The 248,248-nt window shown below is 44.7% G+C and overlaps 8 protein-coding genes, 1 non-coding gene and 2 pseudogenes across 22 annotated transcripts; 5 read left to right on the top strand and 6 right to left on the bottom strand.

Moving 5' to 3' along the window:
- The first annotated feature begins 21,108 nt into the window (after positions 1–21,108).
- On the top strand, positions 21,109–109,894 carry AFF4 (AF4/FMR2 family member 4). 4 transcript variants are annotated; one of them, XM_021939168.1, is made up of 22 exons: positions 21,140–21,504; positions 45,332–45,423; positions 45,879–46,005; positions 47,800–48,594; positions 50,531–50,575; positions 55,553–55,639; positions 79,604–79,640; positions 81,490–81,535; positions 84,704–84,758; positions 85,191–85,228; positions 85,949–86,111; positions 87,410–88,327; positions 91,483–91,571; positions 92,198–92,435; positions 96,071–96,165; positions 97,094–97,157; positions 97,274–97,410; positions 97,664–97,735; positions 98,846–98,939; positions 100,134–100,177; positions 101,749–101,969; positions 104,109–104,242. In XM_021939168.1, the coding sequence occupies exons 3-22, from the start codon at positions 45,883–45,885 to the stop codon at positions 104,234–104,236; spliced, it is 3,489 nt and encodes a 1,162-aa protein (XP_021794860.1). In that variant the 5' UTR covers positions 21,140–21,504; positions 45,332–45,423; positions 45,879–45,882; the 3' UTR covers positions 104,237–104,242. The 4 variants fall into 4 exon arrangements, with proteins under 4 accessions (XP_009207323.1, XP_009207325.1, XP_021794860.1 ...); XM_009209059.3 differs by lacking the exon at positions 45,332–45,423 and having other exon boundaries at positions 21,109–21,504; positions 104,109–109,894; XM_009209061.4 differs by lacking the exons at positions 45,332–45,423; positions 55,553–55,639 and having other exon boundaries at positions 21,114–21,504; positions 104,109–109,894.
- LOC108586419 lies at positions 36,305–36,536 on the bottom strand (annotated as a pseudogene).
- LOC110743529 lies at positions 40,580–41,626 on the bottom strand (annotated as a pseudogene).
- Positions 109,895–110,832: 938 nt separating the features above from the next.
- LEAP2 (liver enriched antimicrobial peptide 2) lies at positions 110,833–111,574 on the bottom strand. Its single transcript, NM_001168764.1, has 3 exons — positions 111,518–111,574; positions 111,186–111,325; positions 110,833–110,869 (listed from the first exon to the last, which is right to left on the bottom strand). Exons 1-3 carry the CDS (start codon positions 111,572–111,574, stop codon positions 110,833–110,835), a joined length of 234 nt encoding a protein of 77 aa, NP_001162235.1.
- Positions 111,575–118,117: 6,543 nt separating this feature from the next.
- LOC101017841 (cytochrome b-c1 complex subunit 8) lies at positions 118,118–119,256 on the bottom strand. Of its 2 annotated transcripts, none has more exons than XM_009209067.1 (3): positions 119,059–119,256; positions 118,782–118,948; positions 118,118–118,331 (listed from the first exon to the last, which is right to left on the bottom strand). In XM_009209067.1, exons 2-3 carry the CDS (start codon positions 118,933–118,935, stop codon positions 118,237–118,239), a joined length of 249 nt encoding a protein of 82 aa, XP_009207331.1. In that variant the 5' UTR covers positions 118,936–118,948; positions 119,059–119,256; the 3' UTR covers positions 118,118–118,236. The 2 variants fall into 2 exon arrangements, with proteins under 2 accessions (XP_009207331.1, XP_009207330.1); XM_009209066.1 differs by having other exon boundaries at positions 119,131–119,256.
- Positions 119,257–119,291: 35 nt separating this feature from the next.
- Positions 119,292–124,985, top strand: GDF9 (growth differentiation factor 9). 7 transcript variants are annotated; one of them, XM_031666042.1, is made up of 3 exons: positions 119,292–119,308; positions 120,251–121,672; positions 123,606–124,985. In XM_031666042.1, the coding sequence occupies exons 2-3, from the start codon at positions 121,276–121,278 to the stop codon at positions 124,574–124,576; spliced, it is 1,368 nt and encodes a 455-aa protein (XP_031521902.1). In that variant the 5' UTR covers positions 119,292–119,308; positions 120,251–121,275; the 3' UTR covers positions 124,577–124,985. The 7 variants fall into 7 exon arrangements, with proteins under 7 accessions (XP_031521902.1, XP_031521901.1, XP_031521900.1 ...); XM_031666041.1 differs by lacking the exon at positions 119,292–119,308 and adding an exon at positions 119,315–119,482; XM_031666040.1 differs by lacking the exon at positions 119,292–119,308 and adding an exon at positions 119,315–119,630.
- Positions 124,986–145,487: 20,502 nt separating this feature from the next.
- LOC116275118 lies at positions 145,488–145,547 on the top strand. The gene has a single exon (XR_004184078.1). It is a non-coding gene; the product is annotated as a U7 small nuclear RNA (small nuclear RNA).
- Positions 145,548–154,398: 8,851 nt separating this feature from the next.
- Positions 154,399–163,540, top strand: SHROOM1 (shroom family member 1). Of its 3 annotated transcripts, XM_009209058.4 has the most exons (9): positions 155,434–155,469; positions 159,677–159,738; positions 159,831–160,847; positions 160,937–160,992; positions 161,189–161,395; positions 161,584–162,153; positions 162,239–162,380; positions 162,481–162,753; positions 162,875–163,540. In XM_009209058.4, the coding sequence occupies exons 3-9, from the start codon at positions 159,873–159,875 to the stop codon at positions 163,205–163,207; spliced, it is 2,556 nt and encodes an 851-aa protein (XP_009207322.1). In that variant the 5' UTR covers positions 155,434–155,469; positions 159,677–159,738; positions 159,831–159,872; the 3' UTR covers positions 163,208–163,540.
- Positions 163,541–170,426: 6,886 nt separating this feature from the next.
- SOWAHA (sosondowah ankyrin repeat domain family member A) lies at positions 170,427–172,073 on the bottom strand. The gene has a single exon (NM_001168761.1). It carries the CDS (start codon positions 172,071–172,073, stop codon positions 170,427–170,429), a length of 1,647 nt encoding a protein of 548 aa, NP_001162232.1.
- A 46,486-nt stretch (positions 172,074–218,559) lies between these two features.
- On the top strand, positions 218,560–234,641 carry SEPTIN8 (septin 8; the record flags this gene model as incomplete). The annotated part of the gene is given in 10 exon segments (NM_001169035.1): positions 218,560–218,585; positions 220,566–220,686; positions 221,676–221,871; positions 222,211–222,397; positions 223,454–223,615; positions 224,192–224,288; positions 224,467–224,635; positions 224,824–224,956; positions 225,100–225,290; positions 234,476–234,641. Coding segments are annotated over 10 exon segments (1,448 nt in total), but the record flags the coding sequence as incomplete, so codon positions are not given.
- A 364-nt stretch (positions 234,642–235,005) lies between these two features.
- CCNI2 (cyclin I family member 2) lies at positions 235,006–239,312 on the bottom strand. 2 transcript variants are annotated; one of them, XM_009209063.4, is made up of 4 exons: positions 238,730–239,312; positions 238,182–238,313; positions 237,188–237,301; positions 235,006–235,804 (listed from the first exon to the last, which is right to left on the bottom strand). In XM_009209063.4, the coding sequence occupies exons 1-4, from the start codon at positions 239,156–239,158 to the stop codon at positions 235,592–235,594; spliced, it is 888 nt and encodes a 295-aa protein (XP_009207327.2). In that variant the 5' UTR covers positions 239,159–239,312; the 3' UTR covers positions 235,006–235,591. The 2 variants fall into 2 exon arrangements, with proteins under 2 accessions (XP_009207327.2, XP_009207328.2); XM_009209064.4 differs by having other exon boundaries at positions 237,227–237,301.
- Between the last annotated feature and the right edge of the window lie 8,936 nt (positions 239,313–248,248).

Raw genomic sequence — 248,248 nt, 5'->3', positions numbered from 1 at the left:
CGGAGTCTCGCTCTGTCACCCAGGCTGGAGTGCAGTGGCCAGATCTCAGCTCACTGCAAGCTCCGCCTCCCGGGTTTACGCCATTCTCCTGCCTCAGCCTCCCGAGTAGCTGGGACTACAGGCGCCCGCCACCTCGCCCGGCTAGTTTTTTGTAATTTTTAGTAGAGACGGGGTTTCACCATGTTAGCCAGGATGGTCTCGATCTCCTGACCTCGTGATCCGCCCGTCTCGGCCTCCCAAAGTGCTGGGATTACAGGCTTGAGCCACCGCGCCCGGCCTCATTTTTTTTTTTTTTTTTTTTTTTTTTCTTTTTTTCTTTGCGTGTGTGTGTTTTTTGTTTTTTGTTTTTTGTTTTTTTTTTTGAGATAGGGTCTCATTCTGTTCCCCAGGCTGGAGTGTAGTGGTATGATCACAGCTCACTGCGGCCTTGACCTCCCAGGCTCAAGCAATCCTCCCACTTCAGCCTCCCTAGTAGCTGGGACTACAGGTGTGTGCCACCATGCCTGGCTAGTTTTTGTATTTTTTGTAGAAATGAGGTCTCATCATGTTGCCCAGGCTAGTCTCGAACTCCTGGGCTTAAGCCATCCTTCCACCTCAGCCTCCCAAAGTGGTGAGATTACAGGTGTGAGACACTGTGCCCAGCAGGAACATCTATGTTCAGTCTGCCATGATTAATGAGTACTCCATTAATTAATTAATTAATTTTTTATTTTTTTTGACAGGGTCTCACTCTGTCCCCCAGACTGGAGTACAGTGTTGCAGTCTCGGCTCACTGCAACCTCCGCCTCCCAGGCTCAAGTGATTCTCCTGCCTCAGCCTCCCGTGTAACTGGGATTACAGGCACGCGCCACTACTGTCTGGCTAATTTTTGTATTTTTAGTAGAGATGGGGTTTCACCATGTTGGCCAGGCTGGTCTTAAACTCTTGACCTCAAGTGATCCACCCACCTTAGCCTCCCAAAGTGTTAGGATTACAGGCGTGAGCCACTGCGTCCTGCCCATGACTAATTTAAAATTAAATAAGAAAGAATACAAGTTGCTATATGCTAAGAACCACTTGGAATAAAGACAATGAGTAATGTGTCTCATTTATAAATCTCCAGCTCCAGATATTTCTCTAACAAAAATTGTCGACAAAATCAAGAATGAAAAACCATAGAACTGCTGGGTAACTTTTTAGTATTTGGACACTGTGCTGTCTACCTGATAAACTGATTCCCTTCCTTAAGAAGTCCCGAGGGAGGCTGGTCCAAGTGCTGTGGTGTTTACAACTAACTGATCACAACCAGTTACAATTTTATTTGTTCCTTATCCACTCCCATTGTTTCACTTGGCTAGCCTAAAATTAAACTAAAATTAAATAAATAAATAAATAAATAGGCCGGGTGCGGTGGCTCACACCTGTAATTCCAGCACTTTGGGAGGCCGAGGCAGGTGGATCACAAGGTCAAGAGACTGAGACTATCCCGGCCAACATGGTGAAAATCCACCTGTACTAAAAATACAAAAATTAGCTGGGCGTGGGGGTGTGCGCCTGTAGTCCCAGGTATTCGGGAGGCTGAGGCAGGAGAATAGCTTGAACCCGGGAAGCAGAGGTTGCAGTGAGCTGAGATAGCAACACTGCACTCCAGCCTGGGCAACAGAGTGGGACTCCGTCTCAAAACAAACAAACAAACAAACAAAAAACACAAATAACAAACAAACAAACAGGCCAGGCATGGTGGCTCCCTCCTATAATCCCAGCACTTTGGGAGGCTGAGGCAGGTGGGTCACTTGAGGTCAGGAGTTCGAGACCAGCCTGGCCAAAATGGTGAAAACCCGTCTCTACTAAAAATAGAAAATTAGCTAGGCGTGTTGGCACACACCTGTAATCCCAGGTACTCGGGAGGCTGAGGCAGGAGAATCACTTGAACCTGGGAGGCAGAGGTGGCGGTGAGCTGAGATTGTGCCACTGCACTCCAGCCTGGGTGACAGAGCGAGACTCCATCTCAAAATAAAAAGAAAAAACAATAAACAAATAAATTTATACACCTAAAGGGAATAAACTTCAGTGAGCAATGTATATGTAGGGTATACATATAGATATGAACTGGAAATAAAATTGAGTCAATATTTTAAAAATTAGACTTTAGTGTTCATTAGCATTTTTTCCCTCTGTAAATTGCTTAAAATTATGGTTTGGATTGTGATAACCAGCTTTAAGATGGTTCCCAATGATAATCATTTCCAGTTACCTATGAACTTATATAGTCCCTTTCTACATGGAATCAGAACTAACCTGTGTGACCGATAGAATAGTACAAGAATGGCAGTGTGTGACTTCAGAGGTGAGGTCATAAGAGGCATTACAGCTTCTGCTTTGTCTTTTGAAACACTCACGACTTGTTCTATTGCCCAGGCTGGAGTGCAGTGGCATGATCATGGCTCACTGCAGCTTCAATCTCCCTAAGCCCAGGAGATCTTTTACCCTAACCTCTTATGTAGCTGGGATCATAGGCACACACCACCATGCCCGACTAATTTTTTTTTTTTTTTTTTGAGACGGAGTCTCGCTCTGTCACCCAGGCTGGAGTACAGTGGCCGGATCTCAGCTCACTGCAAGCTCCGCCTCCCGGGTTTACGCCATTCTCCTGCCTCAGCCTCCCGAGTAGCTGGGACTACAGGCGCCCGCCACCACGCCCGGCTAATTTTTTGTATTTTTAGTAGAGACGGGGTTTCACCGTGTTAGCCCGGATGGTCTTGATCTCCTGACCTCGTGATCCGCCCATCTTGTCCTCCCAAAGTGCTGGGATTACAGGCTGGAGCCACCGCGCCCGGCCTTTTTTTTCTTTTTTGAGACAGAGTTTTGCTCTTGTTGCCCAGGCTGGAGTATAATGGCACGATCTTGGCTCGTTGCAACCTCTGCCTCCTGGGTTCAAACACTTCTCCTTCCTCAGCCTCCCACGTAGCCGGGATTACAGACATGTGCCACCATGCGTGGCTAATTTTGTATTTTTAGTAGAGATGGGGTTTAACCATGTTGGTGAGGCTGGTCTTGAACTCCTGATCTCAGGTGATCTGCCCACCTCGGCCTCCAAAGTGCTGGGATTACAGGTGTGAACCACCGTGCCTGGCCTAATTTTTTTTTTTTTTTTTTAAATAGCAATAGTGTCTTGCTATATTGCTCAGGCTGCTTGGGAACTCTTGGGCTCAAGGGATCCTTCTGCACTGGCCTCCCAAAGTGCTGCGATTACAGGTGTTCGCCAACATGCCTGGCCCACCAGAATAAATCTTAGAATATTCTGATCACCATGAAAAGAAAACCTAGCAAGGCGTGGTGGCTCACGCCTGTAATTGCAGCACTTTAGGAGGCCAAGGCGGGCAGATCACCTGACCAACATGGAGAAACCCTGTCTCTACTAAAAAATACAAAAATTAGCCGGGCATGGTGGTGGATGCCTGTAATCCCAGCTACTCAGGAGGCTGAAGCAGGAGAATCGCTTGAACCCAGAAGGCAGAGGTTGCAGTGAGCTGAGATTGCACCACTGCACTCTAGCCTGGGCAACAAGAGCAAAACTCTGTTTCAAAACAAAAACAACAATAAAAAAAAAACCCCTGTACCCATTAGCAGTCACTACCCATTTCCAGTGTCCACCCCCCAACCACTCAGCCATAGGCAACCACTAATCTACTTTCTGTCTCTATAGATTTGCCTATTGTGGACATTTCATACAAATGGAATCATAAAATGTATTTTCCTTTGTGACTGGCTTTTTTTCACTCAGCATAATGTTTTCAAGGTTTGTTCATATTGCAGCATATATCAGTAATTCATTTCTTTTTATTACCAAATAATATTTCATATGTACATACCAATTTCATTTATGGATTCACCAGTTGAAGGACATTTGGGTTGTTTTCTATGTTTTGGTTATTATGAATAATGCCATAGTTAACATTCGTGTACAGGTTTTTGTGTGAATATATGTTTTGAATTTTCTTAGGTATACCCAGGAGTGGAATTTCTGGATCAAGTGTTTTGAGGAACTAACTGACTGTTTTCCAAAGCAGCTATACCATTTTACACTGTAAACCCACTAGCAATCTATAAGTGTTCCAATTTCTTCACATCTTCACAACTACTATAGTTTGGATGCTTGAATCTCCAAGCCTCATATTGAAATTTGATCCCCAGTGTTGGAGGTAGGGCCTACTGGAAGGTGTTTGGGTCATAGGGGTGAATCCCTCATGAAAAGTTAATTACCTCCCTGGTCAGGGAGTGAGTGAGTTCTTACTCTATTAGTTTACACAAGAGCTAGTTTCTAAAAGAGCCTGGCACCTCCCCTGCTCCCTTGCTTCCTCTCTTAACATGTGATCTCTGCACACATTGGTTCCCCTTTGCCTTCTGTCATGAATGGAAACAGCCTTTGGACCCCACCAAAAGCCTAAGAGATGCCAGCACCATGCCTCCTGTGCAGCCTGTAAAACTGTGAGCAAAATAAACCTCTTTTCTTTATAAAGTGCCTAGCCTCAGGTATTCCTTTATAGCAATACAAACAGACTAAGACACCAGCACTATAATCAAAATCAAGTATCTATCATTTTGATTATACATCTTAGGGGGTATGAAGTGATACCTCACTGTTTTGATATGTGTTTCTCTGATGGTAAATAACACTGAGTATCTTCTTATGTGCTTAGTGGTCATTCGTATTTGTATATCTTCTTTGGAAAGATGCCTATTGAGGGCCAGGCACTATGGCTCACCCCTATAATCCTAGCAGTTTAGCAGGCCAAGGTGAGAGTATCACTTGAGGTCAGGAGTTTGAGACCATCCTGGCCAATGTGGTGAAAACTCATCTCTACTAAAAATATAAAAATTATCCAGTCATGGTGGTGCACGCCTGTAATCACAGCCACTCGGGAGGCTGAGGCACAAGAATCACTTGAACCCAGGAGGTGGAGGCTGCAGTGAGCCAAGATCATGCCACTGCACCCCACCCTGGGTAACAGAGTGAGAAGACTCTGTCTCAAAAAAAAAAAAAAAAAAAAAAAGCAAGGAAGAAAGAAAAGATGTCTATTGAGATCCTCTGATCATTTTTTATTTATTTTCATTTTTATTTTTTGAGATGGAGTCCTGCTCTGTCGCCCAGGCTGGAGTACAGTGGCATGATCTCAGCTCACTACAACCTACACCTCCTGGGTTCAAGCGATTTCCTGCCTCAGCCTCCCAAGTAGCTGGGATTACAGGTGTGCACCACCACACCTAACTAATTTGTGTATTTTTAGTAGAGACGGGGTTTTGCCATGTTGGCCAGGCTGGTCTTGAACTCCTGACCTCAGGTGATCCACCCACCTTGGCCTCCCAAAGTGCTGGTGGCCCTTGGCCCTTTGATCTTTTTTTTTTTTTTTTTGAGATGGAGACTTGCTCTGTCACCCAGACTGGAGTACAATGGCACAGTCTTGGCTCACTGCAACCTCCACTGCCTGGGTTCAAGTGATTTTCCTGCCTCAGCCTCCTGAGTAGCTGGGACTACAGGTGTAACACCACACCTGGCTAATTTTTGTGTTTTTAGTAGAGAGGGGTTTCATTATGTTGACCAGGCTGGTCTCGAACTCCTGACCTCATGATCTGCTGGCCTCGGCTTCCCAAAGAGCTGGGATTACAGGCGTGAGCCACCGCGCCTGGTCCCTTTGACCATTTTTTAAAAACTGGATTGTTGGGGGCCAGGCGCAGTGGCTCACGCCTGTAATCCCAGCACTTTGGGAGGTCAAGGTGGGTGGATCATGAGGTCAGGAGATCGAGACCATCCTGGTTAACATGGTGAAACCCTGTCTCTACTAAAAATACAAAAATTAGCCAGGCGTGGTGGCAGGCATCTGTAGTCCCAGCTACTGGGGAGGCTGAGGCAGAAGAATGGCGTGAACCTGGGAGGCGGAGCTTGCAGTGAGCTGAGATCACACCACTACATTCCAGCCTGGGTGACAGAGAAAGACTCTTTCTCCAAAAAAAAAAAAAAAAAGAGTTCTTGTTGAATATCAACTACTTATAAATGTGGGGTGTTTATTTCTGGACTCTTTTATCCTTTTTATCTGTATGTCTTTGCCTCTTAAAAAGGTGATGGATGTTAGCAACACTGTTCAGTTGTTATTTATTCAATGAGCAATGTTAAATTGGAAATGACTGAAGAATTAGCTTCAAAGAGTAGTCTCTATGTAATGAGTACATGTGAGAATTTTTTTTTTTTTTTTGAGACGGTATCTCGCTCTGTTGCCCAGGCTGGAGTGCAGTGGCGCCATCTCGGCTCACTGCAAGCTCCACCTCCCGGGTTTATGCCATTCTCCTGCCTCAGCCTCCCGAGTGGCTGGGACTATAGGCGCCTGCCACCTTGCCCAGCTAGTTTTTTGTATTTTTTAGTAGAGACGGGGTTTCACTATGTTAGCCAGGATGGTCTCAATCTCCTGACCTCGTGATCCGCCCATCTTGGCCTCCCAAAGTGCTGGGATTACAGGCTTGAGCCACTGCACCCGGCCGCAAGAATATTTTCAAAGAAGTTGAAATTCAGTAAACCTGAAGTGGAATCCGCTAAGATGTGTTATGATTTATGGGGTTACCAATATTTGTGGAACAGAAGAAACTTAGCTGGGCAGATTCACGAAGCTTGTGACAATGTAAGATGTTTAAAGCCTTGTAGGGGGCTGGGTACGGTGGCTCATGCCTGTAATCCCAGCACTTTGGGAGGTCAAGGCACATGGATCACGAGGTCAGGAGATCGAGACCATCCTGGCCAACATGGTGAAATCCTGTCTCTACTGAAAATACAAAAATTAGCTGGGCGTGGTGGCGTGCGTCTGTAGTCCCAGCTACTCAGCCAGGGTGACAGAGCAAGACACCATCTCAACAACAACAACAAAAAAACCATCGCAGGAAATATTTGAATTTATCATGTGTATTGAGCCAATAGTGTCAACAGTGAACTTTATTTGCTCTTCTGGGCTTAATCATTATGAATTCCAGGATTTTTTTCAGTAATGAAGCTGAATATCCTGACTTGATCTACCATATAGCAGTTTGATGGCTTAGCAGTTGTAACTTATTATTTTATTTAAGCTCAGGGCTGAGAAGGAATTTTTTTATTTTTATTTTTTGAGATGGAGTTTCGCTTTTGTTGCCTAGGCTGGAGTGCAATGGCACGATCTCGGCTCATCGCAACCTCCACCACCTGGGTTCAAGCAATTCTCCTGCCTCAGCCTCCTGAGTAGCTGGGAGAACAGACATGCACCACCACGCCCAGCTAATTTTTTGTATTTTTAATAGAGATGGGGTTTCTCCACGTTGGTCAGGCTGGTCTTGAACTCCCGACCTCAGGTGATCTGCCCGCCTCAGCCTCCCAAAGTATTGCGATTACAGGCGTGAGCTACTGTGCCTGGCCAAGAAGGAAATGTGAGCCCGGGAGGCGGAGCTTGCAGTGAGCCGAGATGGCGCCACTGCACTCCAGCCTGGGCGACAGAGTGAGACTCCATCTCAAAAAACAATAATAATAATAATAATTCCTCATTACTTCCCTACTCCCAACCCCTAGAAACTGCCATTCTACTTTCTGTCTTTGTGAATTAGACTGCTCTTGGTACCTTATGCAAGTGGAATCATATAGTATTTGTCTTTTTTGATTGTCTTATTTCATCTTGCATAATATCCTCAAGGTACATCCATGTTTTAGCACTTGTCCTTCCTTTTTTTCTTTTTTTTTTTTGAGGCAGAGTCTCACTCTGTTGCCCAGGCTGGAGTGCAGTGACACAATCTCGGCTCACTGCAAAGTCCACCTCCTAGGTTCAAGGGATTCTTCTGCCTCAGGCACCCAAGTAGCTGAGATTATAGTATGTGCTAACACACCTGGCTAATTTTTGTATTTTTAGTAGAGACGGGGTTTCACCATGTTGGCCAGGGTGGTCTCAAACTCCTGACCTCAAGTAATCTGCTGGCCTCAGCCTCCCAAAGTGCTGGGATTACAGGCATGAGCCACTGTGCCCAGCTGTTCCTCCTTTTTGAGTTTGAATATTTCATTGTATGTATATACCACATTTTGCTTATCCATTCATTCATTGTTGAACAGTCAGTTGCTTTTACCTTTGGCTATGCTGAATAATGCTGTGAGATGGAAATTCTTATGAATGAGAATTGCCCTCAACCAGTTTTATTGAATACTAAGTGGTTTTAGAGGTTAACTTTTGCTGAAGATGTGATAATGTTTCTTAATAAGTTCAACCTAAAATTACCAGTTAAAATGGTATTGATATGTGAAACTCTTACTGTGATAAAGTTGTTTTGGGCAATACATAATGTTATTTGAATCACAAGAAATGTCAAGTTGATTTACACACTTCCTATGGTGTCAATTTTTTTTTTTTTTTTTTTTTTTTGAGACAGAGTCTTACTCTGTTACCCAGGCTGGAGTGCAGTGGCACGATCTCGGCTCACTGCACCCTCCGCCTCCCAAGTTCAAGTGATTCTCCTACCTCAGTCTCCAGAGTAGCTGGGACTACAGGTAAGCGCCACCAGCCCTGGCTAATTTTTGTATTTTCAGAAGAGACAGGGTTTCACCATGTTGGCCAGGCTGGTCTGGAACTCCTGACCTCAAGTGATCTGCCCGCATTGGTCTACCAAAGTACTGGGATTACAGGTGTAAGCCACCGTCCCCGGCCTGGTGTCAAAGTGAAAACAAGACCTCAGATGTCTGTTATTGCACAAATTTGCAGCATACATATTTTCTGTGATTTGAACTACTGTGTTTGCAGCATGTTTTTGGCTCTCACATATAAAGTAAATTTCCATATTCCTTTTTATTTTTTTGAGATGGAGTCTCACTCTGTCACCAGGCTGGAGTGCAGTGGCATGATCTCGGCTCACTGCAACCTCTGCCTCCCGGGTTCAAGTGATTCCCCTGCCTCAGCCTCCCGAGCAGCTGGCACTACAGGCACACACCACCTCGCCCAGCTAATGTTTGTATGTTGAGTAGAGATGGGGTTTCACCATGTTGGCCAGACTGGTCTCCATCTGTTGGCCTCATGATGTGCCCACCTCAGCCTCCCAAAGTGCTGGGATTACAGGTGTGAGCCACTGCTCCCAGCTGGAAATTTCCATATTTCAAAATCAGTTTAAATGTACAATTGAGGATCTCCCATCTAATCTTCAATTGGAGGTGATTACTTTTCAATGTATATGCTCAAAGACATATATTAAGAGAAGAGTCTAATATGATTTATTTATTTGAGAGAGTTTCGCTCTGTCACCCAGGCTGGAGTGCAGTGACGCCATCTTAGCTCACTGCAACCTCCACTTCCTTGGTTCAAGCAATTGTCCTGCCTCAGCCTCCTGAGTAGCTGGAATTACAGGTGAGCACCACCATGCCTGGCTAATTTTTGTATTTTTAGTAGAGACGACATTTCACCATGTTTGCCAGGCTGGTCTCGAACTCCTGACTTGTGAACTCCTGTGATCTCCCTGCCTTGGCCTCCCAAATTCCTGGTATGACAGGCATGAACCACTGGGTCCAGTCTATAGTAGAATTTTATAAATTTCTCTCCAGCAATGATTATTCTAAAATAATATCACATGACAGTGGATTGATATCATATTTAGCAGTACCTATCCGTGTGAAAAGATATTTTCTTTTTCTTTTCTTTTTTTTTTTTTTTTGAGACAGAGACTCATTCTGTAGCCCAGGTTGGAGTGCAATGGTGTGATCAATCTCTGCTCACTGTAACCTCTGCCTCGCAGGCTCAAGCTATTCTCCTACCTCAGCCTCCCAAGTAGCTGGGATTACAGGCATGCACGTCCACACCCAGCTAATTTTTGTGTTTTTAGTAGAGACAGGGTTTCACCATGTTGGCCAGGCTGCTCTCAAACTTCTGACCTCAAGTAATCCTCCTGCCTCAGCCTCCAAAAGTGCTGAGTTTACAGGCGTGAGTCACTGCATCTAGCCAAAATTGCTTTATTCTTGTTAACAGGCCTGAAAACTTAACTACTATATTTTAAATTTTATCAATAAGCCGGGCGTGATGGCTCAACCCTGTAATCCCAGCTCTTAAGGAGGCAGAGGCAGGAGGACAGCTTGAGCCCAGGAGTTTGAAACCTGCCTGGGCAATACAGTGAGACTCTGTTTTCCATACATACACCCAGAAAGTGTAAATGTTATCAATAAAATATTCATGGAAACTTTTATATTATTATATAAGTACCTAGATAAAATCCTTGATTTAACCGGGCATGGTGGCTCACACCTGGAATCCCAGCACTTTCAGAGGCCAAGGTGGGTAGGTCTCTTGAGGTTGGGAGTTCAAGACCAGCCTGGCCAACTTGATTAAACCCTGTCTATACTAAAAATACAAAAATTAGCTGGGTGTGGTGGTGGGTGCCTGTAATCCCAGCTACTCAGGTGGCTGAGGCAGGAGAATCGTTTGAACCTGGGAGACGGAGGCTGCAGTGACCCGAGATCGCACCATTGCACTCCAGCCTGGGCAATAGAGTGAGATCCCGTCTCAAAAAAAAAGAAAAAAATCTTTGATTTTGCCACTTGATCTGCAAAGCCTAAAATATTTTACTATCTGTTTCTTACATAAAAAGTTTGCTAGGCCGGGCATGGTGGCTCACGCCTGTAATCCCAGCACTTTGGGAGATCGAGGCTGGTGGATCACTTGAGGTCAGGAGTTGGAGACCATCCTCGCCAACATGGTGAAACCCTGTATCTACTAAAAATACAAAAAAACTAGCTGGGCATGGTGGTATGTGCCTGCAATCCCAGCTACTCGGGAGGCCAAGGCAGAAGATTTCAGCAGAGGTTTCAGCAAGCTGAGATCGTGCCACTGAACTCCAGCCTGGGCAACAGAGCAAGAGTCCTTCTCAAAAAAAAAAAAAGAAAGAAAAGGAATTTAGGGGAGTCCATCTATAAAATTGAGTAAAAGCAAGTTTGTTAGAGAAGTAAAGAAACAAAAGAATGGCACTCCATAGACAGAATGGTGACATGGGCCGCTTGACTAAGTATACTTATAGTTATTTCTTGATCATATGCTAAATAAGGGGTGGATTATTCATGAGTTTTCCAGGAAAGGTGCAGGGATTTTCCATAACTAAGTGTTTCTCCCCACTTTAGACCATGTAGGGTAACTTCTGGACATTGTTATGGCATTTGTAAACTATCATTGTGCTGGTGGGAGTGTCTTTTAGCATGCTAATGATTTATGATTAAGGAATAATGAGCAGTGACGATGACCAGAGGTCACTTTCATCACCATCTTGGTTTTTGTGGGTTTTAGCCAGCTTCTTTACTGCAAACTGTTTTATCAGCAAGGTCTACCTGAGGTTGAGTAATTTATAAAGATAAGAGGTTTAATCGGCTCACAGTTATGCAGGCTGTACAAGAAGCATGATGCTGGCATCTTCTCAGCTTCTGGGGAGGCCTCAGGAAACTTACAATCATGGCAGAATGTGAAGAGGGACCACACACATCATGAGGCCAGAGTAGGAGCAAGAGAGCATAATGGGGGAGGTGCCACACACTTCTGTTTTTTTTTTTTTTCAGGCAGAGTCTCACTCTGTTGCTCAGGCTGGAATGCAGTGGCGTGATCTTGGCTCACTGCAACCTCCGCCTCTTGAGTTCAAGTAATTCTCCTGCCTCAGCCTCCCAAGTAACTGAGACTACAGGTGCACACCACCACACCTGGCTAATTTTTGTATTTTTGTAGAGATGGGGTTTTGCCATGTTGGCCAAGCTGGTCTCAAATTCCTGACCTCAAGTGATCTGCCCGCCTTGGCCTCCCAAAGTGCTAGGATTACAGGCATGAGCCACCATGCCTGGCTGTGCCACACACTTGTTACTCAACCAGATCTTGTGAGAACTCACTATCATGAGACCAGAACTAAGAGGATAGTGCTAAACTATTCATGAAAAACACTTCCATGATCCAATCACCTCACATCATGCCCCACCTCCAACACTGGGAATTACAATTTTACTTGAGATTTCAGTGGTAATACCCAGATCCAAACCATATCAATGTTTTAAAGGACATCTAACTGCTCAGCTTTTCAATAGATGACTTCAAGTGACTTTATGCTCTGTGGTAGGCAGAATAATTCTTCCCCAAAGATGTTCATGTACTAATCCTCAGAACCTGTGAACCTGTGAATATACTAATATGCTTTTTTTTTTTTTTTTTGAGACAGGCTCTCTCCCTGTCACCCAGCGGCAGGATCATGGCTCACTGTAGCCTCCACCTCCCAGGCTCAATTTATCCTTCTACCTCAGCTTCCCAAGTACCTGGGATTGCAGGCATGCACCACCACACCTGGATAATTTTTCAATTTTTTAAGAGATGGGGTCTCACTATGTTGCTCAGGCTGGTCTTAAACTCCCAGGCTCAAGTGATCCTCTTGCCTAAGCCTCCCAAAGTGCTGGGATTACATGCGTGAGCCACCCCACCCAACCTAATATGCTATTTTATCATTTATTTTATTGTATTTTGAGATGGAGTTTCACTCTTATTACTCAGGCTGGAGTGCAATGGTGCAATCTCAGTTAACTGCAACCTCTGCCTCCCAGATTCAAGCAATTCTCCTGCCTCAGCCTCCTAAGTAGTTGGGATTACAGGCACCTGCCACCATGCCACCATGCCCTGCTAATTTTTGTATTTTTAGTAGAGATGGAGTTTCGCCACATTGGCCAGCCTGGTCTTGAATTCCTGACCTCGTGATCCACCTGCCTTGGCCTCCCAAATTGCTGGGATTACAGGCATGAGCCACCACGCCTGGCCCTAATATGCTATTTTATATGGTATGGGGGATTGAGGTGGCAGATGAAATTAAGGTTGTTTATTTAGGACCTTAAAACAAGTATATGAGATTCTGAATGATCTGAGTTGGCCCAAAATAATAAGAAATGTCCTTTACTTTTATATAACACATATATAGTGTGTGTATATATATATATATTTTAATATTTTTATTTTTTTATTTTTTGAGATGGAGTCTCGCTCTGTCACCCAGGCTGGAGTGCAGTGACGTGATCTCTGCTCACTGCAAGCTCTGCCTCCCGGGTTCACGCCATTCTTCTGCCTCAGCCTCCCAAGTAGCTGGGACTACAGGCGCCCACCACCACGCCCGGCTAATTTTTTGTATTTTTAGTAGAAACAAGGTTTCACCGTATTAGCCAGGATGGCCTTGATCTCCTGACCTCATGATCCGCCCGCCTCAGCCTCCCAAAGTGCTGAGATTACAGGTGTGAGCCACCGCGCCCGGCCAAATATACATTTATATATATATATAATAAATAATGGAGATGGAATAGAAAGTCAAAGTGATGTGATTTTAAAAGAACACAACCAGCCATTGCTGGCTTGGAGATGGAGGAAAAGGTCACAAGCCAATGAATGAGGGCAGCCTCTAGAAGCTGGAAAAGGGAAGGACTCTCTCCCTTACTGCCTCTAGAAAGCAACAGTCTTGCCAATACATCGTCTTAATCCAGTGAGACTCGTGTCAGACTTCTATTGACACAATTGTAAGATAACACATTTGTGGTGTTTGAAGCCCCTAAATTTGTGGTAATTCATTACCGCAGCAGTAGAAAACTAATACACTATCCCAGACTCTAAAACCCTTTCCTGGCCTGTGCTCTGGTTCATGCCTATAATTCCAGCACTTTGGGAGGCCGAGGCAGGCAGATTACCTGAGGTCAGGAGTTCGAGACCAGTCTGGTGAAACCCCGTCTCTACTAAAAATACAAAAATGAGCTGGGCATGGTGGTGGGCGCCTGTAATTCCAGCTACTCGGGATGCTGAGGCTGGAGCATCAGTTGAACCTGGGAGGCGGAGGTTGCAGTGAGCCGAGAGATCTCGCCACTGCACTCCAGCCTGGGTGACAAGAGCAGAACTCTGTCTCAAACTATGTCCACAAATCCCAATGTATCATGATTCCTACCAAGTTGTAATCAAGTCCCTTGAATTGAAAAACTCTCTTAAATCAGACCCCCAAACCTTATACATATTCCAACTTTGCTTTCCCCCTTAAAGGTGTTACTGAGACTGTGTTAAGGTAGTGATCTTTTTTACTGAAGTGAACAATAACTCAGTTTTGCTTTTTTTTTTTTTTTTCTTGAGACAGTCTCGTTCTGTAGCCCAGGCTGAGTGCAATGGTGCAGTCTTGGCTCACTGAAACTTCCACCTCTCGGGTTCAAGCAATTCTCCTGCCTCAGCCTCCCAAGTAGCTGGGATTACAGGCATCCACCACCACGCCCGGCTAAGTTTTTTGTATTTTTAGTAGAGACAGGGTTTCGCCAATGGGTTGTCTTGGTGGTATTTTGGGGGAGCTAGTATCTGACAATTGTCTTATCTATGTGCTTAGAACAGTACTTGCTATGTAGTAGATGTTTAATAAATATTTGATAAATAATGAATAAATTATCTGAGTTTCTAAAATAATATGGAATAATGTTTATGTAGCTGTAGTTGTGACTTGGTAGCTCCTATATCTAGATGTGATTTTCAGAAAATATTGGTGGAGATCATTTAAGGCTGAAATGAAACCTTGTACATGGATATTTATAGTAGCTTTATTCATAATTTTTATTTTATTTTATTTTTTTTTTTTGGACTTCTACAATGACTTCTAATTGTTTTTTTGTTAATGGAAACCACCCAAATGTTCTTCAACTGATTAATGGCTAAACAAGCTATGTTATATCCACATAACGGAATACTATTCAGTGATTAAAAAAAAAAAGAAAGAAATAAAGTACTGATATATGAAAATAACAATGGATAAATTTCACAAGCATTATACCAAGTGAAAGAAGCCAGACTTGAAAGGCTATATACTGTATGATTCCATTTGTTTGATATTGTGGAAAAGGTAATGGTATAAGAACAAAAAGTAGATCTATGTTTTTGAGGAACTGGGGTTGAAATGAAGGGTTCATTACCAAGGGGCAAGAGGGAATATTTTGTGGTGATTGAAATGTTCTATATCATTTGTCAGAACTCATAAAACTGTACATTACATGCTTTTTTTTTTTTTTTGAGACAGATGCTCACTCTGTTGCCCAGGCTGGAGTGCAGTGGTAAGATCTTGGCTCACTGCAACCTCCACTCACCAGGTTAAAGTGATTCTCCTGCCTCAGCCTCCCGAGTAGCTGGGATCACAGGTATGTACCACCATGCCTGTCTAAGTTTTGTATTTTTAGTAGAGAATGGGTTTCACCATGTTGGCCAGGCTGGTCTCAAACTCCTGACCTCAAGTGATCTGCCCACCTCTGCCTCCCAAAGTGCTGGGATTACAGGGATGAGCCACCATGCCCAGCCAAGGATGAATTTTATGATATGTAAATTATACCTCCAAAAACCTAACTTAAAAACAGTACTCTACTAAGTATTACTACTCTAACAATATACATTAAATCCTTTTTTTTTTTTTTTTGAGACAGAGTCTTGCTCTGTTGCCCAGGCTGGACTGTAAATGGCACAATCTTGACTCACTGCAACATCCGCCTCCTGGGTTCAAGCAGTTCTGCTGTCTCAGCCTCTCCAGTAGCTGGGATTATAGGCGTGCGCCACCATGCCCAGCTAATTTTTGTATTTTAGTAGACACAGGATTTCGCAATGTTGCCCAGGCTGGTCTCGAACTCCTGACCTCAGGTGATCCACCCTGCCTTGGCCTCCCAAAGTGCTGGGATTGCAGGCATGAGCCACCGTCCACAGCCTAAATACTTTGTTAAAATCTTGCATGCTAGTAAAACAATCATATTTTGCTTTGAGATTTTCATTTCTCTTTCAGTTTTATGGTAGGTTATTTTCTGCAATTTCTCCATTCTGCACAGTAGTCTTACACTGTTCTGGAACAATGAAGTTAGAGACAGAACATTCACTTTGTTAAAACAGATGCAGCTTCTTAAACGAAATGATACAGTATTAAAATACTAAAAATTTAGAAATAATTTTAGGAACTTTTTCTTTTATTTGCTGAAACAGAGAAAACTTTTTTTTTTTTTGAGATGGAGTTTCGCTCTTGCTGCCAAGGTTGGAGTGCAATGGCATGGTTTCGGCTCACCACAACCTCCGTCTCCTGGGTTCAAGCGATTCTCTTGCCTCAGCCTCCTGAGTAGCTGGGGTTATAGGCATTGGCCACCACGCCCGGCTAATTTTTGTATTTTTTAGTAGAAATTGGGTTTCTCCATGTTGGTCAGGTTGGTCTTGAACTCCCAACCTCAGGTGATCTGCCTGCCTTGGCCTCCCAAAGCGCTTGGATTACAAGCATGAGCCATCACACCTGGCCAGAAGCTTCTTATTTGCAGAATAATGCCAAATAAAAGGCTACACTGGCCATTCCTCCCTTTTTGGTTTTTAAATAAGGTTTCATTTTGTATTGAAAAAGTAAACTATCCTTTACAGAACAAAAGCATATCATTATTTGCGTTAGCCAAATAACATTTACTTCAAAATAAGCAAGGAAACTTACTTATAAAGTTTGTTGGGCTGGGCGCCGTGGCTCAAGCCTGTAATCCCAGCACTTTGGGAGGCCGAGACGGGCAGATCACGAGGTCAGGAGATCGAGACCATCCTGGCTAACACGGTGAAACCCCGCCTCTACTAAAAAATACAAAAAACTAGCCGGGCAAGGTGGCAGGCGCCTGTAGTCCCAGCTACTCGGGAGGCTGAGAAAGGAGAATGGCGTAAACCCGGGAGGAGGAGCTTGCAGTGAGCTGAGATCCGGCCACTGCACTCCAGCCTGGGCGACAGAGCGAGACTCCGTCTCAAAAAAAAAAAAAAAAAAGTTTGTTATATATTTTCAATTTGCACCTTAATACTCATCTTTAATCAAAATTATTATGGTGTGGCCAGGCGGGGTGGCTCACGCCTGTAATCCCAGCACTTTGGGAGTCTGAGGCGGGCAGATCACAAGGTCAGGAGATTCAGGTCATCCTAGCTAACAGAGTGAAACACCATCTCTACTAAAAATACAAAAAATTAGTTGGGTGTGGTGGCAGGCGCCTGTAGTCCCAGCTACTCAGGAGGCTGAGGCAGGAGAATGGTGTGAACCTGGGAGGCGGAGCTTGCAGTGAGCCACTGCAGTCCAGCCTGGGTAATAGAGCGAGACTCCATCTCAAAAAAAAAAGTTATTATGGTGTAAAGTGACAAATACTCTTTTCTTTTCACTCTCCATCCCCTCAACCCCCCAACCTATACAGCCTTGTAAATCTTCTTAAGCAGAATTTGAAAGTAAATAAAATAGGCACAATTTCTGTGTAGGATAATTTGGTAATATCTATCAAAATTAAAAATCCTTTTGATCTAAAGATTCCAGGGTAAGGATTTCTCATATAGGTATAATTTGCTCATTATATGAGGCTGTTTTTCATTTTTAATTATTTTAACTTTTTGAGACAGGGTCTTGCTCTGTCACTGAGACTAGAGTGCAGTGGTGGTGGGATTAGGGCTTATTGCAGCCTTCACCTCCTGGGTACAAACGATTCTCCCACCTCAGCCTCTCTAGTAGTTAGGACCACAAGCCTGTGCCACCACAAATGGCTAATTTTTTATTTTTTGTAGAGATGGGGTCTCACTATGTTGCCTTGTCTTATATGAGGTTATTCATTGCAGCTTAGCATGTAATAGTAATGGCTTGGCAACAAGCTGAATATCCACCTGTAGGAGATTGGTTAAATAAATTAGGATATTTGCATAAGTGGAATATTATTCTGCCTCCAGGAAGAAAAAGGTAGTTCATTATATACTGATACAGCAGAATGTCCAAGACATTTTTCTTTTCTTTTTTTTTTTTTTTTTTTTTGAGACAGGGTCTCACTCTGTCACCCAGGCTGAATGGCACGCTCTCGGCTCACTGCAGCATCGACCTCCTGGGCTCAGGTGATCCTCCCACCTCAGCCTCCAGAGTAGCTGGGACTATAGGCACGCACCACCACATCCAGCTAATTTTTTTATTTTTCGTAGGGATGGGGTTTTGCCATGTTGCCGGGGTTGCTCTCAAATTCCTGGTCTCTTGGCCGGGCACGGTGGCTCAAGCCTGTAATCCCAGCACTTTGGGAGGCCGAGACGGGTGGATCACGAGGTCAGGAGATCGAGACCATCCTGGTGAACACAGTGAAACCCCGTCTCTACTAAAACTACAAAAAACAAGCCGGGCGAGGTGGCCGGCGCCTGTAGTCCCAGCTACTCGGGAGGCTGAGGCAGGAGAATGGCGTGAACCCGGGAGGCGGAGCTTGCAGTGAGCTGAGATCCGGCCACTGCACTCCAGCCTGGGCGACAGAGCAAGACTCCGTCTCAAAAAAAAAAAAAAAAAATTCCTGGTCTCAAGCGATCAGTCCCCCTCGGCCTCCCAAAGTGTTGGGATTATAGGCCTGAGCCACTGTGCCCAGCCTATCCAAGATATTTGAAGTGAGAAAAAAAGGACTGAACAGCGTATATAGTGTGTTACCTTTTGTGTAAAAAGAAGTATCCCTATATTTTAATGTATTACTTACAAATATGTAAGGAAGGGTACATTATACAGTGCAAAGTGATTGCCTTCCAGGACTGGAACAGCTAACAGAGATGGGAGAATCAATTATTTTTTACTGTCATGTTTCGAATTTTGTATGAAGACATTTTCTAATTTATATAGCTCTATAGAGAAAATGTATATAAATAGTGAAGCTTAAAAGAAATAGTAGGTAGTCAGGAATTCTTTTTTTTTTTTTTTGAGACAGAGTCCTGCTGTGTCACCCAGGCTGGAGTGCAGTGGTGCAATCTCTAGATCTCGGCTCACTGCAAACTCCGCCTCCTGGGTTCAAGCAATTCTCCTGCCTCAGCCTCCTGAGTAGGTGGGATTACAGGCACGACCACCACATCCGGCAATTTTTTGTATTTTTAGTAGAGACGGGGTTTCACCATGTTGTTCAGGCCGGTCTTGAACTCTTGACCTTGTGATCCACCCGCCTCGGCCTCCAAAAGTGCTGGGATTACAGGCATAAGCCACCGCAGCCGGTCGGTAGTCAGGAATTTTAGAAATGACAAAGGGCTGGGTGCTGTTTGGTGGCTCATGCCTATGATCCCAGCACTCTGGGAGGCTGAGGCAGGCGATAGCTTCAGCCCAGGAGTTTCAGCCCAGACTGGGCAACATAGTGAGACCCTGTCTCTACCAAAAACAAAACAAAACAAACAACAATAAAAAACCCACCCCAAAAAAACAAAAACAAAAAAAGTATACTTCTGTTGCTACCTTTGAGGCTCACAAAAGCATTTTTCATATTTCTTATACTACTTGATTACAAAGTTCCTCAAAACTTTTTAATCTTATTAAAAACAATATCTGAATTGATCACTTCAAAATCAGAAAGTAAACAGCAAAAAGAAAACAACAAAAAACTTAATAAGGCTTCTTCAGTGAAAGTAAACAGGTAAGAGACATGAGATTATATTAATACTTTGCTTTTTCTTTTTTTTCTTTTTGAGACGGAGTCTCGCTCTGTCGCCCAGGCTGGAGTGCAGTGGCCGGATCTCAGCTCACTGCAAGCTCCGCCTCCCGGGTTTACGCCATTCTCCTGCCTCAGCCTCCCGAGTAGCTGAGACTACAGGCGCCCGCCACCTCGCCCGGCTAGTTTTTTGTATTTTTTAGTAGAGACGGGGTTTCACTGTGTTAGCCAGGATGGTCTTGATCTCCTGACCTCGTGATCCGCCCGTCTCGGCCTCCCAAAGTGCTGGGATTACAGGCTTGAGCCACCGCGCCCAGCCTCTTTTCTTTTTTTTTTTTTTTGAGACGGAGACTGGCTCTGTCGCCATGCTGGAGTGCAGTGGCACGATCTCGGCTCACTGCAACCTCCGCTTCCCAGGTTCAAGTGATTCTCCTGCCTCAGCCTCCCAAGTAGCTGGGACTACAGGCACATGCCACAATGCCCAGCTAATTTTTGTATTTTTAGTAGAGACGGTTTCACCATGTTGGCTAGGATCGTCTCCATCTCTTGACCTCGTGATCCACCTGCCTCGGCCTCCCAAAGTGCTGGGTTTAGAGGCGTGAGCCACCACGCCCGGCCAATATCTTCTTTTTGAAATGATGAACAAAAGGTTCGTCCCTGGACAGTTACCCTATTAGATTCTATGAGACCTTTTGAAAACCCTGTCAAGTCTGTATGTATCATTTTACTATCTGAGTTAAATTATGGCTTGCCCTGACTGGAACGATGTTTAGAGGTGAAAGAAGTGTTCAGAATGATATGCGAAGAAAAACATTAGTGGTCCGGGTGCGGTGGCTCACGCCTGTAATCCCAACACTTTGGGAGGCCGAGGCGGGTGGATTGGTTGAGGTCAGGAGTTCGAGACCAGCCTGGCCAACATGGTGAAACCGTGTCTCTGTAAAAATACAAAAATTAGCGGGAGGTGGTGGCGCCCGCCTTTAATCCCAGCTACTCCGGAGGCTGAGGCACGAGAATCGTTTGAACTCGGGAGGTGGAGGTTGCAGTGAGCCGAGATAGCGCCATTGCACTCCGGTCTGGGCGACAACAGCGAGATCTGTCTTAATAAATAAATAAAAAGAAAAACATCAGTGGCAAAAGATGTTTAGATGACGAAGAAGGAGGGACAGTTTGGCTTCTTAGGATAAGTTTACTGGAAATACCGAACAGCCTCCTGCGTCCTTTGCCTTTTCGCTGCACCTATTGAGGACTCGAGGCTTCGACACCTGGAACCACGTCTAGGGGGCTCCAGGTTGGGTCGGATCCCCACCAGGGGCGAGGGGCGTAAGGCCTGGGTCCCTCACCTGAGCCCCAGAACCGGCATATCCGGTTCGGCCCGGCCCCGCCCTTCGGAACCTCACTAGCGGGCTACGCGCAGGAGGGCGTGCGCTCCCGGATGTGCAGGCCCTGTCCCGCCCTGACAGCCCTGCCCGAAGCGGCCACAGTGCCCAGAGGCTCAGGCCTAAACCGCTCGGGCGGGTCCTTTGCCTGGCCCGGGTCATCGGACCCAACAGCCGGGCACGTCACCACCCCGGGCGTCGCCTCCCGGCCCAGCCGGCCAACAGACCCCCGCCCCCTACTCCCCCAGCGGGGAGGGGCGCAGAGGCATCACGTGACGCCCCGCACCCGCCCGGCCCTGGTCACATGGTGGCACGGCCGCTGCGTCAGTCACAGCCCTGGCTGCGGGAGTCCAGCTGCCGTCGCCGCCGCCAGCGGACGGGGCGGGGATCCTGGTGCCAGGTCCTCGTCAACCCGCCCCCGCCGCCTCAGTCAGCCGTCCCAGCCCCGGCCCGACCGTCATGGAGCGGTGCGGGGCCTACGCCTGTTCCGTGTGAGGCGCGTCGCTGCCGCCGCAGCCGCCTTCGCTTGTCAAGGCCCCCGGAACCCCCGCCGCCTCCCGGAGCCCCTCGCCCTTGGCAGCCTGTCACCGCCCCCTGGGCGGGCTCGAATGCGCGTCCGGTGAAGGTGCAGGCCCGGCGCCGCCACTGCCGCAACCAGGAGATGGTTCGGGCCTAGCGGAGCCGGGACTGGAGGTAAGAAGGGCCGACAGACTGACCGAGGGCCGGGCCGGGCTGCGGGGGTTGTGGCCGGGGCCAGGTGGGGTGGGTGGGGGGCCCCGCAAGTTCCGCGGGGAGCCTCGGGGAGACCCTCCGGGCTGGGGCTGCTCGATCAGGTTTCACCCCTCCCCTCATCTTCGCGTCCCACCCCACCACCTTCCCGCAAAAATAAGAAAATAAAAAAAGCTAACCCAATCCTAACAAAAATTCCCAGAAATCCATCTGTTTAGTGTTTCTCCTTTCCTCTTTCTTCCCTCAGGCATTCCATCGGCTGATTTGTTACTTTTTCATATCCTCCTCAATTTCAAATTATTTCTACTTAAAGAGAAAATAGGCCCAGATTCTGGCTAACATTACCCAACTAGTTCTCGCTTTCCTTCTCGCGATCCTGCGCACCTCTCCCACACCCCCACCCCCGCAAAAAAAAAAAAAAAAAAAAAAAAAAAGGAAAAATTTCCGCCTTCGACTTGTGAAGGGGGTTGACTAAAAATGGGAACGTGGGGGGTATAATTCTCGAATACTGCCCCCCACAACTTCCGAATCGGTCTGTTACCTAGTTATCCCAGTAGCTTGTGCGTGGATATTGATGTTTAGGCCTTTCCTCCAGCTGCCTGTGCTTGGGGTTAATCTCGTAATTGACGTCAGTGCTTTGTTCCTTCTACTTTGCTGTTCCTTCCACTCTTTGAGGATGGATCATGGAGTACAGGAGTTTTGGGAGTAACCTTATTGCCTTTTCGTTTACAAACAATATTATTTTCAGGAAGTGGAAGTACACATCTGAAATGTTTGTATATGGAGTTCAAGGCGAAGAGTTCGATTTAGGGTTCTCGTAGTTTTGTCAGTTGTAATTCAGAATTATGCGGTTTCTTCCCTGCTGGCCATATGGAAATTTTAAACTAAGGCCAGTCACTTTTCCATTGACCAATGTTTTTCTTGATGGAATCTAAGCTATTGTCTGTGAATAGACTGTAAATGTAACATAAAATGTGTGCTAGTTTTAGGGCTCAGATGTGAAAAGCGCAAAGCTTCGTTTCTATATTGATTCTGCGCTTCATAAAGTGCTTTTTAAAACTCAACTGGCCTTTAACTTATCAAAATTGAAATATTTATGAGAACTTTCTTAATTCGGGATTTGATAAACAGCCTTTGTGGTCTGTGAGTCTGCCTAGAATCATCTTTGGTCATATGTGCATAGAGAAGTGTTGGCAAGTGGCCACTTGGTTTTCAACAAAGCTGGCTTATTTAAATTTCTCAGGTTCGTTTTCCTTGTTATCACTGCATCTTTCAGCTCCTAAATATAAAAACAATTCCCAATAAGTTATTTTAAGTTATTTTTCAGAGTTAACTTACTAAAATCCTGGTAGCAGTCAAATTTTTCTTTTTTTATTACCAGTAGTTTCTTTCAATTTGTGGTGGTTTGCAGGCTGGTACTTTGATTTTTGTTAGCTCTGTAGAAACAGTAGGCAAATTTTACTTTAAATAAAATTTTGCTTCAAGTGGGGACAAGATAGGGTGTCTGAAAAAAGAGCCTAGCTGTGTTAATTGGAACATGATCTACAGTTTGGGAGTGTAAGGTGAAGCTGTGTAATTAAGAATTCTTAAAGGTAGAATATTTTTGTTCTGAATCACTTTCTACTTGTCAGATTCTCACATTCAGGTTGATACATTCTCTTCTATATACTCTTGAGTTGTTGTATCCTTTTCGTAACAATATATTCTGCAACCGGGCCTGGTGGTTCATGCCTGTAATCCTAGCACTTTAGCACTTTGAGAGGCCAAGGTGGCGGATCACCTGAGGTCAGGAATTCGAGACCAGCCTGGCCAACATAGTGAAACCCCATCTCTACTAAAAATACAAAAGTTAGCCAAGTGTGGTGGTGGACACCTGTAGTTCCAGCTACTTGAGAGGCTGATGCATGAGAATCAAATTAGCCAGGCATGGTGGTACACGCCTGTGGTCCCAGCTACTTCAGAGGCTGAGCTACGAGAATCGCTTAAGAATCGCTTGAACCGGGAGGCAGAGGTTGCAGTAAGCCAAGATCACACCGCTGGAGTGCAGTGGCTTGATCTCTGCTCACTGCAACCTCTGCCTCCTGGGTTCAAGCGATTCTCCTGCCTTAGCCTCCTGAGTAGTTGGGACTACAGGTGCATGCCACCATTCCCGGCTGATTTTTTTTGTATTTTTAGAAGAGACGGGGTTTCAGCATGTTGGTCAGACTGGTCTCGAACTCCTGACCTCGTGATCTGCCCGCCTCGGCCTCCCAAAGTGCTGGGATTACAGGCGTGAGCCACTGTGCCCGGCCAATCTGGGCGATGTCTCAAAACAAACAAACAGAAGCCCACTATATATTTTGCATTGTAATTTTCTTTTTTTTCTGTCTCTTGCAGATATTGAGGGATGCATAATAATTTTCTTATAGATCTGTTACAGGGTCTTTGAGGAAGTACTATATTTATTCCTCTTTTTATCTTCCTCAGTATTTTGCACAATTACTAGATTGAATTTGAATGTGATAATATTTTGAACTTGAAATTGTTGTTCTATCAAGTTATCTAAGATTTCACAAAAAGGTAAAGAAAGCTGTATGAGCAAAGGATCAGTATTTGAAAGGGAAAAACCAATCAGTTTCAGAAGATGAGACAGAATATGAAGCTTTCTAGAAGTTATGCATTTTGCCTTTTTTGAGAAGGTAAGGTAAATGCCATGGTTTTATGTGTACCTAAGAGGAACAAATAAAACAGGTATTTCTTCCTTTGTGGCCATCTACTGGTTTAGAATGGAGTTCAAAATCTATGAGGACTTGACTTTTCTTTGTGGTATTTTAATACAATCAAAGAGGTATTCTGAAGTATTGAGAGCACACCTGGACAATGACCCAGAAGTACAGCATGTACTATAAAAAATTGATGACTTAGATTTTTTTTTTTTTACTTTAGCTTTATTCTACAGATATCTCACTATAAAGACTTTTCTATGTGATATAAAGGTTCCCAGCTCTCCTGCATTCTTATTATGTTTTACCCATTCCCTTATTCATTTCCTCTGATAAGTTGGAACAATTCTATTTGATTTCTGGGAGGGTGTTAGCTAGTCTCAGTTATTGTGAAAGCTGGTGACTAAAGACTGCATAAAGCTAACCTGGCCTGTCACCTTGCCGCTTTTTCCTTTGGTTTAAGAAAAGCACTCCTACTGGCCAGGCGCGGTGGCTCACGCCTGTAATCCCAGCACTTTGGGAGGCCGATGCGGGCAGATCACGAGGTCAGGAGATCCAGACCATGCTGGCTAACACGGTGAAACCCCATTTCTACTAAAAAAAAAAAATACAAAAAATTAGACGGGCGTGGTGACAGGTGCCTGTAGTCCCAGCTACATGGGAGGCTGAGGCAGGAAAATGGCGTGAACATGGGAGGCGGAGCTTGCGGTGAGCGGAGATGGCGCCACTGCACTCCAGCCTGGGCGACAGAGTGAGATTCTGTCTCAAAAAAAAAGACAAGCACTCCTACTTGTTGTTAACTCCCTATACATACCCTTCTTGGTTATTTGAAGTGTTACTCTAATACATGGAAGAGAGCAGTAATATATGCTCCGGTTACTGAGTTTTGGCACATCATCTGCATTCCTATTTGTCTTGATGTTCATTTTCACTGGTATCATATCTTGGAAATTTTAACAGTACTGGGGCACAGAAAATATTAGAACCACCAAATTCAATTCCAGAGTATTCCGAAACATTTTAATACTAGAACTACCTATTCTATTTTTGAAGAAAAAAAATCTTACCTAACTACCTGCTTTATCAGCTGTTCTTTGTTAAAAAATCTGTAACCTGGCCGGACTCAGTGGCTCATGCCTGTAATTCCAGCACTTTGGGAGGCCAAGGCGGGAGGATCACGAGGTCAAGAGATCAAGACGATCCTGGACAATATGGTGAAACCCCGTCTCTACTAAAAACACAAAAATTAGCTGGGCGTGGTGGCGTGTACCTGTAGTCCCAGCTCCTTGGGAGGCTGAGGCAGGAGAATCACTTGAATCTGGGAGGCACAGGTTGCAGTGAGACGAGATCGCACCACTGCACTCCAGCCTGGCAACAGAGCAACACTCCATCTCAAAAAAAAAAAAAAAAAAAAAAAATCTGTAACCTGAGGAATGTTCTGACAGAAGGCATTTTATGTAACTTTTTCTCTCTTGGAGTGCTTAATGAACGATGTTGGTGGCTTTTAGGCAAGGAAACATAGCTTATTAGTGGATACTGTTTTAAACTAATTACTTCAATAATCATTTCCTAGGACAGGTAAGAGAACTTCATGTATTCTTTTCCCAGGGTTGTTGGGTAGAAGAAATCAGGGACTGACATGAATAGATTGCACTGGAAAGCCAGTATGGTTTGATTATCCAGAGATCTGTTTGGGGACAGGGCTTCCTGGGGTTGCTTTGGGCCTAATAGCTCTCCCAGGATTTTGTCAGTTTGGAGTTGCCTAGTGGGTTATGACTTTTCCTTTTCATGTCATCGTTGGGGAAGGTACAGTTTTATGGAGAGGTGAGTACCAGCCAATACTCTGCAGAGACACACCTTCTCACCTTTTTGCAGTTGCTTCCATTTCTCCCAGTTGGAATATTATTTCTTCTATCTTGTTTCTTACCTGTTAAAATTTCACCATTTTTAAAGGCCTAATTCACATTTCATTGCCTTCTTGAAGTTTTGCTTAATTCTTCACCCCATTCCAATTGTGATCTACTTCCTTTCAGTCTTTGCATCACTTTGTAGCTCCTTTTTTTTTCTTTTTTTTTTTTCGAGACAGGGTCTCTGTCATCCAGGCTGGAGTGCAGTGGTGTGATCTTGGCTCACTGCAACCTCTGCTTCCCAGGCTCCAGCAATTTTCATGCCTCAACCTCCCGGGTAGCTGGGACTACAGGTGTGCACCACCGTGCCCTGCTAAGTTTTTTTGTATTTTTTATAGAAACGGGGTTTCACCCTGTTGTCCAGGCTGGTGTACCTCTTTTGATTATTTGTTATGCAGCTACTGTGAAACTATAGCCTGCTGAGTAACGTCATGAAAAATGTATTAGGGAAGACACTAGTAAAAGAAGGACTGTAACTGTTGTAATATTTCACTATGTGTTTCTAAAATATAAAAATTAAAACAATAATCACAATATTATACACTAAAAAAGTAACACTAATTCCTTAATATCATCTATATCCAGTTAAGTGTTCACATTTCCCTGATTATAGTTTTTGTATTGTTTTTACAATTTGTGTGAATTAGGATCCAAATAAGGTCTGTATATATTACATTGGGTTTAGGTGCATATCAGCCCTCTTTTTTTTAATTTGTAAGTTTTCCTCTGTCTTTTTATTGTGGTTATTCCCATATAGTTGGTTTGTTGGAGAAGCCAGGTCTTTGCCCTATGATACTTCTCAGAATCTAGATTGTGTTGATGAGATCCCAGTGGTTTCATGTAATATGTTCTTTTGTCCCTTGTATTTTCTGTACATTTTATTTTATTTTTTTATTTCTATTTTTTGAGATGGAGTCTCGCACTGTCACCTAGGCTAGAGTGCAGTGGCGTGATCTCAACTCACTGCAACCTCTACTTCCTGGGTTTCAAGCAGTCCTCCTGCCCCAGCCTCCTGAGTAGCTGGGACTACAGGTGCCTGCCACCACACCCAGCCAATTTTTGTATTTTTAGTGGAGACGGGGGTTTTGCCATGTTGACCAGGCTGATCTCGAACTCCTAACCTCAGGTGATCTGCCCGCCTCGGCCACCCAAAGTGCTGGGATTATACGCGTGAGCCACTGCACCCAGCCTTTCTGTAGCTTTTAATAGTTAACATCTAGAAGTCTGGCCTGATTTACCATTGAATTAAATAAGATTTTAAATTAATAATAATTATTTTTTTGGACAGGGTTACACTCCATTGCCCAGGCTGGAGTGCAGAGTGCATGGGGCGGTCATGGCTCACTGCAGCCTTGATCTGCTGAGTGCAATCCTCCTGCCTCAGCCTTCTAAGTAGCTAGGACTACAGGCACAAGACACCATGCCTGGCTAAATTTTTTGGTTTTTGCAAAGATGGGGTCTTGCTGTGTTGCCTAGACTGGTCACAAATTCCTGGCTTGAAGTAGTCCTCCCACCTCAACCTCTTAGTGTGCTGAGATTCCAGGCATGAGTTACTGCACCTGGCCATCTTTACTTTTTTTTTTGAGACGAAGTCTCACATTGTCACCCAAGCTAGAGTGCAGTGGTGCGATCTTGGCTCACCGCAACCTCCACCTCCCAGGTTCAACTGATTCTCCTGCCTCAGCCTCCTGAGTAGCTGGAATTACAGGCGCCTGCCACCACGCCCGGCTAATTTTTGTATTTTTAGTAGAGATGGGGTTTCACCACATTGGTCAGGTTGGTCTCGAACTCCTGACCTTAGGATGTCCCTGCCTCAGCCTTCCAAAGTGCTGGGATCACAGGTGTGAGCCACCTTGTCTGGCCCATGTTTACATTTTTAAATGGTCGGAAAAAGTCATTTTTTTTTTAGCAAGTGAATATTTTAGGAAACTCAGATTTCTCTCTCTCTCTCTCTTTTATTTTCCCCTGAGATGGAGTCTTGCTCTGTTGTCCAGGCTGTGCAGTGGTGTGATCTCAGCTCACTGCAACCTCCGCCTCCCAGGTTCAAGTGATTCTCCCTGCCTCAGCCTCCTGAGTAGCTGGGACTACAGGCCTGCGCCACCACGCCTAGCTAATTTTTATAGTTTTGGTAGAGATGGGGTTTTGCCATGTTGGCCAGGCTGGTCTTGAACTTCTGACCTCTGGTAATCTGCCTGCCTTGGCCTTCCAAGGTGCTGGGATTACAGGCATGAGCCACCGGGCCGGCCAGGAAACTCAGATTTCAGTGTCCATAAATAAAGTTTTATTGGAACACAGACAACACACCCATTTGTTTATGTATTGTCTGTGGCTGCTTTTGCTGCTGTGATGGCAGAATTTAGTAATTGTGACTATATGGCCTGCCAAACCTGAAATATTTACTTCCCTAAAAACATTCGTTGAATCCTGCCTTAGCAGATCAAATGGGCCTTAGTGGATACTTGGGTTTGAGGATTTTCTTAGCATTGAGCAGTTACTTACAAGGTCCCTATTTACTGTGGTGGCTGTTAGGGTTTTTTGTTTGTAGAATATGTATATTTGTCTAATACGTATGTGTATAATACACACATACATTACATATATTACATGTATTATATATTTATATATTATACATCTTGTGCATTATATATACTATAAAATATAGTAAATATAGTTTATATTATATATAGTGCATATAGCATATGTTATATGTAGTATATATAATATACTCTGCTGTATATTATATACTATATAATCTATGTAATACATGTTGTATATTTTTTAATATATATATTTTGTTTGTTTGTTCGTTTGTTTTCTTTTGAGACGGAGTCTCGCTCTGTTGCCCAGGCTGGAGTGCAGTGGCACGATCTTGGCTCACTGCAGCCTCTGTCTTCAGGGTTCAAGCGATTTTCCTGCCTCAGCCTCCGGAGTAGCTGGGATTATAGGCGCATGCCACCACTCCTGTCTAATTTTTGTATTTTTAGTAGAGATGGGGTTTCACCATGTTGATCAGGCTGGTCTTGAACTCTTGACCTCGTGATTTGCCCACCTCGGCCTCCCAAAGTGTTGGGATTACAGGCGTGAGCCGCCGCACCCGACCTGTATAGTTATAGGTACACTATTATGTAGTATACTATGCAAGTGAGCATTACCGCCTGAGCTCTGCTTCCTATCAGATCAGATTCTCATAGTGATACGGACAGGAGGCAGGGAAATATTGGCTAGAAGAGGGTGGGACACCTGGTGAGGGCCCCTCAAGCCTGGACCCATAGCCCTAAATAAGAACTTCACATCCCTGTTTTCCTGCCTGAATGTTGCCTTTTCCATAACTACCCCGGCCCGCCATGCTCCCCCCCCACCCAGTACCCATAAAAACCCCAAGCTCCACTAGCAGAGGAACAGAGTGGTACGGCAGAGAAGGAGAGAAGAGAAGAAGTAGAGAAGAGAAGCAGCAGCTGGATACCAGAGACTATGGGTTGGAGAGGATTTCAGCTAGGGACAGCTGAGCTCCAGGGGAAGATTATCTTCCCACTCCATCCCTTTTCCAGCTCCCCGTCCTGCTGAGAGCCACTTCCACCACTCAATAAAATTTCTGCATTCACCATCCTTTAAGTTCATGTGACCTGATTCTTCCTGAATACCAGAGAAGAACCTGGGTACCAAGAAAGCAGGATGTGAAAGGCTATCACCCTGACCTTCCACTGAGCTTAACACTTAGCCATCCGTGGACAGCAAATGAAAAAAGAGCATTGTTTGTAACACACACTGTCTGGGGCTCCAGAGGTCGTGGGCAACCACCCCTAGATGCTGCCATGGGCCGATATGGGGTTCATTCCTGCTGGCACCCAAAGGCTCCTGCACCGATTCACCCTGTGTGCTCCCCCTCCCACAAGGGGTTTGAGCATGGCGGGTAAGCAAGTGAGCCACCTCTGTCACAAGTCATGTGGTGGGGTCGAGGGAACTATGCCGTGTCAATAGGAGCTCACACCCTGTTGTGAACTGCACATGCAAGAGATCTAGGTTGCATACTGCTTCTGAGAATCTAATGCCCCATGATGTGAGGTGGAATGGTTTTCTTTCAAAATCATCTCCCCGCAACCCCTGTCCATCCATGGAAAAATTGTCTTTTGTGAAACTGGTCCCTGGTGCCAAAAAGATTGGGGATTGCTCATCTGCATGACTTTCCTGAATCTGGAATGCGTACCACGTGTTCAAGAAGCCCAGGAAAAGGCCCTTGGAACTGGAAGGGACTGGTAGAAAGTATGAGATTAATCTGATGAGGAGACAAGAGTCAGATCAAGTAGAATATTGTAAGCCATGTTGAGGACTTTAAAATTTACCTAAAGTTTATCTTAAGGTAAACGGAAAGCTTATTTAAAAATTTTAAGCAGGAATTAGGCAATCTGACCTGATTTGCATCTTAGAAAGATTACTTTGGCTGCTGTATGGCATATAAAGAGAGACTGAGGGAAGTAGAAGTCCAATTAGAAAGGCTATAGCGTTTATTCAAGCCAGAGATAAAATGTTGTGTGTTTTGAACCATGGCAGTGGAAAAATAAGTGAGGAGGGAGATTCAAAATATATTTTGGAGGTTATAGTGATGGATTGGATTTGGAAAGAGACTGAAGGAAGAATTCAGCAAAAGCAGTTGGCTGACTGGATGCACTACTATTGGGATGAGGATCACTGGAGGAGGAGTGGTTGGCGGTAAGGGAAAGCAGATCAGAAAATTAATTTTAGATGTATTAAGATTGAAATTTTTGGGACTGGGCATGGTGACTCATTACAAAGTTACTGTACTCCCAGCACTTTGGGAGACTGAGGTGGTAGGATTACTTGAGGCCAGGAGTTTGGGACCGGCCTGGGCAATATAATGAGATCTTGCCTCTACAAAAAATTAAAAAGAAGAACAAAATTAGCCAGGTGTGGTGTCATGCACCCTTTAGTCCCAGCTACTCAGGAGGCTGAGGTGGGAGGATCACTTACCTAAGGAGTTTGAGGTTGCAGTGAACTATGATTGCACCACTGCACTCCAGCCTAGGTGACAGACTGAGACCCTGTCTCTGAAAAATAAAAAATTACAATAAAAACAAAAAAAGAGATATCTTAGTTTTGAAGCCTTTGGGATTAAAAAAAGGTACACTTTTTTTTGTTTGTTTGTTTTTAATAGATTCTCCCTATGTTGCCTAAGCTGGTCTTGAACTCCTGAGCTCAAGCAGTCCTCTTACCTTGCCTTCCCAAAGTGCTGAGATTACAGGCATGAGACATAGTGCCTAGCCCTGATTTAGATTTCTTAGATAGCCAAAGAGCATTGTCAAACAGGTTCCTGGATGTGCGGTTTTGTATTTCAGAAGAGAAAGTATCATGGGGAGCATATGTGGGCATTCTGGTTGTAGGCATAGAGTTTTTTGTTTTTTGTTTTTTTTTGAGATGGAGTCTCACTCCGCCACTTAAGCTAGAGTGCAGTGGCACGATCTTGGCTCACTGCAGCCTCTGCCTCCCAGGTTCAAGTGATTCTTATGCTTCAGCCTCTCAAGTAGGTGGAATTACAGGCATGCACCACTATGCCCAGTTAATTTTTTTTGTATTTTTAGCAGAGACAGAGTTTCACCATGTTGGCCAGGCTGGTGTTGGACTCCTGACCTCAAGTAATTCGCCCGCCTTGGCCTCCCAAAGTGCTGGGATTACAGGTGTAAGCCACCACGCCTGGCCACATAGAGATATTTTAAGCTTTGGGAATGTAAGGAGAGGATATAAAATGAATGAGAATGAGACCCATGGCTGAGCACCAGAGGAGCACTAATTTTGAAGATGTCTGGTAGGTAGGATGGGAAGAGCCAGAGGAGCTGGGGACGCTGGGAAGGCTAAGTGTTACAGAAGCCAAAGAGTGTATCAAGGAGAAATAAGTGGCTGAATGTATTGAATGGTAAGTCAAGTAAAATGGTAAAATACCTGTTGGATTTAGCAATATGGAAGTTGCTAATGATCTTGGCAAAGAAATACGATGTCGGAAATTGTAAACAGAATGTTGGGAAATTGGAAACAGTAGAATGTTGAATAGTGATTGGATACAGCATTTTGGAAAGTATTAATAATTTGGTTGTATCTACTGAAGTTGAAAATGCTCATCCTCTGCAGCCCAGTAGTTCCACTTCTAGCTGTCTATTCTAGAAGAACTCTCACTCATTGGTGCGAAAAGATGTGCATAAAAATGATCATTTAGTATTGTTTTTAATGGCAGAAAAAGGGGAAACTACCTAAATATGTGTCATCTGGAGAGTAGATAAGTAAACTGTGTGGATATACAGTGAAAATAATGGATTATTTATTTTCCATTATTACAATGGAATACATTTCCATACATTACAATAGATTAACCTTGTAATGCTGAGCATTAAAAAAATTGAGTTGTTGGCCGGGCGCGGTGGCTCAAGCCTGTAATCCCAGCACTTTGGGAGGCCGAGACAGGTGGATCACGAGGTCAGGAGATCGAGACCATCCTGGCTAACCCGGTGAAACCCCGTCTCTACTAAAAAATACAAAAAACTAGCCGGGCAAGGTGGCGGGCGCCTGTAGTCCCAGCTACTCGGGAGGCTGAGGCAGGAGAATGGTGTGAACCTGGGAGGGGGAGCTTGCAGTGAGCTGAGATCCAGCCACTGCACTCCAGCCTGGGCGACAGAACGAAACTCCGTCTCAAAAAAAAAAAAAAAAATTGAGTTGTTAAGAGTATACCTTTTTAGTAACGTTGAAAAAATATGCAAAACAATTCAGTTTCTTATTTAGAGATACGTACATAAGTAGTAAAAGTATGAAGAAATTCCTGACTTGGTGTGATGACTCATGCCTATAATCCCAGCACTTTGGGAGGCCGAGGTGGGCTGATCACCTGAGGTCAGGAGTTTGAGACCCCATCTCTACTGAAAATAAAAAAATTAGCCTGGTGTCATGGCAGATGCCTGTAGTCCCAGCTACTCAGGAGGCTGAGGCAAGGAGAATTGCTTGAACCTGGGATGCGGAAGTTGCAGTGAGTTGAGATCGTGCCACCGCATTCCAGCCTGGGGAACCAAGTGAGACTCTGTCTCAAAAAAAAGAAAAGAAATTCCTGAGAATGATTGACACCAAAATCAGAATAGTGTCTACTGCTTATAGGGGGAGAGAGTACTTGGAGGTGTGATCCAGGAGAAGTACACAGTAGCCTTCTACTATGTTGGTAATGCTTTATTTCCTAAGGTGGTTGTTTGATGGGTAGCACAACTGTTCACTGTATTGGTCCTTATCTTTTGGGGTAACATTTTATAAAATGAATGGTTGCTGAGGAAGTGGAGAATCACCAAAAGTCCTTTTGAGAAGCTTGGCTGGAGAGAGTTGGGGGCCAGTGAAGACTTTTTTTTTTTTTTTTGGAGACAGTCTCGCCTTGTTGCCCAGGCTCTGGAGTGCAGTGTCACGATCTCTGCTCACTGCAACCTCTGCCTCCTGCTTCAAGCGATTCTCCTGTTTCAGCCTCCTGAGTAGCTGGGTCTACAGGTGTGCACCACCATGCCCAGCTAATTTTTATAATTTTAGTAGAGACAGGATTTTGCCATGTTGGCCAGGCTGATCTCGAACTCCTGGCCTCAAGTGATCTGCCCGTCTCAGCCTCCCAAAGTGCTGGGATTACAGCAGACATGAGCCACCATCCTGGCCTTCTTAAAATCTTTTTTAAAGAATATGTTTGAATGCTGATGGAAAGGATTCGAAGGATTCATTAGAGATGGAGAAGTTCAAGTTATTTGAGAAAAAGTCGCGACTGCTAAAGGTCTAGAAGACAGCAAAATGAGGATAATTGTTCTTTGTTAGGAAGATTTGAGTTTTTTTCCTTTGTCACTGGGAGGGAGGAGAATAGATGTAGACGCTGATAGTTTGAAAGCTGATGGTTGATTGATAAAAATATTTTTCTTCCATTGTTTTTTAGTTTTATTTTATTTTTGACATGGAGTCTCGCACTGTCGCCTGGGCTGGAGAGCAGTGGGGCGATCTTGGCTCACTGCAACCTCTGCCTCCTGGATTCAAGCGATTCTCCTACCTCAGCCTCCCGAGTAGCTAGGATTACAGGCACCCACCACCATGCCTGGCTTGTTTGTTTGTTTATTTATTTATTGAGACGGAGTTTCACTCTTGTTGCCCAGGCTGGAGTGCAGTGGCACAATCTCCACTCACTACAACCTCTACCTCCCGGGTTCAAGTGATTCTCCTGCCTCAGCCTCCCGAGTAGCTGGGATTACAGGCATGTGCCACCATTCCCGGCTAATTTTGTATTTTTAGTAGAGACGTGTTGGTCAAGCTGGTCTGGAACTCCCAACCTCAGGTGATCCGTCTGCCTCGGCCTCCCAAAGTGCTGGGATTACAGGTGTGAACATTGCACCCGGCCAGGCCCAGCTAATTTTTTGTATTTTTAGTTGAGATGGGATTTCACTATGTTGGCTGGGCTGGTCTCGAACTCCTGACCTCGTGATCCAACCGCCTCGGCTTCCCAGAGTACTGGGATTACAGGCGTGAGCCACCTTGCCCGGCCGCTTTTTATTTTCATTTATTTATTTTTGAGACCAGGTCTTGCTCTGTTGTTGGCCGAGCTGGAGTGCAGTGGCACAAACATAGCTCACTGCAGCCTCAAATTCCTGGGCTCAAGTGGTCCTTCTGCCTCAGTCTCCAAGTAGCTAGGACTACAGGCATGCACCACCTTGCCTGGCTAATTTTTACTTCTTTTTTTGAGATGGAGTCTCGCTCTAGGGCAGTGGCGCCATCTCTGCTCACTGCAAGCTCCGCCTCCCAGGTTCATGCCATTCTCCCGCCTCAGCCTCCAGAGTAGCCGGGACTACAGGCACCCGCCATCACGCCTGGCTAATTTTTGTGTGTGTGTATGTTTTTAGTAGAGACCAGGTTTCACCGTGTTAGCCAGGATGGTCTCGATCTCCTGACCTCATGATCTGCCTGCCTCGGCCTCCCGAAGTGCTGGGATTATAGGCTTGAGCCACCGTGCCCGGCCTAACTTTTACATTTTTTAAGAGATGAGGTCTCACTTTGTTTCCCAGGCTGGTCTGGAACTCCTGGGCTCGAGTGGTCCTTCCACATTGGCCTCCCAAAGTGCTGAGATTGCAGGTGTGAGCCACTGGGCCTGGCCCATCGTTTCTTAAAGCAGAAAAATAATTTATTCCAAAAGATGGCAGAGAGCCAGGTATGATGGCTCATGCCTGTAGTCTGAGCTACTCTGAAGGCTGTGGCAGGAGGATTGCTTGAGCCAAGGAGTTTGAAACAAGCCTGGGCAACATGGCAAGACCCATCTCAAAAAAAAAAAAAAGACAAAAGATGGCAGAAATAAGATTTTCATCCTGAAAATATAATTTGGTGTAGTTTTGTTGGGACAGATCTTCCCTCTCAATATGCCTTCCTAGCGACTGCCCCACTGGAGTCTTGTTTGCCTAATAGCAGTTTTTAGACCCTTCACTGATTCCCATGTTTTTTTTTTTTTTTTTTTTGAGATGGAGTCTCACTTTGTCACCCAGGCTGGAGTGCAGTGGCAGGATCTCAGCTCACTGCAAGCTCCGCCTCCCGGGTTCACACCATTCTCCTGCCTCAGCCTCCCGAGTAGTTGGGACTACAGGCGCCCGCCACCTCGCCTGGCTAGTTTTTTGTATTTTTTAGTAGAGACGGGGTTTCACCGGGTTAGCCAGGATGGTCTCGATCTCCTGACCTTGTGATCCGCCCGTCTCAGCCTCCCAAAGTGCTGGGATTACAGGCTTGAGCCACCACGCCCGGCCTGATTCCCATGTTTTGATAAGGCAAGAGCCATCTTCAAATCTATAAATTCCAAGGGATAGATTAATACATTTCTCAGAAGAGAGCATCTTCTGACTTACAGGAGTCCATAAACATTGTGTGGAATCAGCATAGTTTAGGTTAAGTACACACATAATTCATCAAAGTGTAAATCAGGTGAAGGAAAAAAATACTGCATTGTGAGAAAGAAAATTCAATTGTGTTATGAACATTTAAGGCAGCTGATGTCCTAAATAGGCAAAGTCAAAGAAGGTGGCCTGCATTTGGAGGTAATTTTGCATCCAAAAAGGGATTCACTTTCTTGATTTCAATCACTGAACACTGTAGAACATGTCTTCTTCCTCAAGGCCAATGTTGCTTCAGATACCAGGTGGTTTCATCTTTCAAGCATGTTGCGTAGAGAGGGTTGCACTGGGCCAGAATTGCAGTCAGCCAAAAGAGAGCAGCAAACTGAACAGGTCACCATCATGGTGATGATAACTCCCCAGTTAGGCCCCTTAGGGATGAACCAGGGCACAAAGAAGCCAACAAAGCCCCAGGACATGCTCATCTCTGTGAGGCCATGATACACCATGTTTGCTGCTGGAGCTGCCTCTCTCTGATTTTTAGTATTCTGTTTTTTAATCTTTGTCCATTAAGACAAGATTATTTGTGAATGGAAATTAGGATTGTGGGGAGTCATAGAACTTCATGAAATACTTGTGAGGAATGGGAAAAAGCATTCATCAGAGAAAAATAGTACAGTTTCACTTTGGGAGGCCGAGGCGGGCAGATCATGAGGTCAGGAGATTGAGACCATCTTGGCCAACATGATGAAACCCTGTCTCTATTAAAGTTCAAAAGATTAGCTGGGCATGGTGGCATGCGCCTGTAGTCCTAGCTACTCGGGAGGCTGAGACACAGGAATTGCTTGAACACAGGAGGTGGAGGTTGCAGTGAGCCGAGATCGTGCCACTGCACTCCAGCCTGGTGACAGAGCAAGACTCCATCTCAAAAAAAAAAAAAAAAAAAAAAAACACCACAATTTCTGGGAAACTTTGAGGGTCCAATTGACAGTGATTTATGAAATACAATGAGAAATTCAGATAATACATAAGGATGTGATGAAGGAAGCAAAAATGTGTGGAATTGTTATCTTTGCTTTCATGTTTTTCACTACATTATTTTAAACCTGAAGGCTATAGAAGTCTCATGACTAACTTTGGGGCAAAGGTCCTTCTGTGCTAAATATTGTCTTGGGACCTGATGTTTTGTTATTGGCTTTGATCTCTAAGTGTACAACCTTTGTTTCCCTGACTTGTAGGAAGGGACCTCTTCAGACTGTCTCATGGGTAGAGAAATCCTACCAAATGAGGCCAAGAGGGATTACGTACTGTTGAGGCTTTGTGCTTTAACATAGTGCATTGTGGTAAAGTTACAGTTTAATAGCAGTTGTAATATACTGGATTTGAAAATAATTGAAATCTTAGCTTAAACCTCATTTTGACTTTCAGAGTTTAAATCACTCAACAATCTTATAACTGAATGGCTCCGTTTTTCAGTAGGATAGTTATTCTAAGACACTAAGTGAAAAAAAAAATTGTAACAAATTCTGACCTCCACTTGAATGGGGAAAGTTAGAGTACACATTTTACACTAAACTGTTTTCTTTTCTTTTTTTTTTTTTTGGGACAGAATCTCACTCTGTTGTGCAGGCTAAAGTGGAGTGGCACAATCTTGGCTCACTGCAACTTTCGCCTCCCAGATTCAAATGATTCTCTTGCCTCAGCCTCCCGAATAGCTGGGACTACAGGTGCATGTCACCACACCTGGCTAATTTTTGTAGTTTTAGTAGAGATGGGGTTTGGCCATGTTGGCCAGGCTGGTCTCGAATATGTGACTTCAAGTGATCCACTGCCTCGGCCTCCCAAAGTGCTGGGATTACGGGTGTGAGCCACAACGCTCGGCTGTTTTAAATTTTTTAAAATTAAAATTGTAAAAAGTCACGAAGTGTTTTATATATTTATTTAATTTATTTATTTGAGACAGAGTCTTATTCTGTCGTCACAAAGTGCAGTGGTGTGATCTTGGCTCACTGCAACCTCTGCCTCCCGGTTCAAGCAATTCTTGTGCCTCCACCTCCCAAGTAGCTGGGACTACAGGAGCACGCCACCACGCCTGACCTAAAATGTTTTATAACTAATGTATGTGTTTATAAAAAAATTATAGAATGAATGTAATTCCTAGGAATACGCATTTAAATTTTTATTTTTACGGTGTACTAATTTTTTTATTGTGGCAAAATATATATAACATAAAATGTACTATTTTAATAATTTTACATATACAATTCAGTGGCATTAAGTACATTCACAGTATTGTACAATCATCAACACTGTTTCCAGAACTTTTTCATCATCCCAAACAGAACCTCCCCACCTCTATTCTATTTTCTGTCTCTATGAATTTGTCTATTCCAGGTGCCTCATATTAAGTAGAATCATACAATATGTGTCCTTTTGTGTCTAACTTATTTCACATAGCATAATGTTTTCAAGGTTCATCTATGTTGTAGCATGTATCAGAATTTCATTCCTTATGGCTAAACAGTATTCCATTGTATATATATACCACATTTTGCTTCTCTGTGTTGATGGATCACCATCTGTTGATGGATATTTGGGTTGTTTCCATCTTTTGGCTATTGTGAATGATGCCACTGTGAACATTGGTGTACATGGATCTGTTTGAGTCTCTGCTTTCAGTTCCTTTGGATATATTCCTAGGAGTAAAATTGCTGGATCCTACAGTAATTATTTGTTAAAGTTTTTGAGGAACTGCCAGTCCATAGCAGCTGCACCATTGCATATTCCCACCAGCAGTGCACAAAGGTTCCAATTTGTCTACATCCTCACCAACATGTGTTGTTTTGTGATTTCGTTTTTATCATAGCCATCCTAATGGGTGTGGAGTGATATTGTGGGTTTTTTTCTCATTAAACTTTACTTGTTTATTCTTTTTTTGAGACGGAGTTTTGCTCTTGTTGCCCAGGTTGCAGTGCTATGGCGCAACTTGACTCACCGCAACCTCCGCCTCCTGGGTTCAAGTGATTCTCCTGCCTCAGCCTCCCGAGTAGCTGGGATTACAGGCATGTGCCACCACACCTGGCTAATTTTGCATTTTTAGTAGAGACGGGGTTTTTCCACGTTGGTCAGGCTAGTCGCGAACTCCTGACCTCAGGTGATCCGCCCGCCTCAGCCTCCCAAAGTGCTAGGATTACAGGCGTGAGCCACCGTGCCCGGCCTGTTTATTTTTATTTTTATTTTATTTCATTTTATTTTATTTTGAGATAGAGTCTTGCTCTGTCGCCCAGGCTGGAGTGTAGTGCAGTGGTGCAATCTCGGCTCACTGCAACCTCCCTCCACCTCCTAGGTTCAAGCAATTCTCCTGTCTCAGCCTCCCAAGTAGCTGGGATTACAGATGCACGCCACCATGCCCAGCTAATTTTGTATTTTTAGTAGAGATGGGGTTTCACCATGTTGGCCAAGCTGGTCTCGAACTCCTGATCTAAGGTGATCCTCCCGCCTCGGCCTTCCGAGTGCTGGGTTTACAGGCATGAGCCACGAGCCACAGTGCCGGCCTTGTTTGTCTATTTTTAAAACTAGGCAGTCAACTGTGATAGTGAGAAGGGGTCAAAGACTAGAACAAGGAGTTCAGTCTATAACTTGACTGTGAACAATCAGTTGAGATAACTGACTACCTTGGAACCAGCCTCTTATTAAACTTTGTTTCATGGGTCTCAAAATTCTGAGATGGATTCTTGGTCCTGTTGCTTCCATTAAACAGTACTAATTTAAAAACTAGTAATTTAAAACTGCCATGTGAAAAAAACTCAAAGTGGATCACAAAACAGTCATATTTTCCTTCTGAAGGTTTTACCATGCACTGTTATCATTAACCAGTCTCTTACTGTTAAACTTAAATGGCCAATCAAAACAAACAGTTCTGAGACTGTTCTTCTACCATTGATTGAGACTGGGGTGGCAGGTATTAGGGATGATATTCATTTAGTCTTCTGAGCTTTCTGGGCAGACTCGATGATATTGCCAGGTCCAGGAACCTTCTTGTCCACTGTTTTTTTTTTTAATTAAAAAAAAATTTTTTTCGAGACGGAGTTTTACTCTTGTTGCCCAGGCTGGAATGCAATGGCATGGTTACAGCTCACTGCAACCTCCATCTCCCGTGTTCAAGTGATTCTCCTGCCTCAGCCTCTCAAGTAGCTGGGATTACAGGCACCTGCCACCACACTTGGCTAATTTTTGTATTTTTAGTAGAGATGGGGTCTCACTCTGTTGACCAGGCTGGTCTCGAACTCCTGACCTCAGGTTATCTGCCTGCCTCAGCCTCCCAAAGTACTGGGATTACAGGCGTGAGCCACGGCACCTGGCCAGTTTTTAATTTTTTGAGAGTCTCACTCTGTCACCTAGGCTGGAGTGCAGTGGTGCTATCTTGACTTATTTGAACTTCCACCTCTCAGGCTCAAGCATTCCCCAGACCTCAGTTTCCTGAGTAGCTGGGACCACAGATGCATGCCACCACACCCAGCTAATTTTTTCTATTTTTGGTAGAGATGGGGTTTCACCATGTTGCCCAGGCTGGTCTCAAACTCCTGAGCTCAAGTGATCCTCCTGCCACAGCTTCCCAAAGTGCTGGGATTACAGGCGTGAACCACTTTGCCTGGCCTTATCCTCTGTTTTGATGACACCCACAGCAACTGGCTGTCTTGCATTATGAACAACAAAACAACCCAGAGGAGGATAGTCAGAAGCTCTCAACACACATGGGCTTGACAGGAACCATATCAAAGACGCAGGAGTATTACCAGATTTCAAGAATTTAGGGCCATCTTTCAGCTCACCACAATGGCAATCAGTCTTTCCCTTCAGCTCAGGAAACTTGCAGGCAGTGTGAGCCGTGTGGCAGTCCATTACAGGAGCATAGCCAGCACTGATTTAGATTGGGTGGTTCAGGTTAATCACCGAAGCAGTGAAGCCAGCTGCTTCCATTGGTGGGTCATTTTTCCTGTCACCAGCAACGTGGCCATGATGAACATTTTTGACAGATATGTTCTTGACGTTGAAGCCCCCATTGTTCCCAGGAAAAACTTCACTCAAAGCTTCATGGTATATTGCAACAGATTTGGCTTTAGTTGTAACATTGACTGGAGCCAAGGTGACCGCTTGCAGAGCGGTCTTTGGAGAGACAGACACAAGGGCTTGTCAGTTGGACAAGTTGGTAGTAGGATGCAATCCAGAGCGTCAAGCAGAGTGTTTACACTAACATTGCCATCTTTATAGGTGACTTTCCATCCCTTGAACCAAGGCATGTTAGCACTTGGCCCCAGCATGTTGCCATCGTTCCAACCAGAAATTGGCACAAATGCTACTGTGTTGGGGTTGTAGCCAACTTTCTTATTGTAAGTGCTGACTTCCTTAACCATTTCCTTGTATCTCTTCTGTCTGTAGGGTGGCTAAGTGGAATCCATTTTGTTAACTCCAACAATTAGTTGTTTCACACCCAGTGTGTAAGTCAGAAGGAGATGCCAGCTTCAAATTCACCAGCTGCAACAATCAGGGTAGCACAGTCAGCCTGAGATGTGCCTGTGATCATGTTTTTTTTAAATGTCTTTGTCTTGGGGCATCAACTAGTTACATAATACTTTCTGGCCTCAAGTTCCCACAGGGAACTATCATCAGTACCACCACCCTCACACTTAGCTTTCAGTTTATCCAAGACCCAGGTGTACTTGAAGGACCCCTTTCCCATCTCAGTAGCCTTGTAGAGACTGGGTCTCATCATGTGGCCCAAGGTGGTCTTGAACTCCTGAGCTCAAGGGATCCTCATGCCTCGGCCTCCCAGAGTGCTGGGATTACAGGCATGAGCCACTGTACCCAGGTGATAAATGGTGTTTTGTCAAGCGGCAGGATTAATACTATCTGACATGGGCCGAGTGCAGTGGCTCACACCTGTAATCCCAGCACTTTGGGAGGCTGAGGCGGGTGGATCACCTGAGGTTGGGAGTTTGAGACTAGCCTGACCAACATGTAGAAACCCCGTCTCTACTTAAAATACAAAATTAGTCTAGCATGGTGGCACATGCCTGTAATCCGCGCTACTCAGGAGGCAGGAGAGTCACTTGAACCCAGGAGGTGAAGGTTGCGGTGAGCCCTGATGGTGCCATTGCACTCCAGCCTGGGCAACAAGAGCGAAACTCCTGTCTTGGGGGAAAAAAAAAAAAAGGTCAAAAGGACTGAGTTTAGGGGGCTTCCAGAAAGGTAAGCTAGAACATGTTAATGTTCTGAGGGGGTGGCACACCATTCTCCAAGGGAGTTGAAGCTCCTACAACATTGTACATCTCACCTCTGTAACTCTTTATTTTACTGTTTATTTATATACTTTAAAATAACGTTTGTAAGAGTCCAGTGACCAGGTTTCCATTCATTCTGTGAGCTTCTCTAACAAATTATTAAAACCAAAGGAAGGGATTGCAGAATCCCGATTTTTAGCCAGTTGGTCAGAAGCACAGGTAAAACAACCTGGGACTTGGGATTGACATCAACAGTGGGGGGCAGCCTTAGGGACTGAACCCTCACTCAGCCTATGGGGTCTGACATTATCTCTAGGTAGGAGATAGAGGACACCCAGCTGATATTTTCTGAAGAGTTGATTGCTTACTTTTTTTTTAAATTTGAGGTGGAGTCTTGCTCTGTCGCCCAGGCTGGAGTGCACTGGTGCGATCTTGGCTCACTGCAACCTCTGCCTCCCGGGTTCAAGTGATTCTCCTGCCTCAGCCTCCCAAGTAGCTGGGATTATAGGCACCTGCCACCACGCCTGGCTAATTTTTGTATTTGTGGTAGAGATGGGGTTTCACCATGTTGGCCAGGCTGATCTTGAATTCTTGACCTCAGGTGATCCGCCTGCCTCAGCCTCCCTAAGTGCTGAGATTACAGTAGTGAGCCACGGCACCCGACCTAATTATTACAGTGAGTTAATTTAGTTCTTAGCTTCCTGGTAGCCAGTTAAAAAAAAAAAAAAACAGTTTCTTTGGTGTTGAATTACAGAAATAATTTTATTATGGGAATCACCTATTTTTACAAGAGATACAGAAATATTTCCTGAATGACGATTTTAGTGCTTCTCAATCTATAAAATTAAATCATACTTTATTTTTTGTTTTTATTTTTTTGAGATGGAGTCTTGCTGTTGTCACCCAGGCTGGAGTCCAGTGGCACAATCTTGACTCACTGCAGCCTCCGCCTCCCAGGTTCAAGCAGTTCTCCTGTCTCAGCCTCCTGAGTAGCTGGGATTACAGGCACCTGCTACCTTGGCAGGCTACTTTTTTGTATTTTGTAGTAGAGATGGGGTTTCACTGTGTTGGCCAGGCTGGTCTTGAACTCCTTACCTCCAGTGATCCGCCCGCCTCGGCCTCTCAAAGTGCTGGGATTACAGTTGTGGGCTACCGCTCCTAGCCTTAAACCATACTTTAAAGAAGTTTTCAGGCTCACGCCTGTAATCCCAGCACTTTGAGAGGCCGAGGCGGGCGGATCACCTGAGGTCAGGAATTTGAGACCAGGAGTTTGGCCAACTCGGTGAAACCCCATCTCTACTAAAAATACAAAAATTAGCCGGGCATGGTGGCAGACACCTGTAATCCCAGCTACTCAGGAGGCTGAGGCAGGAGAATTGCTTGAACCCGGGAGGTGGAGGTTGCAGTGAGCTGAGATCGTGCCATTGCACTCCAGCCTGGGGGACAAGAGCGAGACTTCGTCTCAAAAAAAAAAAAAAAAGAAGTTTTCAGATTTTTCAGGATTAAAATTTAAGGAAATTGGTAGTTAACATACTCCTTAGTCTCTCAGGTATGTTGGCAGAACCATAACCCAAGAGGCCTATTTGAAGCATGGTTGTTAGTGATATAAAACTATTACTTGGTTCAAATGTGATGGAGTATAATATGTTCTTTGGTTTTGTTTTATGAATATTTAAGTTTTGTGGTATTTTTTAAAGAAAGATTGAAATACTTTTTGTGGTTCTGTAGAGTGCTAAGTACTAACGAAACCAAAGAAATCCTGTTTAAGCTTATTAGAAAATTGTACACATACAAAACAATTTGAAAACATATCTGAAACACTTAGAACATTTTTTTTTTTTTTTGGGAGACAGAGTCTTGTTCTGTCTCCCAGGCTGGAGTCCAGTGGTGGCACAATCATGGCTCACTGTAACTTCTGCCTCCCAGGTTCAAGTGATTCTCCTGCCTGAGCCTCCCAAGAAGCTGAGATTACAGGCGTGCGCCACCACACCTGGCTAATTTTTTTATTTTTAGTGGAGATGTGGTTTTGTCATGTTGGCTAGGCAGGTCAAGTGATTCTCCCACCTGGGGTCCCTTCTTTTTTTTTTTTTCTAAACATTAAATTGCTTTTATTGCGTGACACTTAGTATGCAAATCAGGAAGTTTTAATTTTAAATGTTTGCTTTCACTAATTCTAACCACTGATTAAAGGCCTCAAAAGTACAGTATTGAGGCAGGCTTGGTGGCTCTCATGCCTGTAATCCCAGCAGTTTGGGAGGCCAAGGCGGGAGGATCGCTTGCGGTCAGGAGTTCAGGCCAGCCTGGCCAACATGGTAAAATCTTGTCTCTACTAAAAATAAAAAAATTAGGAGAATGAGGTAGGAAAATCGCTTGAACCCGGGAGACATAGGTTGTGGTGAGCTGAGAGATCACACCACTGTACTCCAGCCTGGATAATAGAGCAAGACTGTGTTCCAAAAAAAAAAAGAGTATAATACTGGTTTTGTTACTAATTCTAATTTTATAATTACAGTTTCTGATGAACTTTAATTTTCTGATTAGATTTATGAATTATAGGCCAGAAATGCTCCACACATATAACCTGATTGTTTCCTTCTGGGCTCCAGTGGGACTTTTTAAAAAAAAAAAAAAAAAAAAAACCAGGTCTGATTATTCAATATGTCTCCAGGGAAGAGTTGCAGATTCCCTGGTAATCCCTAGTGCCAGAGTTTGACAGCCTTTATTACCATTGTCTATTTAACCAAAATCCTTGCTGCTATAAATCGGCTGTATTGCTTTTGGTTTGTTCTAGTGAAAATAAGACAAACTGTCATGATTATAGAGATGGGACTTCCATTTTTTCCCCCACTCCAAAGACTTCCTTTTTCAATGCAATTTTAGTTACTGTTACTAACCCAAGTTAATTTTTGATTAACTTGGAATCAAACCTGAGTTTTGCCATTTATTGAAAACCTGGGTTTTGCCATTTATTGAGGTGTTAATTGAAATATTAATATATTTAGAGCAGAAATGTCGTTTTTTAGGGAATCTAGAGCAACAGCAAAGCTGAGGTCAAACTACCATAAGGATGGACACCAAGGAAGCTGTGTTTGGGACAAAAAGAAATCAAGATAAGGTAGATGCAAAGTAGAGAAAAGAACTGGACCCTGGGGGGAAGGGTGGTAGTTGGGAGTGGGTTATATGCTTCTAAGGGCAAAGAATAGGCAGATTTCCGAAGAGGAAGGCCCAAAAGGAAATATTGAGAATTTGTGTTCAAATACTACTTTCCCTCTGAATGTACAAGTTTTTGCTTTTAGATAACAGAGTACTTCAAACATTGATAAAGTTAGGTGTTTTGTTGGGGTGGGTTCTAATATTCAGGGCTAATGTTTCCTTGGAATAGTTGTGGAAGACACTATTGGTATATGTTGATAAAACCGTTACCAAAACCCAGCTTCAGCACTAATGCCTGTTTTTACTTGGAGGTCAAAAGGGAATCTGTGATTGAAGTGTTAAACTGACAAAATCTGTACAGAATATTTAATTTTTCCTTTTATTTTTGTGATACAAAGACTGTGTTTCTTTTCATAGCAACATGAACCGTGAAGACCGGAATGTGCTGCGTATGAAAGAACGGGAAAGGCGGAATCAGGAAATTCAGCAGGGTGAAGACGCCTTCCCACCTAGCTCTCCTCTCTTTGCAGAGCCATACAAAGTTGTAAGTTGCCCTTCTGTGAATGTTTTTTTCCCATTAGCATGACATTTTTGCTTTTAAAATATTTCATATTTGAATGTTTATATTAGAAAAGAATTACTGTGAATACCACTTATCATTTTTTTTCCTGTCCTTTACATAGAACATACTTTTTTGGGGATAAACTTTTCTTTGGAGTATGTTATGCTTACAGAAAATACACAAAATAGGTGTTATGGCTTGAAGAATTTTCACAGCATCAACAGCTTCATACAGCTCAGATCAAGAAATAGAACGTTACTAGCACCCTAAAAGTCATCTTCCAACCCACCTCCTATTGCTGTCTTGTGTTCTTAAAAATGTGTTCTGAGTTGGCTCACACATTTATCTCTATTTTCCTAGTTGTGCTACTAACTATGGGCGGGTACTTCACCATTCTGAGCCTTGAATTAAATTAGAATTTTGTGACTCAATTTGCATTGTTTGATTTTTCCTAGGTGTTCTTTAAGTATGATATCAATAAAAAATGAATATTTCGTAGATGCTTTTGTTACTCCTCACTGCCATTTGCTACTTAGTTTACAAAGTTTCGGAGATTATTAGTATGTTTGAATAAATGTGTCTTCAGTATCAGTCTGATTTTTCTATTGTTATAGACAATTATTTGGGTATCACTTGTTCGTTAAATTTTTGTTTCTGCTTGTAACTATAACATTGAATTATAAGGAATATAATATTTTCATAAACTGCCAAAATATAAGCGTTAGCTAATCTGCTGGCCTGTGGAACGTAATTTTATAAAGGCAGATTACTTTACTGTTCTTCAAAAGACTTTTTTTTTTGAGACACAGTCTCGGTCTTTCGTCCAGGCTGGAGTGCCATGTCATGATCTCGGCTCGTTGCCACCGCTGACTTCTGGGTTCAAGTGAGTCTTCTGCCTCAGCCTCCCGAGTAGCTGGGATTGCAGGCATGCACCACCTTGCCCGGCTAATTTTTTTTTTTGGAGGTGGAGTCTTACTGGAGTGCAATGACACAATCTTGGCTCACTGCAACCTTCACTTCCTGGGTTCAAGCAATTCTCCTGCCTCAGCCTCCTGAGTAGCTAGGATTACAGGCATCTGCCATCATGCCTAGCTAATTTTTGTATTTTTAGTAGAAACAGGGTTTCACCATGTTGGCCAGGCTGGTCTTCAACTCCTGACCTCAGGTGATCTGCCTGCCTTGGCCTCCCAAAGTGCTAGTATTACAGGTGTGAGCCACCATGTCCAGCCACGCCTGGCTAACTTACGTATTTTTGCTAGAAATGGGTTTTCACCATGTTGGCCAGGCTGGTCTGGAACTCCTGACATTAGGTGATCTGTCCGCCTCAGCCTCCGAAAGTGCTGGGATTACAGGTATGAGCCACTGCACCTGGCCCTTCAAAATACTTTGTGAATTTAAAAGACAAGAGTCTTGCTATGTTACCCATGCTGGAGTGCAGTTGCTGTTCACAGGTGAAATCGTAGTGCACTGGAGCCTCAAAATCTTGGAATCGAGCAATCCTCCTGCCTCAGCTGCACAGGGTAGCTGAAAGTACAGGCACGTGCTACTGCGCTCGGATTATATTTTAGTATGGTTATTTTTAGGCACTTTTCAATGATTTTTTTTTTCACTACAGACTGATACATTTGGAGTATGCTTCAAGGTATTAATGTTAAGATATGAGGTAAAGCCTTCCTTTGAAAAGCCCCTTTCCATTCGAAGTTTGGAAAATTAGTTCAGAAGCATATTTTATTTCTGATTATGCTCATTGTATAATTTTATTTTTATTTTTTGTAGACTAGCAAAGAAGATAAGTTATCAAGTCGTATTCAGAGTATGCTTGGAAACTACGATGAAATGAAGGATTTCATAGGAGACAGATCTATACCAAAGCTTGTTGCAATTCCCAAGCCTACAGTACCACCATCAGCAGATGAAAAATCTAACCCAAATTTCTTTGAACAGAGACATGGAGGCTCTCATCAGAGTAGCAAATGGACTCCAGTAGGACCCGCACCCAGCACTTCTCAGTCTCAGAAGCGGTCTTCAGGCTTACAGAGTGGACATAGTAGCCAGCGGACCAGTGCAGGTAGCAGTAGTGGCACTAACAGTAGTGGTCAGAGGCATGACCGTGAGTCATATAACAGTAGTGGGAGCAGCAGCCGGAAAAAAGGCCAGCATGGATCAGAACACTCCAAATCACGTTCTTCCAGCCCTGGAAAACCCCAGGCTGTTTCTTCATTAAGCTCTAGTCATTCCAGGTCTCATGGGAATGATCACCATAGCAAGGAACATCAACGCTCCAAATCACCTCGGGACCCTGATGCAAACTGGGATTCTCCTTCCCGTGTACCTTTTTCAAGTGGGCAGCACTCAAATCAATCTTTCCCACCCTCATTGATGTCAAAGTCCAATTCAATGTTACAGAAACCCACTGCCTATGTGCGGCCCATGGACGGACAGGAGTCCATGGAACCAAAGCTGTCCTCTGAGCACTACAGCAGCCAATCTCACGGCAACAGCATGACTGAGCTGAAGCCCAGCAGCAAAGCACATCTCACCAAGCTGAAAATCCCTTCCCAACCACTGGATGTAAGTCACACATTTAGAGCTTTTAACATTGTGACTATGTGAAGCAATTGACTGATCATGAAATTATGATTGAACTTGAACACTGCTTCTTTGCCTTAATAGTAAGGAATGTAAAAGTTGAAAGATGAAAAAAAAATGTAAAGACAGACTTGTGAGTTACTCCTAAGTGGATCCGTAGATCTTTTGACTTGTCCTCTTGGGAAATGGAGAAAATGTCATTCACAGTTTTCAAATATTAAGATGACAAGTCAGTTATAGAATAAAAGAATGACCAATTGATACCTTCGATTTCTGCATTTTGATTTTATAGAACAATATACCTTTGTTGTTTAAAAACAAAATTAACTTTTCTATGCTTACATTGTTACTAATGAATGAGATGCAGGTCATGGTGTATGGTTATGATAAATGGGACTTTCGGGTCTGTGGAAATGGTAATATTGTATACTTTGAATGCTATGATCATTTTCTCTGGTTGTACTTAAAGGATGGAGACAGCTGTTCCAGGTTCATAGTGATGGTTTGAAATTTAAATTGAATTGCATACCAAAGCCTTTTGGAACATTTCATTGTGAAATAGCTGAAATTATATCTTTTTTTTCAAGATGGGTATCTCATCATGTTGCCCAGGCTGGTCTGGAACTCCTGGCTTCAAGTGATCCTCTCATCTTGGCCTTCCGAAGTGTTGAGGTTATAGACATGACCATCATGCCTGGCCCAAATTTTGTCTCTCTCTCTCTCTCTCTTTTTTTTTTTTTTTTGAGACGGAGTTTCGCTGTTGTTGCCCAGGCTGGAGTGCGATGGCACGATCTCAGCTCACTGCAACCTCTGCCTCCCAGGTTCAAGCAATTCTCCTGCCTCAGCCTCCCGAGTAGCTGGGATTACAGGCGTGTGCCACCATGGCCGGCTAATTTTGTATTTTTAGTAGAGATGGCGTTTCACCATGTTGGTCAGGCTGGTCTTGAACTCCTGACCTCACATGATCCGCCTGCCTTGGCCTCCCAAAGTGCTGGAATTACAGGCGTGAACCACCGCACCCAACCCCAAATTTTATCTTTTCATGTAGTTTGCACAATAAAAAAAAATTTGGAAAACAATGTCAGTAGCCAAAAAATTACAACTGTTAGCTCAAAAGGGTGGAAGGAAGAATCCAGGTAATGTAAAATGCTGTTTTGCAAACGTTTAAAACATCTTTCCAGTAGCCTTGGGAAACTCACTTTGAGTGGCATTTGTTATCTAATTACTCCTCTCAAGAGAACAGTAAAATGGTAATTTGTTATTTCTTTAAACAACATGATCTTTAGAGTTTGACTTAAGTTCGGCTCTCTAATTCCTGTTTGTGCCTTAGAATAAGCAATTTGCTTTTTGTGATTTAGAAAGACTATGTAAAATGTCCATGTTCCAGACTAGTAATCTTTCAGTAATACTTGTTTAACCCATTTATGCTTAGTGTTCCATTATTGGAATGCTAAGCTCGTAGGAGTTACTTATATCCTACTGCTCAAGGTCATTGCCGAGGTCTGATTCTTCACACAAAAAATTTACAACCTCTGGCATAAATGGGTTAACTTTGTTTATGTGCAATGATGTATCTCAGTATCATGATAGATTTTATATATAGATAAGCTTAAATTTTTGGACAAGCTGCACACCTGAAAAATTACATTCTAAAAATTATTTATAATCTAAAATATAGGATAAAAAACTTAAAACATTTGCAAACTATAAAGTTCCCCCAGCTTTGTATAGTTTGGTGATTAAAATTTTCTGGTGCTTGAAAAATTTGTATTTAAGGAAATTAATCCAAAGATTCTAAACAGTGTACTGATTTAGAGTAATGGGGTCATAAATACTTTTAATAATGTTTTTAAGTCTGTGAAGCAAATACTAAAAATCTACTGATAAAAATCTGATGTGTGCTGCTTTTTCTCTCAAGGCATCAGCTTCTGGTGATGTGAGCTGTGTGGATGAAATCCTAAAAGTAAGTTTTTTTAAAAAAATCTTTTCAATCTCTTTAATTTTTTATGCTCTGCCACCCTCTTACCCTCTGTATTTCACAAAGGATCTGAAGCAACAGTTTGCTTATATTTGTAACTTGATTATGTCCATCATAAATAATTTACTATCTTCTTTGTTTACCATTTGCCTTCAAAGAGCTAGTTTTGTTCTTTGTGTTTTTTGTTGTTGTTGTTTTGAGATGCAGTCTCACTCTGTCGCCCAGGCTGGAGTGCAAATAGTGCGATCTCAGCTCACTGCAACCTCCACCTCCCAGATTCAAGTGATTCTTTCACCTTAGCCTCCTGAGTAGGTGGGATTACAGGCGCCCGCCATCATGCCCAGCTAATTTTTGTATTTTTGCGGAGATGGGGTTTCACCATGTTGGCCAGGCTGGCCTGGAACTCCTGACCTCAGGTGATCCACCTGCCTCGGCCTCCCAAAGTGCTGGGATTACAGGTGTGAGTCACTGCGCCCAGCCACGTTCTTTGCTTTTAAGTAAAATAGATTTTAATCTTAACACTTACTTTGCCTGGAAAATATCAACAAGCCAATTATAACCGTACTTTTTCATGCTTAACTGTTAATAATTCGAAGTGCGAAAAACTCAGTAGTTATCAGTCAAACCATTATGATCAAAATACTTTGCTTTTGTTCATCTCTACATACTGGTCAAATCTTACAGTAATAGATTTTCTTCCAGTTTTGCACATTTTGGTTTTTTTTTTCTTTTTTTTTGATATAGAGTCTCACTCTGTTGCCCAGTCTGGAGTACAGTGGCATGATCTCGGCTCACTGTAACCTCTGCCTCCTGGGTTCAAGTGATTCTTGTGCCTCAGCTTCCTGAGTAGCTGGGATTACAGGCGCCCACCACCACGTCCAGCTAATTTTTGTATTTTTAGTAGAGATGGGGTTTCACCACATTGTCCAGGCTGGTCTTGAATTTCTGACCTTAAGTTACTCCCCCTCCCCCACCCCCCCGCCCGACCTCCCAATGTGCTGGGATTATAGCCTGAGCCACTGCACCTGGCTGTTTTACACATTTTTTTTTTTTTTTTGAACCGGAATTTTACTCTGTCACCCAGGCTGGAGTGCAATGGCATGATCTCGGCTCACTGTAACTTCCACCTCACAGGTTCAAGTGATTCTCCTGCCTCTGCCTCCTGAGTAGCTGGGATTATAGGCACCCGCGACCAAGCCTGGCTACTTTTTTTTTTTTTTTGTAGAGATGAGGTTTCACCATGTTGGCCAGGCTGGTCTGGAACTCCTATCTGCCTGCCTTGGCCTCCCAAAGTGCTGGGATTATAGGCATGAGCCACCACGCGCAGCCAACATTTTGGATATTTAATGAAACATGTTTAAAATTGACACATGACCAAAAAGTACATTATCTATTAGAAAAAGAGAAAGTCCAGTGAATTAGTGAATGACAATGACTACTTTTTGCTTAGTGGAGAAAACTGTGAGTCACATATTGCTTGTATTTTCTTGTTTTCTTTTTTTTTTTTTTTTTTTTTTTTTTTGTGAGCTTCTGAATTTGTGTCTATACTTACAATTCACTGTGAACACCTTTGAAAGACTACCTGCATTGGTTGCTTCCACTCTTTTCTTTCCCATTCCTTCCTTTAGTCCACTGTAATCTCCCTTTTACCTCTGCCATTTTGCAGAACCCGTTTCTCTATGGTCATTATCTTTCTCCCTCCATCCAGAGGCATTAGTTGAGTTCTTTTTTATTCTTTCTGCTATTTATTTTTTCCTTCTGGAAACATTCTTCTTTCCTTGACTGTTTTTATGCTTCATTGTTTTTGTTTGCCTTCCACCTTTCTTGCCTCTCTTTTTTTGCCCTTTTTGGAACCCTTGTGCCTTCTCTTATCTCTTAAGTGCAGGTGCATTCTTGTAGCCTCTGCTCTTTCTGCTCTTTGACTTGCCTTTTCCACCATTCTTGGTTTTATCTGTTTGACAGCTGTTTAGTCTTTCTCTCCTGCATTGACCTCCTTTGGGTTTTGGTTTGTCTCTTAATTGCTTCTTAGCTGAGTTTCCATTTGGATTTATTTCTCTTTGCTGCTTCAGACTCAACATGTCTAAAGCCATACTTATCAGACTTCCTTGGATTAGTAGTACACCACTTTCCCGTGCTTGTAAGTGTAGAATCCTAAATATCTCTAATTTCTTCGTCATATTCTATGTAGTTGCAAAACTGGATGTAGACTTTTAAAATTTTTGTTTTTTAAATATCCATTCCTTTCTTCCCATTTCTGCCACCTTGAGCTTCAGTAATTATAACATTGAGTCCTCATTCAGGCTTTCTGCCTCCAGAATCTCCCTGCTCATATGTCTTTTGCATTGCTACCTGATTCTTTACTTCAGGCCCTAGTCTTCATAAATTAATTTTTCCCTTAAAAATTTTCAGTGGCTCTCTAAGACTATAGAAAGAATAGTATCCAAATTTAATATCCGCAGGCCAATCCTAACCTATCTCATTACTGAATGACCACTTTTGCCAAACTGGTTTCCCTAAGCCACATACTTTCTTGCTCTTTTACCTCCTTAAATAAAGTAAGGTTGGAATTTCTCCTACCTCTTCAGTTATATATAGATTGTTTTTTCCTGGAATCCCAATGAAATCCTTCTTCCCCCATATCAGATTATGAGACCACAGTGACAGCTCTTTCATTTGAATGTCATACATTTCTTAGTTGTCATGTATATAAAAAGTATAAGGGAGCATAAATATTTTCCTCTGAATCCTCAACAGTGCATAGAATTATTAGTACCTGAAAGATTTTCTTACATTTAATGATCTCTTTAATGTTATTGACATCTATATTTTATATGTACAAGGGCTTGGCACTTGGCCTTTAGGTGCTCAGTGATTCGATGATACTTGGAGTATTAAATCAAATTTTCAATTGAGAGTTTTGCTATTTGAGATATAAAATGCCAATTCTAAAAAGCTGAGTTTATGAGTTTTTGTTTCCTTTTCCCTTTCCTGTCTGTAGTATGCAAGGAACTTCAGGTGTGTGTTCCCTTCATATTTTCTTTGTATTTGTAGTCATATCATTTTTAGGAGCCCCATCATGAACTTAAAAAAAAATTTACTCTAAACGTGATGTATATTTATTGAAAAAATGATTTATTCAAGGCATGCTCATTGAGCACCTACTTTGTGTCAACCACTGGGAATATAGTGGTCATAATGTTATGCCTTTGAGCTGATATTCTAGAGCTGGATGTAGGAAGCAATCTATTATATAATATTATTTCAGGAAGTGAAATTCCATTAAAAAACAAAGCATTTTAAGGGGATAAAGAGCATTTATATGCAGGTGGCTATTTTAAGAGGTTCAAGTAGTAAAATATCAAGTTCCTTTGTCTCTTCTTCCTTCTGTCATTCTGTTGCCCAAAGCTAAACATTAACTAGGACATAGACTGTGATTCGTCTTTGTCAGTTAATAAAATACTGTGGAGATCATTACATATCAACAGTTAAATTTCTCATTTTAATGTCTACTTGGTGTTCTGTTTTGTAGATGTCTGGTAATTTATTTAATCTGTACTGTGTTGGTGTCAACCTAAATAACAGAGACTCTCTAAAAGAAAAGATGATGGGAATAGAGCATTGCATTGGGAGTACACGTGCCATAGTAGTCTATGTGCACATTCAAGGAGGTAAAGAGAGACAAAGGTTTTTAAAGGAAAAAATGAAGACGATTATGTAATTGTTTTTGAAATAATTATCCTTGGCTACAAAGATCAGTAGTAAGGAGGACACCAGTCTGAGGTCGGACAAGCTGGACAGGTGTCTTTATGGAAGTCTTTTTTTGGTTTAGGGTTTTGATGACCTTTGTGCAAGGTTGTGGTTTTTGTAGACTTTTTTGTTTATCAGGCATACAAGCATGAGAAACCTTTCTTCATGGTCTTTTGCAGCTCAGGGTGTGTTATATATATATATATATATATAAATATTAGTGACTCCATTTTGATTCTTACAACTTTCACATTGACTACCTAGGTTGTTTCAGTTTTTAAAGTGTGAGCCCCTTGTATGTGTATCTTTACAAAACTGTGTGGATATTGCTATGCGATAAATTCCTAGGTATTATACCACTATTAATTTGTTGCGTTTCCTTAATTTACCTGATGACTTACTTTGAACTAAATGCCAGAAATAATATACTCTCTCCTTATTCTCATACCTCTGTCTTCTCGGCTTGTCTAACATACACATTGTAATCTTACCAGACCTCACCCAGACATATTTGGCATTAAGATTAGGCAGAAGGCATTGAATGAAATCAAACTTAGGGTCTTGCTTTTCCGTTTTCCTCCTCCTGTGTTTTTGAAATTTCTCTTCTGATTTCTTCCCCTGACAAATTTTTTCTACGATTATATAGACTCTATAGCCAGACTTTTGAGGATGAAATATAATGTTCATTATTTACTAAGTGTATGGCCTTGAATAATTGACTTTTGTGCTTCAGTTTCATCCTAAATAGAGATAGGATGATAGTGGTATCAACCTCATCATGTCATCGTGAGTACTAAATGAGTAATAAACATGTAAAACACTTAGCACAGTGTCTGGCCCATTCAAGGTACACAGTAAATGTTAGCTGTTTTCTTTATCATTGTCCCCTTCCTCCCACTATCACAGCAAGCTCTTCCTTTTTAGTGTTTTATTATGTGCCTTGTATTTGATTACAGGCTGATTTCTGTAACTATTCACAGGTTTCATAATTTGAATTGTAAACTCCTCAAAGCCAGGGAGTGTTTACTGATCTTCTTATTACTACCTACACCATAGTGCCTTACACACAATTGTGCTTAATATTTATTGACTAAGTATGTAGAATTTTGGAGGAGCTGTCATGAAACCAGTATTTATAAATACAAATCTGGTTTTTAGCTGCATAATTTTTATCCTTGACCTGGTTGAAAACAAACTGTAATAATTACATTTCAGGAGATGACGCATTCATGGCCTCCCCCTCTAACGGCTATTCATACACCATGCAAAACAGAACCTTCCAAATTTCCTTTTCCAACTAAGGTAAGTAAATAAAATGTATCTTTCATAATGTAAGAAAACTCTAAATGGCTTGACTAAAATCATATGGATTAAAAATTGTCTTGCCATTCCCATTCTAGTGGGAGACAGACAGTAAATAAGTAAATAAATAGATAAATTCAGATAGTGACAACTGTTTATGAAGATAATTAGCAGGGTAATAGAATTGAGAGCATCTTGGATCAAGAGGTATTTAAGAAAGCTTTGATGGCAATATGGGAGAGAGATTTAAAAGACATTAATATAGCCGGACACAGTGGCTCATGCCTGTAATCCCAGCACTTTGGAAGGCTGAGGCAAGAAACTCTCTTGAGGCCAGGAGTTTGCGACCCCCTGGTCAACATAGCAAGACCCTGTCTCTACCAAAAATTGAAAAAACAAAACGAAACCTTGGCATAGTGGCCCATGCCTGTGGTCCCCGTTACTGGGGAGGCTGAGATGGGAGGATCACTTGAACCTGGGAGGTCAAGGCTGCAGTGAGCTGTGATTGCACCACTGCACTCCAACCTGGGCAACAGAACAAGATTCTATCAAAAAAAAAAAAAAGACATTCATATTTATTGCAAACTATTATGGTATTGTAGGCCTGAGGTGGTAAGGGCTTCTCAAACTGTTGTTTTAAGAACCTGTTTCTATAAGACATAGCAACCATACTTATGTCCCATGGAAGGAGGTTCCTCAGATAACAGTTCCAAGGTTGTTTAAAATCAGCAGATTGATTTTTTTTTTAAACTTGTACTTAACAGTATTAATTTACACTTAACACAAATAATACAGAAATACATTCTTCTAGTGAAAGTTTGACCAGGACCGCTAATAATAGCCTTTCCCCAATTCCGTCCCCTTCATCCCAACAGAGCTCCTTTCATAAGTACCTTTGCAAGTCTATATTCATGTAATACATGTATAATCATTACATGTAAGCATTTTCTCATTTATTTCTACACAAATAATATTGTCCTGTATCTTTCACCAGTCAGCAGTAGGTCTTGGGGACCTGTCTGTGTTACTACATGTAGAGGTGTTTTGTTTCTTTGAATTGCATCGGTAGTGTTAATGTATCCTACTTTGTTTAGCCATTTCTCTTTGGTATTTAAGCTGATAGCAAGTTTTCATTTCTATAAATGTTTCTTCAGTTGGTATCTTTGTTCATGCCTTCTGTGTGCATGTGATTTTCTTTAGGGTAAAAAGCAAAAAGTAGAATTGCTGAGTGTTGAGAGTATATATTTAATATATACTCTCACAAATTCCTTCCATAGTTCTATTACAGGATTTGTACCAGCCAGTATTCCCACTTGTATTACCTTTTGTTTCACACATGCACACCACCATTTGATATTATTAAACAGCAGTGTTTTGAGTGAAAATGGCATTCCATTTGCTTGATTGCTAGTGAGGTTCATCATCTTTACATATTTGTTATCCATTTGGTTTCTTTGTGGGTAAATTTGCTTATTCTCACTGTCCTTTGGGTTGCATTTTTTACCTATTGAGTTTTAGGTGGTCTTCCTTTTTTGTTTTGTGTTGTTTTGTTTGAATTCTGGATTCCAATAATTTCTTATACATGCTGAAAATTTATCTACCAGTTAGATTCTTTTCTTTTTATGGTCTAAAGTTTTTAATTTTTGATGAATAAAATTTATCTTTCTCTTCCTTTATAGTTTTTGCTTTTAATGTTAAAGAAGACTTTTCTTTTTCTAGAATCATAAACATACCCTCTTATTTTTCTTTCAATGTGGTTTTTAGTTTTATTTTTTATGTTTACCTTCGTGAATGATGTCAGGTAGATTTAAAAACTTTCTGTCTCTATTTATGCCATGTCACTCTTACCTTTTATATCTTTGTTTACATATACAAAATGCACTGGTATTTATTTATTTATTTATTTTTGTTTTTTTCCTGAGATGGAGTCTCCCCTTGTCACCTAGGCTGGAGTGCAGTGGTGTGATCTCTGCTCACTGCAACTTCTGCCTCTTGGGTTCAAGCAGTTCTCCTGCCTCAGCCTCCCGAGTAGCTGTTACTACAGGTGCCCACTACCACGCCCAGCTAATTTTTGTATTTTTAGTAGAGACAGGGTTTCACCATGTTGGCCAGGCTGGTCTTGAACTCCTGACCTCAGGTGATCCACCCGTCTCGGCCTCCCAAAGTGCTAGGATTACAGGTGTGAGCCACCGTGTCTGGCCAATGCACTGGTATTTAATGTGCAGTTTGAGTTTTGTTTTTTGTTTGTTTGTTTGTTTTGAGATGGAGTCTTGCTCTTTTGCCTAGGCTGGAGTGAAGTGGTGCGATCTCGGCTCACTGCAACCTCCGCCTCCTGGGTTCAAGTGATTTTCCTCCCTCAGCTTCTCAAGTAGCTGAGATTACAGGTGCGAACCACCACGCCTGGCTAATTTTTTGTATTTTTAGTAGAGACAGGGTTTCACCATGTTGACCAGGCTGGTCTGGAACTCCTGACCTCAGGTGATCCACTTACCTCTGCCTCCCAAAGTTCTGGGATTACAGGCGTGAGCCACTGTGCCCGGCCTGCAGTTTGAGTTTTGATACATATGTGCACCTGTATAACCACCACCATAATTAAGAATTAGAACATTTCCATTACCCCCAAATTTCTTCATATTCCTTTGTAGTCTCCCTTGCCTCTACCACTGTCCCTATTGCAATTTCTGGTCTATTTTATGTCACTCTAGATAAGTTTTGTTTTTTCTAGAATTTCATGTGAATGGAATCAGTACATCATGTGCTTCTTTTATATATTTACCTTCATTTTCTCAGTATACAGTTTTGTAATTCTTCCATGTTCTTGATTGTATCCATAGTTTTTCTTTTTCTTTTTCTTTTTTTGAGACGGAGTCTCGCTCTGAGTCTCACTCCCAGAGTGCAGTGGCATGATCTCGGCTTACTGCAACCTCCGCCTCCAGGGTTCAAGCGATTCTCCTGCCTCAGTCTCCTAAGTAGCTGGGCTTACAGGCATGCACCACCACGCCTTGCTGATTTTTGTATTTTTAGTAGAGACGGAGTTTCGCCATGTTGGTCAGGCTGGTCTCGAACTCCTGACCTCGCGGTCCGCCTGTGTCGGCCTCCTAAAGTGCTGGGATCACAGGTGTGAGCCACCACGCCTGGCCCAGTTTTTCTTTTTTTGTTCCCAATCAGTATTTTATTACATGGAAATACCAACATTTGCTTCCTGTTGATGAACATTTGGGTTATTTCCAGATTTAGACTGTTAAGAATAAAGTATCTATAAACATTCATGTTTTCTTTTATCCTGGATAAATACTGGGTCACATAGTAAAAAGTAGAATTGCTGGTTCATAGGGTAAGTGCATATTAAATTTTACTTATTTATTATATTTTAATTTTTTTAGAGACTGAGGTCTCACCTAGGCTGGTCTTACCTAGGCTGGAGTACAGTTGTCATATAGCTCACTATACACTTGAACTCCTGAGCTCTGGCAATCCTCTCATTTCAGCCTCTTGAGTACCTCGGACAACAGATGCTACTACCATGCCAGACTTTTATATAGAGATGGGGGTCTCACTATACTGCCCAGGCTGGTCTCAAACTCCTGACTTCAAGCCATCCTTCTGTTTCAGTGTCACAAGCACAAGCTACAGTGCCCACCACTAAGTTTATAGTAAACTGAAAACTGTATTTCCCTCCCTCCCTCCCTCCCTCCCTCCACCCCTCCCTCCCTCCCTCCCTCCCTCCCTTTCTCTCTCTCTCTCTCTCTCTCTCTCTTTCTCTCTCTCCTTTCTTTCCTTTCCTTTCTTTTTTTTTTTGTTTGAGATGGAGTCTCACTCTGTCACCCAGGCTGGAGTGCAGTGGTGTGATCTTGGCTCACTGCAAGCTCTGCCTCCCGGGTTCACGCCATTCTCCTGCCTCAGCCTCCCGAGTAGCTGGGACTGCAGGCGCCCACCACCACACCCGGCTAATTTTTTGTATTTTTAGTAGAGACGGGGTTTCACCATGTTAGCCAGGATGGTCTTGATCTCCTGACCTAGTGGTCCGCCTGCCTCAGCCTCCCAAAGTGCTGGGATTACAGGCATGAGCCACTGCGCCCGGCCTCTTTCCTTTCCTTTCTTTCCTTTCTTTCTTTGCGACAGGGTCTCACTTTGTGGTCCAGGCTGCAGTGCAGTGGCATGATCATGGCTCATTGCAGCCTTGACCTCCCAGGCTCAAGTGATCCTCCTGCGTCAGCCTCCTGAGTAGTGGGGACTACAGGCATGCACCACCACGCCTGGCTGACTTTAAAAAATTATTATTATTTTTTTGAGACAAAGTCTTGCTCTGTTGCACAGGCTGGAGTGCAGTGGCGTGATCTTGGCTCACTGCAGCCTCTGCCTACTGAGTTCAAGTGATTCTCCTGCCTCAGCCTCCTGAGAAACTGGGACTACGGGTACGTGCCACCACGCCCAGCTAATTTTTTGTATTTTTAGTAGAGACGAGGTTTCGCCATGTTGGCCAGGATGGTCTTCATCTCTTGACTTTGTGAGCCACCTGCCTCAGCCTCCCAAAGTACTGGGATTACAGGTGTGAGCCACTGCACCCAGCCTCATTTTTGGTTATTAAAAATAAAGCTGATGTGAATATTTGTGTATAAATCTTTGTATAAACGTTTACTTCTTTTTTTTTAAAAGACAAGATCTCTGTTGTCCAGACTAGAGTGCAGTGGCATGATCATGGCTCACTGCACTCACGAACTCCGGGCTCAAGCAGTCTCTCACCTCAGCCTCCCAAATAGCTGGGACTACAGGCGCATGCAACTATGTCTGGCTACTTTTTGTATTTTTTTGTAGAGACAAGGTTTTGCCACGTTGCCCAGGCTGATCTTGAACTCCTGGGCTCAAGCAGTTCTCCTGCCTTGGCCTCTCAAAGTGCTGAGATTACGGGCGTGAGCCACTATGCCTGGCCTGCTTTTATTTCTGTATTATAAATCCTGTTAGTGGGGTGGTTAGGTATATGGTAGGTGTCTATGCCTCACACCTGTAATCCTAGTAATGTGAGAGGTTGATGTGGGAGGATCACTTGAGTCCAGGAATTTGAGACCAGTGTAGGCAACATAATGAAACTCTGTCTCCACAAAAAAATTTTTTAAAATTACCCTGGCATGGTGGCACAGGCCTGTAGTCTTAGCTACTCAGGAGGTTAAGGTGGGAGGATTGCTTGACCACAGGAGGTTGAGGCTGCAGTGAGCAGAGATCATGCCACTACTCTCTAGCCTGGGTCCCCCTGTCTGGGGGGAAAAAAAATTTAGAAAACAACTGTCATGTTGGGCACAGTGGCTCACACCTGTAATCCCAGCACTTTGGGAGGCCAAGTTGGGTGGATCACCTGAGGTTGGGAGTTCGAGAGCAGCCTAACCAACATGGAGAAATCCCGTCTCTCCTAAAAATACAAAATTCGCCAGGCGTGGTGGCGCATGCCTGTAATCCCAGGAGGCTAAGGCAAGAGAATCACTTGAAGCAGGGAGGCGGAGGTTGCAGTGTGCCGAGATCGCGTCATTGTACTCCAGCCTGGGCAACAAGAGTGAAACTCTGTCTCAAAAAAAAAAAAAAAAAGAAAAGAAAAGAAAACAACTGTCATACTATTTTCCAAAGTGGTTGAACCATTTTATATTCCTGCCAATGGTATATGAGAGTTCCACTTGTTCCATGTCCTTAATAACGCTTGATATTGTCCTTACTAACACTTGATATAGTACTACTCTGTGTACCTGATTGTGATTTCAATTTACATTTCTCTAGAGACAGAGTATCTTGAGCATCTTTTCATGTACTGATTTGACACTTCCTTATCTTCTTTGTTGCAGTGTCTGAATATTTTGCCCATTTTTAAATGGAGGCTGGGTCTTTTTTTTTGATGATGTGGAGTCTCACTCTGTGGCCAGGCGCTGAATCGATGATGGGGATGTCGACTCACCTCTGGCCTCCGCCTCCTGGGTTCATGCCATTCTCCTGCCTCGGCCTCTTGAGTAGCTGGGACTACAGGCACCCGCCACCACACCCGGCTAATTTTTTGTATTTTTAGTAGAGATGGGGTTTCACCATGTTAGCCAGGATTGACTCGATCTCCTGACCTCGTGATCTGCCCACCTCGGCCTCCAAAGTGCTGGGATTACAGGCATGAGCCACTGCGCCTGGCCTGAAATGGGCTCAGATTCTTATTGCCATTATCATATATGTGATTTGGAAATTTGTTTTCTTGCTCTGTGGACTACCTTTTCATTCTCTTTATAGTATCCCTCTAAGAACACATGTTAATTTGTATAAAGTCCACTTCTTCAGTGTTTTCTTTTACAGGTCATGTTTTTGGTGTCTATGAAATCTTGGCCTGGCTGGGCGAGGTGACTCTTGCCTGTAATCCTAGCACTTTGAGAGGCTGAGGTGGGTAGATCACTTGAGGCCAGGAGTGTGAGACTAGCCTGGTCAACAAGGCAAGACCCCACCTCGACACAAAATGTAAAAATTAGCCAGGTGTGGTGGCACAGCCTATAGTCCCAGCTACTTAGGAGGATGAGGTGGGGGATTGCTTGAACTTGGGAGGTTGAGGCTGCAGTGAGCCATGATTATGCCACTGCACTCCAGCCTAGGTGACAGAGTGAGACCTTGTCTCAAAAAAAATGTTTGCCAGCTGGGCTGATGGCTTACACCTATAATCCCAGCACTTTGGGAGGCTGAGGTGGGCAGATCACTTGAGGTCAGGAGTTCGAGACCAGTCTGGCCAACATGGCGAAACGCTGACTCTACTAAAATTACAGAAATTAGCCGGGCATGGTGGCGGGCACCTGTAATCCCACTACTCGGGAGACTGAGGCAGGAGAATCGCATGAACCCAGGAGGCGGAGGTTGCAGTGAGCCAAGATTGCGCCAGTGTACTCCAGCCTGGGCAACAGAGCAAGACTCCATTTGGAAGAAAAAAAAAGAAAAAATCTTTGCCTAACCCAAATCCTGCTATGTTGTTTCCTAGACTTCTTTTTTTTTTTTTTCTTTTAAATAAGAGACCAGGTCTCGCTGTGCTGCCCTGGCTAGTCTTGAACTTGTGGGCTCAGGTGATCCTCACCCTCCTCTGCTTCCTGCATAGCTGGGACTCTGCTCTCAGTTATACTAGACTTTTTATTTTTATTTTTTTTGAGAGAGAGTCACTCTGTCACCCAGGCTGGAGTGCAGTGGTGTGATCTTGGCTCACTGTTAACATCTGACTCCTGGCCTCAAGTGATTCTCATGCCTTGGCCTCCCGAATAGCTGGAATTACAAGTGCGCACCACCACACCCTGCAAATTTTTATATTTTTAGTAAAGATGGTGTTTTGCCATGTTGTCCAGCCTGGTCTCGAACTCCTAAGCTCAAAGTGACCCACCTGCCTTGGCCTCCCAAAGTTCTAAAATTATAAGCATGTACCACTGTGCCCAGCCTTTCCTATATTTTTTTTTATAGTTTTAGGTTTTACATTTCGACCTATGATTTATCTTAAGCTAATTTTTCTATGTTGTTACAATATATGGAATGAAGTTTTATCCTCTTGTATGTACATACCCAATTAGCATCTTTATTTAAAAGCCTTCTCTTTCCATTGAATTGCCTTTGCAGTTGTAGTTGACTCTGTATGTGTGGTGCATTTCTGACTTTTTATGTTTCATTAACCTGTTTGTCTGTCATGGTGCCAATATGAGCCTGTCTTGATGGTTCGACTTCAGGACTTACTGTAAAGTCACTACAATGTAAATCCTCAAATTGTATTAGTATTTTTCAAAGTAGATCTGACTTTTCTAGGCCATTTGCATTTTCATAAGAATTTTAGACTGGGCACAGTGGCTCACACCTGTAATCCCAGCAATTTGGGAGGCCAAGGCAGGTGGATCACCTAAGGAGGAGTTTGAGTCTAGCCTGGCTAACATGGTGAAACCCCGTCTCTACTAAAAATACAAAAAGTAGTTGGGCATGGGGCATTGTGGTGCACACCTGTAATCCCAGCTACTCAGGAGGCTCAGGCAGGAGTCTCTGGGAGGCAGAGGTTGCAGTCAGCTAAGATGATGCCACTGCATGTACTCCAGCCTGCGCGACAGAGCAAGACTCTGTCTCAAAAAAAAAAAGAAGAAGGACACCTCATCAATTTCAACATAAAAGCCTTGTGGGATTTTAACAGGGATTGAGTTGAATCTATAGATCAATTTGGGGAGAATTGGTGTCTTAGCAGTATTGAGTCTTCTGACCCATGAGTCCTTATTTCTCTCTATTTTAGTCTAATTTAATTACGTTCAGTATTGTTTTGTAGTTTTCAGTATATAGATTTTGGACATCTTTTGTCAGAATTATTCTTTTTGTTTTATTGAAAGAGTCTCACTGTGTCGCCCAGGCTGGAGTACAGTGGTGCTCAGTGAAACATCTGCCTCCTGGGTTCAAGCAATTCTCCTGCCTCAGCCTCCCAAGTAGCTGGGATTACAGGCGTCCACCATGTCCCCAGCTTATTTTTATATTTTTAGTAGAGACGAGGTTTTGCCATGTTGACGAGGCTGGTCTCAAACTCCTGACCTCAATTGATCTGCCCGCCTCAGCCTCCCAAAGTGCTGGGCTTACAGGCGTGAGTCACCGTGCCTGGCTGATTTTTTTTTTTTTTTTTGAGACAGTCTTGCTCTGTCACCCAGGCTGGAGTGCAGTGGCATAATCTTGGCTCAGTGTAGCCTCAGCCTTCTAAGTAGGTGGGATTACAGACCTGCACCACCACACCCAGCTAATTTTTATACTCTTAGGAAAGATGGGGTTTCACCATGTTGGCCAGGATAGTCTTGAACTCCTGGCCTCAAGTGGTCTGCCCACCTTGGCCTCCCAAAGTGCTGGGATTACAGGCATGAGCCACTGTATCTGGCCCTGTTTGATTTTTTTAGTGCTATTATAAATGGAATTTTATAAAAATTTCAGTATTTGATTTTTCCTTGCTAATTTATAGAAATACATTTCATGGGCCGGATGCAGTGGTTCATGCCTGTAATCCCAGCACTTTGGGAGGCTAAAGAGGATCACCTGAGGTCAGGAGTTCGAGACCAGCCTGGCCAACATGGTGAAACCCCATCTGTACTAAAAAATACACAAATTAGCCACGTGCGGTGGCACACACCTATAATCCCAGCTACTTGGGAGGCTGAGGCAAGATAATTCCTTGAACCTGGGAGGCGGAGGTTGCAGTGAGCCAAGATTGCGCCATTGCACTCCAGCCTGGGTGACAAAGTGAGTCTCTGTCTCCAAAAAAAAAAAAAGAAAGAAAATAAAAGAAATACCTTTCATGTGTAATTTTATGTTTTATCTTGTAATTTTTCTTTTTTCTTTTTTTTTTTTTGAGACGGAGTCTCGCTCTGTTGTCCAGGCTGGAGTGCAGTGTCCGGATCTCAGCTCACTGCAAGCTCCGCCTCCCGGATTTACGCCATTCTCCTGCCTCAGCCTCCCAAGTAGCTGGGACTACAGGCGCCCGCCACCTCACCCGGCTAGTTTTTTGTATTTTTTAGTAGACGGGATTTCACCGGGTTAGCCAGGATGGTCTCGATCTCCTGACCTCATGATCCGCCCATCTTGGCCTCCCAAAGTGCTGGGATTACAGGCTTGAGCCACCGCGCCTGGCCTATCTTGTAATTTTTCTAAATTTACTTAATTTTAATAGCATTTTTGTAGATACCATGTTTCCTACTTAGACAGTCATTTCACCTGTGAATAAAGATGTTATGTTTGTTTCAAATGAATGCCTTATTTTATATTCTTGCTTTATTGCACTAGCTAGAATCTCTAGTATGATGTTGAATGCCAGTAGTGAGATCAGACATTCTTGCCTTATTTTTTACTATAGAGGAGAAAGTATCCAGTCTTTCATTATTAAGTGTGATGTTAGCTGTAGGCTTTTTGTGGATGTCATTTATTACATTAAGGAAATTCTTCTATTCTTCTTTGCCTAGGAGTTCTCATTAGGAATGAATTTTGAATTTTGTTGAATACTTTTTAAATCTATTGGAATGATCATAAGATTTTCCTGTTTTTATTTGTATTAATATGGTAACATTGGTTAAATTTGGCTAGGCGTGGTGGTTCATGCCTGTAATCCCAGCATTTTGGGAGGCTGAGGGGGGCGGATCACCTGAGGTCAGGAGTTCGAGACGAGACTGACCAACATGGAGAAACCCCATCTCTACTAAAAATACAAAATTAGCTGGGCGTGGTGGCACTTGGCTGTAATCCCAGCTACTCGGGAAGCCGAGGCAGGAGAGTCGCTTGAACCCAGGAGGTAGAGGTTGCAGTGAGCCAAGATTGCACCATTGCACTCCACTGGGCAACAAGAGCGAAACTCCATCTCAAAAAATAAAAATAAAAAACATTGGTTAAATTTTAAATGTTAAATCAATATTACATTCCTGATATAAATTCTACTTGGTCATGATGTATTTTTTTATCGTGCTGAAATTGATTTTAAAAGTTTTTTCTAATTTTTTGCATCTGTATTCCTGGGCTATTTTGGTCTGTATTGTTCTGTTCTTACATCTGTAACCATAACAGGTCTGTTGTCTGATGCACACAGCAAGTCAATAACAGAGACACTGGGTTGCTGCAGAGAAGGAATTTAATTATAGGGCCTTCAAACAAAGAGATGAGAGGAAACCTCAAATCTGTCTTCCCAAGGAGTTGAGACCATGGCTTTTAAGGATTATGGAGTGGGCTGAAGTATTAAGATCATTGATTTGTCAAAGAATGCTGGGTGAAATCATGCGTTGGGAAGATGTACAAGCCGTATTCTCATGCTAATTCTGTTCCTCTGTGGGGATCTTTAAACTGGTTGGCTTCAGCTGTTCCACTGTGCTTGAGCAACTCTTGATTTTTAAAAAAAAATTTTGTGGAAATGCTCTCATGATGTTGCCCACTCTGGTCTCAAACTCCTAACCTAAAGCAATCCTCCTGCCTAGGTCTCACAAAGCACTAGGTTGATAATCATTGAGCTACTGAGACTGTCCTGCTTAAGCGACTCTTTTTTTTTTTTTTTTTTTTTTGAGACAGCATCTCACTCTATCACCCAGGCTAGAGTACAGTGGCATGATATCAGCTCATTATCAGCTCTGCTTCCCTAGCTAAAGTGATTCTCCCTGCCTCAGCCTCCCGAGTAGCTGGGATTACAGGTGCCCGCCACCACGCCCGGCTAATTTTTGTATTTTTTAGTAGAGACAGGGTTTCCCAGTGTTGCCCAGGGTGGTCCTGAACTCGTGATCCACCTGTCTCAGCCTCCCAAAGTGCTGGGGTTACAGATGTGAGCCACCACACCTAGCCTTAAGCAATTCTTAAACAAAAGCTTTAAGTTTCTAATTTCAGAAATTCTATCTGTAGGAACAATGGGGATGTCGATGGTCAGTATCTAGTGTTAGTGACTTTCTGTTACAAAGAAGTGAGTCAGCCAGGTGTGGTGGCTCACATCTGTAATCCCAGCACTCTGGGAAGCTGAGGTGGGGGGATCACAAGGTCAGGAGTTCAAGACCAGCCTGGCCAATATGGTGAAACCCTGTCTCTACAAAAAATAGAAAAATTAGCCGAGCATGGTGGTAGGTGCCTGTAGTTCCCAGCTACCCAGGAGGCTGAGGCAGGAGAATCGCTTGAACCCAGGAGGTGGAGGTTGCAGTGATCCGAGATCGTACCACTGCACTCCAGCCTGAGTGACAGAGCGAGACTCCATCTCAAAAAAAACCCAAAAAAAACACAAAACAAAACAAGTGAGTCGAAGTGCAGTATAATTAATGCTTAATTATAATTGTATTTTTGTCCAGAATTCTGTTTAACCCTGTGAGAATGGTTTCATATCCTTGCCTTGTTTTGGTATCTGAGTAATGATGGCCTTATAGAATAGATTAGAAAATAATTGCTTCCCCTTCCATTTTCTGGAATAGTGTGCATAGAAATGGTATTTTTTCTTTCTTTCTTTCTTTTTTTTGAGACAGAGTCTTGCTCTGTCACCCAGGCGGGAGTGCAGTGGCGCAATCTTGGCTCACTGCAAGCTCCGCTTCCCGGGTTCATGCCATTCTCCTGCCTCAGCCTCCCGAGTATCTGGGACTATAGGCATGCGCCACCACACCTGGCTAATTTTTTGTATTTTTAGTAGAGACGGGGTTTCACTGTGTTAGCCAGAATGGTCTCCATCTCCTGACCTCGTGATCCACCTGCCTCGGCCTCCCAAAGTGCTGGGATTACAGGCATGAGCCACTGTGCCCGGCCAGAAATGGTATTTTTTTCTTTAAGTGTTTGTTAGAATTTACCTCTGGATATAAGCTTTCTTTGTAAGATGGTTTTTAAGCAAAAATTAGACTTCTTTAGTAGCTATAGGGCTACTCATGTTACCTATTTCTCCTTGAATGATCTTTGGTTGTTTATATCTTTCAAGGAATTTGTCCGTTTTATCTATGAATTATCAAAGTTAACAAATTGTTGTAAATTTTTTATAATATTCCCTTATACATTTAACATATTTTATTATGATAGGACTTATCTTATTACCTATTGTGGTAATTTGTTTTCTTGTCTTTTTCTTGAGTGCCCTGGCTAGAGATGGTCAGTTTTCTTGAGAACTGCTTTTTCTTTCTCTGTTGTTTTTGTTTTTTATTGCATTGATTTCCACCCTGATCTTTTACTTTTCTGCTTTTTTATGGTTTAATTTGTTCTTCTTCTTCTTGTTTTTTCTTTTGAGACGGAGTCTTGCTCTGTCACCCAGGCTGGAGTATAGTGGTGTGATCTTGGCTCACTGCAGCCTCCACCTCCTGGGTTCAAACGATTCTTCTGCCTCAGTCTCCTGAGTAGCTGAGATTATAGGCACATGCCACTGTGCCTGGCTAATTTTTGTATTTTTAGTAGAGACGGGGTTTCTCCATGATGGTCAGGCTGGTCTCAAACTCCTGACCTCATGATCTGCCTGCCTCAGCCTCCCAAAATGCTGGGATTACAGGCATGAGCCCCTGTGCCCGGCCTGCTCGTCTTTTTAACAGATTTCTTGAGGTGGAAGCTAAGGTCATATAATTGAGATTTTTCTTATTTTCTTATTTTATTTATTTATTTATTTTTAGATGGATTCTCGCTCTGTTGCTCAGGCTGGAGTGCAGTGGCGTGATCTCAGCTCATTATAACCTCCCCGGGTTCAAAGGATTCTCCTGCCTCAGCCTCCCAAGTAGCTGGGATTATAAACATACACTACCATGCCTGACTAATTCTTGTATTTTTAGTAGAGACTGGGTTTCACCATGTTGGTCAGGCTGGTCTCAAACTCCTGGCCTCAAGCGATCCACCCACCTCGGCATCCCAAAGTTCTGGGATTACAGGCATGAGCCGCTGCATCCAGCCCTTATTTTCTAATACAGGATTTTATTGTAAAAACATCCCTCTAATACTTTTATCTGCATGTCACAAAGTTTGATGTAGTTTTTTGTTTTTTTTTTTTAATTTCAGGATGGAGTCTTGTCCTCCCTAAGTGCTGGGATTACAGGTGTGAACCACCATACCCATTTTTATTCAGTTCAAAATACCTTTTGAGGGCCGGGTGCAGTGGCTCACGCCAGTTAATTCCAGCACTTTGGGAGGCCCAGGCTAGTGGATCACCTGAGGTCAGGAATTTGAGACCAGCCTGACCAACATGGCGGATCCCCATCTATACTAAAACTACAAAAGTTAGCTGGGTATGGTAGGGCGCACACCCATAATTTCAGCTGCTCGGGAGGCTGAGGCGTGAGAATCGCTTGAACCTTGGTGGTGGAGGTTGCAGTGAGCTGAGATCAAGCCATTGTGCTCTGACCTGGGCAACAGAGCAAGACTCCATCTCCAAAAAGAAACAAACACACCTTTTAATTTCTTTCTTTTTTTTTTTTTTTCCAGACGGAATTTTGCTTTTGTCCTCTAGGCTGGAGTGCAGTGGGAGCAATCGCAGCTTATTGCAACCTCTGCCTTCTGGATTCAAGTGATTCTCCTGCCTCAACCTCCCTAGGGGCTGGGATTATAGCCATGTGCCACCATGCCTGGCTAATTTTTGTGTTTTTAGTAGAGACGAGGTTTCACCATGTTGGCTAGGCTGGTCTTGAACTCCTGACCTGAAGTGATCTGCCCATCTCGGCCTCCCAAAGTGCTGGGGTTACAGGCATGAGCCTCCATGCCCGTCCTGATTTCTTGTTTTTTGGATTATTTCTACTTGTGTTGGTTCCCAAATATTTGGAGATTTTCTGCATATTTTCTGTTATTGATTTGTGATTTAATTCCATTGTGGTCATGAAGCATACATTGTATGAGGTTGAGACTTATTTCATGTCCCAGATTATTGTCTTTTTTTGCTAATGTTTTGTGTACACTTGAAAAGAATGTGTATTCCAGCCAGTGTGGTGGCACACGCTTGTAATCCCAACACTTTGGAAAGCTGAGGTGGGAGGATCCCTGGAGGCCAGAAGTTTGAGACCAGCCCGGGCAATAGCCAGACCTCATCTCTACCGAAAATTTAAAAATCAGCCGCGCACGGTCGTGGGCATCTGTAGTCCCAGCTACTCAGAAGGCTGAAACAGGAGGATTGCCTGAGCTCAAGAGGTCAAGGCTACAGTGAGCCATGATCATGCCACTGTACTCCAGCCTGGGTGACAGAGAAAGACCCTGTCTCTGGAGTATCCTGTTAGGTCAAGTTGGCTTATAATTTTATACTAATCTTCTATATCCTTACTCATTTTAATTTTATTCTATCAATGATCTATTATTGAGAGTAGATTCCAACTTTAATTTTGGATTTGTATATATGTTCTTGCTTTGTTTCCTCATGCTTTCTCAGACTCTGTTTTTAGGTGCATAAACACTTAGGATTGTTACCTCTTAAGGAGTTGAGCCTTTGTTACTATGAAACAACCCCTTTTAAACCTGATAATATTCTTTGTGTAAAATTTACTTTGATATTAATAGGACCAGCTCCAACTTTCTTTTATTTAATGTTAGCATGGTATGCTTTTTTCCAGCCTTTTGCTTTTAACTTGTTTATGTTCTTATATTTAAAATGCATTTCTTGTAGGTAGTATATGATTTTGTTACGCTTTTTAAATATAATCTGACACTCTGCTCTTTAGGGTGTTCAGACCACTTACATTTAATGTGATTATTGATACAATTGGGCTTAAATCTACTATCTTGCTTTTTGATTTCTGTTTGTCTCATCAGGCCTTTTTGTGTGTGTGTGTATATGTGTCAGTCTATCTTCAAGTGATTTTATACCTTCCTTTTCTACTGTATAAGACCCTATTGTCATTATACTTGCATTTCTCCCCTCATAGAATCTGTATTGTTGTTGTTTATGTTTTACTTCCACATAAAGTATAAATGGCACAATATTGTTACTATTTTTTATTTAAACCATCTATTATCTTTTAGGCTGGGTGCAAAGGTTCATACCTATAATCCTAGCACTTTGGGAGTCCGAGGAAGGAGGATCACTTGAGTCCAGGAGTTTGAGACCAGCCTTGGCAACATAGTGAGACCCTGTCTCTATAAAAAATAAAAAAATTATCTGAGTGTGGTAATACCTACCTGTGGTCCCAGCTGCTCAGGAGGCTGAGGTGGAAAAATAGCTTGAGCCCCAGAGGTCTTGGCCTCAGTGAGCCATCATCACTCTACTGCACTCCAGTCTGGGTGGCAGTGAGACCCTGTCTCTAAATAAATAAACACACAGTTTGTTATCTTTACTTTTTTTTGAGACAGAGTCGTGCTCTGTCACTCAGACTGGAGTGCAGTGGTGCAGTCTTGGCTCACTGCAACCTCCACCTCCCTGATTCAAGCAATTCTCCTGCCTCAGCCTCCGGAGTAGCTGGGATTACAAGTGCCTGCCACCATGCCCGGCTCATTTTTTTTTTTTTTTTGTATTTTTAGTGGAGACAATCTGGAACTCCTGACCTCAGGTGATCCACCCACCTCCACCTCCCAAAGTGCTGGGATTACAGGTGTGATCCACTGCACCTGGCCCATTTTACTATTATCTGGAGGACTTGAATATTTCTTTTAGTACTTTGAAAAAATCTTTATTTTGCCTTTCCTTTTTTATTTTTTAAAGTGTTTTTGCCAGCTATAGAATTCTAGGTTGAGGACCTTGCCCCCACTGTCTGCCAGCTTGCATTGTTTCTGATACGTACATTGTTGTCATTCTTTTCTTTGTTTATATGTAAAATGTCCTTTTTTTTTGGGCTGCTTTTAAGTTTTTTTTTTTTACTCATGCTTTTAATCTGTTCAGTTATGATATGTTCTGCTGTAGTTCTCTTTATCTTTCTCGTGCTTGGGGTTTGTTCAGCTTCTTGAAACTTTGGACTTATAGTTTCCATCAAATTTGAGAAACTGTTACTCACTTTTTTTTTTTTACCCTCTTCTCCCCTTTTCTCGTCTTCTTCAAGGACTCCAATTACATGTATATTAGGCCCCTTAAAGTTGTCCCAGAGTTCACTAATGTTCTGTTCTTTCTTTTTTTTTTGGCGGGGGGCGGATCTTATATTGTATTGCTCCGTTTTGGATGGTTTGTATTGCTGTGTCTTCAGGTTCACTAATCTGTTGTTCTGCGATGTCTAATCTGCTATTACACATTTAATATATATTTTTATGTTAGACATGTTTTTATAAAAATTTGATAATGCTTATATATTTATTAATTAAACAGATACTTATTAACTTCTGTGTTCCTGGCATGAGCTTTGACAATTTGTTCTTTATTAATGACAAAGAGTTTTAGTAGAAAGATGAGGGTAAAAGACTAGTTGTACTAGGCTCAAAAGATATCAGAGTAAGTGTCTTTTGAAGCATTTACTGTAAAAAGGAACAGAGAATGTGGTACCAAGAACTGTATGGTCTTGGTATGTCAGGGGAGTGTTTTTATAAGATGAAGATATTTTGTTATTTTTATAGTGCTGATAGTTTAGTAGAAAGGGAAAAACAAATGATCCATGGGAAAGAGAGGAGGTGACCTTAGGAGATCTTCACAAGAGCAATTAAGATTCAGTGTCCACGTAGAGGAGAGTAGCTTTAGAATAGAGCACCACTACTTCATTGGCACCAGAGGGAAGCAGAGAATATGGGTATAGTTAGGGATAGCTTGGGAGATTTTCCAGTGATAGTTTGGAGAATATTAAAGATTTTTATTGCCTTTGCACTTATTCACCATATTTGGAACAACCTCCAGCAGTGTTCTTGACACTGGAGATAGAACACTGTATAATTTAAATGTTCTTGCTCTAAGATGGGTATTTAAAGAACATAGGAAAATGCTGTGCCAATACTTTGAATAGTTCTGGCACAAAGTAGCTGTTCAATGAATGTTTGTTAACTGAATTTGGATATATATACTCAAGTAACAGTGTTTAGATTTTGGTGTTTGTGAGACACCTCAGCTACTGACTGATTGTCGCTAAGGTGGGTTGCTTCTAACTGATAGCTTATCTCATTCTCCGAATTTAAGTTGGTGCAACTTCATGTGTAATATAGCTAAAAGCTCTGTGTGATACTTTAATAGGTACTTACTTTCCATGTGCACTAGCTATATGTACCAAGTTCAATGAGAGGACTGAGAAAGGAGAAAGTTGTTATATCTAGGGAATTTGGGTTTAGCATCCTACAGGAGGTGACACCAATTAGAGTTTAAAGGAGAAGTAGAGGAGTGTTAGCAAGATGTGGGAAGATAAGGAACACATCAGAAAACACTTTACACCATTGATGAGTCTGAAAGAGCACTTCACAGGTGGCAAATGGTGCTAAGTTTAGGATCATTTTGGGGAGCTGGTTTAGTGTGTTCATCTCTCTCCTTGAATTGGTCCCATTTAAAAACAAAAACAATTCAATCCCTCTGTTCCATGTGATTCCTCAGTCATTCCTTTGGTTTAGAACAAAACTTACTAAATATTGATTCATATTTGCTATTTTTCCCTGGTATTTTGCTGGATGCTATAAGGAAGTGTGAAACAAGAAATGTGTTTTGCCTATACCAAATATTTGCTTGTAGAAAGCAGTAATAACAAAAGAAAGCAATAGGAATTATTTATTAGTGTTTAATTGGATGTGTAGTTGTGTGCATCACACTTAGACATACGTTGTCTTCTCTTTGTATTCTGTTCTTTACTTAGAACCTCTTTACCTAGGTGCTTCACAAATCTTTATCTTATCATCTCCTCTTCCCCGTCTCCTTCCCTCTTTTTCTTGCCCTTCCACATGCCACTGTTGATACGGTGGCTGCTTTAACAGGAATTACAAAAAGGGACCCAGGACAAGGCAAGAGTAATGGTACAAGTGCAGTTTATGCACAGTTGCAGTATTGGAACAATGATGTTAAAGCCAGAAATGTCTGGAACTGTGGAATATCTTCAACTCAGTTATAGAATCATGCTCTGTACAATATATTCTGTAATGAAATGAGGAATGAATCTGAATATTTTTTACACTAACATAGAAGTTGTTTCGTGATATCAGTTATCCGACTTAAAAATGAGTTAGACACCTCTCTCTTTTTATCTCTCTCACACACAGACACACACACATACACGCACACACATGCATACCACCACCAAATATGCTATATGTGTCTTTTCATAATGTATTTTTAAAAAAATAATTAAACCCCCCTCTCTCTTCAGAGTAAAGATGATGTTGGCCGAGCGTGGTGGCTCACACCTGTAATCCCAGCACTTTGGGAGGCCGAGGCGGCTGGATCACCTGAGATCAGGAGTTCAAGACCAGCCTGGCCACCATGGTGAAACCCCATCTCTACTAAAAATACAAAAATTAGCTGTGTGTGGTGACATGCACCTATAATCCCAGCTACTTAGGAGGCTGAGGCTGGAGAATCACTTGCGCCCAAGAGACGGAGTTTGCAGTGAGCAGAGATCACGCCATTGCACTCTAGCCTGGGCAACAAGTATGAAACATCCTATAGGAGTATGAAACTCCATCTCAAAAAAAAAAAAAATGATGTTTTAACAATGAATGAAGTAACTGCTTCCCTAAAAAATACACTTGAGTGGCTGGGCACGGTGGCTTACGCTTACAATCCCAGCACTTTGGGAGGCCAAGATGGGTGGATCACAAGGTCAGGAGTTCGAGACCGGCCTGGCCAACATAGTGAAACCCTGTCTCTACTAAAAATACAATAATTAACTGGGCTTGGTGGTGGGTGCCTGTAATCCCAGCTACTTGGGAGGCTGAGGCAGGAGAATCGCTTAAATCTGGGAGCTGGAGGTGGCAGTGAGCCAAAATGACGCCACTGCACTCCAGCCTGGGTGACAGAAGTAGATTCTGTCTCAAAAATATATGTGTGTGTGTGTGTGTGTGTGTGTGTGTATCTATAGTGTATAGATATATATACAAGTGTGTATATATATATATATACACACACACACACACACACACGAGCTAGGAAAATAACACTTAAAAAATAATATTGTCGTCGTTTATGTATTTTTAGTTTTTTGTTACCAAAAACCACAGTTCTAATGTGCAAACTTTAAAGAGCTGAAAAAAATTGCTATTCAGTGGTTTTAACCTATTTGCTAAAAAGATTAAAATGCAACCTTCTAATTTATTTTCCTAAATGATTTACACCAGGGAACATGGAAATCTAATTCAACTTCAATAGAATCCTTTACATAATTAATGTGTAGGGCTGAAATTTTGTTACTGTGATTTAATAAACATAGTATTTCTTCCATGAGTATAACTATATCTTTGTGGCATCTAATGAAACCAGATATCAAAAGTAAGTCCATCTTAGTGTCATACCTTTGAAGCATTATATTTTTGTGTATTAGAAAGGTTTTGTTGTCTTTCGTAAATATAATTTAAAAATTACTCTAAAAATGGTATTTAATTTTTGTTATGCCTTTAAAATTACAGTATTTATACATAAGTAGTAATGCATATTCTATACATATTTTGAAGATACAAATGGAAAAATTTCTTAGTAATGGAGCATATGATTAAAAAAAAAGCTTGAAGACAAACTTTCAGCTGTAGTTACCTCCTACTGATACTACTCCAGTAACCTCATTTTGTATCCTTAACTCCATTCTAGCTTTCTTAAAGCTGTTATCCACTTAGTAGGTGAGATGGTCTTCACAAATGCAGATGTAGTTGTGTAACTCTCCTACTTAATAAGCTACACACACACAGATCTTTAATATGGTCTATAAGGTCTGTAAACCGTGTGATCTAGCATTTTAGGTCTTCAGTCTCATGTCTCACCACTGTTCCACCTTTACTTTTTCCTCTCTGTGGGCTGCCTTTAAGTTCCTTGTACCAGCCATGGTCTTCCCTTTAAGCTGGACTTGACACATGTTTTCTCTCTCCCTGCAGCACTTAGCCTATCTCTTCCTTTCCCAGTTTATTTCCTATATATCCTTCAAATTTCAGTCTGAATGGCAGTTCCTTAGGGAAGCCTTTGCTCATCTTCCTGGCTAGATCATACACATAGACACACACACGCACACAGGTACACATGCATGCACAGTTACAAACTCTTAATATAATTCTGTGTATTTGCCCTTCATTGTATTTATTACAGTTGCCATTTTACTTGGATTTGTGTGAGTGCTTGCAAAGGTAGTCATTACTGACATTCAAATAGGGGTTAAGCTCCTTGGGGGCAGGGCCCTTGTCAGTTTTTGCTTATTGTTTTCTCAGTACTTTGATACATGGCTAAGTGTGATGCCAGAGGGTTTGGGTTTCATCCCTAGGAAAAAACAAAAAGTCATCGGAGGTTCTGCGAAAAATAGGAGAGCAGTGATGACGCATACTAAGACTTGGGCTGTAGAAGGGTAAATTGGAGGCTATAGTTGAGTAAAGAAAAGAGACTAGAGCTAGGAAGATCCATTAGAAGGCCATTGTAGGTAAAAAAGATGAGGACCTGAAGTCTTTCCAGTTCAGACAGTCTTGCCTTTGATGGGTGTTTAAGAGACAGAATCCAGTAGTGTTTGGGGACCTGCTGACTATTGTCAGATATAAGACAAAGAAATCAGAGATTATTTGGAATATGGGGCTATTAACTTTTAGGCCATTTATCAAGTAAATGAATATAAGACAATAAACAATTCAAGGGGTTAATACATCTTCATTTTATTTTATTTTTATTATTTGTACAGATAGGATCTTGGTATGTTGCCCAGGCTGGTCTTGAACTCCTGGCCTCAAGTGATCCTCACTGCTTAGCCTCCCAAAGTATTGGGATTACATGCATAAGCCACCACACCCATCCTGGAATCTTCATTTTAAACAAAAGTCACAAAAGTGACCTCTTGCCCACTGCTCTATTTACAGTTTTTTAACAGCAGTACTGAGATGTGATTCTTTTACCATGTAATTCACCCACTTCAAGTGTAGAGTTCAGTAGTTTTGAGTTTGTAAATCATCAACTCAAAAAGAAACTGTACCCTTTAACTGTTTTCCCCTTTTCCGTCTATCTTCCTTCCTAGCCTTAAGCAACCACTAATCTCCTCTATGTCTATAATTTCCCTGTTCTAAACATTTTATATAAATAGAATAACGTAGTATATGGTCTTTTGTGACAAGATTCTTTCACTTAACATTATGTTTTCAAGATTCACCTAGGTTGTAGCATGTAACAGTACTTCATTCCTTTTTATGTCCAAATAATACTCCAGTATATGGATATATATCACATTTTGTGTATACGTTTATCAGCCGATGGACATTTGAGTTGTTTCCACTTTTTGGCTATTATGAATAATGTTACTATAAACACTTACATAGAAGTGTTTGTGTGGACTTACGTTTACATTTTGTTTGGTTATATACCTAACAGTGGAATGGCTGGGTCATGTGGTAATTCTGTGTTAACTTATTTGAGGAACTGCCAGGATGTTTCCAAAGCAGCTGTACCATTTCACATTCTCACCAGGGTTCTGATTTCTCCACATCCTTGTCAACACTTGTTACATTTGTCTTTTTGATTCTAGTTATCCTAGTGGGTGAGAAGTAGTATCTCATTGTAGGTTTGATTTGTATTTCCGTGATGACGTGTGTGAGACATCTTTTCATCTGCTTATTGGCCATTTATATGTCTTCCTTGGGTAAATGTTTATTCAGGCCCTTTTCCTGTTTTTTAATTGGATTGTCTTGTTATTGAATTGTAAGAGCTCTTTATAGTATATTGTGGATACCAGCCCCCTATCAGATACATCATTTGCAAATATTTTCTCCCATTCTGTGAGTTGTCTTTTCACTTTTTTGATAGCAGCCTTTGAAGCACAGAAGTTCTTAATTTTGATTAAGTCCAGTTTATCTTGCCAAATCCCAGGTCATTTAGATTTGGCATTGTGGTTTTTTTCTAAGGATTTTATAGCTCTAGCTTTTACATTTATAGGTCTTTGGTCCATTTTGAGTTTTTTTTTTTTTTTTTAAATGATGTAATATAAAGTCCCAGCTTTATTTTGCCCATGGCTATTCAGTTCCCCCAGCACCATTGTTAAAAAGACTATTCTTTCCCATATAATGGTCTTGGCATCCTCTTGGAAAATCCATTGAGTATAGAAAGAGGTTTTTAATGTTTTTTTAACAGCAAAACTATATTGTTCTTTCACAGACAGTTCTGTAACTAAAGGAAGAGTATGCTTATTTTTAAGTAGGCTTTTAGGAATATTTGTGTAATTTTAGTGCTATATCTTGTACCCAGATTTAATTTTGAGAAATGCATAGATTGCACACATGGAACAGCTGTTCTGGTCATGAAAATTGAGTTTGGAAAGCCATATTTCACTGAGGGTGACATTTTGACTTCTTTTTATTGGCACTTCCTGAGTGCCAGACACTATGCTGTTACAAGGCTTACATGGAAGTAAATGACCATCTCTTCCTCATGTTGCTAATGTATATAAAATATTGGGAGCAGGGAGAAGGAGGGATTAAAATGACATGGAAATATCCATATGGGTTTTTTTAGTCCATAAAAGTGGTATGCTTTTCTTTTTTTGAGATGGAGTCTCGCGCTGTTGCCAGGCTGGAGTGCAGTGGTGTGATCTCGGCTCACTGCGACCTCCGCCTCCCAGGTTCAAGCAGTTCTCCTGCCTCAGCCTCCCGAGTAGCTGGGACTACAGGTGGATGCCACCATGCCCAGCTAATTTTTGTATTTTTCGTAGAGACGGGGTTTCACCGTGTTAGCCAGGATGATCTTAATCACCTGACTTCATGATCCACCAGCCTCGGCCTCCCAAAAAAGTGGTATACTTATAATGGATAAACGTATACAGCTATTTTTACTTAGTACACTGTCTTCAGTATTACCTTTGGTTTTAAATGAAGTGTTTTCTTAAGACCAAGAATTTTAAATTGAATTTATTTATTTATTTATTTATTTTATTTATTTATTTTTTTTGAGACGGAGTCTCGCTCTGTCGCCCAGGCTCGAGTGCAGTGGCCGGATCTCAGCTCACTGCAAGCTCCGCCTCCCAGGTTTACGCCATTTTCCTGCCTCATCCTCCCGAGTAGCTGGGACTACAGGCGCCCGCCACCTCGCCCGGCTAGTTTTTTGTATTTTTTAGTAGAGACGGGGTTTCACCATGTTAGCCAGGATAGTCTTGATCTCCTGACCTCGTGATCCGCCCGTCTTGGCCTCCCAAAGTGCTGGGATTATGGGCTTGAGCCACCACGCCCAGCCAAAAATTATTTATTTTATAAAGGGCTCTAAATAGGGATATGATTACAATGGATGCTGCTGAAAGAATTGAATGATAAAGAATTTAGGTGGCTTAATGCTTTTTGTATTAGACTCTGGGAAAGTCCATTATTGATCACAAAATTGCCAAGGCTGATCAGACAGGATCATTGCATTCTTTCTGTGCTTTTTCAAGTACTTGAAGTGTTTTTATGTAATTTAAGCATTTTTCATGAATTAACCTTTCTTTTTTAGTGTCACTTTGTATAATTTTATGTTCCTTTTCTTAGGAATCTCAGCAGTCCAATTTTGGCCCTGGAGAACAAAGTGAGTATTTCTTTTCCTCTTGGTTTTCAAATTAAGCTATTTATTGAACATTCAATTTTCCTGGTCACACCATATGTAACTTTAGTAATACCTTTACATGTCATATCCTTTTTCATTTTTCTTTTTTTTTTTTTTCTGGAGTGTAGTGGTGTGGTTGTAGCTCACTGCAGCCTCGATCTCCAGGGTTCAAATGATCCTCCTGCCTCAGCCTCCTGAGTAGCTGGGACTATGGGCACATGCCACTATGCCTGGCTGATTTTTTAAATTTTAATAGAATAGGGTCTCACTATGTTGCCCAGGCTGGTCTCGAACTCCTAAGCTCAAGTGATGCACCTGCCTCGTCTCCCAAAGTGTTGGGATTACTGGTGTGAGCCACCATGACCTGGTATTCTAATTTTTTTAATGATCTAATGAGTAGTGGGGATCGAGCTGAAAAATTGTTATTCTTTAAAAATTCAGGAACTGCAGATCATTGGAGATCAAAATACACTACTTTTATTAAGCATTTGAACTAACAGTTCATGAATACAATTTGACGGGCACCTCGTAAACTGAAGTGTCATTCTTCTTTCTTTTAACTTCCTTTATGAAAGTACTTGGTTCCATGATGGTAAAACTCCACACAAGAAGGGGTCATTTTATTTAGCTGACCATGGCTCTTTTCTTGTTATATTTGTACAGTCCCTGTTTATTCCTCCTTGGTTTTCTGATCTGGGTAGAAAGTCTGCTGCCTGCTGTACCCTCACCTTCACCCTTACTCTCTTGGCCTGTCAGAAGAATTTCTGGGGAAGATGGTCATAGGGAATTCAAATATGGTCCCAAGGGATTGTGGTTGTGTAGATTGAGGGAACCATTGCAAATGTCTGGGCTTGATTGTATACCTCTGTAACAAAACAGGTATTCTTTTTGCCAAGAGCAGTAACTTCTTAATTAAGGTAGATTTATACTAGTCATAAGGTATTTTGGAAATGAAAATGTGGAACTTTTTGATCCTTAATTTATCTTCAGTGATCTTAATGCAGAGATAAAACTAGAAGAATACCTCTTTTGATGTTACGCTTTCTTTGTATATCAATTTCTTAGTTCCACCTTAAAGGCTGTAGCTACAGGAAAAAGGGATCTGACATTGTTGATATGCAGAAAATGTTACAATGCAGAAAATAGCTAACTATAGGCCAGAAAATTTACATTTTCTCTCTTCTTTTTATTTCCTTTTTTTCTCAGCTTGTTTTCCCTAGTCATCTTCTTTTAAGAATACTTCATCCTTCTACTCTTCTCCCATTCTCTCTTCTGAAAGCTGTTCACAAATGGGATCATAAGCTGCCTCTACTCATTATTTGTGTTTTTTACTTTGTTTTAGAGCTATTTCTATAACAGCATAAAACTCTAGTTATAGTATGAAAATACCATAATTTATTTCACTAGTCCCCTATCGATGGACATTTTTTTTTTTCCAGTTTTTGCCATTACAAACCAGGCTATAATAAACATTCCCAAGTGTGTGCCTGTGTGTTTGTGTATTCCTCAAGATTATACCTGTAATGTAAATTCCTTTCATTGGAATTACTAAGTCACTTAGCAGTATAGTTACAGTACTGAGAAGGTATTACCAGATTGCTCTTCAAGAAGGTCATATGAGTTTACAGTCCTACCAGCAACATGTACACATGCTTATTTCCCCTGTAGTCACTAGTATCTCATATTATTGGGCTTGTTGATGTTACCAGTTTGGTGGTTGAAGAATTATATTTCATTGTTTGATTTACATTTATTTGAGGTTATTTTACATAGACATTTTACAGTCTAAGTAGCCATACTTTAGTTGCTCACTTCATTCTTTTTGTTCCAGAAAGATATAATCCTTCTAAAACTTCAAATGGGCACCAGTCTAAATCGTAAGTTTATTGCTTAATGAGTTTAATGTGTATCGTTTTCGCTAAAAGTTACCTGTAATATCTGGGTATTTTGAACAATATTTAGAAATATTGAGGCTGGGCAGGGTGGCTCACACCTGTAATCTCAGCACTTTGGGAGGCCAAGGCAGGCTGATCACATGAGGTCAGGAGTTCGAGACCAGCCTGGCCAACGTGGTGAAACCCCTTCTCTACTAAAAATACAAAAAATTAGCCAGGCATGGTGGCAAGCACCTGTTATCCCAGCTACTTGGAAGGCTGAGGCAGGAGAATTACTTGAACCTGGGAGGCAGAGGTTGTAGGGAGCCGAAATCGTGCCTCTTCACTCTAGCCTGGGCCACAGAGCGAGACTCGGTCTCAGAAAAATTAAAAAATAAAAGAAATATTGACCTTTTAAGGCATGAGCATGCAAATTTTTATGTAAAGGGTCAGATAGTGAAATATTTAGGCTTTCAGAGCCACAGAGTCTGTGTTTTGACTGCTCAGCTCTGCCATTTGTAGTATGAAAGCAGCTATAGACCATAAGTGTGGCTGTATTCCAGCCACACTCTTTAAAACAATGTGGTAGGTTGGATTTGGCTTGTGGGCCACAGTTTGCCTACCTCTGCTCTGAGATCATGGTTTTTTCTCATCTGAGAGTTGTATGTGTATATTTTTCTGTGTATATTCCTAATTTATATTGAATAAAGAAGTCATAAAATAAATACAGGATTCTTCTTTAGGCCAAGCCATTCATTTAACCACTAGATTAAGTAACATACATAGTTTGTACTGTCTTTAAGTTTTCTTATTTTTATTTTGTTGGTAGAAGCAGAAATATATATAAAAATGTAACAGGGTAATGTATTGGATGAAAATAAATTCCAACTTAAAGAATGAACTCCTGAATTCCTGAGACCACAGGTTAACTCAGTGATTAAAACAAAATTCTAAAGAAGCAGTGACTACAGTGTCAGCTTTCCATGCCACAGTCACAAACTGTGCTGTGATGACCCTAGACTGGTAGCACTTCAGCTGAATAAAAGAACTAAGAATGAAAAATACAAGAACACAAGAAGCACCCCCCTCACTGCTGAAAAATTCAAATTATATTCCTATTCATCATATTTATATGTAAAGAATGGAAGTGTACTTACCATATCTATACCTATCACTTTGGTTTTGAGGGAACAAACTCACGCAGGGCTCTGAGCAGTCTGGTAAAAGCTTTGACATATTGACATGTGTAAACAAGTTCATTGAGCTGCCATTGTTAAATCATAAGGGCCAAGAGAATTCAGAGTAAGCACATTTCCTTAGAGGAAAATCAGTCATAGAGATAGATGCACTAAGCCCCTGTCTGAAAGAAAACTCTTTTTTCCCTGTTCTGTTTAATTGGGCCAGTCTTAAAAATCATCTGGTTACTTTATTTCAGGGTGATGTTTAATATATAATATTTTGAACTTAGGGTCAGATATAGAAATGTAGGTTAAACTTTGAGGGGGAAGAGTACAAGTAGTTATTAGAGTGAAAGAAGATTTCCGTCTCGCTGATTGGAGATTGTCATGAAATTTTAAGAAAGGTAATGGAATTACTGGTAATGAGAAATTAGACATTTTTCTAGTTGTAGTTCTCCCTAAACTTTGTATTAATTTTTCCTCCCATGTAAAAAAACAAGGAATGTTTTGTGGGCTGTTACGTAGAAAATTTTAAGTTTAATGGTTTTGATTTTATGACCTTAAAAGAAAATTTACATCTTTAATTTTGCTTTCAAAAACAAATTCCAGAAACTGTCAGTTTATAGTATATGTGTGTACGTGTTTAAATTGATTTGAATTTTGATCAAGGGAGATTTTGGAACTTGGGAGTTTTTTTTTTTTGTTTGTTGTTGTTTTGTTTTTTTGAGACAGAGTCTCACTCTGTCGCCTAGGCTAGAGTGCAGTGATGGGATGTCATCTCCCTGCAACCTCCAGCTCCTGGGTTCAAGTGATTCTCCTGCTACCTCAGCCTCCCAGGTAGCTAGGCTACAGGTGCCCACCACCATGCCAGGCTAATTTTTGTATTTTTAGTAGAGACAAAGTTTCACCCTGTTGGCCTGGCTGGTCTCAAACTCATGACCTCAGGTGATTCGCCCACAGTCTTCCAAAGTAGTGGGATTACAGGCGTGAGCCACCGCACCCGGCCAGAATTTGGGAGTTTTAAAAATATATACGTAGTCAGCCATGCGCAGTGACTCACGCCTGTAATCCCAGCACTTTGGGAGGCCGAGGCAGGTGGATCACGAGGTCAGGAGATCGAGACCATCCTGGCTAACACGGTGAAACCCTGTCTCTATAAAAATACAAAAAATTAGCCGGGCGTGGTGGTGGGCACCTGTAGTCCAAGCTACTCGGGAGGCTGAGGCAGGAGAATGGCGTGAAGCCGGGAGGCAGAGCTTGCAGTGAGCTGAGATTGTGCCACTGCACTCCAGCCTGGATGACAGAGCGAGACTCGGTCTCAAAAAAAAAAAAAAATACACACACACACACACTCTTACATAGTCACACACACACACACACTCTTACATAGTCATTTTTGCTATATAGCCAAGACTTTTACCCAAAATATTTATTTCTACAGAGGGCACTTTGTTTCATAGCAAGGCATTTATGAACTAGAACTTTGGCTTAGGAAACTGTTCTGGTTTTCACAGTTACCCAGTTGTCATCAGTTACACTAATCTCTCTTTGTGGAACATGGGGGACAAAGGAAGAATTGCTTGATGCTTTCATTTTATCTTCCTTCTTTTTAGGAGTTATATCTCTTTAGTGGATTGTTGGGTATGACTTTGTTAATTTTTAATAATGAACGTGTGTGTGCACCTAGGGGAAAAGTTAGAGACTACAGAACTGAATATGAGAGTTTATAGAAAGTAGATTTTGTTTAATTAGAAAAGATGAATATTTTATTCATGGGAAGGATAGAGCTTATGGAATGGTTAAATTCCTCCATTCTCAATTTTGAGATTTTGAACCAAACCAGATAGAATAAGACTTACTGGTGTTTTGTTTTTTGGTTAAATCTGTGGCTACCACAGTGATTATTTCTAGAATTTTTAGTAGATATTTAGTACCCTGGCATACCATGTAAACTGTTCCAAAAATAATAATCCTTTCTGCCTTTTCCCTCTAGTATGTTAAAAGATGACTTAAAACTAAGCAGCAGTGAAGACAGTGATGGGGAACAGGTGTGTCTACTATTGTATTATTTTGCCAGTCTCACATAGTATTTGTATTTTATAAAAATGATAATTGAATAATGCATTTGTTACTTAAAATAAATTTCTTCTTATAAGCTTTCTGACACTGGAATGTTGTAGTTTTTTTCTCTGTATTTAAATCTCCATTTTTTTAAAAAATTGGGTTTTCCTCAACATTTATTATGGATCAAAACATACTCATGAAGCAGTAGATTATTGACAATAATAACTATTAACAAAGCTTTTGATCGTATTCGGGCAGTTCAGTTACTCTTTAGGTAAAAACAGTGTAAGTGTTAAACATAGTTGCATACATTAGAGAAGCCAGTTTTTTCTGTTAAGAGTTCAGATATTATTCACACTAAGCAAATAGAATACTGTTTATTCATTCACAGATGCCTTCTTATGTTTTAATTTTAGGATTGTGATAAGACAATGCCGAGGAGTACACCAGGAAGGTGGGCATCCTTTTCTTTTCTGTTTTATTGGTAAGAGTTGGGTCAGCCTGATAACATTGCAGGGATATAATAAGTGGCCTTATAGGTAAATATCAGTTTTGATAGTGGTTGTACAACTCTGTAAATTAACTAAAAATCATTGAATTATACACTTAAAGTGGGTGATTTGTGTATTATATCTCAAACTGTTTTTAAAAGGTGAGTATTAATACCTAAGTAGCACATCAGAAATTTTTAAAAAGAATTGTTCATTTCATTTACAGTGAAGTTCTGGATTCATAGATTTACAGCAGTGTAACACATAGTAAACATTTTAAAGAAAGTTGTGGCTGGACGTGGTGGCTCACGTCTGTAATCCCAGCACTTTGGGAGGCCTAAGTGGGCGGATCACCTGAGGCCAGAAGTTTGAGACCTGCCTGACCAATATGGTGAAACCCCGTCTCTACTAAAAATACAAAAATTAGCCGGGCGTGGTGGCGGGCGCCTGTAGTCCCAGCTACTTGGGAGGCTGAGACAGAAGAATTGCTTGAACCTGGGAGATGGAGGTTGCAGTGAGCCGAGATCGCGCCACTGCACTCCAGCCTGGGCGACAGAGCAAGACTCCATCTAAAAAAAAAAAAGAAAGAAAAGAAAAAAAGAAAGTTGGTTGTCCGATTTGGATGTTTTCCTGTTGTCAATGTAAAATAAACTTTGGACATTTGTATATTTCATCTCTTTTAGTAATTCTGAACCTTCACATCATAATAGTGAAGGAGCAGATAACTCCAGGGATGATTCTAGTAGCCACAGTGGATCTGAAAGCAGCTCTGGATCTGACTCAGAGAGTGAAAGTAGTTCCAGTGACAGTGAGGCAAATGAGCCATCCCAGAGTGCATCTCCTGAGGTGAGACAGAGGGAAGGGGGTACCTTCCATAGACCCTCTCAGGGTCCTTGGTGATGTCCATTTAAAACCTGATTCAAATATGAAAGGAGAAGGAAAGAACGTTCCATATTCTGACAAAAAGAAATTGTACTGTGTACCTTGGAGGAAACCTAGATGATTCCTTGTTGTTTGAACAAATTCGGTCTAGATTAGGAACTGCTTGGCATATTACAGGTCACTAAAATATTGTGTACCTTTAGTTTGCTCTTTTATTTTTATAACTCAACATGGTAATTGATGTTCTGTAGTTACAAAGAACATCACGTTGTTGATAAAAAGAATCTTATGTAATGTAATTTTAGTATAGCTTGTTAAATTGCAGTTAAAAATCTCTCTTTGTACCTACATCATTTGTTTACTTTCTAGAATTAAATATTCTGTATGGCCATTTGTAATTATACCTTTGAAATTGGATTCTTGAATAGGAATATTTGCTATTTAAAGGTCACATATCACATTAAGCTTATCTTTTTTTTTTTTTTTTGAGACGGAGTCTCGCTCTGTCACCCAGGCTGGAGTGCAGTGGCTGGATCTCAGCTCACTGCAAGCTCCGCCTCCCGGGTTCACGCCATTCTCCTGCCTCAGCCTCCCGAGTAGCTGGGACTACAGGCGCCCGCCACCTCGCCCGGCTAGTTTTTTGTATTTTTTAGTAGAGATGGGATTTCACCGTGTTAGCCAGGATGGTCTCGATCTCCTGACCTCATGATCCGCCCGTCTCGGCCTCCCAAAGTACTGGGATTACAGGCGTGAGCCACCGCGCCCGGCCCTTTTTTTTTTTTTGAAGACAGAATCTTACTCTGTCACCCAGGCTGGAGTGCATTGGCTCAATTTTGGCTCACTGCAACCTCTGCCTCCCGGGTTCAAGTGATTCTCCTGCCTCAGCCTTCTGAGTAGCTGCGATTACAGGCGTGCGCCACCACACCTGGCTAATTTTTGTATTTTTAGTAGAAACGGGATTTCACCATGTTGGTCAGACTGGTCTCAAACCCCTGACCTCATGATCCGCCCACCTCAGCCTCCCAAAGTGCTGGGATTACAGGTGTGAGCCACCGTGCCCGGCCGCTTATCTTCTTATTCAGATGATCAGATGATAAGAACTAATAGTCAATACTCAGCCCTTTGCTTTGGTTCATAGAGAACCATGGCAAGTAAATGCTTTTGTTGCATTAGGCATTGTGGTTTTTCCTCTTCTTTGAGGTTGTAAAGGGGGGAGAACGCTTCACTATTGAAAAAAGCATACATGTTTCTCTGTTTTTCAGCCTGAACCCCCGCCAACAAACAAATGGCAACTTGATAATTGGCTGAATAAAGTGAACCCACATAAAGTGTCACCCGCTTCTTCAGTGGACAGTAACATCCCATCATCTCAAGGCTACAAAAAGGAAGGCCGAGAGCAGGGCACTGGGAATAGCTATACTGATACAAGTGGACCTAAAGAAACGAGTTCCGCTACTCCTGGACGAGACTCCAAAACCATCCAAAAGGGATCAGAAAGTGGGCGTGGGAGGCAGAAATCTCCTGCACAGAGTGACAGCACAACACAGAGAAGAACTGTAGGCAAAAAACAACCCAAAAAGGCTGAGAAGACAGCTGCTGAAGAGCCTCGTGGAGGCCTGAAGATAGAAAGTGAAACTCCTGTAGACTTGGCTAGCAGCATGCCCTCCAGCAGACACAAAGCAGCCACCAAAGGCTCAAGGAAACCCAATATAAAGAAGGAGTCTAAGTCTTCCCCTCGACCTACAGCAGAGAAAAAGAAATATAAATCAACAAGTAAATCTTCCCAGAAATCAAGGGAAATCATAGAAACAGATACCTCATCCTCAGATTCAGATGAAAGCGAGAGCCTTCCTCCTTCCTCACAAACTCCTAAGTACCCCGAGAGCAATAGGACTCCTGTTAAGCCCTCCTCAGTGGAGGAAGAAGATAGCTTTTTTCGGCAACGAATGTTCTCTCCTATGGAAGAGAAGGAACTTCTTTCACCCCTCAGTGAGCCTGATGACAGGTATCCACTTATTGTGAAGATTGACCTGAATCTTTTGACTAGAATACCAGGAAAGCCTTACAAAGAAACAGAGCCGCCCAAGGGGGAAAAGAAAAATGTGCCAGAAAAGCACACGAGAGAGGCTCAGAAACAAGCCTCAGAAAAAGTTTCCAACAAAGGCAAGAGGAAGCATAAGGTTTGTGAAGGGTTTTTGTTGTTTGTTTTGAAACATCAGAATCTGAAATGCGGTGGAAATCTCAGTAAGCTACAAAGTAACAAGGCAGGTCATAAACTGTGAAGGAAAATAGTGGGTAAACCCAAGGCCCACTTGAGGCTACTTATGGAACAGTCTCTTGAAGATTTCTGTGTTTCTTGCCTGTGTCCTTCAGTTAAAGCAGGATAGTTGCTAATGAAATAAGAAATGAGCCAGTGCTTTTCAGCATGCGCTGACCAGTGTAGAGGTTAGAGAGCAGCAACTTGCAAACAGGCATTTGCAACATTCTCAACATTTTGGTTGTAGGTGTTTTTAGTTTTGGATACGTACTCCCCAAATTGTTATAATCCCTACCATTTTCTTATACAACCAGACCAAGGCACACTTTTAATAACTCATTTGCTGTGCACCTCTGTGCCCCAGCTTCTCTTCCTTAACAAAGGTCAGAACTAAAAATACTGCTGGCTCATAGCCAGCTCTCATCCCTAAATACTTCCAAGATAATTTTGGATATAGAGGCAAAATTTGTACATTTAAGGTCTGCTTTTCTTAGACTGAGGAAATGTGAAAATTCACACATGTCTATGATTGGAGGATAATAATCATACAATGAAGAGATCTGAATGACTACAAATATAGACACTCTGTGGGAAAAACAGCCTGATCTTTTCAGCTCTAGTGAGGAATTTTCAGGAGAACGTAAAGTTTTAAGTAGTCTGTATCAAAGAATACTGTAATTTCCCCTGATACATGTGTATGATCGTGAAAGACTAGAAGTTAAGTTTGAGTAGCTGAACAGATAGGTACCAGAATGGCCTTACCAAGTAAACTTGGAACACAAACACCACTCCAGTTGACGTGAGAATCACATATATTACAGGGAGAGTAGAGCACTTTCTTAAAATGGCGTGAGATATTTTCCTCTCTCCTTTTCATAAAACCACAGTGCCATGTGCAGATGATATATATTCAGACAAATTAGAATAATACCTCACTTCTTTTTTGAATCTTTAAAAATTGAAATTGTCCACATTATTTGAATTTTTAGAAAACCAATGCTTACTGCTCTCCTGACTATAGCTAATGAGTTTCCATTATCATTGTACAGGGATGTTTGCTGAACTAGTAAGCTGTTTAGGGCCACTGGCCCCTGTAGCCCACAGCCTTAGATTGCTAGACTTGGCTGTGGAATTTAATTCATAGAATTATGTGGAATAAGAGCTTGTGTATGATGGACTCTGCTCTTTAGGAACCTAGGATTTTTTTTATGGAATTTAAAAAGAATGATCCTTTTGTGCTTAAAAAGTATTACTTTTGTTGTAACATTTTATTTTATTTTTCTTACTTTTAGAGACAGGGTGTTGCTCTGTCACCTAGGCTGGAGTGCCATGGTATTCATAGCTCACTGTAACCTCAAACTCCTGGGTTCAAGTGATCCTCTCTCCTCAGCCTCCCGAGTAGCTAGGACTACGGGCATGCGACCCCACACCTGGCTAATTTTTTATAGAGATGGTGTCTTGCTGTGTTGCCCAAACTGGTCTCAAACTCCTGGAATCAAGCAGTCCTCCCACTCAGCCTCCCAAAGCACTGGCGTTACAGGTGTCAGCCACCACACCTGGCCCTTTTATAAGATATTCAAGCATTTAAAATATAAAGTGTCAAGGGCAATACCTGGAGATAAAGCAGGTAGTACTAAGAGAAGACCCAGTTAAGGGTAGTAAAGGATGTAGATTTCTTTTTCTCATGTTTTCATTTGTCTGTCTTTAATCATTTGTATAGGGGAACAGATTCTTTTGTTATGGTAGAATATTTGCATTCTTGTGCCCTGATATTTGAAACAAAAGGAAAACTTAGATTCACTTAGAAAAGTAACATTGGCAGTGGATGGGCCCACCACTTGTGTTTTCCATCAAAAAGTTTTTTCAGTCACTAGGTTGGGCTGTAATCAAAAGTAGGGACGACAAAAATTGTTGGCAAAGTTGTGAAAAAGTTGGAACTTTGATACGGTCCTGATGAAAATGGAAATGATACCACTGCTTTGGAACATAGTTTGGTAGTTACTGAAAAAGTTAAACATAGAATTACCTTTTGACCTGCAATTGTACTCCTAGGTATATATCCAAGAGAAATGAAAACATATGTCCACACAAAAACTTGTACTTGAATGTTCATAGTAGCATTATTCATATTAGCCAAAAAGTGGAAACAACCCATATGGCCATCACCTGATGAATGACTAAACAAAATGAATAAATTCTATGCAGTGAGTACTGTTCAGCCATAAATGAGAATGCCATACTGATCCATGCTGCAACATGGATGAACCTTAAAAATGTTACACTAAATGAAAGGAGCCACAAAGACCACATATATTGAATTATACCATTTTCCTGAAATGTCTAGAATAGGCAAATCTATAAAGATGAAGTGTGATTGTCAGTGTCTGGGGGAGGAAGAGATGGGTATGGAGTGTGTTTTCAGGATAACGAACATATTTTAAAATTCATTAAGCCGGCTGCAGTGGCTCAAACCTGTAATCCCAGCACTTTGGGAGGCCGAGATGGGCGGATAATGAGGTCAGGAGATTGAGACCATCCTGGCTAACGCGATGAAACCCCATCTCTACTGAAAATACAAAAAATTAGCCAGGAGGCTGAGGCAGGAGAATCACTTGAACCCGGGAGGTAGAGGTTGCAGTAAGCTGAGATCATGCCACTGCACTCCAGCCTGGGTGACAGATAAATAAATAAATTAAATTAAAATTCATTGTGGTGATGGTTGTACAACTCTGAATATACCAAATGTTATGGAATTGTGTACTTCTGAATAGTGAATTTCATGTTATGTAAATTATATCTTAATTATAATTTCACAGATACCACCCCTCAAATCATTACATTGAAAAGATGCCATCTTAGAGACTGTAGGAAATCTGTTTCAGTCTTTGGGTTCTGTGTATCTAAAATAGGAGACCTCAGCCTTAAAACCTAATCTTTTTGAATATTATTTAAATGAATTATTGTACTTCTCTTTTATCTTTCTGATGCTTAATCAGGGATAAACTCTGTGGGTAGCTAGTGCTGGAAGCTGAAGTTAGTTGAATAAAGATCAGACCACGGTTTCTATTTTTCATCTAGAATGAAGATGATAGCCGAGCCAGCGAGAGCAAGAAACCCAAAACAGAGGACAAGAATTCAGCAGGCCATAAGCCATCCAGCAACAGAGAGTACGTCCCCAAAACATGTTGCATGCTAATGTTGTTAATATATGTGTATCATTTGATACTGGGTACTTTCTAACATGCTCTGAGTGTTCGTTTTAGTAAGCGAGTGTTATATAAATGCACACACATAACATATGCCAAATAGTGGGAGCTTTCGCTTTTAGCTAATAGGGATGGAAGACATTTAAAATTTAATTAATTCTTCCTTTCTTCATTTTTTATTGGGGTAGGGGTGAGTATCAGGGGAGAATTAAAGTAAAGGTATGCCACTTTCTGGTTAGATGGCAAACTTACCTGTAATTTCCAAGAGACTGGTTGCCAACTTAAAAGTGGTAATCTCTTCATTCACTATTCATCATTTTGTTCATTCATTCAGCCAATATTTATTGAGTACTACTGAGTGGTAGGTCATGTTTTTGGCCCTGGATATACAACCACAGGAATAAAAACAGAAAAGATGCCTACCCTCACGGAATTTACAGTCTTATTTTGTTTTATAGAAATCATGTGTCCTAGTAATCAAATGGGGAAAAACAGATTTGTCTTGAAAGCAGACAAAGAGAAATGGAAAAATCAACTACCCCTGTATTACTTTGTGGAGAAATGAGGGCATTCGTTTGGTTTGGCAGGTCATCTAAGCAGAGTGCTGCAAAAGAAAAGGATTTGTTGCCTTCTCCTGCTGGGCCTGTTCCTTCAAAAGATCCAAAAACAGAGCATGGCTCTCGGAAGAGGACTATTAGTCAGTCTTCTTCCTTAAAGTCAAGCAGTAACAGCAAGGAGACTAGTGGCAGCAGCAGAAACAGTTCCTCTACATCCAAGCAGAAGAAGACCGAAGGGAAGACTTCCAGTAGTTCCAAGGAGGTTAAGGTAAAGTGTTGGGGGCCTGGGGCTTTTGAAAATCACTCAACTTGCCATGTGACTTTTCCAGGGTGACACTGTGCTTTGAAATTATTGTAACATATTAATAAATACATAGGCCTATGCCTTTTACCCTCTATATGTAATAATCTTGATAAATGAATACAGTGATGTAAGACTGTGAAGGCAGTAAGTCAGCTGGTCCATTGAAATAAAAACTCCTGGGTACAGTGGCTCATACCTGTAGTCCCAGCTATTTGGGAGGCTAAAATGGAAGGATCACTTGAGGAATTTGAGTCCAACCTGGGCAACGTGTTGAGACCCTGTCTATAAAAGAGCTTTAGAATTAAAAAAAAAAAAAAAAGATAGAAACCAGTAATTGGAAAAGTTAGTTATGGAAGTTTTTAAAATAAGAACTAAATGGTTTTAGTTGCTAGGACTGAGTTCTTGTATATTGTTTGAAATAGGCTTTGAGTTTCTCAGAGTTATACTTTACAAACTAGTTATGTTACGTAAAGTGACAAAGCAATCATTTGGCTTTGATTCATGAAATAGAAAAAGAAATCTTTAGCTAAGTTAGCACTGAAATTATTTCTAATTATTATTCCTAGGATACTCACAATGTAGGGGGGAGTATTCTTCACATTTATAGATGGGAGATTTGGATCAAAGGAGTTTGTTCAAGGCTATACTTTAATAGTCTCTCACCCTCAATTTGTTTACCAGGTCGTTTGCTTTCTAAACTGTTCTGATCAGAAGCAAATTTACTCAAATCAGAAAATACCTATTATTTAGTAAGCAAAGGTTTGAGAATTGAAAAATAAGACTCCTTAAAGCTCTTATATTTATTAACTGTGGTAAATTAAAAATTTTTTTAATTGAGATTATTTTAATTAACAACTTCTTAAATTTAAATACACAGAAAGCTTTTTCTCTAGCTGAACAGCCTCCTTCTGTAGTAGTTTAGTGTTAGCACAAGGTGCTTAGGACCTTGACTCTTACATTGGTCAGCTTTATTGGTCCAGTTTTCCATCTGCCTGCTGATGTTTTTTTCTCCATTTCCCATCCTTTAACTGTAGGATTTGAGGCCTCTGTGCTTGCTTCTTGAAACCTGCTATTGCTTTTTTTTTTACTTTTGAATAAGTGAGCTCTCCTCTTTTGGATTCTGCTATCTCATAGGTAAAAATCACTGTGTATGCTTCTATCACACATAAGAAGGGAGTTTCTTCAAGAAGTTTGTCAGCTTCTTGAAAGCAGAGATTTGTGTCTTGTTTTGTGTTTTATCCGGTGCTTAACTTGCTGGGTAATGAGGAAATATTTGTTAGATCAAATGTAGTCATTTGGTACTCTATTGTTTCCAACAAAATATAGAATAGGGCCTTACCACTTTGATTTCAATAGCTCTTGACACTTAACAGTTATTGAAGTTAATATTTGTTAGTCTTGACCATTCCCAAGTTAGGCAGTGACATTTGAATTTTTTAGATAACAATCTAATTTAATTAGGAAATATGCTATTTTTAATACTATCAATTAAAGAAAAAAATTAGAGGCCGGGCGTGGTGGCTCAAGCCTGTAATCCCAGCACTTTGGGAGGCTGAGACGGGTGGATCACGAGGTCAGGAGATCGAGACCATCCTGGCTAACCCAGTGAAACCCCGTCTCTACTAAAAATACAAAAAATTAGCCGGGCGTGGTGGTGGGCACCTGTAGTCCCAGCTACTTGGGAGGCTGAGGCAGGAGAATGGCGTGAACCCAGGAGGCGGAGCTTGCAGTGAGCCGAGATCGCGCCACTGCACTCCAGCCTGGGCGACAAAGCGAGACTCCATCTCAAAAAAAAAAAAAAAAAAGAAAAAGAAAAAGAAAAAATTAGATCCGGAAAACCAACATTACACATAGTTTTTATATAAGAAAACTGTGTTTAAATCTGTGTTTAAATATTTGGAAACATTTTCAGAAATCCTCTGAAAAGCATATCTGAATGTAGGTCCTTATGGGTCTATTTATAAAACATAGAGGCGGCCAGGCATGGTGGCTCACGGCCTATTATTCCAACACTTTGGGAGGCTGGCTGGAGGATTGCTTGAGCCCAGGAGGTTGAAGCCACAGTGAGCCATGATTGCGCTACTGCACTCCAGCCTAGGCAACAGAGTGAGATGCTGTCTCAAACAAATAAATAAATAAAACAGAGGGAAAGCTATCCTAGTAATGTTACAGTACAACATAATATTCAGAAAGCCATTTCTTTTTTTTTTTGAGACGGAGTCTTGCTCTGTCACCCAGGCTGGAGTGCAGTGGCCGAATCTCAGCTCACTGCAAGCTCCACCTCCTGGGTTTACACCATTCTCCTGCCTCAGCCTCCCAAGTAGCTGGGACTACAGGCGCCCACCACCTCGCCCGGCTAGTTTTTTTGTATTTTTTAGTAGAGACGGGGTTTCACCGGGTTAGCCAGGATGGTCTCGATCTCCTGACCTCGTGATCCACCCACCTCGGCCTCCCAAAGTGCTGGGATTACAGGCGTGAGCCACCACGCCCGGCCAGAAAGCCATTTCAAAGTACAATTATATATTTAAAAATTTTATATTTTATATAAATATAAAACATTGTATAATATTGGGTAAATTGTTAGGTAAAGTAAAATTATGTATTATTGGGTTTTCTAATGTTGAAACATCCATGCATTCCTGGAATAAATTCCACTTGTTTATGGTGTTTTATTATGGAAAAATGTATATTCATTTTATTTATTAAATTCCACTTGTTTATGGTGTTTTATTATGGAAAAATGTATATTCCTTATTAAAGACAGGGCTGGATGGGAGGCAGTTGAGAGAGAGTCATAGCTCTTTCATAAAGGGCTATATTGATAGGAGGCAGAAACATATAGTCAGGTGCAGTTGTACATGCCTACGGTCCCAGCTACTCAGGAGGCTGAGGCGGGAGAATCACTTGAGCCTAGGAGTTTAAGATCAACCTGAGCAACATAGCAAGACTTCATCTCTTAAAATAAAAAAAAGACATGTGGATGAGAGGCAGAGTAAAGTTTAAGAAAGTAACTTGGCTTTTGAAGTCTGGCAATTCTGAATTTAAAACTCAAATTCCAGGAATGCCACTTAAAACCTGTTTGAACTTAGGCAAGTTACTCAACCTCCTTGAGACTGCTTTTTCATTTTATCTTAATAGCAGTACTTATTTCATAGGTTTGTTAAAGGATTAACAATAATGCTAAGTACTTAGTTAACTTAGTGCCTGGTAAGTTGTAAGCACATAATAAACATTAGATGCTGTTAATATTATTGCTGTTTTCATTGACCAGGAACTACCAATAAATTTGCTGTAAGTAGTGCTGCCATTTTCATACTAGGCTTTTGTCTTCCTTATGTTTTAATGACTGCCTTGGCCAGTGCTTGGCATGTAGTAGACCCTTATATAAATATTAGAATGAATATTTCAGTTATATAAAATGGACCCTTTTTTTTTTTTTTAATTTACATTATGAAGTTTATAAAAGTTTTGTAACAAGGAAATTCATTATGAAAGGCAATGAAATTTCGTTTTTTTTTACCAGTGGCTGAAGAAATGCTATTAGTTTCATTTTTAATCTCCTTACAGTTTTCATTGTAGTTATATATTTTTTTGGTCAGGAAAAGGCTCCAAGTAGCTCCTCTAATTGTCCTCCATCTGCACCAACTCTTGATTCTTCTAAGCCTCGGAGAACAAAGCTTGTCTTTGATGACAGGTGAGATAATATGATTTTTTGTATGTGTATTTAAGAAATGATTCCAGTCAGCATGTAAGAAACTCATTTTAATTTCTATCATTGGCCGGGCGCGGTGGCTCACGCTTGTAATCCCAGCACTTTGGGAGGCCCAGGCAGGCGGATCACGAGGTCAGGAGTTTGAGACCAGCCTGACCAACATGGAGAAACCCTGTCTGTACTAAAAATACAAAAATTAGCTGGGTGTGGTGGTGCGCCCCTGTAATCGCAGCTATTCAGGAGGCTGAGGCAGGAGAATTGCTTGAACCTGGGAGGCAGAGGTTGCAGTGAGCCGAGATCGCGCCACTGCACTCCTGCCTGGGCGACAGAGTGAGACTCCGTCTCAAAAAAATAAATAAATAAATAAACCTATCATTGATCAGAAGGATGTATACTTATGTATGATCTGCAGAATATTCAGGTTTCAATTTGAACAGTACCCACTAGTCCAAGTACTGATCCTTTAGCTTAACTCCATGACTCCCATGGGGGATGTGAATGATCTGCCTTCCAGTAGAAGAATCTTACTACTGCTGATATCACTGTTAAAATGGAGGGTTTCTTAGATGAGGAAGAGCAATATTGTTTTTTCCTCTATTTTAATAAAAAGGTTATTTCTCCTACTCTCATTTTATTTATGCTTAATCTCTCAGTCAACTTGAGTAACTTAGTATTTGATACTAGGGAGCTTGATTTCTATTTTCCTAATTAGATTTGCCATGAGTTGGTCAAAACAACTTATGCTTTTAACCTGATACAAACATTTGTCAGAAAATATTGAAACAAATACTTAGTAATAGCTCATTTTCTTTGTTTGAGGACATAAAAACTGAGGGATACTAGATACTGAAATGAACTCGTATTATGAAAATATTTACTATTCTATTTATGATGAAAATTTACCTTGCAGAAATTATTCAGCAGACCATTATTTACAAGAAGCAAAAAAGCTAAAGCACAATGCAGATGCATTGGTATGTAAATATTCTCCTTACACTTATATATTTAATCAAATTAACTTAAGTAATCTTTTGATGTTTGTAGCCATAGTAGATCACTACTCATTACTTGCATTCTCTCCTTTCTTCAGTCTGATAGGTTTGAGAAAGCTGTATACTATCTTGATGCTGTGGTATCTTTCATTGAATGTGGGAATGCATTAGAGAAAAATGCTCAGGAATCCAAATCCCCATTCCCTATGTATTCAGAGACAGTGGATCTCATCAAGTAAGTGGAAAAACTTGGCAGATCATTGGCAATAACATTATTTCTCTGGTCCATCTAGGAAGGGGCTGATATATAGTAAACGGAAGAGGGTGTATAATCCTTTAATGTCCTTAGATAAAGGAGAAGTAGATACTTCAATGAGTATTTTTGCTTTTATTTAGGTTTGAAATTCTAATGTTTTAAGGACAAGTGAAATCATAAGATCAAGGTGAAGTATTCTGTTTGTCATTTGTTTGTTATTGTAACTCAACAGATACACTATGAAGCTAAAGAATTACTTGGCACCAGATGCTACAGCTGCAGATAAACGACTCACAGTACTTTGGTGAGTTTTCTGTGTTCTAGCCTCTGCTGGATGACAGGAAGTTCTATAATAAATAGTGCTGTGTGTGCTCTTCTGAATGTTTTCCTTGAATCAGCCTTCCATAATCGTGTCTTAAATCTGTTCTTGACGGGTCAAGCAGGAAGTAACTCAGAATTCCTACTGAAAAGTTTGAGTTGTCAGTCGCTGATCCATTTCCTTCTTGATGAAAGCCTTGGCTTTGTGGGACTGATGGTAGAAACGTCCATGGTCTTGAATAATCACTTTTCCACACTCTTCTTTTGGTACCCTCTCTCTCCATTCACCCATGCTTTTCCTTAGGGAGCAAGCATCTAGTTTGCTCAGAATAAAGGATGTGACTTGTTTGCTTCATCCCAGTGAGATATTATCAGTTCGATTGTTATAGGTCTTTACCTGGCACTGTATTTAACACTGGGAATGCAGCTAAGAAGAAAACTAACACAGCCCTGTTCATCATGGAGTATAGTCTAGTGTGAGAAGACAGAAATCAAACAAATCATCATACAGGTCCATATGAATTAAGTGTTTTGAAAGAAAAGTATATGTAACTGTAACAGTAGAGGGTAGGGAGACCTACTCTATTTAGAGGGAACAACATGTACAAGGGCTGGATGGTGGAAAGGAATGGGAAACTTTCAAGGAACTAAAAGAAGACCAGCGAGAATTGGGTGTGACTGGAGAGATAGGCAGGGATGATCCTGCAGGGTCTTTGTAAGCTATGTTTTGGTTTGTAATATTTGTAGTTGAGTTTCTTAGTTTTTGTTTTTTAATTTTAGATTATTTACACTTTGGTTTGGAAATTCTACCCCTTCGTAATTTTTAAAACTTCATGACACATTGGTGTCCTATGGATAAGGTTTGGATTTTGGAATGTCAGCAAATAATGAGAGGCTAGTCCTAGGCTTCTTAGCCATCTTCCCCTCTGTAGGACATGTACCACAATAAGAACACATCTGTTGGTTTTGCCTAAGGGTTAATGTTGTGGCCTATGCCATGGTCACATGAGCCAGTCTCCTGCACAATGCAAAGACTGTGCAGATCTGGCCACAGTTTGCTGTCCTGGTAAATAAGCTGCCCTTTTCCATTGGCTAGCCTGCGATGCGAGTCTTTGCTGTACCTGAGGCTTTTCAAACTGAAGAAAGAAAATGCTTTGAAGTACTCAAAGACACTGACAGAGCACCTGAAGGTAAGCATACAGAAGCACAAGGTCTGTTTCCTAGGAGACAAAATTTGCAGTCTCCCATCCCCACCCCAGAACTGCCCTCATGTTTATGCAAACACACCAGGGGAGGAGCTACTGTTTGGGACCTTTCAAATAAGTTGGAGGTTTCTTCAAGTTTTTTAATGTACGTGTATCTGATGGTAGAACTCTGGTAGCCATGTGCAGTGGCTGTATTTACTTTTTAAATGATAATTTGTTTTCGGCCAGGTGAGGTGGCTCACACCTGTAATCCCAGCACTTTGGGAGGCCGAGGCAGGTAGATCACGAGGTCAAGAGATCAAGACCATCCTGGCCAACATGGTGAAACCCCATCTCTACTAAATATATAAAAATTAGCCGGGCGTGGTGCCACACACCTGTAGTCCCAGCTACTTGGGAGGCTGAGGCAGGAGAACTGCTTGAACCCCGGAGGCGGAGGCGGCAGTGAGCCGAGATCAGGCCACTGCACTCCAGCCTGGTGACAGAGAGATACTCTGTCTCAAAAAAAAAAAAACTTTTGTTTTCATGCCATCCTTTTCCGACTACTATCTTAGTTGCCTAAAAGGTTTTCCTGTGTTTCTTCAGGCCAGCACCACATAAATCCTGCTAAAATCTGCCTCTGATTCTGACTTGGAACCCTTCGGTAGTTGCCTGCTAGGTCAAGTTTAAACTCCTTACCCTGGCCCCAAGGGCTCTCTCTCTTGTTCCTTGTCTAAACCTCTGCTTTAGGCAAACTGCATGGGGCCACATACATTGTCTTTTCTGCAGCCTTTGTGCGTAGTATGATTCATCTCTCCCCTCTCTCCACCCACCCACCCACCCCCTTTTTTAAGAGAGAGTTTAAAAAAAAAAAAACGATCATGGCTCACTGCAGCTACTCTCAGGTAGCTGGGAGTAGCTGGGACTTATCCCCCTTCCCTTTATCCACGTGTTACTCATTCTTTCCTTGCCTTTTCTGTGAAGTCTTCCAGAACACCCCAGCTCTCACCTAATAATTTCTTTCTGTTGTACTTTTACACACACACACACACGCACACACACACACACACACGTTTTGGTGTCTTAAATATTTAAAGCTGCTTGCGATCAGCTCTGACCCAGTGCTTTTAAATATATTTAGAACTTTATAAAGTAGTGGTGGTTTTTGTTGTTGTTAAGTACATTTTATTTTTTCCACAGAATTCTTATAATAATTCTCAAGCACCATCGCCTGGCTTGGGAAGGTAGGTAAAATTTTATTATGTAAAATATTATTTGTGACAATAAAAGTGAAATGAGTATGGTCCAATTTCCAAAAATGGAAAGATGACTACTTTTTAAATAAGTAAAACAGTCTCTGATAAAATATTTTTAGAAGTTATAATTTTTTCTCCATTTTTTATGAATTGAAAATATAAGTGAACATAATCATAAAGATTATAGATATGAGACATTTTACCTGTTAAGAAATCTGAGTTTTTACTAGCACTCAACCCTTTTCACAGTTTGATTTCCATAGTTACTTGGACTTATCACAGCAGGCTTATCTTTAGTCAAATCTTGACACTGCCAGAATTTAGTAACAGTGACATGATTGTGATTTCTCCTCCATCTCCATGTCACTCTCATCCCACTGATCTCCCAAAGGATGAAAAACACCATGGAACCTTTTTAATTTTATCTGTTCAGTTATTATGTTTATAAGAATTGATGTTCTTTGTCCTGCATGTATTTTTTTACATAAGTTTATAATGTTAAAAGTGCAGATAAAAATACAAACAAGCTGGGCGTGGTGGCTCACGCCTGTAATCCCAGCACTTTGAGAGGCCGAGGTGGGCAGATCACAAGGTCAGGAGTTAAAGACCAGCCTGGCCAACATGGTGAAACCCCATCTGTACTAAAAAATACAAAAATTAGCCGGGTGTGGTGTTGTGCACACCTGTAATCCTAGCTACTCCGGAGGCTGAGGCAGGTGAATCATTGGAACCAGGGAGGTGGAGGTTGCACTAAGTCGAGATCGTGCCACTGCACTCCAGCTTGGGTGACAGAGCAAGAGTGTCTCCCCCCCCAAAAAAAAAAAAAAAATATATATATATATATATATGCACACACACATATACACATACACACACACAAACACACAAATTTATTTTTCTTCCAACTTTTGATTTTTCCTTTCTTTTAGTGTGTGATCACAGTCTTGAACATTTCACAAATTTTAGAACTCCTGAAATGAACCTGCCAGATTTCAACATACATGTTTTCTAAGACATGTTTAATTGGCAGGAAGCTTGGGGTGATTACAGTTGCTTGAGAGAGCTGTACCTCTGTCAGCTCTGAGTAATTTGGTTAAACTAGGAAAGTGTCAGAAATTATGGAGTTCAATAAAAGATGTTCCCATCTTCTACCACAGTTTTTTAGGTTAAATGTGAATTCCACCAAACTTTCTACAAAACAGTATGAAAAATATGTAATTATATGCCTGAATAGATGGAAAGTGTTGAGCAGAGAGTGAGGGGATCTGGCTTTTAAGTCTTTGAACTGTCACTAACAAGGTGCATGACTTCTTCAGTTATTGTCCATCTCTTGTTTTGTTGTCATTCATTAAAACAAAGGGTATAGATTCTAAGATAATAAGGTTATGAATTACAAGATTATAGTACTTATTTAGAAGAAATTGTAGTTGTCTGCAAACCCATCTAGTTTAAGAGAATCTTTACATTTTAAATGCTTTCATGAAGAAAGAGCTAGTAGTACTTGATTTTATAATGCTCACCATGTCCATATGAACAAGCTTCCTATTTCTGTTGTGTAGCAAAGCTGTGGGGATGCCTTCCCCTGTTTCTCCAAAGCTGTCACCAGGTAATTCAGGAAATTATTCATCTGGGGCCAGTAGTGCTTCTGCAAGTGGCTCTTCAGTGACCATTCCACAGAAGATCCACCAGATGGCAGCCAGCTATGTTCAGGTCACGTCCAACTTCCTCTATGCCACCGAAATTTGGGACCAAGCTGAACAGCTTTCCAAAGAGCAAAAAGGTAGGTAGGTTTCTGGATAAACTTCAAGGGATGGAATTGTTAGAAGGAACTTTTATAATTTAGTTAAGTAAGTATTTAGTCTATATTTAGTTTTATTATTTACTTTAGAGTTAATGATAATCTTTGTTAATAGTCTTCATTGCTTAGCAGTTACACTAAATGAAACTGAATTTGGTCAAAAGATACCTCTCGTGATTCTGGTGACAAAACTAAACTGAAAATAGTTATTGGTCTAAGATGAATGTGCCTCTATTCTGGCACATTAAATGTAGCTCATACCATAAAAGTAATAAAATATATGTTCTACCCTAGGATGATTAATAGTGAATTTGGCAATAGGCATAGGATTACATCCAAACATCTGTACATCTGAGAAGGTTAATGTATAAGAAAGCATGTTCATACTGGATTTTTAGGTGTATTGGAAGAAACCTATGAAATAAAGGAGACTAGGAAATGAATAGAATTTTTTTTTTTTTTTTTTTAATGAGATGGAGTTTCACTCTTGTTGCCCAGGCTGGAGAGCAGTGGCACAATCTCGACTCAGTGCCACCTTCTGGTTTCAAGCAATTCTCCTGCCTTAGCCTCTTGAGTAGCTGGGATTACAGGTGCCCACCACCACGCCCAGCTAACTTTTGTATTTTTAGTAGAGATGGGGTTTCACCATGTGGACCAGGCTGGTCTCGAACGGCTGACCTCGTGATCTGCCCACCTTGGCCTTCCAAAGTGCTGGGATTACAGGTGTGAGCCACTGCATCCGGCCAGAATTCTTAACATTCTTTAAAATTAGGTTGTTTGAGGCTTTGCCCCTTAAAAGTTTATTATTTCCCAAACCAAAGACATTGAGAATTATAAAGTATTTGAAGACCTTAGTGGAAAGTACTGTATAACCACCATTTTATTTAGTAGATGTTATTAGCAAATATGTGCATGCAGCTTCTCTTCGTTTGCAGAGAAACACTACATTAGCCAATCAAGTGTCATTTTGTCACAGAGTATATTTAAATACAGTATGAACAGGTAATCAGATGAAAATGAAAGATTCCTATCCCTAAAGAGAGGTTATGGTGAGAGAAAGGTAAAAGTGGAATCCCAACTTTTTTTTTTTTTTTTTTTTGAGACAGGGTTTTACTGTCACCCAGGCTGTGGCATAGTCACAGCTCACTGCAGCCTCTACCTCTTGGGCTCAGGTGATCCTCCTGCCTCAGCCTCCTGAGTAGCTGGGACTACAGATGCGTGCCACCACACCCAGCTAATTTTTCTACTTTTTGTAGAGATAAGGTCTTATTACGTTGCTCAGGCTAGGAATCCCAACATTCAACATAAAGCTGTATTTATAAAAACATAATTTGTGGCTGGGCATGGTGGCTCACACCTTGTAATCCCAGCACTTTGGGAAGCCAAGGCGAGTGGATCACCAAAGGTCAGGAGTTCGAGACCAGCCTGGCCAACATGGTGAAACCCCGTCTCTACTTTAAAAAAAAAACCACACACACACAAAAAGAAAACCTTTTTTGTATTTTGTATTTGGCAGAGGCGGGAGAATCGCTTGAACCCAGGAGACTGGGGTTGCAGTGAGCCAAGATCACACCACTGCACTCCAGCCTGGGCGACAGGGAGACTCTGTCTAAAAATAAATGAAAATAAAAACATGAGATTTAGTTATCACTTGGTTCATGGCATATGATTGTAGCTGAAAGTTTGATATAATCTTAAGTATCTAACCTCACAGAGGCTGTTACAGGAAACCCGCAAAAAACATCCTCCTTTTTGTATCACTTGCTTCTTATACAAAAGCACAAAATGTTTTGAGTAATCAGTAGCACATTATGGCACTAAGTCTTCATTTTAATAATATTTACTACATAATAGCAATTTATCATTTCCATTCATGGAATCCTGCTTACACATAACACTTAATTTCTGACCATACATTCTGTTTAAAATGTTGCATGACTTAGGGAACAAATATAACTTGAGAGACTGTGGAATGATTTGCTCTAAAACATAGACAGTAAGCATTTTAGTGTAGGAGGAGGTATTTTTTTGAGTTTATGAATGCTGTTTTATAATCTCATAATTTTAAAGCAGTGATTCAAAAGAGTATATATCATTTAATGAATATTTTTGGTTTTCTAGAATTCTTTGCTGAACTGGATAAAGTAATGGGCCCTCTCATCTTTAATGCAAGCATCATGACAGATCTAGTTCGTTATACCCGGCAGGGACTGCACTGGCTTCGCCAGGATGCCAAGTTGGTATCTTGAACTGAACACATTCTCGTTGCCTCTGATTTTCTCCACAACACTGTGTCACATCACGAAGGAAAACTGCCATAACGTACCACCTAGTCGACACTAAGAATGAGGAATAGTTTTCTCCTCGTTGGTTCATGTGTTGTTGTTTTTGATAACCCAAAGCCATCATGTCAGTTGGCCCCTTTAATATTTCCAATGTGAACAGTTATTTAAATGCTTTTAATTCTGCAGCATATTGATAAGATGGTTTCCATGAGCTATGATAAGATTGAAATTCCAGTTGCAATTCATAACTAATGAATTGAAATTTTATTTATTTTAATTTTTTTAAGTTCCCAGATTGGGGCTAGTTTAAGACTTAGTTATTTCTGCCTATAAATTTACTCTGTTGAATATTTAGCATAAATTTAATGTAGACATTTTTATTTATATACTTCGGGAGCTTTATTACCTAATATCTTTTTGTGGTAGCTGTTCTAAGAGTAAGAATTGGTTCATCTAAAATAAGGACATATTCTTTCTACACCTACTACCTGATCTGATATTTGAAATCTTAACTCCAATTTTATTATTGTGGAATTTACAGTTAGTATTAAGGATATTCTTCTACACATGAAAAAATCACTTAAATATGAGAAAATGGCATTCTACATCTATGTACTATGAAATGTGTCTGATTTGGTATGCATTATTTCAAAAACTGTGAATGTGTGTTAATAACACTACAGCAATCACACGGTGACTATAATTTGCATTTAATGCATTACAAAAGATGGAGGGCAAACTTTCTAGAAGAAGCATTTTGTGTTGAAGGGTTTCATAAAAGGACAATCCTGAACGTTACGGATTTTATTAAAACCATATGTTATTTTTTGTTGCTAATCGTTTGACACTTAATCGAAACAGAATAAGTTACTGTGGAAAAAAGGATGATCCAACTCCTGAGGATTGCTGCCTATGTGTCTTTAATTGATTATCTTTGACGGTTACAGTTATTTTTCAGATTTTTTCCCCCTCATACTGGATTGTGATGCTCTGATATGAGCATGCAGTGACTGATACAGAAACAGGCTGGAGCTTTGGTGTGTGCTTTTGCTATACAACTTACAGTTCTAATGCCTGATGTAGAGATGATGAATTTCTCCTTTTTAAACCTATGTTGTGTTTACTGCTTTTGTATTATGAAGGCCCTCTTCAATGATGTGTGTTTCTGATGGAATCAGAAAATTTCACACTAGAAAAGTTTACCTAACTTGATTCAGTGTGAGCTCTCGGGACAGGGAGGGGAGCCAAGGGTAGAGCTTAAGAAGCTGGCTCTGTAAGAGTTGTATATCAAAGTACCTTTTGCTGCAAGGTGCATATAGAAGTCTAAGGTAAGAAATGTACCCTCTATACTTTATTTTTCATGCCCCTATCATGTTTGGTGTGCCTTAAATCTTACCTTTAAATGAAGACTCTATGGATTGTTTACAATTGAAGTTTTACACTAGGACCAGATCGTCCATACATGATTGGTCTTCTACAATAATAATGTTAAATTCTCTTTCATTTTAAATCTTTCTTTAGGGTCATATAAAGATTAGTTCTTTCAGAAAAGCTATTGCTTTGGTACATGACTTAGTCTAACCAATTGGGTAATGCTGCTTTGAAAAATAGTTTGTCCCTCTCCCCATTCCAGAAATGAATCCATCCAGTCAGAAAAAAAGATTATACTACTATTTGTAGATGATTGCTAAGGCTTGAAATAGGAAAGGGGAACGAAGGCATAGAAAAGTTTCAAGTCCAGTAGTGCAGTGAATCCTTTGTGTTTGAGTCTTTTTTACACTTATTTCTGAAGTTAGTGAACTTTCATTGTCCTTGTGGCCTCATATTTATAGAGCTTCTTAACTGTTTTGTACTTCAGATTGTTTTTAGATATCATTGAAGATTGAGATGTACAAATTATGTTGAATTTAACCAGTTTCCCTTGGAGAAATTGCCTCTGATATCTTTCTAACTTAATCTTAGTGTGTTCTAGGAACAGTTTTCCATAAGAGGACAACTTCTCAATGATCATGATAGTTATTTAGTAAGAAATAATGGTTATTAATCAAGTACATGTATGTCTTGTCATTCTCTGATTTCTCTGACTCAGATTCCTTAATTTGCAGTGATGTCTTAGAAATGGAAAGAATATCCTCTGGGCTTTCAGACTTTCAGCAACAACAGCCAATGGGATACCTCTACGTTCTAGTGTGTTCTAGTCTCTTGTATGTCCTGAAAGGCAGCAGGAGCATTTCTGGGGTCACACTGATATTTTGTTAAAGCAGAGTTTCCTGCATGGTTTATGGTGCTGCTCTAATATTTTCTCTTTAAAACTGTGTCAATTTTTGGAGAATGAATTTTTCAACCTTTTCATTGTGGAGGGTTTTTCCTACAAGGTAGTAATGGGCAGTGGATCAAAATCCTATCGTAAATGATTGAATTTTCAATGTCATAGTGTATGGAAATACTACTCCCTTTCCTTCACATCTGTCTTCTTAGATGTTCTGTCTTTGTCATCGTCTGCTCCAGCACATACTTTGGACTCCTTTACAGGTGACCTTCCTCCCTCCCTCCTCAGTAGGTGTCCTCAGTGTTTTCTAACCATTTAAAACTGAATTTGACAAGTGGCTAAAAACTTAGTCTGAGACTTGTACTGAATATATGGTTAATTATAGAAACAACAATTTTAACAGTTACTCTGTTGACTGCTCTTTATGACTATACTTGTATGCCAGGAGGCAGCAGCCTATACACCATTAGACTCTTTACAAGCAACCAATGAACCAATTGCAGTGGATGCAGTCGTCACAGTAGTCTTGCCTGTGCTGGACTGGGCTGGGCTGTGGGGAGCATTCCCCTTCAGGGGAGTTTCCACAGTTCAGCCCAGGCTCCAGTCTGGCTAGAGAGCATCCAGCCCATTCCTTGCCTCAGTGCTACCTTTTTCTGAGCAAGTAGCCAAGAAGTGACTTTATACGCAGTGAGTAATTCAGATAAACTTAACAGCTATAGCTGCCGAAGAGTGGAGAATGTTGACCACCATTGATTTAATTCTCTAGCGTAAAAGCAATGGAGAGCAGTGTGTGTGTGAGCCCACAGTCACCTGTGTTTCTGGGAGCTCTCACAGTAGCGGATTCATAGGCACTTGGGCTGTACTTTGAATGACACACTTGTGGCTTTATTAGATTCACTAGTTTTTTAAAAATTGTTGTTTGTTTCTTTTCATTAAAGGTTTAATCAGACAGATCAGACAGCATCATTTTGTATTTAATGACAGAAACGTTGGTACATTTTTTCATGAATGAACTTGCATTCTGAAGCAAGAGCCTACAAAAGGCACCTGTTATAAATGAAAGTTCTGGCTCTGGAGGCCAGTACTCTGTGGAGTGTCAGAGCAGCCAGTGATTGTTCCAGTCAGTGATGCCTAGTTATATAGAGGAGGGGTACACTGTGCACTCTTCTAGGTGTAAGGGTATGCAACTTTGGATCTTAAAATTATGTACACATACACACTTTATATATATGTATGTATGTATGAAAACATGAAATTAGTTTGTCAAAAATGTGTGTGTTTAGTATTTTAGCTTAGTGCAACTATTTCCACATTATTTATTAAATTGATCTAAGACACTTTCTTGTTGACACCTTGAATATTAATGTTCAAGGGTGCAATGTGTATTCCTTTAGATTGTTAAAGCTTAATTACTATGATTTGTAGTAAATTAACTTTTAAAATGTATTTGAGCCCTTCTGTAGTGTCGTAGGGCTCTTACAGGGTGGGAAAGATTTTAATTTTCCAGTTGCTAATTGAACAGTATGGCCTCATTATATACTTTGATTTATAGGAGTTTGTGTCTGGGTCCCAAGAACATCTACTGGGGGTGACTGTTAGGCAGCTTGTGATGATGTTTTTTAAAAAACCTAAGTAACTTGGGGAGCCAGAGCATTTCAAACCCATATAGACAACTATCATACCTGTATATCCCCTAATACATGGAACATAAATTTCATTTCAGCTTTATGCATTAATGTATTGAAGAGGCAGGCTTTTTTCCAGTAATAATACTGCACATCTAAGGTTGCTATTCAGTAAAATTAATAGAAGAGATAATTATTGAATGCCTTGGAATATGTAGCGATAAGAGGCCAAATTTTTCATGTTTGTGAGCACGTCTTTCAGATACTCACCAATGGAGAAATTCACTTTAGACCTCTAGACCCCAAAACCAAGTTAGCAAGTGACAAAAAGTAAATTATTAATAGTTTGTAAAGTGGATGCTGGTCTCATAAAGCTCCTATTCACATGAACCCGATGGTTAATTAGAACTTGCTGTCTCCAGAAAAGGGAATGGAAAGAATAACTATGTATCTTCTTTTCATGTAATTTGGTCACAGAATAAGGTATTCAAGTTAAGTCTAATCCAAGTCTTAGAGATCTTTAAGTATCCTAAAATAGCAGCCCTAAGTAGTCATCATGTAAAGAAGTTGACTTTCAGGAATGTCAGCATTGACCTCCTCCTTGCCGCTATTACTCAGCTAACCATAACTTGCCATTCTTAAAAATAAAAAAGCTCCCACCCAGAAATTCTAGTAATACTCAGTTTTGACCTCTTAACTGCTTCCACGTGGGATTTCTTTTCAGCTTTTAACCATTGGAATTTTCTACCTGGTATGTTCCTCTCTGGAAAATATCAATTTGGAAATGCTGCCTTTCAAATCAATGCCATGATTTTCCATATTGTTGAGTTTGTTGTTGCTGTTCCAGAAGTGTCCCCATTTTACAACTTTATGCACACACCTGGCAAATCATTAACATGAGCATTCAACAGTGGTGGGGTGGGGGGTGGGGGGCTCACCAACAGAACTGGCCAGCTGACATTGCCTGAAAAGGCACCCTTTGAGGGCCAGTTGTGGGGTTGGTAAGCACAGTTATGAAAATTTCTATCTAGCCTCCGTTTTGAATGGTTTTAAGAAATTTTGTATATGGAGGATGGAAATGCTTATATATTTATTGAAAATCCTTTTATTTGAAATTAAAATTATTTGGTAAATAATTGTTTGATATTTGGGGAGGGTTTTGGAGGGGAGGTAATGTCACTGATAAATTAAAAGCCTGTTGATTTTGCAGAAAGGTACTGTTAGTGACTGATAGGATGCCTTTGTTTTGTACATGAACCAAATCTTTGTTTTACGTTTCTTTTATCCAAAATATTTAGGCATCTGACATTTTCAACCAGAATTTCAATTACATACTGTGATTTTTATTTGTTGCAATACATTAAAATTTCAGAGGTACTTTGGGGCTCAAAAGCTAGGATTTCTAAGTCAGTATGTGCATTTCACATGATAAAGCTGTTAATGGTGAGCAAAGTATTATATACTAACTAGATTTTTCCACATCTGTATAGTATATTATATGTATTTTGTGGTATTGAAAGTATAGAAAGTTTAGAGTGTCAAACATGCGTTTAATGTGTATTTTTAAACAAATTTATGGCAATTAAAATATTTGGAGACAAGGGTATCACATTTCAATTTGTAAAGATCTTTTTAACTTTACTGTGTCATTAAGATGCTTTGTACAATGCCAAACCATAGCTGGAGAAACTAAGTTTAATAAATATCAAATAGATTTTCTGTATTAAAGTTAATGAACACTGTGCTCTTTATATTTCTTCAACTGAGCCCTTTTCATGCAATTCCTGTTTTGTGTCTTAAGGTCCATTACTACTCTTTAAAAGTCTGTTCCCACCAGCTGAGGTTTCATTTTCTGATTACAGAAATTCTGAACTTGCTGGCCATGGGTCCTTGTGCATATGTCAAAATTCACCTTGTCCCAACATAAATCTCTTTTGGTGCTTTTGGTGGCTTGGGCTTTTATTGCTTTATTAAACTAGATCTTTCTTTCTGTTCTACCTTATGTTCAGGCAGTCATAGACAAACCTGGGTGCTTCATTAGATGGCAAGTGCCAAGCTTGACCATTTTTTTTTTTTTTTTTTTTTGAGACAGAGTCTCTCTCTTTCTCACCCAGGCTGGAGTGCAGTGGCATGATCTCGGCTCACTGCAGCCTCCGCCTCCCAGGTTCAAGTGATTCTCCTGCCTCAGCCTCCCAAGCTTGACCACCTTTGACACCTCCCTGAAGAGTTATGGAATGAAGGGATCCACAACATAAGAACTTGCTGAAGTTGATTACAGAGCTGTTGATTATGTAGCTCTCACCACACTTTCCAGATTGAGAAGTTAACACATTATTGGGCAATGCTGTTTTTTTCTTTAGTATACAAAGTGAATCCTTCTTTCCCTCAAAAGCTTGAATTCCAAACTGCTAAAATTTCAATTTGAGACATTTAATAGTATCCATAGAAAAATAAACTCTAAATTGACAAGTTTAGTTATACTTATCCATATATCAACATTCTAAGAAGAAATGGAGACCAATTTAAAGCATACATCTGCCTTTAAATATTAAAAATACAAGATTGCTTCACTTGTGTGTCTCCAGCCAAAATGCAGCTAATCAATATTCCATAGAACGGAGCATTGTCAGAGGTGACTGCTGTCCTTTCTTCCCTTGGTATGTACATCATTCCTGGGCCACACTTAAGGAACAGCGTCTTTTTCTAGGGGAAAAGAAAGGGTAGTTTAAGACTGGGTCTAGGAATGACCAGGGCCACCTATGCTGCATTTCCTTCCTCTTCACTTGATCTATCCAGTTCAGGAAAGACGGAAGAATGGAAAGGCACCACTCTTTCATGGTACCCACATGGAGCTGTTCTTGGCTCCTAACGCCTAATGGATTTTCCATGGAGCTCCCAGTCTCAGCCTAGAACTCCTCCATCCCAGCTTTATTCTTAGGTTCATGTGTCCCCTCGTCACTCCTCTGCCCAGCTTTCCAGGGCTCTCTGGCCCAACCCTACTCCCAGGTTCGTGGAGTACCTGCATAGCCTTGTGATACACTCAGAATCATCCCGGCAGGAGGCTCCAATGGGCCTGAGGGAAACCCCTCTCCAAAATGGGGTCATTCTCCGTGGCCTTCTCTTTGCTGAACTCACTTCTGTTATTGGGGAGCCATCTATCTGTAGGGCAAAGACATTCAGATATGGAAGTGTTGACACCCTGCTGCACACCTTGGAAGAATGATCATTCCCCAGATGCTGTAGACTCAGAACAGAAGAACCATTCCTCAGGACTGAGTCTAGCTTTCAAGTTCCACCACCACTATCATCTCCACACTCCACACATATACATATGTATCCTTCCCTCCGTACCTGGCCCAACAGCAAGAGGAAGATCATGAGGACTGCACAAAGTTTGAGGTGCCACATCTTGACAGAGGGAGGATGTTGGAGCCTGAAAGCCAGGGACAGTTCCTACTTCCTTTTATAGACTGACATCGACTCTTGCATTGTTACCAGGTGAGATGGGGGCAAAGTTTGTATTTGTAATCAGAATCAATTTAATAAGTTAATATCTACCAGAGGAATGTGCTCAAGGGCCGCCTTTCAGGCACGTTGTATTTACTGATGACCCTCATCTGGACTTTGAGTGATTGTGTTGCTGGCATGGACCCTTTTGCCCATTTTACCAAAAGTCAGCACTGCCCTTCCTTCCCTTTAAAAGCCACGTGAAACCATTGAGGGAGGTCAAGCAACTAGCCACATTGCTATTCCAAAATAGCTCAGTGAGATCACTCCCATAGAATTCCAATAATGAAGTCTTCAGAAATAATGTTGACCCTGTTGGGCCTTGTCTAGGAAAGAAGCACTGATCTATTGTGTACAGGCAATTGGATAAGGCCCTTATCTCCTTTCTGTGGACGGATGCTTCAGCAAGGTCTACAGTTCCCCAGATCCTCCACTTGCTTAGATGGACTATCACCCTAATCTGCACCAGTTCATCTCACTAGTAAAATGAAGACCCAGCTGTGGAAAGTTCAAAGTCTGGCCACCTGCCCTCTCAGGGGAATGGCTGGATGTGAGACTTACTTGGACCACAGGTGATGAATAATTGTAGGTTTCTTTTTGTCTTTAAGCACATGCAGATGAGGAGGTAACAAGATCTCCTAAATTAGAGGGAGAGCTTGTGTAGTGACTGTATTAAGCGCCTTGAATTATGGGCTTTCTTCCCAGTAGTTGAGTGGGGCCTTTCCTTCCGGCAGATTCAGGGCAGCAGGCATAGGGATGAGATATCTCCAAAGCCCAAAGCATCCATCAGTTTAAGTAGGAACTGCTGCAGATTTTTTTTTTTTTTTTTTTTTTTTTTGAGACGGAGTCTCGCGCTGTGTCACCCAGGCTGGAGTGCAGTGGCGCGATCTCGGCTCACTGCAAGCTCCGCCTCCCAGGTTCACGCCATTCTCCTGCCTCAGCCTCCGAGTAGCTGGGACTACAGGCGCCCGCCACCACGCCCGGCTAGTTTTTTGTATTTTTAGTAGAGACGGGGTTTCACCATGTTAGCCAGGATGGTCTCGATCTCCTGACCTCGTGATCCACCCGCCTCGGCCTCCCAAAGTGCTGGGATTACAGGCTTGAGCCACCGCGCCCGGCGATTTTTTTTTTTTGAGATGGACTCTTGCACTGTCACCCGGGCTGGAGTGCAGTGATGCGATCTCGGCTCACTGCAAGCTCTGCCTCCCGGATTCACCCCATTCTCCTGCCTCAGCCTCCCGAGTAGCTGGGACTACAGTCGCCCGCCATGACACCTGGCTGATTTTTTGTATTTTTAGTAGAGACGGGCTTTCACCGTTTTAGCCAGGATGGTCCTGATCTCCTGACCTCATGATCCGCCTGCCTCAGCCTCCCAGAGTGCTGGGATTACAGGTGTGAGCCACCGCACCCAGCCCACTGCTGCAGATTTCTAGACTAAGGGAGGACATGTATCTAAACCATGAGTAGTTATGGGTATTAGTGAAATGACATGGGCATTTTAAGTTTGAGGGGAAAGGTGTGAATTCAGAGTAAGGAGATTCATTGAACTTTAGATCTTCCTATGACCTAGGAGGATAATAAGCTTAAGACAAATACAACAAATTCTTTCTGCCAGGCATCACACTGAAAACATGGCTAATACTTCTTCCCAAGGGCCGTCTCATCTTCACACGTTGGGTATTTGGGTAAGAACCTGCTTGTTCCTTTACCCCAGGAAAAAGTGGAGGAGATGCACAACAGCTGAAGGTAGAAAAGGATGGCCACTGACCGGCTTCTTGCCAAGGGAGAAGCAGATGATTTGATGGACCTCAGAACTGGAATTGGGCAGGATGTGACCACAGATCTGACTGTCCTGGTTCTAGTCCTCTCAGAATCATGGAGGGGGATGCCACTGCATGCACTTTAGGAACATTGAGAAGAGACCTATATACCAACTGACCAGTTGAGACTAGTTATCTGCTCCCTCCCTTCACCCCTGAGCTTGGATACTGGATGATCCCAGACGGGGCCTAACTGGGAACTTTTGTTGGGAGGGGAAGTGGCTAAGTGGTGACCTAGTGAGCATTGGGTAAGAACACAAACGTGATTAGATAAGCAAAGGACTGAACAACGTGATGTCCTAGAGCCAGTTGGGTCTGTGGCCTCAGTGCCAGCCTCCCCTTTACCAGTCTAGAGTGACGTGCCAAATGGGATTTGGAAACTGTTCATCCAAAAGATGAATTCTCCACTTCTCCATTTCTGCCTTCCTGTACTTCTAGCAGGATCAAACTAGCCTGTTGTGTTAATTTGTAAAGCCGATAACACAGTCAGGGAAAGAAAGCTTGAAGCCCTTGCCCCTCTGTGTGTAGGGGGAAAGGACCATTCATCTTCATGAGTGTGACAACACTGCAGAGGACTTTGGTTCAAGCTTCTATGTTGTATGCCAACCTCTCCCCAAAAGAAAAAATCCATTAGTCACTGTTGAAGGAACCACTGTTGGGGAAGGGGAAAGTATTTTAACATACGTCTACATGAACTCTAGTTGTTTTAGTTAAGTATGGCACAAAAATCAAACTCAAAGCAACATCCGGGCAGCACTTAGCTGAATTGACAGCATTTGTCCACAGATATCCCATACTTGAGAGACTGGGAAGGCCTCTTCTTGAAATTTAAAAAAAAAAAAATTCACGGACTCTACAATCAAGTATTTTGCTCAGTGAACTACATGCTCCTTATCCAATAGAAAGGCCTAAGTAGCCTTTAACAGTTTCAGCTATAAGAAGATAGAATGCTTGACTGGTAAGCAGTAGCCTGGGGTCTACAGAGTGCAACTGCCCATAGGCCAGCCCTTCCCCTCTTTGGGCTTTAGTCTCCTATTCTGTCACTTTGGGGGTTCAAATGATTAATTTACAAGAAGAAAATGAGACTGAAGCAGATTTGATAGCCGAGAGCTTGGTAACTCTGGATACAACTCTCAGAGATTTTATGCTTCTGAGGCAAATGCTTAGGATGAAATGGGAGAAAGAGGGTATAGCTACATGAGCAGCTGTTTGAAACACATTCTAGGTCGATCACTGGGAGTTGGCAGTAATTGGAAACTTTTTGCTGTCCCTAAGCAGAAGGTGCCTAATAAAAGATGAAAGACTCTGAAATGGAAAAACTTTACCAGGTAAAATTTCAACAAAAGGTCAAAGTGTATTTGCTTTTTTGCTAGCTGGAACTGGCATAGACTTTTGGGCCTACCCTAGGCCTGCATTTTGAGGACTGTTTGCAAACTAAAAGAGCGAGGGCATTCCTTTCACCAGACTCTGCAGCCCATAGATTAAAAACGCTTGTGGGGGCAGGAGCATGTGCAGAAAGAAAGGTTAAATGGAGCAAGTGGTTGTGCCAGAGTAGCAGGTAAGGGATCCATACCCAGGATTGGAGGCTCCAGATGGGTTACCAGCACTGAAGCCCACAGCAGTTGCCCATCCTTAAAAGGCTTTACTCAGGTCCTCCTCTGAGGACTTACGCAAATAGAATGTCCCCTAAAATAATCCCAGATCATGTATAGGAGCACTGAGCGACTAAAACTCACCACATTCCACACACCCACCACCTCAGCACTCCTGCCACACAGGTGAGATCCATTCCTCCAAGCTTAGAGAGGGAAGCCCTTTGATGAGACACAGGCTTAAAGCAGACTAATTTCATCCAAAGCAGAAACTCAACACATCACAGGGCTTACGGCACAGTCATGTCAGTAGAGCACTCCAGGAATAAAAAGAATAGGCTCAATGCCTGGTTTGGGCTGAGAAAATGGCTTTCAATCTTTTGAGCTGGTCTCTCCAAAGGAGTCAAAGAACCAGGGAGAAATAGTCTAAGTGTAGAACAAGGCGAGCAAGATGGGAGAGGGTGGCCATCTACCCGGCAGCTTGGGGCAAACACCAGAGGCAGAAAGACATTAACGGCCTCTCAAAGCAGTGGTCCTCCCCTGGGCTGTGAACTTTTTGAAGCTATGCACTGTAAGGATGGGTCCACAGTTTTCATCATTCTCAAAGAAGTCTATGACCCAAATACGTTGCAAGACCTGGGAATAAATCTGGACAGAGAAAAATGGGAAAACTGGCCTGTCTTTTGGGGGTGGGGTAGAAGAGTTCCTCAGTTAGTTGCCCTATGTTAAGCCCATACCATCCTGACAGACCTTGTCACTCATTTCACCATCATCACAGCCCAAGAACTTTGTAATATTTCCATGTTATGGGTGCGAAGCTTAAGGCTCATGAAGGTAGGTTTCTTCCCTGTATCACATAATGAGGAAGTGACGGGCTAAGAGGACAAGCCCAAGATTGTAAGACTCAGCCTTCTCCCCATATCCTGCCTCACAATGTAGTTCATCTTTTAGGTTTTGTTTTGAAGTCTCGCTCTGTCACCCAGGCTGGAGTGCAGTGGCACAATCACTGCTCACTGCAACCTCCACCTCCCAGATTCAAGTGATTCTGCCTCAGCCTCCTGAGTAGCTGGGATTATAGGTGTGTGCCACCATGCTGAGTTAATTTTTATATTTTTAGTAGAGACGGGGTTTCACCATGTTGGCCAGGCTGGTCTCAAACTCCTGACCTCAAGTGATCCACCCACTTCAGCCTCCCAAAGTGCTGGGATTATAGGCATGAGCCACCGCATCCAGCCATGTTTTGAAGTATCTTAACTTTTGATTCTTAACAGGCAATAGCAGTATTTAGGATAATAAAGATACAGTCTGGCCGGGCACGGTGGCTCACGCCTGTAATCCCAACACTTTGGGAGGCCGAGGCAGGTGGATCACGAGGTCAAGAGATCAAGACCATCCTGGCCAACATGGTGAAATGTCATCTCTACTAAAAAAAAAAAAAAAAAATACATAAATTAGCTGGGTGTGTTGGTGTACGCCTGTAGTGCCAGCTACTTGGGAGGCTAAGGCAGGACAATCACTTGAGCCCGGGAGGCGGAAGTTGCAGTGAGCTGAGATCGCACCACTGCACTCCAGCCTGGTGACAGAGCAAGACTCCATCTCAAAAAAAAAAAAACCGGCCTGAGTCAGAATCAAAGTTGCTGCTAGCAGGAAGAGTTTCTAAAAACAGATCTCAGATCTCAGATCCCATGTCATGTATGGTACTGACTGAGCTATGACAACTCATCATATTCCACATACCCACTACCAAGTGAGATCCATGCCCTGAAGCTTAGAGAGAAGCCTCTCTACGAAACTAGAGGCATAAAACTGCCAACCACACCTACCCCCACCATCTGCCGGTGGGCGAAGGGAAAATGGTACCTTTAATACCAAAAAGATAATTTAAAGGCTTTAGATCAGGGGTAAACCTTTTTTCATAAAGGGCCAGAGTAAATATTTGAGGCTTTATGAACCACATACGGTTGAAAACATTGTTGGCTTCCTGGCACAGAAACAGAAAACTGCTGTGGAGGCCAAGAGATCACCTCATCCGTTTTATAGCTGATATCCCTTCAGGCTAAGGCCCGCCTTAGGAGGAAAGGCAGTAGAGCAAGCTTGTCCAACCGCAGTCCTGGCAGCAAGCGGCCCAGGATGGCTTTGAATCCCACCCAACAAAAATTTGTAAACTTTCTTTAAACGTTGAGGGTTTTTTTGCAAATTTTTAAAAAGTTTATCAGCTATTGTAGTGTTAGTGTATTTTGCGTGTGGCCCAGGGAAGCCAAAAGATTGGACACCCCTGCAGTAGAGCATAGCTTTAAGAGCATCACTTGAGTGCAAGACTCCACCATTCACCGCTGTATAATTTCTGGCAAATTACTTCATCTCTCTGTGCCTGTTTCCTCATCTGCCAGATGAGGATACATTAAAGGTGCTTGTGAAGTTTAACAGTTCATTTGTGTAGCTAAGAAGAGTATTTGAGGCCTGGAGTGCCATGGCTCATGCCTGTAATCCCAGCACTTTGGGAGGCGGAGGTGGGCAGATCACCTGAGGTCAGGAGTTCTAGACCAGCCTGGCCAACATGGTGAAACCCTGTCTCTACAAAAAATACAAAAAATTAGCCGGGTGTGGTGTCTTGCACCTGTAATCCCAGCTACTCTGAGGGTGGGGCAGGAGAATCGTTTGAACCCAGGGGGCAGAGATGGCAGTGAGCCGAGATCGCACCACTGCACTCCAGCCTGGGTGACACAGCAAGACTCCATCTCAAAAAATAAAAGTGTACCTGACACATACTAATTACAAGATAGTTACTAGACTTTATTGTTGTTATGGGAGCAGAGGGCCAAGAACCAGCACTCCCCATAGCCCATGTCACCCACAAATGGTTAGCTGCAGGAGTAGCTGCAGCTACTTTCTTGTAGATTATGGAACAAAGGGCGAGCTCTGCTCTTTCACCAAAATCCAAGACCAGGCAAAACTTAAAGACTCATGCTGAGAAGGCGCGCTTCATTAACTTGAATATTTAGTGGTCACACAGGATTCTACTCACAAAAATGTAAAATCACAACAGGGCAGACCATAGGAAGTTTATTGTGTCTTTGAGACACTACAATGCAGACTCCTCTTCCAGAAAAAGGTCTTTCAGAGACAGGGAACCGTCATCCGGATGCATTGCTCATTTGTCATTTTCATAGGCAGCTGGATTCTTCCTCTTGGATTTCTCGACCTCTTCAGTCCCCCATTTGTAGAGAAGATAAAACACTACAAACTCTTTAAAAATTAAGAGAGTAAACAGAGCACATATATAAGACATATAGAAGAAAAAAAAAGGTCTCAGTCCTGTTGTATTCTTTAAAGTATACACTTAAGTAGTTCTTAGCATATCCAAGGCCGTGCAACTATCATCACTATCTGCTGCACGTTTAATTCAAAGCATTTCACCACTGGTAAGAACTCGATAAAGATGACCTCAGAGGAACACGCTGGAATCACCCGAGTGACCCTGGGCCAGTCATTTCAGTTCTGTAACTCAGTTTTCCCCGTGTAAGATCGGGAGGATAATATGACCAGCTCAAGGGCGGTCAGGAATATTCAACGACAAAGGTGTGTACGGCAAGTTACAGAGCACCTGCCCGGCCGCCAGCGCTCAGAGGGGAGACGCAGGGACTGCTGCTGCTGTTGGGGTTCAGCCTCCCGCTCCCACAGGCCCAGGGCACTCACGCGGCACCATGCGAAAGAAAGACTCCCGAACGCGGCGCAGCATGTTGGGGACTCCTTTACTGAAAACATGCGGCAAGGCGCGCTGCTCGAAAGGTGACAAGCTGTAGGTGATCACATGCCGAATCCGCGTCAGATTCCCAAACTCGCGGCCCATCGTGGCAACGGCCCTGCAGGACCGAGAGCGGACAGGAGCTTGGCTCGCTTTCGCAAAGCGCCGCAGTCCCCGCGGCGGTCCGTCCCCAACCCCAGACTCCTGCCCCTGGACTCCTTATCCTACCCCAGCCCAGCGGGGAGCCCGTAGCCTCTCAGGGTCCACCAACACTGCACAACCAGCCTCCCACTCACGCACAGGTGTTAGCTCGCCCTCCGCAGTCACCGAGCCGGTTGACTCTTTCGTCACTTCCGGCAAGATTGGAAGCGGGGCTTGGAGGTCGTGAGGTAACTTCCGGGAGATACCATTTTCCTGCTGTCTCTAAGGGGTGATGCCTTTGTCCCAGAAAGAAGTGGCCTGACTGGGTGACCCGTAGGTGGGCGGTGCCTTGGAGGCCCCGCCGGGGCCGGTGGGGTGGAACCTAGCGGAGGACGTCGGGGATTGAACTGACTTTGGGGGACAGTGGACAGGCGGAGGCGCTCACACTTCTCCTCAGCCCTCGGCCTTTCTGTGGAATCCCAGTCAGGAAGCGGCCGAATGCGGGAGGCGGGTGAGGGAACAACGAGGTGACGAGCAAGGGGCCTGCCGACCTCGGGGCCCGCGCTGGCCAGGAGCTTGGGGCCTGCGAGTTCTCCCAGCTGTGGACAGAGCGCCTCTGAGCCCCGAGACCGGACCGCCCCACAGCAAAGGAGCACGAGGTTTTATTTAGCCTTGGCCAGTAACTCAAAGGGGGCTCTGTTATTTTCAAGCCATCAGCGACCCCAGCACCACAATCAGGGACACACATCTAAGGCTTCTCTTGGTAACCTCTGTTTTAGAGTCCACTGGCAGGCTGTAAACATTCCCAAGAGATAATACAAACGTTTCCTCAAATTCAGCCACAAAAATAATCAAATAATCGTCAACTGATGAATGCTGAGGCCGCCTCGACAGCAGCCAGCGTCCTCCCCAGATGGTTTGCGTGGGGTGGGGGGTATCACGATGCCCCAGTTCTTTCCTCTCCCCACGTGAGAAGCAAGGAACGTCGGGTGAGAGGCCTTACTGTGTTTTCCCTGAGGTGCATTCTGCTTGATGATGCTGTTGTCCTGTACAGCTTGCCATGAGGCGTCTGTCAGTGTTGTTAATGGAATTGCTGGCCATATTTAATCGAGGACTAAGCTCTCATTCAGCAGTTGGGTGTGTTTTATAACACTGCTTACGGCCCACGGAGGCTCGGCAGGCAGTCAACTTGTATTTTGCAGACATACCTTAGTTTTCTCATATAGGTACTGACAAACTGGCTTTGTATCTTGTACTATGTGGGTTGACTTTCTTCCAGCATAGTCTTCTTCGGGGTGGCGCTGGATATCCCCTCATTTCAGCTTTTCATGGTGCTCCTTTGCCTCATTTTTTAAAACCATAATGCCTAGCCTGGTCTCAGCTCCAAGGCAAGAACAGAATTACAGGTAAGGACAGAAATATTGTAGCGAATTCTACGACCATTTGGGTGAATAATAATAATAAAAAACATTCATTTATTTTATAGCATCTGCAAACATCCGAAAACCTTTCAATCAAAGTATTTATAGATGAGTGTGCAGACCACAGTAAGGACATCAAGTTGTTATATTTAAAATTAAGTCAAGGTTAAAGGCGATGTCCTCTTTTAAGAACATTGCAAATAAAATTCCAGTACTCCAAGTACATATTCTGTACCCAGCCACCTGGGAGGACTGAGAAACCTAACGGTTTTCTGCTCTCTGGAACTTCTATGCCAGTTGTGACTTTCTCACCCCTCAAATTAACATGCAGCGAATAATTACATATTGTAAACACCTGGAAGTGGAAGGGGCCGTGAGGATAAATTGAGAGGAAGAGTAACCTAATACCATAAGTTGCATACCAACAGATCTGAGTATCATCATGAATAATTGGTTAGCTTTTCCACATGCCTCAGAAGTTTCAGCAGGCACCTTGCAAACATCTTAATCCAAATTTCTTTAAAAATGAGAGATTTTATTTAAGATCATTCCTCAATTTATCTTAGACTTTCAGCTACATAGCTAGTCCAGTAGTATAACAATAACAGGTTTTAAGAAATGCCAGGGGAAAAGAGAGGAAAGCTAAATAACCAAATAAATCTGTATCTAATGAACTAATTGGCTAAATAAGGTGTTATCAGCTGCTCGATATACAGCTGATAAAAATCATCTTCAGCTAGGCATACTTGAGGCCTGATTACAGAAGCAACGCTAGTCCACCCACACACCTGAAATTTATTTAAGAGATCAAGCTAGGCTCTTCCTGGCTTTTAGGAAGAGGACTGGCATGGAGAAATATGTTCCTCACTAGTTCTCCCAGGCCATGGCGCTTCCCAACAAATTTCTCCTTTGGTTTTACTGCTTTGCCTGGCTGTGTTTTCCTGTTAGCCTTGGTTCTCAGGCTTCTGGGGGAGATGCTCAGATTGCTGCTAGTGCTGAGTTGGAATCTGGGGCTACACCTTGGTCCTTGCTGCAGCCTATAGATGAGAGAGACAGAGCTGGCCTCCTTCCCCCGCTTTTCAAAGTTCTATCTGTTGGGCGAGGTGGGGCACCTAGGCTGCAACCAGACTCCAGAGCTTTGCACTACATGAAGAATCTCTATAAGACATACGCTACCAAGGAAGGGATTCCTAAATCCAATAGAAGTCACCTCTACAACACTGTTCGGCTCTTCACCCCCTGTACCCAGCACAAGCAGGTTCCTGGAGACCAGGTAACAGGTATGTAAGAGCAGATTGGTTAACTGGGTGGAGGGAAGATGACAGACACTTCTGCATTTCAATTACAGAAAAGAGCTGAGCCTAGTTCCTTGAATTGCATTTTATTTTGCATAAAACTCAATATCCAGTTGAAACAAATTTGGGACTTGAGCTTATTGTTTCTTCCTAATGCTCTCATTGGTTAAGGTGGGCTAATATGATGGAATTTTAAAGCAACACCAGAGACTTAATGGCTTTCAGGGCTGAGGGGAAGTGCTGCTAGAGAATGTTAGCATCTCTTTCTAGTCCACCAAGCTTTTGGCCCAGGAATGGGCCTTAAACTTCTCTTACAGCTATTGGTGTGACATGTTAAATAGGGTATTTTTCTCGTTTGTTACTTTCTGTGAGAGAAAAACGTAAAGTTTCCATTTGGAAGAGTCAGTGCTTACAAGAACAAAGTATCAGTCCACAGTTTCACTCAGCAGTTGGGTGTGGTGCTTTAAAAAATTATAACGTAGTGAAACCCCGTCTCTACTAAAAATACAAAAATTGGCTGGGTGTGGTGGCGCATGCCTGTAGTCCCAGCTACTCGGGAGGCTGAGGCAGGAGAATCGCTTGAACCAGGGAGGCGGAAGTTGCAGTTAGCCGAGATTGCACCACTGCACTCCAGCCTGGTGACAGAGTGAGGCTTCATCTTAAAAAATAAATAAATAAATAAATAAATAATTCTATCTACTAGCTCTTGATTTAAAACCATTCTAACTCAACAGGGTAGTTGTATCTGCTTAAAACCCTTTCTCCTTCCTTAATATCATATTTTAATGCAGTGGTTTTAGAGCATCCGTTTTTCCTCTCAAGTGTTCTAAATTAACTAGGACAATTACATTGTTTTAAATTGACTTTCTTCACTAGGGCTTAGAATGTCATCTTAATAAGTCTGATAAGTGTTTTTATTATGGTTTTCCCTCTAGAGACTATCCAAGAGAAAAATACTACTTTCCGGCCGGGCGCGGTGGCTCAAGCCTGTAATCCCAGCACTTTGGGAGGCCGAGACGGGCGGATCATGAGGTCAGGAGATCGAGACCATCCTGGCTAATACGGTGAAACCCCGTCTCTACTAAAAAATACAAAAAACTAGCCGGGCGAAGTGGCGGGTGCCTGTAGTCCCAGCTACTCGGGAGGCTGAGGCAGGAGAATGGCGTGAACCCGGGAGGCGGAGCTTGCAGTGAGCTGAGATCCGGCCACTGCACTCCAGCCTGGGTGACAGAGCAAGACTCCGTCTCAAAAAAAAAAAAAAAAAAAAGAAAAAAAAAAAAAGAAAAATACTACTTTCCTTATCAGCTGCTTCTGTGTTTGGAGCAAATTGCTCAGAATGAAGCTTCAGGCTGAGCACAGTGGCTCATGCCTGTGATCCCAGCACTTTAGGAGGTTGAGGTGAGAGGATTGCCTGAGCCCAGAAGTTCGAGACTAGCCTGGGCAATATAGCGAGACCTTGTCTCTACAAAAACAAAAAATTAGCTGGGCGTGGTGGCTCATGCCTGTAGTCCCAGCTACCTGGGAGGCTAAGGTGAGAGGATCAGTTGGTCCTGGGAGATTGAGGCTGCAGTGAGCCATGATGGTGCCACTGCATTCCAGCCTGGGTAACAGTGAGACCCTATCTCAAAAAAAAAAAAAAAGAAACTTCAGAATGTAGTGCTTCCCTGTTACTTTAATTCACCATCAAATCTGACTTTCTGGAGATAAAATGTCCAGTATGGTTGCTGGGAATTAGTAATGGTACCAATTGCCTGCCTTTTCTGTATTAACCCCCATTTTTTTTTTTTGAGGCTTGAGAAAGTGGGGGAAAAGAGAAGGGAGAAAGCATAGCATATTACGAAGTACTATTTCTTTGACTTGACTACCTGTTATGTTGACTCATATTCAAGCACTACTGGTAGATTATTTTTCTTCTTAGGAATCCTTCCATCAGTGGACCTGTTATTTAACCTGGATCGCATTACTACCGTTGAACACTTACTCAAGTCAGTCTTGTTGTACACTATCAACAACTCAGTTTCTTTTTCCTCTGCTGTCAAATGTGTGTGCAACCTAATGATAAAGGAGCCAAAGTTTTCTAGCAAGACTCTCCACAGAGCTCTGTACTCATTTACCTTTAACTCACAGTTTGAATTTGGAAAGAAACACAAATGGATTGAGATTGATGTGACCAGCCTCCTTCAACCTTTAGTGGCCTCCAACAAGAGAAGTATTCATATGTCTATAAATTTTACATGCATGAAAGACCAGCTGGAGCATCCTTCAGCACAGAATGGTTTGTTTAACATGACTCTTCTGGTTCCCCCGTCACTGATCTTATATTTGAATGACACAAGTGCTCAGGCTTATCACAGGTGGTATTCCCTTTACTATAAAAGGAGGCCTTCCCAGGGTCCTGACCAGGAGAGAAGTCTGTCTGCCTATCCTGTGGGAGAAGATGCTGCTGAGGATGGGAGATCTTCCCATCACCGTCACCGCAGAGGTCAGGAAACTGTCAGTTCTGAATTGAAGAAGCCCTTGGTCCCAGCTTCCTTCAATCTGAGTGAATACTTCAAACAGTTTCTTTTTCCCCAAAATGAGTGTGAGCTCCATGACTTTAGACTTAGCTTTAGTCAGCTGAAGTGGGACAACTGGATTGTGGCTCCGCACAGGTACAACCCTCGATACTGTAAAGGGGACTGTCCAAGAGCAGTTGGACATCGGTATGGCTCTCCAGTTCACACCATGGTACAGAACATCATCTACGAGAAGCTGGACTCCTCAGTGCCAAGACCGTCATGTGTACCTGCCAAATACAGCCCCTTGAGTGTTTTGACCATTGAGCCCGATGGCTCAATTGCCTATAAAGAGTATGAAGATATGATAGCTACAAAGTGCACCTGTCGTTAACAAATGGTCCTCTTAAAACCTTGAGCCTGTTTGGCACAGTAACTACTGTGTGCCTATGTGTGCCTTCAAGAGAAAGCTTCGTATATTAAGTGTCTAAATGCAGCATATGTTGTGTAAAGAGGAACCTGTGTAGATTAGTACCTTCTATGGCATCTATCAGGATAAAGGGATAACATCAATTGTTGCTACAGAGCCTTTTTTTTAATTTCCAAATTTAAATGAAATATAATTATTGTGGAGAACTTTACATTTTTTTCCTTGAGTGATTTCTTTCTTTTCATAGGAGTCTTATTCTTGATAGAGAAACATCCTTAATTAGCATACATCCTGGATGGACTTGCAGCTATAAATTGGCAATTCAGATTGCTGTAGTCTTAATGGAAGAATAAATTTCTGTCAATGGCATAAATTTTGTGTGTGTTTCATTAAAGATTGCTTTTAAGTGATCATTTGGGGGAGAGAGGAAGTGTCTAAAAGCTGGCCAGAGCTCGACTTTTGATTCTTTTTCAGGGTGAAAGGGAGGCTAATGTCACCAAAATTCTCATGAAGTTGAGACTCACTAGGACTAGAGAGTAGGCAGTATAACCCATTTCTGTTGCTTTAGTGTGATTGGTGAACAGTATACTAATTCTCCTTGTTAACTAGCATATATAAATCAATTGAGTCACATAGAACAATATAACATTTGCCCCCCTCATGGAAATTGCCTTGCATGTTTTTCCAAGAGAATCTGTGTAAAAGACTTTGTAAGTATATTTTTTTCTTTATATATTTAAAACCTCTGACCTTATGAAAGGAAGCCAGGGAAGGTTTTTTGTTTCGGTTTGGTTTTTGCTGATTTGCTTAGCTCCCTCCACTCCACCCCCACAGGTTTTTTTTCCAGCTCAATTTAGAACTGTTCCTACTAAGCTTGCAGTAGTGACTGGTTATGTTACTGACTGGGTCTTGTGTGGATGCTAGCGTTTTTATGTAGGTTTTCAATATATCTATTTTGAGAGAGCCCTGGAGGCACAGAGGTAGGGTTGATACTGTGATTTTGTGTTTTGAGTTTCTAAAACCTTGATGTATAAACGAAAAGTAACTCCTAGGTGTAATAAGTACTTTTCATTCTTGTCAATGATCTTTTTTGGGTGCTATTTTTAGCTTCATTAAATATGCACATACCATATGATTTACCCATTTAAAGTGTACATTGGTTTATAGTATATTTATAAACATGGGACACCATCACCATCGTCAATTTTAGAACATGTTCATCACCTCAAAAAGAAACTCTATACACTTCAGCTATTACTCCCCTGTTTCCCGTCCTGCCCCTCTCCCAGCCCTCAGCAACTACGAACTTGTTCATAGGTTTCTGATTCAGGACTTTCATATGAATGGAATCATACAATAGACTGGCTCCTTTCACTTAGCATGTTTTCAAGGTTAATCTGTGTTGTAGCATATATCAGTACTTTTTTCTAGTGACTGTATTTCATTATATGGCTATACCAAATTTTGTTTATCCATTTGTCAGTGGACATTTGGGCTGTTTCCATTTTTTAGCTCTTACAAATAATGCTGATAAAATTCATGTAGAAGTTTTATTTCTTTGGGGTACATACCTAAGAGTGGAATTGCTAGGTCATATGGTAACTCTACATTTAGTCATTTGAGGAACTGCTAGACTGTTATGCAAACCAACTGTACCATTTTACATTCCCACCAGCAATGCATGAGGGTTCTGATTTCTCAGCATCCTTTAAACACTCATCTGACTTTTGGGGGATGTTTTTATTTTTATTTTCTATGGGTATGTAATAGTTGTACATATTTATAGGGTACGTGTGGTATTTTGGTATAAGCATACACTGTGTAATGAACTTACTCTTTTATTCTAGCTATCCAAGTAAGTGTGAAATGGTATCTCATTGTGGTTTTGATTTGCATTCTCTTGATAACTAATGATGTTGAGCATCTCTTCATTTGCTTATTAGCCATTTGTATATCTTTTTTAAAGAATGTCTATTAAGGCTGGGTGTGGTGGCTCATGCCTGTAATCCCAGCACTTTGGGAGGCCGAGGTGGGCAGATCACGAGGTCTGGAGTTCGAGACCATTCTGGCCAACATGGTGAAACACCATCTCTACTAAAAATACAAAAAATGATCTGGGCATGGTGGCACATGCCTGTAGTCCCAGCTACTTGGGTGGCTGAGGCAGGTGAATCACTTGAACCCGGGAGGCAGAGGTTGCAGTGAGCCCAGATTGTGCCATTGCACTCCAGCCTGGCAATAGAGCGAGACTCTGTCTCATAAAAAGAAAAAAAAAAGTCTATTAAGATCCTTTGCCCATTTTCTAATTGTTATATGTTTATTGAGTTGTAAGAGTTATATATTCTAGATATAAGTTTCTTACACATTTTCAAATATTTTCTGATTCTGTGGGTTGCCCTTTTGTTATTGTATTGTAAAATATATATAACAACATTTTAGTATCTTAACTTTTTTTTTTTTTTTTTTTTTTTTTTGAGACAGAGTCTCTCTCTGTTGCCCAGGCTGGAGTACATGGCACGGTCTCTGCTCACTGCAAGCTCTGCCTCCTGGGTTCACGCCATCCTCCTGCCTCAGCCTCCCGAGTAGCTGGGACTACAGGTGCCCGCCACTACGCCTGGCTTATTTTTTGTATTTTTAGTAGAGACAGGGTTTCACCATGTTAGCCACAATGGTCTCAATCTCCTGACCTAGTGGTCTGCCCGCCTCGGTCTCCCAAAGTGCTGGGATTACAGGCGTGAGCCACTGCGCCTGGCCACTGTCTTAACTAGTTTTGAGTATACAAATCAGCGGCATTAAGTACATTCACATTGATTTCCAACCATCATTACTATCTCGAACTTTTTCATCATTCCAATCTGAAACTCTACCCATGTAGAGTTAAAAAAAAAAAAAAAAAAATCCCAACCTGGGCAACAGAAAGGGTTTTGCAATGTTACCCATAAAAAAAAAAAAAATTCTCAGCCTGGGCAACATTGCAAAACTCTGTCTCCACAAAAAATACAAAGATTAGCTGGGTATGGTGGTATGAGCCTGTAGTCCCAGCTACTCAGGAGGCTGAGGCAGGAGAATGGCATGAACCCGGGAGGTGGAGCTTGCGATGAGCCGAGATCGCGCCACTGCACTCCAGCCTGGGCGACAGAGCTAGACTCCGTGTCAAAATTAATTAATTAATTAATTAAAAAATCCTCATTTCTTTCTCCTAGTAACCACTATTCTATTATATCTCTACAAATTTGCTTGTTCTAGGTACTTCCTATAAGTGAATCATTCAGTATTTGTCCTTTTGTGTCTGACTTCACTTAGCATAATGTTTTCAAGGCTCATTCATGTTGTAGCATATATCAGAATTTCATTCTTCATTAAGTCTGAATAATCTGTTGTATTCATACCACACTTTGTTATTCATCTATCAATGGACACTTGAATTGTTTCTACCTTTTAGCTATTGTGAATAATGCTGCTGTGAACATTGGTTTACAAATATCTGTTAGAATCTCTTTCAGTTCATTTAGATCTAATCTTAGAAATGGAGCTGCGGGATCACATGGTAATTCTTTGTGGCTGTGGCATTTTACATTTCTACCAGTAAATTACAAGTATCCTAATTACTCTACCTCATAGCCAGCACTTGTAATCTTATTTGCTTTTTAAATATATATATTAGCCATCCTAATGGCCATGAAATGGCATCTCATTGTGTGTGTGGTTGTTTTTTTATTTTGTTACTTTTAGAAAGTAAAAGAATAGTTACTCCATAGGCAGAGTAGCTTCATTGTGGTTTTGATTTGCATTTCCCTAATAATTGATGATGATGGGTATTTCTTCATGTGTTTACCGACCATTTGTGTATCTTCTTTGGAGAAATGTTATTCAGAGCTTTTTTTTTTTTTGAGTTGGAGTCTCTGTCGCCCAGGCTGGAATGCAGTGGCACGATCTCAGCTCACTGCAACCCCCACCTCCCGGGTTCAAGCAATTCTCGTGTCTCAGCCCTCTGAGTAGCTGGGATTACAGGTGCACGCCACCATGCCCGGCTAATTTTTGTATTTTTGGTAGAGATGGTATTTTGCCACATTGGCCAGGCTGGTCTCAAACTCCTCACCTCAAGTGATCTGCCTGCCTCAGCCTCCCATAGTGCTACGATTACAGGCGTGAGACACCACATCCAGCCCTGTCCATTCTTTGGGTTACCTTTTCACTGTGTGTATGTGTGTGTGTGTGTGTGTGTGTGTGTGTGTGTGTGTAGAGATGGGTTTTACCCTGTTGCCAGGCTGGTCTTGAACTCCTCAGCTCAAGCAATCTGCCCTCCTCAGCCTTCCAAAGTGTTGAGATTACAAGCTTGAGTCACTGCACCCAGCCCCTTTTCACTCAATAGTCCTTTGCAGAAAAGTTGTCAATTTTGATTAAATCTGAAACATCTATTTTTCAATTTTTTGCCTGTTTTTGGTGTCATATCCAAGGAATCATTGCCAGATCCAATTTTGGGTTGTAAAATCAATATCATGAAGATTTTCCCCCTATGTTTTCTTCTAAGAGTTTTCCAGTTTTAGCTTTTACTTAAGTCTCGAATCCATTTTGAGTTAATTTTTGTATATGGTATGAGGTAGAAGTCCAACTGTTACTCTTGCACATGATTATCTAGTTGTTTCAGTACCATTTGTTGAGATGACTTTTTCTCCCATTGAATTATTTTGGTCCTCTTGTCAAAAAAACAGTTGACCAGGCTGGGAGTAGTGGCTCACAGCTGTAATCCCAGCACTTCAGGAGCCTGAGGCAGGAGGATTGCTTGAATCCAGGAGTTTGAGACCAGTCTGGGCAACAAAGTGAGACATCATCTCTACAAAAAATAAAATAAAAATTAGCTGGGTATGGTGGTGCACACCTATAGTTACAGCTATTCAGGAGGCTGAGGCAGGAGAATTGCTTGAGCTCAGGAGGTTGAGGCTGCGATGAACTATAATTATGTGCCTGTACTCCAGGGTGACAGAGTGCAAGACCCTGTCAAGAGATATATACGCACACTCATACACACACACACATTTATATATACGTATATATATACGTATATATATACACACATACTTTTTTTTTTAAGAGACAAAGTCTCTCTCACTCTGTCACTCTGTCACCCAGGCTGGAGTGCAGTGGCATGATCTCAGCTCCACTTCCCAGGTTCAAGTGATTCTTGCACCTCAGCCTCCAGAGTAGCTGGCATTACAGGCAGGCGCCATCATGCCTGGCTAATTTTTGTATTTTTTTGTAGAGACGGGATTTTGCCATGTTGGCCAGGCTGGTCTCCAACTCCTGGTCTCAAGTGATCCACCCGCCTCGGCCTCCCATAATGCTGGGATTACACGTATGAGCAACCGCGGCCGCCCAAAACCATATGAATTTTAGAATCAGTTCATTGATTTCTGCAAAAAAGCTAGGATTTTGATAGGGATTATACTGAATCTGTAGATCAGTTTCGGAAGAATTGCCATCTTAACAATGTTGTCTTCCAGTTCATGAACATGAGATGTTTTCCATTTGTTTAGATAATCTTTTTTCTTTTTTTTCTTTTTTTTTTTTGAGACAGGGTCTCACTCTGTTGCCCAGGCTAGAGTGCAGTTGTGTGATCTCGGCTTCCTGCAGCCTCCATCTCCCAGGCTCAGGTGATCTTCCCACTTCAGCCTCCCAGGGAGCTGGAACTGTCAGCATGTACCACCACTCCTGGCAAATTTTGTGTACTTTTAGTAGAGATGGGGTCTTGCCATGTTGCCCAGGTTGGTCACAAACTCCTAGGCTAAAGGGATTCTCCCACCTCCCTCCCAAAGTAGTAGGGTTACTGGCCAGGTGCAGTGGCTCATACCTGTAATCCTAGCACTTTGGGAGGCTGAGGTAGGTGGATCACTTGAGGTCAGGAGTTCAAGACCAGCCTGGTCAACATGGTAAAACCCCGACTCTAATAAAAATTAGCTGGGCATGGTGGCACGTGCCTGTAATCCCAGCTACTCAGGAGGCTGAGGCAGGAGAACTGCTTGAACCTGGGAGACGGAGGCTGCAGTGAGCCGAGATATTGCACCACTGCACTCCAGCCTGGGCAACAGAGTGAGACTCCATCTACAAGAAGGAAAAAAAAAAAAGTGGTAGAGTTACAGGCATAAGCCACCATTCACAGCCAATTATGTCATTCTTTTTTTTTTTTTTTTTTTTTTTTTTTTTGAGACGGAAGTATTGCTCTGTCGCCCAGGCTGGAGTGCAGTGGCTGGATCTCAGCTCACTGCAAGCTCCGCCTCCCGGGTTTACGCCATTCTCCTGCCTCAGCCTCCCAAGTAGCTGGGACTACAGGCGCCCGCCACCTCGCCCGGCTAGTTTTTTTGTATGTTTTAGTAGAGACGGGGTTTCACCGGGTTAGCCAGGATGGTCTCGATCTCCTGACCGTGATCCGCCGTCTTGGCCTCCCAAAGTACTGGGATTACAGGCTTCAGCCACTGCGCCCGGCCTATGTCATTCTTAAGAGTTAAAAAAGGGTCGGGCGCGGTGGCTCACGCCTAATCCTACCACTTTGGGAGGCCTAGGTGAGAGGATCCCTTGAGTTCAGGAGTTGGAGACCAGTCTGAGCGATATAGTGAGACCCCTGTCTTTAACAAAAAAATCAGCTGGGCGTGATGGCTCAAACCTGTAGTCCCAGCTCTTCTGGAGGCTGTTGTGGGAGAATTACGCGAGCCTGGGGGATGGAAGCTGCAGTGAGCCATGATTGCGCTGTTGTGCTCTAGCCTGGGCGATGGATGGAGCGAGATCCGATCTCTAAAAGTAAAACAAGTAAAAAAGTATCTGGAATGGGCTGGGCACAGTGGCTCATGCCTGTAATCCCAGCACTTTTGGGAGGCCAAGGCTGGCGGATCATTTGAGGCCAGGAGTTTGAGACCACCTGACCAACATGGCGAAACCCCATCTCTACCAAAAATTCAAAAAATTGGCCAGGCACGGTGGCTCCTGCCTGTAATCCCAGCACTTTGGGAGGCCGAGGTGGGCGGATCATGAGGTCAGGAGATCAAGACCATCCTGGCTAACACGGTGAAACCCCGTCTCTACTAAAAATACAAAAAATTAGCCGGGCATGGTGGCAGGCGCCTGTAGTCCCAGCTACTCGGGAGGCTGAGGCAGGAGAATGGTGTGAATCCAGGAGGCGGAGCTTGCAGTGAGCCGAGATAGTGCCACTGCACTCCAACCTGGGCAACAGAGTGAGACTCCATCTCAAGAAAAAAAAAAAAAAAATTCAAAAAATTAGCCGGACATGGTGGCCTGTGCCCATAATCTCAGCTACTTGGGAGGCTGAGGCAGGAGAATCGCTTGAACCTGGGAAGTAGAGGTTGCAGTGAGCCGAGATCGTGTCATTGCACTCTAGCCGGGGCAACAAGAGTGAAACTCCGTTTATTTTTTGCATGACCTATTTCTATGGTTGAGTATGAATGTGGTCTGAAATCTGAAGATTTCAAAAAGAAGAAAGCAGGGGAGTTGGAAAAGAAAATGAAGGGATAATTTTGATGGAAGTTAAGTATTAGGGTCAATGCCAAAATTCAGGAGCAGAAAAATCATTGGGCATTCTTACAGGTAAGTTCTAAAATGTTCTTACCTAAACTTTTTTTGCATAGTGTTTTGATGCTACAGGTGAGTAGTGATAGCTTGACATTTAAATTTTTTTTTCTGAGACTTTATTTGTAAATCTAGTTTCATTCACAGGACAGTGTTAATATTCCTGTAATGTGTCAGGGCTGATAGACCTTCTAAATTTAAACTTCAAAGTTTCTCTTATACACAATTGAGAAGGGTATACTAATCACTCAACTCTCTCTTCCATATGAAACCTATTTTCTTAGTTACTTTTATAAAAGCTGCCACTCTAGAAAACAAATGAGAAAGGACAACAGTGATTTAAATCTGGAAATTTAAGGATGAAGCTACATCTGCCTTAAATAGATGCATTCAGCTTTGGTATTTAGTCCAGATGAGATATGAGGTCACTAAATGTGATGAGTGCCTTAGTATGCCAAGGAACAATGGGGTACGTCAGGAGCTGGTATTACCTTCAGTTCTGAATTTCCTGCCTTTTATCAGTTTAAATCAGCTCCTGTATTATGTTGAATACTTTGTGTTTTGCTAATCAACTTCAAGGGCAGCAGCTACTGGACTTGGTTTAGAGTGCAGTTTAGATAGCTTGTGGGGAAAAAAAAATTGCTCTTTCATGGGGTAGAGGAGAAAGAAAAATGCTCAGACAGAAGAACTTGGTTTATATAAAATTTTATGTAGTCAATTTTAATGAAAAATAAAAATTTTAAAAAACGAATAATTAAATTTTATGTAGTCAATTTTAATGTTTAACTTTGTAAGGATTGTAACTTATAAAGTAATAAATGAAGTGAAATTAAAAATTTTTAAATGTTCTTTTAGAGGATGTAAGACCCAAACATATTTTAGGTATGTAGATTAGCTCAATGGATACAATAGACAACTATGCTGCTTAACCCATTAACTGTTCTCTAAATAGAAACAAAATATAAACACAACCAGGAGATGCAGGCACTTCATCCTTTACCGTAATTGAGAAGTCAAATAGGGCCTCTTCATGGGGGTAGCTACTTCCTGACATAGTTGTCCTTCTCAAACCACACATTTACTAGTTGAGTTTTGGAAAGGGCCTTAACTTGTTAATAAGACCAGGACTATTTCAGTATCTATTTAAAGAGTAGGATTTTATGCATGGCCTACCAGAGTATTTCCTTGTCCTACCTTAATATGTAAAGCAATTTGTATCGAATAATTTTATTTTTTAAAATTTTTGTGTATCAAAGAATTGAGTAACTAGACATGTTGGATAAGTGTCAACTGTACATTTTGGGAATCTTACTCCTTTAAGAGTAATAGGGGCTTTGTGAATAGTACACAGTCATTTATAGACCTGTCTTTGATTCTGGTGTCTTCCCATGCTGGAATGACAGCCAATGTTACAAGAGTTCACAACCTGTGCCGGGATGTCATTTTGGCTTTCTCGAATAATTAGCTCATTGAATAAATATTTATTGAACACTGACTATGGGTGAGGCGCTGTGTGTGGTTAAGAATAGTCTGATGTTCTCAGCTCCCAGAGAAGGATATCAGCTACCAGCTATGGAGGCTTCCTCTATGACCCTAAGTTCCATCAGTGAGCATTTGTTTCTGTGGAACATTCTATAGAGGAATACATTTTGGGGTGGCACTGCAAAAGCAGGCTGGGTGAATACTAAATGATCTTACCTTTGATTAGAAGTATTTAAACTTTTTATTTTAGCAGAGATACTAAAATAACATACTAAGTAATATAAATAATTTAGTAAATTTAGATACCCAATACTGTTAAAAGAGATAACTATAGATTTACATTAAATAAGAGAGATCCTGTGTATCTTTTACCCAGTTCCTTCAGTCTTGCAAAACTATAGCATAATATCACAGCCAGGATATTGATATTGATAAAATAGAATTTTTGACATTGAAACCTACTTGGTCCAAGGAAAATATTGATTCGAACATCAATAGAGTTTTTATATTCCCTGATGGAATTTGTTTAATGGTTCAATATTTTTTCATTTTACATTGTTTCACCTCTCCCTTAAAACTCTGAGGCTTCTGTACTACGACTTCATTTATTCAATATTTATTGGGCACATACTACGTGTCAGGTACCCTTGTAGATGGTCTGATGGAAAATAAGATAGACATGATACTTGCTCTCATGGAGCTTTTGTTACAGTGTGGGGACACAGACAAAGAAAAAAAAAAAAAGCAGTCATATTCAGGAACCTCTAGGCTAAGGCCTGAGGGGAGAACAAACTTGTGTTCTAGGAACAGAAAGAGCTGGATGGGGTTAGCATGTCGGGGGGAGAAGGAATAGGTGGAATGGCAAGTGGAGTGGGAGAGGCTGAAGGAGCATACAGACCCGATGATACCAGACCTTGTTGGCCAGCACAAGGGCATTAGATTTATTTATGTGTTTATTTATTGAGGTAGGGTCTCACTTTGTCACCCAGGCTGGAGTGCAGTGGTATGATTTTGACTCACTGCACCCTTGACCTCCTAGGTCAAGGCCTGCCTCAGCTTCCCAAAGTGTTGGGATGACAGATGTGAGCCACCGTGCCCAGCTTTTTTTTTTTTTTTTTTTTTTCTTTTTTTAAATCATCCTGGCCTGGTGCGGTGGCTCATGCCTGTCATCCCAACACTTTGGGAGGCTGAGGTGGGTGGATTGCTTGAGCCCAGGAGTTGGAGACCAACTTGGGCAACACAGGGAGACCTCATCTCTGCAAAAAAAAAATTGCCAGGTGGGGTGGTACACATCTGTGGTCCCAAAGACCTGGGAGGCTGAGATAGGAGAATTGCTTGAGCCCGGCAGTCAAGGCTGCAGTGAGCTGTGATCGCATCAATGCACTCCAGTCTGGGCAACAGGGTCTCAAAAAAAAAAAACATTCTAAATGTTCTGTGTAGTATTGTTTGGCAGGGACTAGTCTGAAGCAGGGAGATCTATTGAAGGGGCTGTTGTCATGGTTCAGGGGAAAGATGCTGCTGCTTTGGACTACAGCAGTGGAGATGGGGGTGCATGCAGAGAAGTGAAAAAACTTGGAATTTATTTTCATGGCTTTTTCTTATTTGGCTTATCTCTGAAGTGAAAGGGTGGCAACATTCTAATAAGAAAAGAAACATAAGTTCATAGAGTGAAATGAAAGGATACAATTTATCCCATTCTTTTACTTTATAGTTCCATCCAAATGAAGTGTTTCTTAATTACAACTTTTTTGAAATTTTCTTCTTGCATTTATTCATTTGAGTTTTTATTTATTTTGGCCTTTACCTTTCATGTTGGAAGCCTTTTTTTCAAAAGTCTTTTGTTGTCTATAAGACCCTAGAAAAGCTATTGGAAACTCGTGTCAGAAGATGAGATTTGTTAGTGCATTGTGGTTTGAAGCTTCTATCAATTTCTGTAGGTTTCTCCACAGAAGAATTATCCAATCTTCTGGTGGGAAAAAGATGGGGCAAAGATACACAGTTAGCTACTGGTGGCTTTAGAGCCCAGCAATGCAAAGCTAAGATCTCATCATTCACAGTGAACACTTCACCTTTTTTCCCCCAATAGTGTATTGTTTCCCTCAACGTCCACCATGCCTAGAGTTTATTTGCCTGGAACCTCTTTGACTGAAACTCTCCCACAGAATCAATTCCCAGTCTCTTGTTAATTGGGAGAGGGGTAGTCATCTAGCTGCTTGGGATGAGAGTGTACATAGGGGCCCAATTGTTCCATGTAGAGATTCAGCTGACAGTTACAGCTGGCCCCCTGCTTTCCATGGTACATGGCGTGATACACGGTACATGAATCCTGAGCTTCCCCAGGGTCTGAGGCCTGACTCATTTGCTTCTCATTGACATTCCCATCCCCAGCAGGTTTAGGTTTCACTTTTTCCTAACTGCTCACTCTTCTAGCCAGTTTCTAACTTCTGAAACTCTGTTCACATTCATCTGCTGTTCTCTCCTCCTTTATTCTTTGTGCTCATGGATATATTTGATGTTCACTTACTCTAATGTTAGTGGGAAGAAGTAGAGATTAATGCATGTGCTCAGTTCTCCAAGTCAAAAAGAGGTGTTCCTTAAAGTACCATGTAAAGTCCTTGTCCAAACCTCTGCTTAGAGAAAATGAATAAGAAAAGTCTATAGCAGTTTGTTATTCCTTTGTGACGTACAAATAATTTGCTACATGTTCTTTGATAGCATCCTTAAATTTCTCCATCTCATCCTTCTACCAGTTTTGGGTAAGGAAAGTAGGAGTGTTCCTAAGGCAGGAGAACATCCAACATTTGGACTGTATATCATATTTGACATTAAAAACTACCTCATTAGATAATATTAATTAGCAGGGCTAAACCACTTGCCAATAAGTAATCTGAAGTTTTGTCTAAATGTAGGAAAGTGGATTTGAATTGTACCTTTAGAAAATGGACAAACAGGTTTATCAGTTTATTGAAGTCAAAAGGCTAGTATGCTCAGCTTCTATTGCATCATTCTTCAGGAAAATTTGTGCTGTGAACTTTGCAAATCATTGCATGCAATGATTAGAGAAGAAAGTGATTAGCATCACAAGTTTTCATTGTGTTCGTGCCCTTGACCCTTGCCAGTTTGTGAAATACTTGTAGAGGGCTAAAGCAGGGTTGTAGAGATTAAGGAATCTTGGAGATTTACTGAGTTGATGCCCCACATTTCGCGTTTCCTGGACCTGAAGAGTTCATGACTCCACCTTATCAGATCCTTCTCCAACAAAATAAAAAATATTCCCAACAGAGCAGCACTTGGTTTATTGCCACTTATTAAGACCATACTAGAGCAGGCCCCAAGGAGTTTAGTAGAATAGTTAAAAGCAGAAGCTCTGAAACTACCTTGGCTATGACTTTGGGCTAATAAGCTCACCTCTCTGAAACTCAGTTTCCTTCTCTGTAAAAGAGGATGATAATACCTACTTCATAGAGTTGTGAGGATTAACAAGTTAAAACCTGTAAAGAACTCAGAACAATGCCTACCAAAATTGATTCTCACTAAGTGCTGCTTGTATTATTCCCACAGCTAAGATGCTCTGAAGCTGTGCTGTCCAATACAGTTGTCACTAGTCATGTGTAGCTACTGACATTTAAAATGTGGGTAGTCAAAATTGAGATGAGCTGTAACTATAAAATATTACCAGTTTTCAAAGATGTATGATGTATCAAGTCTTTTATCAAAGACTTAAGACTTTTAAAGACTTATGAAGTATGCATTTTGCATCTAGCATAAATCTATTCCCTCCATGGAAAACCCACATGCCCACACATTGCCCACCTCACCGTATTTTACAGATGATTTCAATTCCCTTTGAAGGCTGCTGGTGGCCTGATGTATTTACCAAACTATTGGCAGTTTCGCACATTCAAATTTTAATCTCCGATCTCTGCAAATAAAAGATCTTTATGTTCTCCAATTGTGAAGTTTATTCACAATTTCTCCCATCTAAGTACTAACCAGACCCGACCCTGCTTAGTTTCCGAGATCAGATGAGATTGGGCACATTCAGGGTGGTATGGTTGTAGACTAAGTCACAATTTCTATGCAGAGCATCTGCTGTGCATGAATTCAGAGGCTCTGCGAACATATCTGCTCGCTGCCACATTTGAGAATTTTCATGGAAGAGAAAAAAAAGCCTTGGCAGCCCCATCTCTTTCCAAAGAATGCCCCACAAATGCTGTGTTGGAGTGAAATTGTCACAACAGAGACATCAGCCCTGGCAGTGTGTCCAACTGTTGTGAGAAATCCCATACCAAAGTAAGCCCACAACAAGCTATGCTGGTTTTGTAATGAGGAACTTTTTTTTTTTTTTTTTTTTCTAATTTTTTTTTTTTTTTTTTTTTGAGACTGAGTCTGTCATCCAGGCTGGAGTGTAGTGGCATGATCTCGGCTCACTGCAACCTCTGCCTCCCAGGTTCAAGCGATTTTCCTGCCTCAGCCTCCTGAGTAGCTGGGATTACAGGTGCGTGCCACCACACCTGGCTAATTTTTGTATTTTTTTTTTTCTTTTAGTAGAGACGGTTTCACCACATTGGTCAGGCTGGTCTCAAACTCCTGACCTTGTGATCCACCCACCTCAGCCTCCCAAAGTGTTGGGATTACAGGCTGAGCCACCGTGCCCTGCCGAGGAAGAGTGTTTTAAATTCTTGACAAGAGATTCATATGGGTTTTTGTCTTGATATATTTTGGGTCACCAAGGTAGATGGATTGCTTGAGCCCAGGAGTTGGAGACCAGCCTGGGCAATATGGTGAAACCCTGTCTCTACGAAAAATACAAAAATTAGCTGGGCATGATGGCATGTGCCTGTAGTCCCAGCTACTTGGGTGTCTGAGGTGGGAGGATTGCTTGAACCCAGAAGGTTGGGACTGCAATGAGCCATAATTGCCCCCACTGTACTCCAAGCTGGGTGACAGAGCAAGACCCTGTCTCCAAAAAAAAAAAAGGTAGAATGGGAGTTTACGAGCAAGCGAGGATTTTGCAGTCAGACAGTCAGAGAGATCTGGATCTGAGTCCAGGCTCTACCATGTGTTAGTTCTGAGATGCCAAACTTGACCTCTCTAGTTTTCTTACCTGCACAGTGGCATAATAAAAATTACTTTGTGGAAAAAGACTGATGAAATATGAAGAAAATAATGTAGGTGGGTGTGGTGGCTTACACCTGTAATCCCAGCACTTTGGGAAGCTGAGGCAGGAAGATCACTGGAGCCCAAGAGTTCAAGACCAGCCTGAGCAATATAGTGAGACCCTGTCTCTAAAAAAATAAAAATAAAAAAATTAACCAGGTGTGGTGGCGTGAGCCTGTAGTGAGCTGTGTTTGCACCACTGAACTCTAGCCTAGGTGACATAGCGAGACTCTATCTCAAAAAAAAAAAAAAAAAAAAGTAAAATATCTCTATTGATTACATGGTGAAATAATATTTTGATATATTGGGCCTATTTGGATATATTAAATAGTTTCATATATTTAATATATAAATTAGTTTCCCCTGTTTTTTTTTTCCATTTAGATTTGAGACAAAGTCTTACTCTGTTGCCCAGGCTGGAGGGCAGTGGCACAATCTTGGCTCACTGCAACCTCTGCCTCCTGGGTTCAAGCGATCCTCTTGCCTCAGCCTCCTGAGTAGCTGGGATCACAAACATCCACCACCACGTCCTACTAATTTTTTCTATTTTTAGTAGAGATGGGGTTTCACCATGTTGACCAGGCTGGTCTTGAACTCCTGACCTCAGATGATCCGCTCACCTTGGCCTCCCAAAATGCTAGGATTATAGGTGTGAGCCACCGCGCCTGGCCTACTTTATTTACTTATTCACTTATGTATTTATTTATTTATTTGGAAACAGGATGTCTCTCTGTTGCTCAGGCTGGAGTGCAGTGGCGCAATCTTGGCTCACTGCAACCTTTGCCTGCTGGGTTCAAGCGATTCTCCCACCTCAGCCTCCTGAGTAGTTGGTATTATAGGCATGAGCCACCATGCCCCACTAATTTTTTTGTATTTTTAGTAGAGACAGGGTTTCACCATGCTGGCCAAGCTGGTCTTGAACTCCTGGCTTCTAGTGATCCACCGGCCTCAGCCTCCCAAAGTGCTGGGATTACAGGCATGAGCCACCATGCCCAGCCCTTTTTACTATTTTTTTTTAAGATGGGGTCTAGCTCTGTTGCCCAGGCTGGAGTGCAGTGGCATGATCTCACTGCAACCTCTGCCTCCTGGGTTCAAGCAATTCTCCTGCCTCAGCCCCCTGAGTAGCTGGGGTTACAAGCATATGCCATCATGCCCAGCTAATTTATTTTGTATTCTTAGTAAAGACAGGGTTTTGCGATGTTGGCCAGGTTGGTCTCAAACTCCTAACCTCAGGTGACCCACCTGCCTCGGCCTCCCAAAGTGCTGGGATTACAGGTGTGAGCCACTGTACCCAGCCTACTTTTTAAATATGTCTATTAGCTGACTTAAAACTACATATATGACTCATATTTCTATTGAACAGTGCAACAGTCCCTCCCTCATATGATTTTATTCTAAACTCCACCTGATACTGCCCCAAGCTAGGGCTCATGATGCTTCTAACATATACACATTATATATTACCTTTTCTTTTTTTTTTTGAGACAGAATCTCATTCTGTCTCCCAAGCTGGAGTGAAGTGGCACAATCACAGCTCACTGCAGCCTCAATCTCTTGAGCCCAAGCAATCCTCCCGCCTCAGCTTCCTGAGTAGCTGGGACTATAGGCATGCACCACCATGCCCAGCTGATTTTTTTTTTTCAAGTTGAGACGAGGTCTTGCTATGTTGCCCAGGCGGGTCTCAAACTTCAGAGCTCAAGTAATCCACCCACCTAGGCCTCCCAAAGTGCTGCAATTATAGGCGTGAGCCACTATGCCCAGCCTATTAATATATTTCCCCCTCCAATGCAGTGTCTTTCTGTGTCTCTCTCTTTCTTTTTAAGGAGAGACAGAATCTTCCTGTGTTGTCCAGCCTGGTCTTAAAACCCTGGGCTCAAGTGATCCTTCTGCCTTGGACTCCTTAGTAGCTGGGCCTGACAGGCGCATGCCACCACACCCAACTAGCTTTCTGGTCTGAATAACATACCCAAATGTACTTCTTTCCCATTACTGAACTGCCTAAGCATGGTGGAATCATGAATGGTATAAGATAAACTGCAGCTCTCCCTGGTGAAAATGGGCACAATTTGAGAGAGAGGCACAGTCAGACACCTGTGAAATGTGTTGATTTTCTGCAACTACCTTTGGAATGCAGTCCTTGAGAGCTGTCTAATATCTGTCCTATCCAAGTCAAAGGAACTGATAGAATACAGGGAGATGATACTCTGCCCACCAAGAGGACCTCAACCTAGTTCTGCCAAAGTTCTTATTGTTTCATGAAACTGCTGACATGAAGCTGAGAACTACCATATAAATTCAAATGTGGTGTCAGGATTGGGACATGCCTTGACCTGATAGGTTCTGAGGATAATGTAAATACTTTCATTACTATATGATCAAATCAGATTAGAATTGGTTAACAGGTAGCACTAGGCTATATACTTTTGAACAGACTCCTTTTGTATTGCTGCTAAACATTCTTTTTTTTTTTTTTTTGAGATGGAGTTTCACCCTTGGGCATCCAGGCTGGAGTGCAATGGTGCAATCTCAGCTCACTGCAACCTCCGCCACCTTGGTTCAAGCTATTCTCCTGCCTCACCCTCCTGAGTAGCTGAGATTACAGGAGCCCATCACCACACTCGCCTAATTTTTGAATTTTTAGTAGAGATGGGGTTTCACCATGTTGGGCAGGCTGGTCTTGGACTCCTGACCTCAGGTGACCCTCTCGCCTTGGCCTGCTAAAGTGCTGGGATTACAGATGTGAGCCACAGCGCCCGGCCAAGATTCTTAATTTTAATGATTAGTAGACTAATTTACATACAATGGTAATTTTTAAAAAGTCATGTGATCTTCAGGCACATGAACATCTGAACATGTGGCCCACAAATAAACCTGAGATCACGTGGCTTGCAAGATATCTTTAGGTCTATGAGCAGAAGGTGCTCTGAATTAGTAATTTAGTACAAGAGTACTTGAGCTTGCTTTCTGCATTTGTAGACACATGCTTAAAACATCAGAGTGGTTAGAACCCTTAGAAGCCATCTCTTGCTTTGTATGTAAAGACCTTGAGCAATAATGGGCCAATGTCAGGCCAGGTGTGGTGGCTCACGCCTATAATTCCACTGCTTGGAGTTGGGTGGATTGCTTGAGGCCAGGAGTTCGAGACCAGCCTGGTCAATATGGCAAAATCCCGTCTCTGCTAAAAATATAAAAATTAGCCAGGTGTGGTAGCACATGCCTGTAATCTTGGCTTCTTGGGAGGCTGAGGCACGAGAATCACTTGAACCCAGGAGGCAGAGGTTGTAGTGAGCTGAGATCGTGCCACTGCACTCCAGCCTGGGGGCAGACTCTGTCACTAAAAAAAATAAGAAAATAAAGAATAGGCCAGTGTCAATGACAACTCTTAAGTGTATGTGTATATATATACATGAATACATATATATACACACACACACACAAAGAGAGGAAAACATACCATAAAGTTCACCGTTTTAAAGTGTAAATTCAGGCCGGGAGTGGTAGTTCATACCTGTAATCCCAGCACTTTGGGAGGCTGAGGCGGGCAGATCACCTGAAGTCAGGAGTTTGAGACCAGCCTGGCCAACATGGTGAAACCTCATCTCTACTAAAAATACAAAAGTTAGCCAGATGTGGTAGGCGCCTATAATCCCAGCTACTTGGGAGGATGAGGCAAGAGAATTGCTTGAACCTGAGAGGCGGTTTCAGCGAGCTGAGATCGCATCACTGCACTCCAGCCTGGGCAACAATAGTGAAACTCCATCTAAAAAAAAAAAATGTAGGCCTGGCACAGTGGCTTACCCCTGTAATCCCAGCGCTTTGGGAGACTGGGGTGGGCAGATCATGAGGTCTGGAGCTCAAGACCATCGTGACCAACATGGTGAAACCCCATCTCTACTAAAAATACAAAAAAATTAACTGGGCGTGGTAGCAGGCGCCTGTAATCCCAGCTACTCAGGAGACTGAGGGAGGAAAATCGCTTGAACTCGGGAGGCAGAGGTTGCAGTAAGCCGAGAACGCGCCACTGCACTCCAGCCTGGGCAACAGGGCGAGACTCTGTCTCAAACAAACAAACAAAAAATATATGTATATATAAATTCAGTTATCTTTAGTATAGTCACAAGATTTAAATTTTTTTTTTTCTGAGACGGAGTCTCGCTCTGTCGTCCAGGCTGGAATGCAGTGGCGCGATCTCGGCTCACTGCAAGCTCCGCCTCCCGGGTTCACATCATTCTCCTGTCTCAGCCTCCCGAGTAGCTCGGACTGCAGGCGCCCGCCACCACGCCCGGCTAATTTTTTGTATTTTCAGTAGAGATGGGGTTTCACCGAGTTAGCCAGGATGGTCTTGATCTCATCGTGATCCGCCCGCCTCAGCCTCCCAAAGCGCTGGGATTACAGGCGTGAGCCACCGCTCCCGGCCAAAAAAAATTTTTTTTAAATAGAGACAGCATCTCATTATGTTGCCAGGCTGGTCTCAAACCCCTGTGCTCAAGCAGTCTTCATGCCTCAGCCTCCCAAAGTGCTGGGATTTCAGGCTTGAGCCACCAGCCTAGTCATAAGATTTTATAATTATCTCACTATCTAGAGATGGGGTCTAGAGATGAACATTTCTGTCATCACCCAAAGAGGCCTCGTACTATTTAATAGTCACTTCTCATCCCTTCTTTCTCTGTGGATTTGCCCATTCTGGACATTTCATATACATGGAATAATACGTGGGGTTTTTGTCTGGTTTCTTTCACTTAGCATAATGTTCTCGAGGTCCACATGTTGCAGTACATGTCAGCACTTCATTTCTTTTTATGGCTGAATAATATTCCATTGTATGGATATAACAGATTTTGTTTATTCATTAATCTGTTGGTGGCCATTTAGGTTGTTTCCACTTTTTGGCTATTATGAATAATGCTGATATAAACATACATACAGGTTTTGACATGAACTTATGTTTTCATTTCTCTTGGGTATAGACCCAAGAGTGGAATTGCTGGGTCATATGGTAACTTACTGTTTAATCATTTGGTGAACTGAGAAGCAGTTTTCCAAGTCAGTTGTATCATTTTACATTCCCAGCAGCAGTGCGTGAGGGTTCCTTCATATCCTCCTTAATACTTACTATCTGACTTTTTTTCTTATAGCCATTCTAGTGGGTATGAAGTGGTACCTAATTGTGCTTTTGAGTTGAATTTGAGGTTGAGCACCTTTTTACTGCTTATTGGCTATTTGTAGATCTTCTTGCGAGAAATTCAAATTCTCCCTGTTCAAATTCGTAGTCTAGTTTTTAAAATCGAATTGTTTGTCTTTTTATTTGTTGCATTGTAAGCTGTTAAGCATACTAAGGTAAATCTAATTTGGGGAAAGCATTCACTATTTCAGGAAGACCGGAGAGTTGCAGTTTGGCATCATCATTATTATTATTATCATTATTGACATGGAGTTTCCCTCTTGTTGCCCAGAATGGAGTACAATGGCAAGATCTTGACTCACCATAACCTCTACCTCCCGGGTTCAAGTGATTCTTCTGCCTCAGCCTCCCAGCTAGCTGGGATTACAGGCATGTGCCACCACACCTGGCTAATTTTGTATTTTTAGTAGAGACGAGGTTTTTCCATGTTGGTCAGGCTGGTCTCAAACTCCCGACCTCAGATGATCTGCCTGCCTTGGCTTCCCAAAGTTCTGGGATTACAGGCATGAGCCACTCTGCCCAGTCTATTTTTAATCCTTTTCAGGCATTTTTTGAAAAGAACCCTTGTTCACAGAATAACTGTAAACCAGGACCCAGGACCTACCACCATCACTAATAAAGGTTATTAATCTAATCCTAAGAACCAAGAAAGAGGATCCAGGCCAGGCACGGTGGGTCATGCCTGTAATCCCAGCACTTTGGGAGGCTGAGGTGGGTGGATCACCTGAGGTCAGGAGTTCAAGACCAACCTGGCCAACATGGTGAAAACCCGTCTCCACTAAAAATACTAAAATTAGCCTGGCGTGGTGGTACATGCCTGTAATCTCTGCTACTCAGGAAGCTGAGGTGAGAGAATCACTTGAACCCAGGAAGCAGAGGTTGCAGTGAGCTGGGATCGCACTACTGCACTCCAACCTGGGCGACAAGAGTGAAACTCTGCCTCAAAAAAAAAAAAAAAAAAAAAAAAAAAAAAAAGAACGGGATCCAAATGAACTCTCTTGAAAGTTCTTGCTTCCATTCATGGCAGCACCTCCCTAGACCTCTCATTGCTGTGCTCAAGTGAGTGACCAAAGCAATCTGCTCTGAAAAGAAAGCAGCCTCTTAGGGTATGACAAGTCACATCTTTTTGTCAAAACCACTAAGAGGAGAGAGTGATATAGGAAGTGTGGCGACCTGAAGGAAATGACTGGCCCAGGGACTAATGTTTCTTTAAAAGTTGGTTCAAGGAGGGTGAATCACTTGAGGTCAGGAGTTTGGGACCAACATGGTGAAACCCTGTCTCTATCAAAAGTACAAAAAATTAGCCGGGCATGGTGACTCATGCCTGTAATCCCAGCTACTTGGAAGGCTGAGGCAGGAGAATCACTTGAATCCAGGAGGCGGAGGTGGCAGTGAGCCGAGATCGCACCACTGCACTCCAGCCTGGGCAACAGGGTGAGACTCCGTCTCAAAAAAAAAAAAAAAAAAGTTAGTTCCCAGTGTTACAGCTCTTAGAATTTGTCTGGTAGGCTTTCTGGTTTTTGCCAGAAAACCTCAAAAAAGTTACACAAAAAAGTTAGTTCCCCAAGTGAGGGCTGACAATGAGTCTGCCCAAGGACAGAGCCATCAGGGCCTGACTGATGCCAGGGCAGAGAGGGGTTGTCAGCAATGGCTCTAGGTGGAAGGAGTACTGCTGATTTCCTTTCTGGCACCTAGGACATGTGTTCACTGCCTCTCACCTTAAGTATGGGCCAATTGGTACAAGAACACTCAATAATTGCTTGCTAATTAAATAAGTCCTTTTATTCAATTTAATCACTTCCCTAGGAGGGCCATTTGGTGCCTTAAATGCTCTTTGCATGGACTCTCCCACTCCCATACCTCGCACCAACACACATATGGGGCCTGGAGGCCAAGGCCATTATTGGCATGTTGCTATCAACTGTGAACTCACAGAATAGAGGAATAACACAGCTGTTCACATGAAGTCAGGTCTCCCACATGCATTTATTCAACAGACTCTGAGATTACTTCTGAGCCTGGTACTGCCAGGCATAGTCCTTTCCTTCAAAGCACTCACTATAGGTCTAGTGAGGGAGACAGACAACTAAATGACCACATACTCTACAATGTAGTATTATGTAGGGCCGGGAACAATGAACTCTACCTGGGGATATCAAAGAAGGCTTCACTGATGAGGTGATGATACTTGGCTCAGGGGTCATGTAACTCAGCATCATTATGGGTCCTTATAAGGGACATTTGCTAGTAGGGAAAGGAAGAAAAAAGGAAACTTCAGGACACACCCAGTCCCCTGTTGGGGCAACAATGGGATGGAAGCCTGTGTCTCCTCCCTGGCCTGACTTCAGCTTAGTCTTTTTGCCTATGCTGTTGAGCAAAGAAAGGGTAGAATCAAGGTCAACCCTCCTAAGTACAGGAAGAGGAAAAAGCAACCAATCTCCACATTTTCTTGCCTTTGTTTTGTTTATCGAGGGAAATCTTGTTCTCATTTTTATGGCAAATGTTTATGACTTTGAACCAGGAACTTGCCTGCCTTGTATTTCTCTTGCACTGCTTTATCCTGTTTCCTGAGTTGCTAGCTTTGAGATTGCATAAGCGTTGTTAGAGGATTTCCAGCAACATCAAAGGGCAGAGAGACTGCCTCCCCTGAACCCTGGGGCAACTATGGAAATCTCTCTTGCCCTCTTTGCTAGTAGTTGCTTTTCCCAGGGAAAGGGCAGCTCTCAACACCCAAATCTGGCTGAATTTTCCTCTTGCCTGGCAGTGTGAAAAAGGTGTCTTGGCTCCACATTAGAAACTTCTTCGTTTCAAACAATAGCAAGCAGCTCTGCCTGACTCATTCAAAAAAGGAATGTATTGGGAGGAGACCTAGTGGTTCACAGAATTGACTAGAAGGCTGGAGAACCAGGCTGTGAAAATAAACAAGAACTAAAGAAGGCTGTGCAGCAAGAGCAGGGGACAGGCCGGGATTGCTACTGTCCTTGCGCCCCCTGACTCGCGATCATTTCTTACTTGTCCCGGTGTCTCTCTTTTATTCATATAAGAGTCCCAGCCTCTGGAAGAGGCATCAAATTGATTAAGTCCAGGTCTCAGGCCTGTACGATGACTGGGCTGGCTTTCCAAGCAGGAAGGCGAGTTCTGTCTCCCCAAGACTTACACAATATGAAGAAAGTGTTCACTATGGCCCTGTTTGCCAGAATGGTGAGTAAAGCTTAGGAGAGAAGCTACCAGCAGCATGAGCAACACCTATGGGAGATGCCAGGTGGATAAACCAGTCCTTAGAGAGAAAATCGGGCCTAGGGTTTAGTTGAGATTGTGTTTCTCAGGAGAAACTCAAGTGAGTAATAATGATAACTAACACCACTTATTGGTGGCCTACAGTGAGCCTGGCACTACTCTATGTGATCAAATCTCCTTTAATCTTTATCTGGCAGGTATGTAGTATCCCTTTTCACACATGAGGAAATGGAGGTTCAGGAAGGTGGGAACATCTCCAGGTTCATACAGCTACTGGTATTCAAACTGAAGTCACCATACTTTGGAACTCACACTCTTTCCTACTTCACTGGTTTTCTATATCTGGGATATACCAAATTGAAGAACACCTTTCTCTCCCTGTTTCATTTTGAGAAATCAAGGGTGGGCAATGAGCCTGTCTATAAATCCATCTCTGCCACTCCCAGGCAGTTGCTGTCAGTTGCCCTTTGCCCCATAATTCATTTGGTGTCATCCAGTTAACAGACACGTTCCCATTTGATCTTGCTAGGTGATTTGCTAGGAAAGTCAAAAGTAACTTGCTATGTTGTTTTTTGTTTTGTTTTTTTAACTTTTCTTGCTGCTTCCCTTGAAGTAGAAAAAGCTGCTAACTAGGACCTAAGGACCCTGCCAGGGGTAAATGTGACCATAAACACAGTGCCCAGACTGTGATGAATGCTGGGCATAACCCCAGGGTTTTAGAACAAAGTGTCCTCTGTGTGAGTAACTGACCAGATACGCCCAGTTGAAATCAGGAATGTTTTCTAGGTGAATGTTTAGGGCATGAATTCTCAGTCTCCTGAGCCACCAGCCAAAATTCATCCACATGCACATAGCATGCTGTGACCTAATTCCGTACTGAGTCCATCACGCAGCTTCTGTGTGCAGCCTGGGGCCCAGAGCTTGCCAATTGGATTTTTCCCATTGAATATTCTGGGTGACTCCTCAGCAAGCAGAAATCTGGGAGGCTTAGTGCAAACAGAATCACAGTTTTAGGAGAGGGGCTTTTTAGAGACCATCTCATCCCATTTTATGATCTGGACACAAGAGAGACAGTCTGGCCATTCCTGGGCCTGAGGAGGCTGTTGCCTTCTCTGAGCAATGCTTTTGGGGTCGAGTTCAGAGCCTGAGATAGTTTCTTTTCTTGAAAACCAAAATGAATCTTAGGGGACTAGAAGAGTAAAGTGGAAAAGCTTATTTGCCCACACTTATCTGTCCAGGGTCCCACTGAAGTTGGCAGAGAAGAAGCAGCCTGTATCCATCTTTTTCATGAATCCTCTTTTGTCCAAGGATGTGTGAGTAATATCTGAATGAAGGAAGGCCACGAGGATGGAATGGTTTCAGGCCTGGGGCTGGGGGCCAGGCTGGAGGAGAAAAGTTAAGTTATTCTGACCAAAGCAAACAAAGGCTGGGTATCACCCAATGTCTGCAGGGAAAAGGTGATATGTGTGTACTTAATGGGAAAGTGACAGCCCAGCACTCCTTTCCAGGAACTGCTGATCTGAAAGGGAATCTGGTTCAATCCCTGGAACAGTCAGCCCTCACCCACCCTCACCAAGAGGCCCTGCCGGTCAGGAGTCCCACCGGGGAAGGCAAGCTTCATTCTCCCTGCACTTTCTTCTTGTGCACTTTCTACTTTCCTATAAAGCCCTATCTTTAGACAACTGTGGTGAATTCAGTGCATAATTAAAAAGCAAACAAACTTGCCCCAGAAGAACATTTATAGTTAAGGTAGACATTTGTGTATAAGCAATAATTCATGTTTTGTTGAATTTCTAAAAATAAACATGATTTTGTTGAAAGATTTCTGACCTCTAATGTACTTTAACCAGTACATTACCGTCTCTGAATTACTGAGACAGCTATGTAGCTGCTGCCTAAAAGAAAGATACATTTGGGCCAGGTGTAGTGGCTCACACCTATAATCCCAGCACTTTGGGAGGCCGAGGTGGGCAGATCATGAAGTCAGGAGATTGAAACTATCCTGGCTAACATGGTGAAACCCCATCTCTACTAAAAACACAAAAAATAAGCCAGGTGTGGTGGCAGGTGCCTGTAGTCCCAGCTACTCGGCAGGCTGAGGCAGGAGAATGGTGTGAACCTGGGAGGCGGAGCTTGCAGTGAGCCAAGATGGCGCCACTGCACTCCAGCCTGGGCAACAGAGCCAGACTCCATCTCAAAAAAAAAAAGATACATCTGTACAGATCCACTGTTATCACACACAAAATCAAAAGACACAAACTTGGAAGAATATTTGCCACACATACGAAAAAACTGTTAATTGCCTTAATATATAAGGAGGTCAATTTTTTTTTTTTTTTTTTTGAGACAGGGTCTCACTCTGTCACTCAGGCTGGAATGCAGTGGCACAATTATGTCTAACTGCAGCCTCAACCTCCTGGGCTCAGGGGATCCTCTGCCTCAGCTCCCTGGAGTAGCTAGAACTACATGCATGTGCCACCATGCCCAACTAATTTTTATATCTTTTGTAGAGACAGGCTGGTCTCCAACTCCTGGGCTCAAGCAATCTGCCCACCTTGGCCTCCCAAAATGCTACTAGGATTACAGGCATGAGCCACTGTGCCCAGCCCTAAAGAAGTTTTACAAATCATTAAGACAAATAATCTAATAGAAAAATGAGCAAAGAAAATTGGTAGATCCGAGATCACATACAAATGGCTTTAAAATACACAAAATGGTGTGTAGTCTCATTTACAATATATGCAGTATAAATTAAGACAGATATTTTTACCTTTCAGATTTCAGAGATCCAAAAGTTGGATAATGCACTAGGCGTGGTGGCATGTGCCTGCAGCAGTGGGCTGCTTGCAGGGGACAGGCCCAGGAGCTGCTGGCCACAACACTCATTCTGCAGAAGGGAAACTTGAGTTCCCAGAGGGCAGGGGTTGGTCCCACCAAGACTGGTGGGCAAAGGGGATCACCCCAAGTCTCGGTGGCACTGGGAACACTTACACACTCTGACCTGGACTAAGGCTGCCAGGATGGTCCATTGCTCTTTAAAAGCTAAAAAGGCCAGGCACAGTGGTGTGCACCTGTAGTCCCAGCTACTGGGGAGGCGGAGGCAGGAGAGTCACTTCAGCCTGGGAGTTCAAATCCAGCCTGAGCAATACAGCAAGACCCTGTCTAAAAAAAGAGTTTGATAATGTACTGTGTTAGTGAGTGTATTAGTGCAATCTCACACTGCTGGAAATAAATACCTGATACTGGGTAATTAATAAAGAAAAGAGGTTTAATTGGCTCATGGTTCTGCAGGCTGTACAGAAAACACAGGTTTCCACTTCTGAGGAGGCCTCAGGAAACTTACAATCATGGTGGAAGGCAAAGGGGAAGCAGGTACCTTTTACATGGCCAGAGCAGAAGCAAGAGAGGGGAGGGGTGGGTGCCACACACTTTTAAATGACCAGATCTCACTCACTATCATGACCAACAGGGATAGTGCTAAACCATTTATAATGAAACTGCCCCCATGATCCAATTGCCTCCCACTAGGACCCACCTTCAATATTGAGGATTACAACCGAACATGAGATTTGGGTGGGGACATAGATCTAAACCATCTCAGTGCACTTGCATACATTTTTTATGGGAATGTAATTTGGTATAGCCTTTTTAAGTGATTTGACAATATCAATCAAAATAGAAAATTCATGTACCCTGTTACAGTTGTCTATTACCATGTAACAAACTACCCCCAAACTTAGTAGTTTGCACTTTTATAATTATTGTGCTCATGTTTTTGAGGGTCAGAAATTCAGGAAAAGCTAGGCTGAGGAATTCTTCTCTGATCAGTATGGTGTCAGTGGGAGTGGCTGACACTGCAGGATTTACTTCTAAGATGGCTTGGTTACTTGCCTGTCCGATGCCTAAGTGCTCCTTGGCCTCTCTTTCCCCTCTCCACGTGCTATCTCATACTCTTGGCTTCTCCATATGGCTTGTATTTCTCATAGCTTAATGGTCTCAGAGTAGTTGCACTACCAAGAGGCAGGAAGTGGAAGCTACCAGGCCAGTTAAAGGCTATGTCCAGAACTAGCCCAGCATACCTTCTGTTGGTCATACATTCTATTGGTCAAAGCAGTTGTTGTCACCCCTAAGCTCACATCCAAGAGGATGGAGAAATAGACCTCACCTCTTCTGGGTAGAGTAGTGGCAAAGTCACATTGTAGAAAAGCTTGGGAGGTGGAAAATTTTTTCGTGATTATCTTTGTAAAGTACAATCTACTAATTACACTTTAACCCACCAATTCATCTTTTAGAAATGTATCCTGTAAGTGGACTTACAAATGTGAACAAAAATAAATGAACAAGGGTATTCATTACTAAAATAGTAATAGCAAAAGGCTGGATTAACCTAAATGTCCAAGAATAGGGTTATTTAACCCAATTTATTTGTGCCCATGCAGTAGATAGCTGTGTGCCTGTCTTAAAAAAAAAAAAACAAACACCTATGAACTGACTTTGAATAAACTCTAAGATATACTTTCAAATGAAAAAAATAAAGGTGAAGTTCGGGCATGGTGGCTCATGCCTGTAATCCCAGCACTTTGGGAAGCCGAGGAGGGTGGATCACCTGAGGTCAGGGGTTCAGACCAGCCTGGTCAGGCAACACAGTGAAACCCCATCTCTACTAAAAATACAAAAATTAGCCAGGTGTGGCAACACACCCCTGTAATTCCAGCTACTTGGAAGGCTGAGACATGAGAATCACTTGATCCCAGGAAGCGGAAGTTGCAGTGAGCTGAGATCGTGTTATTGCACTCCAGCCTGGGTGACAGAGTGAGACTCTTACTTAAAAAAAAAAAAAAAAAATTTTTGTTTTGGTAGAGACTGTGTCTCACTGTGTTGCCCAGTCTGGTCCTGAATTCCTGGCCTCAAGTGATCTTCCCACCTCAGCTTCCCAAAGTGCTGGGATTACATGTGTGAGCCATTACACCCAGCTCCATCTCTATTAAAAAAAAAAAAGGTACAAACAGAAAGAAATGTTTCTATAAGTAATTTACAAAAAACCCCTGGAAATCATACATGAAACTAAGCCCTCATATGTGTTGGACTGTTGGGGACACACAGAGATGGGGAAGTCCTGATTGGAGTCTCGCTGCTGCTACCATCTCATCTTTCCTGCTCACTTCCTAGTTCTGCTCAATCTGAAGTCCAGATCCTGCTCTCCTAGGAAGGCTGCATTGGCATCCACAACATACAGTTCTTTACACTGGTCATGTTCACGTGACAGCATGGCCTTTGGAACCCGACATTAGGGGGTTAAGTTTTGCCTCTACTGCTTATTAGCTACCTGACCTTGACAAAGTAATGTCTGTAAGTCCCAGCTTTCTCACTTGTAAAGTGGGGTTATACTGATACCTACTTCTCAGGAGTAAGAGGGTTAAAAAGATACATAGAGCACTTAGCACAGTGCTTGGCACTAAAGAAGTGGTCTTTAGTATTCTACTCATCATCACATCACATTAACCATATCCAACAAAGAGAGTGGGCATCAAAGCAAGGGACTTGTGAGGTGGGCAGTTGCTTTGGTGTCATCAGTTCAGATTACAAGTGCCAAACTGTGGAGTGGAGGCCTACCACCTCCTCACCTATCAGCTACTTGATATAGGGCCGGGCCAGGAACAGCAAGGTCTGTGGCTCTAATCCCAGCTAAACACAGCCATCTAAGGGTCTCTTCAAAAGAACTCTCCCAGGCCTGAGAAAGTATTGAGATACTGAAGGGTGCAGACATCTTTCTTTATGTATTGGAAAAAAGATGTGCATGTTTCCACCTTCTCCATGCACACTAGCCCCCCAACCACTATCACTAAGGGAGACTCCAGATTTGTGGCAGTTTCTTCCCCCTTCTCCTCTCCAAGAGTCTCTGTGCTTTTGTAATAATGAGATAGGAAGTGTCAGTGCCCTCCAGCCAAAGACCACCACAAGCACACCTGTAGTTGAACAAGTTGGGTTCACTGCTTGTTTGAAGTGAGGGAGGATGCATAGCATGGGAAACCATGTGACCATCTCAGGAAGAGAGCATTAGAAAGGACTTATAGGATCTGGGTTTGTGTTAGTGGTTTTCAAGAGGGTTAAAGAAGCAGAACTTTCCTTTGTGCTGGATGCTGTCAGGAAGCAAGAGTAATTCTGTGATTGGGTATATTAATAAATCTTATCTAGAAAGAGGAACGATTAGAGTGAGGCTAAAGCTGCAATTGGTAAAGAAACAGCAGGTACTCACATTAACTAGGACAGCAGGCACTCACATTAGGTCATTTTTGTGACTTGGACAATGTTCATGCTTTTTCTGTGTTAGATATGATTAGAGTGCTGTTGTTTTTGTCTTGATCCACCATAGTTAAAGAATGGCCCTATCTCATGTTGATGTCCTGTGAAATGGCTTATGTCCAATGGGACGACACTAAGGCCGACACTAAGGACGACAGGTCAAATTCTGGCAACACCAAGGTCCAGCTGGGGCTTTCAGATATTAGGGACTACTTTTCTCTTTCTCAGAACAGAAGAGGCTAAGAGAGACATGGGTAAGCAGGATTTCAGTTTTCTGGGGACTTAGGTGGAGAGTTGCTTAGTGTGTGCAAGAGGTGAGGGGTAGGTGGGTGGAGTGGGCTAATAAGAATCGCTCTGGACTGTGTCCCCACGGTCCCCAGCAGAGAGTTGCTATAGTCTGTGCAAGAGGTGAGGGGTAGGTGGGTGGAGTGGGTTAATAGTATTGTTCTGGACACTGTGTCCCCATAGTTTTCAAGAAATATAAGTATGTAGGCTGAGGCAGGGAAAATTGCTTGACCCCGGGAGGTGGAGGTTTCAGTGAGCTGAGATTTTGCCACTGCACTCCAGCCTGGGCGACAGAGGGAGACTCTGTCTCAAAAAAACAAAACACACAACAAAAGTCTTTCAAAGCCAAAAGGTTCTGAGGCACTGTCTTAAAGCCTAGAGCTCCAGCTGAAGCTGATGCCTGAGTCCCATTGGTGTTGAAGAAGGAGCAGGGCCCAGAGGGCACCACTCTCAGAAGTCGGGCTCAGGTGTCTCCTGCCTCCAACCCCCAGAAGACCCAAGAGTTCCTCAGGCTCCCAGTGTCCCTAGGAAGTGGCAACCTTGACTCTTGGCCAGAGTTCAGAGTCCTGGTTATTAACACCAATAAACCTTTATTTGCCAAGGATACTACCATGGGAGGACACAGCCTCTGAGCCCAGCCCTGCTGATCCTGTGGAAGGGGGAGGGCAGTGGAGGACAAAGGCAGAGACCTGAGAGCCGGAGAGGCTCAGCAAAGGGCCCCCAGCCCCTCTCAGGAACGGAGCATTTCTTGGCAGAGTGGTATTCATAGGACAGAGTTTGGAAAGTAGGAGCAGGGGGGAGCCTGAGGACACAGCAAGGAGAGCTCAGTGGCAGGTGCAGGCAGAGAGTTCTTTGGAAAATGGAGATCCTGGAAGGTGAGGGCCTCGAGCGCCAGCGTCCAGCCTTAGTGGGTATGCATATGTCCAGCTCCCTAAGGACCCACTCAGGACAGCTAAGGTGCACACAAGTACAGGGCCTTCCCCGTGCTCCGCCCCCCACCCCCAACCCTGGTAGCAGGCTGGAGGGCCCCGACCATGCGGGGTAGTGGGAGAAATGGAAAGAAATGGGACAGGAACAGGAACACAAGAGTCCATGGTGGGAGTCAAAGAGCTGGAAGCGTTTTGGAAATGGGGGTCTGGGGGAAGAGTTGATCAAGGGGCGAGTTACTCAGCAGGTGGGAGGCACGAGGCCCTGGCAGCTCTGTTTTCTTGGCTGGGCTCGGAGAGGAAAGCAGGTAGCAGTCAGGCAACTGAGGGCCCGCCCCGGACCTCCCTACCGAGGGAGGTGTCAGGCCCCCAGGGACCCGGCCCCCTCAGCATCACGGGCGCTGAGGATGCGCTGGAGGCCGGTGGGCGGTCGCGGTAGTCGCCCTCCCAACCCCTCGCTCAGGTTTCTCTGGCCTAGGGCAAGAGGCCACCCCGCGCGGGAACGCACTGTCCACTTCTCAGGCCTGGAACTGGGCCGGCCCGCGGACGCTACGGAGAGGCGGCGGCTCCCGCCCCCTCGGCCGGACGTGGCGCCTCCCCTCCGGCCGCAGCCGGAGCCTGGAGGTGGGGTCGGAGTCGGAGCCCGGGGCTCTGATGTCACCGAGCGGCCGCGAGTGCCCAGGAGCTCGTCTCGGCTGGAGCCTCAGGTACGCGGCGGGGGCGGGGGCGGGGGAGCGGGGAGTGGGCGGCGGGACCCGCTTCCCTGGGGAGGCCAGCAGGGCTGCGGGCGGACCAGTTGAGGAGCGGGTGGCAAGGCGGTGGTCGCGAGGCATCCCGGGCGTCTTCGGTCGGGACGTGTCAGGCTCGGCGCGCGTCCGGTTGCTCGCGTGGAGTCGGACCCCAGCGCGCCTCTCCCAGCTGCAGAGCTGTGGGGCGGAGAGGCTGGCGGCGTGGATCAGGGGCGCCGCCGGGGGTGCCGCGTAAGCCTGCGGGGTCGCGGCATGTGGCCCCAGCGTGCAGCGCGGTCTTCCTCCGCCACCCTCCGCTCCTGCCCTTTGTCGCCAAGCATCTGGAGAAGCCGAGTCCTTCCCTCCCAGGCTCGCGCTGTGCTCTGCGCGCGATCCTTCCCCAACGGTGAACCCAACGAGAAAGGCCGAGAACTGCGCGGGGCTGCGGCCATCGGCTGTCGCGCAGCTCTGTGTGTCTCTGCTGCCCCCTGCGGCCGCGAGGGCCTGCGCGTCTCTCCCTGCCGTGCCTAGGCTCCCAGAGCTTGAACCCCAGGTAACAGGGTCTGTCCACGTCCGCGGCCGCCTCTCCCCGCTTGTCGCCAGCTTCCTGCATTTCCTGTGCATGACACGGAGCTCGGGTCTCCGGAGACTCTGCATCTGGGGTGCAGCGACCGATGAGCCTGTAAACCAGCCGCACACTCGGAGCGCGGATGCTGCGTGGGGTGCGCTGTCAGCGCTAACAGGCTGGAGAATAGGGGGACACTGGGAACAGGGAGAGCCGGTGAACTTCCCAGAACGTCCACCTAGCCAGACCTAGCCGCGGGTACTGGGGTTTGAGACGTGGTCCAGGACCCAGGAACTCAGTCTGAGAGGGAGACAGCGCCTACACAGTGAGCCCAGTACTGAGGGGAGGACCCGTCAGGAGGGGCGACCTGGACAGCCCCTCCACAGAGAAGTCAGATGTGAGGTGGCCTTGAGGGAGGTATGATCCAAATCCTGATCATTCGTTGTATTTAAGGCTGTCCGTTCTCCTGTGCCTCCTCGGTCGCCTTACCTGGATCTGTTCCCATTGCCTTGGTGTGATTTTATCCACCAGAAACTGTCTTCAGCTATTTCCCCAGTAACCTCTAACTGAAAAACTGGGTCTTGCCTGGTCCACCCTCCCCTGCTGAACTCCAGAGCTACATCCCACCTGCTGCCAGACTTGTCACAGACACCATTAAGCCCAGACTGAAGGAGCACTGGCCCCCTTGACCATTCCCCAGCCCCAGCTCCTCCTTTCAGAATGGTGCCTTCACCTGCCAGACCCTAGCTTTGAAGGCCAAACTCATCTTTGTCTCCTCTTCCTCTCTGACTCCTTCATTCAGGTGATAAGTATACATCAAATACCCACCCCAATTCCCCCTCCCAGGACTCCAATCTGGTGGCTTTCTAGCGGGGAGTCCATGCTGCTCCTCTGCTCTGGAGAGGCTTGGCAAAATGCCTGCAGAGCTTCTTCCCTGGACTCCCTTTCAACAGCAGGCACAGGCTTGGCAGCCCAGCCCACGGTGCCACTGCCACTGAGGTGGGGACCCCTAAGATAGGGCTACCCCCAGCCACAGGGGCTGGCTGGACTGCAAGAGGCAAATGCCTTGTGGTTTTGTGCCAAGCCCCCCACCCCCACCCCCCAAAACACACCAAAGCAGCTGGGCCCTCTCAGCATGGTAGGTTCTGCAAAGGACACACTGTGAGCAGCCTGCATGAACATCAACCTAATAGGACCACCGATGCAAAAGCATCTTCAGCAAGTTGGAGTCAATAAGGAAACAGATGTGTAGACACATTTTTATCACCCATTCAAGCTGTTTTTATTTGCTGAATTCAGAATCCTTTAACACAGTAACTCACAAATAAGATAGATTTTCATCGATTTTCAAGACCTCTTTTTTCAAGACCTGCAGGAAGCCAAAATGGGCACGATGGGTGGCATAAGCTAGTGCTCCCAAGCTGAACTCAGAAAGAGTAGGAGGAGAAAGGGCTAATAATGTCTGAGCAGTCGGGTGGGCTTCCTAGATGAGGTGACTGTCCTCCCAGGAGCTGCTACTCAGAGTAGTTTCTCGTCCTCCTAAAGTTTAGAGTGGAAATACTTTGCAAAAGAGGTCCCCAACCCTAAGTGTGAGGGCTAACTTCCTGGGCTTAGTAGGCATATACAGATGCCCCCAGGTGGGTGACATCAAGATGTTCTGGTCCTAGGTCTGCTGAGATCCTCTCCTGGGAATGTTGTAGGTACTGCCTTTCCCTTTTAGGAAACACCATATCCTCCTACTACTAGCCCCTGTACTTGCCCTAACCAGCAATCTGTAACATCCTGGGCCTCAGGGATGTGGGTGGAGGGTGACTCTGAGCTCCAAATAGTGTCTAGGAGGCTCAGATAAGCCTGCTTTTTGGTCCTCAGCCTAGCCACAAATCACCCTACTCTGCATTCCCTACCAAGCAGCTCAGAGAACGCAGGCCAGCCCCCCAAAGTCTCCATAGTTCATAGGGAGCCCCAAGCCTCAACATTGCCCTTTCCCAAGCCTCAAAATTGCTCTTACCCTGACCCAGGCACACCCACTCAACTCTTACCCTTGATCCCCATCCCAGGACCAGAAGGGATCGATTTCTGGTCAGACCTGCCCCAAGCTGTGCTTGCCTGCTCTGTTTGTACCTCATATTGCATGAGGAACCTGGCCAGTGTCTATGGTGGCAAGTGCTTCACCCATTCTGTCCTCTTCCCCAGAAAAGACTAATAGGGAGGGAAGAAGGGTGTGCAGAAGCTAAGGAGCTCTCTTCTTTCTCCACCAAGGCTACCCCTATATCTAGTCCCTGCAAATCTGTTATTTCCCTTGACATTCAGCAAATATTTGGGGTTTTGTTTTGTTTTGTTTTGAGACGGAGTCTCACTCTGTTGCCAGGCTGGAGTGCAGTGGTGCGATCTTGGCTCACTACAACCTCCGCCTCCCAGGTTCAAGCAATTCTCCTGCCTCAGCCTCCCAAGTAGCTGGGACTACAGGCATGCACAACCACGCCCAGCTAATTTTTGGTATTTTTAGTAGAGACGGGGTTTCACCATGTTGGCCAGGATGGTCTTGATCTCTTAACCTAGTGATCCACTCACCTCGGCCTCTCAAAGTGCTGGGATTACAAGTGTGAGCCACCGCACCCAGCCCAAATATTTGTTTAACATTGACTATATGCCAGGGACTCTGCTGGGCACTGAGAGTGCAGCAATGAAGAAGAGCAGGGCCTGTCCTCAGTAAGCTCCGGTGGGAATGGGAGGAGGGAATCAGAAGCAAGCCAACAGGGACAGTGTGGGGTGATGGGGGCAGCTCAGCACACTGCAGGGGTCCCAAAAGGTGAGGAGACCTCTAAGCTGAGTCCTACAGGAGAAGCAAGAATAGAAGCAGGGCAGAGATCGGGGTCGGCCCATCATTCATAAACAAAAGGCAGAGTCTGAGAAGTAGGGACCAAATTATTTTGGAATCTGCCAATAGTGTGTGGGGAGGTAGGGGTGACTTTCCCGTAGTGGAGTGTGGGCTTCCTTGGAGGATTCAGGCTATTGCCAGGGCAGGAGGGATGGTAAACTGCCTTTCAGGAGGCTTGCTTCTAGGAAATTGATTCTGGCTGCAGTGAGCGTGGACGCAGGCCTGGATTCCAGGCAGGTTTCTGCCACTTCCCAGCTGTGTGGCCCTGGACAAATCATTTCCCCCCTCAAAACCTCATTGTCCTCGTCTGTAAAATGCAGACAGCAGTTGTGATGATCAAAATAAATATTTATATAAAGCACCTGGAACATAACAGGCACAGAGGGAGGGATGAAGGCTGTGAAGCCGCCTCTGCCCCTTGCCCTGGCTCTTCCCCCACCCCTTCTTTCTTAGCTCCCCTGAGGTCTCAAGAGTGTTCTTGACCATTGTTTATCAGGGAAAGATCACATAAAGAAGCCAACAGAGCGGCCAGGAAGCAGCCTGGGTGGAACAGGGTTGGGGAGGAAAGGAACATGGGTACCTTCTCAGCATTCCAGGAGGTCTCAGGGTACAGGCTGCTTGTGGGCAAGGGGAGCCCGGCAGGGAATGAGCTGGTCCCAATTCCTTCCCCTGAGTTGGGCCCCCAACCTTCAGAGGTACTCCCTGGGACTGGTCCTACTTCTTCTGCCACCTCTGATCCCAAGGTGACTCTGCCAAAAACTGGGGGACGCCAGCGCTTGTGACGGTGTGACCAGGGAGGGGAAGTGTAAGTGTCTGGCCGTCCGTGGTGGCAGGGCCAGCAGGCTGTCCCAGCCCTCACCCAGTGCTCCTCACCCAGCACCACATCTGTTTTCCCAGGACCTACGCAGCCAGCCAGCCTCAGCACTCATCTGCGGAGCCATGGAGGCGCTGGGTCCTGGGGGCAACCGCGCCTCTCCGGCCTCGTCCACTAGCGGCCTGGACCTGCGGCATCTGTCCATGCGCGGGGACTCGGCCTACAGCTCTTTCTCCGCAGCCTCCAGCGGCCCCGAGCCGCGCACGCCATCGCCGGGGACAGATCTCCTTCCTTACCTAGACTGGGACTACGTGCGCGTGGTTTGTGGCGGCCTGGGCCCCGCCCCGCCCGACGCTGCCCTTTCTACATCCCCTCGGGCCCGGCCCGCGGTCGCCGCCCACAGTGGGCCGCAGCCACCAGAGGTCCCGGGGACCCTGGGGCCACTGAACAGGCAGGCCACCCCGCTGCTGTACGCGCTGGCTGCGGAGGCGAAGGCCGCGACGCGGGATGCCGAGCCGCCCAGCCCGCCGGCCTCGAGGGCTGCCTACCGCCAGCGGCTGCAGGGCGCGCAGCGGCGAGTGCTACGGGCGACGTCGTTCCAGCGCAAGGAGCTCCGCATGAGCCTGCCTGCCCGCCTGCGACCCACTGTCCCAGCGCGGCCCCCGGCGACTCACCCGCGCTCGGCCTCGCTCAGCCACCCGGACGGGGAGGGGGAGCCGGCGCGGTCCCGGGCTCCAGCGCCAGGAACTGCCGGCCGGGGTCCCCTAGCCAACCAGCAGCGGAAGTGGTGCTTCTCGGAGCCAGGAAAGCTGGATAGTGTGGGTCGGGGTGGTGGGCCGGCGGGGGAATGCCTGGGTGAGGCCTGCTGCAGCTCTGGCCTCCCGGGACCTGAGCCCTTGGAGTTCCAGCATCCAGCGCTGGCTAAGTTTGATCACCAGGTCGGATGGCTGCCAGAGACGCAGCCCCAAGGCTCGACAGACCCAGACTCCGGGTCCTTGAAGCTTGGTGATACCTACGGGCCCGCCAGTCGGAGTCGGAGCGCTTCGGGCGAAGTTTTGGGTTCCTGGGGAGGATCAGAAGGGACCATACCCATTGTCCAGGTATGGAAGTCAGGAAATGCAGGATGGTAGGGGAAGCATCTGGGAAACAAAACTTGAGCCACATTTCAGTCCACTGTTCACCCTTCCAGGCTGTTCCCCAAGGAGCAGAAACCCCCAGACCATTGTTTCAGACCAAATTTTCCAGGTGAGAGACACAGACCACTCTGGACCAAGTTGGGGGGAGGCAGCTTGCATAGCTTTTGCCCAAAAAACGAAAGGGCTTCCTACCTAACCTCAGTCTGAGCCTTCTGGTTCTTTTGCAAACACCCTACTATCTCCCTGGTGCAACACCGAGAGCTTCCTTCCTTTCACTGTGGTAACTGCGGGGTCCCTGCCTCCAGGTTCTTGCCTCAGAAGGAGGCTGCGGTGGTGTATCCTGCAGAGGTACCCCAGAGCAGCCCTGCTGATGGTGAGCAGAGGGTCTCAGAGACCTGCATTGTGCATGCCCGGCTCCCCTCCCTTCCTGATGAAGTGTTCCTAGAAGAGGCCCCACTGGTCAGAATGAGATCACCACCAGACCCCCATGCCTTCCAGGGGCCCCCAGCCAGGTAATTCCCTCTGGCTTCCAAGCATCATGAGGCACCCCCCTGACAAATCTACAAAACGCTAGAGGGGTATGCTCTCCTAGCTGGAGCCTGGGAGTCCAGGTGATGGGGGCAGGGACAGATGGCCCTTGGAGGACACCATTTGTTTGTGGCTGGAGCTTTTTCTGATTCAGTGTCTTTTCTGCTTCCAGTGTCCATGCCTCTGACCAGCAGTATGGAACTGGCTTAGGCCAAAGAACTGGCCAGGCTGCAGTCCCTCCAGAGTACCCGCTCCATGAGTATCCAGGAACTGCAAGGGCAGATGACTGCTGGCAGGGGGTGAATGGTTCTGTAGGTATTTCCAGGCCCACAAGCCACACCCCCACTGGGACTGCAAATGATAACATCTCAACTGTTGACCCCACTGGACTGACCACCAATCCCCCTACAGCTGCAGAGAGTGACCTCCTCAAACCTCTCCCAGTTGATGCCTTGGGACTTTCAGGCAATGATACTCCAGGTCCCCCTCACAAAACTGCCCTGGATAGGGGCACTGGCCAGCCTGGTTCCAGGCCCCCATGGCCCAGTCAGTGCCTCGGGGAACTGGTTCAGGAGCTGGCCAGATTAGATCCCTCTCTACTTGACCCTCTTGCTTCCCAGCCCAGCCCAGAGCCACCCCTGGGCCTGCTGGATGGGCTGATTCCTTTAGCAGAGGTCCGGGCTGCAATGCCGCCTGCCTGTGGGGAGGCTGGAGAGGAGGCTGCCAGTACTTTTGAGCCAGGGTGAGTGAGGGGTACCAGGGATTCTGGACCCTGAGCCCCTGAAGTCGGGGACAGGAAACCCAGGGAGCTCTGGCTTTGTTCCCAGGTCCTATCAGTTCAGCTTCACCCAGCTCCTGCCAGCTCCTCAGGAGGAGACAAGGCTTGAAAACCCTGCCACCCACCCTGTGCCTGACCAGCCATGTGGCCAGGGGCTCCTTGCACCAAACAACAGCATCCAGGGCAAGAAAGTGAGTGGAGAGGGGCTGGTGGAGGCTGGGGGTGGGTAGAAGCCCAGAGCCTGGACAGAGAAGTCGTGAGCCTGGCCCCAGCCTTGAGCCTTCCCTGCAGGTGGAGCTGGCCGCCCTCCTCCAAAAGATGCTTCAGGACCTTCACACGGAGCAGGAGCGGCTGCAGGGGGAGGCCCAAGCGTGGGCCAGGCGCCAAGCGGCTCTGGAGGCTGCAGTGCGCCAGGCCTGTGCCCCTCGGGAGCTGGAGCGGTTCAGCCGGTTCATGGCCGACCTAGAGCGCGTGCTTGGCCTCCTGCTGCTGCTGGGCAGTCGCCTGGCGCGCGTGCGCGGCGCCCTGGCCCGGGCGGCCTCAGCCAGCGACCCTGATGAGCAGGTAAAAGGGATTCAGGTTGCAAGGGAGTAGGGCAGTGAGGGGCCTGCTGTCTCCAGCTGGAACCATTCCGGGAGCGGCGGCGCCCTCGCCTGGCTCACGGCTCCTCTTCCTACGGCTCCAGGCCTCCCTGCTGCAGCGCCTCCGGCTACTGCAGCGGCAGGAGGAGGACGCCAAGGAGCTGAAGGACCACGTGGCGCGGCGCGAGCGGGCGGTGCGGGAGGTGCTGGTGCGAGCTCTGCCCGTGGAGGAGCTGCGCGCCTATTGCGCCCTGCTGGCCGGCAAGGCCGCCGTCCTGGCCCAGCAGCGCAGCCTGGACGAGCGCATCCGCCTCCTTCAGGACCAACTGGACGCCATCAGGGACGACCTTGGTCATCATCCCCCGTCTCCCAGCCCAGCCCGGCCCCTGGGGACCTGTCCTCCAGTTCAGCCGCCCTTCCCTCTTCTCCTTACCTAGGTATAGGTGGAGAGGGTGAGGAGCACCGCCCCTACCTCTCACCCACATAAGTGAGGTGATGCTGATTTATTCTCTGCTTTTCCCTTGAGGGATTGGGGAGGACCCAGGCCAGGCCTCTCTAAGATACTCCTCCAAAGTGTTCTCATGTGGCCTCGCCCAGGTCTTACGGCTTATTTGGTAATTAATTTATGGATCTTAAAAACTGCAGTGTTCCCCCATTTTGTGATGAGAGTGTGGAGCTGGCAGGGGTTGGTTGGAGGGAGGAGAGAAGATAGAGGAGCACTTAAGGTGCAAAACAGCCTATTTTTTCTTCAATAAAAATTGTTAAGAGAAGTGTGTGTGTCACCTTCACAGCTGTGGGAGGAGTGAGAGGGGTCTTGTTTACACAGTCACCAGCCCTGGCTGACTAGAGCAGAATAGGGATTTGCTGGCGGAATATCAGTCAACCCTGCCAATGTCTAGTTAGCCTGGAGAACCTGGCTTGAAAACAGGAGGGACCAGGGGAATACTGGGTTTTCAGCTCCACTGTCACCAATATTTCCTAACTGTTCCAGTGACTGTGTCACAGCCACAAAGGCCTAGGTCTGATTGGCTGAGTCCGGATTCCGTAGCTGGTTTCTAGCCAACATCCCAGCTTCAGTAGTGAAAGTAGGAGTCCTGTCTCCTTTCAGGACTCAAGCTACTGAAATGGGCTCAGATGCTCTGCTGCCTAAATGCCCTGACAAATATTCAGTATACTTGAACATCCGGGACGAATGTTCCGGCTACTGCAGCGGCAGGAGGAGGACGCCAAGGAGCTGAAGGACCACGTGGCGCGGCGCCAAGACCCAGAAAGCACTGTCTTCTTCCAGTTATGTTATCAACACTGTTTATCCTCCTCTCTTTCAGAGACCCCACTGGGTTAGCCAGTCCTGAGGCAGGCAGTCAAGGGTGGGAGCTGAAGGTGAGGGGTGGGAGACCTCAAGATCTTCCATGCTGGGACTAAGGACCTGGAGACATAGCAGTGGTTGTAATCTGAAGGTGGGCCATGGTTGGTAGTGGGAAGTTAGGGGCTGGAGTGGTATGACACATAGAACTCCTCAATTTGTGCATCCACCCCATGTATATAGAATCAAAGTTAGGTTCTCAGATATACACGTTAAAATCTGCTTCAGCCTTTGTAGCTACAAATGCTGGGGCCAAGAACATTGTTCCACAAATATTCAGTGTATTCTTGGAAGTTGGGCACATTAAATGGCATGTTTATGTGCATTTAAATCCAACTGACCCCCAAGTGAGAAATCTCTGCTCCTGGGCTTGTTTTCTGATGCGTATTGTCATCAAGTGCAACTGGTTGGGGATTTTAAATGGTCATATTCATACCAAAAGCGTTTGTTATAACAGTTGTGCTATTGAGCACAGAACAATGCTCACATTATGCCTTTTTATAAAAAACACATGGGGCTCCTACTGAGGCCTTTGCGGGTTCTAACATTATGCTTTGCTTTGCCCCTTTGAACACAGTGGGCAGGGCCTCTGCTCCAAGGTCTTCAGCCTAGCAAACACACTCAGAGACATGTTCTGGATGGAAGCAACTAATTTCTGCCTTTTGCCCTGTACGGACCCTATTGCATTATTCCATTGTGGTATTCTTAGAAACAGCTATTAGGGAGGCTGAAGTAGGAGGATCACGAGTCTGGGAGGCGAAGGTTGCAGTGAGCCGAGATTGCGCCAACACACTCCAGCACTCTAGCCTGGGTGACAGAGTGAGACCCCCGTCTCAAAAAAAAAAAAAAAAAAAAAAAAAAACACAGCCAACATAACCATTAAGCCAATGGGAATTGTGTATTTCAAACAAAGCACCCCCAGCCCGGCTGGGCGTGGGGAGCACGGGGGCGGGAGTAGGGGCATCTGCCATCTTCCCATTAAACTGGACTTTGGTTGTGTGCTGGGTTTTTCCATGGGGAAATAAATATGAGGCTTTTGTGCTCGTCCTTGCCAGATCAGGAGAACCCCCAAAATAAGGCCACACTTCCTGCAATGGACCTTCTATCTTCCCTCGGTCTTCTTGCCCCAGTTTTTCTCCCTTCCATATCGTTATTTCTCCAGAGGGCAAGAATGAGCTCACCATATTTGTTCTGTATCAGCACCACAGACCAAGACTTTGCGGGGACCAGAAGCCCGGTGAATCGACCCTTCAGGATACTGCCAGCAGAGGGCACTGTCCTCCTTATGGTGAAAGCTGGTACCTATGCTTCGCCATCCAGATTCTCCAGCTACCAGGCCCTCTGGGCCAGCCACAGGGACTTTGACTTGCCTTGCTGTGCTGTTAAGCCCGAAAGCTGGAGCTGAGCCTTTTGCTTCTTTCAGAAGGAAACTCTGACCAGCCAGGCAGGGAAAGGCTGGCTGTCTTTGCCACTGGGCCTGTGTTGGAAAGTTACTGGCCAATGAGAAGTGGGAGACAGGGCAGTCGCGGGGAGGCGTGTGGGGGAATTTCAACGGTACACTGATTAAATCATATCCTCCTAATACGGATTTGATCAGTGCACTTTTTGATCTCGAACATCAGTATTAAAAAAAAAAAAAAAAAAAAAGCCTTGCGTAGTCTCCCAGAGTGAGAAAGCGGGTTGCATGGGTCGCTATCAGGGTTTCTGCCCCCCACCTCCTTTAGCCGCCGGCGTTCCTGCCCCATCCTCCTTCCGGCAGCCTGCCGCGGTGCTCCCGGGCTTTTGGGGAGCACAGGCTGCGGCTGGCATCGTTGCTGGGCAACAGGCAGCCCCGCGGCCGCCTCCTCCGCTCGCTTTTTCCGCCCCCGCTGCTCCTCCTAATGTGGATTTAATCAGTGTACTTTTTACCTTCAGGCTGTAAATTGGAAACGGAACAGGGAAGCCATGTTCCGCGGTGCCCCAAACCGGCGCGCAGTCTGTCTTGGAACATCCTGCTTGGCACAAAACGTGCCCCTGAGAGCGGCTGGCGCAGACCTCAGGGCTCCTCATTGGAACAAATTGCCATGCTGTGCATTCACATGTAAACCAGGAGCTTAGGAAATTTAGGTCAAATGTGGTTGAGGGCTGCAGAGAGAAAGAGGTGAAAGGGGCGTTTGGGGGCCAGGAAGGCGGGAGGCGGAAATTGCTGAGGACCTCAGTGTTGCTGTCAGCCTAGCTACAGAGTGGAAGGTCACAATGGACGTTTACCTGTTGTCTTTGATGTTTAAGTCAGCACCCACTTCCCACGAGGAGGATTTTTTTTTTTTTTCCCCTTTAAGGAGAGCTCTGGATCTCGATGTCTCTGCTTTCTTTTCTCTTCCCTGCAGGCACACCTGAGGCACCCAGGTCACAGGTTGAAGTCCAGAGGTGTGGCAGTTCCAAACAGGCGAGGTGGGTTCAAAGCAAAAGGCTATCTGGAGAGCCAAAGAGAATCTAAGTATAGGCCGGGCGTCTATAAATACAGGGTGACTCACACCTGAAATCACGGGATTTTTGGGAGGCCGAGGCGGGCGAATTGCCTAAGCTCAGGAGTTCGAGACCAGCCTGGCCAACATGGTGAAACCCCCGTCTCTAACAAAAGATTAGCCGGGCATGGTGGTGCACGTCTGTAATTCCAGCTACTCGAGAATCTGAGACACGGAAATCGTTTCAAGTGAGAATCGCTTGAACCAGGGAGGAGGAGGTTGCAGTGAACCGAGATCCTGCCACTGCACTCCTGCTCAGGTGGCTGAATACCAGTAGTTTAGGTCTGGAAGGTGGGAGTAGGGATGCTAGAGGAATGTGAGTTTAGAAATACATTATTCTATTTTAACTAAAGTGATATCACGTACAGAATTTGGGATAATTTCCCTCTTGTGGGAATATATTTTTCCTAGTAGAGTCAATTGTTATGTATACAATCACTAACATGTTAAAAGAATGGTGATCATGGCAGGGTGTGGTGGCTCACGCCTGTAATCCCAGCACTTTGGGAGGCCAAAGCAGGCGGATCACCTAAGATCAGGAGTTTGAGACCAGCCTGACCAATATGGCGAAGCCCCGTCTCTACTAAAAATTCAAAAAATTAGCCGGGCATAGTGGTGCCCGTAATCTCAGCTACTTGGGAGGCTGAGGCAGGAGAATCGCTCGAAGCTGGGAGGCGGAGGTTGCAGTGAACTGAGACTGCACTAGTGCACTCCAGCCTGGGCGACAGAGCGAGACTCCATCTCAAAAAAGAAAAAAACAAACAAAAAGCATGGTGATCATGTAAAGCAAATCCACAAATCAGAGCTATTTTGTTTTGGGATGCAGCCATTTACCCCCTGGAACTAACCCGGCACCCCAAATTGGTGTTGCAGTTCATAAAGGGCTCTATCCACTATTCCATGTGCTCGTCCTTCCCCCATAGCCTGTGAAATAGGTACAGGAAGTCTTTTGTCCCATAGACAGGGAAGATGGAGTTTGGGTAGCTGGGTGACTTGCCCAAGGTCACTAAATGAGTAAAAAGGGCTGAGATGAGCCCACCCTGCTTCCTGCAATAGGATAGCAGACAGTGTCATGAAAAAGAGCACCCAAAGGCTATTCCAGCTCTGCCACTCACTAGCTGTGAGGCCTGGACAAGTTACTTGTGACTTCTCTAGGCTTCAGTTTCCTCACTTTAAAATCAAGATACAAATAGTACATACCTTGTAAACTTGCGATTAATACCTGCAAAGTGTTTAGAATTGTGCCTGGCACTTAACCAGCACAGGTTATACAGTCTATGCATTACCCTGGATCTCCATTAGGTAAGTGAGACATGCTTAAGAACAACCTCCAACCTCCATTAAAGGACATGTAACACTTTACTTAAAAGCTTGCTATGGATATGACTCATAACCATCTACATCAACAATTAACTTCTCCCTCATTAAAAGGAGTGATTTCGTCCCTGTGACAATTCTTGTCCACTAAATTGCCTTCACAATTATTTTCTGTTAGCATTGAAAATACCCTTCTAAAGGTGTGCCTCCTCCTAGGTGATATATGATTCTTAAAAACTTTCCATATGCATATGAAACTATAATTTCCTATCGGCTTACCTTATAGTTGCAGAAAGCTTTGGCCTGCAAGGAAAAGCAGTGTTTTCTAACACCTGAACTTTACGTATATTGATCCTAAACTCTCGCTAAATGTTTTACTTCACTTGGAAGGCTTGTAGCACACTCTTCTGAAACACAAAGATTCTTCTGGCAGTTCAGATGACCTTCCTCTGATTTAAGTGTGCAATAAACATTAGTTATTGTTATTACTACTTTGCTGGTTTAAATGTTGTCTTTCTCAAGGCAGGTCATACCTGTGTCTACGACCTTTGTCTGAGGCCCTGTTTCAGTCAGGCGTCTCTTTTACCATGGAAAATCTCCAGTATTTTATTCTATTTTCTAGACTGTCAGCTACTCTGATTGCTATGATTGTGCCTCCCACAATTTTTCTGCAGAGGCAGAAGATTTAATTTGCATTTTAAAATAATTTATGCAGAGTTCCAGGCAAGGAAGGTGGGAAGGTCACATCAGGGCCCACATTTATCTACAGTTCTCCATTACGATATCCATGTGCGGTTGACTCCTTTGCAGAGCAATCCAACTTCTTTCAATAACAGAATGCTTGGAAGAGGCAGAAGAATGAAGGAAAGGAAATTAGATACAAAGCAAAGAAAAATACAGTAGCAAAAACTGTAGAATTTTTAAGGGAAGTACATCACCACTCAAGCAGAAACAAAATGGAGGACTGTTTATTTCATTGCTCAATCAAAACATTCCATGAAAGACTGCCTTAAATAATTTCAAAGGCTTCACTGATACATATGGGGGTGGGGAGGGAAACTCCACTACCCTGTGCCATAAAACTATTTGATATAACTAATGACATGCAAACACAATTTGCAAAAGCAGAACATTATCACAATATGATATTTAAGAAATTGGTTGAGTAAATTTCATATCTTTAAAAACAGAAAAAAATTACACTGTATTAAGCCTGGGAAATCTTGGCAATTATCTACAAACTTTCTCATTTACAGATAGGAACAAAGGCCCAGAGAAGTTAAGCCACTCATCCAAGCTCACCGAGCAGAGATTCTGCATTTGCTATTTTGGAATAAGCTGTCTGCTTTCAAATTTTTTTTTAAAATGGATATTACATACTTTTTGTTTGTACAGAACAGTCATATAAAATAGTTGCTCCTTAATTGTATCCATTACTATTTAATCGCTTATTTTTCTGTCATAATACTATGACTTTTTTTCTTTGAATATTCACCTATTGCACTGAAAGGCTCCACTGGATTTGAAAACCAGATTCAGAAACACAGCACCAAGGTGCAATTCACAAACCACAATTTTTAAAATTGAGTATTCATGCCAAATCAAAATAGTCACCCACAAGTACTAAACACATGTTTATATTTCATGATGAAGACAATCACAAATTAAAAGTATCTGCCAAAATGTCTCTTTTCTCTAAGTCACCTTTACTTTCAAGATGTACTTGTTTGCAAATATTTAGCATTCACAGTACAACTGAAATTAGTTACATTCATAATGGTCACAATCGTTATTCTGTGTTCAAGACTCTCCAGAATCTTGATTGCCTAAAATGAGGTAGATAAACTTTTAAGTTTGTTGGTTGGGATTAATTTCCTTTAGATCTTGATCATCTATTTTTTAAATAGAATTCCAAAGTATTTAGCAAAAAAAATTGAAAAATGTCTAAGCACTTTGCCTAAAAAGTTGAAAAATATAATTTCAAAAGGTTATTATGAAAGGTGCTTTACCTCATTTCATTTTAAAAACAGAATAAATGCATCAAATTACAAAACCACCGCATATCTTAAAGCTGACAGCCTAACGTCTTTCAACATTTAAACAGACCCTTGCTCTAGTTCTGGCTTGGGATTGTGTAGCTGCAGAGGCATCAGGTGAACGCATTCAGGGGCCAGACCAGCTGCTGCCCCTTAACCTTTGACCCTGGATTTCAAGTTCCCTCCAGAGTTCAGGCCTGTCTCCTGGAGTTCTTTATAGAAAGCTCTCACTGATTTCTCAAATCCCATCTCTGGAGATGGGTCATGCTTCAGAGAGAAGCTGGAAGTGCAGGCCCATCTGGGTAAAACAGGCTGCAGTGGACAAAGCTGGAAACAGAATGCGGCTCCAGGCGTTGACTGGGCTGCAGTCTTGGGCGGGTTTAGACTGCCAGGAGCAGGCCACGATAGATCAACCAGGTGGTAGTCCCAGGGACCTTCAGGTTGTTGGAGGCAAACTGGGCACTAGACCAGCTAAAGGCCCCGGAGTAGGTCGACGAGAGATTTCTGAGAAGGCTGGCAGACCACCGCGGATCTTTGTCTTTTTACGTGGAGCCATGGGCGACGCGCTCAAGAACTTACTGAAGGAGCTCGACTTCTTCAAGCCTCGGGCCAGGTCCTGGAGCATGAGGTCGTCGGCCAGGACGCCCAAAAATGCACTGGTGGTGGAACTGAGGATGGTGGCGGCCACCTGCACCGGGCGCCTGGCAGCAAGACTGCCACTTCCACCACCGGTCGCGTCTGGCTCCGTGGTGCTTCGCAGGCCTGGATCGCCAAGAAGGCGGCGCAACGCGTACGAGGAGCCAGGCCGCAGGTACTGGTAGGCGCGACGCCCGCTGTGGTCACGCACGTTCACCTGGGCACCCAAGCGCACCACCAGCAGCACAGCGGCGTCCTCGTGGCCGTGCAGCGCAGCCAGGTGCAGCGGCGTGTAACCGCCGTGGGAGCGCGCGTTCACGTCGACTGGCGCGCCACTGCGCCGCGCGACCTCCACCAGCTGCAGCGCCATCTCGCCGTTGCCGCTCTTGGCGGCCCAATGCAGGGCGGTGAAGCCAGACATGAAGTCGCGCTTGGCCGCCAGGCCACGGTCGCGCAGCAGCAGCCCGTGCAGCTGGTGGGTCCAGCGGCCCCCGGCCGTCCGCACGAGCCACTCGTGCTCTGACGGCTCCAGGGGCACGGCGGACGGCGGCGGCGCGGCGGGCACCTCCTCGGCGTCGGGGCTCAGCAGACGCGGGCCGGCGCGCGACAGGCGCCTCAGGTGCGGGGAGCGGCCCGGGCCCAGGCCGAGGCCCAGACCGGACTCTTCCACCGACAGCCGCCTCAGCAGCAGAGGGGAGCTCCGCGGGCTCGGCTCCTCCGACAGCTGCCGGCGCAGGCCCTGCTCCTCCGCCCGGATGCGGAGCGTGGCGGCGGCCGGGACGCAGCGCACGGGCAGCATACACGGTTTCTGCTGCGACGGCCCTTTCGCTGCCCCGGGCCCGGGCTCCGGGTCTGGCGGATCAGAGCAGGGCGAGGCCGCCTCAGAAGAGGCCCTAGGCGGTGGGGCCGCGTCTGCGGAGGGTCCCTCGGGGGCCTGGGCTAGCTCGAGGGCTGGAAGCGGTGGGTCGGCGGACCGCTCCCCGGCCGGCTGAGCGGGCTCGGAGGCCGGCCCCCGCGGAGTGTCCTGTGTCTCTGTTAGCGGACCCGGGTCCCCCGGCGGCTCCACCGGCCGCGGCACCAGGACCAAGGGCGGAGCTCCCGGGGTAGAGGCTTCGCCTGGCAAGACCACAGTGGGCTTCGACGGCTGGGCCGCTGCCCCCTGGGGGCCGAAGGGCGCGGGCTCGGGCTCTGGGGGCCGCGGCTTCTTCCTCAGCACCACGAACTTGACGCCGTCGAGCTCCTTCACTACCGCCACGTTGTTGACGAACTGCTTAAAGCGGTCCCTGCGGGCGGCGCGGCCCCGCGGGTCGCCCGCATCGAGCAGTGGCTTGAAGCGGCTCAGCAGCTCGGAGTTGCGCACCTTCCCGCCGTGCTCCTGCAGGAAGCCCAGCACCGCTGCCTGGCTCACCCCGGCGGCCGCAGCGGCGGCGGCGGCGGCCAGGGCCATGGTGGGGCCCTGGGTTCCTGGCTGTCGGGGCGGGTGGGCGCCGCGTCGCCGCGGGACGCACGGGAGCGGGGTTCCGGTAGGCGCGGCCGCGCTCACCTGGTGCCTTCCCCGCGGCTGGCCGGGCGTGTCCCCGAAGCTGGACCTCGGTCGCGCCGGTGCCACCGGGCCGGGGCGTCTCGGGGCGAAGGGCGCCGGGGGCCGCGGGGAGCGCCCACCCCCAGCACCCCGCCGGGCCCCGGCCTTTGGGGTAGGTTTCTGCCTTTGCGTTCTGTCCAGTGGGCGCCGGGTTCCATTCCCCGTGCCGCGCTCGCCTTACAGGTGACAGCTGCCCCCGCGATGCAGAGGGAACTGGAGCAGAAATTCCCGCCGCCCCCCTCCCGCCCCGGAATTAAAGGCGCAGCGCTCCAGCTCCGGTCCCGGTTGCTAGGTGGGTGTGTTCCCTAGGGACGCCGCGGTCCGCCAAGGAGGAATGGATTTTTATTCCTTTAATAAACATTTAACCACTGCAAAACACCGAGTGATGATTTCAGAACAATCCTTTTTTTTTTTTTTAAGGTCGTCAATACCGCTCCAGTTTTTTTTGTTGTTGTTGTTTTTTTTTAATTGCGTTTCATGCAGGAAAACGGCTTCATGCGATTTACGGCAAAACCAATTCACTCTGTGCGACAATGCACGTTACTCTAGGTTTAGAGAGACGTTTTCAAAAGCAATTTTCTCATGGTAACAGAATACATTTTCACGTAGGATTTGGGGTATAAAACCACAGGAAACATAAACATAACAGGAAAATATAAAGAAGGAAAAAATATCACCTGAAATCACCATTAACATTTTGAAATATCCTTTCCCTCTCTCCCATATGTGCATGTATATTTATGCTTTAAAATAAGAAAGCAATGCGGAGTCATGCTATGTTTTTAAACCTTCATTTGTTCCACAGATAGGTATTGAGCACATAGTTTGTGCCAGGACTTTTTTTTTTTGTGCTAAGATGCATCAGTTAGCAAGACAGATTTAAACACCTGTGACCTAGTGGGGCTCTTATGTTGGAGGAGAACAGAAGCATATGGTGAATTCGAAAACTATACGATATGCTAAATAAATGCTATGAAAAAAGCACAGCGGGGTAAAATGGATGAGAGGCAGGTTGCAATTTTGGTCTGGGTAGTCAGGATAGTACTCATTGTGAAAGTGACATTTAAGCAAAGACTTGAAGGAGATCAGGGAGTTCTGTAGACCGGGAAGAGGTTTCTAGTTGAGGGAACTGCCTCGCAGAGGTAGAATCAGTTCCTTAATTAAAAATGCAGGCCGGGCATGATGGCTCACACCTCTAATCCCAGCACTTTTGTAGGCTGAGGTGGGCGGATGACCTGAGGTCAGGAGTTCGAGACCAGCCTGGCCATCATGGTGAAATCCGTCTCTACTTAAATATACAAAAATTAGCTGGTCGTGTTGGCACACGCCTGTAATTCCAGCTACTCCGGAGGCTGAGGCAGGTGAATCACTTGAACACAGGAGGTGGAGGTTGCAATGAGCTGAGATCGCACTACTGCACTCCAGCCTGGGTGACAAGAGCAAACCCTGTCTCATAAATAAATAAATAATAAATAAATGCAGTACTACAAATATATATAACCAGAAGCAGCATATTGTAGTAGCTAAGAAAACAAAGACTCTGGAGTCAACATTCCACACTTGAATTCTGGCTCTACCTTGGGCAATGGCTTGACTTCTCTGTGCCTCAGCTTTCTTGTCTGTAAAGGAGTGATGAAAATCGTACTTACCTGCTCAGATGGTTGAAAGGATTAAGTGAGAAAATAAACACGAAAGACTTAGCGTAATGCTTGGCTTACAGTAATAACTCGAATTATTAGTAGTAATATAGTCACTACTATTAGTATTACTGAAAAAGAAAAGAGAAGACTAAAATGTGAAGGGTCCCCTTTCCCCAATCCAGTCCCCAGGGGAAATTTCTGAGTTCAGCCCTATCCCCAAGATGCAAACAATTTAAACATGCCCCCTTCACTTTATATTGTGAGCATTCCCCCCAATGACAATAGCTAGTCTTCAAAAACATACAACTTTTAATGATAGCATCAAATAAATGTAGTATTATACTTTGTTTTCTTATTCTTCATTGTTCATATTGTTTCTAGTTTTTAATTCTTATAAATGATGCTGTTGATATACAAGACTTTGTGCACCTTTCTGGGTAATTCCTTAGGATAGCCTCCGAGGAGTAGAGTTAGTAGGGCACGCACCTTCATGCCCAACACCATCACACCCAGCTAATTTTTAATTTTTATTTTGCCCAAGTTTGTCTCAAACTCCTGGCCTCAAGTGAGCCTTCCACCTCAGCCTCCAAAGATTATAGGTGTGAGTCACTCCATCTAGCCTTGCCCCCCCACCCTTTTTCTTTTCTCTCTTTTGAGATGGAGTTTCACTTTTGTTGCCCAAACTGGAGTGCAATGGCGCAATCTCGGCTCACTGCAACCTCCGCCTCCCAGGTTCAAGTGATTCTCCTGCCTCAGCCTCCCAAGTAACTGGGATTACAGGCACGTGCCACCACACCCAGCTAATTTTTTATTTTTAGTAGAGATGGAGTTTCGCCATGTTGACCAGGCTGGTATCAAACTCCTGACCTCATGTGATCCACCCACCTTGGCCTCCCAAGATGTTGGGATTATAGGCGTGAGCCACTGTGCCTGGCCTACCTTACCCATTCTTTAAACCCACCTCAAGGCCACCCCTGTAAAGCCTTCTGCCTCAGGTGTATCATGCTCTGCGTTCCTCAATAATTTATTTCAGCAAATATCTATTGGATATCAAGGCTGTAAGCCAGATACTCTGGGAAGAAGACACAACCTCCCTTTGAAGAGCTTACTGCTTAGTGGAGAAGAGAAAAACATTAAATACAACTAATTATGTGACATAGCCAAATGAAATGAATGCTCCAGGTACTTACCAGAGCAAGTGGAGGGCTGGGGGTGAAGGGGTGGGGAAGGGTGGGGAAGAGGGAGGTCTGGAGCATCTCCAAGAGGCAGGCTATGAGAACAGGATAGGTGAAAGCTTGAAAGTGGGATTGTGGGCCGGGCGCAGTGGCTCATGCCCGTAATCCCAGCACTTTGGGAGGCCGAAGTGGTTGGATCATGAGGTCAGGAGATTGAGACCATTCTGGCTAACACGGTGAAACTCGGTCTCTACTAAAAATACAGAAAAATTAGCCAGCCGTGGTGGCGGGCGCCTGTAGGCCTAGCTACTTGGGAGGCTGAGGCAGGAGAATGGTGTGAACCCAGGAGGCGGAGCTTGCAGTAAGCCAAGATAGTGCCACTGCACTCTAGACTGGGCAACAAAAAAGAAAGTGGGACTGTGAAGGCTGAATTCTGGGTAAAGAGTATCCAGTGTGTTTGAAGTTGAGGGTGTGTGCCAGGGATATAGAAAAATACAATGTTGGAAAAGTAATCTGGGGTGATGGGTGAAGGGCCTTAAATGGTAGTTTGGACTTTACTCTGTTTGCAGTAGAATGTCATTGAGAGCTTGCTTTCTTCTTTTTAAAAAGTGGCTTTATTTTCTGATTATAAAATTAATAATAATGTTTTTTTCCAATTCTCAATAGTTTCTAAAATATAAAAAGAATATATCACATGTTAGAGAACCACTTGATATTTTTTAGTTTATGCTGTGAGGAGTTTTTCTCTGTACATCCATAGATATGTACACAACCATCTACACCATTTGGTACGCATGGGATTAGACTGCATGTTGCTAATAACCCACGTTGCTGTAGTCAAGGCTCTTGTGGCGAATGGGCAGAAGAGGGGACCCTGGAGAGGTAGTGGCAGGGTCCTGTGGAAGATGGTAGGGCTTACCAAGCTCGGACAGTGGATGGGGGCCAACGATACTTCAAAAACAGAACTTGCATTATATTGCCTTGTTTTCACTTTTAAAGTTATATTCCCTTTGTTGTAATTTTCATTTCAATAGCTATTTTTTATATTTTATTTTCCTAGCTTTTTCTGGGCCAATTGTTGTGTTCCTTGAAAAGTCATTTCCATGATCTCATAGGTGGTGAAGCCTCAACTTGGACTTTTGTTACCATCTCCTGTCTCCAAGAAGAGAGATGAGGGAGAGCACTCCTCTGTTAAAGATCATTATTGATTTATGTGGTTCGAACTAATTTTAACTATGATTGTAACCCCCCAACGGGTTTACCTTGCCTACTGCCTAGACAGAGCTGATTTATCAAGACAGGGGAATTGCAATGGAGAAAGAGTAATTCACACAGAGCTAGAGTTATGCAAGAAGACCAGAGTTTTTTTTTATTACTCAGATCAGTCCCCCTGAGAATTTAGGGACTGGAGTTTTTAAGGATAATTTGGTGGGTAGGGGGCCAGTGAATTGGGAGTTCTGATTGGTCAGGTCAGAGATGAAATCACAGGGAGTTGAAGCTGTCCTCTTGCACTGAGTCAGTTCCTGAGTAGGGGCTACAAGACCAGATGAACCAGCTTCTCAGTCTGGGTGGTGCCAGCTGATCCATCAAGTTCAGGGTCTGCAAAATGTCTCAAGAACTGACCTTAGGCTTCACAATAGTGACGTTATCCCCAGGGGCAATTTGGGGCGGTTTAGAATCTTGCAGCCTCCAGCTGCATGACTTCTAAACCATAATTTCTAATCTTTTGGCTAATTTGTTAGTTCTACAAAGGCAGTCTAGTTCATTTTGAGAAAGGGCTGCTACCGTCTTTGTTTCAAACTATAAATTATAAACTAAGTTTCTCCCAAAGTTAGTTTGGCCTATGCTCAGGAATGAACAAGGACAACTTGGAGGTTGGAAGCAAGATGGAGTTAGTAAGGTCAGATGTCTTTCACTGTCTCAGTTATAATTTTGCAATGGCAGTTTCATGATTGCTAAGAATAGACAAGGATCAAATACTGATTGAACAGGAATTGCTAGTACAAGCAGTTTATTGACAGTGCTTAACAGGCTTCAGGCTCTGAGTTACATAAAGAAATTTGGCCAAGGTCACAGTTAATTGGCTGAGCTCAAACTGGAACCCCAGGCTACCTGCCTATGCTCATTTACTGTGCAAAGTTAGCTCACTCATTATTTAAAATTGATATTCTGAATGTTTAATAAATAAAGTAGGGAAAAGCTCCTCACAAATGCCTCACTTAAACTTTTATTTATGCTTGTGCTTCTGAACATACTCTGCTTTAATATTTTAAGTGATAAGTTTATAGGTTGAACAAACATTACAGTGAGGATGCCAATGACATCCAGTTCCTCAGGCTGTTTTTCAGTTTTGATGCCCTGTTGCCAGTGAGGCCAGAAAATCAATTCTTCCAGTGACCCGGGAGTTTGCCCACAACATTAGGAAAATCAAATATAAAATGTATATTTATAACAAAGGTAAAATTCCATAATGTGTCTTGAACATGGAGAATGAAATAGGAAGGCTATTTGTTCTTATCTTGGTATCTTAAATATGAAGCAGATCAGGGTAGAGGCCCTCTGTAATTCTTAAAGCTACAATATTTAAATATAAAATAAAATAATTTCATAATCTTATACTATGTTACATTATATTTATATTAAATATATAATTACATTTATATTATTATTATTACTTTTGAGACGAAGTCTCGCTCTTGTCCCCCAGGCTGGAGTGCGATGGCACGATCTTGGCTCACTGCAACCTCTGCCTCCTTGGTTCAAGTGATTCTCCTGCCTCAGCCTCCCGAGTAGCTGGGATTACAGGTGCCTGCCGACTGGATTTTTGTATTTTTAGTAGAGACAGGGTTTCCACCATGTTGTTCAGGCTGGTCTTGAACTCCTGGCCTCAGGTGATCTGTCCACCTCGGCCTCCCAAAGTGCTGGGATTACAGGCATGGGCCATCACGCCTGGCCTCCTATTCTATTCTATTCTATTCTATTCTATTCTATTCTATTCTATTCTATTCTATTCCTTATTCCAATCCACACTACCCTCTGAACCCCATGCCTAGGCTCCGCCAAGAGCTGTAGCCGATGCTTAATGTTTGTGAATGTCTTCTCCCCTACCATGGCAGTGCAAGTTGGCTCCTTCCATTGGGTTTATCCATCGCAGCCTGCTACCTCTGCCCCCTGGTGTCTCAGCAATACATCATCATCTGTAAAGCAGAGTTCCTCCGGCCCTAGGAGGCAGGAGCTCCAGGGACTTGAGGGGGATGGGCTGCCCAGCAGTGGCTGTAAAGGGACTTTGCCCAGATATCAAGCTTTTGTGGTCACAACTTCCGGAACAAATCGTGCTTTGTTCTTGCTTCCAGTCCAGGGGAAGCAAGAGTGGCCTCTCTCATTCCTGCAGCTCGTTAAGCCCACTTCTTTCTAAGGTCAAAATAACTTTATTTCTAAATCTGAGTGAAAGTGTCAGCTCACGTGTTTCCGCCGTAGACTGAGTTTTTGACTCTGCGGTTCATTTTTCAGGCTGCTGCTTCTCTGATTGCTCAGACTATTGCTTGGTTGCTAAGTAGGGAGCCACAGGCCTGGTCCACAGAGACTTGGAAAGCTGTGTCCTGACTTCATGAATCTCCAGCAGTTGGTGCCCTTTGCTACCCGTCTTTAGTAACCCGTTCAGTCCCTTGCATTCTCAGGTATGACGTGTTTTTTGTTTGTTTGTGGTTTTTTTGAGATGGAGTCTTGCTCTGTCGCCAGGGTGGAGTGCAGTGGCACAATCTCGGCTCACTGCAACCTCTGCCTCCTGGGTTCGAGCGATTCTCCTGCCTCAGCCTCCAAGTAGTTAGGACTATAGGCACATACCACCATGCTGGGCTAATTTTTTGTATTTTAGTAGAGATGGGATTTTACCATGTTGGCCAGGATGGTCTTGAACTCCTGACCTCATGATCCATCTGCCTTGGCCTCCCAAAGTGCTGGGATTATAGGCATAAGCCACTGTGCCTGGCCTGAGTTTTTATTTAAACGAGTCTACCTGCCCCCCTGCCCCTGGGACATTTGGGGGGTCAGTTTTTCTTTTTCTTTTTTTTTCTTTTAATGGGCAACACTTCATTTCATAAAATAGAATACGTGTTCCCTGGGGTCAGCTTTTCTTTCATGTGGGACAGTGTCTGAATGAGGAAGGGCCTAATCTGAGAGGCCTGCAAAATGTTGGTCTTTTATTGTTGTTGTTGTTATTGTTTGAGACAGAGTCTTGCTATGTTGCCTGGGCTTGTCTGGAATTGCTGGGCTAAAGTGATCCTCCTGCCTCAGCCTTCTGAGTTGCTGAGATGATAGGCACCTGTCCATGTGCCTGGCTCAAAGTGCTGTTTTTTTGTTTTTGTTTTTATACTTTAAGTTCTAGGGTACATGTGCACAACGTGCAGGTTTTTTACATAGGTATACATGTTTCATGTTGGTTTGCTGCACCCATTAACTCATCATTTACATTAGGTATTTCTACTAATCTAATGCTATCCCTCCTCCTGGCCCCCACCCTCTGACAGGCCCTGGTATGTGATGTTCCCTGTGTCTAAGTGTTCTCATTGCTCAGTTCCCACCTGTGAGTGAGGACATGCGGTGTTTGGTTTTCTGTCCTTGTGATAGTTCACTCAGAATGATGGTTTCCAGCTTCATCCATGTCCCTGCAAAGGACATGAACTTTTTTATGGCTGCATAGTATTCCATGGTATATATGTGCCACATTTTCTTAATTCAGTCTATCATTGATGGACATTTGAGTTGGTTCCTAGTCTTTGCTATTGTGAATAGTGCCACAATAAACATACATGTGCATGTATCTTTATAGTACCATGATTTATAATCCTTTGGGTATATACTCATTAATGGAATTGCTGGGTCAAATGGTATTTCTAGCTCTAGATCCTTGAGGAATTGCCACACTGTCTTCCACAATGGTTGAACTAGTTTACAGTCCCACCAACAGTGTAAAAGTGTTCCTATTTCTCCACATCCTCTCCAGCATCTGTTGTTTCCTGACTTTTTAATGATTGCCATTCTATCTGACATGAGTTGGTATCTCATTGTGGTTTTGATTTGCATTTCTCTGATGACCAGTGATGATGAGCATTTTTTCATGTGTCTGTTGGGTGCATAAATGTCTTCTTTTGAGAAGTGTCTGTTCATATCCTTTGCTCACTTTTTGATGGGGTTGTTTGTTTTTTTCTTATAAATTTGTTTAAGTTCTTTGTAGATTCTGGATATTAGCCTTTTGTCAGATGAGTAGATTGCAAAAATTTTCCCCATTCTGTAGGTTGCCTGTTCACTGTGATGGTAGTTTCTTTTGCTGTGCAGAAGGTCTTTTGTTTAATTAGATCCCATTTGTCTATTTTGGTTTTTGTTGCCATTGCTTTCGGTGTTTTAGTCACGAAGTCCTTGCCCATGCCTATGACCTGAATAGTATTGCCTAAGTTTTCTTCTAGGGTTTTTATGGTTTTAGGTCTAACATTTAAGTCTTTAAGCCATCTTGAATTAATTTTTGTGTAAGGTGTAAGGAATGGATCCAGTTTCAGCTTTCTAGATATGGCTAGCCAGTTTTTTAAGCATCATTTATTAAATAGGGAATCCTTTCCCCATTTCTTGTTTTTGTCAGGTTTATCAAAGATCGGATGGTTGTAGATGTGTGGTGTTACTTCTGAGGCCTCTGTTCTGTTTCATTGGTCTATATGTCTGTTTTGGTAACAATACCATGCTGTTTTGGTTACTGTAGCCTTGTAGTATAGTTTGAAGTCAGGTAGCATGATGCCTCCAGCTTTGTTCTTTTTGCTTAGGATTGTCTTGGCAATGTGGGCTCTTTTTTGGTACCATATGAACTTTAAAGTAGTTTTTTCCAATTCTGTGAAGAAAGTCATTGATAGCTTGAATCTATAAATTACCTTGGGCAGTATGGCCATTTTCACGATATTGATTATTCCTATCCTTGAGCATGGAATGTTCTTCCATTTTTTTGTGTCCTCCTTTATTTCATTGAGCAGTGGTTTGTAGTTCTCCTTGAAGAGGTCCTTACATCCCTTGTAAGTTGGATTCCTAGGTATTTTATTCTCTTTGTAACAATTGTGAATGGGAGTTCAATCATGATTTGGCTCTCTGTCTGTTACTGGTGTATAGGAATGCTTGTGATTTTTGCATATTGATTTTGTATTCTGAGACTTTGCTGAAGTTGCTTATCAGCTTAGGGAGATTTTGGGCTGAGGTGATGGGGTTTTCTAAATACACAATCATGTCATCTGCAAACGGACAATTTGACTTCCTCTTTTCGTAATTGAATACCCTTTATTTCTTTCTCTTGCCTGATTGCCCTGGCCAGAACTTCCAACACTTTGTTGAATTGGAGTGGTGAGAGAGGGCATCCCTGTCTTGTGCCAGTTTTCAAAGGGAATGCTTCCCGTTTTTGCCCATTCAGTATGATATTGGCTGTGGGTTTTTCATAAATAGCTCTTATTATTTTGAGATATGTTCCATCAACACCTAGTTTATTGAGAGTTTTTAACACGAAGGGCTGTTGAATTTGTTGAAGGCCTTTTCTGCATCTGTTGAAATAATCATGTGGTTTTTGTCGTTGGTTCTGTTTATGTGATAGATTATGTTTATTGGTTTGCGTATGTTGAACCAGCCTTGCATCCCAGGGATGAAGTCGACTTGATCGTGGTGGATAAGCTTTTTAATGTGCTCCTGGATTTTGTTTGCCAGTATTTTATTGAGGATTTTCGCATTGATATTCATCAGGGATATTGGTCTAAAATTCTCTTTTTTTGTTGTGTCTCTACCAGGCTTTGGTATCAGGATGATGCTGGGCCTCATAAAATGAGGTAGGGAGGATTCCTTCTTTTTCTTTCTTTCTTTTTTTTTTTTTTTTGAGACTGAGTCTCACTCTGTCGCCCAGGCTGGAGTGCAGTGGCCGGATCTTAGCTCACTGCAAGCCCTGCCTCCCAGGTTTACGCCATTCTCCTGCCTCAGCCTCCTGAGTAGCTGGGACTACAGGTGCCCGCCACCCCGCCAGGCTAGTTTTTTGTATTTTTTTTTTTTTTTTTTTTAGTAGAGACGAGGTTTCACCGGGTTAGCCAGGATGGTCTTGATCTCCTGACCTCGTGATCCGCCCGTCTCGGCCTCCCAAAGTGCTGGGATTACAGGCTTGAGCCACCGCGCCCGGCCGGATTCCTTCTTTTTCTATTGATTGGAATAGTTTCAGAAGGAATGGTACCAGCTCCTCTTTGTACCTCTGGTCCTCAGCAAGTGTAAAAGGACAGAAATCACAACAAACTGTCTCTCAGACTACGGTGCAATCAAATTAGAACTCAGGATTAAGAGACTCACTCAAAACCACACAACTACATGGAAACTGAACAACCTTCTCCCAAATGACTACTGGATAAATAACGAAATGAAGGCAGAAATAAAGAGGTTCTTTGAAACCAATGAGAACAAAGACACAATGTACCAGAATCTCTGGGACACATTTAAAGCAGTGTGTATAGGGAAATTTATAGCACTAAATGCCCACAAGAGAAAGCAGGAAAGATCTAAAATCGACACCCTAACATCACAATTAGAAGAACTAGAGAAACAAGAGCAAACAAATTCGAAAGCTAGCAGAAGACAAGAAATAACTAAGATCAGAGCAGAACTGAAGAAGATAGAGACACGAAAAACCCTTCAAAAAGTCAATGAATCCAGGAGCTGGTTTTTTGAAAAAATCAACAAAATTGATAGACTGCTAGCAAGACTAATAAAGAAGAAAAGACAGAAGAATCAAATAGATGCAGTAAAAAATGATAAAAGGGATATCACCACCGATCCCACAGAAATCAAAGTGCTGTTTTAACCATTTCTTTAGTTATGAAATGGAGTCCCTGCTTGGTCAAGGTGGATGAATCAGCAACTCAGAGATCAGACTTCTATTCCATGCAGTTTCCCATTGTATTAGTCTGTTGTCACTCTGCTGATAAACACATGCCCAAGACTGGATAATTTTAAAGAAAAAGAGGTTTAGTGGACTTACAGTTCCACATGGTTAGGGAGGCCTCACAATCCTGGGGGAAGGTAAAAGGCATGTCTCACCTGGAGGCAGGCAAGAGGAAACTTGTGCAAGGAAACACCCCTTTATAAAACTATCAGATCTCATGAAACTAATTCACAATCACGAAAACAGCACAGGAAAGACCCATCCCCGTGATTGAATTACCTCCCATGAGGTCCCTCCCATGACATGTGGAAATTTTGGGAGCTACAATTTAAGAAGAGATTTGGGTGGGGACACAGCCAAACCATATCACCCATGCAGATGGGCTTGGAGATTACAGCACCAAGTGTCTGGGAATGTGAAATCCACCAACAACATTCCTCACTGCAACAACCTTGTCCTGGCTTTAGAGATGACAGGTAGAAATAACGCAATTATCCCCTCAACTCTTGTTGTACTAGTGTACCAGGTTTGCTTGTTTTTAGAGATGGAATCTTACTATGTTGCCCAGGCTGGGTTTGGAACTCCTGGACTCAAGTGATCCTCTGGCCTCAACCTCTCAAGTAGCTGGCACTACAAGCATGTGTCACTGCACCAGGCTGAGGATACCATGCTTACTTTGCCCTCTATTTAGCAACTTGGTTAAAGGTAGGAAAAAATCATTAAACATCAGCTTATCAGGTTTCCTGTTCAATGCTTCTAAGAGCTAATTCGCAGAGAGCTTAAAATAATTTGAAGTAAGCTGTAGTAAAAGACTGAATGTCAGGTGTTGATTGAGAATCTCCTTTCTAGAGAGGAGGTGTTTTGGGGAGGAGTCAAGCTAGGTCTGTGTGGTGGAGGCAGCAGGACATGAGGTGGGCAGCAGGATGGGTAGGCAGCCAGAAGGTCTAGAGATTCTCAGAAGATCTGCTTGCTTGCCACTTTGAGACCATCAGCTATGTAAATATTGGAGAGTTTTATTTACAGCCTTCAGAGGAATAATTTGTGACACTGAACAATGAGCAAGAAACAGGAAGGTGAACTCTACCTTTAAGGGTGTGTGGTCTGGGGAAGAAGTCATTGATAGTACTGATTTTACTTACCTAACTAAGCGTCAATGAAATATTGGCAATGCTAAATGAAAACAGGAATGAATACAGGTCTCTTTTCAGCTACCTATTCCCAGGTGGCCCAAGTTCCAAGGAGTAAGATTCTGTGTCCTCATCAGTTGGGGTATAGCTCTAAATATTTGATAAATATTTATAATGATTAAATGGCAACAATTTGTCATGTAGTAGTGACTGTGGTCACTTTGAGGTTTTTTGTTTGTTTGTTTGTTTGTTTGTTTTCAGAATGGGGTCCCAGGTTACTGTCTATATACCTTATGTTCTATAACTATTGATAATGATAAAACAGTAACAATTCATCACATGGCAGATATTCTCATCATATCAGAAGGCAGCTAGGCACACCACTATAACCACTATAACCATTATGCCACCAACGCCATTCTCATCACTTGGATTTTTCCTTTTCAAAATAGAACCAAAGGTTACTGTCTACATACCTGACTCTCATCCTAGGGTGACAGTCAGTGAACACCTTGGATATGTTACAGTAGGTTGAAGTGGTTTGAGTCTCATGATTTCAGGAGCTAGAAGTGGGGCCGTGGAGACGGATGTTTTTCTGGAACTTTTCAGAATGTAAACTCCTGGTTACCTGTTACCTTCCCAGATGTTGGTGAATGGAAGTGAGCATAGCACAGTTAGCAGCACAAACATTTCCACCACTAACCTTTAGGCAGGGAAGGATTCTCCCCTAGAGCGCTCAGAGGGAGTGGGACCCTGCTGACACCTTGACTGGGGACCTCTGGTCCCCGTAACTGTAACAGAGTAAGTTGCTGTTGTTTTAAGCCACTCGGTTTGCAGGAATTTATTATGGCAGCTACAGGACTTCAGTTCTGGATAAAAATGACTGGAGCAAGAGCAAGGAACAGCAACAACAGCAAAACACAGATTACGCTGGGGGCACTTAGCAGGAGGAAAGCCTCTGCTTCCCCCAGAATAAGTTTCTGTCTCTAAAACAGAAACTCTTGAGCGTTTGTTTCTTAGTGGTAAGAGGCTAGAGGCTGAGGCTTGGTTATTTCTGCATGGCACTGTGTTTCTTCCTCTTTTCTTCCTTCTCCAATCTTTGTCTTCATTAGCGATGATGATAGAATTTCCTGGGCAAAATAATCCTCTATTTTTTAACTGGAAAATTTTGGCAAAATGTCACAATGTTCTAGTGTCCTAAAAGCTCAACATGCTGGGGCTTAGGAACTTTCCAGGGGAGAGACAATAAGACCACAGTCTGCACAGAGCCTTCTGTGTGGCTGTGACAGCGAGGACAAAAACAATCACATTCATGTTGTTCATTAGGATGGGGCTTTTTTGCTGCTGCTTTTTCGTGGTAGTTTTTCACTATTCAGTCTAAATTTGTAAAGACCATTGTTTGTTTCCATTAAGGGAAACTGTTTATGTCTCAAAGTTAACCCATCTTAGGTCCTATTTGTTATTTTCCTTTCAGAAGATGTAGTGAGTTAGATGGTAGCCCCCTAAAGATATGTCTATGTCTTAGAACCAGTTAATGTGACCTTATTTGGAGAAAGGATCTTTGTAGATGTAATTAAATTAAGGATCTCGAGGTAAGAACATTCTAGGTATCCAGGCAGGCCTTAAATCCAATGACAAGTGTCTTATAAGAGACAGAAGAGGAGGGCCAGGCACGGTGGCTCACACCTGTAATCCTAGCACTTTGGGAGGCTGAGGCAGGCAGATTATTTGAGGCAGACCAGTCTGGCCCACATGGTGGAACCCCATCTCTACTAAAAATACAATAATTAGCCAGGTGGTAGTGGTGCACGCCTGTAATCTCAGCTACTCAGGAGGCTGAGGCAGGAGAATCGCTTGAGCCTGGGAGGTGGAGGTTGCAGTGAGCTGAGATTGCACCACTGCACTCCAGTCTGGGTGACAGAGTGAGACCCTGTCTCAAAACAAAAACAAAAATAAAAACAAAACAAAAAAAACAAAAAGAGAGGAGAAGACGCAGTGGGAGAAATGGAGAAGGCCAAATGAAGATGGAAGCAGAGATGGGAGCGATGCTGCCAAGAAAGCCCAGGAACATCTGCAGCCACCTAAAGCCAGAAGAATTGAGGAAGGATTCTCCCCTAGAGCCTTCTGAGGGACCGAGACCCTGCTGATACCTTGACCTCCTGGCCCCAGAACTGTGAGAGAATAATTTTCTGTTGTATTAAGTTATCCAGTTTGCAGTATTTTGTTATGGCAGCTACAGAAAACAAATACCGAAGGTTAGAAGGAAATGGTGGGTTTACTCAAATCTTGCTGGAATGGAAGATTCTATCCTGAAATATGAGTGGCATTCCTCAGGCCTTTGAACTCAGATGACCCGAGGCTGTGAGGAGATCTGGCCCAGGCATGTCTCAACTAAAGCTATGACTTTGGCTGCATTTTGGAGAGTCTTGATGTGTGGATCACATTTTAGAAGCAAAACTTCCCTATAGTATAAAGGTATTCAGACTCCAAGGAAGGCTCCTCATTCTACATGGTATTTTATGTGATAAGACAGGCCAGTAGTCATCTTTTTTTTTTTTTTTTTTTTTTTTGAGACAGAGTTTAACTTTTGTTGCCCAGGCTGGAGTGCAATGGCATGATCTGGGTTCACTGCAACCTCCGCCTCCCAGGTTCAAGTGATTCTCCCGGCTCAGCCTCCTGAGTTGCTGGGACTACAAGTGCCCACCACCACGCCCGGCTAACTTTTTGTGTTTTTAGTAGAGATGGGGTTTCACCATATTGGTCAGGCTGGTCTCGAACTCCTGACCTCAGGTGATCCACCCACCTCAGCCTCCCAGAGTTCTGGGGTTACAGACATGAGCCATCACACCCAGCCCAGCAGTTGCTTTTTATAGCCCTTGGGAGGGGTGTTTCTTATTAGTTCCTTTGAAAAACTCCTGGTCCCTGCCTCCTCCTCCACCCATGCACTTTCTGGCACCCCATCACCACCCTGCACGGCCTGCATCTTTCTGGAATCATCTTCCATGTGGTATTCCAGGTAGCCGTCACCAAGCTGATAGAGCTGACAAACTAGATGAAACACCTTAGTACTTCCAGTTCAGAACTCAAAATATAAAGGATAATAGGTGGCAGCTTTTGTCTTCTGTGAAACCATTTCCTGGTGGAGAAGATACATATATAAACAGAGATCTGTGGGAAGATGTGCTCATGGAGAAACAGTGGGGTTGGTGGGGGTGCAGTGGCTCACTCCTGTAATCCTGGCACTTTGGGAGGCTGAGGCAGGTGGATCACTTGAGGACAAGAGTTCGAGACCAGCCTGGCCAACATGGTGAAACTTTGTCTCTATTAAAAATACAACACTTAGCTGGGCGTAGTGGTATGCACCCGTAATCCCAGCTACTTGGGAGACTGAGACAGGAGAATCACTTGAACCTGGGAGGCGGAGGTTGCAGTGAGCCGAGATTGTACCACTGTACTCCAGCCTGGGCGAGAGAGCAAGACACTGTCTCAAAAAAAAAAAAAAAGAAAGAAAGAAAGAAAGAAAGGATAGATGGGGGATCTTTTAGCTGTCTGGGACACCCGGAGGAGGAGCACTTTTCCTTGGGAGAGTCTGAAAGCATTTTGAGAAGACATGACCTTGAAGCTGAGACCAGGAGCTCTGCAAGCTGAGATGGGGGAGGAAATCATTCCTGGCAGAGGAGCATAAGCAAAGGCATATAGTGTGTTTGTGGAACAGCGAGAAGTACAGGGTAACAGATCAGGGATGAGGATGGGGGGTGAGTGAGTGCAGAAACAGGTTGAAGAGGGTGGTTGGTGCCAGACCATTAAGGGCCTTACACATCCTTGATGACTCAAGCTGAACATGTCCCAACTGAACTGGTTATCTTCTTCCCTAACCCTCCTTCCCCTCCCCCAGGGTTCTGCAGCTCAAAAAAGGCACCATCACCCACCCAATCTGGGTCTGGCAGAGACCTGGGCATCCATTGTGATTATTCTTCCCCTTCTTTAGTACCTCCTGAATCCCTCCTGCTCTTTCCATTCTTATGCCAGACCATCATCACCTCAGCCTGGACATCTGCTGCAGTCCTCCCTCCCGTCTCCCCATTGTACCCAATCTCCTTGCTCCCAGTCTGGCTTGCCTCCACACTCTGTTTTCTACTTACAGCCAGAGCATTCCATTTAGAAAACAGATTTAACCATATCACTTGGCTGTCTGTGTAAAACTCCGTAAGCTACTTTCAATGGCTCACAAAGCCCTCTATGATATAGCTTCTGATCAAAACAATGCATGCACAGAGGAGCTTGGAATGGAAAGTGGTAGTGTCCTGACACTGGGATCCCCACTCCCAGGCTTCCTCCCCATAGGACTTCTTTTGGCCAGTTCTGGGTTTTAGTACTCCTGGTGATGATCTCCATATCCCCTAATAGTATACTTATGTACTTATACTGATGTTTGTTGATTTATCAATCATAAAGTAGTTGATTTAGCCTACTCTAACAAATAAGGGTTTTTGTTTTGTTTTGTTTTGTTTTTTGGGAAGGGTCTCCCTCTGTCATCCAGGCTGGAGTGCGGTGGTGCAATCAAGGCTCACTGCAACTTCAAACTCCTGAGCTCAAGTGCTTCTTCCCTGCCTCAGCCTCCCAAGTAGCTGGTAGAGGCACACACGATGACGGCTGGCTAATTTTTAAATTTTTTTAAGAGATGCTGTCTTGCTATGTTGTCCAGGCTGGTCTTATCTGGCCTCAAGTGACCTTCCCACTTTCAGCTTCCCAAAGTGTTGGGATTACAGGCCCGAGCCATCGTGCTTGGCTTTGTCTCTCCAGAGGATTCCTGGTTCCTCCTCCGGTCTCTTCTCAAATTTCAAAAAATATACTTAAACCTCAATGTCTGTCTTCATCAGTCTTGAACTTTTGACTTGCCACTTAGTAAGATGGAAACTTTAGAGCTCCTACCCTCCCATCCACCTTCCGTGACCCAACCGTTCCTTGACTCTATCCTGGCATACGTCATGGAGTTTGGTAACATTTACACTTCGCTTAGCTAGAGTAAAATCCTCTAAGTTCTTCCTAAGAAAAAAAGTCAACTTTGCAATAACCATGAAAAATGGTGTTGGTTGGGTGTGGTGGCTCACGCCTGTGATCCCAGCACTTTGAGAGGCCGAGGCAGGTGGATCACTTGAGGTCAAGAGTTCGAGACTAGCCTGGCCACCATGGTGAAACCCCTTCTCTACTAAAAATACAAAAATTAGCAGGGTGTGGCAGTGCATGCCTGCAGTCCCAGCTACTTGGGAGGCTGAGGCAGGAGAATCACTTGGACCTGGGAGACTGAGGTTGCAGTGAGCTGAGATGGCGCCACTGCACTCCAGCCTGGGCAATGGAGCGAGACTCTAATCTAAAAAAAAAAAACAAAGAAAAGAAAATTGGTGTTTACTGCAGCCACCTCTGTGATGTGTTTCAGTTTGCTTCATATTTGGGTTTGGCCTTTCTTGTCTATTTTGTTTTTCTGGGTGTGCAATTAATTACCTTTCTTCTTTGTTGCATTCTATAAATTTGCCAGGCCATCAGTTGTACTATCTATTCTATTGAATGCTCTGCCCCAACTCCTCACCTCTCTCCAAGAGCTTTGGAGACAGTCTAGGCTGGCTGCTCTCTTGACTTGCTGCACAGCTCTCAGCTCTCCTCCTGGGATTTCCTATAACTGCTCTCCTGGGTTGGATGCACTGTTTCTGAATCATGTGTCTTTTTCTTTTTCTTTGGTAATTTTAAAGCATATTATCAAGTAACTTCCTAAGAAAAGGTCCTTACAGAATATTTTTTTTTAACCTTTTTGTTATAGAAAACTTCAGGCCAGGCACATCCCAGCACTTTGGGAGGCCACTTGAGCCCAGGAGTTTTTAAAAAATTTTTTAGACGGAGTTTCGCTCTTGTTGCCCAGGCTGGAATGCAATGGCGTGATCTTGGCTCACCGCAACCTCTGCCTCCCACGTTCAAGCAATTCTCCCACCTCAGCCTCCCGAGTAGCTGGGATTACAGGCATGCATCAACACATCCGACTAATTTTGTATTTTTAGTAGAGATGGGGTTTCCCCATGTTGGTCAGGCTGGTCTTCAGCTCCCGACCTCAAGTGATCTGCCCGCCTCAGCCTCCCAAAGTGCTGGGATTACAGGTGTGAGCCACTGCACCTGGCCAAGCCCAGGAGTTTGAGACCAGCCTGGGCAACATAGTGAGACCTCATCTTTACAGATAATTTAAAAATTAGCTGGGCGTGGTGGCACGTACCTGTGGTCCCAGCTACTCAGGAGGCTGAGATGGAAGGATGGCTTGAGCCTGGGGAGTGGAGGCTGCAGTGAGTTGTGATCGGCCACTGCACTCCAGCCTGAGCAACAGAGTGAGACCCTATCTTGAGAAAAAAAAAAAAAAAGAAAAAAAAGAGAATTTCAAACATCTATAAAAGGAGATAAAATAACACCATAATGAACCCTTATATATCTATCCACCACTCCAATAATTATCAACTCTCAGCCAACCTTATTTCATCCACATTCCTAGCCACTGCTCACCTCTCCCAGATTATTTTTCCCCCAGATATCATATCACCAGAAAATATTTAAATATATGTCCCAGAAAGATACAGACTCTTATAAAAAACATAATCAATATACCATTAACATACCTAAAAATTCTCAGTGATTTCTTAATGTCATCAAATAACTGATCAGTGCTCAAATTTCCATGATATATATAAACATTTGCTTGTGTTAATTGGAGCCAATTGCAATTGTTCAATATATCTCTTGAGTCTGTTTTAAATTTATGGTTTCTTCATCTTATTTTTTCCCTTGCAGTTTATCTGTTGAAAGAAATTGGGTTTTTTTGTTTCATCTTGTAAAGTTTCCCAGAGTCTGGGTTTTGCTGATTGCATTCCTGCTGTGACATGTGGCATAGTCCTTTATCCCCTATATTCCTGTGAGTTAATGAAATCTAGAGTATTGATCAGATTACATTATATTATTTTAGGGGTACCTTCATAGGTAGTATTGTGTGCTCCCAAAAGGAGGCACATCATGTCTGCTTCTCTCTTTTTTATGATGTGAGGAGCCATTGATGGTCCTTTAATAGATTCATTATTTTATTAGAGATTATGACATGGTGATATTCTAGTTATATTATCACTCATTTATTAGCTGCAGGATTCCTATGTTAGAGAGAAATTTCCCCTTATTTACTATTTAGTTATCCCGAAGTCCCTATGGGAAAGGTAGGATAAATTCTTGATTCTTTCCCTTTATTTACCATTTTAAAATATAATAAGTCCCTAGCATCTTCCAAAGGTAACCTGTGAGTTTTAAATTTTTTTTCTCAATATTTATCTCTTGTTTTGCCAGTGGAAACATCTTTTAGTTGACTCCAAGCCTCCTGCCTCAACTCTTCCTTGATATGTGAAACTTTAAGATGTCCCACTTCTATTTTTTATATTTTCCACTGTAGACCTGGAATAGTCATTGCTCTCATTTGTTTCTCATTGTTACTGGGTCGATCATTTTTCTAGGCCTTTTCAGTAGATTGAGCTAGAAATGCATTTCTTTAAAGATAAGATATATCATTAACTCCTACAAAACTTCTAAATCAAATTGAAAACTAAGGATTTTTACTTAACCTCATGGATCTTATTTTTCTTTTCTCCCACACTCAAACATGAGGTAAGCTTTATACCTTTTAAAATGTCTGAGCAGGCTGGGTGCGGTGGCTCACACCTGTAATCCCAGCACTTTGGGAGGCCGAGCTGGGCGGATCAGGTCAGGGGTTTGAGACCAGCCTGGTCAACATGGTAAAATCCCATTTCTACTAAAAACACAAAAATTAGCTGGGTGTGGTGGCAGGTGCCTATAGTCCCAGCTACTTGGGAGGCTGAGGTGGGAGAATCGCTTGAACCCAGGAGGCAGAGGTTGCAGTGAGCCAAGATCACCCCATTGCATACTCAACCTGGAAGACAGAGCGAGACCTTGTCTCAAAAAAAAAAAAAAAAAAAAAAAAGATAATAAAATAAAATGTCCAAACATTTCATTATTCTGCCTTATGAATTGATAGCTTGTGTTGAAAATAGTTTTCTCTGGGAACTTTTAAACCGTTGCTCCATTTTCTTCTAAGTAACCAATGTTACTAATGAGAAGTCTAATGCCATTCCGAGTTTTGTTTTTCTTGTATGTGGCCTCCCTTTTTTTGTTTTGTTTGTTTCCATTTGAGGAAGCTTTTAGGATCTTCTATTTATCTTGCAGTTCTGAAATTTCACCATGGCATGCTTAGGTGTGGGTTTCTTAAAAATAACTGAGGCCAGTCTGGATGCAGTGGTTCATACCTATAATCCTAGCACTTTGGAGGCTGAGGTGGGAAGATTGCTTGTGCCTGGGAGGCAGTGGTTGCAGTGAGCTGAGATTGCACCACTACACTCCAGCCTGGGTGACAGAGAGAGACTCTGTCTCAAAATAAATACAAATAAATAAATTAAAGAACATTAACCTGGATCTACTCTTGGTTGGGGAGATATGAGGGGGAATATTCAATATGTGGGCAGTCAATTCACCTCTTTCTGTTCAGTCCCTTTCTGCTGCTGGGTCTCCATGGCATCTGTGGTCTCTGCGTGCAGAGGGAGGGGTGTCTGAACGGGTGGATACAGACCCTCTGTGAGGGTTCTGAGCTCCATCCAATCTGCTTTAACCATGAATAGTCACCTTTCCACTTTCTGTCTCCTAGAAACCTGTTGTAATCCTTTATCTTCAGATCTCTTCTCTTCTTTTCTGCGCTATTGCAAAAAGGAATATACTTTAGAAGTTTTCCTAGCAATGTCTGTCATGGCATCTTGGAAAGACAGGAGATGATCCTGAGCTGGGAGGCCCTGGCCTGTCTCTCAGCACTCATCCTCTACCCTTAGCTCTTCTCATTTCCTGAAATGGGTCTCCTTTTCTCTTACATTGGGATCTTCTCAAATTCTGTTCCTTCATCTTGAAATAGTTCTCCTTTCCCACCTCCCATTCCATACAGACTTTGTGCCTGGTTAATGCCTGCTTCTTCAAGGGGTCTCCTATGAGCCTCCACTAGATCAAGTCCCCCCTTATGTGTGCTTCCATCACATTCTCTACTTTCCACATCACTGTGTCTCCAACTATTGCAGCTACTTGCTCAGTGCCTCTCTGCAGACTTTCAGCGCCTTGAAGGCAGAATCTCACCTGCCTTGTGCGGGGCTATACTCCTGATTTGAAGGAGCTCTGTGTAGTCAGCCAGAAGTCAATGTGTGGCTGACTCAGCTTCTAGGAAGCTCCTGGTGGCAATGTGGGTGACGAAAAGGAGAGATCCATGTCAGGGAGACCGATGAGGAAGTATTGCTGGAGTCCACAGGAGATGAAGAAGCCCTGGATGAGGGCAGTGCGGGGAGGGGTGGGGAGAGAAGACAGCCTGGCTCAGGAGATGTTTCCAAGAGCACAATCAGGAGTTGGTGACCCTTCACAGATGGGTGAGGCAAAGAGTATTCAGAGATGACTGCATAGTTTTTGTCTTGTGAGAAGAGGAAAACTGTTTCTGTTTGTCAAGATAGGAAAGATAAAAGGAGAAGGTACAAGCTGAGTTTGGACGAGTTGAAGTTTCTAAGGTAAGAGGTATTTATGGATCACCTGAAAGGAAGCTGCCCATGAGGGTCTGGAGCTCAAGAGAGACATCTGGGCTTGAGCCAGGGGGAGTCCTGAGCTTTCAGTTGGTGGCCCATCTAGGGGAAAGGTGTAGCAAGGGCAAGAAGGGACAGGAAGAACCCTGAGGAATCCCGGTCCCAAAAAGGCAGGCGAAGGAATAGCCGTTAAACGGAAGAGGAAGGAATGGGCCTCTGGAGAGGCAGGAAAGCCAAGGGAGGAAAGAATTTCAAGATCTAAGGAAGGGCTAAACTATGCTATGGCCACCCCTATGGGACACATGAGGAAGAGCTGTATGTACTGACAAGGAGGAAAGTCCATGCATGAGGTTTTCTAAATAAACCCAGCAACTTCATTCATTTACCTTATGTTTACCAAGGGTCTGCTAGTGCTGGGCACTGTTCTAGGCCCTGGGGATTTATTAGTGAGCAAAACAGCAAAATCCCTGTCCTCATGGAGCTGGTAATATAGTAGGGAAGACAGAAATACGATAAATAAATGAAATACACAGTACATCAGAAGGTGACAAGTGGTGGCTGGGCACGGTGGCTCACACCTGTAATCCCAGCACTTTGGGAGGTCAAGGCGGGCAGATCACCTGAGGTCAGGAGTTCGAGACCAGCTTGGCCAACATGGCAAAACCCCGTCTCTACTATAAATACCCAAATTAGCTGGGCATGGTGGCGCATGCCTGTAATCCCAGCTACTCAGGAGGCTGAGGCAGGAGAATCACTAGAACCTGGGAGGCGGAGGCTGCAGTGAGCCGAGATCGTACCATTGCACTCCAGAGCAAGACTCTGTTGAAGAAGAAGAAGAAGAAGAAGAAGAAGGAGAAGGAGAAGGAGAAGGAGAAGGAGAAGGAGAAGGAGAAGGAGAAGGAGGAGAAGGAGGAGGAGGAGGAGGAGGAGGAGGAGGAGAGAAAGAAAGAAAGAAGAAGAAGAGGAAGAGGAAGAGGAAGAAGAAGAAGGTGACAAGTGGTAAGGAGAAAAAAATAAAGCAAAGAAAAAGGCTATGAAATGCAGGGAGGGTTGAGATTTCACATAGGACGGCAGGGAAGGCCTCACTGAGAAGGTGACTTTTGTTTTTGTTTTTGAGACAGGGTCTTGCTCTGTTGCCCAGGCTGGAGTGCAGTGGTGCAATTCTAGCTCACTGCAACCACAGCCTCCGGGGTTCAAGCAATCCTCCCACCTCAGCCTCCGGAGTAGCTGGGACTACAGGTATGTGCCACCATGCCTGGCTAATTTTTCTGTTTTTCTTTCTTTTTTTTTTTTAGAGAGGTGGGGTCTTGCTGTGTTGCCCAGGCTGGTCTCAAACTCCTGGGCTCAAGGGATCACCCACCTTGGCCATCCAAAGTGCTAGGATTATAGATGTGAGCCACTGTGCCTGGCCTATAAAATCTTTTAAAAAATTAGCTGAATGTGGTGGCGTGCACTTGTGGTCCCAGCTACTCAAGAGGCTGAGGTAGGAGGATTGCTTGAGCCTAGGAGGTCAGGAGATTGAGGCTGAGGCTGCAGTGAGCTATGATTGCCCCACTAAACTATAGGCTGGGTGACAGAGTGAGACCCTGTCTCAAAAAAACAAAAAAAAAAAAAGAAAAAAAGAAAAGAAAAAAGCCATGATGAAGAGGTCATTGGTGGCCTCAACAAAAACAGTTTCCTTGGAGTTGTGGAGACAAAAGACGACTGTCAACTGATAACTGACAAGCATCTTACATGAGTGAGTTGAAAGTAGGTAACTGTTTCGATTAGGACAGGAAAGGGAAGGAGACATAAGGAGGGCCTGTCAAGGGAGGAGGCCTCCAGACTTTTTTAGATGGAGGATACTTGATGGTGTTGGCCAGATAAGAGGGTAACTGAAGGAGGAGAGAGAGATATTTAAGATGTGGAAAAAAGAAAAAAAAAATCCCTGAGACTATTAAAGGGAATGCCCAGGGGCAGAGTTGGGCACTTCTTGGAGCCCAGAGGGAAAGGTTGTCCAGGCAGCACTGCTGGCACTTGGCTGGGTGAGGGCTGGGGGAAGGGCTTCGGAGGCTGGCCAGTGCCCAGCGCCTTCAGTTACAGAGTAGCCAGCTTGCCCTGGTATCATGACCATCTGTGCTTTTCTGAATTCCCACCATACTATGAGGGCAAGAACCACACCTGATTTATCCCCCTGGTGCTAGCACACAGTAGGTCTTTATTTAATGTTTTTTGACCCAATGAATAGGTTTTCTTTGTAATAAAAGAGATCAAGGCCAGGTGCAGTGACTCACACCTCTAATCCCAGCATTTGGGGAGGCTGAGGCAGGAGGATCATTTGAGGTCGGGGTTCGAGACCAGTCTGGCCAACATGGCAAAATAGCGTCTCTACTAAAAATGAGCTAGGCATGATGGCAGGTGCCTTTAATCCCAGCTCCTCAGGAGGCTGAGGCAGAAAAATTGCTTCAACCCAGGAGGCAGAGGGTGCAGTGAGGTGAGATCGTGTCACTGCCCTCCAGCTTGGGCGACAGAGTGAGACCCTGTCTCAGGAAAAAAAAAGAAAAAAGTCAAAGCTTCAGCTGAATGTGAAGGGGGCTGGAGTCAGGGAGAGTGGTTAATATTTGGGGCTGCTGCCATGGAAAAGGGACAGGATGGTGGCCAGGAACAAGTGCAGGATTTCCAGGCAGCTCTAGGAGGCCTGCTGAGCAGGGAAGCATCAGGATGTAGTGCTGTTAGGCATCAGGGCTGGTGACACTTTTTTTTTCTCATGAAACTCTGCGCAGCTCAGGAGCATGCCGAGAAAGCAGATGAGTTTCGTGTAATGTGAGGTGACCTGCTGTCGTTCTCTCAGTGGTGGCCTGGAAGAGCTCATGTAGCTCCCCAGGGCCCTGGCTTCATTCCTGGAGACTGTCTTTGTCTTGGGTGGGCTCATCTTTTGTGTTTGAAACTGCTGCTGACCAGACCAAATTAGTATTTAAGCCTCAGCCCAAATGTCATCTCCAGGGAAGATCTCCCTCCTCTCATTCTCCCCTGGATCCCTGGCAGGGGGTACCAGGCCAGTGTCCTTCCTGATTTGTGATGGTCTGGGTCCCACCAAGACAGCCTGGGCTGGGGGCAAAGTATTTGCTGGGACAGCACACACATTGGGAGAGCCAGGTTGAGCCATCAGGTATCCACCAGTATGCTTTCAGTAGGATTGCTGAGGCAAGGAGAGCAAGAACAAAGGGGATGGCCAGGACACAGGGTTCTGGAGGCCAGCAGAAAACGAAAGGAATGTCACTCTGGGCAGGCAAGGTGAGTTTGGTGAGAACAAGGGAGAACTAGGTAAAAGTTGGCAGTGAGAGACCGGAGTGGGCTGCTGGTACCAGGTGGCTCAGGATTTGGGCTTTGTAACGCTGGTATTTTGCCCTTTTATCTTATTCTTAGCATATTTTGCTTGACTGAGGGCAGATTTCTTAAAGGGGTGGTAAGTTGGTCTGTGTATTTTTATAATTAACACTTTTTATGTGTGCTTGCCTGTTGAACTCTGAACTCTGGCAGGCAGCATCTATGCCTTCTTTACCTTCATGCCCATGGCACACTGTAAGTGCTCAGTAAATCTTTGTTGTGTAAATGACCCCAGTGTTCAATTGTTGAGGAACTTCTATAGTCATAACCTGGGCCAGCAGGATCCTGAGAAGTGAACCAGCACTTCCCCTCCCCTCCAAGCGGGACTTCACAGATAAGAACAAATTCTACAGGCCCCAAATCCATAATTCATCAGAAAAACAGACACTTTCCTTTATCTAAAATGAACTCAGCGTGACTGACCTGGAGTCAGAAGGCCAGACTAAGTGAACTCTTGTGCCTTCAGGTACCTACCCAACAGCCATTCTCTCTTTTTCTTTCCTAACAGACTCCAGTTTTTTCAGATAGCAATGTGTCCAGCCCTAGAGGCAAATCATTGTTTTGTCATGTGGGAAATTATCTTTATGCAATGTAGCTTCCAAGTTCCCTATCAGGCAAGCTGTCTGGAGATCATGAACAGAAAGACTCACAGACCAATTTAAGATGCTTAAGTCACCCTGCTTATTGATCCAATTTAAAGCGTACAGTGAGAAGCTAGGGGAAAGAGGTGGGGTAGGTTAACCCAGTTAGGGTATGGGGTAAGCAAGGTGAAGAGAGCACACTGCCTGAGTCCTGTGTTCCAGGGTTCACATACTATCCCTTTCTATCCCCCCCCCCCCCCTCTCTTTCTCTCTCTCCCTCTCTCTCTCTCTCCCCCCCCCCCCCCACCATGGGAGCCATGTGGCACATTATCTCTCCACACTGACTGTGTGATTATGAAAACAAGAAAATAAGAGTTAGCTGGGCGTGGTGGCTCACACCTGTTATCCCAGCACTTTGGCAGGCCGGGTGGGAGGACTGCTTGGGCCTAGGAATTAGAGACTACCCTGGGCAACATGGTGAAACTCTGTCTCTACCAAAAAGATATAAATTAGCTAGGCCTGGTCCACACACCTGTAGTCCCAGCTACTTGGGAGGCTGAGATGGGAGGACTGATTAAGCCCAGGAGGTCGAGGCTGCAGCAGTGAGCTGTGATCACATCACTGCACCCCAGCCTGGGCGACTGATAGAGACCCTGCCTGAAAAAAATAAATAAATAAGTAAAGTGAGAAAGATAAAAGAAAACAAGAGTTAAGGTTGAACAAAGGGGCTCAGCAAACAAGGTGCCTAGAGCTAACACACTTTATCAAAGAAGCCTAGGGGCAAATACATCAGGCTAGACTCATAGCATATAATTTACCTACCAAGCAGCTGGGAAAGAGTACAGGAGGGACCAGAACGGGATCCAAGTAGAGGTCTCTAAGGGGACCAGTTTGAGGATGACAGTTGTCCATCTGAAATTAGCATGATCCCTGCCTTATAACTGGGGGTTTCTGTCCCTTTCTATCTCCAGTTAATACTCTTATGTGTTCTATCCTTTTAAATCTAAGCCTGACACCCTTATGTTTCCTGTATTCTATGTCTAGCATGTCTCTCAAGTTACCAACTTACTATCTATTCTTAACACAGTTTTTTGAATTTTGCCTACTTTTTTTTTTTTTTGCCTACTACAGTAAATTTAAATATTCTCAATAATACAGCCAACACACATTCCATTAGTCCAGGCCAACCTTTGGCAATCCTTTATCTTCTGTGTGGTCAAATGACTCGGTTCTGGTCACTGAGATCTCAGGGAGCGTTTTTAGTGGGGCATCTGGAAATATTTTCTTCCTTGATGAAAGGAAGAGCAATGCCGGGAAGAAGCCCTTTGTCCCCTTTCCTCTCTTCCTATGTCTTCCGCATCTGAACCAGTGGCTGGCACATAATAGACATTCAACAAATACTTTGTTGAGAGAGTGAATGATGGATACTGGTGCCTAGTCTTAACAGCTGTGACATTGAACTTGTGCTTCATCTTCTGATCAAGCTTCATTTCTGAATCCAGGGTTGGGAAGGTAAAAGCAGGGTGGTGAAAATAAATCTTGTGATGTTAATTTATAATAATAATAATATTAGCAGCAGTTAACATTTATTGAAAAGCTTCCTTTGTGTCAGAAATAGTTTTAAGCACTTCACATGTAATCCTCACAATAACCATATGAGGTAGAAATTATTATTATCCTAATTTTGCACATGAGGAAACTGAGCACAGAATGTAAGTTTACTTACCTGAGGTCCCTCAGCTGGCAAGTGATGGCCCTGGAATTAGAATCCAGATAGCTGAGTTCAGAGAGCACACCCTTAGACACAGTGCCATTTGTATTAGGGTCCTATTGCTGCCACAAACATTGTGGCTTAAAACAGCACAAATTCATTGTCTTACAGTTCTGGAGGTCAGCAGTCCCACAGTCTTCCTGGGCTGAGATCAGGGTATTGGAGGGACTATGCTTCTTCTAGAGGCTGTAGGGTAGAATCTGTTTCCTTGCCATTTTCAATTCTAGAAGCTGCCCAAATTCCTTGGCTTGTGTCTGCATCACTCTGATCTCTACTTCTGTCATCACATCTCCTTCTCTGACTCTTCTGCTTCCCTCTATTATAACACAGCCCTATTCGAGGGCCCTTGGGATTTCACTGGGCCCACATGAATAATCAGGGATAATCTCTCCATTTTAAAATCCTTAATTCAACCATATTTGCAAAGTGCCCTTTGCCATGTAAGGTAAGATATTCACAGGCTGTGGGGATTAGGAAGTGGATGTCTTGTGGCGGGGGCACTATTCTGACCACCATACCATCTTGCCTGTGGGGTCCCAGAACCCATACCACACTAGGTCCTGGATCAACAAGTCCCAAGTCCTGCAGCAGCAGTTCTGCCATGAACGGAGGAGTATTCCCTTGAACATTCTTCCACTTCCCCAAAGCCTTCTGCCTGGTTACCACTCCTTCACAATCCAGCCCCACTGCTCCCCACCCCAGCAGGCGAGGAACATTTAGTAAACCGGTGATATGAACCAAGCAGATGAGGGCTGGGCCTTGGCCTCTTGTTCATGAGTTCATCTGGACTGGATTCTGTATGTTAATCAGGTCCTTAGCTTTCTCAATTTTCATTCCCCAGTCAGATGGCCTCAGCCTTGTGGTGTGTGTTTTCTTTATTGTGAATTTACCATCATTTCTACTTCTAATTCAACTTGGAGTAACTTCTCTTAGCTCCCTTGAATCCTTTCTTCCAATCTCCCTGGCCAACCCCTTGGTTCTAGGTGAAACTCTACCTCTCAGCTGTCTGAACTTGGACTCAGTGGTTTCCCTGGATTCCTCCCAGCAGCAGCCTTTTCCAGACCCATTTTGTCTGTCTGAATACATTGCCCCCAGAGAGGTGGTTTTTCAGACTTATTTTTAGCTGCAGAAAAACCCTTTGTAGAAATGAAAGCCCTATATATAAAGCAGGCAGAATGGCACTGTTTGGGGAGGTTGTAGAGCCCCACCAGATGAGTCTTTGTCCCCCGTGGCCCCTTTGGACCCTATTTGAAAAGCATTGCTCTGCAGACCCCTCTCATTTTAAGTCTTGCCTTGCTGATTTGCCTGTCCTTAGTTAACTGTCTCCTTTCCTGATGGCTTCCTCTAGCGCCTTAAACAGCATGAACCATTCTTACTCTCTCTCCACTTCCCTCATGCCCTTTGAAGGTCACATTTTTCCAAAAAAGCAAAACACTTTAACTTCCTCATCTCTGCCTAGTGGTGTCACCATGTGGGGCTTCCTCTCACCTGCTTGTGTCCCACCTATTCATGGCTGCAGAGATGGAGACCATGCTGATATGAGCTGGGTGGCCTCTCTGTAATGGGAGCATCTTAAAGTTCTCCACTTCTATAGACTGTAGCTGTTTGGTTACTGGACAGTTGATATATTTTTTTTCCAGAGATTTTTTTTTTTTTTATAGACGGAGTCTCGCTCTGTCACCAGGCTGGAATGCAGTGGCTTGATCATAACTCACTTCCGTTTCAACCTCTCAGGCTCAAGTGATTCTCCTGCCTCAGCTTCTTGAGTAGCTGTGACTACAGGAGTGCACCACTACACCCAGCTAATTTTTAAAATTTTTAGTAGAGATGCGATCTCTTTGTTTTCTGGGCCGGTCTAGAACTCCTGGGCTCAAGCCGTCTTTCTGCCTTGGCCTCTGAAAGTGCTAGGATTACAGGTATGAGCCACTGCACCTGGCCCAGAGAATTCTTTTTGGTCACAGCTACGTTAAAAGAGCAGAATGCTTCTACCTGGGAGAGGCCCAGGGTTCTGGGAGAGGCCCAGAGTTCTAGAAGAGGCCATGGGCAGAATCTTTGAATAAGTTTCATGGAGCTCCTTGTAAAGGTGCTGTCAATGCCTTGTCCTTAGGCCCTCCAGTCCAGGCTTGGAGTGGGGTCTGCTCCCCTGCTGGCAGCTCCGGACCATAGAATTGCTGCAGGGATCCCTGTGGACTCAGGGACTGGAGACGTGGGTATCCATGGCCCATTCCCTGAGGGCATCCTGGACCTCATGGAACTTGAGTCTTGCATTTCCAGGTCACTCACTTGCTTGTGTCCCTGCTAAGTCCTGTTCTTTTCTCATTCTAAATAAGTAATTACTTCCATATCTAATTTTGTCTTTATAACAGTGTATTCTTTTAAATTAAACAAATTTTTTTTTTGAGACAGGGTCTCACTTTGCCACCCTGGCTGGAGTGCAGTGGCGAAATCTCAGCTTGCTGCAGCCTAGACCTCCTGGGCTCAAGTGATTCTCCCACCTCAGCCTCCTAAGTAGCTGTGGCTACAGGCCTGTGCCACCACACCTGGCTAAATTTTTAATTTTTCATAGAGATGGGGGTCTCACTATGTTGCCCGGGCTGGTCTCAAACTCCTGGGCTCAAGCAATCCTCCCACCATGGCATCCCAAAGTGCTGGGAGTACACATGTGAGTCACCATGCCCTGCCAGTGTATTCTTTTCCTAAAAGAAAGCTTTCCAAATCCTACAAGCTTCAGGCTCCACAAAACCCTGGCTGCATCCCTGAGAACCCTGGACCCAGGACTGTCTTAGGGAACCCAGGCACTCATGGGCTAGGCGTGCCTCTTCTATGAAAAAAGGCAGAGATTCTTATCTCCAGGGCTTTCCAAGGTGTCCCTGGTCCTCTGTCTCCAGGACATCCATGCTAAATGCTTTGGTGGAAGGCAGGGAGGAATCCTGTCCCCATCTGCAGCATGAGGGTCCACCGTGGAATTCCGAGGCACAGGACAGTCAGAAACCCAAGAGGCCGGGGAAGGGCTGCTTTCTGCTGGCTGTTCCTTCTGTGCCACATGGCTCCCGGTACCCAGCCTCAGTGCAAACTCGTCAATCTTTCTGGCAGGCATAAGAACATGGTTCCTTCTCTCTAGTCTAACTTTTCCATCAGGCCAGGACTCCTGATCTAGGCCTCAACCTGGCAACACTACCATGAGACTGTAATTCCTCAATCTGGCTTTTAAGAATTCTGGTTTTCAAAATGGGAGAGTTTGCCTGCCAGCTGAGACATCTCGGGACTTTGGAATTCAGTAGGCTTTTCGAGTCTGTTCTTGTTTTGTATTGTTTCGGCAGTCATTGGGACAAGTCAGACCTCAAAGCCAGAGGTAACATGTGCTGCTTTAAAAATGTGCAGAAAGCCAGGCATGGTGGCTCACGCCTGTAATCCCAGCACTTTGGGAGGCTTAGGCAGGCAGATCACTTGAGATCAGGAGCTCGAGACCAGCCTGGCCAACGTGGTAAAACCCCATCTCTACTAAAAATACAAAAATTAGCTGGGCATGGTGGTGGGTATCAGTAATCCCAGCTACTTGGGAGGCTGAGGCAGAAGAATTGCTTGAATCTGGGAGGCGGAGGTTGCAGTGAGCCGAGCTCGAGCCACTGCACTCCAGCCTGGGCAACAGAGCAAGACTCTGTCTCAATAAATAAATACATAAGTAAATAAATTAAAAATAAAAATGTGTAGGGACACTGCTGCTTACAGATTATGGATGAATGCTTCCCCACAGAACCTCTCTTTCTCAATGCCTAACAAAATCAAAGAAAGTAAATAAAACAAGGGACTAAAATCTATCATCAGCAAGCAATACAATAAACTTCCAAACTGACATCTAAAGAAAGATGTAGAGGATTCTGGAGTGGCAAGGAATGGCACCACACGTCTCTGCTCCCTACCCTGTCCCGAGTGCCCAGAAATGGACCAAAACCTGAACATTCTTCCTATGGCTCCTGAATCTGAAAGGAAGCAGATGTGAGTCATGCCCTGTCTTCTTCCTCTTCTGAATGAGCCGTATTAAAAAGCATGCTGGGGGGACATGGGAAAGCAGGGAGCACGAGCCACTGAGCTGACTCGGCTGATGGAAATAAAGTCTCCAGAACAACACTCCCCATGGAGAAACTGACCCTGAGTTCTGCCCCTTCCTTGGAAAAGGTGTATAGCGTCCTGCTTTCCAGCCCCAATTAGGTGGTATGAGCCTGTACAGGACATTAAACAGGCTCTCAGGACAGGAGCATGCTGAGGCATTCCAACAAAGACCGCAGGCTGCTTCAGCTCAGCTCTCCCCTCCAGACTACCACAAAGTATACAGAACCCAAATACCCAGCCTTTTGCTTAGCTCAGAGGGAAAAATAGGGTCTTAAACAGTGGGGAGACATCAGTAAATCCTTCTTCCTGCTGCTGTGTTACAGTGGCGTAAAGAAGGTGTGGACAGAGCCACCAAACCAGAAAGAAAAGAAATGGATGCAAACACATGGCAGCAAGATATTAACGATAAATAAGGGGGAAAACAGAGAGTGAAAGATGAGGGCTCCTCCCCATCCCTAAAAAAATCTTAAGGAATTTCTTGCAACTGCTTCACATTATGGAATGACTTAAGAATATGAATTTATTAAAGTGGGGGCTCAACAATAGGATGCTAGAACACAAGAATGGGCTGGAAAGACCACAAGTTGAGGACAAAAAACATATTATTATAGACAAATTAGAACTAACAAGAAAGAGAATGGACCCTATTGAAACTCAAATTACTGAATTAGGGCAACTAAACTAGGCAAAGAGATTAAAGCAATTAGAATTAGTAGAAATGAAAGACAGATAAAGCTGATCTGATACAAAAATTAATTAAGATCCCTGAAGAAGAAAAACCAGAAACAGAACCAAGAGAGAATTCTTTTAATGGAGAAACAAACAAGTACATTTCAAAACTAAAGCTGTAGATTGAAAGAACACACTATATTCCAGAAAAGCTTGATTTGAAATGTTTACTACTAAGACGTCTTAGTTAAGTTATTGAACTAAAAAAAATGATGAAGAGTGATTTCTTTAGGCATTCAAGCAGAAAAAAAATATCTCCTATAAAAGAAAATTCAGGCTGTCCTTAGGCTTCTTCCAAGAAGAAAAAGAGGCAAAACCTACCACATTCAGTGGGAAAGATGAGACTCAAGGATATTACACCCAGCCAAGATATGGTTCCAGTATCAAGGCACAGACAGATACTCTTAAACGTCGAAAATACTTCCTGGAAAAACAGCTTAACTATTAAATTTAGTCCATTAAGAGATGAACAAACATAAAGAACTTGCAAATGGAATAAAAGCCTTGGTAAAAAGACTAGCAATGACCACTGAATTCATTTTAATTAAGAATATTTATCAACTAACTATGAAGTTATGTTTATAGAACAGAATATGAGTGTTATAAACATGGATAATGTAACAATAATATGTAACTAAACTTAGGAAGCAGGTCAGAAATGGACAGAATCATGAGAGCTAATTTTTCAAAGCAATGAACACACTGAACACACACACACGCACACACTCATATGTCACTGAAATGTGCATTTTAAGAAAATAACTCTAACCTCAGTGTTTTTTACAATTTTTGTTTAGCCTCAGAGGTATCTTTTAGAAAGTAATATCTCTTGTGGTCAAGAAACATTCTTTGAAGTTCAACTCTTTCTTCAGTTTCAACTTCTTTTTCTTCTTTTAAATTCAAGTAATACTTGAATCAAATACTTTTAATTTAAATAGCATCTGTATTATGGCCCAGATTCCTATAAAGTATCTCTATTATCTTTCCTCCTATCAGTAAATATACATAGAAAGTTTTCTGGAATGATATAAATATAGTGCTCATGATGGTGATTTCTGGGTGGTGGGATTGGGATAATTTAAACTTCTCTGTATTGTTCAAATTATTTAAAATGTACATATATCACTTAAAAACATGCAATTTTTCTTTAAAAGGGGTGGAAGGCTAAGAAATTATCTGTGGCTGATTCTGGTGGTGTATGGCTGATTATTTTCTTGCTTGTCTTTTTTTTTTTTTTTTTTTTTTGAGATGGAGTCTCGCTCTGTAGCCCAGGCTGGAATGCAGTGGGGCAATCTCGGCTCACTGCAAGCTCCGCCTCCCGGGTTCACACCATTCTCCTGCCTCAAACTCCTGAGTAGCTGGGACTACAGGCGCCCGCCACCACTCCTGGCTGATATTTTGTATTTTTAGTAGAGACGGGGTTTCACCGTGTTAGCCAGGATGATCTCGATATCCTGACCTCGTGATCCGCCTGCCTTGGCCTCCCAAAGTGCTGGGATTACAGGCGTGAGCCACTGCACCCGGCCACTTGTCATTTTTTATATTTTAATTTTTCTAATAAACAAAAAATTCAAAGTATTAGAAAAAAAGATTTTCAGGCATCTCACTGGAATGGATAGTCCAGAAACAGACTTGGCAGAGATGGCTGCAGCCTCCCAACATCTGCTGTCGTCTAACATTTTATAGGCCTTTTTTTTTTTTTTTTTTTTTTTGAGACAGAGTCTCGCTCTGTTGCCCAGGCTGGAGTGCAGTGGCACGATCCATTTTATAGACTTTTTAGCTGTGCACATGATAGCCAGAATAAAGAGCCAATTTCCCAGCTCTGGCCAATAACATGTAAGCAGAAGTGCCACATGGCAGCTTCTGGAATCCTCTGAGAGTTGGCTCATTTGCACTGTATTACTATCATTGCCTCTTGCTGCCTGAAATGCAGATATCACCATATTGGACCCTGAGAGCAAGACCACATAAGGCCAAGCAACAAGAAGAAAGTGTGTGTAGAGAGTCGCATAAGCCCTAGACTACCTACCTGGACAATGTAAGAAAGGAAGACATTTCTATCTTGTTGAAGCAGCTGAATGTCATCCTAACTGATGCACGACCTGCACACACATACAGAAATGTCGTCTGTGATACCATTTGCATTGTACATCAGAGGGGAAAGATGAAACAACTGGTTTGGCATACACATACACAAATCGCCTAGACGTGAAGGAGTTAAAAAAAAAGTTTTACAAGAAAAATTATTCTCTTCTCACAAACACTATATCTTTGTGAAGTTAGGGAAGGGTATTTTTAGAAGCCAAAGTAAAAACAATAAATAAAATAACAAATACATTTGACAACATCAAAAATTTAAACTTCTACATGACAAAAGAAAGTATAAACAAAAGTAACAAAAGTAAAAGACAAGCAAGAGGCCTGGAGGGCAGCATTTCCTGAAGCAAAGTCTTGTCATGTTCAAGTTCAGTGTGGTGCTGGGTATGTATGCAGGGTAGAGACGGGGGGCAACAAAGTGTGGGAAGAGCTGTATATTCCCCTTTCTTTTGCACAGAAAATGCATATTAGCTTATCAAAAGCTCTGAGGACTTCTACAGAACTCTCTCTGTGTGTGGAACTCAGCATTCTCCAGTTATTTGGCGTTGGGACCAATCTTTTTGTGGTAAAAATCTATGAACTAACCTCTAGGTGTATATGAAACACTCAGAAATGCTGCCATAAGAAATAACACTTTGCCATTTGAGAAACGATCATTATATTCATCTTTTGAACCCTCATAGATAATTCTCACTCTTTTATAAGTTCTGACCAGCAGCAGCAAAAAATGAGAAAGAAATTTCAGCATTGTGGAATAGGAGGAAATTCTCCTGTTTACTCCTACAGAGTACAGTGAATATATTCCAAGAGAAGGAAGTCATCTGTAGTCTGAGCTTTTCCTTCTCATAGCCACTGGCCAGGACTGTGAGAAGTACATGTTTTGAAATATTCCCAATTAGAGATAAAAGACCATTTTAAAGATAATTCAGGGCTAGTCCGAGAGTGTTGTAATGCAGAACTGCCATACAGATGGCAGTTGGTCGTGATTTCTTGTCAGTTATAGGAAAAGAAAAAGGCAACAGTAGAAACGTCTAGGATGATCAATTCAGTATTGACAACACGCTCTCTGGGCTCTGACATTAAGGCCCTTATAGTCTAGAGAGGGAGATTTTATTTAACACTATATTTTAAGTACAACTTAAAGCCCTTTACTTATGTTATTTAATCCTGTAACATAGGTGCTAAACTTGTTCTCTTTTTAGGACCAGGGAAGGGAGCCATAGTTAAGTAACTTGCCTAGCTAAGGTTAAAAAGCTAGCAGGATTCCAACCAGGAAGATTTGCCATAGATCCGGCTTCCCTAACCACTGCTCTGCCCTATTCCTTGTAGATAACTTTAATACAGCATGGAAAACAGCAGCATAGAGAGAGGAGCAAAATGAAAACATTGTCAGGAAGGTCCAGCGGGAAGCCAGTTCACGTTGGGGACAAGCTACAGTTTGCCTGGGAGGGTGAGGAGGGGAAAGCCAAATCAGGGTGACAAGGTCAAACAGCAGAGCGGGGGCTCCTCTTAAGCCAGGTGTGCCAAGTCAAACGTGGTCTTTAGGCACCTCCAGCCAGCATAAGTTTCTGAGTCGGAGAAACAGGTCAGGTTGCTTCTCAGCATACTGGGGTGAGGGGTGTGTGTGGAGGGTGGACCAACCTGGGATTAGGCCAGTGGGGGGTAGGGGGTAAACCTTGCCATATTCCCAAAGAGAGCAGAGAGAAAGGCAGAGGGAAGAGAAAGAAACGGGATTTCAGAAGATTTGGGAGCTGCTTTTGTATGGATTGTCAGTAAGAAGGATACAGAACCCCCTGAGGTCTCCGACCCTGGCGTTAAGTGTTAATTTTTTGAACGTTTTGAGCAGTGACATTAGCGGAGAGAACGTGCACCCATTGGGAGCGGTCGGCCTCTTCGCACAATGGTGGGACTCCATTAAGACGTTGTCCCAAGCCCTTGGGACAGGCAGGGTGATGGACACTTGTAATCTGATGCCTTGACCGTCGAGCTCCGCTTTTCTATTGCACGAATCCCAGCCTAAACTGCGCATCCTGCTCGTTGGTTGCACAAGCAGCCGAAGGCTAGTACCTTGCCCGGGAAGGCCGCCTGGCCGGACGCGCGGGTCCCGCCCGGGTTCCCGCCGTAGCTCCGGCCGGAGCATCAGGTGGGGCCCAAGACACCCACAGACTAGGCTGCTGCGGTCTCTCCCGGATCCGACGGGCCGCCCGCAGCTCGTCCACACTCTGGCTGGTGGTCCCAGCACATTTGCAGGCTCCAGCGGGTGGAGACAGCTTGGCGGGGGAGACCTCTAGGGCGCACGCCGTGCCCCACTTCCCCCTCACGGGAAAAGCTTCTCAGCGCGCGGACCCAGGAGACTCCCACCCCGGCTCTGCCCCAGGCTCCCAGGGACACGCAGCGGCCCGCCGGGCCCCGGCCCTGAGCCCCCCGACACTGCCGTCCCGGTTCCCCAACGCGCGGACTACAAGTCCCAGCAGTCCCCGCAGCTGGCACCTCCCGCCTCGCCGCGGAGACCCCCGGCCGTCCAAGCGGCGGGGCTCCGGCTGCGCTCGTGGCCGGGCCGGGCGGGGAGGCCGGTCCCGCGGGCGGGGGCAGGGGCGGCTCCGCGGCTTCTCCCGCCGCCGCCGCCAAGGGGAGTTTCCAGGAAGTGGCCATATTGGATCCATTCAGCCGCAGCCGCCCGGGCGGAGCGCGTCCCGCAGCCGGCTGGTCCCCGTCGCGGCCCCTGCGCTGGTCCCAGCCCGCCCGCCCGGTGCGGAGCTCGCCATGGCGGCCACCGACCTGGAGCGCTTCTCGGTGAGGGCCCCGCTGGGCCGCGGTGCGCGCGGGAGGCGCGGGGCTCAGGAGGGGCCGCCCTGCAGCTGGCGGGGGGCGCGAAGCGGGCTGTCAGCGCCGCACTGCCGGGCCTCGACGCCGGGCCAGCTCGAGGACCCTGGCGCGGGCTCTCGGTCGCGCTAGCGGGGGGTCCCGGAGCGTCGGGCGGCCTGCCTTGCCGGGCGGCTGGTCGGGGTCGCTTCCTGGGGCTCAGGCAAGGCAAACCCCTTTCGCGGGAAGGAGCAAAGACTCGCCTGGCTCCGGGCAGGTGCGAAGACAGAGTGGCGCCCGCGGGGCCCGCAGGGGAGGTCCGAGACACTCCGGACCCTATCGCCCAGGGTGTTTCTTTCTGCACACTTGGGGAGAGTCCTAGCCGCACAGGTGCTGCGGGATAGGTACAGCCGGGGAGGATGTAGCCCCCCACAAGAGCTCAGGACAGTTGCAGACTTGAGTCCTGAAGACCCTTGGCCTGCTTTTCCTTCTTCCCTAGCTCCCCTCTGCCCCCGCTCCCCACGCCGGAATCCTGGGTGCGACTCCAGGCAGGTCAGGCCTCAGTGGTCGGGTCTGCGGCAGCCATTCGCCAGGAGCTGGAGGGATTCCAGACTCAGCCCAGTGGGCGTTTATCTGGGCCCCAGTCCAGGTCCTCAGAAGGTTGACGTCCCTGGTGGTCCCTGCAGGGGTCTCACTGGGCCCGAACCTGCCGATAGCCAACTTACTCAAGATTTCATAATTCACTCGGGGGAGGGAGGCCTTTGGGGGATTGTGTCTGGACGTCCCCTGCTGTTTAAGGCTGGATCTGGGTGTGTCTGGAAGGCTAGGCTGTGACAGTGAAGGAAGCTGTGTCCTCTTGCCAGCATGTGAGGCCCTGGTCGGCTGGAAGGGGGAGGAGGGGGAGAAGGAGGAGGAGGAGAAGGGAGGCCCAGGGCTGTTGGAGGGTGGGGGGAACTCTGAATATGTGAACGATAACGAATTGGTTCTGGGGCTAAATAAGGGAGCCAGAACTTATGTAATTAATGCTATAAATACTGTCATCCGAATTTATATATGTAAATTTTCCCTTTAATCTGAAAATACATTTCTTGGTCTACTTTGGAAATGTGCATGACTAAAGCAGGAGCTCTTGGTTTCATAATTTCTAGACTTGGGTGTTTTATTCCCATTGGGGAGGGGGGCCATATGTCAGTTAAGTAAGTTTAAATACATGAGGAACAGATTCAGAGGCTGGGCTACTCAGAGATTCACTTCGCCCCGTACTATAAATTGGAATTTATGTACCGGAGGAGGGCAGTGCCTGAATCCTAACAGACCTGCTGATTAACTGGAGGCCAAGAGACCCGTGAGTGCCTGGGCGTCTCTGCTTGTGTGTCTGTGTGCATTTTCTGTGCCCAGCTGACCAGAAAGTTATGTCTGGGTCTTGTCCGTGGCCGGAGGTTTAACAGTTGATCTTGCAGGTGGGAGAGGTATGTAGAGAAACCAGAATCAGACAGCCTGATAGGAATCCTAGACACTCCTTGTTGGCCATGTGACCTTGGGCAGGTTATTTAACCCCTTGGTGCTCTCATGTGTATAATGGGATAGAAATATTACCTCCCTCATAGGGGTACCGTGAGGATTCAACAAGAGAATCCGGGGGAGGTACTCAGAGCTGTGTCTGGCACATGATAAGGACACAATGAATAATATATGCTACCTATTGTCCACGTGGATGTGAGGACTGGCACCCTATGTAAGAAGGGAGCAGAGGATGCATCTGCCCTGTTCATGGAACTCTCTGTAGGGCTTCCATCCCTGCTCATCCAGAGATGGTCCTCAGAGGGTTAGCTGAGAGGCCAGGCTGTGGGCTGGACAAGCCTTCCCCTGGGGTCCTGTGTTTGCTCTCGGACCATTCCTGTGAGGAGTTTGGGTATCAGCTGCGGGGTGGCCAGGGCACAGAGAGGGTACTGACTCAGGCATAGGCGTAGAGCCTGAGCGCAGGGCCTTGGTTGCTATGCTAGCTTCAGCTGGAGGGATGGACTCCTTCCACACCCTCTGCACTTTGGGCTGTCAGCCTGCTGGGAGGACTTGGATAGGGTTGGATTTGGGTGGAGACCTTGGGTGGAGTTTGGCCTGAATTTTAAGTCCGGACTCCATTCACCCCTCCTGGCTTGTCATCTTGGAAAAATCATTTCTGCCTTTATCTTGCTGTAAAATGGGCAGAGCCACACTGGTTCCTCAAAGAGTTTATGGAGGGTTAATTGCAGTCCGTGGCATGTTTGGAAATATGCTGAGGTGTCTTGCAAGCCCCAGGATGTGATGGAGCCGTGACAGGTCTACACTATCCCTCTGGCCAGCTCAGTGGTCAGACTAGCCCTGCAGTCCTGAGAATTGTCCTGACCTGGAGCTTAGACAGCATACAGAGTTGTACTTTGAGATGGATGTGTGCTGGGTTCCTATGTCCTCACATAGCATGGTGTACACACCACAGGCTAACAGCCTTGGCATCCTGACTGGGCTCTGCTCCACCCTAGATCAGTATTGGGGTGAGGGTGGGCATCCCCTGTGTGTGGGTGTGTGGAGCAGCCCTCTGGGGAGGGTGTGTTGCCCCTTGCCCTCCTTGGGCAGCCAGACTCCTGTCTACTCTTGCTGTGCCCCTCCTCCTAACTGGAATCTTGACTCTGGGGCTCAGCCCTTCCTTCCCCGAGGGCCAGCTCCGGTATTTTCTCCTGCCAGAATCTCATGGGTTCAGACCCCGTGGTGAGCAACCCTTTAGGGCTTGGGGAAAGTGAAGCTGAGTGGGAGAGGAAGAAACGTGCAGCACGCAGCCTCACATTGGCGTTCTTCCCAGCCAGTCACTTACCCCCATCTCTGCTTTATCCCCAGCACCATCTGTCACTTCCGTTGTCACCCCCTCAATCTTGATACTTCCCCAAGAAGCGGGCTCTCCAGGGAGTACCTAGTCCCTCCTGAAGCAGGAATTGAGAGCCCTCACCCAAGTGGGGCTCAAGGTCTCTGTCAGAGTGGTATCTCCCTGTCTTGTAAAAACGGCCAGTAGCCTCCTTGCTGAGCCATGCCGAAGAGAAACGGGAGCTGAGCAAGAGATGCCCGTGCAGCTCTCAGGGCACATGTGAGCACGACCTGCAGAGCCGCAGCTCTGCCCTCTCCCCCAGGAGGTGAGTCTGCCTGCCCGCCCTCCGTCTTGGGCATCAGACCATGCTATGTGTGCCCACCTTGGGAAGGTCTGCTTGGGGTCTTGACTGCAGTGGGTCACAACTGCAGGGCTGATGGGAAGCATTGGCAGCCCAGGGAGCACATGCTAAAAGACTGACCGTGATAGGAACAGAGAGGATGGCAATCAGGAGATGAGCTCAGGGCCAAGGAGGAGGGAGACTGGATGGAGCCTGGGAACCCAGGGTCTGACTTGTGTCAAAAACCTTGGATGGCAGGGAGGGCAGTGGGTGCTTTGAGCGCATTATCTTGTTGATGCTAACAGCCCAAGGTTGGGTGAGGATGCAGACTTTGGTCATTGGCCAGTAAAGGTAGGGGGAACAAGATCCAAATTCCAACACCAGTGATGACAGAGAGGGTGGATATCTTTGCGTTTTGAGCCCTCGGATGGGCTAGGTGGAAGTGTATATTATATTTGGGGCAGTAACTACCACGAATGTCTCTGTGGCTCAAGTCCAGCTACCAGAGGCATGCAGCTGCAGGATGATAGAGCAAAGGGCCTGAGGGCCAGCTGGCCTCTGTGTGTCCCTTGCAGCCTCCCCAGTCTTCCTGCCTCTGTGCTGCCAGCTTGAGTGTCAGGATCCCCAGGCATGGCCCCCAAGGCAAAAGCTTTGCCAGACAACCAGATGCGAAGCTATGCAGGCAGGAGGGAGACACATCTGACTGGGGAAGAGACACCCTCCCAGGGTCTCCATGCCCTCATGGTAGAGCTGGGGCACTCTGTTGGCTTCTTTTGGAGCCATTTGAACCTTCAGAGCTCCTATAAGAACTGGGCCTGGGAAGAGGCAGTGGAGGACAGGGCAGGGGGCATCTTGGCTCTGCGTGCAGTTGCCCTACATGTTCTTGGGGCAAATTAGATATTCTCCTCAGGACACATGGCTTTCAGGTGTTCCCTATCCTAGAGGTCAAATTAGAGGGACAGAACCAGCAGAGGAAGGTACAGGGGCCCATGTCTACTGGCAGGTGGCTGGCTGTTTTCTGAGGGGGCTCCAGGGCTTGGGCTGCCTGATGCCTGGGGTTCAGGAGGGACTGTGGGTTTGGACCCAAGCCCACTTGTCAGACCTGGCTCTTGGGCCTGGGTACAAACCTGACATTCTGCCTGGTGTTGGAGTGAATGGACAAGCAGCAGAGAAGTATAGCAGTGCCACCCCCATACCTCCGCCAACCCATGTTAGTGCCCATGCATTCCTCCGTCCCTTTCCAGCACTGGCATCCATCCTGGGGTTGGACGGAAGGCGGGGCACCTTTGCTGCCCACTTTCTCCCTCCAAGGGGTTTAATTTGCTGTGAAACAGAGACTGCCTTCTCCTGCCATTGATATCCAGACCACTCGTGGCTTTCCCTGTTACAAGGCAGTGGTGGCTGCTGCTGGAGTCCCTGAGCTAAGTAAGAAAATATGAATGCCTGGAGTTCTAGTACATTCGGCAGCCCAGAGCGCCTTCCCCATCTCTGTGGTCGGATAGACCACTCCCTCTCAGGCAGCACAATAAAGGCCAAGAATGTGTCTGTCCTAGGGGTTGGGGTGGCAAGTACTGGCCCAGCTACCAGTAACTGTGCTCTTAGTTTCCTGGAAATCTGATTTTGATGGCAAAAGTGTGAAACATACTATCCCAAATTAATAAGCTGCAGCCTGGCTGGCTGTATGCAGAAAGGGAAGACAGTGCCTCTTAGTGAGAGAGAGAAGCAGAGAGAATGGAGTATTAGGGTCAGGGGATGGTTTTGCTCCCAAAGTTCCTTCTCTTCCCGGGATGGGTGCAGTAGGACTGGCCTTGTGAGGATGATTGGCAGCCCAGCTGCCATCTCCCTGTTACCTTGACTGCCATCATGTTGGGACCATGGAGGGTGATCCTTGCTTGAATCTTCTCTCAAGTTTTCGGTTGCCACTGTAGGAGAAAGATGCTTTGGCTCCCAGGTGTCCTCTTGATTTGGGACAGGTATATCCTGCCTCTATTCTTCCTTCCTGGCCCGGGGTAGCAGCATCCCACCCCTACCCTCCCACATATGTCTCCTTGGTTATTTCCCGTAACCTCTGACCTGGGCTTAGAGGCTTGCTGTGGAATCCTGGGACCAGAGCCGAAGCCTTTCCTGGGAAAATTCCTAGGATTCCTGTCAGGCTCAAGGACAGTTGTGCTTATGACCGCGACCATGGGTTCTGGCTAGAGGCCTCTGCTCTGGCTATTTAAGGCCCAGGCTGCTGGGAGGAGCTGGAGCCGGGGCTAGCATAGTTTGTGCCAGGAACATGGGTGGAGAAGGCTCCCAGTGGTCCATTGACTCCTGGGGCCATGGCTCAGTTACTTAATAGGGCCATCCTCAGGGCTGGAGCTCCCCTGGGGAGTGGGCTTCCTGTCTGCCTGACTGGGTACACTGGTGAGTGGGTGCTAGGCATGGGAACCCAGAGGAAGAAAAGAATCCAAAGTCCAAGGCACTGGAGAACTCTGGAAAGCCTGGGGTCTAGGGGCTGCTCTTTGTTCATTATTCAGTAGCTAATCCACCTATGGTGGTGTGTTCTTTCTACTCCCACTGCAACAATCAGCCTAGTTTGGGGGTTTGGATCACAGGCGTCTCTATTCACCCACAGCTTCCCCGGCTCTGTTGGTTTAGACGTTCAATAGATTTCCAGTTCCTTCTGGATAAAAAACCTGTTTTTGTGTGTGGGCAACCATGAGATGCAGTTTCTTCCCAGATCCCACCTTGTTTCTTGGTAAAAGGGGCAGTTCCTCTTGGCTGGTGATGAGGGCTGCTCTAGGAGGCTCAGACAGAGCATTTCCTGATCAGGAAAAGGGCGTCCTAGTTATCCACTGGGCTGCATAACAAAATGCTGTTCTCCACTTTGTCTTGGACGGCTGGGCATGGAGGTACGCAGCCGGCCTGAGAAGTTATTATTTTGGTTGTCGTCTTTGATGTGCCAAAGAAATGATGACACAGAAGCCTGGGGCCTGGCTTAGGAGCCAAAAGCTTGTTAGTGATTAGAGAGGGGATAATGGCCCCATGGAGTTTCTCATTGCATATGTAGAGCTCAGAGCTCTACAGAGAGCCAACTCTCTCTATCCTGGGACTTTGAAGACGTGTAGAACGCTCACCCCTGTGTGAGCACCTCAGGGAGCTAGGTGTGTGGAATGAGCCAGAGGCTTTGGGTCCACCTCTCTCTGGGGTCCAAGTTAAGTTGTCCTGCCTGAAGACTCCTCCCCACAGAGCAGTCTGCCATGGGGCTTCCTGACCTGAAAATGGAGCCTGGCTGCAGGGTCCTTCCAGCTCACTCCCACCAGAGCCGGCTTACAGACCGGCAGGCCTTTGGCCCACACTAGCCCACTGACGTGTTGTATTGGGCCCTCATGGTATTCTCAGTTTGTATTGGTTGTCAATCTTTAAAAATTACAGAATTTCACATAAAAATATAGATTTCTGGGCCAGGCATAGTGGCTCACACCTGTAATCCCAGCACTTTGGGAGGCCAAGGCGGGTGGATCACCTGAGGTCAGGAGTTCAAGACCGACCTGGCCAACATAGTGAAACCCCGTCTCTGCTAAAAATATAAAAATCAGCCGGGCGTGGTGGCTGCGTGCCTATAATCCCAGCTACTGGGGAGTCTGAGGCATGAGAATTGCTTGTACCTGGGAGGCGGAGGTTACAGTGAGCTGAGATCACACCACTCCAGCCTGGGTGACAGAGCCAGACTCTGTCTCAAAAAATACATATATATATATATGTATATATAGAGAGAGATTTTTGGGTTCTCTTTAAAAATGGGAAGATTTGGCAACACTAGACCTGCTTTCCCACAGTTGGCTCGAGTTGTGGAACTGCGGCCACCATGGATTGAGCATATAAGCACAGGCTCTCCAGTTCTCTGTCATTCTCACCTCTCCTCGGGAGCCCCCACACTTGGCTGAATTAGCTGCTGTCTTTCATCCAGCAGGCAGAGAGTGATGTGACTAGAAACATGGGTTTCACAGTCATGTTGTCTCCATTCAGATCCTGGCTTTGCTCTCCTGAGCAGTGTGGTCTTGGGCAAATTACACACTCTCTTGATGCCTCTATTGTCTCATCTGGACAATGGGGAGGCTTCTGTGGCCTATATCATAGGGCCGAAGTGTGGACTAAATGAGATTAAATTAGGGTTGCGCATAGCAAGCATGCAATACATGTTAGTTATGTCTGTTGTTGTTGCCATTGTTATTAGGGTGGTGCTGCCCTTCACCTATATATGTTACCTGCCTGGCTTCTAAAGGCATTTGAGCTTAGGCTTAGCCCTCTGAGGTCAAGGATCTGATGTCCTCATCTTTTCATTGGCAGCCATCCCAGTTCCTGGCACACAGCAGACATGTGCAGTGGGTGTGTGTTGAGTGACTGAATGAATGAATTAGGAGCCTGCTAAGAACAGGGGAGGCAATGTAGCAGAGTGGTTCGGGACAAGAGCTTGGTCTACTCTTAGGTCCCTGCTCTGCCCTGGTTAGTTCCCTAGCTTCTGTGTGCTTCGGTTTCCTCCCCTTTAACATGGGGATAATCGTGGAGTCTGTCATCCACAGTGAGGAAGGACTAAATGAGAGCCTGGGTGTAAATCACGGCTTAGTTCACATAAGGTGGTCCTCAGTGAGGTGTTGGTATCATCTCAGACATCCATTCCTTCCTTTGGTTGTGAACACTGAGCTGTTTTACCTTCCACACTGTCCCTCCTTTCCTGGCTGTCCTTGCTTTCTCCCTATTCCTCTGCATCCAAAGAGTTTTACTTTGGATCCTATGGCACTGAAGATATTTCAGTTGCAAGTAATAGACAATACCAGTCAACTAGCCTCAGTGATAAAGAGGATATGGCCAGGGGTAAGGAGAAAAGCCCAGAGATAGGGCAGACACTGGCTTCCTCTCTTCTCTGTGATTGTCTTGGCTCTGCCATCCTGTGAGTGGACTGAAGCCTTAGGCTAGCTCCCCTAATGGTTTCAAGATGGTCATAAAGGCTCAACCTGTGTCACTTGCCTGTACCTGCACCAATCATGGGATCATGCTGATGGGCTCCCACCCCAGGAGTTGGAGCTGTGGTCTTACCCACCAAATTGCAGTTCTGGTAGCCACTGGGAGACCTGACTATTTCTGAGTCATGGTAGCTGAGATGTGCAGGAGGTCCTTCAGAGGCTGCTGGTTCCTCCTAGGTTGTAACCCCACTCAGGTTGGTAGAGATGCCTGGGGCAGGCACCCTGGAGCAAGTAATGCAACTTAGATCACGTGTCGATGCCAAATCTATGATCAGGGAGTTGGCATTAGTGAGAGTTACCCCTTGGTAAAGCCTGGAGGTCAGATCAGTCTCCTGGGACAAGGTAACAACACTGTCTCCATCAGGGCCAGTGGCCATTCTGTGTGTGTACGTGTGTGTACATGCATGCTCCATAGACTCATACCCCTGACTGTTCCCTGGGGCTCCTAAACAGATATTGCCCCAGATGTGTGGCCCCTGCAATAACAGAGTGTAGTCTGGGCAACAACTTAGGGATGATGACCTCCCTGTACCCCACACTTCCACAGAAAGAGTCGAGCTGTGTGAGGGGAGGCCACTCTGCAGTTGCTGTGCGTGGACAGGTGGTTTATGTGAGACCCGCCCCAACAATCCCCAGTGCTACACTTAGCCTCTGGAGCCTAGACCTGTAAGAAAGTGGGGGAAAACAGGAATGGAATGGCCTCTGCTTCTCAGTAAGTGCTCTGCGTCCGTGTGTGTGTGTGTGTGTGTGTGTGTGTGTGTGTGTGTGTGTGGTTTCCAGACACAGCTGACTTGGTGGGGTTTGGCGGCAGACTACAGGATGTTGGATTGCATCCTGATTGTGTCACCCCTTGGAAGAAGAGGATGAATAAACACATAGCCTTCTCTGCAAGCATAGCACGCCTTAAATTTTGGAGATTTTCAGTCTTGCCTGAAAAGAAAAAAGCTCTAGACTAACTGTTGTGTCCTCCATTTGATCCTCAAGCTGCCATAAGGAGGTGGAACAGAGACTAAATAATGAAGCCCTGTGTAAGGTGGGCAGGTGCCCCGATGCCGTAGCAGTTGGAGGCCGTGTTCAGTAACTTGTAAATGGTAGCGTTGTCCAGCATGTTGGGCATAATAATGGGAGGGAGGGAAGAAAAGAAAACCTGACCTCCCCAACCAGCAGCCAACATCGAGAAGCTTATAGAATAGGTAGAGAATCAAGATGCATTAAAAAAGGATAACCAGTAGTACTAGGAAACAGGATAACTGGCAAGTGAGGGGTCTGGAATGTAAGTGCTTGGGGGCCAGGTGAGAGTGGGTGCCAAGGAAAAGGTAGAGTTAGCTGTAGAGCCCAGGGGAGGGGTAGAGTTTGAAAGGGGAGCTCAGAGTTACCAGTTAGGCTGGAACCAGGCCAGTGAGGAAGGCCTGGAACGCCATGCTAAGGGGTTTGGACCTGACCCAGCACCTCCTAGGCTTCATTAACTACTTTTATGTGGGCACCAATGAGAAGAAGCTGCCTTTGGGACCTCCTTGTCCAATTATGTTTGCAGCCCTAAGGAGACCTGGGCTTGAGTGGGGAGATTGGGACATGATGCTTTGGGACTAGGTGATGGGGAGAAAGGGTCAGCTATAAGAAAAGAGGCTCTGTTGAATGGGAGAGAGCAGGTTGAGGGTTAGCCCTGACTTGTTCGAGGGGATGGTACAACTGCCCAGAGGGGCCATGTGGGGTCTAGGTTGCCAGCACCCACACTTGGGAGTCACTGATGCAAGGCTGCCGTGGGGAGGTAGACATCAATAGTGGAGAAGGTTGGCTTTGAGTGCCAAGGTTCTATGGTTGGGAAGGAAGGATGGCCAGAGGGGTTCAGGCCAAGGCAGTGGGCTGCAGCGAAGGTCAGCTGCTCGGGTGCTGAAGAGATGCCTTTGCAGGGCAGGAGCCAGGGCCATCCATTCCTGACCCTGAGCCTGTATCCACATCTGCCACCGGCCCTATCTCCTGGGCTGTCCTCAGCTGGACCTGCTTCCCCGCCCCGTGGCTATGGGCAGGAGAAACTCTGAATCCGCTGCCCTTTCCTCTCCTTCTCTCCTTCCTTTCCTCTCCTTCCTCTTTCTAGCTGTCTCAGGGCAGTGGGGCTCAGGAATGGAGGAGGCAGGATTCTGCACAACATGGAGCTATCTAAGGTCTGCCCTTCAGAGGGGCTGAGCCTGGGAACCTTCCCTCGGGCAGCATTTTACCCCATTCCAGGGAGTCAGAGAAACCAGCCACACAAGATGGAGTGTGACCATGACCCTCTGCTTCAGGTCCTTGTGGTTTCCTTTTATAGAGCGCTGGGCCGGCTCCAGTGGCCCCAGCTCACCCAGGGCCTGCCGCCCAGCTCTCTGCTAAGGCCAGGCCTCCACATTCTCACCTGGAACCTTCTGTCTAGACAAGCAGGACTGAGATAGGGGTGGGACGGTGGCAGGAGTCAGGAGCCAGGAGCTGGGGATCTCTAGAGAACACCACTGAGGCAGAAGGGAGGAGGCCTCAGAGTCTCGATCCCTTTGGAACCCACCCCTGAGCCCCAGTGGGGGGTTGTCTGAGTGAGGGCCGGCTCCTTTAGCAGGGTCCATGCATGAGTCCCACACGTGGGTGTGTGAGGAGCAGTGGTGAGCATGGAGGGCCACGAGCCCAGCTGATACAGGAGGCCCCTCTGAGGGAGCACGCGTGTGAGGGGGTCAGACCAGACCTGCCCCTGCTTGAGTCCTGCCTCAGTGGGAGGGCCTGGGAGGACTAGGCAGGGGCAGCATCCCCCGTCTCCTCAGAGCTGGCTGCAGGAACAGATGCACTTTGTAATCTGGGCCTCTGGGAGCATCTGGGGCGTCCTGCTGAGTAGGAAAACAGGTGGGCCCTTATGGGTAGCAGCCACAGCCCCTGGGGCCACCTACGCCAGGAGAGATGGAGCCCTCAGGCCAGGCATCCCTGGCCATCCCAGGGGAAGCAAAGTCACAGAGTGGAAGGGCCTTTCCCCCTGGGGGCATCAGGCTCCCTCTGGGGAAACTTGGCCTGGAGTTGGCTTGGGAAACTTGGCTTGGGTGTACTCAGGGTGTGACTGAGATTTGTTGAGAATTCAGACATCGGGCGGGGCTGCTTCGCTGTTTTAACTCAGAATTAGCGCCCGCCCCCGCAGCCTTGACCTTTCTTCTCCAGTGGGCTTATGTCTTGTTTTATTTCTCTCTTGGCAGAATGCAGAGCCAGAGCCCCGGAGCCTCTCCCTGGGCGGCCATGTGGGTTTTGACAGCCTCCCCGACCAGCTGGTCAGCAAGTCGGTCACTCAGGGCTTCAGCTTCAACATCCTCTGTGTGGGTGAGTGTCAGGGCCTGGCCTTAGACAGAGGGTGGGTGAGAACCTCCTGGGAAAGGGGGTGCTTCTGGCCCCCTGTTGGGCTACGAGGGGGCTTCCCAGGCAGAGCGAAACTTTGGGGGTGTCAGGATGAGGATTTGGTTGGTGTCTCTGCCAAGGTCAAGGATGGAGTTAGAGCCAGGGCCTGGCACAGCGTTGTCAGGAAGAGTAAACTGGATCGGGCACATGAAAGTGGTTTGTAAACTGTGGGTGTTTATCACAGAGATTTAGGTTCATTTATTCATTTGTTTGTTCATTTAAAAAACATGTATTCATTTACTGCTTCCTACCCTGTGTCAAGGACGTTATGGTAAACAGCTCTGCCCCCATCACCATATCCTGTGGTAAGTGCTCCGGCACGCATATGAACAAATACAGCCCCAAGCAGAGAGGCTCTCAGAGGTTCCCTGGGAGTCCCAGAAGGGTACAAAGTGCTCTGCTGGTCCCTCTGCAGGTGCCCTTCAGGAAGCAGCCCATCCTGGGTTCCCCCAGCTAAAGCCATGTGGAGCTAGGGCTGTCCAGGGCGCATGGGTTGAGCCACTGGTGGCTTTAGACCCTGGCCCTCCTGGTCCCGTGACCACCCTGGTCCTGGGAAGGGTGTTGTGTACAGCAGGTTATGTGTGAGGTGACTGGGTCTGCAGTGGTGTCTACCCAGCCGCACGGCTCTGCCTCTTCCCTGCTCCTTGAGGGAACACATCACACATCACACACAGCTATGTCTTCTGTCCAAGTCCACCTTTTGGCTCTTCCTTCCACAGGTTATTTCTGAGGCCACAGGAAAAGATAGTTCCTGGGGAATGGGGGTGATGAGGGATGGAGGTGGGCGGCCTGCCCCTTTCTCTTGTCCAGGGGCCATGGATGCCTGAGCCCTGCCTGGCCTGGCCACCAGCCAAAGACAGCCCCAGTTCCAGCCTGTGACACCCACTTGTTCCCCTCCTGTGCTCACTGCCCAGGGGAGACTGGCATTGGCAAATCTACACTGATGAACACGCTCTTCAACACGACCTTCGAGACTGAGGAAGCCAGTCACCATGAGGCATGCGTGCGCCTGCGGCCCCAGACCTACGACCTCCAGGAGAGCAACGTGCAGCTCAAGCTGACCATTGTGGATGCCGTGGGCTTTGGGGATCAGATCAATAAGGATGAGAGGCAAGAGGCGGGAAGGGCGGCCCCACCTAGCCTCTTCCCACCCCACCTACATTGGTCCCCATACCAGTAGCCCAGCCCTCACACTGCAGGGGGCCAGGGAGTGCCTCTTGGGGAGTATCTGAGGCTCTGTGGTCACCAACAGACCAGTTACTCCTTTAGGTGTCTGGAGAAGGGGTCAGCTGCCTGTATCCAGTCAGGGATCCTCGGGCAGAAGCTGTTCCCAGAAAGAAAAGGCCAGGGGGCAGCCTGGCTTGGCCCCGAGCCCTGAGTCCCCCAAGCCCCAAGCCCCAAGCCCCTGATCTCAGCTGGCAGCCTCCTGGGTGATGGAGCTGTCTGTAGTTACAGGCCCATAGTTGACTACATCGATGCGCAGTTTGAAAATTATCTGCAGGAGGAGCTGAAGATCCGCCGCTCGCTCTTCGACTACCATGACACAAGGATCCACGTTTGCCTCTACTTCATCACGCCCACGGGGCACTCCCTGAAGTCCCTGGATCTGGTGACCATGAAGAAACTAGATAGCAAGGTATCCCTGTCCCCACCCGCTGTCACAGGCTCCATAGTCTTCTGCTGCAATGCGATGTGGTGGCTGCCTCATGCCTGTCCACCATGGTCCTCAGGGATCTAGTCGGTGGCTTGTGGATGGCCCCCTATTGGCTTGGTCCTCTCTCTGTCTTGCGTCTGTCCCTCCTGCTCCAGTGGCCCCCATTGCTCTGGGCTCTTTCTCCAGAGTCCTGTGCCCTGGGTCTGACCCTGAGCCCCTTGCTTGCAGCTGAATCATTGTCATTCTCAGCCCTGCTGCCTCTCCCGCTCCCAATAGTGTTTGTTGCCCTTCACCCCAGGGAACCTCCCTTCCCATCTCAGCCTCTTCTCTGCTCATTTTCTATCTCTCAATTCCTAATTTCTAGCTTCTCCCTTCACTTCCCCCTTCCTCCCTGATATAAGTGTCCTTTAGTTCCTTCTGAGCCCATCAGGGAGAGGAGAGTTAAGGCCCAGAATTGCGATGTGAACGAGGGCTGGGTACTGTAGGGGTAGAGAAGAGAGGCAGCTTTATGGGAAGGGCTAGAAGAGCTGTGCATTTTGAAGGGCATGTGGCCCCACATCCCTTGTCAGCTCTCACGTGACTGCCTTCCCATCTCAGGAGTTCATTTTTATTGTGAAAAACGGGATAGCCTGGGTGTGGGAGATTTTGGGATCTTCTTATGGCTACTGCTGATGGGTCCTTTTACCTGCTTAGTGGGGAGCACAGCCCCCGACCACTCCTTCTGTCAGGCCCCAGGCCAATTAGGACCTTCAGAGGATTCTGGGGCAAAGCTGGGTATGCCTAGGGGGACCAGTTTTGGGGCTGGATGGTGATTTGGGGGAACCAGGGCTGTAAGAAGCACTGCAGACAATTGTTGAAACCCATCAGAATGGCCACAGGTGGCTGGGTTTGCACCACGGCTGCCTGTGGGAGTGGCTCCATCTCTCTGGCCTCCTTCCCCCTGCCCAGGGATATGGCCTGGGCATGGCTAGCCATGGCATGGGAACCATTGCTCAAAAGAGCCAACCAGCCTGCTGTCCTCTCCCCTGATCCTGGCAGGTGAACATTATTCCCATCATCGCCAAGGCTGACACCATCTCCAAGAGCGAGCTCCACAAGTTCAAGATCAAGATCATGGGCGAGCTGGTCAGCAACGGGGTCCAGATCTACCAGTTTCCCACGGATGACGAGGCTGTTGCAGAGATTAACGCAGTCATGAATGTGAGCGTTGGGCGAGGGCCTCAGGGCCCTGGGGCCAGAGGGCGAGGAGCCGGCACAGATCTGACACAGCCCCAGGAGACTCTTGTTCCCCAGGATTCCAGCCTTAGCTTCTCCAGGACAGAAGGGTGGGCATCTGGAGCTGGCCAGTCCTACATCTGTGGGCAGGGGACAGGAGGAATCTGATAGTGGGCCTATACTGAGGACCCCAGGTTTGGGTGTCATAAGATCTGGACTCATGGAGGAGCCTGGAAACGGAAGGAGTTGAGCAGGCTTAAGGGTTTGGGAACCTGGAAGGGAGCCAGGCTCACAGGTCCTTTCAGGGAGCTCTAATGGTCCCTGGGAGGCCTGAGGGCTGAAAGAACAGCCTGGAGAATCAGGAGCACCAGGGAGGGGGTTGAGGGTTCAGCCCACTCCCCTGTTTGGAGTTCTGGGACATTTCTCAAGAAGAGAGCCAGGAAGCAAGCATCTGGCCCTGGAGCCTTTGTTCAGGTCTGGCTGCCCCTCCCTAGGACCCAAGGGCAGGGAGGGAGAGTCTGCCATTAGCCTGTGTCAACTCATACCTGGGCCCCTTTCCAGGCACATCTGCCCTTCGCCGTAGTGGGCAGCACCGAGGAGGTGAAGGTGGGGAACAAGCTGGTCCGAGCACGGCAGTACCCCTGGGGAGTGGTGCAGGGTGAGTGTGGATGGGAAGTACATCCCCAGCTGGGGGTAGAACTGTGTCCCCTGGCCTGCCCTGCTGCCTGTAGTACCCTGTGCTGTTTCCTCCTCATGCGCACCTGTGTGCCCACCCTGACTCTGGAGTCTGCCCGTCTGCATGCCTGCCTAATACCCCACTGGCCCTCTGCTTTCAGTGGAGAATGAGAATCACTGCGACTTCGTGAAGCTGCGGGAAATGTTGATCCGGGTGAACATGGAAGACCTCCGCGAGCAGACCCACAGCCGGCACTACGAGCTCTACCGGCGCTGCAAGTTGGAGGAGATGGGCTTCCAGGACAGCGATGGTGACAGCCAGCCCTTCAGGTGACAGCCTGAGCCAGAGTGAGCCTGTCTTCACAGCTGTGGCCAGACACACCATCCTGGCATCTGTTCCCTGGGGGACCCCACCATCCTCTTACCCCTTGTGCCCATGTGATTCTATTTCTCTGGCTCTGCCCTACCCCATTCCTCCATAATCCCATCCTTGGCCTCTTTTCTGTGGGTCTCCACAGCCTACAAGAGACATATGAGGCCAAGAGGAAGGAATTCCTGAGTGAGCTGCAGAGGAAGGAGGAAGAGATGAGGCAGATGTTTGTCAACAAAGTGAAGGAGACAGAGCTGGAGCTGAAGGAGAAGGAAAGGGAGGTATGTGCCAGGCTGGGGGCTGGGGTGGGGATGCTGAGGGAGGGAAGGCCTGGCTGAGGGTAGAGGTGGGGGTGCCTTCCCAGCCCAGGCTCAAGCCCTCCTCTTCTTGCTCCTCCCATCTTCTGTCCCCTTTCTGCTGCCAGCTCCATGAGAAGTTTGAGCACCTGAAGCGGGTCCACCAGGAGGAGAAGCGCAAGGTGGAGGAAAAACGCCGGGAACTGGAGGAGGAGACCAACGCCTTCAATCGCCGGAAGGCTGCGGTGGAGGCCCTGCAGTCGCAGGCCTTGCACGCCACCTCGCAGCAGCCCCTGAGGAAGGACAAGGACAAGAAGAAGTAGGTGGCAGGCCACGGCTCTTCCTTTCGTTCTTGTCCCTCACCTCCCTTCTCGCTCTTCTCCCGCCCTCTCTTGCCCCTTTCCTGTTTCGTTTTCCCTCATCTTCAGTGGCTCTCTCCCCAGCTTTCTTGGTTGCCTTTCTTTTTCCTTCACTAGTGATCCAGTGTCTCGCGGTCTGGATCGCTCTCATAGTCATGCACTCTTGCTTGCACAGGCAATCTTGTGCTACCCCTCCCTCTCCCTTTTTCTCTCCTCCTCTTCCCCCTTCCTCCTCTTCCCCCCCAACCCCGCCACCATTTCTTGCTCACCCATTCGCTCTCCTGTAGCCCCCTTGGCAGCTGTGGCCCTGCTGCAGCGTGGTGAAGGTGGGGCTGCACGGGCGAGGAGCAGCCTGGAAAGGGCAGAGCTGCAGGGCTCTGGGAATGCTGGGAATGGTCTTTCAGGCCAGAGGAGGCACAGGACCTGGCAATGTCAGCATCTCCAGCTGACCAGATTCCAAAAGCCGCAGTGGTTTCTGCTTGGACAGCTGTGGCGCATCCCTCCTCAGTCTGTGGGGCAGTGGTGTGGGGCCCATATTGGCTGGCAGGTGGTGACGGAGAACTGTGGGCACTCGCGCCAGCCAACACCAGGCTCCTGGACACTGTGGTCACCACACTGCTGTTCTGAAGGGTCCGCAGCGCTAAAGGGAGGAAAGCAGCTTCCCACAGGGCCTCTGTGGTTTCTTTTGGGGGGAGGAGCTGCCCCTCAAGTAGAGGCTGGAGTTGTTCCTGCAGAGTGCAGAGAGGAGAGAAAGACTGGATGGCAGGGAGGCCTTTCTCAGCACCAGGAGTGCAGTCAGTGGGGTGGCCAGGTGGGGACAACTCTGAGTCACTTCTCCCTGGCAATCCATAACCTGTTTCCACACACTTAGCTGGAGTCCAGATGTTCTGGCTTCTGGGGCTCTCCCTCGCCCACCCATCTCATTCACAGCCATGCCACGTCACACTATGGGGATTTCATACATCCCTCCTTCTCCCTGCCCTGGCCTATCTTGGGTGCCATCTTTCTCTTGCCAACCTAGGAACTAAGTAGGTGAACCCATCCTGGCCCTCATTCTTGGGATCCATTTCCTCCTGGGATATTTGGGGATGTATATGCGCAGGCCCTTCCTTCCTTGGTGGCAATGAAGCCTAGCCATTAGGGCCATGAAGTGCATAGTTAGCTGTGGCCCTGGGCTGTTGCTTTTGGTGTTAGCCCTGCCCCTGCCCCACCCCCGCCCCACCCCCAATATGGCATTTCCTAACCACATGTGCATACACATGTGCACACACACTGTCTTTCTCTCCTGTCCCATCTCACATACACAGTCTCAGGCACATATCTACCAGCACACAGTACACACATGCACAGAGGCACACAAACACATACCAAGGAAAAAAAACTCAAAGGACTTCTTGCTGGAGGAAATGGGGACAGAACCAGGCATTTCAGAACTGGTTGCCAATTCTCACTCCTAGGGTCTGTCCTCTGCTTCAGGACAGACCCTCTTCCTTTTTGTAGTCTCCCTCATCCCGATGCCTGGTGGCCCTACCCCAGCTGACAGTGCTGGGACAGATGTGCCCCTACCTGTCCCCAGGGAGGACCCCAGCCCCACACTCCCCTCAGCCGTGAATTTCCCCTCTGCTCTGCATTTGCTTCCAGCCCCGCTCCCACGCCCATCTTTCAGCTTGGTGAGCGTTGGGGCTCTGCGAGTTGGAACCTGTGTAGATTTCAAGCTGGCAGCTTAGAAATCAGGATTTTCCTGGGAGGGGGTGGAAGTCTATGACCCAGATGCTGGCACCCAAAGTGACTTTGCTCTGCTTCCTGCCATCTTGTTAAAGAAAAGATAGCCGGGATTCCCTAGGAAAAAAGCTATGGAGAAACCACTCAGAAACTGCAGACAAGGGTCTGTGGCCAGCTCAGGGTGTGAGGGCCAGTGAAGATGGGTGCAGGCAGGCTGAAAGGACACCAGCACAGCCCTCGGGGTGGGGGCTTGTCACTAGTGTCTGGTCTCCCTGCTTTTCCTATGTGGCCAGGGCTCCATGATATGTTCTCTAGGCCTGGGCCTGGAAAACAGGTCTTTCCTGTTTTCTGGACCTGCTAGAAAGCTTCAGTCAGTTTGGTCCCTGGGAGAGAAAACTCTCTTCCCATGACGGCCCTGTGGAGGCCAAGAGTGGGGTAGGGGGGGTGACTGGGAATACTGTTTCCTGCCGCCCTGGTCAAGGGACTAGTGTGAGTCGGGAGTGCATTTTTGGAATGGGGGCAGGGGTGTTTTTCATGACCATTTATTTGAGTGGTTTTGATTGGTTATACTTACTCTTTAAATTTGAATCCAATTTTTTTGCAAAATTACTTCTGAATCAGATCTTGACCCTCAGCCTAGGACGCCACAAACGGAAGTGAATTCTCTGCTTTGCTCGTCACAAATGCCAAACTGACTGCCCTTTTGCAGTGTCCATCTTGCTGTCTTTTGCTTCTGTTTGATTTGGTCTGCATATCTTTTAATGTGTCTATTTTTGTTTTGTTTGTTTTATTTTTATTTTTCAGTTAACGCACGCACAGACTTACATGTCAAGAGTGGACTTTAGACTTTCATGTGTTAAGTTGCTTGAGTTACACCTTGTGACCCTTCTCCCATAACATGGTGTGAGGACGGACTGGGAGCTGGTACAGACTCCAGTGTTTACAGCCTTGCTTTCCCCTACCCGACCCTGGCCCCAGGCTGCCCCAGGCCTGGCGGGCCACCCCTCTCTATGCAAACACGTAAAAGCCAGGAATGCTGGAATCCAAAACTGACGAGGTTTATTTTTTTCAGAGCCAGTGGCTGGTCTTCCATTTACAGTGTCACTATTCCCTGATGGAGCTGTTATGTGCCGCTCCAGCGAAGGCCCCAGCCGGGATGCTAGGCCTAATAGTTCAGCGTGGAGATGGCAACTCACGTGGTGCCCTAGGTGCAGCTGCGTGGTCTGGTATACATGCTGCAAAATTCACCCAGTTCCCCTCATTTTAATTTTTCTAACCTAGAGCTTAATTTTAATAACTTTAAAACACTTCTAAATATTTATTTTGGCACCAGCATCAAGACAAATAATATCCTCTCCCATTATTTTCATAAGTAACACAGATTTCCTGATTTTTAAAAACTAAAAAATACCGCTAAACCTTTCTTATGTATAAAGTATGCCTATCATATACAGGGAGAGGTGGGTAATAAACTTCCTGTAATGACAGTGTTTGGCATTTCTTTGTGGATGGAATTGGAACATGAACAAGACCATGTCCAGCGTTTTTACTGTGAATGTAAATGGAACAGCAGCCTAAAGCAGTTGTCTGTGCCCCAGAGGTGCTACCTGTAAACAGGGACCAACTCCGTGTGTGTGTTAAGTGTTTGACTCCAATTAAGACTCCCAAGCAAATCCTGCATATTCCAAATGCAAAGAGTACTCAGTGGGAAAAGGTTGTTACCTCAAAGTCATTGCTTCTTTCCTGGCTGGGTGAAGAGATGAAGGTGTCTGATGTATACAGACAATGAGGGAAAAATGAGCAGCAAAGGAGCTTTCCCCTTCAACTGCACTCTAAAGGGGAACATTTTAAGGAAGTACTAGCAGCTTTGATTCTTCTATGCTCCTGTTGGTTTACAAGCCACCGAGAATGTCAGTGTTGAGAATATGGCCTGGTAAAATGGGAGATGGAAAATGACTTGACGAAAGGAAGGGTAGTTTTAATGTTGAAGCACTGTGCTGGGCACTGGAGCTACCCAGAGGAATGCACAACGCTCCCCTCAAGGAGCTCACAGTCTAGCACACTCCCTGGCTGGAAGCCTCAGGAAGCCGTGCTAATTTATTGTGGAGTTGGTAGTTCGCTTTTCATGCCCCTGTCTTCTTTCTCATGACCATTTCCCACTTTCTGCCTGGCTTGCATTAGTGATTTCCAGGACCAAGTCGTGGCTTCCTCCTGCCTTCCTGAGATGATGTTCTGCTCAGGGAGAGGTGGAGGGGCGAGCTGTGTGCGTCCACTGAGGCACGGCCAGGAAGAGGCAGCGTTTACCTGTGAGGGGCTCCATGCTTCAGCAGCAGAGCAGGTTCTAGTGACAATTCTCCAAGTTTTTATGCTATGACCGGGGTGGATCTAAATTTTGTGGGGCTGAAAGCTTGAATTATTTAGACAGACTTCTTTAAGAAAAACAATGTTAATATAAAATTAGGTACAGGGTCTTGGAAGGGGCCCTGAAGATTAAGGTTCATTAGCTTCACAATAAGTCCACATCTGGTTGCAACTGAAAACTGATGCTTCAGTGAGGGTATCTAAAAAGGTAAACTGGCATATATCCATGGCAAGTGTGGGCTGCCAGTGGCTCATCTCTAGGGTAATTTTATGTCTGAAAGTGTATGCAGTTGGGTCAGAGCATGACCTTTAAGATAGCCTCTTTGAGCTAACATATTTCTGAAGATGAGGCCTGGTGACCCAGCAGGTTCATTGGATACATAAGAAATGAGAATTCCTGGTTCATGGGCCAACCTGGGACTCTGGAGTGTGCAGATTTGGCCATTCGTCCATTGTGGCCTGCGGGTTGCACCCTAGGTATACTGAAAGGCCATACTCGTGGCTGGCTGCCTGCCTGTGGGCCTAAGCTTTCCCAGTATCTTCAGGGACACTTGACAGACGCGTTTTCTCAAGTCTGAGCTGCCTCCACAGGTCCCTCTAGCAAGCCTCACTGCACCTCTCCCCCTGCTGTTTGTGTTTAGAATTTTGTCATTTTTAGCTGAGACCAAATTAAACCTTGGTGCATAAAGTGAGCTTAAAACTTGCCACTGTTTAATAAGTTAGCTCTCATAGAATGTGACCCCGTCTGCAGGGTCTCATTCACCCTTCTTTTTCTCATTGTCATTTGTTGGTGTTAATAGGGCTGTCTTACAGGATCATGTTGGCATTTACTCTCATGTCTTTCATAAACCATGTTTGTTTGGGGTAGAAGAATCACCATATAATTTGTTGTCCAAACTGGGACTATTAAGAGAGAAAGGGGATGCTATTAATTACACCAGATCAACAGGCATAAACCAGACCTGTCCCAGGCCAATGGGGATATATGGTCTTTCTGGTTGTGGGTAACCTGATCTAGGTGGTTTGTAATTGTGCATACTGACTGCATATATGTTTGTGTATGTCTAAATGTGGGCTCCCTGTTAAGTGGGGCTCATGGATACGAGGCCCGCGTGTGGCTTGCTAGTCTGTTAACATGCTTTTCTAAAATTGCTTCACGTGTTAATTCATTTACTCCTGCATTCATTGACTGTTTTTGTTCTTTTCCATTCACTTTGTACTCATTTTTTTTCATTAAATTTTGCATTTATTTTGAGTTTTTGTGGTGTCTTTTTTGGGCAGTAGCTTTTCTGATTTAACAAGTTTCCTGAGCCCATTAATCTGCTACAACTGTGGTAAAATACAGCTTGTCTGTTCTTTGAATTTTGTGGAGGTTGATCTACTTCCGCAGGAATTGTTTTAATAGGAAACCCTGCTACAGGCATCTGTGAAAAGCTCTTGGATAGGTGGGGGATGGAGGGAAGAAGAGTCACAGGAAAGTCACAGAAAGGTAAAGGTGCAGTCTGTGGTCCACGAATCTTTATTGGACAGCTGGGGGCAGGACATGAGAAAAGGGGCTCCTGCCCTCAAGGAGCATTCCTCCTTAGCAAAAAGGCTTCCCATAGGACTGCTAATATTTGAGTGTCAGAACTGCTCAGAACCACATTACATGCATTAACTCCTCTAATCCTCATCCTAATCCTATGATTAGGGACCATTCATCCCCATTTTATAGCTGAAACACAGAGGTTTAAGTAATTACCCAAGGTTACACGGCAAGTAACTAGAGAAGTTGAGATTTGAACGCTGGTAATCTGTACCCTTAATTCCTGAGCCTACAGCTGCTCCTTGGCATCTCAATGGAATGATGGAAGAGTAGTGGAAGTGTGGCCAGGTTAAAGTACACAGCCTGATGATGTGGGCTGGTGGACCTGAGACTGTTTTTTAGAGGTAGATAGCCCTAGAGGACAGGCAAAAGTTTGGCTGAGGAAGAGCAGACTGGTGGTTGAAAGGTGGTAAAAAGTACGTGGGTTTCTTTTTAAAGGAGCTTTCTCCATTGAGCACCAGGTAGATTTGGGAAGACCAAAATGAGAAAATGGAGATCCCTGCAGGAAGAGTGGTATGAACACATCCCTAATGCAGGCATAGCTCAGCTCTACTTGTGGGAAGGCAGGCAGCAAGGAGGCAAAGTATTCACCAACTTTTGAAGGACAGAGACTTTCCAGGAAGCCAGGGGGAGGAGAGTCTCCTAGGTGGTGGAAACATCATCAAATGACTTGGCTCCTTCATTTCAGGGATGCACTGTTTGGACAAGTTTAAGACAGGTCTATGATGCTCCCTCCCTGCCCTGTTCCTCCCTGAGCCCACCTACCTTTCTTTCTGCCATAGCATCTGCCTCTGAGCTTTTTCCATCTCCATTTTTCTTTACCAATCCCTGCCTTTCTATAGGTGGGGTCAAAAGGAAAATGGATTGTATCCATACTTCTCCCTGAGAAGTATTTCCCAATCTCTGAGTTGAGGTGGGATAGGAGTTCCTAATGTCAGAAAAGAATATTAGAGGGAAATAGGATGGGATCTGGGGCCCCAAGGCAAGCTTGAAAAGCACATAACACTTTTTAAAATCCACAAGTGGGACTTTGGCAATACAAAAGTGAGCTTCCCTATAGAAGAGTTCTATCATTTACAGAAAGCCAGAGCAGAAGGTTGTCTCTTATCCCAGTCCTGGGACTCACAGGTCTACCCTCTGCTTTCTCCAAGAGGTTGATTTGGATCAGCTTTTGGAATCTAGCTCACATCCAGAGCCACCTGGTTAAGCAGCAGATGTCTTCCAGCAGTTCCCCAAAGCCCGGGACACCCAAGCTGGTATGGGCCCTCGGGATGTCCTCCTGCCTTATGCACTGTGGTCCCACTTACACTGGAAGGAAGGAGGCAGAGGGCACTCACGGCCACCACTGGAAGCTGTGAGCAGCATGGCCTCAGCATCTCCATCTGTAAAATGGGTTCTGGAGTAGAGGAGAGTTCTTGATATGACCTAGGAGATAGTGTTCCAAATATATCTGACTCTCGCAAGCCTAAATGCATGGTAGCTCAAAATAAGAGTCATACAGGATTGGAAGCAATTAAAGTTTAATTTTAACAAAAGCTCCAGCAAGCAAAAGTGTGTCAAGAAAAAATAGAGATGTATACTAACTCTATAATATAGGCAATTATGGTATATCTAGCCCTTGACCACTTTGCACCTAGTAAATCATTCCCTTCCCACACCATGGCTTAGCACATTTACACACACACACACACACACACACACAAAGCCACCATAGTTCAGAGTGGAAGACTTCATAAACCACCTCTGAATGTGTAGCTCAGTCATTCATGTCCCCAACACAACTTACACAGCCCAGCTGGCATCTGTGTCAGCTGCACTCCCCTGCTCAGAGAATGGCTCTGTAGTAGCACAGCTTGAAAGAAGCAGCTGGCTCCTCCTCCTGGCAGCACTGTGGTTGGAGCAGGCTTGGCCTCAGAACCTGCTCATCCCAACAAAGCACTCAGAGCTGTGCCTTCCATCACAGGTGTTAGCCTATAATACCCATTCATTAGCACAAAATCCCTCTAGTTAAACTAATAACTGAAAACACTTTGCTTAAGAGTAACAAAGGAAAGATATGCTTAAAGCTTGCTCAAGTTACATTAAACAAAGCATACTTTATAATCCAGTCCTTGTAAAAAGAAGACATAAGTCATGGCCATGGTCGGGTAAATGTGTCTGCAGAGACTGTCCCATGTTAGGAGTTGCAGGCAGGGTAGTTGGGACTGGAAGCACCACATATATGTTTGGGATAAGCCTGGGAAGTTGGAAGGACTTGGCCAGCTCTGGCAGGTAGAGCAGCAAGAACTGGTCAGAACTAGCCCCAACCCTTCAGCCCTGAGCCAGGCCTGCCTCTTGGTCTCATATTCCAGCGCTCTCAGGGGCCCATGCCAACCCTTGCTGTAGAAGGAAGGAAAAACAAGCTGCCATTTGAACATTCATTCATACTCCCTGGCTTCAGGCCCAGAGGAGAAAAAGGGAAGGCAGGGTCATGGTCTATCAGACCACCCTGATCTCTACTGACCCCAGCCTGCCTTTCCCCTCCCCACTTTATTTTTTTTCCAAGGGCTTAGTTGGGAACTTTTTCTCAGTTGCTCTTCCAGAGCCACCTTCCCTTTTTACAGGATTAATAACAAGCCAAAGAACTCATGGTAGTCCAAGCAAGGAGGTTTCACATTAGGCTCTGAAGGCCCCAGGGTGGAGGCAGAGCGGCTGGTTGGCAGGTGACATAAAGTTGTCTGTGCAGGATGATGACTGAAAACTTCTCAGTTGCTGCATTACAAGTTCCTTGCAGCAGCTGTACTGCATATCACCAACCTGTATTAGAATAGAGTGGCCATCTTCAAGCAGAACCATCATACATTCTAAGAAATTGGCAATTGAGTGCCAAAATGTTAGCATGAAGCAAGTTCAGGAAGGTCCAACCACCCAACTAAGGACCACTAATCCTACCATCTTAGGGACATCCATTTCCAACCTCAGTAAAGTTGTCATTAGTTTAACCATGCATTCCATCCTAACCTATCTGTTCTGAGGGATTCCGACACACCCCCCTGCTCCTCGTGCCCCGACAATGCTTGCCTTATGGTACCCTGTACCTGGTACCACACACTCGTACAAAGGAGAGGTGAAGGAGTTTAAAATGTATGCTCCCCAGTATTAAGCTCAGGGTTGCTTCCTCCTAAGCCAGACATCCCCCTGACCCCCCAGTCCTCTTGACTACAAGGGCTCCCATTGAGATAAAGATTCTCGCACTCTCAGAGACAACCCCCATTGGTCCAGTGAAGAGAACACATGTCCCATCTCAAGTGCATAGGGCATGGCCAAGTGTGGAAAGCCTAGCCTTTGGGCAGACTCTTTCCAGGGTTATGGCCAGAACATTTTCCAGAGGCCACAAGGGGAAAGGGTACCCCTTTGGGGTCAGAGTGCATCAGCTAAAGGGGCAAAACACAGAGCCTGGTCTGGGGCAAAGTTGATGTCTACCTGTGCTTTCTTTAGCAGATCAGATATAGGAGCACACCAACCGGGCATGAGCCTCTCCAGCTCTAAGGTGATGATGACCAAGGCCAGTGTGGAGCCCTTGAACTGCAGCAGCTGGTGGCCCGCCATACAGTGCTGCAGCTGCCTGGTCAGGGATGCGACGTGGAGGGAAGGATTCCTCTGAGGCAGCAGCTCCAACACATGGGGCCAGCTCAGGACCACCAGGGCATGGAACTGGAGACCATGGTTTTTAATGTTAGAACAGAAAACCCCATACTTTTCATATATCAATGACCAGCAGTGCAAACAATTTGAATTTCCATCAGGGAACATCAAATGTTGCCCAACCCTTTTCATTCCTATCCATGGCTCCATAAGGGGCTTGAGGCTTAATGCCCACTCTGTGGCCAAGCTGAGCTTCCACCCCAGAGACCAAAAAAAAAAAAAAAAAAAGAGTCTGCTTTGTGACATCATCGTTATGAGTGGAAAGTACCTAGATGACAATGTTTCCATTCTGAAAAATAGAAACATACTATTCAAGACCAAGGTAGCAGAAAAGTTACTTGTATCTGCTTATCATAAGAAACTCTGCAACTTGGCAACAGTGGCCAGTTTTCATAATGAAACAGCCCTTAGTAATTTAATCTTCATGCTTCATAACAAACCAAAACCCCATGAGATTTCCACATTGCATAATTTGCCTTACTAACAGAATCATATCCTTAAGGATGACCATCATTCCCCCAACTAAAACAAATACAAACTAATGTATGATATTTTTTTAAGTGCCAGATCAATATGGTCTAAAGCCTCAATAAGGATTGTGCGTAGGTGAATAAAGACAGCTAAGTGAATGTGTGTAAAGTGTAGCAAAAGCAGACAGATATTTATGTACAGTATTCATAGAATGGAAAGTTAAATATTTTTGCAGTGTGTATTTAAAAGAGAAACTCACCATAATAGTGCCGTCTAAAAATCTTTGTAAAGTTAATTTAATGTCCTTTAGAAGTGGGAGTCTGGTGGAACTGTGTTGGATTTAAGATACCTTTTCACTCTCCCGTACGTCGTGAGCCTTGTGGGTCACCTCACTGTGGTGCATGTGCAAGGGCGTGTGCACGCCTGTGCTTTGCCGTCCTATGTTGTAAACAGCTGTTCCAAAGGCACAAATGAGTTTAGGGTAGACTCTGTAAACGCCTCCTTACTCACTATAGTCAAGAAGTCCAGCGGCGTCCCAATATAGAGGTCCCAGTGCAGTCTGTCCAGAATAGCCAGCTCCATCCTTAGCAGCTCATTCGGGGAATAGTCAGAGCCATAGTGCTTTATGAAGTCTTTTACTTGTGGAATAAACTGTAAAAAGAAAATAAAGAGGCCAAAGCCCTACATCATGTCATAGTAGCTTTTGTTTTCTTATCCATGGGGACTGGGCATTCATGACCTTAGTGGAGTTGTCTTCCTGTGGCCTGCCACAGAAAATGCTTCTGAAAGAAATACTAAACCAGATCTTGGCTATCTGTCAAATCCTCAGGTAGTTATGTAGTGAACATTACATGGTCCCCCTCTGAAACCAGGTCTTGATCCCCCAACTGCATACTAGCTCATACCCAACGGTGCTTTGGAGGTTGGGGCTGTGCCATCTCCCCTGTTCAGCTGCAAGAACTCACCCAAAGCTTTCCAGGAGCCATGGGTTCTGGTTCTGCCTATCCCTATTCCTGATTCCTACCATGGGTACTGGGCATACAGAAAAAACTATGCTTTTGAGCTTCCTAGTCTGTACCAGACAGACACATTGATAAAACCTCCTATGGGTTTTTCAGCATCACAACTGCAAACTTCCTTCAACCTTGATTGAAGGTGGTTCAGTTCTGGAAAATCTATGGCTTTTCCCACAGAGGGACTAATGAGACTTGTCTATGAGTAAACATTCAAGTACTAAGTATATTAAAGGCTTGATCCTATGTTTTTAGATAGACAGAAGTATTACTATAACATCCAGAAAAAGGGTCACTTGATTTTTAAAAGCAACTTGGGCATTAATTCTATTCTAATAAACAGGAGTTTAAAACATTTTTATTGAAGGTTTGGAACTGGACACACAACTTCTTCCCTGCCTCATCAGACCCAGAGATCAGCTAAGGGTGACCCCTGTGGCAATGGCAGTGATTTCACCATCCCCCAAATGAGAAAAGTTGGAGGGAGGTAGGAAAGTTTGGAAAGGGTATTAGGAGATGATCTCCTCCTGAACATATGGCACAGTGAAATTCAGCCATTCAGGCATGCCTGAAGCACTCATGGGCCCTTGTACTTTACCCCCAGCACATGGCCCTCTCAGGGGTCCCAGAGTTCCCAAAGACCAGCTTCATTGACACAGCCAAGTCCTCAAGTCTCAGGCAGCTTTCTTAGACATAATTGCTTGGGGTGGATGTTAAGTCACATGGTTTGGGAGGCCTTTTTCCTTGCTCAACAGCAGATGCCCCTGTTGAGAGAGAGGTAGCATCTGGCATCAACCAGTGAGGCCATATGTATCTGTCAAGAGTTCAGGTCTCTAGGTTTGGTGGGCCAGGACAGTTCAGCTGTTCTACTTGTTCATTTGTGGGGTCTCAAAGTCTGACAAGCCAATGGAAGGGACAGCAGAGATGCTGGCAAGTTGGTGACTTTTCCAGAACATCCACCATACGTGAAGGGCACAGACCTATCATGAAACGGGAGTCCTCCAATGTTACACCCCTGTACCTGAAGTGCAGCCCAGTGTGGACTTCCAAGAATGCATACCTCCTGTTCTTCATTAACTTTTGCAGCAAGCCTCAAGGAAGTAATTGTGGCGCAATGTAGGTATTTCTCTTTTACCTGCGGTATGGAACAAACACATTTGAGCAGAATATGAATGCCAGAAACAAACTGAAAAGCATCTTTGTTTTTTTTTAATATACTTTTTTGAGACGGAGTCTCACTCTGTTGCTCAGACTGGAGTGCAGTGGCATGATCTTGGCTCACTGCAAACTCCACCTCCTGATTTTGAGTGATTCTCCTGCCACAGCCTCCTGAGTAGCTAGGACTACAGGCACGGGCCACCACGCCTGGCTAATTTTTGTATTTTTAGTAGAGACAGGGTTTCACCATATTGGCCAGGTTGGTCTCGAACTCCTGACTTCAGGTGATCCACCCCCCCCCCACCCCACCCTTTGACCTCCCAAAGTGCTGGGATTACAGGCATGAGCCATTGCGCCCAGCTATTTGTTTTAATAAGCTTTTTTCCATTTTTAAAAGGCTCCATTTCTCCACAAGACAGAATGTTAGTGCCATTTTTAGATCTGACCAATGAGGATGCTCCTGATTTCAGAACTGCAGATGACTGGGCAGTATTCCTTCATTTCGGGACTGACTGGAGGTGGGAAATACGGCACCTTCTCAGGGAACTCAGTCTCATCCTAGCCTCAAGCTGCCCTCGACAGGTCGAGACAAGCACATCCTACCTCATTACACAGGAAGCCCTTTCCCAGCTACTTCCTCTCACGCTCCCCAAGCCCTGACCCTGATGACCACATGACCCTGAGACAGCCAGTGTAGGATGTGGAGAGGTTCCAAAACCAGCTCTACCACTCGAAGCAAGTTAGTTTATACACCTTGGTTTGAGCCTCTGGAACCCCTCACCTCTCAAGCAGGAATGGGGAACAAAGGTTAGTTTCTTCTTTCACCATCTGCCACCGTCCCTCAGAGGCCTCCCTACCTTCACTGAAATCAGGAGGCGGCTGAAGATGGTGAGGGCCAGGTTAAAAGTGGATTGGGAGAAGTAAAAGATGTTCTGAAGCCGCAGGAGCCACAGCACGACTCCCTCGAAGGCATTGCAGATTTCATCCCGCTAGGAAGAAGAGCAGGTGGGGCGAGGAAGGTCGTTAGCGGCCACTCCTGGTCCCCCAGCAGCAGGAGCCTCCTCCTTAAGGTGCCGGGGGGCAGTGAGAAGTCCCTTCCCCTGCAGGCCCGCTGGGAGTAAGCGCCCAGCTGGCGCAGCGGCTCACCCATCACCCCCACCCCGTGCGCCCGCTTTTCGTCGTAGGCCGAGTTCCTTGATTCAAACAGGCCCTCTTCCGAAGGCCCTGCTATCAAGACGCCCTCTTAGAGAGAAGCTGGTGGGTCCAGCCTCGTGCCTCTCGTGAGGGGCCACACCTGGGGAAGCGCCTGGCCTCCAGGTGCAGAACATCGGAGCGCTGGTGCAGGTGGAGGCCACCTCCGCCTGCCGTGTGCGCGCAAGGAGGGCCACGCTGCGGGGACGGGTACCTGGGGTTTGCCGCCCCGCCACAGGCGCGCCTCGCGGTCCTGGGCCAGCTGCAAGTGGCAGAGCAGCCGGCGCTCGTCGAGGACGCCTTCCAGGTTGCGCGGCTTGGGGGACTGTGGAGCGGGCCGCGGAGCTTGCTCTGGGGCGGCTGCGGGGACCGGGTCTGTGGTTCTCCCGGCCGGGGCCGTATTACGCCGGGGCCGCAGGCGGACTGTCGCGGACGTAGCGTGGAGGGAAGCCGCTCCGGGCTGGCTGGTCCCAGGGCACCTGCTCCGGGTGCTCGGGGGCAGAGGGGCCACCCCCGGAGACCGCGGGAGAGGAACGCCCAGGGCTGCTTCCTCCAGACGGGCGCCTGGACGCCCGCCTGGGCTCTGGACTGCGCTGACTTCTGAGCTCGACGGTTGCGGCGGGAACCGAGCGCCCGAGGCCATGTCGTGAGCGGGATTCTAAGTCTGAGTCGCTGCTTAACCCGGCATTTTATAACCCAGCGCCCACAACACTGCAGCCTGGGGCGCCGCCGGGGGAGGCGGGGAGGCGGGCTCGGCGAGCCCCACCCACAACGCTCCCGGTGGAGCTACCCCTCGCGCACCCGGCCGCGCTTCCTGGGCACTCGCCCCGCAGGTGCGCGGCGCGCTCCCAGGACACGGCAGGACTGGGCGCGCACAGGCGGGTGGCGGACCCCCACCCTTCCCTCCATCCCTGCTGCTGCCTACCGCACGCCTCTTCCCCCCTGCCGGCCGTGCTCCCTGCGCAGAGCCCCCAGCCGCGGGTGGGGCGGCTGGAGACTGCGCTCGCCTTGGGCCGGGACTCCCGGCCGCAGACCCTGGGTCTTACCTCATATTACACACCTGGGGACATAAGACCAGGCAAAGGAACAGCGAGAGCGCCCTCCTCAGACAGGCTTGAAATGGAATTCCAGACGCGCTGTGTGACCTCATGCGTGTGTCGTGACCTCTCAGAGCCTTGGCTACCTCTTCTCCAAAAAAAAAAAAAAAAGTGATAATACTTCCCTCACAAGGTGATTCATTCATTCATATATATATATATATATAAAATATTTGTTTATGTATCTATACATACATATATAGCTATAAACGTATAATAAGGAAAATCATACAAATCATATATATGTATATATACACACACATAAATTTTAGGGGTGGGTCTTGCTCTGTTGCCCAGGCTGGAGTGCCGTGGCTATTCTCAGGTGTCATCACAGCACACTACAACCTCAAACTCCTGGGCCCAAGCTACCCTCAACTTCAGCCTCCCAAGTAGCTGAGACAGGTGCACACCACCATGCCTGGGTCCTAAGTTATATTTTGTTTAAAAAATTCATTACATTAAATGCATATTAAAAATATATGGGAATACCAGAAGGACAAGAAAGAGAGGAACAGAAGAAATATGTGGAACAATAACGACTGAGAATGAATATTCCCAAATTAATGCCAAACACCAAACCACAATCTAGGAAGCTCTGAGAACATTAAGAAAGATAAATGCCAAGAACTACACCTAGACATTCCTATTTAAACTGTAGAAAATCAAAAGAAACTATCAACAGAGTCAGCAGACAACCTACAGAATGGGAGAAAAGTATTAGCAAATTACGCATTTGACAAAGGTCATAATATCCAGAATCTGTAAGGAACTTAATTAAACAAGCAAAAAGATATGAACAGACTTCTCAAAGGAAGATATACAAGCGGTCAACAAACATGAAAAGATGCTCCACATCACTAATAATCAGTAATGCATCTCACACCAATCAGAATGGCTACTATTAAAAAGTTAAAAAACAGCAGATGCTGGTGAGGCTGCAGAGAAGAAAAGGGAATGCTCATACACTGCTGGTGGTAATGCAAATTAATTCAGTCACTGTGGAAAGCAGTTTGGAGATTTCTCAAACAACTTAAAACAGTACTATTCAACCCAGCGGTCCCTTTACTGGGTATATACCCAAAAGGAAAATAAATTGTTCTACCATAAAGACACATATATTTGCATGTTCATCACAGTACTTGTCACAGTAGCAAAGACATGGAGTCAACCTAGGTGCCCTTCAGTGGTGGACTGGATAAAGAAAATGTGGTACATATACAACATGGAATACTATGTAGCCATCAAAAAGAATGAAATCATGTCCTTTGCAGCAAACATGGATGTAGTTGGAAGCTATTATCCCAAGCAAATTAACACAGGAACAGAAAATCATATACTACATGTTCTTACTTATAAGTGAGCATTGAGTATACATGAATGTAAAGATGGCAATAGTAGACACTGGAGGCTACCAGAGCAGGGAGGGAGGGAGGGGACAAGGGTTGAATAACTATGGGGTACCGTGCTCAGTACCTGGGTAACAGGATCATTCATACCTCAAGTCTCAGCATCACGCAATATGCCAGAATCTAAAATAAAATTCGAAAAAAACCTGCAGAAAATCAAGATTAAAAAAAAAATTCAAAAGAAGCTGGCCTGTAATCTCAGCACTTTGGGAGGCTGAGGTGGGAGGATCACTTGAGGTCAGGAGTTAAGACCAGCCTGGCCAACATGGTGAAACCCCGTCTCTACTAAAAGTACAAAATTAGCCAGGTGTGGCATAGTCCCAGCTATTCAGGAGGCTGAGGCACAAGAATCACTTGAATCCAAGAGGAGGAGATTGCAGTAAACTGAGATCATGCCACTGCACTCCATCCTGGGTGACAGAGGGAGACTCCATCTCAAAAAAAAAGAAAAGGAAGGAAAGAAAGAAAGAGCGAGCAAAGCCAGGAGCAGGAGCAGGGTAGGGTGAGGTGGGAATAAGATAAGGTGGGATAAGGATAAGAATCACATTGGACTTGTCTTCGGAAATCATACAAGCAAGAAGAGTGGAGTGAAGTATTTAAAGTTTTGAGAGAAAACTCCACCAGCCTAGAATTCTGTATTCAACAAAATTATCCTTCAGAAGTGAAAGAGAAATAGTTTTACAAACAAAACTGAAGGAATTTCTCACCAGTAGACCTGCTTTGCAAGAAATATTAAAAGAAATTTTTCAGAGAGAAGGAAAATGATGTAGGTCATAAATTTCGAGCTACATGAAGAACAAATGTTAAGGAATAATTGAAAGTAAAATAAAACTTTTGTTTTTCTTATTCCTAATTGGTCTAATAATCATTTATTCAAAATCAATAATGTATTTGATGATTATAGGTTATGGATAAGTTAAATGAATGACAACAATGATACCAGGCATGGGAGGGAAGAATTAAGAATACTTTGTTGTAAGGTACCTGTGCTGCCTGGAAAGCAGTATAATGTTACTTGAAAGTGGACTTGAATTAGTTATAAATGTATATTGCAAACTGTAGGACAACCAGCAAAAAAAGTTTTAAACAAAGTATGATTTGTATGCACTAAGAAAGGAGAGAAAACGGAATCATATAAAATGCTAGTAACACCAATGGTAGCTTGAATCCACAGGAAACAAGGAAGAACAGGAAATAGTCAATAAGAAGATTAATATTGGCCGGGCGCGGTGGCTCAAGCCTGTAATCCCAGCACTGTGGGAGGCCGAGACGGGCGGATCACGAGGTCAGGAGATCGAGACCATCCTGGCTGACACGGTGAAACCCCGTCTCTACTAAAAAAATACAAAAAACTAGCCGGGCGAGGTGGCGGGCGCCTGTAGTCCCAGCTACTCGGGAGGCTGAGGCAGGAGAATGGCGTGAACCCGGGAGGCGGAGCTTGCAGTGAGCTGAGATCCGGCCACTGCACCCCAGCCAGGGGGAAAAAAGGAAACCCCCTCTGAAAAAAAAAAAAAAAAAAAAAAAAAAAAAAAAGAAGATTAATATTACAAACTCTATAAATACAAACTTGGCTCTATTTTCTTCTCTCGGCTACTTTAGAAGATTTAAAATACTTAAAATTTTATGACAAAGTATTGTTTGGTTTATAACATGTAAGTATAATCTGTATAATAATAGCACAAAAAGAGGAGGAGGGAACAGAAGTAAATGGGAGTTACATTTTTTTTCTTTTCTTTTCTTTTTTTTTTTTTTTTTTGAGATGGAGTTTCACTCTTGTTGCCCAGGCTGGAGTGCAATGGCGCGATCTCGGCTCACCGCAACCTCCGCCTCCCAGGTTCAAGCGATTCTCCTGCCTCAGTCTCCCTAGAAGCTGGGATTACAGGCATGTGCCACCACGCCCAGCTAATTTTGTATTTTTTAATAGAGACGGGGTTTCTCCACGTTGGTCAGGCTGGTCTCGAACTCCCGACCTCAGGTGATCCGCCCGCCTTGGCCTCCTAAAGTGCTGGGATTACAGGTGGCCAGGAGTTACATTTATATATGTCACTGGAATTCAATTATTATAAATCAGAAGTATTATAGATTCTGATAAGATCTATATCGGAAGCCTTAGAAGTTTTTTTTTTTTTTTTTTTTTTGAGACGGAGTCTCGCTCTGTCACCCAGGCTGGAGTGCAGTCATTGCAACCTCTGCCTCCTGGGTTCAAGCAATTCTCCTGCCTCAGCCTCCCAAGTAGCTGGGACTACAGGTGCCCGTCACCATGCCCAGCTAATTTTTGTATTTTTGATAGGGACAGGGTTTCACCATATTGGCCAAGCTGGTCTCAGACTCCTGACTTTGTGATACGCCTGCCTTGGCCTCCCAAAGTGTTGGGATTACAGGTGTGATCCACCGTGACCAGCCTTTTTTGTTTGTTTGTTTATTTGAGACAAAGTCTTGCTCTGTTGCCCAGGCTGGAGTTCTATGGCGCGATCTTGGATCACTGCAACCTCTGCCTCCTGGGTTCAAGCGATTCTCCTGCTGCAGCCTCCTGAGTAGCTGGGATTACAGGTGTACGCCACTGTGTCCAGCTAATTTTTATATTATTCATAGAAACGGGGTTTTCCCATGTTGGTCAGGCTGGTCTCGAACTCCTGACCTCAAGTGATTCGCCTGCGTCAGCCTCCCAAAGTGCTGGGATTACAGGCATGAGCCACTGGGCCCACCAAGGAAATAACTTTAAAAAATAGTAAACCAGGCCGGGTGCGGTGGCTCAAGCCTGTAATCCCAGCACTTTGGGAGGCCGAGACGGGCGGATCATGAGGTCAGGAGATCGAGACCATCCTGGCTAACACGGTGAAACCCCGTCTCTACTAAAAAATACAAAAAACTAGCCGGGCGAGGTGGCGGGCGCCTGTAGTCCAGGCTACTCGGGAGGCTGAGGCAGGAGAATGGCGGGAACCCGGGAGGCGGAGCTTGCAGTGAGCTGAGATCCGGCCACTGCACTCCAGCCTGGGCGACGGAGCGAGACTCCGTCTCAAAAAAAAAAAAAAAATAGCAAACCAATAATTAAAGAAATTCAAATGTTAAACTATAAAAGATTCACGTAACGAAAAACCAGTGAAGGAGGAACAGAAGAACAGAAAGACAATACGACGTATTAAAAAACAAAAAGCAGGCTGGGCATGGTGGCTCACGCCTGCAATCTTAGCACTTTGGGAGGCTGAGGAGGGAGAACTGCTTGAGCCCAGGTGTTTGATACCAGCCTGGGCAGCATAGAGAGATCCCGTCTCTATCAAAAAAAAAAAAAAAAAAAAAAAAGCAGGGCATGATGGCGCACGCCTGTGGGCCCAGCCACTCAGGAAGCTGAGGCAGGAGGATGGCTTGAGCCCATGAAGTTGAGGCTGCAGTGAGCCACGTTTGTATCATTGCACTCCAGCCTGGGTGACAGAGTGAGACCCCATCTCAAAAAAGGAAGGAAGAAAGGAGGGAAGGAGGGAGGGAGGGAGGCAGGGAGGGAAGGAAGGAAGGAAGGAGGGGAGGAAAGAAGGAAGGGAGGGAGGGAGGGAAAGGGGCAGGGAGGAAGGAAGGGAAAACAAAAAGAAAAATGGGATACTTACATCTAATATTATCAATAATAACGTTAAATGTGAATGGGCTAAACAATTGTATTAAGTCTGCTAGGGCTGCGTAATGGACTGAATGTTTATGTCCCTCCCAAATTCGTATTTTTTTTTTCTTGTTTGTTTTTTGTTTTTGAGACGGAGTCTCGTTCTGTCGTCCAAGCTGGAGTACAGTGACGCCATCTCGGCTCACTGAAAGCTCTGCTTCTTGGCTTCAAGAGAGTCTCCTGCCTCAGCCTCTCGAGTAGTTGGGTCTACAGGCACGTGCCGCCACGACCGGCTAATTTTTGTATTTTTAGTCGAGACAGGGTTTAGCCATGTTGGCCAGGCTGGTCTTGAACTCCTAACCTCAAGTGTTCCTCCTGTCTTAGCCTCCCAAAGTGCTGGGATTATAGCACTGAACTATCATACCCTGTTGCAAATTCATATTTTGAAACCCTAACCTGCAATGTGATGGTATTTGGAGATGAGACCTTTGGGAGGAAGTTGGGGCTCTCAGACGTCATGAAGGTGGGACCTTTGTGATGAAATTAGTGCCCTTCTAAGAAGAACTTGCTCCCTATCCTCAGCTTATTCTGTGAGGCAAGTATCACCCTGATGCTCTAACCGAGAGAGACAGAGAGCAAGACAGAAAAGAAAACAAGGTTGGTTTTAACATCTAAAAATCAATATGTATCTGATAAAGGACATAAACACATTTTATCAGAAAAAGCATTTGACAAAATCACACACTTTTTCATAATAAAAAACACTCCACAAACTAGAAAATTTTCCGGTGTAAAGCGCATTTATGAAAAACCTGCAGATAACATCAGACTTAATAGTAAATGATCAAATGCTTTCCACCTGAAATCATCAATAAGACAAGAATGTCTGTGTTCACCAGTTCTGTTCAACAATGTACAGGAGAGTCTAGCCAGGGCAATTAGGCGAGAAAAAGAAAGAAAAAGCATCCAGGTTGGAAAGAAATCATATCGTCTTTATTTGCAGATGATATGATTTTCTATATAGAAAATCTTAAGGAATCCACTAAAAAAAAAGTTTAGGAAAGTTGCAGAGTGCAAGATCACTGTACTATAAAAGTCAATTTTATTTCTGTACACTATAATGAATAATCTGAAAATGAAATTAAAAAAACAGTTTCATTTACAACAGCATAAAAATAATAAAATATTTGTTACAAAAATTAGCCGGATATGGTGGCACGTGCCTGTAATCCCAGCTACTCGGGAGGATGAGGCAGGAGAATCGCTTGAACTCGGCGGGGAGGTGGAGGTTGCAGTGAGCCGAGACTGTGCCATTGCACTCCAGCCTGGGCCACAGATTGAGACTCCATCTCAAAAAACAAACAAAAAATAAAATATTTGGGAAAAATATTAATATAATGAAAAAATGTAAAATGTATACATTGAAAACTACAAAACATCACTAAAAGAAATTAAAGAAAACCTAAATAAATGGAAAGACATTCTGTGTTCATGGGTAGGAAGACTTAAATTGTTAAAATGGTAATACTCTCCAATTTAATCTATATATTTTGCATAATCCCTGTTAAAATTCCAGCTGTCTTTTTGCAGATATCGACAAAGTCTTCCTGAAATTCTTAAAGAAATTCAAGGGATTCAAAATGGCCAAAACAATCTTGAAAAAGAAGAAAGTTGGAGGCCCCACCCTATCTAATTTCAAAACTTACTACAAACATAAAGTAGTCAAGACAGTGTGGTATTGGTTTTAGGATGGACTATACATCAATGGACTAGAATTGAGGGTCTAGAAACCAATGCTTGCATTAATGATCAGTTTAACAAAGGTGCCAGTTCAATGGGGTAAAGAATAGTTTTTTCAGACAAGATCAGGCTCATTCAGGGTGGTATGGCTATAGACAAGAATAGTCTTTTCAGCAAATGGTTCTGGGACAGCTGGATATTCACATACAGAAGAATGAATTTGAATCCCTCCATCACGCTGTATACAAAAAGTAACTCAAAATAGGGCCAGGCACGGTGGCTCATGCCTGTAATCCCAGCACTTTGGGAGGCTGAGGTGGGAGGATCACCTGTGGTCGGGAATTTGAGACCAGACTGACCAACATGGAGAAACTATCTCTACAAAAATACAAAATTAGCCTGCTGTGGTGGCTCATGCCTGTAATCCCAGCTACTCAGGAGGCTGAGGCAGGAGAATCGCTTGAACCCAGGAAGCAGAGGTTGCCGTGAGCTGAGATCGCGCCACTGCTCTCCAGCTTGGGTGACAGAACGAGACTCTGTCTCATAAACAAAAAACAAACAAACAACACCAAAAAAAACCCCACAAAATAGATTATAGACCTGAATGTGACAGCTAAAACTATAAAACTCTAGGTAAATCTTCATGATCTTGGGTTAGGAAATGGTTTCTTACATATGTACCAAAAGCATAGTGACAAAAGAAAAAATACGTAAATTGGACTTGATCAAAATTTAAAACTCTTGTGCTTCAAAGGACGATACCAATAAAGTAAAAAGAAAACCCACAGAATGGGGGAAAATATTTGCATGTCATATACTTGAAAAGGGCTTTGCATTCAGAATATATAGAGAACTCTTACAACTTAATAATGAAAAGACAAATAAAATGGTCAAAGGATTTGAATGAACATTTCTCCAAAGAAGTTATACAAACTGCAAAAGCACATGAAAAAAATGCTCAACATCATTTATGATCAGGGAAATGAAAATAAATAAAAACTCCAGCATGATACTACTTTACACAAAAGTGAGTGTTGGCAAGGATGTGGAGAAATTGTAAACCTTACATGTTACTGGTGGGAATTTAAAATGGTGCACTACTGTGGAAAACAACTTGGCAGTTCCTCGAAATGTTAAACATTAGCATTACCAAATGATCCAGCAATCCTACTTCTAGATGTGTAACCAAGAGGAAGGAAAACATAGGTTCATACAAAAACTTGTAGCAGCATTATTCATGATAGGCAAAAGGTAGAAACAAACCAAATATCCATCAATGACAAATAGGTAAAAAACATGTTATAGCCATACAATGGAATATTATTCAGCCATAAAAAGTAACAAATTGCTGATATATGCTACAATAGGGATAAAGTTTGAAAACATTGTAAGTGAAAGAAGTTACTCACAAAAGGTTGCATATTGTGTAATTTCATTTATATGAAATGTCCAGAATAGGCAAATCCATAGAGATAGAAAGTAGATTGGTGGTTGTCTAGGTCTGGGATGTTGGCAGTGGGGTGGGAGGAGGGTTGCAGAGAGCAAGGGGGAGTGGCTTATGAGTGTAGAGTGTCTTTTTGAAATGATAAAAATGTTCTAGGTTATGGATGCACAACTCCATATATAGTAGGAACTATTGACTTGTACAATTTAAATTGGTGAATTGTATGGTATGGTGTGTAAATTATATCTCAGTAAAGCTTGTATGTGTGTACATATATAAAATATTGAATGGTGATAGGTACTATGGAGAAATATAAAGTAGGCAGGGAAAAAAAGAAGAGTTGGGGCTGAAGGTTGGAGTTTTAAATAAGGAAATCATATTTGGATTCACTGGGATTATGTGAACAAAGACTTTCTGGAGGAGGTGAGTGGGTCAGGTGGTTATTTAGGGAAAGAAC

Source organism: Papio anubis, chromosome 5, assembly GCF_008728515.1.
Source record: "Papio anubis isolate 15944 chromosome 5, Panubis1.0, whole genome shotgun sequence".
Classification (NCBI taxonomy): domain Eukaryota; kingdom Metazoa; phylum Chordata; class Mammalia; order Primates; family Cercopithecidae; genus Papio; species Papio anubis.
The sequence above is the reverse complement of the archived record's forward strand: the minus strand, read 5'-3'. Positions and strand labels throughout refer to the sequence as shown.

Excerpts from the sequence above, each read along its gene's own strand:
- AFF4 (XM_009209059.3), top strand. The coding sequence starts at position 45,883 with ATGAACCGTGAAGACCGGAATGTGCTGCGTATGAAAGAACGGGAAAGG. Across the intron at positions 46,006-47,799 it reads TTGCAGAGCCATACAAAGTT|ACTAGCAAAGAAGATAAGTT; the intron begins GTAAGTTGCCCT and ends TATTTTTTGTAG. Across the intron at positions 86,112-87,409 it reads CCCAGAGTGCATCTCCTGAG|CCTGAACCCCCGCCAACAAA; the intron begins GTGAGACAGAGG and ends TCTGTTTTTCAG.
- CCNI2 (XM_009209063.4), bottom strand. The coding sequence starts at position 239,158 with ATGGCCTCGGGCGCTCGGTTCCCGCCGCAACCGTCGAGCTCAGAAGTC. Across the intron at positions 237,302-238,181 it reads GCCTCCTGATTTCAGTGAAG|GTAAAAGAGAAATACCTACA; the intron begins GTAGGGAGGCCT and ends TCCATACCGCAG. Across the intron at positions 235,805-237,187 it reads CACACTGGGCTGCACTTCAG|TTTATTCCACAAGTAAAAGA; the intron begins GTACAGGGGTGT and ends TTCTTTTTACAG.
- SHROOM1 (XM_009209056.4), top strand. The coding sequence starts at position 154,900 with ATGGGACAGGAACAGGAACACAAGAGTCCATGGTGGGAGTCAAAGAGC. Across the intron at positions 160,848-160,936 it reads GGACCATACCCATTGTCCAG|GCTGTTCCCCAAGGAGCAGA; the intron begins GTATGGAAGTCA and ends TCACCCTTCCAG. Across the intron at positions 162,754-162,874 it reads CCAGCGACCCTGATGAGCAG|GCCTCCCTGCTGCAGCGCCT; the intron begins GTAAAAGGGATT and ends CTACGGCTCCAG.
- LEAP2 (NM_001168764.1), bottom strand. The coding sequence starts at position 111,574 with ATGTGGCACCTCAAACTTTGTGCAGTCCTCATGATCTTCCTCTTGCTG. Across the intron at positions 111,326-111,517 it reads TCCTCTTGCTGTTGGGCCAG|ATAGATGGCTCCCCAATAAC; the intron begins GTACGGAGGGAA and ends TTTGCCCTACAG. Across the intron at positions 110,870-111,185 it reads TGTATCACAAGGCTATGCAG|AAAAAGACGCTGTTCCTTAA; the intron begins GTACTCCACGAA and ends CTTTTCCCCTAG.
- LOC101017841 (XM_009209067.1), bottom strand. The coding sequence starts at position 118,935 with ATGGGCCGCGAGTTTGGGAATCTGACGCGGATTCGGCATGTGATCACC. Across the intron at positions 118,332-118,781 it reads TTTCTTTCGCATGGTGCCGC|AGTTTGTAGTGTTTTATCTT; the intron begins GTGAGTGCCCTG and ends TAATTTTTAAAG.
- SOWAHA (NM_001168761.1), bottom strand. The coding sequence starts at position 172,073 with ATGGCCCTGGCCGCCGCCGCCGCCGCTGCGGCCGCCGGGGTGAGCCAG.
- GDF9 (XM_031666042.1), top strand. The coding sequence starts at position 121,276 with ATGGCGCTTCCCAACAAATTTCTCCTTTGGTTTTACTGCTTTGCCTGG. Across the intron at positions 121,673-123,605 it reads TCCTGGAGACCAGGTAACAG|GAATCCTTCCATCAGTGGAC; the intron begins GTATGTAAGAGC and ends TTTTCTTCTTAG.